The sequence below is a fragment of the Anguilla anguilla genome, chromosome 8 (genome assembly GCF_013347855.1).
Source record: "Anguilla anguilla isolate fAngAng1 chromosome 8, fAngAng1.pri, whole genome shotgun sequence".
NCBI classification, from domain to species: domain Eukaryota; kingdom Metazoa; phylum Chordata; class Actinopteri; order Anguilliformes; family Anguillidae; genus Anguilla; species Anguilla anguilla.
In genome coordinates this window covers 15,484,380-15,748,615 of record NC_049208.1, presented here as the reverse complement: position 1 = coordinate 15,748,615, position 264,236 = coordinate 15,484,380, and the positions used below count along the sequence as shown (strand labels likewise).

General features: G+C 41.1%; 28 protein-coding genes across 31 annotated transcripts; 3 read left to right on the top strand and 25 right to left on the bottom strand.

Moving 5' to 3' along the window:
• Positions 1 to 37,901: 37,901 nt before the first annotated feature.
• mylk4a (myosin light chain kinase family, member 4a) lies at positions 37,902 to 77,580 on the bottom strand. Of its 3 annotated transcripts, XM_035431083.1 has the most exons (15): positions 77,498 to 77,580; positions 69,875 to 70,127; positions 46,174 to 46,264; positions 45,296 to 45,803; positions 44,332 to 44,744; positions 43,653 to 43,758; positions 42,803 to 42,896; positions 42,035 to 42,144; positions 41,701 to 41,842; positions 41,298 to 41,368; positions 40,695 to 40,823; positions 39,934 to 40,086; positions 39,572 to 39,650; positions 39,263 to 39,317; positions 37,902 to 38,900 (listed from the first exon to the last, which is right to left on the bottom strand). In XM_035431083.1, the coding sequence occupies exons 1-14, from the start codon at positions 77,551 to 77,553 to the stop codon at positions 39,267 to 39,269; spliced, it is 2,256 nt and encodes a 751-aa protein (XP_035286974.1). In that variant the 5' UTR covers positions 77,554 to 77,580; the 3' UTR covers positions 37,902 to 38,900; positions 39,263 to 39,266. The 3 variants fall into 3 exon arrangements, with proteins under 3 accessions (XP_035286974.1, XP_035286975.1, XP_035286973.1); XM_035431084.1 differs by lacking the exons at positions 69,875 to 70,127; positions 77,498 to 77,580 and adding an exon at positions 67,078 to 67,295; XM_035431082.1 differs by lacking the exons at positions 69,875 to 70,127; positions 77,498 to 77,580 and adding an exon at positions 51,265 to 52,308.
• wrnip1 (WRN helicase interacting protein 1) lies at positions 70,877 to 85,257 on the top strand. The gene is made up of 7 exons (XM_035431085.1): positions 70,877 to 71,661; positions 75,838 to 76,032; positions 77,568 to 77,812; positions 81,242 to 81,465; positions 82,895 to 83,050; positions 83,696 to 83,775; positions 84,128 to 85,257. The coding sequence occupies exons 1-7, from the start codon at positions 71,020 to 71,022 to the stop codon at positions 84,407 to 84,409; spliced, it is 1,824 nt and encodes a 607-aa protein (XP_035286976.1). The 5' UTR covers positions 70,877 to 71,019; the 3' UTR covers positions 84,410 to 85,257.
• A 400-nt stretch (positions 85,258 to 85,657) lies between these two features.
• On the top strand, positions 85,658 to 98,190 carry dhx30 (DEAH (Asp-Glu-Ala-His) box helicase 30). Its single transcript, XM_035430963.1, has 20 exons — positions 85,658 to 85,868; positions 86,533 to 86,660; positions 87,174 to 87,284; positions 87,561 to 87,715; positions 87,960 to 88,068; positions 88,470 to 88,619; positions 88,867 to 89,019; positions 89,298 to 89,759; positions 90,173 to 90,559; positions 90,951 to 91,029; positions 91,179 to 91,283; positions 91,749 to 91,924; positions 92,348 to 92,554; positions 92,856 to 92,937; positions 93,632 to 93,825; positions 94,130 to 94,283; positions 95,019 to 95,176; positions 96,389 to 96,492; positions 97,075 to 97,214; positions 97,415 to 98,190. Exons 1-20 carry the CDS (start codon positions 85,679 to 85,681, stop codon positions 97,690 to 97,692), a joined length of 3,522 nt encoding a protein of 1,173 aa, XP_035286854.1. The 5' UTR covers positions 85,658 to 85,678; the 3' UTR covers positions 97,693 to 98,190.
• Positions 98,191 to 99,091: 901 nt separating this feature from the next.
• On the bottom strand, positions 99,092 to 110,854 carry LOC118234438 (alanine aminotransferase 2-like). 2 transcript variants are annotated; one of them, XM_035430965.1, is made up of 12 exons: positions 110,748 to 110,854; positions 109,921 to 110,118; positions 104,272 to 104,361; positions 103,699 to 103,807; positions 103,055 to 103,188; positions 102,641 to 102,884; positions 102,303 to 102,382; positions 101,889 to 102,025; positions 101,444 to 101,618; positions 100,767 to 100,922; positions 100,008 to 100,120; positions 99,092 to 99,307 (listed from the first exon to the last, which is right to left on the bottom strand). In XM_035430965.1, exons 2-12 carry the CDS (start codon positions 110,026 to 110,028, stop codon positions 99,217 to 99,219), a joined length of 1,437 nt encoding a protein of 478 aa, XP_035286856.1. In that variant the 5' UTR covers positions 110,029 to 110,118; positions 110,748 to 110,854; the 3' UTR covers positions 99,092 to 99,216. The 2 variants fall into 2 exon arrangements, with proteins under 2 accessions (XP_035286856.1, XP_035286857.1); XM_035430966.1 differs by lacking the exon at positions 100,767 to 100,922.
• Positions 110,855 to 117,903: 7,049 nt separating this feature from the next.
• LOC118234663 (lactose-binding lectin l-2-like) lies at positions 117,904 to 121,800 on the bottom strand. The gene is made up of 6 exons (XM_035431366.1): positions 121,629 to 121,800; positions 121,396 to 121,469; positions 120,838 to 120,953; positions 119,592 to 119,729; positions 118,144 to 118,258; positions 117,904 to 118,061 (listed from the first exon to the last, which is right to left on the bottom strand). The coding sequence occupies exons 2-6, from the start codon at positions 121,454 to 121,456 to the stop codon at positions 117,952 to 117,954; spliced, it is 540 nt and encodes a 179-aa protein (XP_035287257.1). The 5' UTR covers positions 121,457 to 121,469; positions 121,629 to 121,800; the 3' UTR covers positions 117,904 to 117,951.
• A 1,909-nt stretch (positions 121,801 to 123,709) lies between these two features.
• On the bottom strand, positions 123,710 to 126,853 carry LOC118234657 (lactose-binding lectin l-2-like). The gene is made up of 6 exons (XM_035431349.1): positions 126,805 to 126,853; positions 126,572 to 126,645; positions 126,139 to 126,254; positions 124,871 to 125,008; positions 123,946 to 124,060; positions 123,710 to 123,863 (listed from the first exon to the last, which is right to left on the bottom strand). The coding sequence occupies exons 2-6, from the start codon at positions 126,630 to 126,632 to the stop codon at positions 123,790 to 123,792; spliced, it is 504 nt and encodes a 167-aa protein (XP_035287240.1). The 5' UTR covers positions 126,633 to 126,645; positions 126,805 to 126,853; the 3' UTR covers positions 123,710 to 123,789.
• Positions 126,854 to 128,629: 1,776 nt separating this feature from the next.
• Positions 128,630 to 131,804, bottom strand: LOC118234645 (lactose-binding lectin l-2-like). Its single transcript, XM_035431331.1, has 6 exons — positions 131,725 to 131,804; positions 131,492 to 131,565; positions 131,059 to 131,174; positions 129,791 to 129,928; positions 128,866 to 128,980; positions 128,630 to 128,783 (listed from the first exon to the last, which is right to left on the bottom strand). Exons 2-6 carry the CDS (start codon positions 131,550 to 131,552, stop codon positions 128,710 to 128,712), a joined length of 504 nt encoding a protein of 167 aa, XP_035287222.1. The 5' UTR covers positions 131,553 to 131,565; positions 131,725 to 131,804; the 3' UTR covers positions 128,630 to 128,709.
• A 1,745-nt stretch (positions 131,805 to 133,549) lies between these two features.
• On the bottom strand, positions 133,550 to 142,731 carry LOC118234431 (lactose-binding lectin l-2-like). Its single transcript, XM_035430953.1, has 7 exons — positions 142,651 to 142,731; positions 142,418 to 142,491; positions 141,856 to 141,971; positions 140,012 to 140,066; positions 134,352 to 134,434; positions 133,782 to 133,896; positions 133,550 to 133,696 (listed from the first exon to the last, which is right to left on the bottom strand). The coding sequence occupies exons 2-7, from the start codon at positions 142,476 to 142,478 to the stop codon at positions 133,611 to 133,613; spliced, it is 516 nt and encodes a 171-aa protein (XP_035286844.1). The 5' UTR covers positions 142,479 to 142,491; positions 142,651 to 142,731; the 3' UTR covers positions 133,550 to 133,610.
• A 1,779-nt stretch (positions 142,732 to 144,510) lies between these two features.
• On the bottom strand, positions 144,511 to 147,685 carry LOC118234432 (lactose-binding lectin l-2-like). The gene is made up of 6 exons (XM_035430954.1): positions 147,606 to 147,685; positions 147,373 to 147,446; positions 146,940 to 147,055; positions 145,672 to 145,809; positions 144,747 to 144,861; positions 144,511 to 144,664 (listed from the first exon to the last, which is right to left on the bottom strand). Exons 2-6 carry the CDS (start codon positions 147,431 to 147,433, stop codon positions 144,591 to 144,593), a joined length of 504 nt encoding a protein of 167 aa, XP_035286845.1. The 5' UTR covers positions 147,434 to 147,446; positions 147,606 to 147,685; the 3' UTR covers positions 144,511 to 144,590.
• A 1,753-nt stretch (positions 147,686 to 149,438) lies between these two features.
• On the bottom strand, positions 149,439 to 152,900 carry LOC118234524 (lactose-binding lectin l-2-like). Its single transcript, XM_035431114.1, has 6 exons — positions 152,820 to 152,900; positions 152,587 to 152,660; positions 152,025 to 152,140; positions 150,304 to 150,441; positions 149,663 to 149,777; positions 149,439 to 149,577 (listed from the first exon to the last, which is right to left on the bottom strand). Exons 2-6 carry the CDS (start codon positions 152,645 to 152,647, stop codon positions 149,492 to 149,494), a joined length of 516 nt encoding a protein of 171 aa, XP_035287005.1. The 5' UTR covers positions 152,648 to 152,660; positions 152,820 to 152,900; the 3' UTR covers positions 149,439 to 149,491.
• Positions 152,901 to 154,679: 1,779 nt separating this feature from the next.
• Positions 154,680 to 157,853, bottom strand: LOC118234525 (lactose-binding lectin l-2-like). The gene is made up of 6 exons (XM_035431115.1): positions 157,774 to 157,853; positions 157,541 to 157,614; positions 157,108 to 157,223; positions 155,840 to 155,977; positions 154,916 to 155,030; positions 154,680 to 154,833 (listed from the first exon to the last, which is right to left on the bottom strand). Exons 2-6 carry the CDS (start codon positions 157,599 to 157,601, stop codon positions 154,760 to 154,762), a joined length of 504 nt encoding a protein of 167 aa, XP_035287006.1. The 5' UTR covers positions 157,602 to 157,614; positions 157,774 to 157,853; the 3' UTR covers positions 154,680 to 154,759.
• Positions 157,854 to 159,608: 1,755 nt separating this feature from the next.
• LOC118234533 (lactose-binding lectin l-2-like) lies at positions 159,609 to 163,275 on the bottom strand. Its single transcript, XM_035431122.1, has 6 exons — positions 163,195 to 163,275; positions 162,962 to 163,035; positions 162,400 to 162,515; positions 160,472 to 160,609; positions 159,831 to 159,945; positions 159,609 to 159,745 (listed from the first exon to the last, which is right to left on the bottom strand). Exons 2-6 carry the CDS (start codon positions 163,020 to 163,022, stop codon positions 159,660 to 159,662), a joined length of 516 nt encoding a protein of 171 aa, XP_035287013.1. The 5' UTR covers positions 163,023 to 163,035; positions 163,195 to 163,275; the 3' UTR covers positions 159,609 to 159,659.
• Positions 163,276 to 165,053: 1,778 nt separating this feature from the next.
• LOC118234534 (lactose-binding lectin l-2-like) lies at positions 165,054 to 168,227 on the bottom strand. Its single transcript, XM_035431124.1, has 6 exons — positions 168,148 to 168,227; positions 167,915 to 167,988; positions 167,482 to 167,597; positions 166,215 to 166,352; positions 165,290 to 165,404; positions 165,054 to 165,207 (listed from the first exon to the last, which is right to left on the bottom strand). Exons 2-6 carry the CDS (start codon positions 167,973 to 167,975, stop codon positions 165,134 to 165,136), a joined length of 504 nt encoding a protein of 167 aa, XP_035287015.1. The 5' UTR covers positions 167,976 to 167,988; positions 168,148 to 168,227; the 3' UTR covers positions 165,054 to 165,133.
• A 1,781-nt stretch (positions 168,228 to 170,008) lies between these two features.
• On the bottom strand, positions 170,009 to 173,638 carry LOC118234535 (lactose-binding lectin l-2-like). The gene is made up of 6 exons (XM_035431125.1): positions 173,558 to 173,638; positions 173,325 to 173,398; positions 172,763 to 172,878; positions 170,844 to 170,981; positions 170,203 to 170,317; positions 170,009 to 170,117 (listed from the first exon to the last, which is right to left on the bottom strand). Exons 2-6 carry the CDS (start codon positions 173,383 to 173,385, stop codon positions 170,032 to 170,034), a joined length of 516 nt encoding a protein of 171 aa, XP_035287016.1. The 5' UTR covers positions 173,386 to 173,398; positions 173,558 to 173,638; the 3' UTR covers positions 170,009 to 170,031.
• A 1,779-nt stretch (positions 173,639 to 175,417) lies between these two features.
• Positions 175,418 to 178,589, bottom strand: LOC118234536 (lactose-binding lectin l-2-like). The gene is made up of 6 exons (XM_035431126.1): positions 178,510 to 178,589; positions 178,277 to 178,350; positions 177,845 to 177,960; positions 176,579 to 176,716; positions 175,654 to 175,768; positions 175,418 to 175,571 (listed from the first exon to the last, which is right to left on the bottom strand). The coding sequence occupies exons 2-6, from the start codon at positions 178,335 to 178,337 to the stop codon at positions 175,498 to 175,500; spliced, it is 504 nt and encodes a 167-aa protein (XP_035287017.1). The 5' UTR covers positions 178,338 to 178,350; positions 178,510 to 178,589; the 3' UTR covers positions 175,418 to 175,497.
• A 1,756-nt stretch (positions 178,590 to 180,345) lies between these two features.
• Positions 180,346 to 183,805, bottom strand: LOC118234531 (lactose-binding lectin l-2-like). Its single transcript, XM_035431120.1, has 6 exons — positions 183,725 to 183,805; positions 183,492 to 183,565; positions 182,930 to 183,045; positions 181,209 to 181,346; positions 180,568 to 180,682; positions 180,346 to 180,482 (listed from the first exon to the last, which is right to left on the bottom strand). The coding sequence occupies exons 2-6, from the start codon at positions 183,550 to 183,552 to the stop codon at positions 180,397 to 180,399; spliced, it is 516 nt and encodes a 171-aa protein (XP_035287011.1). The 5' UTR covers positions 183,553 to 183,565; positions 183,725 to 183,805; the 3' UTR covers positions 180,346 to 180,396.
• Positions 183,806 to 185,584: 1,779 nt separating this feature from the next.
• LOC118234532 (lactose-binding lectin l-2-like) lies at positions 185,585 to 188,759 on the bottom strand. Its single transcript, XM_035431121.1, has 6 exons — positions 188,680 to 188,759; positions 188,447 to 188,520; positions 188,014 to 188,129; positions 186,746 to 186,883; positions 185,821 to 185,935; positions 185,585 to 185,738 (listed from the first exon to the last, which is right to left on the bottom strand). The coding sequence occupies exons 2-6, from the start codon at positions 188,505 to 188,507 to the stop codon at positions 185,665 to 185,667; spliced, it is 504 nt and encodes a 167-aa protein (XP_035287012.1). The 5' UTR covers positions 188,508 to 188,520; positions 188,680 to 188,759; the 3' UTR covers positions 185,585 to 185,664.
• A 1,755-nt stretch (positions 188,760 to 190,514) lies between these two features.
• Positions 190,515 to 193,974, bottom strand: LOC118234526 (lactose-binding lectin l-2-like). The gene is made up of 6 exons (XM_035431116.1): positions 193,894 to 193,974; positions 193,661 to 193,734; positions 193,099 to 193,214; positions 191,378 to 191,515; positions 190,737 to 190,851; positions 190,515 to 190,651 (listed from the first exon to the last, which is right to left on the bottom strand). The coding sequence occupies exons 2-6, from the start codon at positions 193,719 to 193,721 to the stop codon at positions 190,566 to 190,568; spliced, it is 516 nt and encodes a 171-aa protein (XP_035287007.1). The 5' UTR covers positions 193,722 to 193,734; positions 193,894 to 193,974; the 3' UTR covers positions 190,515 to 190,565.
• Positions 193,975 to 195,753: 1,779 nt separating this feature from the next.
• LOC118234527 (lactose-binding lectin l-2-like) lies at positions 195,754 to 198,928 on the bottom strand. Its single transcript, XM_035431117.1, has 6 exons — positions 198,849 to 198,928; positions 198,616 to 198,689; positions 198,183 to 198,298; positions 196,915 to 197,052; positions 195,990 to 196,104; positions 195,754 to 195,907 (listed from the first exon to the last, which is right to left on the bottom strand). Exons 2-6 carry the CDS (start codon positions 198,674 to 198,676, stop codon positions 195,834 to 195,836), a joined length of 504 nt encoding a protein of 167 aa, XP_035287008.1. The 5' UTR covers positions 198,677 to 198,689; positions 198,849 to 198,928; the 3' UTR covers positions 195,754 to 195,833.
• A 1,755-nt stretch (positions 198,929 to 200,683) lies between these two features.
• On the bottom strand, positions 200,684 to 204,349 carry LOC118234528 (lactose-binding lectin l-2-like). The gene is made up of 6 exons (XM_035431118.1): positions 204,269 to 204,349; positions 204,036 to 204,109; positions 203,474 to 203,589; positions 201,547 to 201,684; positions 200,906 to 201,020; positions 200,684 to 200,820 (listed from the first exon to the last, which is right to left on the bottom strand). Exons 2-6 carry the CDS (start codon positions 204,094 to 204,096, stop codon positions 200,735 to 200,737), a joined length of 516 nt encoding a protein of 171 aa, XP_035287009.1. The 5' UTR covers positions 204,097 to 204,109; positions 204,269 to 204,349; the 3' UTR covers positions 200,684 to 200,734.
• Positions 204,350 to 206,128: 1,779 nt separating this feature from the next.
• LOC118234529 (lactose-binding lectin l-2-like) lies at positions 206,129 to 209,303 on the bottom strand. The gene is made up of 6 exons (XM_035431119.1): positions 209,224 to 209,303; positions 208,991 to 209,064; positions 208,558 to 208,673; positions 207,290 to 207,427; positions 206,365 to 206,479; positions 206,129 to 206,282 (listed from the first exon to the last, which is right to left on the bottom strand). The coding sequence occupies exons 2-6, from the start codon at positions 209,049 to 209,051 to the stop codon at positions 206,209 to 206,211; spliced, it is 504 nt and encodes a 167-aa protein (XP_035287010.1). The 5' UTR covers positions 209,052 to 209,064; positions 209,224 to 209,303; the 3' UTR covers positions 206,129 to 206,208.
• A 1,755-nt stretch (positions 209,304 to 211,058) lies between these two features.
• On the bottom strand, positions 211,059 to 214,518 carry LOC118234448 (lactose-binding lectin l-2-like). Its single transcript, XM_035430982.1, has 6 exons — positions 214,438 to 214,518; positions 214,205 to 214,278; positions 213,643 to 213,758; positions 211,922 to 212,059; positions 211,281 to 211,395; positions 211,059 to 211,195 (listed from the first exon to the last, which is right to left on the bottom strand). Exons 2-6 carry the CDS (start codon positions 214,263 to 214,265, stop codon positions 211,110 to 211,112), a joined length of 516 nt encoding a protein of 171 aa, XP_035286873.1. The 5' UTR covers positions 214,266 to 214,278; positions 214,438 to 214,518; the 3' UTR covers positions 211,059 to 211,109.
• Positions 214,519 to 216,297: 1,779 nt separating this feature from the next.
• LOC118234449 (lactose-binding lectin l-2-like) lies at positions 216,298 to 219,472 on the bottom strand. The gene is made up of 6 exons (XM_035430985.1): positions 219,393 to 219,472; positions 219,160 to 219,233; positions 218,727 to 218,842; positions 217,459 to 217,596; positions 216,534 to 216,648; positions 216,298 to 216,451 (listed from the first exon to the last, which is right to left on the bottom strand). Exons 2-6 carry the CDS (start codon positions 219,218 to 219,220, stop codon positions 216,378 to 216,380), a joined length of 504 nt encoding a protein of 167 aa, XP_035286876.1. The 5' UTR covers positions 219,221 to 219,233; positions 219,393 to 219,472; the 3' UTR covers positions 216,298 to 216,377.
• A 1,755-nt stretch (positions 219,473 to 221,227) lies between these two features.
• Positions 221,228 to 224,668, bottom strand: LOC118234447 (lactose-binding lectin l-2-like). The gene is made up of 6 exons (XM_035430981.1): positions 224,607 to 224,668; positions 224,374 to 224,447; positions 223,812 to 223,927; positions 222,091 to 222,228; positions 221,450 to 221,564; positions 221,228 to 221,364 (listed from the first exon to the last, which is right to left on the bottom strand). Exons 2-6 carry the CDS (start codon positions 224,432 to 224,434, stop codon positions 221,279 to 221,281), a joined length of 516 nt encoding a protein of 171 aa, XP_035286872.1. The 5' UTR covers positions 224,435 to 224,447; positions 224,607 to 224,668; the 3' UTR covers positions 221,228 to 221,278.
• A 1,797-nt stretch (positions 224,669 to 226,465) lies between these two features.
• LOC118232749 (lactose-binding lectin l-2-like) lies at positions 226,466 to 229,941 on the bottom strand. Its single transcript, XM_035427818.1, has 6 exons — positions 229,854 to 229,941; positions 229,621 to 229,694; positions 229,064 to 229,179; positions 227,878 to 228,012; positions 226,688 to 226,802; positions 226,466 to 226,605 (listed from the first exon to the last, which is right to left on the bottom strand). Exons 2-6 carry the CDS (start codon positions 229,679 to 229,681, stop codon positions 226,505 to 226,507), a joined length of 528 nt encoding a protein of 175 aa, XP_035283709.1. The 5' UTR covers positions 229,682 to 229,694; positions 229,854 to 229,941; the 3' UTR covers positions 226,466 to 226,504.
• A 1,808-nt stretch (positions 229,942 to 231,749) lies between these two features.
• LOC118233577 (C-type mannose receptor 2-like) lies at positions 231,750 to 244,103 on the bottom strand. The gene is made up of 12 exons (XM_035429336.1): positions 243,712 to 244,103; positions 241,009 to 241,101; positions 240,776 to 240,849; positions 240,214 to 240,329; positions 239,033 to 239,167; positions 237,843 to 237,957; positions 237,650 to 237,760; positions 235,248 to 235,271; positions 235,015 to 235,088; positions 233,188 to 233,325; positions 231,970 to 232,084; positions 231,750 to 231,887 (listed from the first exon to the last, which is right to left on the bottom strand). The coding sequence occupies exons 3-12, from the start codon at positions 240,834 to 240,836 to the stop codon at positions 231,778 to 231,780; spliced, it is 999 nt and encodes a 332-aa protein (XP_035285227.1). The 5' UTR covers positions 240,837 to 240,849; positions 241,009 to 241,101; positions 243,712 to 244,103; the 3' UTR covers positions 231,750 to 231,777.
• Positions 244,104 to 246,714: 2,611 nt separating this feature from the next.
• On the top strand, positions 246,715 to 250,609 carry LOC118232747 (lactose-binding lectin l-2-like). Its single transcript, XM_035427816.1, has 6 exons — positions 246,715 to 246,816; positions 246,977 to 247,050; positions 247,644 to 247,759; positions 249,586 to 249,720; positions 249,945 to 250,077; positions 250,160 to 250,609. The coding sequence occupies exons 2-6, from the start codon at positions 246,990 to 246,992 to the stop codon at positions 250,276 to 250,278; spliced, it is 564 nt and encodes a 187-aa protein (XP_035283707.1). The 5' UTR covers positions 246,715 to 246,816; positions 246,977 to 246,989; the 3' UTR covers positions 250,279 to 250,609.
• A 5,111-nt stretch (positions 250,610 to 255,720) lies between these two features.
• Positions 255,721 to 259,927, bottom strand: LOC118232753 (lactose-binding lectin l-2-like). The gene is made up of 6 exons (XM_035427823.1): positions 259,827 to 259,927; positions 259,435 to 259,512; positions 258,849 to 258,949; positions 257,070 to 257,204; positions 256,022 to 256,130; positions 255,721 to 255,936 (listed from the first exon to the last, which is right to left on the bottom strand). The coding sequence occupies exons 2-6, from the start codon at positions 259,493 to 259,495 to the stop codon at positions 255,857 to 255,859; spliced, it is 486 nt and encodes a 161-aa protein (XP_035283714.1). The 5' UTR covers positions 259,496 to 259,512; positions 259,827 to 259,927; the 3' UTR covers positions 255,721 to 255,856.
• Positions 259,928 to 264,236: the final 4,309 nt, after the last annotated feature.

The window sequence follows — 264,236 nt, the reverse complement described above, 5'->3', positions numbered from 1 at the left end:
GTTTACGTGGTTTCCACTGAAATATTCTCTCTTTGGCATGAATAAAGTCAACAAAAGTAGTTACTGTGGCATACCATTCTCAATTTATATTCTAAAGCAAAGCATTCAAAGCTTTGCGCGAGTAAAAACAGAGAGAGAGAGAGAGAGAGAGAGAATAAAACAGTGATCATTAAAATCAGTAAAATAGGTTGAGAGGAGGAGAGGAAATAAGACATAAGAGAGAGACAGACAAAGTTGTGCTTTGAACATGATGGGAACATTGTCCAAGCAGTGACGCAGAAATGGACTGCTCACCACGTTGATGCTTAAATGGACGTGCTCCCACGCACTACAACATTTCAACCAGCTGTGAAGAACTAAGATTACCTCTTGGGCTCAGAGAACACACCCTCAGTGCCACACCTGAACTATGAAGCACGCACACAGCATAGGGCATGCCGCCACAGACAGGAAGCTCATATGGCTCTAATGTAAACAGCAATCACGCGCAGAGTCAATTAAAATCCAGAGGCCGTTTTCAAAAGCACTGATCAATTAGCCTATAGATTACCTGACAAATTATCAAGCAGAGATCAAAGCAGGGCCTGGGGTGCCGCACTGGCAGTGTAAAGTCTGCTTGCCTTTTTTAGTGTTTAAAATGAATTGCACGTAGTTTCTAATGGTTAGCAGTGCTTACATGCTGAGAGTTGTGCTTTGTAGGGCAATTTCCCTGGCTCAGCACGCTGTGCAATTTAAGAATTTGGCCACTCTACACAATAAATGAAAAGCTGTGTGTATTGATATGTCAGCTCTGACCTTCATAATGCTATCCAGCCTAACGACATAATGGTACATAATGTAAATGTCAATTCACGTCATTTCACATAATAGGACTGCAAGGGCCTTGACAGAACTGTTTGTGGTTCTGGCATCTTTGCGGGTTTGTTTGAGCATCCCACTGTCACGCTGCTTGAAAAGAGTTGCTTCTCTGGAAGCGCTCGACCACAGATCAGAACCAGACACGCGAAAGGCGTTTTACAATTCCTGAATAACAAACGCTGTCAGAGGGTCGGGGGGGAGGGGGGGGGGGGGGCAACGGTTAGCAACTAGCACAAAACGGTCCCCAACAGCAGCGGCGGTGCTATTTAACCTCTGCCCTGAATCAGCGTATTATAGTTTTACATGTGACAGTGTATCTCTTCTCCCAGGACTTTAAATATGAGTCAAATGTACTGAGTAAAAACAACCTGAGAAGCACTGTGTGATATAGCCTATGTGTTAGCGCCATACAAGCTGCTTCTGGAAGCAGGCTGCATGTTCTCCAGTCCTTTATGTGAGTCCTTTATTACAGTGTGCATGCTATTGCCCATACTCTCTGTGGACCTTTTAGGAAAACAGAGACGAAAAGACATTGCATACTGTAAACCAATAACGTACATAAGGCTTCAGAAGCTGGAAGCGGTGGCAGAGAAGGGCTTTGAGAAACAGGATTAATGAAGCGAGGTTGCTGCTCGATATTCACAGATTGCAGTTCAATGGCAAAGGCATTATGTGGACATTAATTAAGTGGAGAATCATACATAAAGCGCTCAATAAGCAAGAAAAAAAGAGATATCCTCATGTGAAACATCTTCATCCTCTAGCACTTTAATGTTACACTTGTATCTTCATCCAGCACTCACATTGCGCTTTATCTTGATGTTCTAGCTTTATCATATCTTGTCATGCCTCATTCTATCTTGACTTGTCATTACTTAACAGATTTAGCCTATGCTTACTGTGAGAACTCCACTTGGTGTTCATCACTATGGATTACATAATGAATATTGTACCTCATCGGACCTGTATTTTGTAGTCGTCAGGTGACCTTCAGTACACACTTATTGTACGTCGCTAAAGAAATGTAATGAAATGTAATGTGATGAAAGACTTGCTAGCACGTGCTAGTTTGGGCTCTCCTGAATTTCAGTGACTGTACTGCAGTGCTGGGCGGGCCAGGAAATGGGTGGGTATTGCACCTGGGCTTGAAATTTTAAAATGTATTTAATTGCAAACATAAAAAATCTGAGACAGGTGACGTTTATGATATGCCTAGTGTGGCTATGCGTGGATGGCTCGTGTGAGTCTTAAGATTGGCGGACTAGCCTCTCTTTGTGGTGGAAGTCAGGGGTCTCAGATAGCAGCGAAGTACCGTCCAAATTTCCATCCTCACAGTGGGTGTCCTTCCCTGCGAAGGTGGTCCGCTGTGACGGACTTGCCGGAGGGAAGCTGTGCGTTAATTCGGCGAATTATTAAAATCAACACCGACAGCTCGGTCCAATTTGTAGCCCGCTGTGACTTCAATTTGCTTAAAATACGCAGCATGAGTTCATTCGCTTTGTCCATTCTATGTGAAATTTGTCTATTAAATAGTAAGTTGGACCTACAGCACTGTTATTGTTATTGTCACTCGAGGATGTTCACATAGCTTCCCTCTGATATCAGATTCTGTAAGCATATTCGGGAGTTCTGCTTCCAAAGATGCCGTCATAGTCCAAATTAGCATTCGGCATATAAGCGAGTGGTTGATGTGTAAAAGAGAAAAATATGGCTTCAGTTGCCAGTATTTCACACTTGCCTGTCTAGAGAAAGACCCACTGTATGTGCCAGGTATCCCTTATGCTGATCTGGTTCCAATTAATACACCCAATAAACTATGACATGATTCAAAAGAGGGTAAATTGCTTCATGATGGCTTATAATTCATGGCAGTTACACTGCCTTGCTGTTATAATTCATTCATTTGATTTTAATTAGAATTTATTAGGATCTATTATAAAATATTTCAGTATGGAAGGTCAGAGGGAGGAAAAATATAGGGACCATCTTTAAAAAGCACATTGATTTTGAGAGTGGTGAAACAAAGATATTTTAGAACATGTAGAACATGTATCAAGTTGCCCTGGTCTTGCAAGAGCATGCGGGGAGGTTTCCTTGTTGGTGACCATTTAGAAAGCTGGACTCATTTCCTGTTGTTTTCCTACTTTTCCAGCGGTCCATATGCAATTAGATTCAGGTTTGATAGGGAATGCTAAGTTTATGAAAAATGTTGGCCAAAACAAACACTCTCAGAATAGGGGTGCATCAGATTAGCCTGCTCTGGTTCCCTTGCTTTATTGCGCAGACCAAGAAGCAGCATCGCCACAGCGCCGAGGTCATCGCCATGTCGCTGCCGTGTTGCTAGAACGCTCCATGTCAGAGCGGGAGCGCGTTCACGACGCCTCTTGGATGCCACGTGAAATGGCGGTGTCCCCCAGGTCACCGGCGCGTTGCTGAATGCCCAGACAGCGGCCCTTTGCCATCACAGCGTCAGCCTTCGAAGGGGTTGTTGGAAATGGGAAGACTGCAGTATGTCCTTTTTCTTCTTCTGTGCAGGAAGTCTCCAAATATCCCGGGTTCTGTTTTAGCTCCGTGTTTTCACAGCCTCTGGCTGTAGAGCCGAACACCCACGCCGTCTGATAGCGAGCCAGAAAAGCGCTGGGCCCAAAGACTTGACCACTTTGCCCTCTTTTCATGAGTAAAAAGGGAATTTAGGCACGCTGACAAGTATTTCACATAAAAGCCAATTGCGCCAGTGAATAAACTGTTCCTTCTTGTGTGACCGTAACTGCCGCTAATATTTGCTGCCTGTAATCCAGGAAACCACCTTCCTCATCTGTTAGCCAGACGAGCTTTCTCTTTCTTTCTGCCGGTCCAGCCGGGCGGGGGGAGGGTTAGAAAGCACCACAGACACACCAGAGTCAGTGCTTTTATACCTGGTTGTGCCACACATTCTTATGAAAGAGACGTATTTATGTGTAATATTTACCTCCACCGAGATGAGGACTGTAAAGCCAGGCTCCACAATGCCGTGCCACCCCACCCACACGCAGCTGCTGACGGCTCTGTTCTCTCAGCTCCGTGCCTAAGCCACAGACCATCGTTTCATCTCTCTGAATGCTGCCCTCCCGTCAAAAAGGAGCCTCTTTTTCATTTTGTCCGTAAGACTTTAAGACTATAGTCCTATATGTAACCACTTTAACTGAATAACTCACCTCAATAGTGACAAAGGCTTGACACATGAAAAAGAACTCTTTCATTCCTAAGGACAGATGCTAGTGGGGAGGAAGCTTCCTATTGTCTAAAGCTTCTGAATCTTGGCTCAGGCGTATAATCTTAGGCATATGCTGTCAGGCAGGTCTCTGTTTTGCAATGCTTAGCTTTACCTTGGAGTCAACCCTGTACATTGAGATTCAGTGCACTCTGGGCAATGGAGTTTCTATTGGCTGTTGAACTAAGCATGGATACAGGCTAAATGAAGCATCATTTATATAACACTTTAATGTCCAAGTCTGTTATGTATTATTTATTTCGTTTTGATTTGTTCAGCCCAATAATAAACCGAGACAAAGTCAGGCTGAATGCCTTGCTTGAGTGGGCAACTACAGGTTCATACCCAGCATTTTATTCTTTTGCTAATCTGATAAAAGGGAAAAAAGCAAATGGATATAAAATTATAAATAAAATCAAAGTAGCAACAAGTATATAATGTTTCTATTGCTTCTTGTTTGGCAGTGTCTAATAAAGTAGCTAAATAATGATTGTTTTACTATATTATACTATAAACTATATTGAGATTTACAGCAAAAATATATTTAATGTAGATTTCACCCACCATCACATTTTGACCAGAATGCTTTGCAGATTTACACCTACATACTCTATACAGGTTCTACAGTAAGGATTTGCCCACTATATGTGTATAATTTAAATGTGTTTAAACTACATTTCAGCATTTGCACCATCTTTATGTATTAATAAACAATCACCTTCTTCTCAGGACAAATTTCACAGCTTTCTCTGTAAACTCTGTAAACAGACCTTTTTAACGAATAGCCTTTGGGTCCCATTAAGTGCTTGACTTGTCAGCACTGCATGCAGAAAGTGTCTGATGCTGTAAGAACCCAGCAACCCAGCCAGAGTTCTCAGAACTGGGACATCCGCGTATAACTGTGGGATGGTTTTACCCTAAAATACCTGTCTCATACCTGCGGTTGTACCGTTCCAGAGCGTTCATTCCTGGCTTTGGTTCAGACAGATCCGTGCTTTCACAAAGAGAAGAGAAGAGAAGCAGACAGCATCACCAGCCTGTAAAGGAGCGTGTAATTCAGCTTGTCAAAACAGCTTGATTGCAATTCATTTGAATTCTTCTGCTGATCACTGGCTCTTTGTGGGCAGAACGTTGCCGTAGTGAAAACATGATTATTTGCCATGGCAACACCTGTAATCATGCACAAAATGAATCCCACCAACCAGGTGTTAATGATGGAACCGTGTTTAAGAATGGCATTGACCAAACCCGTGTCGAGACGAGGTCCTTTAATGGTAGTTTTTTTTTTTTTGCATTTAAAAAAAAATTATTTAATATCTTACTGACTTACCAAATATAATTCTGTAAATAATTAATACACTAAAAATGAAAAATGCAACAAAAAGGATTTGCTGTCTTAAAAGCAATATTGATTTTAACAAAACTTTATACATGCTTAATAAATAATGAATTACTACATAATACATAGTTAGAAAATGGGTCATTACAAAGGATAGTGTACTCATTAATACATGCTTAAATTAATAAAATTCAGGGTGTCTAGATTTAGAACATCACATGAAGATATAACATCAACTGTTGACATGACAGTCATCCTTATATCCTTATACAGTAACAACAACAGTTTATAATACTTATAAATGAGCTGTGTTTGTTACTCATTACATTTCATGGCTGCTGAATGTGCTGCAGTAGGTTTTAACAGCAGGCTGCAGAAACTCCAGACACACAGATTATTGTGAATGAGGCCTGGCCATTGCCCAGATTCGCATTCACACTGGGATTAAGGAAAAGACAAAACAAGTCAATCCATTGGGGTGCATTTCAGGTCTCTGTCTAATTAAGTTAGCCTGGAAAGGGGTGGGGGTGGGGGGGTATATAACTGACAAATTATGTGTAAGCGAATCCAGATCTGGACTTTGAAACCACACCCTATAGCATGAGAGCTTCTACGCAACAAAATGGCCTGCTGTGTTGGCTTAGCTTGCATGTAATTTTACATGCAGTTCTTCCCTGATTGCTAGAGAAGTTTTAGCTTTCTTTATAGGCTACACAGGGTCACCTTGGGTGATTAGGAAGTCATGCAACACCATATGAATAATACTATAGTATCTGGAACATTAAAGATACCCACATGTCCTCAAAACAAAATGTTAATTATCATGAGAATGTTAGTCCACAATGTGTAATATGGGCACATGTCAAAAATGTAAGCTATGCGATCCATCCTGGATAAAGCGCCCCACTAAAAGTGTGAGATGAATGTCACTGTTTTGCTTTTGGATGCTCTAATCTGGTTCCAGTTACTGGCAACGCTAATGTGTTTCACCCATGACCCAGGTTATTTAAGCTTTCCACTGGCTTCATGTTCCTCTGAGAGGGTCACCGCCTGGGGTCCGGGCCATCTTCCTTCTGCTCGCCGCGAGAAATAAATCATAACCTGGAACCCGGTGTCCCCTCGTTTCTTGTGCAGCTGCTGTGACCTCTTAGCTCCAGACAATGGGCAAACTGTGCTCTCCCGCGCTGGCCTCCTCCTCCTCGCTTTCCTTTCCTCCGAACCCGCCGCGTTTTACCGCCTTTTTCCACTCGCGCGCAGGATACGGAGGAACAGGCGCCCGCCGTCAAGCCGACATCAAAATGAAATATTAGCGAGAAAGTGGAAAATGGCACACGCTCGAAGGAGGAGAGGGACGGAGAGACGGAGCAGGGAGGTTGAGGCATTTCAACTTGAATTGCGAGAGCACATTATGGGGATAAAGACCCGAGACATAAATGCAAAAGGCAGAGACTTCGAGGGGTGATGGAAAATGCAGGGAAACCAAGGAATATGAACAAGAGAGAAAATGGTGAGAGAGTTGCTGTGATTGCTCAGCTCTGAGTGACAGCTCATAGAATCAGGGCTTGGCTCCCATTGGCAGGGGAGAGAAGGGACTTGTGGGATATGTGCAACCAGGGCCCATAGGAAGCAGTGTGTGGGGGAGATAACAGAAGGGGTCCGATCAGTGAGTGTGTGACAGAGCGCTGAGCCCTCCCCTTCCTTCCTGTATTCACTCAACATCCTGTCCGTCTGTTCAGATTTAATGGCCCTCAACATGCCATCAGTGCGACAGGGACTTCCTGTCTTCCACCGCGTGAAAATACACCCTACCGTTATCTCTTTCAAGGGACAGGACAGTCATTTATCTTTTATGGAGTGCGGAAAATTGAAAAAAAGAGAGAAAAAAAGTGCATCATTGCCGTACGTTTTGGCCTGATGTCAGCAGGGGTCAAACTGAAGGGAAAATCATTAGAGGCAAAATGAAACGCGTTTGAAAGTAAAGGTGCGGTCACAGCTGTAGCACGCTGACCTCTGCGGTCCTACTGACAACACAGCCAAGCTGCTGGACGAATCACGGTCAGCAAGCTGCTGTGTGACCACGTTTGGTAGAACCCCAAACCACTTAAAGTCTTCCTCTCCTGGTGTCTCTTCCTCCCACTCTTCTTCCCTCCCTATCTCTCTTAACCTCTCACTTTCTATTTCTTTCTCATTCTCTCTTGGTTTCTTTCTAGATCTCTAAATCTGTCTTTTGCTCTTGCTCTCTCTACCACCCTCCCTCCTTCTGTCTCTCTCACTTTCTCCCTCTGTCCCTCTCTCATCCTCTCTCTCATTCTCCCCTGCTCTCTCTCGTTCTAGCTTTCACGGTGTCGTTTGCTCTCTCTCTCTCGCTCTCTTTCTCAAATGCAAAAATTAAAACATTTACTGTCTTATTGGTTGAGGTACGGCATGGTAAGCACATGAACGTTTTTTAACATTAACCACTTCCACTAGGACCAAAGACAATATTCAAATTCAAATTACATTACATTACAGGCCAATGATAAAAAGGAACAATATTTATTTAGTATTTTATCTTAATACTAACATTACGCAAGGTAATAAGCGAGTATAAATCTGGTGCTACCAGTGTCACATAAGTCATCTCCAGAAGTTTCTCCCAGGGAGGGTTAAAAATTTTGTGCACCCCTGCGCCATTTTGCTTTTAAAAGAAAAAAGCCAGTTCAGCCTGTGCCAACTGGTCTCTGGTCTCTGTGGCCAAACTGCTCAATGAGCCCATAAGATTCAATTTCAATATTTTTACTGTGGTTAGGTATTCTGCCAAAGTGCATTGGCATTTAGGGCCCATGATCAGAATGGTTGGATCTCTCTCTTTTGGTTGCTCACTCGCTCTCTCTATCTCGCTCTTGCTCGCTCGTTCTCTCTCTCTCTCTCTCTCTCTCTCTCTCTCTCTCTCTCTCTCTCTCCCTCACACACACACACACACACACACACATCTTGCTTTCTTATTTTCTGGCCACATCTCAGATGTAGATCCATGCCTGTCTAAATATAAGTCATACTCATTGGTGAGTGGGTGGGGGGAGATGGCAAAGGGGCGATGCTGTGTCTGCCTTTTTCAGAACAGACAGGTGTCGAGCACTCTCCCCTCTCTGACAGGCAGAAATGCAAACACGCCCGATAATCCGGCAAAGAATGAGGGATTAGGGCCCTCGTTTGAAATGCGGCGGTGTTGGGTCTGCCATCAGCTCGGCCCTGTCTTAACAGCACAGAGAGCCGCCACTCATCTCACCGGCTACAGCAACGGGCCTATCCTCCTGAGAGCTGTCACCTGCACTGAGGGGACCAACCGCCCACGCTTGTTTTGACTACAGGAAGGGCAACAGGGAAGGAGAGGGGGGTATAGGAATGCTGGAGAGGTCAGGACATATCGATGGTGCGGAGACGCGCTGGGTATTGACATCGATTAACTTGTCTCTGTTACACTCCTAACATTGAGACTGCCACCTTACATACGCAAAGATGCATTTCTTACATCAGTAGGTTAATTATAAAGCAATTGTATGCTTCTTTTTTGTCCTAAAATTTCCCCTGCTGTTCTACACGTTCCCAAAGCCAGTACTGGCACAACATTCAGTGCTAAAATGACACAGACACTACGAGAAATGTTATTTATAATTTTAAAGGAAAAAATAATACTGTATTATATTTACACTGTGGATGATAAATGCTTGAAGAAAGCAATATATTTAAGAATTAAACATCAAATTCTGAGGAACATGGGTTGAATTTATAATTTATTGGTGTGCCATTACAATAGTCACATGAATGCTACTTTCACTGGAAACATGACTCGTGACTGGGAAACCCCTGGGATTTATTATGTTCCTGCATATTCAAACCCAACAGCAGAATGGTAAACTTCATTACCCAATTCTGACATGAGCTCATCGCCATCCGTGTGACACATTACATCATCACGTTTACCCAAAGCCTGTGTGTGTGTGTACGTGTGTATGTGTATGTGCATGCATGTGTATTTATACACGTGTGTTTACAGTATGTGTGCTTGTGCATGACCACGTGCAAAAGTGTTTGTGAGTCATGAGTGGGTGTGAAAAAACAATAGGATACATAAACGTATAAATTCAAAACCCAAACAAATCCGACAGAATCCTCTTCGCTAACAACGGGAGGCGGTGATAATAGGGGGACAATCAGGCACGTCCGGAGGGGCCCGATCCGAGCGTGCTCTCTCTCCTCCGGGGACCCCGATTACGGACCCATGCTTCCCTCCGAAAACAGTCACGGGGCGCAGAGGAAGCCCCCGTCAGTCTGCACTCACTCACCCCCGAGCCCCCTCTCCGACAGGAACCCCTCCGAGAGACGAAACGCAGGCCGCGGCCAAGCCCGCAGCCACCGGGCCCTGCCCCGCCCCGCCCCGTCCCGGATACCCAGGGCAGCTACTGATTCACATTCCCTTTCCTCTCAGTCTGGAGTAGAGGTGAAGGGCTCTGTGTGCGTGGATAAGAGAACCAGAGCTGTGTTTTATGCTAAGCAGACCCCTTTTTATTGGAGACCTGCAATAAAAAACAACATAATATGAATTCTCAAGAACAGATTTGCCTATTATATACAATATTATATTCAGACAGGAAAACATATATTATGGTTTCCCCACAAACCCAGCTCAATTTCTGTGGATTTATGAAGTTAGGTTAAAAAATGTCTTTTAAATTGGAGCTTGATATTAAGTTCAAGTTTTCTGCATGAAGACCAGAGTCCCCTCCCTGTGAAAGTATGTACCATGTGACTGGCTCTTACTGAACTAATTTAAATGTGACTAGTAATTCTCATACTTTCACTGTTTCACTTTTTTCATGAAAGTCAGGATAGCCAATCATGGATTCCGCATGGGTTCAGACTGGCCGGGACACAAGACATGTAATTAGATCTTAAAGCCAGTGGAACCTAAATTTTAGGCTCTCGACTGGAGAGGTGACGGAGATGCTCTGCAGGGTCGAGCCCTGGCGGAGAGGCTTCGCTCCTCTCGTCCGCCCCTTCCGTTCCTCGGTTTCCGACCGCGTTGGAACACTCCGCTCTGGCACCGCCGCGCTCTTTCCCCACCTTCCGCGTTTCCTGTCCAAGCCTGTGAAGTGACAGGGCCGCGCTCCGTGGGCCAGCGGGAACTCGCACAGACCCGTCAGCCCCTGACGGCGTCCAGAGAGGCCCTCCTCCCGTGCCCGGCCCGATTACTTTGGGACGGGTGAACTTCTACCCTTCTGGTGTCTTTGTTCTTTGATTAGCGGTTCAAAAGCCCCTCGCTTCTTAAATCTTTAAACGAACGTGCTCCCGGTGGAGGAAGGGGTGCGCACACAGCCCAAGGTGAGGGTCAGTCCTCCATGCACTGACTGGGAGATGTCATGGGGAGCAAGGCAGAGATGACCATGTGTCTGTCTTCTGAGGAATAAAGGGTTTTAGTATGCTACATGTTTTAAGAATTCAACCCAAATCTCCATTTGCAAACAACTTTGCGTGAAGTCATTTTGTCTATGTCCTATACCAGTGCTTTGCAACCTATGGTACAGTACAGTATATGGAGAAATGGGAGGGTGACAGGATCTGCAAAGTGATAAGATGGATTTATTTTCCTGTCAATGGAAAAATGACCCTGAGGGTGTCTGTTGCAGTTTCACCTGTGAAGAGCTTTATTAGTCCATAAATTAATTGACTAACACTGCACTTTGCTCTTGCACAGATAGCACAGATTACTGTATATATAATTACAGTATATAATTTAGCTGTTTTGTATTATTGCATTGATTATAGTTCTTTTAGTCAATAAAATAACAAGAAATGTAATATATACTTACATAATATATGACATACTGAACATGTGGGAGTCTCATTACAGGTGATCAGCAGGGGTTTTAATCAGTTTATTGCTGTTCTATTGTCTTCTTCACCATTATGCTATTATTTTAACAAGCAGACATCCTTATTTTAAGATGAGTCTCCAAACTAACAATGGTGCAGAGCAAAAACTTCCTGCTGAGGCTTATGAGTAATAGGACCCAGACCTCAGCACAGGGTATTGGGGAAACCATTTAGAGAGAAAGCGGGAGGTGAACTGAGCAATCCCCTGCCAAAGAAACCCCATCTAATGTCCTGTTAGGAAGACAAATTGAATCTGGAACACATTTAGAAACTCTGAAAAGCCATACTTTTCTCCCTTGGGAAATGTTGGTGAAATGATAAACACCTCTTTTGAATTTTCATGCACCGAATTTGCAGAGTACAATTTCACAGTCATGTTTATGTAAATAGTACATCATTTGCAGTGTTTTCAAACCAGAGTTTCCTGCCACAGTGTGTTTAATATTTCAGCAATCTTCACATCATGTGCCCGTCCCAGAATCATGCAAAAGGAGCAAGTGTTTAATTGGCTGTAGTGTTGTTTTGGTGTGGAAGGATTTCAGACAGACCATGGATTTCCCATCTTACTATGTGATTGTGACTCCTCAGGTTGACCAAACACCTGTGGTCTCACCTGCACTCAGTGTGTAAGTGGTGTTGACCTCTGTCACAATGACTCAGCTAGTGGATTAGAAAATAAAAAAGTAGAAGCTCACAGTGCATCTTTGGCAGGGTCATGTGCTTGCCTTTGACATTTTTGAATATTGCAGTGATGTCACTGGTTAAGAGTATTTTAAGAGTAATTGAGGTTGGGGTGGGGGGGTGGGGGGTGTATGGTGAACATGCTGTAGCCTGACCGTAAATGGGTTCCAGAGAACCTCGACAAGTCACCTCCAATCAGATTATCAAGTCCAGAGCTTCTCCGTTAAACCAAACTTATCTCTGGCCAGTGGCTTTTGGGAAACGGACTCTGTTTCCCTCTGATTACATTGAGGGACAGGAAAAGTTGAGAGAGAAGCAGGGGAATTTCAGTGAGTGAGGACAGAGCTGGCTCGCTTAACTTGAAAATTGATAAAGAAACTTGAGAGGGAAAGCAGTTTGGTTCCAACTGGAGGAAGAAAAAGCATCCAGAGTTTGGTGGGTATCAAATCCCCAAATCCTTTAGGATGCCTGCTCAGGCAAAATGTGGACAAATAATCTTCCTGTTTCCCCAACATCCCTGTGGAAGTTTCAGATTTCCTGACCTCTCATTCATGCACTGTCCAGTTCCTATCAGCATTATAAGGACAGACTGAAATTAGCAACCTGTTGCAGCCTCATGGCCTGTGCTGTGGTCCAGGTTCTGTCTTTCTGTAGACAAATTCTGCTGACTGGAGCGGTAGTGTTGTGTAATGGTTACGTAACTGGGCTTCGCCAAGGTTGTAGGTTTGATTCCCAGTAGGGGCACTGCCTTGAGCAAGGTACTTAACCCGAACTGCTTCAGCGAAATAGAAATATTCAGCTGTCTAAATAGATTGTTTGCAAAAAGAATGTCAGCTGTGTACGTTGCTCTGGACATGCAGCCAAAAAAGTAATGTAACAGGGTTGCCCTCATCCACTTCTCTGGAATGAGTCGTCCCGTTCCAAAACAAGCCCTGATAACAATGTGGGAAACTGGCTCCCTTTCCTCTCATTTGTTTGTTCCAGCCTTGGGATCACGCCTCTGGCGAGTGCCCCTCGGAGATTACAACCCTGATTTTTTTTTTTCGTATTTTCGTTGTTATTTTTCTGCCGTTCGTGTAATGAGCTGGTTATCTTGCGCCACACATGCCTTGGAGCCTGGCAGGGGTTCTGCGAGAACAATCCAACCCCATCAGATGGACAGGAATCACAAACTCTCTTGGGCACTGCCAACACACCAATATGTGAGATTTCCCCCGAGCCACAGCTTTCACAGTTTTGCACAGCCAGCCAGTTTATCTCGGAGATACGCCACACAATGCTTAGCAGTTCTGATCTGTATCTATATTTTTAAGCATGTGACCAACAATGGTTTTTTTCAGTTTAGTGTGTGACTGTTCAAAATACAGACTGCCTTTAAAGACTTCAGTACATTTTTAGAACTGATTAGTATTTCTGCCTGAACATAATGCTTTCTGAAATTAAATCATTTTTTTTTGCTAGTTCCCTATGACCTTTGACCTTTGTTTCCTGTCCTCATCACATTTAGTGGAATGCTTGCGCATGTACCCAAATATGAACCCTGTAGATCAACTTAACTTTAAATTGAATATTTTTCAAAAATACTTTACATAAAAAACAATGAGTAAACCTTACATATGACTTTCAGTGAATGGTCCTTCATAAAATCTACATTACTCCTTCACTTGCACTACATACCATCTTCATTAGAACTACATAGACATTCATAAATGCTCATGTCAATTAAGACAATTTGGTATATGCCATATTGGTATGTTGTGATAATGTCCCTTGCTGCATCAGTGGTGATGTAACACGTTTAATGAATAATTGTGGATATTCTCATATGCATGTTTGAATGATTATGTAGTTCCAAATAAGTGGCTTTGTAGTGTGTATGAAGAGATTTTATAGCATATAACTTTCTGTGCATTGGTCCAGCACAAATCATCATCAAATTCTGAAAGGTGAACATTGCTCTTCATTGTGCTGTTGCAAGAACATTATTTCAGTACTTAGAAGGTGTTGGTTTTCTATCAGTTTGCTTTCTGTTTTGTCACTCTTAAAGAGATTAAGTATTAATAGCTCAGCGTGGATTTATTTACAAACCGGAGAGCAGGAATCTTGACAGGTGCGTCTGTCATCATTTGAACTTCTGCGAATGCCAATTACTCAGCAATTTAGCTGGTAGTCCAACCGCTCTCTATTACACTGTCAAATGACACATCATTTATTATCCATTAAAGTCTTTGAAGTCAACAAATTTGCACTAGTAAGTTATAAATGACTCAGTCCTACAAGACAACTTTTTCCACATTGTGCTTCCTTCCTAGATAAATACATATTTTACCACCAACATAATCTCATAAGGAGTTTCGTAGGATGGTCTGATCTTGTTAGTGTCTGGGTTGTACTATATATTTTTTAAGTTTTCTTACAATGTACATAATAATGGTTTTAGGAAGGTCCAAAGCTTTGCCAGTGCTTTTATAACATTTCCCAGTTTTTTGCTTCCTGACAATTTCACCTCAAGTCTGTTATATATATTCTTTATATTCTTTATTATTTATTATTATTATTATTTTTATTTTTTTAAATTACATTAATTTTATTTAATTATTCTTGATTCAATACCATGACATGTACTGGAATCCCCTTTCTATCTGGAACTGTCTCGCTTCCCCCCTGTCTGAATGAAGCAAAAAAAAAACTGAATGAGGGTGGACTGTCTGCTTTTAACGAAAAAAAAACTATTAAATACAATATAAACTAAGAGTATAATAAAATAGATAAAATGTGAATACACAGTTAACAACTAGTGTCAACTAATATCCATTCTCTTTTTTGCATTTACTTTATATTGCAAATGCAATTGACAACACAACCTGATTGACATTGGCAATGTGCTCTTTGGCACCCCCCAATGGTTTTAGGGTTTAATCATATGCAGGTGTGTATGTTATATTTTCTTCAATGAACTCACCTAGAGAAGCAGGAGGGATTAGTCACTCTGAAGACAAGACTGATCCTCTTTTTCTTCCTTTGTGATGATCATTTTTAGTGTTAAGAACGGAAACAAAGTGTCCTCAGGGTGTTTTATATTTAGAAATTGGAAATTTGAACTGCCTCTGCACAGGTGTGTGGTTTGTGTGTATGTATGTGTGTGCATGCGTGCATGTGTGTGTGTGTATCTGTGTGTCTGTTTGTGTATGCGTGTATGTGTCTGTCTGTCTGTCTGTGTGTGTTTTGGGGAGAATGTAAGGGAGTAAAGGAGAATGCAGGACCTCCCGGTTTGGTTAATCCCCCAGTGAGAACCAGGGATGAACCCTGGTCAAGTCACTTGACTTCTCGTCACCTTGGTCTCCCCCAGCTGTTAAAACAGTGTCCTGGTGGGATGGCCAAACAAGTCAGGAGGCTCCCTACATCTCATTACAGGGAGGGGGGGCATGCCACTCATGGAGAGGGGGAGGGGGGGCACACATGGAGAGACCCCCACCCCATGTTCCCTAACTCCTTCGAAGTCAAATTATTCCTCTTTGTCTCACATTCTTACACACTCACTGGTCACTGAAAATAAACAAGCGCACTGGGAGGAATGTAAAAGCCTCCACCGCCCTGTGCAAACAGTATTCTCACTGTGCTTATGTTTCCTGGTGCATAAATGAAACTGTGTCTCTGTGCCACTGTGTTAGACTGAGTCACCGGTGTCCCATGAAAAGGACTGAGACCAACAGAGCCAAATAAATCCACCTAAACCCAAACCACTGCTCTGTTACTTCCTAAACAGTATAATTACGGAATTTTGTCAGCTTGGTGCAGGTCTGTGCTTTCTTAGGTACAAAACGAGAGGGGAAAGTTTCTGCTTTCAGTTTTACTCCTGCACTTACATTGCCATTATCTCAGTGTCTAAGTCTCTACGTCCAACAGTACAGCTGGACTATTCAGTAGCTATTGCTTTGAAAGATTATCTGAATCAGAATCTATGTGAAAGAAGGTTATTTGTCTAATCATACCTTGTTACATTAAAAATTGTTGCTTGGTAGGTTGACAGTACACTTCAGGGTTTATTACAGGCCTGCCAGGTTCTTTTTTTGAGGTATTGTTGTATTTGTGGAGGTTGTGCCCCGAGTCAGCCCCGCCACGAGAGGCGTGTCCATCCTCCAGGTGGGCTTGTTGCAGGTGGAGACGGAGCAGTGGTGAGGACAGGGTGAGGCAGCGGCTGTCACAGCACTTTGAGATCGCTATGTTCTGGCTTCTTCCCAAACTGCACACATTTGCTGAACAAACTGTCCAAAGATCTGCCCCTGCAGACAGGCCCCGTCACTCAATGTACAGGAGCAACGTGTCCATCAGCCGGAGATCCTGAATGCAGTCATCACTACCCACCTGCATCCGGCATATCTGAGAAACCCGTCTATCAAGCCATAGTGGGGTACGGGCTATAAAGGTCTGGTCTGTAATATTGATGCTATAAAATAGAGTCTAAATAGCAGCCCCTGGGGCTCCATTTTAATCTGGAATGGTCCAGGGGCCAGGACCTGGTTTAAGCTACCTATTCTGGAGGTTTAAACAGTGTGTTATTCATCGAGCTTTATGGATGCAAGTGGGCCTCTCTTTCAGCCAGAGGGCTCGTAGTGCTGTGAGCACGCAGTCATACACTGTCGAGTTTCCTGTCTCTCATGTCTGGCTAGCACAGAGGGGCCTGAGGGTAGGAAACCTGCTCCATGAACTGCTGAAAGAGCGGCATAATGCTTAGGGGACTGGGCTTGTGACTCAAAGGTTGCGGGTTTAATTCCCAGCTGGGGCGCTGGCCGTCGTACCCTTGAGCAACGCACTTAACCTGAATCGCTTCGGTAAAATATCCAGCTCTGTAAATGGATCGTATGTACAAAATGTAATCTGTGTACGTTGCTCTGAATAAGAGCGTCTCTTGAATGCTAACATGTAATGTAATGCCTTGTAGAGGGAAAACAGGGCCATGGTGGTAATTACTGGGCGATGGAACCACTAGTCCCAGAGTGCACTCTTTACAGTTAAGCCTCATTAATCTGTAGCATACGATATGCACTTCAGACAAGGGGAATATGTGGATGTTGGTTTGGTCGCAAAGAACCCAGAAAGTGCAAATGTGAAAAGAGGAAGTAACAAGCATTTTCACATGCTTAACACTGGTATTAACTGTTTGAGGCTGAATGTTTCCATGTTCAAACAGTTTTCAACATGCCCCATTTTCCCTTTTTATCTATTAATTCTTGTATATAATCAAGGCTTGGCCAAAGATTAATCAGGCAGTAATTAAGATGTCATGTGGGGATTTCCCTGCCTTTGAGGCATATATTGTATTGCCACATGTACGGAGGAAGAAAAAGGACATGCAGTAGCACTGCTGGATACAATCTGTACAACTAGAACAAGGGCAAGGCATATTTGAAAAATCAATGCCCAAGTCAAGTTATGAGCAAAGAATGCGCTTCGCTTGGTTTGGCCACCAGGGGTCACTGCTCACAATGCTGAGCCTTTCAGGAGATGGCTAGTACGCCGCCAAGTGGAGACATTGCAGTTCTGCAGCTGTGAACTCGCTCCATCTGCGAATGCAGTCATCGCATCTCTCCGCGCCGAACGTAAAAAAAAAAGTCATGTACCACACTTAAAGGGGAACCCCAGGGGTTACTGTAGATACAAATTAAGTAAAGATGTTGGAAGCAGTCGAAAGCGCCGTCAAAGCTGCTACTTATTTAATCCGCTCCGAACTTCAAATCTCATTACGGCGCGGAATTCATCTTCGGAACGACCACGGAGAGATTCTTTGTTTTATTATTGTTATTTCTGGCAGTGGAGACACCCTCGCTTCTGTGCTGCACTGACCAAAGGTCTACACCCAGATGGTACGAGTCGTGGAACAGCCATTGCATCAAACGCGTCTCTCGGACGTGCACGGACGGGACGGGACGGGGCGGTGGGAGGGGAGGGGAGGGGAGGGGAGCCAGAGGCACTGAACGTTTCGTCCCGTCGCCCGCCCCCGTGCTTATCCCGACTCAACCCTCCCCGCCGCTACGTCTCAATCTCTGAGGATTTACAAGGTGCAGTACATTAAGGCCTGCCTCTTTAACGCAGAACAGAAGCCGCGGCTGCATTTTATAGCTCGTGTGAGCGGTGAAGGCAGAAAGGAGCAGGGAGAAGGAGAAGAAGAGCTTCTCCCAAGCGGTCAGTCTGTGTTCTCGGCAGAACCATTGGACACAGAACCCCCCCACACAGTTATTGTGTAGAAGGAGCACAGTACCAAAATTCATGACAGACAGTTTACAAGTGCAGACATAAAGATTAGTAAGTAAAACTGTTAATTAAGAATATTGATTTGGCTCAGATTATCAAGGAACATCCACACACAGCAAAAATATTATTTTATTTCTTCATTTGAAGAAATAAAGATTATTAAGCAAGCATTTCACTTGTTTAGTGTTCTTTCTGTTCTTGTTAGGACAGTATTTTCATTTTACGATGACTTTTCCCACAACACAATATCTCTCAGTATAATGGTGGTCTAAAATGTACTTTATAAAAAACAAAAACCCTTCAAGAAATACTTGTGGCCTCATTAACATGAGGAAAATGTATCATACGCAAAAAATCAGTTGTGTGGTCTTATAGCTTGTTGGTGTGACAGTGGGTTTTAGGCTTTTAGACATTTATTGAAAAAGAATCAGTTTTCTTTAATCCAATAAAATCGTTCATTCCTGAAGCCCACTCCATGGATACAGTGCTATATTTATCTTTCAGGGGGAGACCTGGATTACTCCAACACATGAGAAGGCAGGACCAGGGAATACCTGTCAAACACATTTACGGCGATGTCCTATCATCCATTATGTGATACAGAGTGCGCACTGCTGGGTGAGGGACAGAGCGCGCGCTCCACTGTGCTGAGATGAAAAGCACTGGAGCGTGTGCAGAACAAAAGAGTTCTCCTTGTGTTTCCTGTGTAATGAAGGAGGGAGCGAGGGGCGGTTTTTTCCCTGTGAACACTCCAGAGATGGCTGAACTGAAGCTCCCGGCTTCAGTTTGCATTCACGTCTCATACCGGCCCTGGCAAGCTCTGCAGCTTCTCAGCAGAGTTCCAAATCATCCAGTGCATACTGAAAACTAACCATCAAACTGCTTAACTGGCCTGAACTGGGTTTTGATTGTTTTCATCAGTTTAAATGAGCATCATCAGACAGCAGCAGTACCCTTGACTGCATGTAATGTGGACACGTTCACTTTGTGCAGCTCTAAAGGAACCATCTTGAACATAAGGAAGAGATTACATGAAATATAAGTAGCTTACCCTCTTTATTTATTTATTTATTTATTTATTAATTATCATTACTATCACTGTAAGAATAGTCAATCGGTTGAATTTGGACCATATCAGTACCAGCTGAAGCCAATAGCTCCATAGAGCAATATACAATTGACGATTGTGTCGCCAGTGTATGGGAGGGTTCAGGTGATTAGAGATCCATGTAAATCACTATATAGCTACCCCTACTGGTCAATTGAGCACCCATAGACTGCATGCTAAAATCACATATGAAAATCTTTCTCTAACTCTACTCTGTGAAATCCTAGCTATAGTCTGCAGTGTGAAAAGAAGCAGCTGGCAGCACTGAGTGTTTAGGAGGAGAACCAAGGACACCTACTCCCTCCTGCATCTGCAGCAGGGTTCCCGCATGAACACAGCTATGACTGCAGATAATTGGCCATTCCTAATTGGGTTGGGAATTTGACATCCCCACGTTGGGTGCCATATTCATTTATTTTTAAAGTTAAACAAATATTGAAAAAATATAATAATAAATGAATAAATTCCAACATGGAGCCATTGTTAATGTACTCCAAATAATTTTAAGACACTCAAAGCTATGTAAAATTAAATTTGTTTTTTTCCTAAAATAATTTTTTACAAAGCTGTTATAGTACAATACACATGCAGTACAATCTTTAGCTGCGTTAAATGGTTCGAATTTATATGTCAGGGTGTTCGCTGTAAATGAGAGGCTGAATAGTGTCTGAGTGTGGAGCAGGAAGCCGGCCTTCTCAGGTACTGAAGGATGACCTGCCCCCAGGTTCACCTAAGCCTGAAAGAGAGCTCTTTCAAAAAGGGGGAGAAAAAGAAAAAAAAAATCATAGCGAGCGAGGGGAAAAAGCGCAGGCTCGGGCACAAGCGGCGTTCAGTGCTCCCTGCGCGGCCTCTACAGAGCTCTCTCTGTGCTCCGCCTGCTCAGACTTGGCGTTTGCTCCCGAAACGAGTCAATAACAGGAACTCCATCATAACTGCCCCGGTATCCGGCGAGTGCATCAGGCTCGGCTGCCCGCTCCAGAAAGCGGCTGGCAGGGGCTTAAAGAGACGGAGGCTTCAGTGGAGCCGACGGAGCCACAAGCGTTTGTACCTCTTTCGCTCGCTTTTTTTTAAAGGTGGTTGGTCGCAAAAAATTCCTGCTGCACCAATCCATCTGTCAAAGTCAGTCAGGCTCAAATGCCGTGTTGGTTCACGGTCACCCACAAGTGGGGATCTTATTTATTGGATTCTTGCTTTCCAGGACACTTGAGTCAACACTAAAAATACCACTGCAGATTAAACTAACTGCTTCCTATTTTTTAAAGCAAATGTTATATTATTTAAATTGAACCGTGAAATTGAGCTCTAAGCAAATAGTTTTTAATCAGACTCCTACATCACTCCTTTATGTTGATTAGAGTATGTCTGCTCATTATAATAACAGCAGATATCATCCTAGATTTGGGTCTGGTGCTCAAGATTGTGGGTTTTATGCATATGGGACACTGAATGGGGCATCCTTCCCAAAAATAAAAGATATAAAGCAGGACTTACTGAAAATAGTCCTTGGTAAGACTTATTGCTTCTAAAATAAAAGTCCCAACAATAATAATAATAATAATAGTCAAACAAAATATGTACATTTTCATTTTTATAACTTATTGTCACAAACTGCTGGACAGAGTCAACTTTCCACCAGGAAACTAGAACAACGATTTCGCCGAAAAACTGCAAAATTATTATTTGACCCCAAGGAAAGGCAGTTGAAATAGATATACAGGAGAAAAAGCATTTTCACATGCCAGTGAATGAATAGAAACCACATATATGCAGCCCAGTAAACATTAAATAAATAATACATCACCCAAGCCTGACACCTTAGGCATCACTCATCGCCGCTGATGACAGACGGGTGGAGGTCAGGCACTGGGGTCAGTGCTCGGCCCGTTACTCTCAATCCTGCAGTAAACGGGTTAAACTGAGGGGTCAGAGGTCATTGAGATCCTTCCCCTCAGCTGTAAGGGGAGTGATTGGGATGTGATAGGATCTCACACACAAGGTGGCGAGAGTTACCCCTCCATCCACAGACGAGGGCAACCCCAGAAACTGAGAACCCAAAAACAATGCTCTGGGGGTCCCCAGGGATATGACCTTTCAGGCTTAGTACCAGTACCAGACCCAGGATGCCTGGACACAGAACACATAAAAATGTGCTCCGCGTCCTCAAGTGCTGCAGCCAGTCACCACGGCAACACGTGACCCGGACGCTGAGCTGGACTTCTGGAGAGATGACGACATCACTAGTCCCTGCTTGCCAAGCCTTCTCCCTCGGCCCAGTCCGCACCTCCGCCATGTTTAGTCTAAAAGTCACCGTCAATCATGTTCTCTCTGATGTAAAAATAGTTCTGATTTCAGATTACAGGCATGGAATGGAATTGACCAAGCATGTGTTCTCTGCTTTCCACCTCTGAAACTGCCCCATATTCTAACTGAAAAGTCTCACAGCAAAAGCAACTTGCTTCTTAACATTCCTTCATAGTTTTGGTTCATTTGTTTTTTGCTTTTTTTCCGGGCATTAAATGGTAAATTTAATGCTCTGCAAAACGTGGCATTTAAAAGTTAATTTTAAATATATATATACCACAAAGATTATTTTTAAATTCACTGATTTAGTTTGGCATGGTGAGGAGTGCTAACGGCCAGCCTCAGCCAGTGGACAAGCTGACACACAGAAATGTCTGTGAGGACTTTCAGTGCATGGTAAACATGAACTTGTGACTTATGATTGACATATTTATGAAACTAAGAGAGATTCCATTGCACAGGAGTTTCCACTTCATTAAATCCCCCTACATGTTCCTTTCCCCCGCAGACTTCTCTAATCACCCTTGGCTTACTCTCTGGGGATATTTGAGGTCTCCTTCTCTGAGGTTGCTTCCTATAGTATCCCTACTTATTAATTGCTTTATTTTTCACATTTTCAACTCCTCAACAGCTGCCTTACTTTTGTCAATATTGTCTGACCCTAAACAACAATTGCTGATAGTCTCCCACGGTTTCATCTTCTAAACAATGGTTATGATATTGAAGGAATATCACTGCTAGAGGACACTTGAATTTTATTAATTTCCACATGAAAGCTGTCGTTCTCATAACCAACATGCAAAAAAAAAAAAAAACAGGGTTGACAATAGCTGACAGCCACATTTAATAATATTTTTTTCCACTAGTGAAGGGTTTGTGGATACAGGCCTGCGATCAAACCCCAGGGAGAAATGAATCTGCCAGGGTGTCAGTTGAAATGTACACTGGAAGAGTGATTGCTTTGTTTTCAACTGCTTTTTTTATGACAGAATCATATTTAGTTGAATAACAACTCCCCTCCCCCCACACACACACAAGCACACATACACATGCACATGCAGATACACCACCCCACACACACACATACTGTGCATACACTGGGCACACACAAGTACACCCCCTGCACACACATTCCCTTCTCCCGACATACATACATACATACATACACACACACACAAGAACACATATGCACATGCAAATACACCCTCCCCCCAAGAGCCACACACAAACATATAGAAAATGTAGCATCTTTAGCTTCAGACCCTACATGGCACGGGCGTGAAGTTTGTGCACGTTTTGTCCGCACCCTCTACATCTTTAGAGAAAGCAGAATCCGGCTTTGTAACTGTGCGGGTCATGTCTCCGTGGATACGTACCAGCGCTAACAAAACAAAGAGGAAATTAAAAAGCCACCGAATACAGAGCACTGTCCACTGCCCACACACGCACACACAGCGCTCACGTATCTGTACATACATGGTATCGGTAACCTCTGAGCATGGGATGGGGGAACAGTTGTACAGTTATCCAGCTGGCATGATCTAAGGCCTCCTGCTCCTCTGTGCGACCCAGGTAGCCGGAGCGGGATGACCCACGGCCAAGAACAATACAGACAGCCGGGGAGTGACCTCCGAGGGCTCTGTGTGTTATGAATTAAATGTCAGATGATACTACTGTGTGACAAACCATTAGGTCCCACATAACACCCAGAATCCCCTCAGGCTCGCCCAGTGAAAATAAACTCCGGAGAGGCGATTGGGTGACTCGCTGTCACGGGCAGATCCAAAGCAGGAGCGGAGACAGCCGCGTTACTCGAGTCTGGATTCCTGAGGAGGGCCACGGTTCGGAGAAAATATTTGCAATTCCTCCTTATGTTCTGATTTTCTGAGAGGGGCATGTCCTATGAATACTTCAGAGCCATCCATCTCTGTATCTTCTTTGTGAAGAGTAGCTAGAAGTGTCATACGAGGACAGGGCTTGTATTACTGACATCGTAGTGAAGGAACTTAAATATACTGCACATTGACTGCATGGTATGATGTCACATCGATGGCACACAATTTGATGGCTTAATGTTTTCCATGAAATCAGTCATCTAAGATTGTTTAATAAAGGCAAAAGTGGGGGAAAAGTAAGACACATAAGTTACAATAATGAAACTGAAACATGTCTATTTTAAAATAAAGCGATCCTTGACACTCATTATTCAGGCAAAAGAACTGAAAAGAGATCCAGGGAAAAATTCAGCTCCACTGTAATTCAAGCTCACAAGTCTCAGAACACTCAATCAAATGCAAGGCTTGTATTAGTTTGATTTAGTAAAGCTAATATGTCCATATTTGCATATGGGAGGGCATTTTGGTTTGTATGCATGAAATATATCATCTCTAATCCTCATTACCTCTCTACCAACATGGAAAAGCTGGGAAGTACTATTACTCTGTTGCTGTACTTGAGGAATGAGTGAATGTAAAATTTGCCAACAAATGATGTCAAGGCACCACCTTCTGGTGGGAGGGCAGAATCACATCCTGTTGTAGTCAGGGTTTCAGGCCAGAGAAACTTCAATGCAGTCACAATTTGTTGTTTTTTCCTATACATATCATACTACATACAATAACTACAGTATATGTTTGTATTATACAGAGCTTTCTACTTATCCCTATCCTGTTTAACCTTCTCCCATTGCATTTACAGCATTAATACATCTTTTTTTGGTTTTGTTTTTCTCTTACTCTAAGAATTTTGTGATTTGTTGTTTTTTTCTATACATCATACCACATACTATAATTACAGTGTATGCTCATTTTATACAAAGCTTTCTACTTCTTCCATTGCATTCACAGCATTAATACAAATCACAAAATGCCTTAGCAGATGAATAACAAAATAGAACAAAAAGTCCACTTGTTAAAAAACATTTTGAACAAGTGGACTTGCTACTCCTAGGTTATAGGTTTGATTCTCAAGTGGGGCACTGCAACTGTACCCTAGAGCAAGCTACTTAACTTGAATTGCTTCAGTAAATATCCAGCTGTATAAATAGATAGAATGTATAAAAAGGAATGCAAGTTGTCTGGACAAGGGTGTTTGCTAAATGCCTAAAATATGAGACTGGTAGTAGTGCAAAAAATGTAATGATGCAGAAAAATAATTTAAAATAAGTTCTCACTTTGGACAGACCTCATCTCTGAGACAATTGTACTGTTATTTATTTATTTATTTATTATTTTTTTGCACTCCAATGTGATTAATTCATCATGATTGTGATAACTAATTGAATATAAGAATAACTTTATTAAGTAGTCATCCTGGGCATACAAAGAATTTCATGATGAAGAAAATTAATTACATTAATTCTGTCCTTCATAAAAAGCAACGGGCAGTTAAAAAAAAAAATACTGTTCATTAATGTTTTCATATCCTTGAATATCCTTGTTGGCCTTATTATTATTGGCCTTATTAGAAATGACTGATATCGGCCTACAGTTTATATGAAGCATAGCTTATATCATTTTATCAAGTGTAACATGGTAATATACAAATATGTACAAGTATAAACAAAAAGTTAAGTATGTACCATGTCCTTTTTCCTGTCTCTCCCTCTCTCTCACTTGACACCAGCTTGACATGAATTTAATAAGCAGTGACCTGCTGAGCTCAGTCTCAGAGGGAGTGCGATACAATCTCTGAAAGGCCCCTCCGAGAGCAAACACGGCCAGCCAATCAGGGCTCATTACACGGTCCGTGTTACAGCCCACACGGGACCTGGAGACCCAGCCCGTGGCCGGAGCCCGGCTGATTTATGCGCTCCAAATTAGTCACGCTTTAAATTCGGCTCTTTCCTGACGAGCCGCGGCTGCTGAGCCTCCCCGTTCGTACGCTGCCACGCCAAAAAAAGAAGAAGAAGAAGAAGAAGAAAAAAAAAGGGCAATTAATAATCCCCGGACGCGCAGTGCGGAAAAGAACAGCCTGGCCCGAATTTCGACCTGAACCGAGCTCGTCTTTCGCATGCGCATGCATTATGCATGCGTGCGATTTGAGAGCTGAGGTAAGCCCACTGTTCCTCAGATCAGACACATGTGGCTCGGCCCTGGGACCGCTGATGAAGAACGGGGGCTTCTGTAGGGGGGGGGGTGGTGGGGGGAGTCACGCAGGTGCGGCTGCGACCGCTGCCCCGGACTCCAGAGCTGACGGCAACCGCGCGCATTACTGCAGGTTTCATGCGCCGCCATGCGCCGTCGCTGCAGCCGTGTGAGGTCTTAAGTACGCTAAGCACCGCTCATAACACTGGCCACGCAGGCACTGCCTCTCCAGCAGCTTTCCTAGCATTAATGCTTATATTTCATTGCTTTATGTGCCACACACACACACACACACGCTGGCACGTCCATGGCTGCGAGAGCCATAGAAAAGAGTGGAGAGGAATGTTGTTGTGGAGCCGAAATCTGCATGTTGAGAGTTGAGTTGAAGAAATCTTATACTTTATGACTTTGGAAACTCCCCAGTCAGCAAGTGGCCTTATCTCTGCTGGTTCTCTGTCCTTCATTTAAAGCGAAATACCTCAGCATTCAGTTCATTATAAAAAAAAAAGCCAAGAGCTTTGGGGTATATAGGAAGTGGGTTTAGTAGTGTGCTTTATATTATACGCCTCAGTAATCCAGGAAAGAGGAAGCATATGTACCAGTGAAATAGGAGAGATTTCAGATTAACTGAATTGTTTCTCCTCCTTATCCTGTGCAAAGAATCTGACACCTTACCCTGTTCATTCTGCTCATTTCTTTCCTGGTGGTGTGTCCGGAGAGCTGTTTTTATAACTTTTTGGGGGATATTTTTAATATGGAAAACATATTTTTCTGAAAAATGTGCCAGAGTAGTTGGCAACAGGCAATCAAGCTGCTTTGAATTATTGGGACACACTTGTTTTTTGAATAAGTTTTCGTTTTTTGGACAGACCCGATCCCTGTGACGATTTTATTTTTTATTTTTTCCACTCCAATGTGATTAATTCATCATGGTTGTGGTCACTGGCTGAATTTAAGAATAACTTTATTAAGGAATCTTTTCCTGGTTGAAATCAAGTCAGGAGGCTTTCCCTGTTCCATAAACATGGCCAGAATATTCTAGTCAAAAAAAAAAAAAAAAAAACCTTGTCATGAGGAAGCAGGGCAGGAAATGAAGTGTCAGGTTACCAATTGCAGGGGTTGCCGTGGACACGAGGTAGCTGGGGTTGGGGGTGACAGTGGGGTTGTAGAATGGGGCAGGACCTAGGTGTGGCCACTTTGGTGCTCTCCACCGAGATTGTGCATTCATTCCATCTGAGACGTAGGAAAATGAGCAAAGCTCAAAGAGCAATCCAGCTCATTCCTCCACAGTCCCGATGGGTGGTACTCTGTTCCTGCCCGTCTGAATGTGGAATAGCTGATCTGTGTGGAAGGTGGACCACGGTGTGCTCGGTCGTGGTTTAGAGCGATGTTTGTGTAAAAAAGCCCTGACACACCACACTTTCACTGTACTGCTCCTGACCATTAAGGTCCCCAATTAGTGGGTTCCTAAAGCTGGATTTGCAGCCCTTTTTTTTAGAAGAGTCATTCCCCACGGGGGGTGGGGGGGGGGGGGGGGTCACCTCTCGCCCAACCACACCGCAGTCCCGTCGCCATTAAGCCCCCCCATCGAGCTCTGAGTGACGTGAGTCCGAAAAACCAAAAATAAACTGGACTGATGGAAAGCGGTTTTTTAAACCGACAAGACTGGCAGCCAGTGCAGACACCAAAACAAAAGCTGGAACGGGAAAAATCCTGAGCTGTGTGTTTGCACAGATCTTCCAGAGGCCCTCCGTCAGCCTCAGGATGCATGTGGCCTATTGTTGCCGAGTTTCACGGCGGCTACTGTGTTTCCTCATTCCCCGACGGACAATGCCGAGCCCACACGCAGCCATTACGGCTCGTAAATCTCTGACCGATAGCGCCCTTCGAAAAGAATTACATCTTAAGAATATTATTGTTTGCGCTTTCTGGGTTTTCTTTGTGAAGTAGCCTGTCCGTAAATCCACCACCATAGTAACATTTCTTTCAGGTTACTTGCCTGACCACCGCATTCCAGGGGTTTTATTTTTTGTGCCCAAATTACGAAAAAAGGAAACACTGTGCAAAGCACATATTAATACTGAAGTGCTTGCACTGTACAAAAACCTCTCTTCCTTCAGTAGTTTACTTTGCTCTCTCTCTCTCTCCGTAACAGTGTGCATACTGAGCAGTTTCTGTGCACTCTGCGTCTGTTTATCTCGCCTGGTTGATCTTTGATGATTATTGTTTTTACATTCCAATTCAAAACTGAGCCTGTTATAATTATGCAAAAGGGGAGCAATGAGTTCATGATTTTTTTTTTTATTAGGTTACGCATTCTGACTAAATAGAGACTGCATATGCATAACAGAAAAAACAAGAACCAAGTCAACAAGTCAGATAGGACGGTCCACACAGGAATCAAATGAAACCAATGTTATCTTTGAATCATTAATTTCATTAACATATTGCAACCACATGTCAAAATATTCTTTGTCCTGGTAAAAAGGAAAACATAAAATGACTGTAAAAACTTTAATTATTTATTACATCATTATACTTATATCATTGCTATATTATTTTATTTAATTTTACTATATCACATAGAAAAAATTGAAACTATATAATGGTACATTTCCTGAGCTTGTTGCTGATGTTTGATTTTTCTCATTTGTGACTGTTGAGAATTTGAGTTTTTAATTAGAAAGTTTAGAAAGAGGATCGGGTCTCTAATAATACAATCATTATGCATTTGAGTAAAGTACTTAATCTGATATCAGCTCAGACAATACCCAGGCATGCAATCCAGAATGCTCTGGATAAGGGCTCGTGCTAAGAAAATAGTTGATCTAACCGCCAAAAAAGTACCATAATGGGTAAGATTGAGAACAGGGATGCAAGTTATCCTCACAAGACATTTCACTGGCAGCGAGGTCTGTGTGAGGGTGAGAGTCTATAGTACAGGACTGGAGCCGCTTCCTTTTATAATCATGTGAAAAGCACATGAATTATCAGAATATTTCACTCAGCCGTTTCCACTCAAAGGCCGGACATGAGTCTATCTGCTGCTAGGCTGTCCATCACTGTGTCTCTGAAGTACATGTGAGGTCCAAACGTGCTACAGCTACCCCTTCTAGCAAAATAAATATACGTATGAATTTACCTAAATGAATAAGGGTACAAAGTGTAAGATAATCTAAAATAAACTGGTGCCCAGTATTGTGCTGAAAAAGAGAAAACTCTTTTTCTTTGTAAACAGTAGTTATTGACAAATTACAATAACTTGTAATTTGTCAATAACTACTGACAAAATAATAAAATAAATTATTATTTTTATTATTATTATTATTATTATTATTATTATTAACAACAATAATAATAATATATTAATATCATCAAGTATCAAAGAAATGAAATCACACTGTTTCTTCACATCCAAGGGAACCAAATCTATGTTGACTATAATGTTTTAGCAGGGATTTTCCTGCATAGAGAATTCTGAGGCAGCAACCTCGATCAAATTTTGTGCTACCTCAGCAAAATTCTGACCGGTGTCGGCATTAAAAAACATTATAAATACAAGAGTTGCACAGGGTGCATTTCGATCATTAGTTACTGCAATGGCAGCATTTCTCTGCTATGGAGCTGTATGATAATCAGCTGTATGCAGAAAATGCATTATCTGACGTCACTTTTTGCAGTGTTCAGACAGGCAAATCTTGGTTTATTTTTTACCCAAGCACATCCAATATTTTCAAAAAAGTTAAATTACATTAAATTTAAATCCTATCAGTTTAATGTTCTCAACCAGTTGTCATGCCAACCCATGAAATTCTGCATCCATGAAACGCAGGACATTTCAAAATCTGTGTTTTACACTAATTCCATGAGTTCTAATAAAAACAATTATTTTTGCCGTAAAACTAGTTATCATTAATAACTATGAACTAAAACTCATTCAAATAATAAATAAATAAATAAAATTATTTATTATTCATTTTATTTTATTGCAACAGAAGCGGGGTTCAGCAGTGGGATCAGTGGGATGAGTTAAGATGAACTAAGATACAAATAATGCTTTTTGCACACAGGCTAATAATATTTCAAAAAAATGCTAGGAGCGACCCAGCTAGCACAAGACATTCTCACAATGTTGCTGCAATGTAGTGGCAATGTTATAACATTGAAAAAATATTCCAGTAACATTGTGAGAACATTTTGTGTTAGCTGGCATTTCTGTTTTAATTTACTCATGTTGAACAAGCTAACTAGGGTGTTTTTAACTTTTCATTAAAAATAAGTGCTTTCTCAGAATCTCATGATGCTACCGATGTTATAGAGTATATAATGAGAAATAAACAATACAAATGTCAGACACCCAGAGAGGACTGGCTCAAAGAAACAGGAGTAGGCTAATTATGTTCTTGTGGTTCAAGTCTGGGTCATTGCTCGTTGAAAAAGATACGTAAAATAAATATGTAAATGTAATTAAATAGTAAATACAATGTTCATTTTGTCCTCATAGGCATGTCTTTTCCAGACTGGAGATGAGGCCTCCAGCTGGTAGTGTGCACTGCACGCTGTTTCATTCTGTGTCTCCACGGTGACCCTGTTTAATGTAGGAACCGTGTCGCCCTTCTCCCGGTCTCACGCCTGCATTTGCCTGAGAACATTTTGTGACTACGGCCGGCTCACTGGTACGCATGTGTGTGTGGTCCGTGTGTGTGTGTGTGTGTGGTGTGTGCACATGCGGGTGTGGTGTATGTGCATGCGTGTGTGTGTGTGTGTGTGCACATGTGTGCGTGATGTGTGTACATGCATGCGTGTGGGGTGGGTGCACATGCGTGCGTGCGTGAGTGGTGTGTGTGTGTGTGTGTGTGTACGTGTGTGATGCATGTACATGCATGCATGTGAGGTTGGTGGACATGCGTGCGTGACTGGTGTGTGGATGTGTGTGTGTGTGTGTGTGTGTGTGCCTTACGTATTTGTGTTGGCTGAGGGGTAGCTGTTCTAGGAGGCAGTCATCGATCATGGATCGTGAAGCGCTAGGCGATTAGACAGGAGCTTTGGCGGGGGGGGGGGGGGGGGGGGGGGGGGGGCAGTGTGTGTGGGGGGGTCAGACCCTGCCCCGCAGTGGGGAGCGCTGAACGGGCCGCTCAGGCTGGGGGGTGAGAGATCTGAAGGCGGCGGCACACAGACCCACCTCACTCCACAGAGAGGCTTTTATAGCGCCCAGCAGGCGCGTCGCTTTGTACCGCCAAACCTCTTCATCTTCAGAGAGTACGACTCAGTGCCACCCCAGCGTGTGTGTGTGTGTGTGTGTGTGTGTGTCTTTTTATGTGTGTGTGCGTGTGTGTGGATGTGTGTTAGTGCACGTGTGTGTCTTTTTATGTGTGTACGTGTGTGTGCATGTATGTGTGTGCATGTGTCTTTGTGAGCATGTCTGTATGTGTGTGTGGGCTACTTTGAACCTGGACTCCGGAGGCATGCAGACTGAGGCATGAGCTTGGTGCCTGGCGGCTGATCCGCGTGTTACTGTGAGGATGGAGCTGCACAGACGGACATCATTGGTCCTCAAAACGCCCCAAAAAATAAAATGAAAGTCAGGGGTGGGAGGTTGACTGTTGAGCTGTTCAGTGGACATGTGTCTGCATCAGAGATTCATGAGTCAACAAACCAATTCTGCTACACGTTTAAAGTACAGCTTATGTGGATTCCCTTTGCTCTTTCTGCCACTCTGTAAAGCATCTTTGTGAAAGTCATCTGTAACTAGTACTATACAATAGATGAAATAGTTTGATTCAGTTACAGGGGCACAAAGTACATAGATTAAGGTTGACTGATCGATTAAAACAGAACCGTTACTGAAGCAAAGCAGACCAATTCCAAATGAAGTTATTTGCATATCATTAATGTAATAACATCATCCCAAAAAAGCTACAATAGTGAAACACATAGCAAGAGTCGCTCATTATACATCAAACGTTAAATAATATTCAATATCTCCATTTGTGTAACTTTAGATGAAAGCTAACAAATGAACATACTGTAGTTTATTTTTTAAATTATGCAGTTTGGCTATATTACAAGTTGTCATCATCATCATGTACAGCTTGTATACTCAATAGTAGGCTAGTGCGCTGATTTGGACACAGCCCTTGTTTTTGAAAACAGATTTCTGTGAAGGCAGTATTACCTTTTTACCACTAGAGGGAGTAGAGGCTGTTATGCTGTGCCTTTTTAATTGCTTACTGGAAACTGACATTGGAGGGGATGCTTTGTAAGCCTGCATAAGGGAGGTAGGCGAGGGAGCTGTCCTTTATGTATCTGTGTGTGTGTGTGTGTGTGTGTGTGTGTGGGCGTGTACGTGTGTGTGCGCGTCGGGGGGATGGCGAAGCTGAGAGAACTGAACTGGCCACCCACAGTCTCGGATCGCTGCTGACAGCTCACTTTCTCAGAGACGAGGTGGCACCTGACCACCCCTATGCCAAAACAAACTGACCCAACCACCACCACCACCACCGCTACCTCGCCCCCCCCCCCCCCCCCCCCCCCCCCGTCCAATAACCCACCCCCGCCCGGCCGCGGAGCCGCCTCGCGGGAAGTCTCCAGCGGCCACCCCCGGGCTCGCGGCCCTCGTGACCCCGCTGCCGCATGCCGCTGTGGAATCCTCCCTCTCCTCTTCTTTCCATGAGTCTCATCGCTTCTCACAACTACAGGGGAAAAAAGACGAGCCAGCACAGGAATTTTTTTGGACTTTAGCACTGGTGGTCCTGCTCTGACAGGAACTCGGGCGCTATTTGTTGTCTTTAGGTCCCGTTAAGTACATCTGGTTTTGATTGTGTACGTAGAGATGGCCTCAGGAGCTGGAGAGAAGGGGAAGGGGTTTGGGGTGGGAAGGGAGGGGGGGGGGGGGCGACTTTTCGAGTCTTAAATTGAATTTCTCACAGTTTAAAACTGGGCCCTGGACCAGGGAGGGAAGGTTGTGGCTGTCACACAAGACTCCATTTAGTTCTGGCCCCAGAAACCTGGCCCCAATCTGTATCACCTGTTTGGCTGAATGACTGCATGTTCTGAGCAATAAAAGCCATTAGCGTGGGCCAACCTGCCCCGCCTGCATCCCAGCACAGAATTGGTTGAACTCGCCTTGACCTCCAATGTAGCTAAATGTCTCTTTGTTCATGAAACTTGTTTCCAGAGGGCAGCCAAACCTCCGATCGCTTTTCGCTTTTCAAAAATGACCCTCTCTGTGCAAAACCTTTCACCGATTGAATCGCCCGTTGTTGGATTTCATTTTTGTGAAGCGAGGTAGATTTTCAGATTGGCAAACTGCTGGCAGCCAGCTCTTGTTTTGCGGTAACAGAACAAGCATGTTCTCTCAGCCGTGTTGCTCCCAGTAAAAATGCATTTATGCTCCAAGTTTCCTGGCATGACCGAGAAAGCTTAACTGCGTTTTTGGGTGAACCCCACTTTTTGCACATTGATGGCTGTAGACCCAGGCAAGGAAGTTGGAACAGCCTTACCGGAAGCGGTGTCACTCTCTCGGTCTCCTCCCTAAGCGTTCTGCAAAATACAAGCAGTGTAGCCTATAAAAAATAAAACTATGATTTCCCATCATTCATTTCATCTAGTAAAACTAGCCATAGATCCTCCCATTTTGCTGCTGCTGTGGTTGTTCTTCTTCTCCTGCTTCACTGTTATTCTCTCACAGCAATTGAATTTATTTGATAATATATTGCCATAAATGTGTTATCAAACAAATTGCTACATAAGTTAACACTTCACATTAAATTGGTAAATATACCCATTATTGCCACTTTATGATATTACAATATATTACACTGCTATGTAATATTCTCAATATTTTGGAAAATTCTTGCTATACATTTAGAGCTTGCAGCACAAATCAAACTAAAATGTAGCGCATACCTCCACCTACCATTCCATTCACATGGTCTTTAATACAGGGGTACTATTTGATTAGCACCCTTCCTGGATAAAAATAATGGAATGAGATTGAATCCTACCCATGACAACTTTATTTAATTTTTTAAGACTTCTTTGAATTCTGATCATGGGGAAATTGACAGAGATCACCATCTGCAAATTATTCCTGCGAGCGTCTAATTGGATGATTGGATAGATTAGATTAACGAGCATGGGGAGGCGGGGGGAGGAGCTGTGATGGCAGACATGACACTCTGCAGTGACCTTTGACCTCCCAGGCTGCCCCTCAGGTGACCTGCCTAGCTCGCTCATGCACACACACACACACACACACACACACACACACACACACACACACACACAAATTTAATGTTCTCTCTCGCTGTCAGCCCTTCCTTCGACCTCAGTGGGAAAAAGACCCTTCAGTCGCTCTTTCCCACATAGCTCAGTGAAAAAAAAAACCCACCGGCTTCAATTTTGGTTTATTTTTTCAGGTGAGTAAACTGCGTGGCGTACGCCGGCCTCTTGGTGGTTTTAATTAGGCTTCTGGAATCTCGCGCTTTCATCTGCCGGAGGACCTGCGTCAGCCCACGACTGGCCGCCGCCGTTTTTTTTTTATTTTTTACACAAATACTTTCAGATGAGGCACGTCGAAAGGCTCGGAGGAGAAAGAGGGTTTAATTGTGCGAGTCGGGTACTCCCCCCCCCCCCCCCCCCCCACCCCCCCGCCCCCGCCCTCTGACCACAGCTCTCTGCTGAACAATGGCGGGTTTATCGCCGATCGGCTATTTTTGCCAGTTTTTCCACTCCCCCGAGTTTGCAGGAGGCAATTCGATATCGTGTCCGTTTCAGAAACCTGTTAAATGTGACTGAAGGATGGTGCCATTGCCGCGTTTATTGTGCTATGGAAACATAAAGACGGAAATTATCGGGAAGTCCGGCTGTAAGGAGAAAGGACTGAGAAAATGTGTCACACTTTGTCTGTTTAAATTGTGAAGTGTTTGAAGCAGCCTTTTAGTATATAATTATTAAATATGAAATATGCTCAATCACTTATATTTAGAAAACAGCTACTGAATATGAAATAAAAATAAAGTTGGTTTTTATCATACCTTTTTGGACATAAAAGAACTCAGTAATAAACAATTGTAGAAAAAAAAATGGATTTCACATAATAAAGCTGGGTGTTATTGATCTTATTATATGTTTTGTAGAGTGCATAGTTTTCTTATGAGCTTTTCTATACCATCAAGGGCAGATATTGTTTATTATTCTGAATTTATCACAAGATTTAGCCATGGAAACAGATTAAGGTAATCCTCTAAGCCATGTCTCGTTTTGACAGACATACACATTATTTGATACTCCCAATCTCAGTGAAAGATATGCTCAAGATTGCCCCAGATAGACCAAATGCCACACTTCCAGACACCTTATATATGTTACAGATGAAGCAGATGTCTTTAGCTGAGAATTTTTTCGTTTTCTGTTTTGCACTGGGCTCTGAATAAACTACTCCAATATGTTTTATTGTTTCATAGAGATAAGTCCTCCAGTGCAATTCAGCTATGGGGATGACTGCAGAGGGGAGTGGGGGGTGGGGGGGGGGTGTACACTGGTCCAGCGGATGACAATTATGGGATGGAGCAGACTAGGATGAGGTCATCTGAGGAATTATCTCTGCACTTATGGGAATAATGAATTCCAATCAAACACAGACACTCACCCGGTACCAGGGCGGTCAAAATCAAACAAACCACAGAAATTAATTTCTTTTAGAGGGCTTCGGAGGTCAAGGGCTGAGAAGGTCTTGACACACCAGGGTCCAGCTCTACCCTCAGGCCTGAGGCATTGGGACAGAGAGCTGAGTTCATTCGGGTTACCAAATCTGCCTCCGCCCCCTCTACTTGGGGTCGTGACCAAAGCTAACTCATCCCTGCCGTGGGCTGGGGTTGAGAGTTCGGTCGGTTGAGAGGTTAAAAGTACTCCTCGGATCTGGAGCAGGGAGTGCAAGGTGGACCCAAGCAGGGTTAGATGAGGGACACCTTATAATTGCCATAGCAACCCGGTGCCTAACCCGAGGGGTATATGAAAGTGCACGAGATCTGTCTTTGACGTTCTCTTTATGCATAACAATGGTAGCATGGTGTAGTGAGCAAGGGACCAGGCCTGGAGGTCAAATGATCCTGGTACACCGCCCAGTTGAGACAGCAGTGAAGGCTTCATCTGGATATCTTGCCTGAATTGGTCAAATAAATAACACGCTGTGTGAAGGCGACATGGAAAAACAGAGCCGTGGATTAGCAAAACATCTAAGCGAGTAACATGATGCATCGGGCATGAGAAACCAGCTCAATGGCTGTGGAACGAGAACACAAGGGATTGTCACCACAGGGCAATGCAACTGGTGACCAAGTAAGCGGCAGAGGGGTTTGAATTATTGGCAGGGCACTTCTGCAGCAGACTTAAGCAGGGTACCTAAGCTGCATTGCCTCATGAAACACAGGCTCTTCCATCTGTCTGCAAACGCAGAATGAAAATAAGAACAAGAGATCAAAACCAGTAAGTATTTCCAGCCTTTCACATTTCTGTATCTTAAGTTTAGTTCTTTTTTAATCTCCTGCGAATTGTTATCTGATGGGAATGGCAGTTTAAAATAGTTCCTCAAACACTGCTTCCCTCTAGTGTATAGAAAGAGAAAAACAGTTCAGATCTCCAAGCTTGAATGCGTAGTTTGATTGTAAAGAGCCTCAATATTCTTCCAGCACACCGTTAGCTTCATTCATACAGCTGAACTACCAATCAAATTGATTAAGGAGGGGTTGGGACAGAAAGAAAACCAGAAATATCTCTGCACTCAAGGGCTAGGGTTGTCCACTCTATCCCAGTTCTACAGCAACTGGCCATGCAGTATGTCCGGAAAAGTATATAAAGTATATCGTTCAGTATTTAAAAACAAGCCTGCAGCATGTAATAAAATAAATAAGTATGAACTTACATTCTCTAAAGCAGTGGTTCTCAATAGGGGGGCCGGGGCCCAAAAAGGGAGCTGCCAGGGGGGCCCTGAGATGATAGAACATTATTGAAGGCTTCAATCACAAAACATCAAGACATGAGTAATTATTCAGCTGAACAAATAATACAAAGCAAGAAATTAATAGTATATAAAATATGACTTTTTTACTTTCTGTAGATGTCAGACTCATTTGTTTGCTATGAATGGGGAAAAGGAAAACAAAGATTTTTGCTTTGTAAATATTTGAGGATTACAAAAATGCCAAATTTGTATGGGGTTAATTGGAATAAGCTTGACTAACTGCATTGGAGTGTGTACAGATGGAGTTGCGATGATGACAGGCAGAGAGGTTATCACATCTCCTGTGGGGGGGGTCCTGGAATATTTCCGTGGATACGGGGGGCCTTGGGGGAAAAAAGGTTGAGAACCACTGCTCGAAAGGACCTGAGTTATTAAAAAAATTATGAGGTATGTCCATTCGTACAATTCTTGTTTACGAGAAAATAGAAATAAATGAAAAGGTAAACATGTTTCTTTCATCTGAGTTTATGTTCAGTCATCTAAATGTTTATTATTATTATTATTATTATTATTATTATTATTATTATTATTAATAATAATAATAATAATAATAAGAATAAGAATAATAATAATAATAAGATGTATATTTTCATACAACAGTAACCTCTGATTTTAAAGTACTGAACCAAAAAGGAAGATGTGTGGTAAGACTGTTTTAATATAAAGTATAAATAAAGGCTTTTTATACACACATGTACAATTTGGGATGAATCGGGCATATAAAAATGATTTAAGAAACAGTTGCCATGCTTTTCCTTATAATCTTCCCAGGTGTTGTCACACGTCTACTGTACTGCTTGTTCATGTGAACACTGACAACACTGAGTATTGTATTAAAACGCAAAAAGGATGAGTCAATGTTCTTAAATGAAACACAGCAACAAAAAACAACTCTTTTATGTCTGACACCAAAAGACTGAATTTGAGATAAATCAGGGTGATACTTGCTGGCACAGAAACAAAAAGATCATAAATAAACAAAATCTATGCAAAAAGAATCAGATTTCAGGCAAAGATGACAGAAGGAAGCAGCCTTACAGTATTGGATGAAGGATTTGACAGTATGTCAGAACGTAGGGAAATAGTATGTAGGGAAATATGCCCTGTCTGCTTGATAACACAGCTACCAAAGTCTCATTAAAACACTGAGATATCTACAAAAGCATTAGCATATGTCTATGATATACTTATGTCTAAGATACACATGCTGAATGCTGATCTATAAATAAAACTGAAATAATGCATGAGACTGAATGGATAATTGTGCATTTTGAGCTGATGGGTCTAGATTTACAATAGGAAAAATGAAAACACTGAAATTCAGAACTGCTAAAAAAAACAAATGATCTAATGGGTGCAAACTTTAGCAACACTTTTCAAGGAATCTAAAAGTCTCTAAAATTCACAACCAATGTTTGAGTTTAAAGGCATGGTTCACAGCCTTAGAAAACTGTAGTCAACACCACATCATGCTAGCTAGTGTTATTAACGTGTATTTATGTACATTGCAGATTCTGTATCATGTTTGCATTATATCCTGCACTCATATGAAGCCATTTTCAGCTGTAATGTATCAATAGTTTGCCCTTCAGAAACAGAATAACTGTGACAGCACTGCAGTATCTGACATTGGGTGTTAATACGGTGAAGCGGGTGGGAGGACTGTTCTATCGAAGCACTGGCATTCAATCACTTAGAACCGGTTGGCGGCAGTGTGGTATAATGGGTTAGGGTGCAACTAGGCTTGCCACTACAAAGCTGCAGGTTCGATTCCCAGTGGATCACTGCCAGCGGAACTTAGCCTGATCTGCTTCAGTAAAGATCCAGCCGTATAAATTAAATGCACGTAAAAAGAACATAAACCGTGTACGTCGCTCTGGATCACAGCATCTGCGAAATGCCTAAAATGTAAACGGTTCTAGGCTTACGGATGCTTAGGCTACTGTGCTAATATACATATAAAAGGGTGAGCGTGATGTCCAGAAAGCACACAGGTACAGCAGTGTTGGTCCGGGTGGCTGTGGCTCCTGTCGCCAAAGTGCTCGGTGTGAGGGTGCCTGTCGACAGAGCCACCAGATTTGAGGCCCTAGCTGGAGAGAAAACAAGACCAGGGAAGGGGAAGGTCAATTCGTCTGCTTGGAATATTCTCTGTGGCTTCCCATGCTACCTGAATTTCCTCACTTTACTTCTCAAGTAAGAAGAAAATAACAGCAATGACAATTAGCAAGAAAAGCCTGTGACGGCTTTCCAGTCTTTCAATTTCACATTTCCAATATTGCACTCTGAATTTCTCCACTATTCTAAAAACACAACAGCAATAATGTAGTACAACTCCTTGTGTGAGACCAGATTATATATAATCCTACAGAAACACGTATAATTCCTTCTTTCTCCTAAAACCTGTCCTGTGTTTTCCCACATTGTGGGCCTTAATTCATATGCGGAGGCTCACCTTCTCAATCAGTGAGAGGGATGCAGGACGATCGGCGAGAGCGACACATGTTCTTCTGCAGAGAGAGAAAACCGAGAGCGTTTTAGACGAGGTCAGTTACACCGCACCTACCACAGGGTCCGCGAACCATCCAGTCAGGCGCTCAGAATACTTTGGAAGGTATTCAAGTGGGTTCAGACATCGAGAATGTTCAAGTGCAGCAAATAAATAATCTTAATTATTTTATGATATAATTCCATGTCAGAAACTGCTTTGAAGATACTGACCCCCATGTTAGGGAGGTGGGGGGGACTGCATGTGGTACTGTACCTTCCTATGTAGGCGATAATGGAGTCCAGGGTCTGACAACCAGTCATGGTCTAGAGCTTCAGATGAATTCAATCTCCAACTGCAGACAGACACACACACACACACACACAGATATACACACACACAATGAATGACGAATGTCTGCCCATTGATTAATGAGCACTGCAATAAGCAGAGGACACCTGTGTATTTATGTGGTGCCATATCAACCTCAAACCGATTAACACTATAATGCATAGGTTTAAATCAATATACAAACCACAATATCCATAGTTTACAAAAAGCAGTAGACAAAAACAACATTGAAAGTCAAGTAAACAAAAAATAAAATAAGAAGCCCCTGTGGAAGGGGCTGAACATACCTCTTATTCAAGACAAGGAGTTTGGAGATGAAATCTTTAGCTTCCTCAGAGATGTCTGTGAACTCTTCCTCCTCAAATCCCCACTGGCAGGCCAGGATGTTGTTCATCGTCTCGTTGTCGTCTTCGCCAAGGAACGGCGAGAGACTGCTGAGCCTGTTGTACGATTAGACCCGCAAGAGGGATGGGTAATGGCAGTCATGTGACGCACAAGCACAATTCTGCAGAGGTTTGAGGTCATAGTGCAGATAAATACAACATGCAGGCTATAACTCTATTACACTTTGTGTGTGTATATGTGTTTGTGTGTGTGTGTGTGCGTGTGTGGGTGTGCGCATGCGTGTGTGTGTTTGAGAATGTGTGTGCGTGCGTGTCTGTGTGGGGGCGACATAGCTCAGGAGGTAAGAGCGGTTGACTGGCAGTCAAAGGGTTGCCAGTTCGATCCCCTGCCCTGGGCGTGTCGAAGTGTCCCTGAGCAAGACACCTAACCCCTAATTGATCCCAATGAGTTGATTGGTGCCTTGCATGGTAGCCTTTCACCATTGGTGTGTGAGTGTGTGTGTGTGTGTGTGAATGGGTGAATGAGAGGCATCAATTGTAAAGCGCTTTGGATAAAAGCGATATATAAATGCAGTCCATTTACCATTTGTGTGTGTGTGTGTGTGTGCGTGCGCCGCACATGCGCATGTGTGTTTGAGAATGTGAGTGTGCGTGTGTGCGTGCGTGTGCATGTGTTTGTTGGTGAGTGTGTGCGTATTACTTACAGCATGTAGGTAATGACTCCAAGGCTCCACATATCTGTACGGAATGAGACAAATTCATAGTTGACCACTTCAGGAGCCAGGAACTCCGGGGTACCAAAACTCACTTTCAGCTTCTCTCTGGGTTTATACCTGTAAGTGGAGCAGGGCCTAATTACACACCACAGGCTCTTTCCCAGACCTGGATCAAATGTGCATTTGAAATACTTTCACTTTGTATGCAGTTAACATTTTTAAACACTACTGCATGTCAATTACAGTTTATAATGAAACAGTTACATTGTAATTGATATGATTACTAATCAAAATGTAAAATCATATGAAAGAATTTTGTTCTGGGAGTATTTAAAATAATAATCTGACACACATGTACTTCTTTAAAATAATTCACTGTACTGTATATGTAGAGTATGTAGCCCACATTTATTTAATACAAATTATTTTGAACAAATTACAGAATTACTTTTAAAGGTTGGGAATACTCTCAAATTATTTTCATGTAGAGCAAAACGGAAATAAATTTAGATCTAGAGTGTATCTCAGATGAAAATATAAAGATGCAGAAAAGATGAGCTGAAGGAAGAATGGGTGGGTTGGGGAACGTACATCCTGGCAAGCCCAAAGTCTATGATCTTGATCTTGCTTGTGACTCTGCTCACACACATAATGTTCTCAGGCTGTAGGAGACAAAGAGACACATGAGGGATGACCCAGGATGACATCATGGTTTCTAACCAGTGCCCCATCCTCCATGGACATAAAGGCATCATGGAGATGACGTGCCAGGCCTAGTCTATGGCAGCAAACGTGCACTCAATTAAAAAAACCAAAAATATTTTTTAATCTGTAAAATTTAGTACATTTATTTTAGTTTCAGAAATGAAAATTGTATTGAGGGAAACCTTCTGGATTGTAACAACAGACCTCCTCCTTATAAACAATTCCCATTTAGTTTAGAGAAAATAATTAAATGGTTGTCAGGATTATAGAGAGCAGGGATCTCGGTTACCTTCAGGTCCAGGTGTACGATGGACATCTTGTGCATGTGTTGGACTCCTTCACAGATCTGCCGAATGAAGTGGACCGAATCCAGCTCGGTAAGCTTGTAGTTTTCATCAATGATCCTGTCAAAGAGCTCACCTCCATCCACACTGCAGTCACAGAGGGGACACACAGACAGACAGACAGACTGACTGACTGACTGACTGAATGACTGGCAGATGACTGGCAGACAGTATGTAAAAACTTTCTAACAGTATTGATTGTTACTATTACATGAATAGACAAATGATATTGAACACAATTATAGCTATGATTGACAGGTGACTGAGAGTGACACGTACTACTCTAAGACGAGTATGATGTCGAATCTGGACTCATAGGCAGCGTAGAGCTGAATCAGGGTGGAATGGTCCAGCTGGTTCATCACCTGGATCTCGTTTTTCACCACCTCCTGTGGGTCGACCACAACCATAGGACCAGTTATTGAAAGGAGCCCAATGCCTATCAGAGACCAATTCATCTGCTTAAGGGCACAGTACCTGCACAACAACACAATAATCTAAGACACACTGTATAAATCGATCACAATGACACAATAATCTAAGACACACCTGTATAAATCGATCACAATGACACAGTAAACTCAGACACACCTGTATAAATCTATGGAAAATGTGGCAGAACATTTACCTGGTTCTGCTGTAGGGTAAAAGCATTCTTTTGATTAATTCATGTTGTCTTTCAGTGATATTGCCTGCTACTCAGTGTCCTAAATTCAATCCACATTTGAACATAACTTTGACTATCAATAAAGCAAGCACCATTATTTTTGTTCACCAGACAGAGTTGGTGAAGAAAAATTGTAACACTAGCTTTTACTTGATAAATCAAAGACAACTGTTGATTGAATCATTCCTAATCATGCCTCAGGTGTACTGATCTTTAAGCAAAAAGCAGATATCAGATGTGGATTGTGTTGTAATTTATAGCAATGCCCTCCTGGTGAAGCCAAATACACATCTTCACAAATGTGGACAATTAATTTTAATCTAATCTAATCTAATCTAATCTGCCTCATTATCAATTAGGACCAGAAGAGGGATCCGTACCTTCTCTTTTGGACTCCGAGCCTTGATGATTTTAGCAGCCAGGGTGAGACCCGATGAATTTTCAACGCATTTGTGAACCTGGCCAAAACGACCTCTGTAGGGGGAGAATATACAATATCCATTTGGTGACTTGATCGGTTGGCTTGGGCTTTGGAGCCCTGTACCAATAAACCATATTCCCGCCACTTAAATATGAAACTATTAGGGAGAAAACAATCTTGAAGGAACACTCCTGTCATAGCTGTAGTGCTCTCTGCTGGTCAAGGCTGGAGTGGACATTACTGTCACTAACTATAAGCACAGAAGGTTTATGTAATGCTCAAACCTTCATGTCAAGGTGTAAGGGTTTGAGAACACAAATGACAGAAGGCCCCAACATTCTGGTTCCCCTCGTTTTAAAGGAGAGAGGTGGCGTCCCTTCAGATTAATGGATTAACACTTAGTGATTAGCTCTCAGCTGGTGCAGGGTACAGTTTCACATTCTCTGAGGTGTTGGGTAAAAATAAGCCTGCTGACCCAGGAGATAGTAATGTAGGGAGAGAAAGCGAGAGAGAGAGAGAGAGAGAGAGAGAGAGAGAGAGGAATAGAGGCATCAGACAGACAGACCAAGAGAGAAAGAGGGATAGTAAGAGAGAGAGAGAGGGAGAGAAAGGGGTCAGGAAGAGAGCAAAAGAGGCAACAGACAGACCTAGAGAGAAAGAGGAATTGTAAGAGAGAGAGAGAGAGAGAGAGAGAGAGAGAGAGAGTAAGACAGCGATAAAGAGAGATATCGGTCATGCTTAGAGATCCCATTGTTTCCTGCTGTCTCATACATCACATTCTCAGCTGTGGTTTAATCAAAGCCTCATACCCTCCCAGCATCTCCTCTTTGTTGATGGTATAGAAGTTGCTGATATGGTTGGGTTTGGCTGACACGATGCGGTGGTTGAAGGGGGCGGTTGGGGGGTGGCTGACATCTGGAGGGACAGAGAGAGAGAGGAAGCGAGGATAAGGGGGAGAGAAAAAGACCAGGGAGGAAATAAAAAGCAGGGAAAGGCCGAGGAGGGCAAATAAAGAGAGAGGGGAGTATAGAGGAGGAGAAATATCTTTGACTGGGAGGAGCAGAGCAGAGAGTGAGGAGTTTTTGTCTCAGCAGGCAGATTGGATGAATTAGCTACCTGTGCATGTTGAGATATACATGAGATGGTCAACATATGCAAGCGCACAAACCATGATACAAGGAAGGAATACACACACACACACACACACACACTCACAGACATAAATCAATCAATCAATCAATCATGCAAATCAGTGTAACAATTATGGTGACTCCCTACTAAGCACATTAACAAAATAATTGCAAATAATAGATGGTATATGAATAATTGGCACTATATATCTTATTCCAGAAAGCATTGTAAATTATATTGAAAAATCACAATATGATATAATATATATCATATTTATACATGGCTAAAACATATTAAAAGCATATTTTTGTTATTTTATTTTACATCTCGAAACGAAAAGTAAGGCAATTCTCTCACCGATGTTAAACTTTGTTTCCTCTCCTTCGCTATGACATTGCATTCCTTCCAGCTCTGCTTTTTTCTGCAACCACAGTTTCTTCCACTCCTCTAAATCCAGCCCCATTTCCTCAGTCTCTCCGGCTTCTTCTGCTTCCTCCTCCTGGGGTTCACCCCCCTCTGTCTCCCCTCCTGCCTTCTTTCCTCCCATCTCTCCTCCTTCCTCTGCCTCCTTTCCTCCCTCTTCCACTCCCTCCTTCTTCGCCTCCTCCAGCCGGCTGCCCTGCTTGTGGTCCTCTGGCTCTGGCACCTGCGCTGCCACCTGAGCTGCCACCTGCTCTGCCACCTGCCCCCCACTGCTTCTGGTCACCTCGCTGCAGTGGTCTGGCTCCGCCTCACATGGGGCAGAAGGTGCAGATTTGCTCTTGTCCTTCCTGGAAATAAAGAACCAAATAATTTTAAATTACTTGTGAACTGAATGGAGCAATTAGCACCTGGCATTTTGAATAGTGCTGCTGATATATCTGAAAATATGCAAGAAAATGCATGTGGTGGCCCTAATTACAGTACAATGTAATGTGTATTGTCATTTATATTCCAGAATTTAAGAATTTCAGGTATTGCTATTTTCATATATTACGTTTTAGACATATATTGTACCATTTCTGTTATAATACAAGCTATATATCTGAAATACATTTATCTGTGCTAGCATACTTGTTTTCCAGTGCATGTAGTGTTACTAGACATAATTTGAAATGTACTTATTTAGATTGTATGTGTGCATTTGCATGTGCACGTGTGTGTGTTTGCACATGTCCATGTGTATGTATGTGTGCATTTGCAAGTGTGTGTGTACATGTTTGTGCATGTGTATAGATGTGTGCATTTGAATGTGTGTGTGCATGTGTGTGTGTGTGTGTGTGTGTGTCTGTGTGTCTGCATGTGTGTGTCCTTGCACATATCCATGTTCATGAAGCGTCACCTCTCCAGCATGGGGTCCACATCTTCGGGCATGGCAGTGGAGCTGGCAGATGCGTCAGCAGGATGAGGGATTTGAGTCTTAGGTGTCTCACACCTGACTGAGGGCCCCACACTATCAGCAGGGGTCACATTTGCCTTTTTAACCTTCTCTTTTGCCTCCTCTTTCACTTTCTCCATTTTTGGTATCTTAACTTCTTCCTCTTTTTTGGCCTTTCCTTCTCCCTCAAACTCGGAGACTACCTCCACATCCTCCTCCTCTACCTTCAACCCCTCCACTTTTGTGTCCTCCTCCTGCTTGGCTGCAGGTGCCTGTGGGATGTCCAGAATGACATTCAGATGATCCAGGCATTCTTGACCCTTTTGGGGAGCCTGAGGGACTGCCACCTCCCCCCTTGTTTCCAGGCCCTGGGACGCCGTAGTCTGGAGACAGTCTGACCTCTCTGCATTCTGCTGGTTGAGCTTCTGAACTTCCTTCTCTAGCAATGGCTGCTTCTTCAAAGAGCTGGTGTCTGAGAAGGTCCAAATAAAATGGAAGAGCCACAACGCTGTCAAAATCATCCATTACATTACATTTTCATCCAAATTGTACAATTTTATGTATTCATTTGGCAAATTTGAGTCAGATATAAACTACAGTATAACACGTTTACCACAGTATGGCACATGCCCAAATAATTCATTAGCATTCAAAAATGTGGGATTTTTGGTCCAAGGAAGGACTTGGTGTTGGGTGACGTAATGTGGTACATTTCAGTGAAATCAAAATGTAGGATATGCAACAACTGAGCAGTGTTTTGAGGAAACATCATCGCCAACATATTATTATATTGCAGCTGGCTGGCTGCCAGTGGAAATCTCACAACGAGAAAAGAATTGTACCTGATGAGTCCGGAGGCTTCTTCTGTGATTTCAGGCTCTTCAGACTCAAACGAGGCTTCTCCTTCCCCTCTATACTTTTCTGGTCTTTCAGCTGCAAATTGAGGACACATGCAAACATGTCAGCACAGCTGCAACCACCAATCAGAGCCAAACTTTGGACTCCATCCTGGAATTACTGCCATAGCTCCTTTAACACTCAACCGCATGTTGTAAAACTGGACATTTTTTCACAAAATGAATTGATAAAACCATGTTTAAACCATGATATTGCTGCAAGAGGAACAGTACTGGCCAGCTGACAAAGCTTTCTGTCACCAGATTATTGCAGAATATTTTGATTTCTTTTCATTGTCTCTCCCTAATTGTTTAATATCACAGTACATAATAGTACAGAATGTGAAGACCTGAAGACATATACAAAGTGCAACATTGACTCTTTGTCATAAATTTAATATTTAAACAATGTATTATAATAACTTTAACTGGAACTGCTGTCCCAGCCTTTCCTCAAATATCCCAAATCATACTCAACTGCTAGTGACCTGTACATACAGTCCTGTTTCATGCTACAGTATGACCAGTGTTATGGTTATTTGGTTATTTCCCAACAGATTGTGAAATTACAATTTAAGTCAAATGCTAGCATGTACAGTGAGCTCAATAATGTTTAGGACAAAGACATTTGTTTTTCCTCATTTGGCTCTGTACTACACATTTTCAGATGTAGTATAAACACTATGAGAGGCAAGGAAGTACTTTTGTACTTTCAGTTTGGTTTTGTAGGTGGGCTCCAGGGCAGCATGTTTACATGCAGGGGGTGTTTCTAGCACCACGTTAGGGGGCTTTAGTAAAAGAAGCTTTCTGTTAAAAACAAGATGGCAGCATTTTGGAGGGATCAGGCCACAAAGACATTGTTGGGGGTGCTATGGTTAGGGTATATCAGGAGGATACAAATGAATAACAAATGGTAGGAAATTGACATAAGTGAACACAAGCAATAGCAAGTTAAGCAAACTCCAGCATGTTTTTTAGACTTTACATTAATGCAGCGGATTCAGTGGAATGGTAAATGTTAAATGGACTGCATTTATGTAGCACTTGCTTATATATATATTTTTATATATCCAAAGCGCTTTACAATTGATGCCTCTCATTCACACACACACTCACATGCCAACGGCAAAAGGCTGCCATGCAAGGCGCCAATCAACTCGTTGGGAGCAATTAGGGGTTAGGTGTCTTGCTTTGGGACACTTCGACACGCCCAGGGCGGAGGATCAGAACCGGCAACCCACCAACTGCCAGTCAACTGCTCTTACCTCCTGAGCTATGTCGTTAAGGGAATAGTTAATTGGCATGAGAAAGATGGTGGTTATGTTTCGAGAGTGGAATTAGTGCATTGAGGTGTGGACAGGTGTGGACGGGTTTGCTCAGCGCATGCCAAGTTGTCGCTGGTGAGGGATGTAGGGATATGCAGTGCTGTGAAATTGTAACTCAACTCTTTCGTCATCGAGTGAAGGAACATAACGCTGACCGCCGGGTGGAAAAAAAAAACTTCTTGTTCCCAAGGGCTGTTTTTCCCAAACATGGGCACCATAAACACTCCTTTTAAGTACCCAAAAGTGTCTAGTGAGCCCCCGGATAAGCCTCCGTCCGTGAGCCGCTGACCATCAGAGCGCATTGGGGCAAGTTCCGCGGCGCTGAAACACGAGGATATTTCGAGCGCATAGACGCGGTCACAGCTGCCACTGTCTGAAGGACAGGCTGAACTAACCGTCCTCAGGTATCTCGCACCTTCTGTCATAACCGCACTCGAACCGCAATGCCACACGATGACGCATGGAATCCCACAAGCCTCTGAAGCCACTTAGCAGAAATGGGTAGTCACCGTGGCAACATATACAAAAATATCTTGCTGGTGAGCCAGAAGACAAACAGAAGAAATATCTTGATGCTGCCTCTGCCGTTAATCACCTGTTAGTGCTATGGTGATGCTATAAAAAAGTAAAATTTTATGCAAATTCTTTGAAAAACATTGATGCATATGGGATGCATATTATTATGGGGGGAAGTATAAAATAAATGGCATGTCTGAAAATACATTTCACATGTATTTTTTAAAAATAAAATTGTATTTCAAATTTTGCGCATGCATATGTAAATATTCACAGATTAATGAGACATGCTTTTGAATGAACGTGTGATAGCATCTCACTGTCCATAATCCAGCATGTCTCATTGCATCTAGCACCATCAGTCAAAGTGAATTCTTCCGAGCCACCAACTGCATGCAGTGTCCACTGTAACTCAGACTCTTGAACTGAGCTCTTAAACAGCTCCTTTGTTTAAATTTGACAGATTTAGTACATTAATGGTTGAGTAAATCAGCCTTACAAATCAAAACCGTATCTGACTTCTTGGTCTGAACATGATAAATTTTGTCGAGACCTGACTTTGAAGCATCAGAAAATCTGACTTATGATATTCAAGGTAACCAGAACCCAACCAGTGACCTTCAGCCTGATTTAAGAAGAGACCCCCTGGGGTTCTATTTGATCCAGCATTAAACAGCACCAAGAGCTGTTCTGAGAGGAAGGAAATGCTTAATACAGCATATTGAGCAAGGGTAGACAACCTGGTGATAAAGTGCCAGTGACGTTTCTGGTTTTTGTTCCAACTGAGCTTGCTCACAAGAGTATGATGGATGATTAAAAGTCTGACCCTCGATATTCTGAGTTGTGAAACACTGAGTGCCTTCAGTACATGGTCACCTGCAATCATTAAACCTGATTTTTTAAAAAGGTTAGGAACAAAAACCAGGACCATTCCCGGCAATCCAGGACCACTGGAGCCTACCACTGATATATAGAACCTTAGAGAAACAAACACATCAAGAATGTATATTGTTTGGAGTTCTGAAATGCTAATGACTTTCATAATTACTTGTAATACTTAAAAGTTATCTGAAAGTGAACCCACCAGGAAAGTGTATAGTTGTCTAAAGACTAAGGACCCACACCAAGAGAAATAATTGCATTCCTATTGCTTCACAGGGCATGACATCACAGTCTGTGGCACACATTCACCAGGTGCTAACTCACTTCTCTGAACTCATATTGACAACAGATTTATGACAGGGAAGTACGTAAAAGAAACACTATTGCAATGTTTAATTTGCCCCGACAATAAACCTTTACAAACACGCAACTGATCCACAAGAGAGAATCTCCCCTAGACTTTATTATGTCATTTCATAGAGGCTGCTGTGGCACTCCATCTAAAGCAGAACTAAAGGACACCAACCCACAGATCCTCTATGACCCTCCTAAATCAACGTGGTCTGACACCGTATCCATGGCCACGGCATAAATTAAAGTTATGAACAGCATTTCGAAATCAAAGTGTAAAATTAATTGCCATTGGCGTGCAAGAGCTGTCTTCCAAGAGCTGGGTGTGATAAATGACACATTAGCATGTTTATCTCAAGGGCCCCCCCCACCACCACCACCACCTTGCAAGGGGAGGGAGGGGGACAGTGAACACCACCGCTGATTGGCGGACGCATCACAAACAGCAGACAGAAACCTGACACCCACCCAAGGCTCACGGATCGTCTCCATATCTCTCCCCCTTCACACATGCATAAGCACAAACAGCAGGGGGCTCCTGTAGTCCCAGAACATTCCTGTACATTCGGCTTCCGTGACTTTCTATGGGATGAGTGCCTCAGTGCAACTCTATACCGGGGGCTGTTCCGTAATCCACAGTGGATCACACATATTTACAGTGCATTACAGAGTGGGGGTCTCTGTTCCCCTAGGTCAGTCACAGCATATCTCCTTAACTGGCTCAAAAAGGCTTTGCAGTCAAACCCCAATCACCAGAGGTTGGGTGTGACAACTCAGCTTTGCTGCTCGTATCTCTTCCATCTGAAGGTGAGACAGTGACCAAATATGACCTCCATGTCTATATTCACTTTGGAATCACACAGACAGGAAATGGATGGACCTTCACACAGGGCAGACACTGGCAAACATAAAAAATTATTTGTTGTCACATGAGATGTTCAGCCATCTATCAATAACCAAATGGACACCCTGCAATTAAGCCAGCAATTGTTGGCTTAATTTCCTTCAGCATCCCTTATGAGAGATGTTAAAGCCTGCACATGTTGTTTTGGAAAGAGCGGCAATGAGAGTGTTATATGTTACAGGTCACAGAATGGCACAGAGAGTTCAACAGAAGTTGAATTGAAAGCCCCCCCCCCCCCATTTTTAGCAGCTTCGTCCCTGCTGATAGTAGGGGCTCAAAAACATCTCAGGTCAGACCTTCTGCTTGGTTTTTCCAGATCACGGCACATGACTATCTTTTAATTTACCCTTTCTCTTTGAACATGATTCGCCATGACCTGTTTAATTTTTTTTTTAATAAACCATTTCCTGTGCATTTCCCTGTGCAAATTGAAACCTCTTTTATTTTATAAAAAAAAACAAAAAAAATACAAGGAGGACTTAGGGGCAATGACAGTATCAATTTTGTTCTCTCATGAAGTTGGAGGTAAATGAATGGGTTGGTTGCATATGATGATGGAAAGGCTATTAAAAAATATTGCGGGTGAATACCTTCTCCTCTGCATGCTTAGACGGTTATGTGAAGTTAAATGAATGGAGCAGCAACAACAGCCTGTTATTTCCCACACACTCAGGAATACCAGGAATGCTTGGAGTGGAAATTCTTTCATAGTTAAAAAGCAGAATAACATCGGCAGGTCAGGAGAGCAAAGGAATATATTCACGCACAATTATAGTTAGCGCCTCTTCAATAAAACCCATTGTCCAATGGAAAATGAGACATGCACATATAGTATGGCAATAAGGTGGTCTGTTTGACACCTAAATGTCCACTTGGGAGCTTTTAACACCAAGAGACATAGAGAGGATGTGTTCTCAACAGAAATGAGACTAACTTAATAGTGTTTTACAAAGAGAAAGTACATTAAATAGGCTCTCTCTCTCTCTCTCTCTCTCTCACACACACACACACACACACACACACACACACACACAGATGAGGAGGTTTCCCAGTCCTCACCTTGTCTAATTTCTTGCTGAGCACAGACTCGCCCTTGTCTGCAGACCCATGCCTTTCAGCAGTCTCTTTGCCCTTATCTTTGGCTTTCTCCTTCGGTGGGGGTGAGGCTGCTTCCTCTCTGGATGAAGAGGAGCCTCTTTTGAAAAGGAGCTCCATGAGCTGAGAGCCCTTCACCGTCTCCCCAATGAAGCTGATCACCTCCTGGATGCTGAGCATCAGCATCTCCATCCCATCCAGCTTCTTAGCCTGCTGTTCTGACCGCTGGTTCACCGCGGTCATGATGGTGGTCATCTCCCGGCACATCTCCTTAACCTGGTTGGTGCCTGCTTGTTCCAGTGGCCTGGGGGGTGGTGGTGGTGGCACCCAGACCTCCTCCTTGTCCACCATCAAGGTCTCCACATCTTGCTCGATGTCTCCGATCTCCTGCGACATGCCATCCAGCCGGTAGAGGACCCTCCCCTGGAGGTGAATGAGCTTGTCCATCTTCTCGCTCAGGGATTCTATCTTCACCTGGATGAGGTTGAATTTGTGGGCATGTTGATCCTCCTCATCCCCCGCCATCTTTCCTGGCTTAGCCCTGCCAAGCGTAGCTTTGTGGTCGTAAACCTTGGCCAGAGAGCTCACCAGTTTGGAGCTCATCACTTTGCCCACGTGTGAGGACTCAGTCAGGATCAGTTCTCCTGAAATGACCTATCACTGCCCGTTGCCAGTATCCACAAAAAAGACTGAATCCCTACTTTGACAATGCCAGCCAGATTTGCCCTTATGTATTCTCCTTCACTATAAGACCCTCAAAGTTAGTGTAGCAATGAGAGAAAAAAATCCTCTACAACCACAAAAAAAAAAAAAGTTTTGAGAGACAGCCAAAAAACAAAAAACAAAAAAAACAATCAATCAATCACAAACACGATAACCATGCAAAATCCAGCCAGTGAAGCCAACAGGCTGACAATGGGGTAATCGGACAAAGTCGAGCTTGCCCCTGTGCCTGTCCTTCTCCATTCAAAGTGGCTGAGCCTCAGTAGACCTGGTGGGGAGTATTAAGAATAGAATGAGCCGCCCACCCTAAATGCAGGACGCTGCTCCACGTCATCACAGGGACTGGCTGGCACTCTGACTTTGGGACCCATGGGGACCTTGGCTTCGGCTGACTGGTTTGACATTTGAGATGCTTCAAATGTTTGGCCACTGCAGCCTTCGTGGTGCCAGGTGTTCCTCTAGACCTAGCATTGCCAGTATGCTCTTTTTTTAAAGGGCACATGAATGTTCTCCGATAAAACATACGCACATTTGTGTATGTACGTTTTCCATCGATCAAGCATTACATAAAACATTACAAACATTAACTGAAAAAGGAAATGATTCCATTTCCTCACATAATTATTCAAATGAGCGCATGTAAAAATATCATCTTAGAAAGTTTTCATTTTTAGTTTACCCATTCTGTTCTTTACTATTAATAACACTCATTATGTTGTTTTCACAAAAAGACTGAACAGGTATAAAAAGGGAATCATTTAACCATGTACCATTATTTTACTAATTTAAGTCACATGTACCTTTATTTATATAAACATATGCAGTAGTACTAAGTACTAAAATAAAATGACCAGAAATGAAAATCTATATTGAAAATTGATTCATAACTGACTGATTTTATGACACTATAAACCCTGCTGGGTATCATTTTATTTATCTTTTTATCTTTTAAGTTTTTGTTATTTTGAGATGAGTTTTCATTGCTTTCATTCATCTATATGTAGTCTGTTTGACCCTGTCTGTTCTTGCCTTGCCTTTGTTTTAATTAGGATCCCTATTGTTTTGCCTAGGATTCTTCTTCTTCTTCTTCTTCTTCTTATTCTTATTCTGCTTCTTCTTCTTCTTATTATTATTATTATTCCAAATCTCACTACATTTTCATGCCTTTCCCATGCTCAAAAACTCACAATATTTGGCAGGGATTGTTATTATGGCTGCCAATTTATTATGCATGACATGAATGTACAGTAACCAGCACTCTGTTGCAAAATTGTAACAATTAAAAAATTAATTGTTTAACATTCCCATTTAACATTCATCCACCAAATTGTCTACCACCTCATTCGGAACAAATTATATCATAGAACTAGTGTCTGCCTTATTGAATTTTCACCATTTTCAAACTTTTTAATACTTCTACAATGTTAGCTCAATTCTCACCAAATTTTAACGTGCAATCTACAGCATGTCCCTGTGGTAAATTGTGACAGAAATTTTGATATCTCAAAAGATGTCCACATGACTATAATTTCAATTACAGATGATACTTCAGGAGATGATAGACAGCTCTATTGTGGACAAAGGTGTGCAGGTTCACAGTGTTATAGTGTAATATAGCCTGTAGGGGGTGTTTTTTGAAAAATATTAAGCTTCCCTCCCTCAGTCCTAACAAGTACACCCCCGCCGTCTAAAGATTCTAAAAGACAATCAAATATGAATATGCAAAAATCGTGGAACAGATATTTCACCACACATCCTTTAAATCCAACAACTGTTCAAATTTTGAAAATATACAAATTGAAAAGGGACCCATGTAGATCATGTGTATTTCATTTTGCAAGCCTACCACCCAAGGTGGCACTACAGCACCACTTCAAACTCACATTATTCAAATCATTATTGCAGATGTGCCCCTACATCCAATAAACACAAAATTTGGTATGCATGATATTTAGATAAGTTTAAGTCACTACGATAACTTTTAGCTGAACAACAAAAACTTTTCGGAGTTCAAATACACAGACTGCATTCCTTCTCTGCCAATCCCCACCCCCATAGTTTCAGGCAGCAGCTGAAAACACACAATAACCCCCCCACCCCCCCACACACACACACACACAACTACAGTGTGCAGTTCCTGAGGCTTAACATACAATATAGCTATATTCTGTTTTCTGCAAGTATAATGGCCATGTAAACAGTTTCATCCATCATTTAAATAACTACATTGGACTTTTTGAAGTAAAAAGACTCGCCCTTCAATGACCCCTGGAATACCTCCAAACAGCAATATTTTCTACACAACATTTCATTAAAAAAACTTCCATGTCAAGACAATGTCTTCTAAAAAAGTGATCTTCTTTACATGACAGTGTTTCTTACAATTAAACTGAAGCTGTTTCCCAGTTAACCTGCTTACAGTTAGCTACTGGGAAATAATTTTATCTCCATGGAAAGCTTGCATCATATGCAATAACTGCATAAATTACTCTAAAAATTGTTGCATAACCAACTTTGTTTGCACCTAGGTAATATATTAGTTATAATCCATAGCCTATATTTCTCATTTTTGGGCAGTGTGCTTTATTTGCATTTCACATTGCATGACCACTTGTGGGTGAGAACAGGACAGGCAGAAAGGCAAGAATGTGCAGCAGCACCTTGTGCTGAATGGTGCTATGTAAATAAAGATATAATTGAGCATTGCCAACACTTCAGTGTTCCAAGGCATCCGTACATGCAGCATAATTTGCTTACATCTTTCCCCCGGAGATCGAAGAGGCATTTTGCACTGCTAATGCCAAAATACCCATCCTTGATACTGGCAACACTGATGCCTAACGTGTGGGTCTTATTCAACAGTTAGGGCTGTAAAGCACAAAAACCCATCCCATTGGTAGCTCACACGAGACCGGCTTGTCCCTGAATTTCCTGGCAGGCCTACACAGTGCTCACTATAGGCAGTGGTGCTGGACTTGGCTTCAACTTGAACTTCAAGATCTTTGGCCCCCGATAATGAAATGGGAGAAGAAGATAGCTTTGATTTATTAGTTGCCTTTCTTCCAACGAGCGTATCTCTTTAACTTCTCTGTACGAGGTCCGTCTTGCACACAACCGAGGTAGTTACGGATCAGTTTTTACTTATGAACTGTAATTGGAACCTTGTTCTTATACCCTATAAACCCATTTAAATATGAAAAAAACATGAGAGCATGTGCCATTTTCATCAACACGAGGGGAGATCGGACACTGCACGCTCACACAGGGATATGCACTGGGAGTCCCCCAGGTGGCCAGTGGACATAAATGTTTGCAGTAAAAAATACTGAAGAAAGAAAAAGGAGATTCTGTGGTTTAAAAAACAAGCAAGCTATAGCGTATGACTGAGGTAAGCCTATTGTACTTGTACATATGTTTAAATGTAGTCTATATGTAATGACATTTAATATTAATTATCATTAATGTTTAATCAAGATGATAAATTATTATCATACTTTTCATGTGAGTAAAGAAAAGTGGAAGCATCTGGAAGAATGTGTATTCCTAGTTACTGTGGAAAATACCTGTATGGACTGCAAAGTGCTGTTTATTTCAAAATGTTTTGAGATTTTTTTTTAAAAAAATTTTAAATAATTGAAATAAATATTTTTGATCTTAAGACAAGGCAGATTAAGTAACTGGTCAACTGATCTATGTCAGCACAAAGTTACCGTGGAGCTCAGCCTATATTTTTGAAATCCGCATTGTGAAGGATATCAAATGAAAAAAACCTGGACAGGAGCATGGAACAAGGACAGAGGGAAGCTGAGGTCAGTAAAAGATACTGTTGACGTCTGAGGGGTTATGACCTGCAAACTGAGACTGAGGCAGCTCGGTCTGGCGGAAAATAACCTCCGTCTGCTCGTGTTTAAAGAAGGTTCTCGTAACAGGGGCTGCACACCACCTTGTGTTGTAATCCCATGCAAGCACGAGGGTCATTTTCATTTTAAAATTTGTGCTCACTTGCAGAAAAACAGGGCCCTATGTGCAAAATGGTGACATGAGCTCCAAGCACATCAACAGCAATGGCTAACTCTTTCCTGAGTTGCCACCATGTCCATGTGCTGCACCTTACCCTCGTTTTGAATGGATATATGCACAATGCAAAGAACAGGTGATGCTGCGTTGGTGGTGGTGGGGGGTGCTGACTATAGACGGCCCCGGAGTACACCTCGAAAACAGTGACAGGGAGCCTATTCCCAAACCATTTGCTGTTTCATGCAGCTTGTGTCGATTTACTAACCATGAAATGGGGCTTTAAACTTGGTATTCCTTTCACCAAAGATGGAAAATCAGGGGCAGTAAATTTCCATAGACCTGGATATTTTTTATACATGTTAAATATGAGGCCCTGTACACTTACTGTCACAGCTTCAAATAAAGGACTCCCAATACCCATTAATGTTTCTGTAAAGCTCAACAATCCAATAATACCTATTAAAATATTCCACTGTGAGCACATACATAATACTACGCTATGGAAGTCGGTTGTCTCACAGCCAATCAAATCAGTTTGTATTGGTTCTGAAGTAATAGGTTAGATTCAAATAACAATATAAATAACAAATAACAATTGTTTAAAAGGTAAGAAACAACGTATTTAAGTTTACTCCTTACTACGCATGGGCTGTGGTCACTTTAAGACAATCCAGCTAGCTATTACGTAAACCTCTGATCACATTTATAACACCATACTCCCGCACTTAGCACTGAAATACCAGTGATGCCAGCATCATTCTTGATCCTGCGCTCACGTCCTGGAACCTGCGCAGCTGGACCCAGTGACGAGCGCCCGGCGCTGTGCGATTGCCACATGCCGTCATCGAAGGACGAGTGCAGATGGTGAGAGGAAGAGAAACTTCTCACCTGTTACAACGCTGAAAGGAATCCTACAGAGCCAGCACGAAGCTTTTCTGCAGTGTCACATGCACTTCTGTCAGGCAAGAACTTTTCAGCCTGCAACATTATTATTATTATTATTATTATTATTATTGTTATTATTATCTTTTGGCCACCATCTGCCAGTGTCTGGTATTAGAAGGAATTAGAAGGGAACAGGCTAAAATGTTTAAAATGTTTAAAATCTTAGCCTAGCTATAAGACAATTTTGTTGAACAGTTATTCCAGGCTTGTATCATTTTGTGCTGCCCCAATGTTTCTAGCTAAAAGCATATCAAGCTGTGAGTTGTATGCTTCCTGGCCTTTATAGGGCAAGTTGTACCTAGTGGTGTCTGAAACATTAATGAGAGAAGTGCTGAAGTTGGAACTTGCCGATATGGATATCGAAGTATAAACTGTACTTTCCGCTGCATGGAAAACTAAAGTCTGTAAATGGATATGTGCAGAAGGCTAGCTGCTGCTCTGTCATCACCCGGCCCTGACCCTAAAAGCAGACCTCCTGCATCTTAGGAAATAGCCCTGACAGGAAGTTAAAAAAAGTAACTCCCTCCACAGTCAAACAATGAGGAAGGAAAGGAGTTAAATCCAGCATACAGAGTGTATCACTGAACAGTGGCAGTCCAAAGCCACATTAAAAACCTTTACTGTACTATTTATTTACAGAGGTATCTTCAGTGTATGCCATTTTAGTATGGGGACACACCACCAAGACGTTTCCATCGACCTCTTTGTAGTTACCTGTTTTAAATCCATTAATCAAATTCACTTATATACCACATTTTACAAATTATTTGTGAAAGAATACCTAGGCCCGAAATCCTCACAAAGCAAGCCGAATGGCAACAGTGGCAAAGAAAAACACCCTGGATGACATGTAGGAAGAAACCTTGGCATGAACCAGACTCAGTAGGGGAAGTCCATCCTCCTCTGGCCAACTCAGGGTGTTGCTTAATAGAACAAAGGTCAAGAAACATGGTCCAGTCAATTATCAATGTATCTGATCAGTTCTGGACAGTTTGCATGTAGCATCTGACCTGATATGTGTTATAATATTACATAAAAGATGTGTGTTTTGGAGACAATTGTATTTATCCTAGAAATATTTTTAAAAAATAGCTAAAATCCCTCTGGTAAAAAAGTAAAATGTCTGCATTTAAAAAAATCATTCATCATTTATGTAAACATTGATTCAAAAACACACACAGACACTAACCCAAGTACGCTGACACTGAGTAAAATATATTTAAATTTAACTTGACAGCATCAGATTTTTGACAAAGTAAACTGACCCTGTGTTGGGAGTGACCAGTGGAGCAGTTTGACCCCAGTGGCATTAGACATTTTGGCAAGGGGTCAGATAAAATGAAAAAGGAATATGGGTCCTTGCTAGTACACTCTGTCCTATCCCAGGGCACTTCAAGGATACAGCGGCCCCCTGTCCCAATCGACCCTCAAATTAATCATATCCCGCCTGTCAGGAGCCAGGAATGCTCACCTGAAAATGGTCCTCTCACTTCAGACAGCTCAACAATCCCCTTTACCTTTCAGCTATCCCCTTTACCTGTTAACAATCCCCTTTACCTATCAGCTATCCCCTTTACCTGTTAGCAAATCCCTTTACCTATCAGCTATCAGCTGTCCTCTTAACTTTTCACTAAACACCATTCTGAGAAATCCTCTTTACTTTTTAGTAATCACCTTTAACTTTCAGCTGTCCTCTTTACCTTTTAGACTACACTTGATTTGCTACCACTGTGGGGCAGTGCAGTTGTATTTTTCATGAGTGATTGTTCTCCAAATATATTTTGAAATCTTCTTCGATATGAATGAAAACACACCAGTTCATCTCTATGACCTTTATGATCACACAACAGAATACATTTCATAAATAAACCAGTGGTTTCCACATTCTGTTGGATACAGTCAGTTTACTGGAATTTGCACTACAAAAAGACTAACACCAGAGGGCACTGTGACATAGGCAGACTGGCATTCCTGCCTAGTTGGTGGACCACTGAAGTGATACTTGGGTGACTGCATTTGTCCTTGTTTGCAAGATAGTGTGTGATTTTTATGTGTTCTTGTCAAGAAACAATCCTGTGTTACTTTAATAATTAAAATAGACAAATGCTTTTGAACCATACTCTAGTTACTGTGATGGTGTGATGACTTCCAACTCCGTTTTTGTTCAAAAGTTTGTTGTTAATTAAAACCTCTCAATGCATATTTTTTATCACTAGAATAATTTTTTTTTAATACTCCAACCCAACCAAGAAGGATGGAAATATAGAGGCTACCTGGCAAACCTGCCGTTTCAGAAGAAAGGAATGAAGAGGAGGGAGGACTTTAAATGGCTTTGGTTTAAATGACCTTACTCCTCAACCTCAAATACGTACTGTGAAAATACTGCATAACTCTGGTAGGTCTAAACAAGAAGCTGTAAATGGTAAATGCAGAGTTCCACTTTGTAAAACATATCTTGGCTAAACAGCTTTTTCTGTGAAAGGAGCAAAGTTCTGGATTTTAAGATTTTAAGACAAACACCAAGTCATGGGTGATACAACAAATATTCAAACACGTCTGAATTTTATTTCACAAAATCATGTCAGAATTCATATTTGCAGCCATGTGTAAATCATGTGTAATCATTTGAATCTGATGTACTGTATAACATGTCAGCAATTTAATACTTTTAAATTTATTTTTTCTTCTTTTCTATCTTTCTCTTATACAAAAAGCCCCTCTAGGGACGGGTATAGGGAGAACTACAAACACTATGGTGCAGCAAATCTGTGTTTTCAGTTTTTCAATGCATATTTGAAATCTGTCCCTATCAAATAGACCCTAAATAAATAAATAAATAAATAAATAAAATTCACAGACTACAAAATTACCCTTCAATCCATCTATAATTTACTGTACCCAAGGGGTTCTTCAGCAAACAGCGACAACCAGATCTGACTTATGATACGTACGATGTAGGCTACTTCAACTGCCATTGAGATTACAAGCCCTTAAATCTCGTTACATAATTGGCAGTCAGGACCAATGGTCAGCTCTGGGCTAACAGCACTTTGCAGTCATCCTCCTCTGTCATCAAAGTAATCTTCCAAACACATTATGTAACATATCAAATGATTTTGACAAGACTGCCCTTTAAATAGTCTGGTTTCATATATGTGTCGCTACAACACTGTCAGTGTTCACATTGCTGATTTTATATATCCATTTCAAGTGTTGTATAAGCGCATGAAATGCATGTATGCATGCATAAATATATACATACATTATTCCAGTGATAACTACTATACAAGACAATGTTACCTATATAAGTGCTGATTACTGTGTGCATGAGTACAGGCAATTAATTCAGTATATACACACACACACATACACGTATATATATATATATATATATATATATATATATATATATGGCTCCATCCACTCCTCCACAGTATCTGTGCATTGTCGAACCTCCCCCTCACTACCCATCTTCCGCCGTGGCCTGAAGACTAAATCCACCCCCCCACCCCACTTTTATGACACTTGTTACATGTTGCCCCATCCCAGCACTTTTTGGTAATTTGTATTTGTCCTAATACTGTAGCTCATTCTTCTGCCTAGTTGGCTTTGCAGAGGTTAGGTCAGAATAGTGTTCACTGTGTGAACTAAACTGTGTTCTTGGCTAGAAATAGCTGTATAAAATAAGTACTGTATCTTACTGAACCTGTGTTTAGTAGTTTTCTATGACCATGTAATGCACTTTTTGTACGTCGATTTGGATAAATGTAATGTAATGGGACCATACCTACACCCTGCACACTTCTCCTTCATGATCTGGTACAAATACAGGTCCAGGATATATGATCTGCTCTGCCCATATTGATGGTGATGACAGACCCTGTGCTTGTATCTTTTTAGCTCACCCCCACCAACAGAAACAGAAGTGTAAGTTCTGTGTGGGACATGTATAAGGGGCATACGAGCAGCACAGGTACAGCTTTAGTTTACAGGTTACGGAGATACTTATTTGAGTGTCCCCACTGCGACTTCTCTACCCTCGTGATTTTACGTTGTCATTCTACTGCGATGCCAGCTGTCATCTCAGGTGTCATCACCTGCTCTTATTTCTTCCGAATCTGGACTATGTCTCTGATCTTGTGATATTTAGGAAAGGATATCAGGAAAAACAGCTTTCTCCCTAGGACTCCACCTCTTTCTCTCTTTTTAGTATTTTAAAATGATGTATGACATTTGAAAGAATCTAGTGAATTGGGAGAGCTGTTTGTGTTAGTGCTATTCAGGTTAACCTACAGGGTCCTAGTTAAACTATGCGGTTGTTCCCTGCACTTGGAACGGTACTTCTCTCTAGGGTTTTCGACACACTTGTTCCTGGTTATGGTTATACACTTTGTTGTACGTAAGAGCGTCTGCCAAATATCTGTTTGTGCGGTAAATGAAAAGGAAATTGAGCATCAAAAGTAAAAAAAAAGAGTTTATCTGTGATGACTGCGCTTAGGATTTATCCCCCCCCCCCCCCCCCCCCCCCCCACACACACACACACTCACACTCTCCCTCCCTCTCCCACTCTCTCTTTACAGGGAGGGGTCACCTCTTCAGCACATTTTGGCACAGCCCACTCAGAACCATTACATAACCTTGGAACCCTGGCAGGAGAACAGGGAAGGGGGTGCCATGTGATTTAGAGTGAGACCAGACACCCCGGAGCGGGCAGCACTCTGCCGCCACTCATCAGAATTCACACACCCCCGTTTTCTTGGAAAATGAGCAGGGCCGTGGACTGCGAAGTTCAGAGATCATTTACCACCGCTGCTCCTTCGTGGGGTGTCAGTTTCTATTAGAGTAGCAGATGGACTATAACATGATATGCACTGGATTCTGTGGAACTCCATTTCAGTACAGGCTAAGTGTACGATAATGGGAACCTAGAGGTGCATTTTGATTGGGTGCAGGAGTAAACTGCAAAGAACAGGTTCAAATGAATTTTGTTGTGCAGTCCAAGTCCACAGAAGAGTGAATTTGACTCCAGTCTTTGGATGACACATGCATTGTACAATGACAATAATTAATTGATAAAGAATTAACTGTTCTTGTTTATGTGGTTTTGTGCATTATTCTTACATTGATTTAAATATTTAATATTTAAATAGAGTTCACCCTGTAAACACTATTAATGGGCCACGTTTCATTTGTATTTGCATATGGCAGAAAAATTTTCCTCCTCACCAAACATTTTGGAACATTTCTCCTTTGACCAGCAGAGGTCATTGAAGATTCACACTGAAACACTTGATGGACTTTTTGGCTGTGGAATTTGCCCTCAGGGTATCTTAGCCCCATGGGTATCCTTACCCTAAGCAATGGTTTTTGCGAAAGACACATCCACCATTTCAGAATAACAACACTCCATTCTTCCGCTACCATGAAGCTACTCTTGAAGCCGATTGGAGGATTGGGGAAGAGTGGTGTGGCGGATGGTAAATGAACAGCATTTATAAAGCGCTTTTATCCAAAGCGCTTTACAATTGAGGCCTCTCATTCACCCATTCATACACACACTCACACACCAACGGTGAAAGGATGCCATGCATGGTAACAATCAGCTCGTTGGGAGCAATTAGGAGTTAGGTGTCTTGCTCAGGGACACTTTGACACGCCCAGGACGGGGGATCAAACCGGCAAACCTCCGACTGCCAGACAACCACTGCACAAAAAAATGTATTGCCAGTCATTTCGGTGTCACCCGCCTCTGATGGTGCGGTCCGCACCCCCCACACCCCCCAAGTGACGCCTCTGTCTTACAGTATTATTCTGTGAAGTGCAGGGTGTATCTAACATAATATCCTTGGGGTAAGGATACCCAGAGGCCAGATTCTATTTAGTATCATTACTTTTATTTTTAAGAACCAATGTTATGGACAAGACGAAGAAGCACAGTCCTAAATTTGACCTGTGGAATTGCTGCCATCTGGCTTGAATTTAATTGCTTTTCCTTCCTAGGGATATTTAAAATGACTTCAATTTACTAGCAAACAAGGGAATTTGGGAGTCTTATTGCCCTCTTAAAATATTGACAAAGTGCCATGCTGACAGACTGTAAAACCAGGCTCTCACTGAGAAGTTCTTTAATCACCCTTGAAGACTAATTGCCCGAGGTCAGTCCTGTGTTCTTCAAAACCCCCGCCTATGTGTAATGTAGATGGGTCTGCATGCATGTACACAGAGTCTATTTATAAAATGGGCCCCTGTTGTTTTTGTGGTGGAGTAGGGATCGGTTGTCTTTCCCCGTCCCTGAGCTGCTATGAGCTTAATGTCAATGGCTTGTATCATAGTGCCACACAGCACCAACTGTTCAAACATGCACATACCCTGTCAGCACACCCAATGACAATTCACTAACAGTGTTTGCGGTTCAGATGCCTGTTAGAAAGCCTAAAGCCTGGCAACCTCAGATCTGTGACACGCGCCTCCTGATTAAACCACACCCACTGAGGCAAAGATGGGGAAAAAAACTGTTTTGCTAATGTATGTTTTTCCTTTATATCTCCCTCCATCATAATAAGGTAGAAAAATGGACAGTTCAATAAAAACTAAATAAAAGTTTTTAATAAAAAAAAGTTTGTAAATTGTTTACACAAACTCACAAGCAATGCAAAAAAGTCAAACAGCTGCATCATCAAATCATAGAAACAGACTGTAGAAACCTCCAGAAGGAGAGGCTAAGCACAATCTCATAGAACAAGAATGACACAATCACTATATAGAATAACACTTCTATATGGGATTGACACACACACTATCACTGTGAAGGACAAACACACTAAAGCCTTCCTTACATCACAAATGCAATCCCAGGGCTTAAGCAGCAGGACCAACTGGACCAACAGCATTCCGCTTGACCAACAGCTTGTTGAGCCTGTTGCAGGGAGTCCCCAGGACCTCAACTGTAAAAACACTTGAGGGCCTTTCGCTTGTACAAAACAATCAGGGGTTGCTTCACAGAAGAGACATTTTCAAGGACCTCTCTATTGTGAGCACACTTTCAGGGGCCACTCTACTCCAGAAAACAACGAGGGGCCCCTTTACAGTAAAAATTATTTTCGAGAGCCCCTCTACTATAAAACCCCTGTCAGGGACAAACTCTATCCTTTACAGAAAAAATATATTCAAGGGCCTCTCGACTGTGAAACACTTCCAGGGGACACTCTACCATTTAGAGTTCATATATATTCAAGGGCCTATCTACTGTAAAATGCTTTCAGGGTGCACTCTATCCTTTACTGTAAAAATATATTATTGGGCCTCTGTACTGTAAAATACTTTTAGGGGCCACTCTACCCTTCACAGTAATAGAGGGGCGTAAAAGTAAAAACCAGGGGCCCCTCTAAAGTAATAAATACATTCTGTAGAAACTGCACAAATTCATTAAGGGGCCTCTCAGCCATAACAGCTCATTCACAATACTTCAAGATAAAGGGAAAGAAAGTGTCATGTGCTGAGCCCCTTGAGTTGATGATGGCTGACATGTACAAACTGTGGTAAAATACTGGCACTTCATCATATAATGCTAACGTTGTATGCTAATGTTTAACACTAACAATATGCTAAGCATAAAATTATTTACATTTCTGCTCTTTACAATTTTGCACCTTCAATGTTTTACTTTTGCCTTTTACCATAAAATTCACAGATATTTTTTTAGTGTACATCAAGTTCTGTTTTAACTAATTCTGTTCTTACTCATTGTGCGGAAGCATGAGTTGAACTCTGCAAAATGGGAGCCATCATTTCCAGAACCTCACGTTGTATAGCTCCACAGAGCCTGTACTTTAAACAAGAAAACATTTTGGGGGCATTCTTGGAGAGATATCCCCAAAGACAACGACAACAGAGGGCAGCCAGGAGGGATTCCTGTGGCTAAGTCAAAAATAAAACAAGGACTCAATTAAAACTACTGCTTCATATCAACGATTAAGTTTCCCCTAAAACCATTGCTGACAATGTCAATATCAATGACATTGACACAATGTCAACAAAAATAGGAAAGGAAAACTTTCCTGCTGGAAGGTTATGAACACTGGTTACCTGTACAAGGACTCAGTGAAAGACAGTCTTGTCCAAATATTTCCGGGAATGATGGTGGGAGCATTTTTCCTTTCTCATGACAACTGATGTTATAATAATAGACATTGCAACTCATTCAGAGTGTGCTGTCCTTGTTCTCCTCAGAGACAAATCACTCATTCATCAAGACTGTCTAACAACCGTCATCCTCCGTTCCACCCGCGCCTGCTTTTTGGACTCCAAAGCAAAGCAGAACGTTTATTACCACACATGGAGAAATTCTTACTTTTTTTATTTTTATTTTTTTAAATACAGGTCTCCATGCTAGTCATAAATTATGTAGCAGGAAGTCGATCGAAGCTAAAAACACACAAACAAACTGCCCGTTTTCGTTTGGTTTCCCTTGGATTAAATTTACTTGTTTATTTTTTCTTTGGGAAAGTAATCTTTAAACATCCTTTTTAATTATTTGAATATTGCCCTTATTATTTCGTGTTGATGCAAAGGGAGAAAACCTTGTCCTCTCACGTGATAAGGGCAGATAAGAACAGAGGGTGACGGAGAGAAACTACTAGTAGATATTGCATCAGCTGAGTTGGCCAAGCAAAAATACCAGTGGAACACCAAAGGACAGTGAAAGGCACAAGTGCTTTCTTTGGTGTTTCTGAATGATAAGAATTTTTTAAATTACAAGGCCATTAACATAACCCCCCACCCCCAAGCCCAGAGTGGACCAATCCGGGTGGCTAATATTTGGAGGGGGGGTGGAGAATGGTGAGAAAAAAATGCTCCTGTCTTCCCTGTCACCTCATAAATATTTAAATATTTCACATCACATCAATAAAACTGGCTGTGGGAATGTAAATAGCTGTCTGATATATCAGAACCAAGTCACACATTGATTAACTCCATCTGGGGGTAATCAACAGAACTAAAATAAAATAAGTTAGAGAGCCTTTCACTAAACAGAACAGTATCAAGCAAACATATGCTGAAACGCACATTAAAGGATGGTGTTATGCAATGTATTGTTAGCATTTGAGGAAAAGATTTGATTTAATCCAGTAAATTCCCTTAAAAAAAGAAAAAACCAAAAACACAAACACAACAAAGTGTGAAGTAGTCCGTCATTCATAATTAATTAGTTTAGTTTATTTCTGAATCAGAGTTGAACCAAGCAATCCAAGATTTCCAACCACCACTTTCCTCATTTAATTTGTATCTTGACATTATGTCATTGCATCAGACATCGTTACATGCCAACGCTGGAAAAAAAACACCATGGTGTGCTGAATAGGTTCTGTGAATGGTGAGCACACTAATATTGCACCCTTCAGTAATGTATTTAACCTGATTTGCTTTAGTAAAAATCTGGCTGTATAAATGGATTGTATGTCAAATAATGTAATCTGCGTAAGTTGCTATGGAAACAAGCATCTGCAAAAAAATCTTTTGAAAAGTTAAAAAATTTGAATAGAAGAAGAGCATCATAGTGACTTTTTCTTCTTTAATTTAAATTGGTTGTACCAGTTAATAGACAAAAATATTAATCCTTACTTCTCTGATTAGTCTTCTATACCCAAAAGTCAACCAATGTTAAAAATTCTGAGCATGACAAAATGCATGTAGATAATTTTCTGGTATACTGTTAACATATATCTACACCAGTGGTTATTGTATTTATTGTAGATGTACCAAAATCAGAATGATGCAAATGTGCCTCTTGATTTGTCTACTTTGATCTGTTTTATTATTTTAAACATATACAGTATATGTACTAGATATTTAAATTTATCTAAGCAGACAATTTAAGAGGCACATTTGTATTATTCTAATTTCTGTATATCTCCATTAAAAGCAGTCACCTTGGGTTGGAGAGTGGCTGAAAGACAGATTGAGACCTTGCTATAACCTGACAGGGCGCACAGCACTACACCGATAAGCAGTCCTAAAGCCACGTTCGTCTCCTCAAGAAAAGGAGGAGGTCAGCGTGAATATGAGCACATCCGAGGCGTGGGAAGTGGTACCTGTGTATCTGCTGGTGCGCTGGGCTGTCCCTTCCTCCTGTAACGGAGCAAACTCCACAGTTTCCCCCAGACGTAAGAAGCTACCAGGCACATGCTGCTCACGATCCAGATGCCTCTTCCCCACAAAATGCTTTCCATGTCTGTGTCCAACGGCCAGGGCCTGTACCTGACTCTCTGTCACTCTGTGGTCCCTCACACTGACAGCGTGGGTCTCTGTGTGCCGCGGCGGGCGGGATGTGTGTGTGATTTGGGGGGGGGGGGGGGGGGAGTGTGGGCAGGGGGTGCGTTTTTGGATGGTTTCCTACACGCTGGTATCTGAACAAGCGAGAGCCTCAGAGGGTCTGCCAGTCACGCGGAGCGTCCCGCGACCTGCCAGTCTGGGGTCCTATAAGTAGTGACGGGCTGTCCCTGTGACGGGAGGGTGACAGGTGCGGGATGGCTGTGAGATGGGGGGCGGGGGCGGGGGGGGGGGGGGGGGGGGGGGTGGCTGGTGTGAGTCTGACACAGCCACTCCTCCAGCCCACCGAACAACTTTAGTGAGAGTGAGAGAGATACCACGGCCCTTTCACTTAGGCAAGCAGTTCTACTACAGGGCCAGAGGGTCGGGCAAGTTTTAATTCACCAAAGAATTAGCAATCAATTCAGTCCTAAGAAACCAGGTTAGGTGAATTACTGGTCTAACCAATTATCTTCATTGATAAATTAATTATGAGATTTAATGCTTAATTACTGTCCTCAAATTTGTGAAATTATCATTTATTCTGGTATAATATAACTGTCTACCTGTCTTTGTTTGAATATTTAACGTTTTTTTTTTTTCTAGGAAAATTAGCAAGTGACAATGATAGCATAGGCACTTAATGCTCTCAGTATTAGCGCGCAAAATATATCATCACCCCAACAACAACAGAAAAAAAAAATAGATGGCCAATCGCAAACCAGTACAGTGCAAAGTGAATGAAAACTGACCAATTGCAAACCAGTACAGTGCAAGCTGAAAGTAAACGTGCCACACCACAAATGAGTCCTAAATATTTCAAATACTCTAGATGCCTGACCTGAAAATATAAACATATGGCCAACATCCTTAAAACCATACAGTGGTGAAAATACAATATATATGATATTTATAACCTTTACTCTGGGAAAAAATATACAAAATGTGGAAAGTTCTCACATAGAGGATAAGATGTGTAGGATGAAAAGTAAGCCAAAAAAAGCACCTTCATTTCCTGGGCACACTTTTACAAATCTAGCCAATTCCCTTGTCTCCTTGAAAGACACACATACAGTTTGGACGTGTCAGGCACTGGCTCTTAGCAATAGCTCTGGGACAGAATGATAGAATCCCTCCCAACCTACCGGCACATGCAGCTGACCACTACTGGTCAAAACCAAGAGCTATTTACAGACCCACTGCAGAGACCTTGACAGAACCAAAATAAACTAATGTCAATAACAATACCACGAATAACCCACATCACAGTGAAACTAAATGAATACTGATTGGTAGTTTGACATCTTGAAGTGCATATTCTTCAGTTTGTAAAAAATGGGCCATTTAAATAAGGTGAAATTTTATTCATGAAATGTTTCACATGTTGAATGTTCAAATCAAAGGAAAGATGCAATTGTAACCCAGTTCAGTTCAATTGTATTTGTATATAAGTCACGCTGGATAAGACCATTTATCAAAATGCCTTAAAAAAGACTAAATGTATGACTGATTCATCAAGTACATGTAGACCGCCTGTACCAGGAGTTTGAAGTTTAGACTTCCAATGCAGTTTCTATGTAGCTTAGCTCAGTAACTGCAGTATGAAAAACAATAAAAAATTAAAAACATTGGCTAGCAGAACATGCTTCAGAGGCCATGCGTACATGTCTGGAATGGAATTTGACACTGCCGCAGCAGGATGGGACAACACAATACAATTTATAAAGAAATGTTTGGTTCTGCAATTTTTCTGTATTCTTTTTATCGTGTAGTGTAGTGACACTCCTCTAATGGTGACCTGCAGTCATTACATCCTGCTCTAAAGGTACTTGTCCACTAGATGCCACTATCCATCCACTAAAACTGGTGGGCAATTCCATTCCTGTAGAGCCAGTGTGTTGCCTCTGTAGATTTTTGTTGTCACCAATTATACTGGCCAAATAATCCAATTAGCTGAATACACTTATGCTGGTTTAACTGGATTAAACCACAATAAGATGTTTCATGTTGGGATGCAGGATCAGACTACAGCTGTCATCCATGAATGTACCAAGCAATGTAGCGAAGGTATCAATTACTAAATGATTGGGCTAATTAAATAATTCAGACCCAAAGCTGGCATGAAATCCAGAAGCAGATGCCCTCCGTTACTCCATGATCACTCCAGGTTGCTCTTTCAATGCACTGAAGCCTCTATATCAGGGGTGTACAACAAGGTCTGATCCGTTTCAGGATTTTGTGCCAACTTCAGCTCTTTATTATTTAATTATCTCATTCACATCTTGATCAGACATTTGTATAAGCGCCAGCCACAGACTGCAAGAGTAACCTAAAGATTTGACTGTGCTGAAGTACAGGAGTGAACTAGCATAGGTCATGGAGTTGTCAGAAAACTAAGGTAAGTGGTTGGAACAAAAATCAGCATGCAGATCAGCCCTCCAGCGCCAGAGCTGTGCAGCCCTGCTCTTTTTATCCAGTCCACAGAGGGTGTATGGAGGGTACCCAAGTGAATCTGTGAACTTTCCCTGCATCAGCATAGCAGTGATCCACAAAAATAAAAATAGCTAGGGTTCTCCATACCTGCACAAAGTATCTCTCCATTTTCATATGCTTCAGCTCCCAGAAGCTCTTCATGGTCTCCACCCTCTCCAGGCAGTGGAAAAACACCAGCTTGGTCAGGGGCTGGCTGTCGGAACGGCTGCGAACAGTCTTCAGTCGTGCAACCTTGGCCGAGGGAGAGACAGGGCCTTGCTCCCGCTCTTCCTGGCTGCTCTCTGCCCTCTTCAGTGGGGTGACCTCTGACCTTCTCTCGCAAACTGGCTTCTTATCTGAACTGAAATAATACAAACACAAAAACAAATAATACTTGAACACAGGCCCGTGATCTACCTGCTCATAACATATTTTTTGATTCTGAAGTAGCTGAAGTGCAGAAATGAAAATCCAAAGCCTATGTCCATGAATTCAGTTTCCATATGGGGTGTTGCCATTGTGCCTACTGAGTACTGCATACTGTAACTAGAATTGTTTCAGGAAATACCAAGCTGTGCAAATGAATATTGTTTAGAATTTAAGCAATGTACGCTGAGCTGGCTGCTTAGTATATTTCATTTAAACATTCGAGAGGTTAGAACATAGTTACAGGTTTCATTAAAACTACCTAGTCTGGCATAGTTAAACATGAAGTCTCACAATTGTTGGTCTAATTTGAGGAATTAATTAAAATGGAAATATTGGAGACATGTCTCCCCAAAACCTACAAGTATGTGTGAGAACCATGTGCGTGAGAAAGCAGATCACAAATTCTTGTCTGTTTATCTTTTTGTTATTCAGGAAATCATTCAGCTCAAGATGTACTCAGTACCTCATTCAGTTAGCCTACTATTTTAAAAAAAAATTAAAAATTAATCTGGCCCTCTCTTTTACTTAGGCCTACTACTTGTGCTCTCACTAGTTCTTATAGTTGGCTCGCTAGATTTTGCAACTAGCCAAACTACGACGCTGCGACACTCGCAGACTACGTGTCCCACAATGCCGTGCAGTTGTCGACTTTTTGGTTTTGACTTTGCAACAATATTTATGTTTTATTATTTAGTACAGACATCGAAACTGTTGTGTATTGTGCGTTAAATTATAATAGCTTTGAATTTTATTCATTTAGTAGTTGTTTTTAGGTTTTTTTGTCGCAGAAATTACACGACATTCCCGACAGCTTCGCGGGAAATATGGCGCAAGAAACAGGCAAAGCTGATGCTGTGCAGTGTCCTGTATGTTTAGGTGATTTCGAAGCGTCCGCAATCAACGCTCACTTGGACAATTGCCTGTTGAACGATGCAAAGTCTCCCACATCAGGTACTGATGGAGACAGCGCTTCCGAAAGCGGACCACCTCACAAAAAATGCCGCATTTCAAGTGTTAGCGCGTCAGAGAACAGCGATGCCCCGGCGGGGACAGCAAACCCAGAAAGCAAAGTGCATCGCGGTGCGCCGTCCTCGGTTTTTACTATGTTTCAGAGGAACAAAGCTCAGAACCAGAGCGAACGTAACAAGTTTTTCTCCAGCAAGCAGACCGTCCCTTCTGCAAACAGCATAGGTGCCAAACGCGCTGCTCTAGAGGAGAAGGAATGTATGTCCCCTCACCGGGTTAAGAATGATGGAACTGCAATGTCGGGCTTGACCCCGACCTGTCTGCCTGCACACTCACTGTTAGATAGTGGCAAGCCTTTAGCGGAACTAATGCGACCCAATACTCTCGAAGAATATTTTGGACAAAATAAAATTGTGGGAGAGAGCACTCTGATACGATCGCTGTTGGACTCTCAGGAAATCCCTTCACTGATTCTGTGGGGACCACCTGGATGCGGAAAGGTAGGCTGTGGTGTGGTTTGGGGTGTGAAAACGTTTGTAGTTAGTAATATACTAACCTACAGTTGTTGGGTTCCAAGAAAGTCTGTAATGGTACACAACTGCTAGCTAGCTAGCAAGAAACTTGCAGCATTTTGGTATTTGGCAAAATAGCATACTGTCTAGCCTAGCCTGCATACTTATGCAAATGTTAAATGTACAAATCAAGTCTCAGTTAGGTTTGAAGAACATTTTCCCGGAAGAATTTGGCCCATCTTTTTCTGAATTAAAAAAAAACTGAGGTTGTAACAGCGTGTCACTGGGCGCCGTTATATGGACGGTGAGAGTTTATCTCTATATAGTTCGATGATTCCAAAAGCTAAAGATACTGTTTCATACATGGGAGATAATGCCGAACGGTTCTCCGTTCATTGCTCGTTTAGCGAGTATTGTCCGGCTCTGACCCTGCGAGCTCCTCAGACGCAGAGCTGGCGTGAATCAGAACACCGCGAGCAGAAATAGAAACAGGCGCTGACACGCGGGAATCAGCGATTTCGCACCTGGTGTAACATGTAACCTACTTTTAAGTTTGCAGATATAAAACCAATTCATTTTTATATTAGGGGTGTGATGAGATTCACATGCTGTATCAAGTTATCCAGTTATATTTTTGATATTATATAAATAACTGCTGTTTTTTAAATGAAGAAAACACCAGTATGGACTACAACTTAGCTAAATGGCCTGTTAAGTTAATACTTCAATATTTTTCAGGATTACCAGAATGTGACACTTAACCAAAGCCATTTTGTTTCAATTTTAAGAAATGAAGGGACAGAGTGAAATACAGCTGTCACAAGTAGCCTACAGCATTAGTTTGTGCTTCTGTAGGCCTACTGTGTGTGCTTGAGTGTTACACCCTGTCGTCTGTCCTGAACGGAGAACATCTGGAATTATGCACTTTGATATTACATTACACTAAGTGGAGCATATTCATGATGGGAGTACCCTATTGGCTAACTTGCATATGCCATAGGAGTCTAAGAAATGGATCTAGTGCATGCTGAGTGGCTCATCCTGTTAAGGCACTGTTCTAGTGCATGGATGAGCCCCACAGCCTGGTATCCAGTCCGATGAGTGGCGCTGGGTATCGCTGGTTTCAATGGAGACAACTATTTTGCCTACACTGTACCAAATCCATAGCTATTGTTGCAGTGGGGAGCAGTGACATGATTAGGCGCTCCAATTTGGGAAGAAAAAGGGTGAGGAAGCATTAAAAAAATAGTAAAACAAGATAAATTGAGGCTAATTGCTTGTTTAATTTGGTTTAGTTTCAGTAGAACATTCTAGAACTTTACATTAAATGACCTTGAAGCAGTTACACCATTTTGTTTTAACTTCATTTTGATTGCTACAGATAGGAGTTTAGTTACTGCAGTTAATGGAAGGAGAGGGCACAGACCAAAAGTCCATGTTCCGTGGTCACGTTAAAGTTCACGGTTCTTAAATTTACTGGCAGGAGAGTAAGGCTGCATAAATGCCAGGGTGATTCACAGTGCAGACCAGCTCATAATATTTTGCGATTGAGTTCAAAGTCTGGCCTGGCTTTTATGAGTGTGTGATTGACAGAACATGGCAGCTCTACTGTAATGGTATTTTCCAAGTCTCCCTCTCTTATCTCTATTTAAATTATTTCTGTATGTCCTTGACAAACACCCTCATCCGCTGTGACTTACTATTCACAATTTTGTGTGTTTTATTATATGATGAAAAGTGTATAATGTATAAGCCTCTTTTTCCATCCAGCCGGTTAGCTAGCTACAGTACAGATTCGACTAATCCCGTTAGCACAAATCCCCATGTGACTCAGAACTGACGAGGTTCTGGCCAATTAATGTTGGGAATATCTGAAATATTTTCCAAGGAGTCTGACTTACCAGACGGACAGTTCAGGGGCCGAAACATTTGCTCTGTGAGAGAAGATTTGGAAAACCTGTCTTCACAAAAAATACAGGGTGGACAAATCAGGGTAGTTTGGATGTAAAGATGACCTATGAATGAGACTGGGATGTCAAACTCCAGTCCTGGATTGCCACTATGTCTGCCGGTATTTTTGGTTTCCGTTCAATCGGAAGCCGGATGTGGCCTTGGGAATGAAGTATGTAGACTCTTTAGGCAATCGATGACATAAATGAATCCCTGAAACGTCCCAAAAAACCAGCAGGCACTGCAGCCCTCCTGGACTGCAATTTGACACCCCTGGTTTAGTGGCAGGAATGAATCCAATTGAGCTTTATGTTGTGAAACTATAAACCCATAAAACACTACCCATAAAGGCTTCACTGATTGCTTTTGGAAAAAATAGCTCTTGGCACAATAGGCTCATCTCTTAAGTCAGAAATAGCACATGAACTTGCAGTGGAACAAATATAAACCCTAATCTCTCTGTTTGGTATTCTGGTGCTCCCAGGACCTTCGTTGTAAGACCCAGGATTACCTGTATATGCTTGGTAATGGCCATTGAACCTTATTTTTAGATTCACTGGCCATTTGTTTCCATTTCATTTTTAAGTATGGTCACATTTAGTGGAATGGTATTGAGGAATATCAGGGTGCCCTACAATATATGAGCTGTCATTTTTTGACGGGGTGCTTTGAGAATTAATTGTCTGCGTGAACCTACATCCACCAACAGCCAGTGTTGTTCGAATCAATGTTGCATGCCAAAATGACCTTGAATTAGCTGTTGATCAAGTGACTCAAACATGTGCCTCATTTAGCAGTTGAACATGCTATACCTACTGTTTTGCTGATATTGTTTTTACAGATATGTGTATAATTTCAAAAAGGTTCTGCAGGAATAGAATTGTAGTAGTGGGACTTAGCCTAAATCTATGAGAGTCCACTTTCAGAACACGTTTTTAAGCTGCTATTAAAGTGTCATCTGATACTGCACACATATTCAACTTCCAAATAGACCACATAGGTGAGCATCTTGGGGTTTTGCCAATATATGTTTGCCAATAAACATTGCCTAGATGCCCTAGATGTTAGCATTGAGCCAGCACAGGGCTGTACACTAACATTTTTTCCAATGAGTGCTTGTGCTCCAAAGTTAAAAAATTTAGGAACTCACTAATACATCCAAATTACTATATATGCTTCTTTATTATTTTTCGAGTTAGCGTACATCAATTTTCAGGAGCAAATGGTCATAAAATGGGAGCAATGTCCAGCCCTGATTCAGTCTCCTTCATACCTCCATGTTGACCTGACTGAGAGATGGATGCATACACCCGCAAACTGTGCGTTGTGATTAAGTCGCTGAGACAGGACCGCGTTCCACGTACAGCGATTGCCGTCAAAAGATGACTCGCTGCCCTTTCTGAAGGCATCAGGTTTCATCATAACTATTTTGCTTGTTTATAGGTTCTTATGAGTATGCTTCTAAGACTGTATTGGCTGGGAACTGTCTTCAGGAGTTAGCCAGTGCTAATTAGTGCTTTCCGAACCAGGCAGGGTAGTTGCTTATAAAAGTGAAAAGTAAGTAGGCATCTCATGCTAAGATTTTCCAGCAGAGGAACTCTTCTTTTTGAAAGATTTTTTTTGGGGTCTCAGCAGTACATGTCTGTACTGCATCAGGCTCTTATCTAATTTGTTCTGGCAAGCCATTGGGTAAATGCAGTGAATCCTGCAGAGAGTATTCTAGATTCCTGAATTCATACTAGACTCAAAAACAAGGAATTTAACTTGAAGTGAATATAAATTCAGTACCTGAAGTCCTTATTTACTATCTGGACTTCTTCCCCTCGCGCCTTCGCCCCACATCCACCCCCCTCACCATTTCCTGCCCTGACTAAACCACGGCAGTGCTAACTCCATCCTGGAGAGGGAAGGTCTTCTGAGTAACTCTAGAGAGGTTTTAGAGAAGCCGCTAATTTCAGAACATTATTCCTGCCATCCTGAAAAGCCATGAGATAGTTGCTTCCTCCCATCAATGTGAGGGCAGGGATGCTGTCAAATCACCACAGTGAACGGGGTGCCTGTGTCTCAGGGGTTTTGGTCCAGTAAACTGCTGATGCAAAACTCAAGGCAGGTAAATGAGCAGTGCACACACACAGTGAAACACTTCATGCTGACATGCAGAAGACTGTGTGTGTAGATGTAGGTTTAATCTCTCCTCTCTGTGCCCACCCCCAGACCACCCTGGCCCACATCATCGCCAGCCTCAGCAAGAAGAGCGGTACCGCTCGCTTCGTCAAGCTCTCCGCCACCAGCACCTCCACTAATGAGGTGCGAGAAGTCATCAAGCAGGCCCAGAATGAACTACGGCTCTGCAAGAGGAAGACCATCCTCTTCATCGACGAGATCCACCGCTTCAACAAGAGCCAGCAGGTGTGCCAATGAGGATTGGTCTTTTTCACAGGAAAAAAAGTTTGTCTTTCTTAAAATGAGCAAATGTGCACTTTCCACTGCTCCAGGTTTTCTATTTCATAGAAAGGATGGTTTCTTTTAAACTGAAAAAGTGCATTCCAGTACTCCGGTCAGAACAGATCTTTGGTATTTGTGCTTTAAGAAGGTAATAATGATTGCAGCATCTCCCCCAACTGACGACTCTGCTGTTATTTTGACCATATGAAACAGTGCTGTGAGGATGTTTGTGTTGTAAGTTATCATGAGATATAAATGTGTTTGATGCATTGCTCGTAGGTGGTAACGGTGTGGTCGTAATTATTACACTGAATCCTGAAGCCACCATGAAATGGGCTCTGAACACATGACCAGTGCATGAAGATTAGTGTTTGATATGGGCCCCTTTGGGAGCGCATGTATCAAGGGCATAAGCTGACAGTCCCACTACAAAGTAAATTTTCCATTAGATTGCCCCTCCAAACCGAGGTGTGCCACGTGACATCACAGCAAACACTCTGTCTGCCCATTTTGGGACAGCAGCTTGGACTTTGGCTGCCAGCAAAGGCTGGGTTTTCCAGGGGAAAAGCAACTAGACACCATGCTGCCTCTGTACCCTTCTTTACCCCTTGGGTTTTATTATTGTTGTTTTTAACACCAATGTCAACTTAACTAATGCTGCTATGCAGACTGGCACCTCTGCCCACCGCTCACTCTCAGGCACTTAGTAGGCTGCTGGGGCTGACACTTCTCACCATTTTAACACAAACGGAATGATCACTGCAAATCCCTCTGCAGAATAAGAACAGCCTCACTGTGTGAGAGTCTGTGTGTGTGTGTATGTGTGTGTGTGTTTGTGTGTGTGTTTGTCTGCGTGTGCTTGTGTGTGTGTGTTTGTGTGTGTTTTTTGTGTGTGCTTGTGTGTGTGTGCTTGTTTGTATGTGTTTGTGTGTGTACATGGCAACAGCTTTGTGTATATCGGAGTGCCCGTTGCCGTAATGCAGAGAACTTAAGCCATCTGTCCGCAGCGCCTTAGTGTTTGTGAAAGTGCCGATCTCAAAATAAACGCAGATTAACCTGCTGAAGCAGTACTCAATCCAAACCCCCCACTCTCTTTAGTCCCGTGGCTCTACAGTACTTTCAGGTGCTCCTCTTGTTTTTGGTGCAGCAAGGGCATCATTTAACATTGAAATTTAAACGCGTGGTTCATTTCCTCAACCGATGGTTGGATTACGGTGATTGCACTGATGTATTAATCACAAATAGGGAACCGGAGTCTAGGCATGTAGTATCATATTATATTGGCATTATTACATCATCATTACATTGCCAGTATGTTATATTGTCAACATTGTCATAGATCGGAGTGCAGTGACCACTGTTTCACAGGTACAAGTTCAGAGAGTAACGTAGAGCTAAATAAGGCATGCGAGGTGGAAGGCGGACTCACCGTTGGTTTTCGGACGCGTTCTGGATGTTAAGGGATTTTTTGACTTTGCCTCCCATGTCCCTCCCCGCAGGACACCTTCCTCCCCCACGTGGAGTGCGGGACGGTGACGCTGATCGGGGCGACCACGGAGAACCCCTCGTTCCAGGTGAACGCGGCGCTGCTGAGCCGCTGCCGGGTGCTGGTGCTGGAGAAGCTGAGCGTGGAGGCGATGGGCGCGATCCTGCGACGGGCCGCCGCCGCGCTCGGGCTGCGGGTGCGGGGAGCGCCGGTCGTCGGGGGCGACGGGGACTCTGCGGAGCGCGCGAGCGGATCTGAGTGAGTGCTCCGGGGAAGACCCCGTTATCAAGGAGGGCGTGGAATTTCAGAGCGCCATGTGTCATCCGGATGAGCCGGCCGCCAGGAATTCCTTGACGCTGATTGGTGGGAGGGGATTTCGGCCCAGCTGTTTCCATGTGCTCTTCTCTGTTAAGGCATTCTTTCTATACTTCTTAAATTGCAATAGCAGCTAGAGGACACATATAGGAATGCAGGCAGCACATTACCAATTCAGGTTTGTGTACTTACCATTGCAATGAATCACGCATGCTAAGCACGTGTAGGCAGTGGCTTCATGTAAATTTATAGCTGTGCACACTGGGTAATAACCTGCAGCCCATTATCCATTCTTGATTATTTTTTTGTAGTGGACGTCTTCTGCAGGACAAACATTGGTGTCCACATTACATCCCAGGTAGAGCAAATATTTCTGTAGGACTTGCTTGTTTCATTTTTTCATATGATAAATGTATAAACTTTAGTATAGTATATTCTGGTTTTTGCCATCTGTTTTTTTTGTCGTGTGTGTGTGTGCGCACTTCTGCAGTAAAGAGAGTCAGTTATTCACTGGCAGCAGTAATGTTCATATCGCCCTTGTGAACAGGGTGCATTTGGATGATTGAGTGTTGGAGAGGGCCATCGTTGTTTTCATGGAGAATGCTGGCTTAAACAGTGTGGGTCGGGGTGCTGAAGTGTGCCAAGGGCTGAGTTTACATGCCAAACTGAAAATGCTAAGTTGCAAGCCTTCGCATTCTGAAGGCTTGCAACTAAGCATCCTTATGGTTGACTATTCCAAGCGGTCAAGTTCTAACTGTGATCCCTGATATCTGCCGTTAAATACTGGTCACAGTGAAATCAAAATTCCCTTTTTCATCAATTTAGTCAATTCTCAATAACCACCTGAGCATGTCTTGAAGTAGGTATTCCAGACATTTTCACTGCAAAGCTTTTTTCCCTCCACTTTCTGGAAAGCAATTTTAATTTTCCGTTCCCCTCCAATCAACGTTCTGGTCAAACATGTTACAATATTTAGTGTTAAAAAACATAGGTTTTTCATAGTTTTTTTTGTTTTAGGAGTGCATCTCTGTTACTCGTTGATACCTTGAAATCATGTTTACCAAGGACTTTTTTCTGCACAATTAGTAAATTGTCAAACCAATGCTGTGATATGTAGAGCAACCGTAGGTGACAAAATACAAAATTGAGGAAAATAGGAAAGTACTGTGCCTTGTTGCTGCAATTCTACTTCAGCATGGCGTCAGAATCTGTCACCATTGATTGAAAAATCGTTCCAACTGATCAATGCTTTTCAAAGTAAGCAATGCTGATTAGCATGCTGGAGTAGCTTTTAAAAAAAGGTTTGAAGGTCATTCTCCACAATATGCTTGAAAATGTGCATCGCAGCTGAAATTTAACTGGATACGATATAAAATGGTCACATCACTTGCCCCTACCCCAATTATGCGGATTCACTAGAATATTGTAGAATTGTCTCCTGAATTCACTCCTTGTGGGGCTAGAGCCCCCTGTCTCTGTATGACAGAGAATAATGGGGGAAAACGTGCCAGATTTTCTAACCTGCGTCAGCCAGTGTGGGGTTCTCGCAGTCCCTTGTTGACCTATGAGATTTTAAGGGCTGTCACTTGTCAGCAGTAAGCTGATCTTAATGGATGGTTTATAAAAGATGATGGGAATTTGGCTGCACGTTAGTTCACCCTTGCCAAGCAGGGTGGTGAGTCTAGTTTCCTAGGCCTCTCATTTGCTGAAGGACATCTCAAATGTCCTCACCAGCCGTCCTTATGCTTGTGTATATAAAGTTATGCGATTCCCTGAGGTTTCTACGTAGATCCACCAGCATAGTCTTGTCTTTGGGGTCATCTTTTATTGCAGAGATTTCAAGTGGTTGTTTTGTTTACGAAAATCCGTTGACCTGTGAAATTGTGAGAAGAATCATTTGATTTAAATGCAACAGTCACGTGTCAAGCCTTGAGTCCAAGAAAAAAAGTTGACCGTCTGCTTCTTTTTGGATATGTTTTTTTTAGCTCTGGCCAGAGTTGCTGTGTAGAAGATGACGTAATACACAATGCTCCCAAGACCTGCATATACAAGCTGGAAAACTGATAGACTTTGTATGTAGTACCACATTAATGTAGCTTCTGATGCTTCCAGAAACTAAAACCTTGTGCTGTTATGCTGGTCTTATGAGTTGCTTGCTGCTGTGTTGTGATTAGCACCTCACTACGTAGGCCATACGCAGAGAAGCATCAACAATACAACATCATTGAGCCTCTGGTCTCAAAATGGATGCTGCTCATCACCCAGGGGGATGGTACTGATGGTGGTTGAGCCAAATCATCCCTACCTCCCCTTCACCTAAAAGCACATCCTCTGGGGAGGAGGGCTTGAGTTGTCCATTCCAGGGTAGTCCATTCCATCCATTATATATACCCGCTTACCGTGAGCAGGGTCGCGGGGGGGTGCATTGGGCGAGAGGCATCTGCAGTGCTCCTCACAAGATTCAAAGTTCAATAACCACTATAACACACTGCCATTATCCCACAAGTGTGTGGGTGCACTTTACCAACCAGGACAATTAGTGGCCGGAAGAGGGGACAGTTTTTGGGGTTGGTGGGGGACATCGGAGAACAGTGATCACTGCAGCTCTTAGACTTGCTGCCTGGGATAGGAATATGTTCTCTCTCTTGTGCACATACATACACACATGCACGCAGACACACACACACACACACACAGGCACACATACACACGCACACGCACATGCCTCAAAGTGCTTTCTGTGTGGTCGCTAAGAATCTCAGCTTCACAAGTAACGTGAGGGAATTTACATGGCTAGTGTTTAATCTCCGTATTGAGTTTCACTTCGAAAACGCTTGCAAGTTGTTTTCTGTCGGGGTGGGTTGTTTACCTCTTAGGTCCTTTGCCATGTGTCACTTTATCGGAGGTTGGGCGTTGACTGTGTTCATATTTGCTATCGTGCCAGTCATACACCATGGATACAACAAAACTCAGTTATAAGCCATGGAGACCGAAATGTTTCTGGTAAATCTGATAGTCCAATACTCTACTCCTATCTCTTTCTACCCATTCAGGTTGTGTTTTTTTTCCCCAAGGTCCACGATAACGTTGTCTTTATCGTTCTCAAGCTTACATGTTTTTAAAAAATTATTTTATCTCTTTCTAATTTAGCCAAATATTCTTCAGAAGATTACTAGAAAACTCTGAGATTCCTTGCATCCATTCAGATTGTGGTTTTCGCTAAAGCATTAAGCTGTATTTTTTCTGGAATGATTTGGTACATAAGGAAATGTCTTTTTTTTTCACTAAGCGGGTTTCAATGCTGCGTTGCACTCACTGATACTAAATTTACCCAGTTTTTTACGAAAGGTGTCTACTGTTGCTGTTTCACAGGCTGAGGGTGTTAATCGAGCAGAAGGCCCTAGACACCATCGCCTACCTGTGCGATGGAGATGCCCGCACTGGGCTAAACGGGCTCCAGTTGGCAGTACAGGCCCGGATCAGTGCTGCCAGGCTGGGACAGACCAAACCCGATGGCACCAGTCAGGACGTCCTGGTACAGGAGGACCATATCAAAGAGGGGCTTCAGAGGTCCCATATCCTTTATGATAAAGCAGGTGAGCTCACTGCATTGGCTGACCCTCTGTGACAGGGCAGGTGAGCTCAGCTGGTGGGTTGATTTTTGTACAACAGGGTAGATGGGCTCGCCTCATTTTATAAGTAATTCAGCCAGCAGCCTGACCGTATTATGATGATCGCCTGCCTGTTGGCAGAAGCTAGGCTGGGTTTCGCTTGGCTAGTACTTTGACAGACCTCTGGAGAAATCTTAGCTGCTGTTGGAAATTGTGTGGGTTGGCAGGAACAATTGGATGACAGGCTCTCTTTTTGGACCAATCAGAAGTCCAGTGCTCCAGCACAATGATGGGGACACTGTGCTGTAGGAGAAAGCATATTTTTGAAGAGCCATCAAACCGTGGGTCTTGCTGTGGCCAATAAAATGCCCCTTGATCACAATCTCTGCAAAGAAAAGGAATGGTAGCCTGGCAAAATTGTCAACATGGCTTTCTCAATATAGCACTGTCCTGTTTATCTTTGATTGCATAACATGGAAATTCCCCTGGCCTTTCAGAAGCCCATGTACGGCAGGCAGTTTTGGGGATGCTAAGCAGCTGTTTGAGCTCACAGGCTCTAAAGCAGTGGAGTAGTTTAAAAACATGCAGCAACGGGTGAAGGCCCAGCCGTGGTGTACAGTCCAAAGGGGCCGGCTGATGACAGTGACACACACAGTAAACCCACAGACTGCCTGGCTCCAGTGCCAGGGCCCTAAGGGGGGAGGGGGCAGCTGTCAGGGTTGTCAAGAGGTGACCCAGGACGAAAGCCTCTTCACCAATCCCCAGGGAAACCCCTATTATTCGAGTTGGGTTCCTGTGTTCAGAGCTCCTGGGAGCGGCTGTCGGAAACTGGAATGCGAGCGCCCCATGCTCTGTTGGCACTTGGGGACTACATGAGGGCGTGGCTGAGCCCTGAGTAATACATGGAGATTAGGAGAGAGAGCGACAAGGCCTTCTGTAATGGAGCTCTCTCACGCAAGGGCCTCCATCAAAGCAATGTTTAATAAAGGAGAGTCTGCAAAAAGAACTGGGGACCTTAGTAAAGGCTACACATTAAGATGTAAAGCTATTATTATTATTATTATTATTATCGTTATCATTATTACAGGCTTTAGTTGTGTCAGTTGGAAGGTTGCCATGTAAATTCAGTGTCATTCTGCTCTACAGCTGGCTCTGAGGCCTGAGGAGCGACGCTCAGACAGAGGCATTCTGACCGCAGGTCACGCTAGCGCACACCACTGTAGCCCCTTACATAACAGCAGGACGAGCTTTACTGTTCCTAGGCCTCCGCCCTGCCCTCTCCTGCTTATTTTTCTGGCCAATTAAACAGGCCTGGGAGGTGACTGATGAATGGTGGATTTTTAGGGGTGATGACTGGCAACCAGAGTTGTTGTAACAAACCAACTCTTCCCCCTCCTTCCCCTCTCGAGTAAAGGTGAGGAGCACTATAACTGCATCTCCGCCCTACACAAATCCATGAGGGGCTCCCATGCTAACGCTGCCCTCTACTGGCTGGGCCGAATGCTGGAGGGGGGAGAGGATCCACTCTACGTGGCCCGGAGGTTGGTCCGGTTTGCAAGCGAGGATGTGGGTGAGTGACATGGGGGGGGGGGGGGGGGGGGGGGGGGGGGGTGGGGGGGGGGGTGTGTGGCACCAGTGGGGGGTTTGAATGAAATTGGTAGGCTGTGTGTCACTAGTGGGAATTTGGGTTTGTGAAATTGGTAGGCTGTGTGTCACTAGTGGGAATTTGGGTTTGTGAAATTGGTGGGAGTGTATAGCGTAAGGAGGATATAGATGAGTAACACTGAGGATGGGTGGGTCAGTGGTGGGACGTTTGCTCGTTTAGGCTATGCAGTGCTGTACTCTGGCCTCGTTGTTGTACCATGTGTGTCACAACCATACTTTTCAGTGCCAATTTTAAAGAACATAGACTTTCTATGGTTTGATTTTGATTGTTGATCAATGTTTGCATAAAAAAACAACATTCTCTAAAACTTGGTCTCAAAACATGAATTACAAAGAGTATTAACGGGCATAGACTGGATAGAGGTCTTGTCAGTTCACTTGGAAGAAAGTGGTGGTTGTCAGTGCAGAAAAGTAGTTCAGTAAATGACTCCTGTATGAGTCTGCGGTACATGTCTGAGATCAGCTTGTGATCTCCCATCGCTTCCTGTTCAGAGATGGATCTTGTAGCGTGTGTTACAGCGTTCCCGCATTTCCTGTGTCTCTTACCCAGGCCTGGCTGATCCCGCCGCTCTTCCCCAGGCCGTGGCCGCGTTCCAGGCCTGCCACTTCATCGGCATGCCGGAGTGTGAGGTGAGTTCAGACAGCGGCCACTCAGAGCACTGGGACGCTGGTCAGTGTCTGAGGACCAGCTCTGACCATCGTAGCTTCTTCCGTCTTTTCCTGCACAAAACCTGGCCAGAATTATATTCTTATATATGCAGTCCATTTACCATTTACCATTTGTCTAGGTGCAGCAGTGTAGCATAATGGATAGGGAACTGGGCTTGATCTCCAAGGTTGTAGATTTGATTCCCAGCTGGGACAGTGTAAGCTGTGTAAGTCACTCTATATAAGAGCATCTGCTAAATTCCAAAATGATAATATACTTTTCTCAGAGCCCTTCCTCTGTCCTTCTCTCTCTCCCCTCTCATTGACTCTGTAGGTGATCCTTGCACAGTGTGTGATCTATCTGGCCCGGGCCCCCAAATCAGTGGAGGTGTACAAGGCGTACACCAACGTGAAGGCCTGCCTAAGAAACCAGCGAGGGCCCCTGCCCCCCGTACCCCTCCACCTCCGCAACGCCCCCACCAAGCTTATGAAGAACCTGGGCTACGCCAAGGGGTACAAATACAACCCCGCCTTCAGCGAGGAGGTGGAGCAGGACTACCTGCCTGAGGAGCTGAGAGAGGTGGACTTCTTCACCTGGACGCCCTCTGATCTTTAGCCCTGTGCACCTTAGTAACCTCTAAGGTGGCCCCATAAACCAGTTGGCCCCATGGTTGCAAATGTGGCCCCTGGCAGCTATGCATTCCCCTGTAAACCAGAGGCCCCTGTTGCAGCCTCTGTATCTGCTGTGAGTGTTTGAATGCATAGCCAGTGTAACTATTTGACGGACGTTGAAGCTTAAACTTTTTTACCCCACTAAATTCCAGTCCTTTATTCCAGTCCTTTAAACCAACTCCAAAATCCAGTCCAAGCCAAATCAACCCAGTCAGCTGAATCCAAACCAATTCAGTCAATTCAAATACCATTCAATTAAACCAATCTTGTCAATAACATCCACTTCTCAGCAGGTGATACAGACAAGATCAGTGTAGTATCGTGTCCTCCCCTTCTCAAGGCCAGCTAACTATAGGATCACTGTGTAGTACAGGACATTGCACTTGATCTTAGCCAAAAGGCTGAGAACCTGATCTTTAAGGGCCAAAGGAGGTGAATTTGTTCATTGAAATCATTTAAATGACAGAAAAGGCAGACTGAAATCAAAAAGCCTGATGCAATCTCCAGAATTTTCAGGGATGCAGGCTTTGCAGATTGTATTACCCTCCACTGTTACGTTATAACCGGAGACAACTTCGATTCCTACTCATTAATTTAAGATGATGTTGAAATCACAAATATGGGGTTTTTTCATTACTCTTTTTCAAATTGAATACATTATGTTCTGTGTGATTGTCAAAAATGGTATTTTCTGGCTGTACTTCATGCTTTATATTAAAGATGGAAATGTGTGTGAAATGTGATTTATCACTGTTGTTTCAGTTGTACAATAAAAAAGAAATTTCATTTAAAGTTTTGACTTGCATTTATATTTAACTATGAAGGATCGTGCCCCTAATCGTCCATCGATTCAAGTTCCTATGTGTATTGAACGGCAATTAACCGTTTTCTCTTAAGTATGTGAATGTTGGCTATATTGTACTCGAAACCATGCATTTCCGAATATCAAAGTTTGTATGTCAGAGGAAATAACAGATATTTTGTATCCATTTTCATCGAAACTCTGTGTAGGTTGGATAATGCAATGTGTCATCGTTAGTCTGCACTGTGGAGAATTACTAAAAATGCGCTTTATTTCCGACTTATTTTTTCCTCGATTAATTAAGCTACCGCGTAGTACCTCCACTCCGATAGGTGGCGATAACCTTATTCATGTACGAAATATCACTACGCGGCGCGCTGTCTCCAAGGAAGCGGAGTTGCACAGCTGAACATGGCGGTGCCCAGTGCCGCACTCGTGCATCTCCGAGTGCTATGCAACCTTGGAGTAAAAACTTGTGGTACATTTTCCAGAACCGGACAGAACAGCATCTGGATCAGTCGCTGTAGACATGACTTTGAGAGAAGATTTGGGACGAGAGCCAGAACGGCGCCGAACCAGAATGCAGCTCAAACGAGACGGGGTGAGTTGTCACTGACTCGTCTCAAATGGAAGCACTAGGTCGTTAGCTTGCGAAGTGTCAGAAACCTCGGCGGTGACAACAGCGTGTTGCTTGAAAGTTAGCTTGTAGCTTTCAAGTTAAATTCGTAATTATAGTATCTAGTGTTAACGTTATGTTAACGTTTTGCCAGTGACAGAGCAGCCTACTTAGAGCTAGATGCTAGTCAGCTAGCTAGCTGTAGTAGGGATGCTATGACTCACTATTTATCTGACCACCTGTCTAACTGTAACGTTAGTCTGATTGCGAGTCAGTTAGGGTGCTGTATTAGCTTGTTTGATAGTTTATTTTTCATGTTAATTATGATGTCGGTAGTTGGCTGGTAATGAACCTAGCGAGCTTAACCAAAGTGTGACGAATTTCTCTCTAGAGGTCACAGGTCGAAGGTTAACTAAATTCTCAATAGCCGCTTTGTCGCCAGTCAGGTGCTGCAATGGATAAATATTGCAGTAAGCATCTATGACTAATACTCAATAGATACATATTAATTAGATACGCTGTAAATGTTGACACTGTAACCAAAAAGGTTTTAGTTGTGTACGAGAGTCAGCGATTGACCACACGCAGGAGTTCCAATTTATTTTGGATGAGTGGCCTTATCCTCCAGTTACTGTGTCTCTGAATCCAGGGCACCAGGATTTCCTGAAGGAGTTTCCAGAACCGAAACAGCTCTTGAACCAAACGCTGTCCCGCTCCCTGGGCATTTCCGACCTGTCCCAGTACATCGAGTACCGCGTCAGTGAGGGAACCGTCAAGGTGAGAGGCAGATGGTATTCATAAGTAAAGAAAATAAAAAAAAAGTTAGATGCAGTATAGGCATTCCATTTTACAAGTACCTCACTGATTTCAACTAGTCATTGCATTTAAGATGCAGCACCACATCGTTGCATTGACCTAATTCATGCAAGCCAGTAACTGACAGGAATTAGTTTGGTGCGTCCATTAGAAAGGAAAGTGGCCAAACTTAAAGGTGTGTGTCAGAATACTCAAAAGGAGAAATCTGAAATTGGAAGCAGCTTCTGCTCACATCCTGTGGATGCGCTTGTGAACACAAGTTTTTTTTTTTTTATAGCACTTGTATATATGTCCACACGTTCATATCAATTTACTCAATCACGCGTGTCTTGCTTTTATAGTATAATTTCCATACATCCAGCTGTCTGAATGCCTTATAAATGCAGCTGCAAAGTTCAGCTGTTGCCCCATTGCACAGGGAATTAAACTGTGACTGAAGCATGAGCGATGACACTGAGTTGTGTGCTTTTGCAGAGGGCTACGTTGACCGTCCAGTGGCCGGAGGTGATCGAGGTGGAGGGCTTTGGCTCCAGGAAGATAGATGCAGAACGCCGAGCTGCAGCCGCTGCCTGTCACAGGTTGAGGGTGAGACAGCCGCTCTCTCTGGCCGTGAGAAGCCATGCTTCAGTAGCCACAGTCTGTTACCACACACAAGCCACGGAACCCTCATTGCACACAAAGCTTAATGGTTTTTAATGGAAAGAAAGCTGTGGGATATTTCTCTGCCATTCACTCCATGTCTCAAATGTCTTTTGTATTCAGTTTTTTTGTTTGTTATCATATTCAAATCTGGTTCATCATTTGTAAGATGAAGGCCCTTACAGTGCTAACTTTGTTTTAAATGCTGCCCCCTGTTGGCAGGAACTGGGAGTGCTGGAGCCAGGGAACCAGTTTTCACGAAGGAGACCAGTCCAAGAACTGAGGGAGGACAAGGAGGAGGACTGGGGAACTGCAGACGTTGCTGATTTCTCACGGGCCTCCCTGGATAGGACACAAGGCTCCCCTGGCCCCCCCAGGTACTGCAGCTGATCGCTGTATCCAAGGGCTGAGGCCACAACCAGACACAGCTGTGGCAACAGCTGTCAGCGTTCTCATTTGTTTAAACCCCAATGCCAAAGTTTTTGTTTTTTTATCCTGATTTATTTTCAGACAGGATACAGTGCTGCACGTATTGCCATCAACACTGTAAGATCTGTGTGGTGAAAGATGGCTTAACCTCTCTCTCTGTCTGTCTGTGTGCGCGCACATGCGTGTGTACAGGTCGTCTCAGGAGGATGGCGATGTGGCCCACGCTCTCTCCTTGTTCCCCAAGGCAAAGGCCATGCTGGCACAGGTCATCCAGGTGGCCACGTCTTCCTCCAGCCTCAGAGTGAGTCTGCGTGCATTCATCCTGCTTGACACTGCCTGCATTCCCCATCCATCACAGTACTGTCTGCTCTGCCAATCTCCGTGCTCACGGTAGTGGAAGTCCTGTATCTGCCATTCACCATCTGACTGTCTGACTGAATGAGAGCCCTCCTCCCCAATGGTAACAGCAGTAACAATGTTACAGCACTAGATGGCAGCAATGCAATTGCGGCTCTTAAGTTATTATGATTTCTTTAGCGTGGGTGTGCTGCAAGTATACTCTGATTTAAATTCAATGAAATCAAGAGCAGGAGACCTCTTTTCACTGCTTCTCTACCAGAAATGGGAAGTTACCTGACGTGAAATACACGAATGGTCACTGGAATGGAATGAAACTCGGTCTGTTTCCCTCCTCCTCCTCAGGAGCTGATGCAGTACGAGACGCGGGGGGGCAAGGTGAAGACGTGTCAGCTGACGCTGCTGTGGCCTGAGGAGATGACCTTTGTGACCTCGGCAGGGCGCAGGCTGGAGGCGGAGAGGAGGGCCGCAGCACTGGCCTGCCTCAAGCTGAAGGTGGGGGAGGAGCCTACGGGTTGATGTCAGCACTGCAGTGACTGCCACTTCCTGCTGTCAGACAGTAGTCTCAGTCCCAGCAAGTTCATCTCTGTCACTGTGATCAACATGCTCTGCTTTTGAGAGTTTGTGTAAGGTGTGTGTGTGTGTGTTTGTGTGTGCGAGTGTTTGCATGCGTGTTTATGTGTGTTTCTCCTGTATGTTCTGTGGCGTTTTGAGTGCTCTTAAATGTCTCCACCTCTTGCAGGAAATGGGTCTGTTGGGCCCGAACAACAAGCCCCTGACCCACGCCATGTACCACAGGGAGCAGGTGCGTGAGATGGGGCAGAGGGAGCGAAGACCCTGCACCCTGGAGCTCCCCGAACATCTGGAGAGCCAGCTGGCAGACTACTTGAGACAGGTTAGTAACACCGTAAATTCACCTTTATACTCACAGAGGGACTACCTGAGACAGGTCAGCAACCCTGTAATACAGCTTTATACATACATGCAGTTAGTGTCGTGCTGCATATTGGAAATTGAGTTTATTGATTAGTTTATTCCTCTGGTGTTCTTTGGTGTGGCACAAGTTCAGTGTACAGTAAAAAAAAAAATGCTCTCACAGCATATGAGCTTTTGTTTTCCTGAGTGGTGTGTGTCCGTGACTCTTCATCATTGACTCTTCATCACTGACCACAGTATCCAGCGGAGGAAGCGATGCAGAGGCTTTGGGAGGAAGAGGAGGACAGAGCAGGGCGGCCAGTAAGCATGGAGGATGAAGATGAGGTTATTGTAGATGCCATAACAGGCAGGCCGTACCAGCCCCTGTCCCCAGAGGAGGCGGGGCTTCTGAGCCACGCCCTCCAGATGAAGTGGCAGGAGGTGGATCCCGGCTTGGGGGTGGAGCTTCCCGTGGACGCGCACCGGGAGCGTGTGGTGTCGGCGGTGGAGGCGGAGCGGGTGACGGTCATCGCCGGGGAGACGGGGTGCGGGAAGACCACGCGCATCCCACGCTTCCTGCTGGAGGGGCGCGTTCGCGCCCGGGACGGGGCGCGGTGCAACATCCTGGTCACCCAGCCGCGCAGGATCAGCGCCGTGTCCGTCGCACACAGGGTGGCTCAGGAGCTCGGACCCGAGCTCCGACACTGCGTGGGCTACCAGGTACAGATTCAGCACCGTCACGGAAGCAGTGCTGTCACAGACAGTACAGACACGCTGCACGCTCACAGACAGTACAGACACACTGCACGCTCACAGACACACTGCTCCATCATAAACACACTGCACGCTCACAGACAGTACAGACACTCTGCACCATCACAGACACACTGCTCCATCGTAAACACACTGCACGCTCACAGACAGTACTGACACTCTGCACCATCACAGACACACCACACCATAACAGACAGTACTGACACGGAGTCATGACTTACAGTACAGCTACATAGAGGCTTCATGTCTCTCTCTCTCTCTCTCTGTGTCTCTGCCCTCTCTCCCACTGTTCTCTTTCTCTCTGGCTCTCTCCTGCCCCCCTCTCTCTGTCCCCCACCCCCCACCCCCCCACCCCCCAGGTGAGGCTGGAGAGCCGTCCCCCGGAGCGCAGCGGGGGGGCGCTGCTCTTCCTGACGGTGGGGGTGCTGCTGCGGAAGCTGCAGGGGAACGCGGCGCTGGAGGGGGTGAGCCACGTGGTGGTGGACGAGGTCCACGAGCGCGACGTCAACACGGACCTGCTGCTGGCCCTGCTCCGCGCGGCGCTGCGGGACAACCCCGGCCTGCGGGTGGTGCTCATGAGCGCCACGGGCGACACGGCCAGGCTGGCCCGCTACTTCGGGGGCTGCCGGGTGCTGCGCGTGCCCGGGTTCATGCACCCCGTCCGCCAGCGCTACCTGGAGGACGTCCTGCAGGAACTGGGACGGCCCCCACCACCTTTAACACGCCCACCCAGTGCTGAGAGAGAGGTGAGATATGCCCCCCTCTCTACCCCCCTTTAACACACCCACTCAGTGCTGAGAGAGAGGTGAGATATGCCCCCCTTTAACACACCCACTCAGTGCTGAGAGAGAGGTGAGATATGCCCCCCTCTCTACCCCCCTTTAACACGCCCACTCAGTGCTGAGAGAGAGGTGAGATATGCCCCACATGCAAATGCAGCCGCATAATGGACGGTAGGGCTGGCTGATATACTGCAATGATAATTATTGAATGCTTTTTTTAAAGCGTAATGACAGTCATTGCCACTACATGACATATTGGCTTTCTTTTGTTTTTTTTCCGATTGTCTGTGAGTATTGTGTGTATTTAGCGAGGCGCAGGTTGTCTGATCTGTGTGTGTTCACGTCTGCCTTTCAGAAGGAAGACGACGATGCCGCTCCAGACCTGGATCTCGTGGCAGATGTGATAGAACATATTCACACATGTGGAGAACCAGGTAAACCTGGCCCCACACACACACCCACACAAACACACACACACACACACACACACACACACACACACACACACACTAACAGAAATGCACACTGACAGACCCATATCCTTTGAGAGGATCCAGCTGACCTTTGACCTCTCTCTCTGCAGGGGCAGTGCTGTGTTTCTTGCCTGGCTGGCAGGACATCCGCCTGGTCCAGCAGAGCCTGGAGGAGAAACCTGCTTTCCAGGGAAACAGCTGTGTAATTCTGCCCTGTCAGTGACCGTGTGTGCATAACCGTGCATGCTTAAATACCATGTCTGTCTGTTTTGATGCATGAGTGTGCATATGCAACTGCCTCAGTGCACCCCAGTTAGTTTTAAAGTAAAGTTCTAACTGCTGGACTTTACTTTAAGACTAGCAGAGTGATTTAGAGGCGTACACTGAACAAATAATGAGGAGGTAATAATGGCCACTTTTCAGGTTATTTTTTTCCAAATTTATGAACCGGAAAATGACTGTCCACGTTCCGCAAGTCAGTGCAAACACGGGTAAATGCTCGTGTAAAGTACGTATGTGTGAATGTCGTAACCCGTGAACATATTGAAGTGGTTGCACATGTACTTTAATAAGAAACTGAAGGCAGTGGCAGAATGTGTTTGTGTGCGTTTGTACCCAAGCTGGCGGCCCAGTGAAATGGGGCGCGTGGCGTGCTGAACCCCCTTTCTCCACCCCGCCAGTGCACTCCAGCATGTCCGTGTCGGACCAGCAGACCGTGTTCCAGCGCCCCCCCGCCGGCCAGCGCAAGATCGTCCTGGCAACCAACATCGCAGAGACCTCGATCACCATCGACGACATAGTTCACGTGGTGGACGTGGGCGCTCAGAAGGAGCAGCGCTACGACCCGCGTACCAAGGTACCGCCAGCTTCCCTGAGTGTGGGGTCCCCACACCCCAGCCGCTCACTGCCCCGTCATGGACCGTTATGGACCCTATGCGTTCTCACTACTCATATTACAAAAAATGGCCAACACTCTCAGCTAGGGGGTGGGACATTTACTAGAGTAAATGAGAACTGACCTGTAGATTCTGAAACATAAGAAATTTATTTAGTTAGCTTCCCCCCCCCCCCCCATCTTTCAAAAAACATTTTCCATAGTAACAGGAGCCTATGTTTTAGATTAAACCCCACCCCCCATGAGACGCTAAAGAAAGCACATTTCAGGTAAACGTGATGCCAGACTTTCACTCAACAGGAACATGAATGGAACATTCCAGAATGGTGGCGAGTTCTGTCAGGGTTGGACTTTAACACCAAAGTTTAATCGCTCTTGTGTCAGGTGTCCTGTCTCGACACCGTCTGGATCTCGCGCTCCAACGTCACCCAGCGCAGAGGCAGGGCGGGGCGATGCCAACCTGGCCACTCCTACCACCTGTTTCCACGGGAACGCCTGGAGGCAATGCCAGAATTCCCTATCCCTGAGATCCTGCGCACCCCTCTGGAGAGCTTAGTGATGCAGGCCAAGATTCACAGTCCACACAGCAAGGTGAGGAATGTTCCAAGAGATGGGAGTAGTGGGGGGGGAGGTTCTTTCATTTCCTATTGGTTGAATTAATCAGCACGTTAATCAGATGTTGCACTTTCTCAATCGTGAATCCAATTCTGTTTGAATTCCAAACACAGTGGCATTGAATATGAATTTACACGGGTTTTGTTGTTCAGGACAAGCAACAGCAAATTAATGCTTAGGTTGTAAATGATCGTGTGTCAGTTAATCAGTGATGAATCTGAATATGAATGTGAAATGAATTCCCTGACCTCCCCTCTGTCCCTCTCTCTGTGGACAGGCTGTGGACTTCCTGTCCCAAGTTATGGACAGTCCAGACAAGGCGACAGTAGAAGAGGCTGTCATGAACCTGCAGGAGATCGGTAAGGTGCACACACACAACCCCCCCCCCCCCCCCCAGACACACACACATGCACACACATACACGCAGCAGACACTGGGGTGAGACGGATGGGGGGGAGGAGTGATGTGGCGGGCTATGACTGGATCGCGGGTGGGGGTTCTGAGGGGTAAGGGTGGGGGGGACAGTGATGTTGGCGGGCTGTGACTGGATCGAGGGTGGGGGTTCTGAGGGGTAAGGGTGGGGGGGGACAGTGATGTTGGCGGGCTGTGACTGGATCGCGGGTGGGGGTTCTGAGGGGTAAGGGTGGGGGGGACAGTGATGTTGGCGGGCTGTGACTGGATCGAGGGTGGGGGTTCTGAGGGGTAAGGGTGGGGGGGACAGTGATGTTGGCGGGCTGTGACTGGATCGCGGGTGGGGGTTCTGAGGGGTAAGGGTGGGGGGGGACAGTGATGTTGGCGGGCTGTGACTGGATCGCGGGTGGGGGTTCTGAGGGGTAAGGGTGGGGGGGGACAGTGATGTTGGCGGGCTGTGACTGGATCGCGGGTGGGGGTTCTGAGGGGTAAGGGTGGGGGGGGACAGTGATGTTGGCGGGCTGTGACTGGATCACGTCACGGGTGGGGGTTCTGAGGGGTAAGGGTGGGGGGGACAGTGATGTTGGCGGGCTGTGACTGGATCGCGGGTGGGGGTGCTCAGCTCTGCCTCTCTGGCTGCAGGGGTGCTGGACCGGGCGGAGTCCCTGTCCCCGCTGGGGGAGCGCGTGGCCTGCCTGTCCTGCGACCCGAGGCTGGGGAAGGTTCTGGTCCTGGCGGCGCTGTTCCGCTGCGCTCTGCCGCTGCTGTCCGTCACGGCCTGCCTGACCCGGGACCCCTTTCTCAACAGCATGCAGAACCGGGCCCTCATCAACCAGGTCAGCGGCCCGTCGGCAGAACACTCCGCACCATTTCTTTGTTCTTCTCTGCTAACTGGTCTGGTTCGCTGTACGTTTAAACCAGCTTGCGTCAGGCGAGATGTGTGGGCGCGGTCCATAGGGCGGCCCAAACCATTTTCGAATCCCCTGGCGCCTGCGGGGTTCGAACCTCACCACGGCACCTTCTCTCTTTGTTACCCTCTGTGCTTGCTCAGGGTCTGAATTTAAAAAAAAAATGAGTTTGATGGATTGTTTCCAGAGAGTGTTAGTCACGGTTGGATTCTGTCTCTCTCCCCCTCCCCAGGCTAAAGCTGCTTTGAGTGGCTCCAGCTGCAGCGATCACCTGGTGTTCAGCCGGGTGGTGCAGGGCTGGAGGAAGGTGCAGCAGGTTCGCTCGAGCAGACAGGAGTACCTGGACGCCTACACCCTGTCCGGCAGCAGCCTGCGCTTCATACATGGTGAGAGAGACCTCTGTCAGCCGACTCATCTCTCAGGATGTGACCGCCTTCCCTGCGCAGGCCTGATCCATGTCTCTTGGTTTGATTCTCTGCCCTGCCCAGGGACTGATCCATCTCTCTTGGTTTGATTTCCCTCCCTGCCCGGGGCTGATCCATGTCTCTTGGTTTGATTTCCCTCCCTCCCCGGGGCTGTTCCGTGTCTCTTGGTTTGATTTCCCTCCCTGCCCAGGGCTGATCCATGTCTCTTGGTTTGATTTCCCTCCCTGCCCGGGGCTGTTCCATGTCTCTTGGTTTGATTTCCCTCCCTGCGCAGGCCTGATCCATGTCTCTTGGTTTGATTCTCCGCCCTGCCCAGGGACTGATCCATCTCTCTTGGTTTGATTTCCCTCCCTGCCCAGGGCTGCTCCCTGTCTCTTGGTTTGATTTCCCTCCCTGTCTGGGGCTGTTCCATGTCTCTTGGTTTGATTTCCCTCCCTGCCCATGGCTGATCCATGTCTCTTGGTTTGATTTCCCTCCCTGCCCGGGGCTGTTCCCTGTCTCTTGGTTTGATTTCCCTCCCTCCCCGGGGCTGATCCATGTCTCTTGGTTTGATTTCCCTCCCTGCCCGGGGCTGATCCATGTCTCTTGGTTTGATTTCCCTCCCTGCTCAGGGCTGATCCATGTCTCTTGGTTTGATTCTCCTCCCTGCCCGGGGACTGATCCATGTCTCTTGGTTTGATTTCCCTCCCTGCTCAGGGCTGATCCAGCAGTTCAGTGATAATCTGCACGAGGCCTCCCTGGTACCCAATGCGTCAGACTGCCTTCGCGTGTCCTCCCTCCCGAACCAGTTCAGCCATGAGGACGAGCTGGTGAAGGCCGTACTGCTGGCCGGACTCTATCCCAACCTCATCCAGGTGCGCTTTACACATGTCTGCCACTCTTAGTGCATACATACACGTTTGTTCAGGGGCTCCTAGCTCACTGACCCATTATCTGTCATTTCGCACTTATGTTGTGAAGTTTTTGAAGACCGTTTTCGGTGCACATCGAACCAGTCCTCTCAGTCCTCCCTGCACAGTACACTACCGCGCTGCTACCCGTTCCTTCAGCTTCTCACACTGCTGGGCGGGACTCTCGGGCCCAGTCCGTCTGTCCGTCAGGCAGAGGGGCTGCTGGGCGGGACTCTCGGGCCCAGTCCGTCTGTCCGTCAGGCAGAGGGGCTGCTGGGCGGGACTCTCGGGCCCAGTCCGTCTGTCCGTCAGGCAGAGGGGCTGCTGGGCGGGACTCTCGGGCCCAGTCCGTCTGTCCGTCAGGCAGAGGGGCTGCTGGGCGGGACTCTCGGGCCCAGTCCGTCTGTCCGTCAGGCAGAGGGGCTGCTGGGCGGGACTCTCGGGCCCAGTCCGTCTGTCCGTCAGGCAGAGGGGCTGCTGGGCGGGACTCTCGGGCCCAGTCCGTCTGTCCGTCAGGCAGAGGGGCTGCTGGGCGGGACTCTCGGGCCCAGTCCGTCTGTCCGTCAGGCAGAGGGGCTGCTGGGCGGGACTCTCGGGCCCAGTCCGTCTGTCCGTCAGGCAGAGGGGCTGCTGGGCGGGACTCTCGGGCCCAGTCCGTCTGTCCGTCAGGCAGAGGGGCTGCTGGGCGGGACTCTCGGGCCCAGTCCGTCTGTCCGTCAGGCAGAGGGGCTGCTGGGCGGGACTCTCGGGCCCAGTCCGTCTGTCCGTCAGGCAGAGGGGCTGCTGGGCGGGACTCTCGGGCCCAGTCCGTCTGTCCGTCAGGCAGAGGGGCTGCTGGGCGGGACTCTCGGGCCCAGTCCGTCTGTCCGTCAGGCAGAGGGGCTGCTGGGCGGGACTCTCGGGCCCAGTCCGTCTGTCCGTCAGGCAGAGGGGCTGCTGGGCGGGACTCTCGGGCCCAGTCCGTCTGTCCGTCAGGCAGAGGGGCTGCTGGGCGGGACTCTCGGGCCCAGTCCGTCTGTCCGTCAGGCAGAGGGGCTGCTGGGCGGGACTCTCGGGCCCAGTCCGTCTGTCCGTCAGGCAGAGGGGCTGCTGGGTGGGACTCTCGGGCCCAGTCCGTCTGTCCGTCACGCAGAGGCAGCTCACCGGCCGGCCTCACCGCCCTCCCGTGTGTTTCAGGTGAAGAAGGGCGTGGTGACCAAAGGGGGCCGGTTTCGGCCGGACAGCCTGGCCTACCGCACCCGCAGCGGGCCCGTCCTCCTGCACCGCTCCACCATCAACAGGTGAGCAGGGCGGGGGCCAGAGAAATGGAGGGAAGACCAGAGGATGGATGGATGGATGGATGGAGGGATGGATGAGCCCAAATATAGATCCACAGCAGAGGGGTGGGGAAATGGGGATGTTCATTTCCTAGGGATGTCCAATTTGAGTATTCACCATTCTGCTTCTCGCTATAACAGCCCTTTCTGTTCCACTAAGCACTGTTTGTGTGATGACAACACCCACTTAACTCATGCACACCTCCAGGCAGGACATGAATCACATTAAGCTGTCATTTTATGCAGGCTTTCTGATTCATTTTTGGGTAACATTTGCTTTTTACATTTAGGCATTAGGAGACACTCTTAGTGCATACATACACGTTCAGACAACAAACAGTGCTGATGCTGAGTAAACAGGGTCACAGCTGAAGTTATATTTATATATACATAAAGTTATAAGGCAGGATAGCGTGTGCACAAGGGAAATGGAGAATGTGGTGTTACGCAATGCTTGTCAGCTTACAAACCCTTTAATGCTGATATAAATAATTGAGTAAGGTCTGTTGCCTGTGTCTGTGATGTCTGTCCGTGTGTCTGTCCCAGGGGGGAGGAGGATCTTCCTAGTCGCTGGCTCACTTTTTTCACGGCTGTCAAGTCCAGCGGAAGAGTGTTCATCAGGGACACCTCCTCGGTCCACCCGCTTTCCCTGCTGCTGCTCACTGACTGTGACATCACGGAAAACGGTATGTTTGACTTCCTGGAGTTGAGTGAGACACTTTTTTTAATGAATGTAGTGTACTATTTTGACTGAAGTATTCTATTCTACTGCATTCTCAGCTTAGTTCAAACAACTTAGGGTATTTTTTGTTGTTGTCTAATTTTAGTTTAAGTCTTGGACGATGGTAATGGCAATGCTGATCACTTTTCCTCCCCCCTCCCGCAGTGTCAGGGGAGCGAGTGGAGGTCTCGTTAGGCGGCCGGTCTCTGGTGCGCTGCGAGCTGTCGGCTCACAGCTGGAATCTGCTGTGGGAGCTTCGCATGTCCCTGCAGGCCATGCTGCAGAGACGGCTGCGGCGCGACCACCGGGCCTCCTACCCCAACACCAACCTCAACACCAACGCTCAGGACCGCCAGCTCATCGCACTGCTGGTGGAGCTGCTCAACGGCACCGAGCAGGGGACCGACGTCCCGCACGATGGCACGGACGCCCCAGAGCTGTAGCAGGCCGTGACGCGAGAAAACTCCTCAGCCACCGGACAGCCTCATTCCTCATAGCAGGATTATGAGTCATGCATGTGCGCCATTACAGGGGATGGCAACACGGGCACAGACTCACTGATCTTTATACTGTGTGGATTGACTGACACAGTTTACTCAGTGGACACAAAGAGCCGTCCAGAGCCAGAAAATCTGCAAATCTGCTCTGGATCTCTGTAGGCCTGGCCCAGAAACTACCTAGAAGATGGTGAGATGATCAAAGGGAGGAAATTGTGACTGGAAAGTTATATTTAGCATGAACAAGTGGATGGGTGGATGAACTGATGGCTGAGCTCCTGTTCTTCAGTGGGGGGAGGGGGTATTTCAGCCATGCAAGCCAGCAGAGACCACCCTGGAGGAGGAGGGTTCCATCCCCATGTGGGACACCGTTTTAACTGGCACTTTAACTGGTAGGCTTGGAGGACCTCTGGTTGCGTTTGAAATAAAAGCCATACCTTTCAATATGCAGATAAAAAGTTGCTGTCCTCGAGAGTGCAGTCCTCTCACAGGAGCGAGCAAGTGATTCTGGGGTTACAGAGCATTCCAGCTGCTCGTAAAATAACGATAAAATAAGAACATGAAATGAGCACTCAGTTTCATATTTTACACAGAGCCCCCTTTGGGGACGTGGAAACGGTTTAACTGTGAATATGACAACTTCATATATGTAACAAACCCTTTCCAGTGTAATTGGTGCAACGTCACGATTCCTCACATTTGGAGCCGTAAAGGGAGGTGAGGGACCGAATGCCCCCTGTAATCCTCCAGTACTGTTAATGAGGTGCAGTCCAGTGCAGCCGGCGCTCTGGAACTCCTGTGCTTTCAGTTAGTATGTATTGTTACGTCAGCATTTGAATGTTCAGTTAAACATTCTAATCACATTATTTTTGGTCTTACACTGTAAACGGTTTGTGTACGTATAGGTGTGTTGCAATGGATTATTTCAGCAATCAGATACGTTTCTATTTATTACAGTCTGTGTGTTGTAAATTAAAAGGGACCTGCATTGCATGTGACAAACAGAAGAAGGCTGTTACTCGGAAATTTTTTTATTGCAGTCAGAAGGCTTTAGGTTCAGATATTTGAAGCTGACCCGGTTCCAGGCGTAGTCGACGAGGTCTCCCGTGTAGGTCACAATCCGCAATCCAGCCTGGGGCAGCAGAAAGGCTAGAACCGGTTCTGGTTTGAAGCTGTTCCCGTGTGAATGTGCTCATGCTGTCCTTTCAAATTAGTGAGGGTATAAAACATGTGCCTCACCCTGGGTAATGGTGTTTATGAAAAAAAACAGCATGTTGTGGACAGTGTATAATGGGGCATGTGTTTTGTAGATAAAATTTAAGATTTTTCATAATTTTTTGTCCCACTGACAAGATGACAACAGTGGCTTGTCAGGTTTTGTTTGTGTCCTTTGTTTAAAACGGGGCGTGTGCGTTTCCAGTCCTACGGGCCGGGGCAGTGCAGATTTAGCCGCGTGACTGGCCGTCCCGATCAGGAGAACTGGCTCAGGAATCTGAGGTGGAAGACCCTCAAGCGCCTCAGCACCTCCTCCAGGTTCTCCGTGGGGGTCAACACACATATCCTGCAGGGGAACAGGGACGTGTGACGCACCCACCCTCCGTTTTTCCCCCACACCCCCTCATAACCCCTGAAACGAAGACCTGAAGTGTTGCAAATTCAGTGTCGCCAGTGCTCTTTTCCAGAATAGTTATCTTTGCATCTTAGTCCCTTATAAGGTTTACGTAAACAAGTGAAGTCCAAGAGGAATGGACTTTGAAAAGTTTGCAAAACGTACATTTGAAGTAATGTCCGAGCCCTGTCTGAATCTCTCCGCCCTCTTAAACACAGCCAGGTGATGGCTGAACGGTTTATAACAGGACACACCCATCACCTCACATTGTACTATAACATCGGCTGATCCTCACAAAGCACTCGCAGTCCATACGGCATAATGTTTTTATCTACAAAGCCCTTTTAAACAAGTTACGTTTTTTTATCTTGCACTGCTCATCACTCACACTAACATCGCTCCACAGATTCTGCACGCTCACACTGAATTAGGAAAGGCTGCCTTTAGTTTTAATGCACCGCGCACACGGAATGTTTCACAAAAATCTTTTAAGTTGGATGCTGGTGCCATTGAACCGTTTCGGATGGGACATCAGGGCCACCGGATACATTCAAATACAGTCCCCTCCACAGGTGTGTAAATGTAGACTTTAAACTGCAGCGCGGGGGCTAGTTTCATGGCACTGGTCCACGGCGAAGGCGAGAAGAGGTACCTGATGTGGTGGGTGCCTTCTCGCTGCCCGTACTCGCACCCTGGCTCGACGCATAGGTCTGCTTCCTCCAGCAGCCTGCTGCAGTATAGCTGACTGGCGTCCATCCCAGCCACCTAAAGAGAGAGCGCTCACATAGTTGCATAGTGTCGAGAATCCCTTGGGGCATCTACCAGGGGTCACCTGTATGCAATTTTGGGTACTTAAGCTGTTGCCTGCGGTGATGGTCAAAATACCTGAATGGCGTCCTCCTTTTGTTTCGTGGCTTCGAGAAGCAGGTTTTCCAGACCCATTCATGACGTGTCATTGACAAGCTTGCAATTTGCAGTTTTACCTGCTAGTTTAATATCTCAGACTCTGACCTGCCCAACAAATTGATTAGCTGCTCTTATGGATTTCATCTCTGTAACCATGTGTTACATCTTTCCTATTGAGCCAGCAGAGGATGGGCTGCCCCTCTTTAGTCGAGTTCCTCCCAAGATTTTTTCTCCCCATCGGGGAGTTTTTATCTTGCCACTGTTACACTGTTTTTCTTTCTACTCTGGAGTTTTTTTGTTTTTCTTTTACCTCGTTTTGAGGGTTTAGGCCAGGTTTTTCCTCTGTATTGCATATTTGTGACCGTGTTACTTAGCCTACTTTGGAACCCTGCTACAATGCCACATTTCAGGAAACGATGTGCTGTTCTCAACCCAAAAAAACACACGGCTCCCCTATCACATATGTTTCATATTAACATAACGTTTGGCCGTTCGTTCAGCTGACCTTGGCCTGCTCCACTGCTCTCGAGGGGAGGTGCAGACGGGGGAAGACGAATATGCCCCCCATCACCGGCTGGCAGGTCACCCCCGGTAGACCTCCCAGGACATCCTGGGCCAGACGAATGTTCCAGGCCAGCGTCTCCCGAATGTACTGGACCTCCTGGCAGCAGAGGCAGAAGGTCAGTCCAAACGAAGGGCTGTGCATGTGGGCACAGGTTTGAGTCCCAGGTGGGACTCCAATACTAAGTATTTCACCGAAAACTGCACTGTGGAAAGCCAGCAGCTGTGAAGAGTTGATACATTTAAAATTGATAAGTATTGTAAGTGCCAAATTCATTACATAACTACTGAGATAAATAGAACACCATTAACATGTTTTTATGGAAATGCTACTGCTACTAGCTACCGGTTTCTTGGTGTCTGTGATTATATTAAGTGGTGTACGAATAAAATTGAATTAAACTGTGGAGTTAATCAGTTAACCATTTTAGTACTATGTAATTGTCATTTGAGGACATCCATCACTGGTGTAATTTGATATATACAGTTACTAAAGGACTCATGCTTCATGAACAAACAAAAAAGACATTAACAGTGCATCTATCATCTGTGTAATTGTTGAGGAAAAAGAGAAGCTAGACTGTTCTCTTTTTTAAAATCTCATGGGCTGTGGGGTCTCACCTTCAAATATGTGGGGTAAGAGGGATCCCCTTCCTGTGGGGGATCAGCCATGATGTCCAGAGCGATCTGGCCAATCAGGGAAGAGCATGCCACAGTGGCGAGGAGTGTGTGTAGCACATTCATGACTGGAGGGTCGATGTTCACAAGCTCCATGTAACCTCCACGCAGTCCACACCTGGGATGGGAAATGTTGGTTAACTGATTGTTTTGCATGGTTACTTCTTAACGCAAATGTTGGGGTGCTGTACAGCTTTCTATGACATGATGTATGTAGATCATGTAGATCTCCCTGTAGCAATCATCCTTATGCTTCAGAGGACTACACTTCAGTTGACTGATAGACAATTTAACAATGTGTATGCCACAGAAAGTAGGTGTGCAGTGTTTTTGTGAAATTACAGAAATACAAGAAGAGGTATGACACCCCACAAGTCCCCGGACTCACTCTCCCATGAATCCCTTCGAAATTGAGTGAAGGGAAGCCATCTGTACTGTGTCCGAGTACTCTGGCCCCATCTCAAACAGCACCTTCTTATAGGAGATAAATTCACAGCCCTCCATGTGCACGCTGTCCTGGTACACCTGCACGCCCAAAAAGAGGACATTTCAGAGTAATGAAACATCATCAACACCATCTTTGGCCCAAAGTGCATTGCCAGATTCTACTGGAATCAAAAATGAGACATCAGAAAGAGCCAGACCCGGATTGTAGAACACACTCTGAAACCTAAAAGTCAAAAATGATTCACATATACAAAATCAGGGAGGGTTGACTGTGGAGAAAAAACGGCATTGCTGGTGAGTATCTATGCTATTTATTCTGTGAAAAAGTGAGAGAAAAAATCAGAACACTGTGCACCTCATCAATTAACAGGAAGAGCCTCTCTTCAGCAGCAAACTGGATCACCCCTTCAATTGACTCTCTGCTCTGAACATGTCCTTTTGGCAACGGAGAAAATATTGTCATTTAGACACATTACAGCCTTGAATTTTGCCTTGGTGTACAGTGGTCACAGCAGTATGTTGGAGATCTCCTGGCAGTCACAAGTTATTCATGGACACAATACAAATGTATGGCTTGTATTAATGGCTTTCACTGAGAACACATTGCAGAGTCCCTTTGTATGTATACGATGACCTCAAAAATAAATTTCAGCAAGAGTCACCTACACCTGGTTCAACTCTTAATTTTGGTACCTGTAGGATTTCCAGGATTTATGACGTACATAGCTCTCGGGGTACAGTGACTTCTTGTGGCCTGGATGACTCTGCGTAGCTCCTCCACTTTCAGAGCCCAGCCTTCCTCCTCAAAGAGCTGACAGGGCACCATGAATGCCCCCTGTGTCGTCAGCATCAATTTGAAAAGGCTGTAAATGGGCAGTGGGGCCAGAACACCTGTTTGGTTCAGCCCCTTTCCATAGGACAGAAGCTTCAAAATAACCTGTGGATTGTGGAGGAGAGAGCAGACCAAGTCTTCACACATTCTTCAGTTCATTTATTAACAGCTGATTTTCTCCTATGGTATTACAACAAATGTATTTCAATTATGAATTTGACATTTGAGAACTCCGCAAACCATTCGGGCAGATACAAACCAGTGTCTGTTCTTACCAGTAGTGCTGACTGAGACCCGTTGCAGATGGCGATGTTGTCAGGGTCTGAAGGTACACCTCCATCCCGTCGTGAGATAAAATCTGACACGCTACGCTGCACATGAGGGATACCACTCATTGCAGAATACGCACCTGGGGACAGATAGACGCACAAACACACACATATATACACACCCAACTTGTTATAAGAGTAGAACACACTGTCTCTCATAAACTCATTTAACTGTACATGTACACAAACAAAAATAGGGTATAAAATATATTCTGACGGGGCGGCATAGCTCAGGAGGTAAGAGCAGTTGTCTGGCAGTCGGAGGGTTGCCGGTTCGATCCCCCACCCTGGGCGTGTCGAAGTGTCCCTGAGACAGGCACCTAACCCCTAATTGCTCCCAACGAGCTGATTGGTAGTCTGTCACTTACACACATTTCTAATTAGCACAGAGACCAATTAAAACTGGCACACACACACACACGCACATACAACTTGGTATAAAGGTAGTACAGTGTCTCTCATACACAAAAACACAAATAGGGTATTTAAGTAGAAAATATAGTCTGTCACATACACACATTGCTAATTAACACAGAGACTAATCAAAACTAACACACACACACACACACACACACACACACACACCTTACCCACACTCCCTCCATAACACTCTCTCAGGAGTCTCTGAGCCCTCATTCGAGCATCCACGGGCAGTGTCTCACTATGCAGAAGCTCAGGGTAAAGGCAAGCAGCAGTCACCTGAGCGACCAGTCACAAAGAGAAGAGAAATTATAACCTGCATTTAACACTCTTCCCGACCCTAAATCCCAACCATTTACACAAGATCTCAGTTATATAAAAATTTGTGAAAATCCTTTGTTTAGGGAAGATCTGTCCAGTCCTGTTCCTGGAGATCTATCATCCTGTAGGTTTTCGGTCCAACCCTAATAAAACACACCTCATTCAACAGCTACACATCCCGTTGAGCTGCTAAATAGTAGAATCAGGTATGCCAAACTAGGGTTGAAACGAAACCCAGCAGATCTCCAGGAACAGGGTTGGGCAGCCCTGGCCAAGAGATTTTCAAACACTGCAAAGGCCCATTCAGTTGCTTCAAACTTTAATAAACAGATTTAGTTTCAAATACAATTGAGTATTTAAACTGAGTTTGACAGAGACTTGCACTTCTGTGTGACGGCACAGTTGAGATTGAATGGTGGTACCTGCCGTACGAAGGAGATCGGTTTCATCCCCAGCCTGTGAGCATCACCCCAGCTGGCATCTATGAGGTGTTTGGATGGTTTCTGTCCCCACTGCAGAATGAAGAGGAACCGAAGGCGATAGGAGACTATCACGTGTCACAACAACTTTGGGGCTTAGAAGCAAAAGGCTGCTTCTTTTGCTTCATTTTTAAATTACTGAGTAAACTCAGCAGCTAATTCTCCAAATGTTTGGCTTCGAGCATATGTTGACTGGCAATCAGAAATGTACAGGTTCACACTGTTTAGATAATCTTACAGGTAACGTTAGCCATCTGCTGTGAATAAATAACCAATTAACATCTAAAAAATTTCACGGTGAGTTTTTCTTGAAATGTGTCATAATGCCCTTGCATTTTTTATAATGACTCCATTGATTTCGGTGCAGCGTTAAGTTCAGGCACAAATGCTCATAAACAATCATATTAGTGTAATATTTACTTCAAAAAGTAAAGTGAACATTGTTGAACTGTCAGTGCAATTTTGAAACAAGTTAATAGCTTTATCTACTATAATTGTATTTCCTTGTTAAACGCCCCGTTAAAGTGAGGGCAAATTAGAATTTTGTTTTAGGCTACAGTATGTTTGTGTGTGGAATGCCCATTGTGATTACATTGCGGGCATAATGTTCTCCCTACCATAGCCATTCGGTAAAAAACCAGCTAGATTTGGTTGAAATGCGAAAGTTTATAACCGGCTGAGACATTGCCAAGCCATATCTGGGTAAAACCTGAGCTAAATTAGGGTTAAACTGAGCTAACCTTGTCCTTTTATGTCAAAACATCGGTCCACCCCTAGACATTTAGGTTCCATCTATATTTGGGCTTGTGCTCACTAGGGAGACAGACTGTGTAGCACGCCCCCTTGACCTGATGCATAATAACAAAACAGTAAACTTTTGACTTCAACCAATATGTTCCGTGACACCCAGCCTTACTGATTGGTTATCTGTAGTAGGCCTATTTCCACCTAGAATTCACCAGGGGTGTGTAACATCACTTTTCACTCCTTACCTACTTTCCTCCACTCGTATCCTACCAGGAAGTATGTGGAGGAAAGGAGGGGAGGGGTGCATTCCAATACTCTAAAAATGTGTCCTCCTTTCCTCCACTACCACCTCCTCTCCTCCATGCCCCAGAAAACGATCTGTGTGTGCTCCTCCCTCCAGTGGCCTAATAGCCTACTGGAGAAGACGGCTTCAAACTCGGCTCCACACCTCCTCCAGCAAAGAATGCATCGATGCGTGCTACCGTGGAAGTCTTTTCACATTGCTAGATGACATCATCTTGCTCATGTCCACAGGGATAGAACGATCATCCCAAGGTATCTGACACAATCCAAACTTTAGAAAGCCGAGATGAAATTGCATTTTTCGAATATAATGCAAGATACTTGGCCAAATTTGCGCGTGGTTCATTTGGTTATCGTGTGTAGTTTCGTACCCAAAACCTAGATTGGACAGATAACAACATGCCTGTTCCTTTTTATGGTGCGGAGTACAGACAATAGTCCCAATAGCTTTAAAGTTTCACACAAAGCATAGTAAGGCAATTTGATACAATTCCATGTTAAACGATATAAACACTCTTTAATGTATTTTTACTTATATTTTTGTTGTGGACTACCTATGGTAAAAATCTATCACAAGACTATACATTATTCTCTGGTTCCTGTCTAATGTATTTTCAATCCAAACAGCTACAGTATATCGGTTGACGTCACTGTCACCACATAGCCAAGTTAAAGTTGAGCTAAATAGGCTATATTTTACGAAGATCATGTCTGAGTTGAACAAATCCAATCAATTGGTCAATCAATATTATACTGACAACAGACTAACAACCCCATTGCACTTTTGCCTGGCGACAAATCACAGCAAGCTAGCATGCTATATTAAAACTATGTGACTAAAGTCACTAAAAGACTGTTTAGTCATTAAAAGACTGTTTACATAAATTTGGATTCCTTGTCACACAATACAGTAGCCTAGCTGAAACACTTCCGGTAAAAAAATAAAAAATTAACTTGCATATAGCCAAAACAGACTTTTGGCAGTATCTTCTGAAATATTTATTGAACTCACCTGCCGTTCGTTGGAAACAAAGAGATGTACATTCTTTCTCCAACTCTTAATTCATCTTGCTATTTCTAATCATTCCTTCCACAACATATCATATGCCTTTTCCACTTCAAAAAAAGACTGCTCCTACACCCTCTTTATTCATTTGGGCCTTTCTTATTTCATGTTCTAGACAAATTGTTGGGTCTGCTGTTCCGTTTTCTTTCATCAATTCACTTTGATAGTGTGACATTAAACCTCTTGTTTCTATGAAACATGTCAGTCTTTTATTTATCATCTTTTCCAATATTTTACATAAATGTGATGTCAAGGCTATGGGTCTGTAATTAGTTGGGTCACTATGATCTTTACCAAGTTTGTGGATAGGTACAATAACAGCTTTCTTCCAAATAGGAGGTAATCTCCCTTCTTCCCGCACTTTATTGAAGAACTCAGTGAAGATTTATTTTGATGTTTCGCTAAGATGATATGGCATAATGTAACAAATTTGATCTTTACCTGATGTTATCCCCAATTTCCTGATAACATACTCAAACTACTGAAGTGAAAAGTGTATTCATAGAATCATTGCCCTCCTCTTTCTCTTTTAACTGTTATTCTCTATGATGGTTGCCTCCTGACCCCTTTTATTCTCTTCACTAATATTATCAGAGCTGTGCACTTTCACAAATGTCTCTGCAAGTATTTCAGCCTTCTCCTCATTAGGCACGGCTATCCTTTCTCCATTATCCAAAACTGGGTATCCATATTCTCTCTCAATTCAATTCATTTTTTTAATCATTCCCCATATCCCAGCATGCGTTGGGCGAGAGGCAGGAAAACCAGCGTACACAGGAACGAGGTTGAGAACCCATTGCCTTAAAGGATCTTGTCTAGAACACGTTCATCTAAATGCTCATCTTCCAATTATTGTTCCTCATTGACAATAACCCCTAACAAAGTGAATGTACGAACATTTGTTCGTATCTGTTTGAGAAATGAGGCCCATTGTTGGCAGTCATGATATGTTTAATTTGTGCCAACTGAACTGATGTAGACTACTGTACATTACTGGGGACAGGCAAGATGATACTTGGCTAAAGGTGCTTATGTTAGATCTCAGGCTAAATGGTTAGAGAAAGGGGAAAAAATACCAATTATTTTTTTGCTCTTGAGAAAAGAAATCGTAAAAAAAATTCTCTTACTGCTCTTAATATTGACGGTGCCTTATGTAAAGACCCAAAAAGAATTTCTACCTTTGTTTACAAATTTTATGAAGATCTGTATAGTTCTAAATTTAATTCTGTTGCTTGTGAGGCATTTCTTGGAAATATTCAAAGCAAAATCCGTACTATTGACGATCAGTTTAAACAACTATGCGAGGCTGACCTTACTATTGAGGAAATTAAAAATGCTTTATTTTCTATGAAAAAAAACAAATCCCCGGGAATTGATGGGTTATCCATTGAGTTTTACATGCAATTTTGGGAACTTATTAAAGAACCTTTATTACAGTGTATCAGTCAAGGAGAGATGGTTCCCACAATGAGACAGGGCATTATATCTCTCATTCCTAAGCCTGACAAGGATTCATTACTAATTGATAATTGGCGTCCCATCACACTTCTATCAACAGATTACAAAGTTTTGGCTTTGGTCTATGCCAACAAATAAAGAAAAGGATTGGACTGTTTAATTGCGGAGACTCAAACTGGCTTTATGAAAAACCGTCGTATTAGTAGTAATATTAGACTTATTTTAGACTTACTAGATTATAAAGAGGAGATAAATTCCAAAGCGGTTATTTTATTTTTAGACTTTTATAAGGCGTTTGATACAACTGAACACAGATTTCTCATTAATTCTTTAAATCGATTTGGTTTTGGGGATAAATTTGTGGGCATTATCAATATGTTATATACAAACATAAATAGCTCTGTCATACTTGGCTTTAACACTTCCAATAGATTTCAGATTAATAGAGGGGTACGTCAGGGATGCCCAATCTCCCCTTTTCATTTTAATCACAGAATTATTATCAATTAATATTATTAACGAAAATACATTAGAAGGGATTTCAATTTTTGGTGGGGAAGTCAAAATTTCTCAGTTGGCAGATGACACCACCCTTTTCTTGACCAACATTATATACCTATTGCTATTAATTTAATTTAAAAAATTTTCAGATGCCTCTGGTCTAAAACTAAACTTAACTAAATGTGAAATTTTATCTTTACATAATTGCAGTGAATCTGTAATGTATGACATCCCAGTTAAGGACTCTGTTAAATATCTTGGGATACATATTACCAAAGATCTTGTGACTAGACAACACTTAAATTTTTTCAGTAGAATAAAAAAAACTAAAAGCATCCTTAATTTTTGGCTTCAAAGAGATCTTTCGATTATTGGGAGAGTCCTCCTGTCCAAGGCTGAAGGCCTATCTCATTTTGTATACCCATCCTTGTCATTATTTGTTCAGGAGTCAGTGAAATAAATAAAACATTTTTAGATTTTCTTTGGAAAAATAAATCACACAAACTTAAGAAAACGGTAATGTCTAACCCCAGAGAGGAAGGGGGACTTGAATTTATAGACTTTAATGACATAGTAAACACCTTTAAAATTAATTGGTTAAGAAGGTGCCTTCTAAATCCCAGTTCTATTTGGTATTTTATCCCAAACCACATTTTTAACAAAATCGGTGGTCTCTTTTCTTTTAAAATGCAATTATTTACCACATAAGCTACCAATCCGCCTATCCAAATTTCACCAGCAAGCTCTCCTTGCTTGGAAACTGGCCTATGTCCACAATTTCTCCCCGCACAAATCTCTCCTATGGAATAATAGCGATATTACTTGTAAAAATAAATCACTATTTTTTCCAAAATGGCACCTTAGAAATATAAATCACACACTTAATCTTTTTGATGATTTTTATGCCAGTTGTAGTGTGCCTTGTTGTAGTGTGTGATTCACAGATATATTCCCTTCTCTAAACCTGCAGCAAAGAAGAGTAAAGCACAAGCCAGCTAGGTAGTCTGTTTCCAGTAAATGGTGGAAATGTTAAATGCTGTGTATGTTATTGCTCACAAAACGTTTTAATGAATTAGGGGGCAATAGAGAGCTGACATGTCACTACTTTTCCTTCCATAACGTTATATGAAATTGGTATCAATAAAAAGGACCTGTTTTTTTTTATTTTACTCAAGACTCCCGTCTTTTATTTGCGCGTGGGTAACATTAATATTAGGAGGAAATCTAGTTTCAGAGATGTTTTGACATAAACGGACTAGGTTAACCCCAATATAGCGTCGCTACGTCCTAGTTGGCTTGGCTAGAAAACGTTCAATTTTAAACCAAATGTACCCGGGTTTTAATTAGCCTAATTTTAACCACAAAATGTTCATAGGATGACGTCCCTAGCTATGTGGCTAATGAAGGCAACGAGTCCTAGACGTGACCCTTTTAAATTTTAGAATGATTTCGGTAAATCTCGTCCGCTATCAGCTACGGTAGGTGCACCTGTCCCGGGTGTCCGTGAGGCATCTCACCTGCTGTGCCTCAGCTTTGATCTGATTTTCCAGAGGAGAAGACCATATCCTTCTCTTCCCCGAGTACATCTTTCTCAGAAAAGGCATTCTTTTCCAGGGGCCAATCATTTTTCAACAATATCCTTCTTTTTCCCCTTCTGTCAAGTCTGTGGTGCACCAATTTCCCGGTGATCCGTTTCACCAGTGGGCACTGATGAGCTGGAAACAAACGTAATTAAAATCTTTATTTTTATACCAACGTTCATCCTACTCTCAGCCCATTTCTATGTAGCATACGTTTTTGATCGACGGTCAACAATTTGCTAAATATTTAATCATTGTATTTAATATGTAAAGTATTTATGATTATATAAAAATAATTATGAAAATGAAATTATCGTACAATCCTTTGGCTACTAGGCAGTGAGATTAACGCGTGGAGCCTATTCTTAAATTCACACATTGTTTGAGTTTGTGGATAATTGCATCCTACTCTAAATTAATTTGTGGAATATTGATGAGGCAAAATTTGGAGATTGTCCAGTTAAATTTTCTTTTACATGTGCTTGCTAGGCTTTGTTGCAAGTTCTGCTCTATGAATACTATTTCGTGCCACAATTAATGCAAAACGCACGAATTAAAATACCACATGTAGGCTAAAACTCGGAGTAAAAACTCGGTAGATGAGTTGGCGAAATAGCACATTAAAAAATCCAACACAAATTAAAACTCAACTCAACTCTTGAACAAAACTACATCGAATAATGAAATTCTAAACATGAATAAACGATTACATCGAAAAGTGAAACATCTACACATAAATTTCATTTTTAATTTAATGAGAATACCATTTGTCTTTCGATGCCTTCCTGTTTTCCGCTTGCTGTGGTCTTAATCAGTTCGACATTTGCCTTCTCACTAAGAGGTCTGATCATCTGATCATTTACTTTTAAAGTCTGTCTTACACCTGCCACTGAATGGCTCCACCCCACTTCCTCCACGGCTGTGGATGGCTGGATGGCAGGCAGGCTGATGGGCTGCTGATTTGTTGAGCGCAGATTCAGGTCCGTGCTCTAAAACCACGGCGTTAGTGGAATGAATGATTTATCAAGGGTGGATATTAATGCGTGCAGATCTACTATTACGTTTGCAAGGGTAAGACCGCATTGAGGATTCACGCGCACTTACGTTTCCAAATCCAGTGCAATCCAAATTTATTTATAAAGCACATTTAAAAACAACAACAGTTGACCAAAGTGCTGTACAATCAAAAATAGCAAAAACCATAAAACAACACATTAAAAACACAAAGACCAGTTTAGAAGACAAAAGGACAATAAAATATTTAAAGCAATAAGATCATAATAAAAAGTAAGGCAGCTCTCATACTGAGTTAAAAGCCAAGGAATAAAGATGTGTTTTAGGTTTTAAGACTGGATTTAAAAACAGGCAGTTTAGGGGCCAGCTTAACGTGCAGAGGCAACTTGTTACAGAGTTTGGGGGCTACCACTGCAAAGATGTGCTCTCCCCTGTGCTTCAACCTTGATCTTGGGACAACCAGAAGCAACTGGTCAACGGAACTGAGTGACCTTGATGGGACGTGTGATTGTAAAAGGTCCGAGAGATAGGTTGGAGCTAGCCCATTTAATGATTTGTAGGCAAACAATAAAATCTTAAAATGAATCCTAAAACGTACAGGGAGCCAGTGAAGGGAGGCCAGTACGTGGGATATGTGCCCTCGCTTGCTTTTTCCTGTTAAAAGACAAGCTGCAGCATTCTGGACCAACTGCAAGCGTGAGAGGGAGGCCTGGCTAACATCAACATACAGTAGTCAAGTCGGGTCGATATGAAAGCATGTATAACTCTTTCAAAATCACTAAATTATAAAAAGCACTTGACCTTAGATAAGAGCCTCAGCTGGAAAAAGCTAGATTTGATCACTGAGTTTCTGTTTTTCCAATTAAAAATCCCTGTCCATTAAGACACCCAGATTTTTTTACAGTGGGTTTTACATATGGTTCCCTGGAACACAGGTCCGAGGGGCATCACAGGCACCACTGGGTCCAAATATCAGGACTTCACTAGTTCAGTTTTACTTTAATTAAAAGTTTAAAAAATGTAATGCCATCCAAGCTTTGATGTCCTTGAGACAGTCCAACAATGGTTTTATAGAGTTTGCATCTTTCTGTTTCAAAGACAGGTAAATTTGAGTGTCACCTGCATAACAGTGGAACAAGATGTAATATTTTCTAAGAATGGACCCTAAGAGGTGCATATAAAGAGAAAAAAGGACTTGCCCAAGAATAGAACCCTGAGGGACTCCACAAGGGAGAGGCGCTGAGGAGTACATAGAGTCACCAAGGCAGACAGAAAAACTTCTGTCAGACTAGTTAGACCCGAACCACTCCAAAGCAGTACCTTTAATGCCAACACAATGCTCCAGGCGAGAGATGAGGATACTACGGTCTACTGTGTTTAATACAGCTTTGAGATCTAAAAGCATAAGAATGGCGGAATCCCCGGAATCAGTAGCTAATAAAAGATTGTTAAAAACTTTTAAAAGTGCAGATTCAGTGCTGTGAAGGGCTTTAAAACCAGACTGGAATGCCTCAATAATGCCATGTATGTCTAAAAAAGATTGCAATTGTATGATCAAGTTCACATCATTGACGTACAGTTGCGGATTTAATTGCTAATGTCACTATTCTAAATTTGAACAATCTTTAACTATTTCTCGATTTTATTCTCACTTTTACTATGCCGCCTAGTGCGCAACATGGAGAATCTAACTAGATTTTCCAGATTACTAACTGAGTTGATTAAAATTAATTCATAAATAATTCATTACACTAACAGTTTAAGCGTTACAGTATTGTGTTTTACTATAGCCTTCATACAGACGATTTACTGAGCGAAGTCTGAATTGGGGAAACTCGTGTTTTTAAAACGTTTTTTTTTTTTTACTGTGCAAACTTGGTTCACATACTAAACAAATTCCAGTACCACTGCAAGTCGGGAGAAAGATTTAATTTATCTCCTGGTGGTAGCACCACCAACCCCCGGATAAAACCTCAGGCAATTTTGCAATTTACCTGCTCATACCACGTTGATGCTTTCGGGAGCACACAGCTCGCAGTTGAGGATTGAACTCTTACTGCAATTTTTTGCTCATGCATGCTGTGGCGGGGCTGACAAATGTTCCACTTTTACAAACCATAGGGTGAAAAAGAAAAAAATGCACATGCTGGTGTACATTAACAAACGGCCGTCTGTCAACGATTTATTTATAATGCCTCTTCACTGTTGGTCATGCATCCACTTTTTTCCAGAGTTCATAAAAAAAAAAAACCTGGTTAATATTTTGTAAAAAGTATTTCAATTAACAGAGGTTGGAGAGAAACTATCCCTCAAGTTGTGGCGTGCAGTTACATATTGTCATTTAATTCTTGTACCTGTCTTCTGGATTTGCTGTTAAAGTTTTCCTTTTTCTTATCAAAATATCACAGTATTCCAAAATGCAACGTTGTCTCCATCTACTGAGGGTTGTGGTATTTGCAATGGCTGTGTCTGCAGTCTCGATGGACGGATTTAAATTTGTTCAGTTATTTACCTTATCAGGTTGAAATACTTGGCACAAATTTCTGAATGCTCTTAAATTTTCTTACACAACTGATACATGGACTGGCTAACAAACTAATTCACTTGATTTAGACGTTGCTCTCATACATGATGTTTGTGTTCTGTTTATAATATAACATCATATGACATAATATAATGAGAACAGGCCATTCAGCCTAACAATGCTTGCCATTTTCCTACCGCTAAAGTTTACCTAGTGCTTGGTTTACCTACGAAAGAGATAGTATCTAATACTGTATGAAGCCTGGTCTTGGTAACACCTTGAGCCTCTACTACATGAATTGGCAGGCTATTCCAGTCAGTGACGATTCTGTGGGGAAGGGGGGATATTTTCTAATTTCGGTGAGAAATTTACCTTTCACTTATTTCCATTTATGCCCCCTTGTTCTAACGCAACTCAACCTGAAGAATCTTGTAGTTCACTTTGTTAATCGCTTTAATTAATAGAAAAGCCTTTATAGAGTTGCCCCTAAGTCTCATTTTAATAAACTTTAAAAAATTAAGCATCTTTTCAAGTTTAGTATAAACCTCATAACATTTATCTTTCATACCAGGAACCAATGTGGTTGTTGTTCTTTGAATCTTTTCCAGAGCATATAGCTTTCTTACTGGTTTGGTCCCTAGAACTTCACACTACTCCTGTGTGGTCTGACAAAGGTATTGTATAATATAAGTATAACTTCTTTACTTTTGGGTATATATCCCAGCATCATGTTGGCCTTTTTACTCCTACAACACAGTGTCTACCTTCATGCTATCAGGCTCCTCGCAGACTTGCACTGTTCTAACTTAAATACTGGCATATCTAATGAGGTGCTGCATGCAGTGCAAGCCAGTAGTGCCAGCTTTGTTTCGAACGGAATGCTGGGATTTGGAGTACGAAAACAAACTGTTGTGACCACAAGTAACCAGAGATGTTGCCAGATCCACAACCAATTGAGGATCGGAAAAAATTAAGTAATCCAACTTATTCAATTTTGGAGAAGTATTGCCTCTTGCCTGCCAATCCAGACAGAGCTGAGACTCAGAAATTCTATCTAGAATTTAGGGCCTAGGCCTAAAATCTGCCAACATTGGAGCTACCCTAGTTGTGAGACCTGATTTGATTCACTATACCTGGATATACCTCCACTGAAATGCACATTAGGCCACAAGCCCACAACATCCTGAACCATTGTTTGTTGAACTTTTTCATGGACATTTTTCTTCTTTGTTGCTTTCAGTCCTTTTAAATCTTAGTCTTATTTTCTCAGAGTTCGCAATCCTTATTTTATTTTGTATCTCTTAAACATCTTATATTAATTTATCACCTTTGACTTTATTAAACAGTATTTAACAATATTTTAACAATGAGAAAAGTGACTGTTGAATGTTTCCCTGGTGCAAGAGTACTGAACATGGCACACCATGCTGAGCATGTCTTCTCTAAGAATTAAAATGTGGAAACAGTGGTAATTCATGCAGGTACAAATGCTGCTAACCTGAGGGAATCAGAAACATTTTCATTCTGTATGTGAAACTCAGCCTTGACAATAAGATTGTCTGTTGTCCTTTCCCTATGTACCAAAGGAGCTGTGAAGCTTTTTGCAGACTCATCTCCATGAACAGCTATGTGTGGCTCAAGACATCGGCTTTATAGGCAATGGGAATAGCTTTAGGGAAAGGCCTGTTTCCTTTACAGATAGCATCCCAACTGAAGAGGCTCACTTATCCTTTCGGAAAGACATTCAAAAAGCCTGTAGAAATAGGTAATTACAGATACCATTGTTTGAATTTTTCTCATTCAACAGAATTAAATATGTCTGAACTCTCTCTCTTACTTTTCAAAATCTCTTGACGTGTTTCGCATTAGTAAACCGTAAACCTGAGGGGTAAGTAGGGGAAGAGAAGTTCACAATGAGTAAATATGTATCTGAAGAAAAACACATTTTCAATGTACAAAAATGGCAAGTTACTCACACCTACAGAGCACTGTCAATAAATTCAATAAATTCAAACTTGCAAAATCCAGGCTTACCATTAAAAGTATTGATTTCAAAATTAGGTCAAGAAACAATGTTGGCCATCTTAATTCGCGCAAATTAAAAAAGCTGTATTCAAAAGCAGTGGTACCCAATGTTTCCTCAATTATTTCAAGTAACATGTTTTGGAATTGCTTTTGAAAGCAGCTTGTTTAATTTGTCTAAGATATTAAGATATTAAGCCAATATTGTTTCTTGTAACTTGGTCAAATTTTGAGATCAATACTTTTGGCAGACCTGTATTTGGCAAGTTTGAATTGATTTGTAGACCGTGCTTTGTATGTGTAAGAATAACTTGCCATTTTTGTACGTTGGAAACATGTTTTTCTTAACATTTTTGCACTGTGTTTGAATAAGTGATAGGTTTATCAATCCATGTGTAGTGTTGACCATTAGTGGGGGGGTTAGTTTAGTTTATTTTACGATTCACTTTAAAAGGACAATTACATGGTTGCAAACACCAATGTACATGCACAATTAAAAGAGCATCAAGGATAACACAAAAAAGTCACAAGACTTATTTCCATTGTGGTCCTTGCTGTAGCTAATACAAGAAAACCCAAAGCTATGCCTGAAGGAAAAGCAGCGCAGAGGAGCGCTGACATTGTGGAGGCCATGATGGATTTTCAAAAGTCAGGAGAGACAGAACGTTAGACATATCACCTACAATGTAATGCACTGTTCAATGAAGAGACACACTTCATAAAACCACCGAGGGATAGTTTTTACAGCTCCATAGCTGGAGCTTTTAAATCATATCTGAATTAGCTATATGTTAGGTGGTCTTGCCTTTGCATAAGACGTTAATTAAACGAGAAGGAATTCTATTGTTTCTGGTGAACAGAATGGCCACTTTGATATCATTGAGGTTGGAGGGGCACGGGTTGGGTCGAATACATTAAGTTATGAATTCTGTAGTCTAACAATGCACACACCACACTGTTAGGAAAATAGAACATTCAGGGCCTAAGTGTCTCTTGCTGAGTTCCATTGGCTTTTTAAATTTACAAAGAAATATAGAGATGAAAAAAAAGAAAATGTCTCTTTTGGCCTGGTAACATACAGGTCCATACTTGAGTGTGTGTGTGTGGGGGGGGGGGGGGGGTTAGGGTTAGGAAAAGTTCAGTTTTCTTGTACTAATAAAACAAATGTCAATGATTTTTTTTTATTTTTTTTTTACAAATTTGCTAATAAAGGTAGGTTTCAATTAAGAAAATATTAAATAATCCAATCTCTCCTGCCAGCAGAGGGCAGCCAATGTCCCCAGATAAATACTGTTTGCCCCAGAAGAACTTAAATCTCTTTTAAAACACAGTCCCCTACATGAACATGCCTCTTCTGATGTGTCCCATCGCACCACTGCCAAAGGCAAAAGCCATGCCCCTGTTTTGCAATGGAAAACAGACTAAATGAGTTGAAATGATACTACAACATCAAAAAAAAAAAATTAACATGCCTGTTATTTGTCAAGTCATGGACTTAGGATCACTTCAATAGCTTCACTGAAAAATGCTGGGAGGACACAGCTAGGAACTGATGCAGAAGCCCAGCCAGCAACTTGTGTAATAAAAGGAGCCTTCCAAAATGAGTCAGACCTCCAGTAGTGGACACTCCACAGCATAACTGAGTGACCATGCAGCGGAAAATTGAACTTTTAAAGGAAAATAATAATTGCTGTGGCAATTATTGACTGTACACAGACTATACCTGGACTGACATACCTGGACTAACTGTCAGTACTTATTTCACTTAAATTCCCCTCTTTCATGCCACTCGTGTTACATGTACCTCCATTCCAGCACTTATTGTAATTAGTATTATCATCCTAACGTTGTAGCTCGTACTTCCCTCTAGTTTGACTTGGCATGGGTTTGGTCGAATAATGTTCACTGCGTGAATTGAACTGTGTTCTCGGCTATGAAAAAAAGTACGAAATTAATATTGTACCTTATTGAACCTGTGTTTTGTAGTTGTTCCAATGACCTTGATATGCACTTTTGCACGTCACTTCGTATAAAAGCATCTGCTAAATAAATGTAATGTAATGCATGCAACTATGCATTGAGTCAAAAAATTCATACAGTACCGTCTTCAGGAGGATTTGCATGATTTGTCTTTCATATGCAGTTGGATGCATTAAATGCAGTTCATATGTGAATAAAAAAAACCTATATATTTTAATATTGTATTTCTTTATAATTATCACATTTAATGAGGAGTAACAACTGTCTCAGTTGGCTGCAGTGGGAGCACAGCCTCTATTCTCTGGTGGTATTGGCCAGTCTGTACATTGTAAAAGGTTTGTGTGTTTTCTGTTTTAGTACAAAAACACCCAGACAGCTAGTATTGAATGCTCAGATAACTTTATTAAAAGTAATGCAAAGCAGCTTCATCACGGAGCTGGTTGAGCTTGGTACTGAAGGCCACATTGGTCATTCAGTCGCTTGGCACAGATGAATGCATAAGTTCTGGTACATGAGATGTCATTCCAGCCTTTCGAGCCTAAGGGTAAAACATGAGAGAGAGGAATCAATGTATTTATATTATATTTCTCCTGCAGTAGGGAGAAGGTGACAATGCCTACCTCCATCGTTTGAGTCCACGCAGTGCTCTGCATTCCCTACGTTGTTGGGCTCTCTGGGATTCCACCTTGAAAAGTCACTTCGAGTTGAACCATCGGTCCAAAGCCATGCATATTTCTGAACGAGGCAGAGGTAAAATGCATCAGCACAAACATTTGCCTCAGAAAAGCATATACATGTTGCAACACACACGGTATGAGAGGGTTCAGTTGGTTAGGGGTTAATATTCATTGCTATCTAGCGACCCCCACTGGTCGATCAGGCACCCATGGATTATAAACTGGGGGGGCATTTGAATGTGCTGCTCGCACATTGGGTGCCAGTGATATTCAGTCCACTAAATAAGCGGCTTGTCTCAGCCACGCTTACATGTGGTGAGAACACACTCACCTGGGATGTGTTAGCTAATCAGTCCAGGTGCTTAAAGCTGTGTTCCTCTCTACAGTATGGGGCCGAGACTGCTAGCAAACGCTAAGAGAGCAAGTCGGAGTGTGGCACAGTGGGTAAGGAACTGGGCTTGTAACCGAAAGGTCGCCGGTTCGATTCCCGGGTAAGGACACTGCCGTTGTACCCTTGAGCAAGGTAATTAACCTGCATTGCTTCAGTATATATATCTAGCTGTATAAATGGATACAATGTAAAATGCTATGTAAAAAGTTGTGTAAGTTGCTCTGGATAAGAGTGTCTGCTAAATGCCTGTAATGTAATGTAAAAGTCTGTTTTTGGAGTTTTTGTTTGTCAGGACACTGAAGGCACAAACAGAAAATGGGACTGAAAAGCAGAGGAGCTGGTCAGCTGAAAAAGCTTGCCAGCTACCAGCAGTCAGCTGAAAAGCTGTCGCTGGATTTTGCTTTCTTATGTCCTTATTTAATTATGTTGATTTAGTTTATTGTTTTTGTGAGGGGAAAGGTGAAGGTGTTTGTTTTCGTGTTGACGTGGGTGCGTTCCCTCTCTCTATGTGTGCGTACTCCTGTCCACAGTGTGGGGCTGAGAGTTTTGGTTGTCTGTGCACAGAAGACGGAGAATAGAAACAGCTGCTGAAAAGCGGCAGAGTTGTCACCTGAAAAGCTGCAGCTCGGTTTTGCTTTCTTTTGTTTTTGTTGTTTTAGTTTGTTGTTTTAATTTATTGTTTTTTTCCAAAACCCATGAGGGAGAAGGATGAAGCTCCTTATTAGATTTTGCATTGTTGTGGGTGTGCTCTCTCTCTCAAAATAGCAAACTCCTATGCGCACCCAGAATTGACAAAAAACTCTCCCAGGGTTGTCACATGGCATGTGACAGTGGCAAAATTATATAATACGATTTTTTCCCAATGTATTCGTGTCTCAATACATCAGATTTAACAACCCATGCAAACACAGCTGAGTTATGACAACAAAAGTCAAGATGTCTTTAGCATATTCAAAACAGTGATGATTCTACAAATTATGCAGATCCCTTCTGAGAGTACCTTGTACAGGTCTGACAGTCCGATCCAGTACGGGTCGTCTTCAGAATGGACAGAACTCGTATGGAGCTGTCGAAGAAACTGATGCTCATCTTCACTGTGCACTGAGGCCAGGTTTCCCCCAAGATCCATACAGTTTAGCTGAGAGAGGGAGAGAGGGAAAGAAGATAAATGTTAAAAAGTAAAATAAATAATTTCACGAAGAAACTTAGATTACTGCAATTTTTACTTTCGGAAATTGTGTAAAACGTGAAACTTATAAAAGTTAAAAGATAACATTGTTATGACTTTGTACTTTTAATAATTTTTATAATTGAAAAAAGAAGCTTATTGAAAGCCAGGAATAGCAAAGTTTCTGTCCTCCCTTAATCAGACATCTGAAGGGATGTAAAGGAACTCTGATCAACCTTGGTGATGACAACATAGAGTCTAACTGTGACCAATCAATTGTAATTAAATTCCACGAAGAAACAAAAGCCTGGGGCCTTTTTGATAAAAATTCCCAAGTTATCCTTGTGCTTGATTTATGAAAATGGCATAGTTTAAAAAAAGTTGCTCATGTTGGGTTATAGTCGTTTATTATCCACCTTACCCACCTGTAACAAGAATCTCACATAATATCAAACTCACTTGAACATGCTTTACCATTACCCATTCTTGCGAATGCAGCCAATAATAGCCATTTTCCTTGAGGCTGCATTTCAACATTTTGTGTGCTCTTCATGCCTGATATTGATTATTGGGTAAATGCCATGCTTAAAGCGCAAACACAGACCACTTTGAGGATTTGTGCACAGCCCTTCAACATGTAGCATCTCTATATAATTAACTTACTTCTAGCAAGTAATTAACTTACTTCTAGTATACATTTTACGTAAAGATGCAATCATATCCACATCAAACTGGGATATTATAAATTACTAGTTGGTCATGGTTTTCTGCATAAGACACTATTTAAGATGCAATTTGATCGTAATACCAAATGGTTTTCATTTGGGTATTCTCTGGAGGCAGAACTATGTACATGCTGGTTTGGAGTCAATGCTGTGCAATAAAGCACAAACCCACAAGGGCCCTTATTTTCAATGCCCACTGTGAAGCTGATGGGTCTTCAGACACTTCTGTATGTATCTAAAATACCTGGCTTTACGCACAAAAAATTGCCTGAACCAACGGGCGAAACACACTCTTTAATAGAAACAATATCTTTAAAAGTACCAGGAAGTGAACTAGTCCTTTAAGACGTTACCTCTGCATCGATCCAATACTTCTTATCAGAAAAGTGCCGGAAGCAGCGGCAATTGTGGTAAAACCAACCATCAGGGCAGGAACCCTGAAACAATTCTATCCCAGCGCCGTGAGATGCTGAGGAAAACATACATACAATAAAACACTCTTGGATTGCTGGTTGGTTTGTTTATCACATCTCTCAGACACAAAACAGACAATATTCTCTCACACAGTGTTACTGTGCCTGCCCAAAACCACGGGTCTATCCTGGAAAAACTGTCAGGACTAAGCAGCTCAAAGGAACTACTAAGATTGGATTTTATTCCTGTTACAATAAATAACCAAGCACTCATTAGATTCCTGGAATGCTAGGTCAATTAGCAACTGAATTAGGCATAGAAAAATAACTTTCTGTCAGAATTATTAAATTCAGTTAAGCAAAGTAGAGAATATTAGGGCACTAGATCAACGTTGTTTTACATTTTGTGTCCAAAGCCTTCAGTATTTTTGTTAAATACTCTCTAATAATATCACATCCTTTCACTCCCGCCTGGATAGAACATGAATCAGGACTCACCCAAAGCCATGCTAGAGAGAACAGCAACACCGAGGAATGTTGACAATGTGAAGGAAGCCATGCTGGCTCTTCAGCTACCGGGAGAGGCAGATACATCCACATCATCCATAATGCAATGCATCGGTCAATAAACAGACACAAGATCAACGATACCTGAATGAAGGGGCTATTTTTAAAGCTCATCTTATGGTTTATATCGTATCAAAATGAGCCACGAATAAGTGTTCCATTACCGTATGACAGCAGAAGATGAGGTGATTATGTGAGGAGTGTTCTTCTTTTGGTCTGGACTCAGCCGATTCTGGCCTTAAATATTTTAAGGCTGCCTGGGAAGATTGGGTGAGATGGGTGGGGGCAAAAACCATCAAAAGGTATAGTAGTATGTCATATTCAAACCAGCTTCACAGCAACATCCACTGTTTGTCCAATAATAACATGCAGTGCCTGAGGGGATCTTCCTGAGTTTCAGGTATTCTGTGCAGATTTCAAAGAAATTGCCTACAGCACATTTGGAATACAAGAATGTCCTGGATTTTATTTGCAAATCAGTCTTAAAAGAATGGAACTTAAAAAAATGTAAAATAATCATTAAAAAAAAAACTTTAAGGAATTCAGAGAATTAACCCAATCTAGTTCATAAATTGATGATTTGGACGGAGTGTGGCACAGTGGGTAAGGAACTGCGCTCGTAACCGAAAGGTCGTAGGTTCGAATCCCGGGTAAGGACACTGCCGTTGTACCCTTGAGCAAGGTACTTAACCTGCGTTGCTTCAGTATATATCCAGCTGTATAAATGGATACAATGTAAAGTGCTATGTAAAAAGTTGTGTAAGTCGCTCTGGATAAGAGCGTCTGCTAAATGCCTATAATGTAATGTAATTTGCCCTTATTTTCTATGGGGATTTTTCAATTCATTAAATAGAATATCAATTAATTTACTGAATTGAGTTTAACTGAAATGGAATTCATTCCTTGTAATGGAAGGGTCTTCATAACCTATTATGATTGATTTATTTGAAGATGTAAAATGACAAATGATGTAAATTTAAATATAAAAAATGATAAACCATTACTGATATCATATGGCTAGTCATAGAACAATGTTGTCACAGCAACTACTGCATTTGTGGACTCAGGAATTCATTCACTTTGCTGTTAGAATCTGCCACACCATTTTCTTATTCCATGTTTTAATTATAGTATTCTGCTAGTTATTGCCAATGTCCCTGGATAAATACAGTTTGCCCCAGAATAAATTAAATCGCTTTTAAAACACGGTCCCCTGCATGAGCATGCCTCTTCTGATGTGTCCCATGACACCAATGCCAAAGGCAAAAGCCATGCCCCTGTTTTGCAATGGAAAACAGATTAAATGAGTCGAAAATGAAACTACAACATCAAAAAAAAATTTTTACATGCCTATTATTTGTCAAGTCATGGACTTAGGATCACTTCAATAGCTTCACTGAAAAATGCTGGGAGGGCACAGCTAGGAACTGATGCAGAAGCCCAGCCAGCAACTTGAGTAATAAAAGGAGCCTTCCAAAATGAGTCAGACCTCCAGTAGTGGACACTCCACAGCATAACTGAGTGACCATGCAGCGGAAAATTGAACTTTTAAAGGAAAATAATAATTGCTGTGGCAATTATTGACTATACACAGACTATACCTGGACTGACATAACTGGACTAACTCCCAGTACTCATTTCACTTAAATTCCCCTCTTTCATGCCACTCATGTTGCATGTACCTCCATTCCAGCACTTATTGTAATTAGTTTTATGATCCTAGTGTTGTAGCTTGTACTTCCACCTCGTTTGACTTGGCATAGGTTCGGTCGAATAATGTTCATTGCGTGAATTGGACTGTGTTCTTGCCTATGAAAAAATGTACGAACTGAGTATTGTACCTTAGCGAACCCGTGTTTTGTAGTTGTTCTAATGACCTTAATATGCACTTTTGTACGTCACTTTGGATAAAAGCGTCTGCTAAATAAATGTAATGTAACGTAATGCGTGCAACTATGCATTGAGTCAAAAAATTCATACAGTACCGTCTTCAGGAGGATTTGCATGATTTGTCTTTCATATGCAGTTGGATGCATTAAATGTGGTTCATTTGTGAATAAAAAAAACCTATATATTTTAATATTGTATTTCTTTATAATTATCACATTTAATGAGGATTAACAGCTGTCTCAGTTGGCTGCAGTGGGAGCACAGCCTCTATTCTCTGGTGGTATTGGCCAGTTTGTACATTGTAAAAGGTTTGTGTGTTTTCTGTTTTAGTACGAAAACACCCAGACAGCAAGTATTGAATGCTCAGAACTTTATTAAAAGTAATGCAAAGCAGCTTCATCACGGAGCTGGTTCAGCTTGGTACTGACGGCCGCATTAGTCATTCAGCCGCTTGGCACAGATGAATGCATAAGTTCTGGTACATGAGTTGTCAACCCAGCCTTTCGGGCCTAAGGGTAAAAAATGAGAGAGAGGAATCAATGTATTTATATTATATTTCTCCTGCAGTAGGGAGAAGGTGACAATGCCTACCTCCATGGTTTGAGTCCACACAGCGCTCTGCATTCCCTAAGTCGTTGGGCTCTCCGGGATTCCACCTTGAAAAGTCACTTCGAATTGAACCATCGGTCCAAAGCCATGAATATTTCTGAACAAGGCAGAGGTAAAATGCATCAGCACAAACATTTGCCTCAGAAAAGCATATACATGTTGCAACACACACGGTATGAGAGGGTTCAGTTGGTTAGGGGTTAATATTCATCGCTATCTAGCGACCCCCACTTTTCGATCAGGCACCCATGGATTATAAACTGGGAGGGCATTTTAATGTGCTGCTCGCACATAGGGTGCCAGTGATGTTCAATCCAGCAAAAGGAGCAGATTTTGCTTTCTTATGTCCTTATTTAATTATGTTGATTTAGTTTATTGTTTTTGTGAGGGGAAGGGTGAAGGTGTTTGTTTTCGTGTGTGCGTACTCCTGTCCACAGTGTGGGGCTGAGAGTTTTGGTTGTCTGTGCATAGAAGACAGAGAAAAGACACAGCTGCTGAAAAGTGGCAGAGTTGGCACCTGAAAAGCTGCAGCTCGGTTTTGCTTTCTTTTGTTTTTGTTGTTTTAGTTTGTTGTTTTAATTTATTGTTTTATCCAAAAACCCATGAGGGGGAAGGATGAAGCTCCTTATTTGATTTTGCATTGTTGTGGGTGTGCTCTCTCTCTCCATACAGCAAACTCCTATGCGCACCCGGAATTGACACAAAACTCCCCCAGGGTTGTCACATGGCGTGTGACAGTGGCAAAATTATATAATCCATTTTTTTCCAAATGTATTAGTGGTTCAATACATCAGATTTAACAACACATGCAAACACAGCTGAGTTATGACGACAGAAGTCAAGATGTCTTTACCATATTCAAAACAGTGAGGATTCTACAAATTATGCAGATCCCTTCTGAGAGTACCTTGTACAGGTCTGACAGTCCGATCCAGTATGGGTCGTCTTCAGAATGGACAGAACTCGTATGGAGCTGTTGAAGAAACTGATGCTCATCTTCACTGTGCACTGAGGCCAGGTGTCCCCCAAGATCCACACAGTTTAGCTGAGAGAGGGAGAGAGGGAAAGAAGATAAATGTTAAAAAGTAAAATAAATAATTTCACAAAGAAATTTAGATTACTGCAATTTTTACTGTCGGAAATTGTGTAAAACGTGAAACTTATAAAAGTTAAGATAACATTGTAATGACTTTGTACTTTTAATTTTTTTTTTAATTGAAAAAAATAAAGCTTATTGAAAGCCAGGAATAGCAACGTTTCTGTCCTCCCTTAATCAGACATCTGTAGGGATGTAACGGAACTCTGATCAACCTTGGTGATGACAACATAGAGTCTAACTGTGACCAATCAATTGTAATTAAATCCCACGAAGAAACAAAAGCCTGGGGCCTTTTTGATAAAAATTCTGTTGGATTTAAAAGTAATCTTAAGATAATTTCCCAAGTTATGCTTGTGCTTGATTTATGAAAATGGCATAGTTTAAAAAAAGTTGCTCATGTTGGTTTATAGTGGTTTATTATCCACCTTACCCACCTGTAACAAGAATCTCACATAATATCAAACTCACTTGAACATGCTTCACCATTACCCATTCTTGCGAATGCAGCCAATAATAGCCATTTTGCTAAAGGCTGCATTTCAACATTTTGTGTGCTCTTCATGTCTGATATTGATTATTGGGTAAATGCCATGCTTAAAGCGCAAACACAGCCCACTTTGAGGATTTGTGCACAGCCCTTCGACGTGTAGCATCTCCATATAATTAGCAAGTAATTAACTTACTTCTAGTATACATTTTACGTAAAGATGCAATCATATCCACATCAAACTGGGATATTATAAATTACTAGTTGGTCATGGTTTTCTGCATAAGGCACTATTTAAGATGCAATTTGATCGTAATACCAAATGGTTTTCATTTGGGTATTCTCTGGAGGCAGAACTATGTACATGCTGGTTTGGAGTCAATGCTGTGCAATAAAGCACAAACCCACAAGGGCCCTTATTTTCAATGCCCACTGTGAAGCTGATGGGTCTTCAGACACTTCTGTATGTATATAAAATACCTGGCTTTACACACAAAAAATTGCCTGGGCCAACGGGCGAAACACACTCTTTAATGGAAACAATATCTTTAAAAGTACCAGGAAGTGAACTAGTCTTTTAAGACGTTACCTCTGCATCGATCCAAAACTTCTTATCAGAAACGTGCCGGAAGCAGCGGCAATTGTGGGAAAACCAACCATCGGGGCAGGAACCCTGAAACAATTCTATCCCAGCTCCGTGAGATGCTGAGGAAAACATACATACAATAAAACACTCTTGGATTGCTGGTTGGTTTGTTTATCACATCTCTCAGACACAAAACACAGAATCTTCTCTCACACAGTGTTACTGTGCCTGCCCAAAACCACGGGTCAATCCTGGAAAAACTGTCAGGTCCAACCAGCTCAAAGGAACTACTCAGTTCAGTTAAGCAAAGTAAAGAATATTAGAGCACTAGATCAATGTTGTTTTACATTTTGTGTCCAAAGCCTTCAGTATTTCTGTTAAATACTCTCTACCAATATCACACTCCCGCCTGGAAAGAACACGAATCAGGACTCACCCAAAGCCATGCTAGAGAGAACAGCAACACCGAGGAATGTTGACAATGTGAAGGAAGCCATGCTGGCTCTTCAGCTACCAGGAGAGACAGATACATCCACATCATCCATAATGCAATGCATCGGACAATAAACAGACACAAGATCAACGATACCTGAATGAAGGGGCTATTTTTAAAGCTCATCTAATGGTTTATATCGTATCAAAATAAGCCAAGAATAAGTGTTCCATTACCGTATGACAGCACAAGGTGAGGTGATTATGTGAGGAGTGTTCTTCCTTTGGTCTTGGCTCAGCTGAGAATATGGGGTGAGATGGGTGGGGGAGAAACGATCACAAGTATAGTTGTATGTCATATTCAAACCAGCTTCACAGCAACATTCACTATTAGTCCAATAATAAGATGCAGTGCCTGAGGGGATCTTCCTGAGTTTCAGGTATTCTGTGCAGATTTCTAAGAAATTGCCTACAGCACATTTGGAATTCAAGAATGTCCTGGATTTTATTTGCAAATCAGTCTTAAATGAATGGAACTTAAAAAAATTTTAAATAATCATTTAAAAAAAACCTTAAGGAATTCAGAGAATTAACTAAATTTAGTTCATAAATTGATGATTTGCCCTTATTTTCTATGGGGATTTTTCAATTCAATAAATGGAATATCAGTTAATTTACTGAATTGAGTTTAACTGAAATGGAATTCATTCCTTGTAATGGTGGGGTCTTCATAACCATAACCTTTAACCTTATGATTGATTTATTTGAAGATGTAAAATGACAAATGATGTAAATTGAACAATAAAAAAATGATACACCATTACTGATATCATACGGCTAGTCATAGAACAATGTTGTCACAGCAACTACTGCATTTGTGGAGTCAGGAATTCATCCACTTTGCTGTTAGAATCTGTCACACCATTTTCTTATTCCATGTTTTACTTATAGTATTCTGCTAGTTATTTCCAATGTCCCTGGATAAATACTGTTTGCCCCAGAATTACCTAAATCTCTTTTAAAACACGGTCCCCTGCATAAGCACGCCTCTTCTGATGTGTCCCATGACACCACTACCAAAGGCAAAAGCCATGCCCCTGTTTTGCAATGGAAAACAGACTAAATGAGCTGAAATGATACTACAACATCAAAAAGAAATTAACATGCCTATTATTTGTCAAGTCATGGACTTAGGATCACTTCAACAGCTTCACTGAACAATGCTGGGAGGACACAGCTAGGAACTGATGCAGAAGCCCAGCCAGCAACTTGAGTAATAAAAGGAGCCTTCCAAAATGAGTCAGACCTCCAGTAGTGGACACTCCACAGCATAACTGAGTGACCATGCAGCGGAAAATTGAACTTTTAAAGGAAAATAATAATTGCTGTGGCAATTATTGACTATACACAGACTATACCTGGACTGACATACCTGGACTAACTGTCAGTACTTATTTCACTTAAATTCCCCTCTTTCATGCCACTCGTGTTACATGTACCTCCATTCCAGCACTTATTGTAATTAGTATTATCATCCTAGTGTTGTAGCTTGTACTTCCACCTCGTTTGACTTGGCATAGGTTCGGTCGAATAATGTTCATTGCGTGAATTGGACTGTGTTCTTGCCTATGAAAAAATGTACGAACTGAGTATTGTACCTTAGCGAACCCGTGTTTTGTAGTTGTTCTAATGACCTTGATATGCACTTTTGTACGTCACTTTGGATAAAAGCATCTGCTAAATAAATGTAATGTAACGTAATGCGTGCAACTATGCATTGAGTCAAAAAATTCATACAGTACCGTCTTCAGGAGGATTTGCATGATTTGTCTTTCATATGCAGTTGGATGCATTAAATGTGGTTCATTTGTGAATAAAAAAAACCTATATATTTTAATATTGTATTTCTTTATAATTATCACATTTAATGAGGATTAACAGCTGTCTCAGTTGGCTGCAGTGGGAGCACAGCCTCTATTCTCTGGTGGTATTGGCCAGTTTGTACATTGTAAAAGGTTTGTGTGTTTTCTGTTTTAGTACGAAAACACCCAGACAGCAAGTATTGAATGCTCAGAACTTTATTAAAAGTAATGCAAAGCAGCTTCATCACGGAGCTGGTTCAGCTTGGTACTGACGGCCACATTAGTCATTCAGCCGCTTGGCACAGATGAATGCATAAGTTCTGGTACATGAGTTGTCAACCCAGCCTTTCGGGCCTAAGGGTAAAAAATGAGAGAGAGGAATCAATGTATTTATATTATATTTCTCCTGCAGTAGGGAGAAGGTGACAATGCCTACCTCCATGGTTTGAGTCCACACAGCGCTCTGCATTCCCTATGTCGTTGGGCTCTCCGGGATTCCACCTTGAAAAGTCACTTCGAATTGAACCATCGGTCCAAAGCCATGAATATTTCTGAACAAGGCAGAGGTAAAATGCATCAGCACAAACATTTGCCTCAGAAAAGCATATACATGTTGCAACACACACGGTATGAGAGGGTTCAGTTGGTTAGGGGTTAATATTCATCGCTATCTAGCGACCCCCACTTTTCGATCAGGCACCCATGGATTATAAACTGGGAGGGCATTTTAATGTGCTGCTCGCACATTGGGTGCCAGTGATGTTCAATCCAGCAAAAGGAGCAGATTTTGCTTTCTTATGTCCTTATTTAATTATGTTGATTTAGTTTATTGTTTTTGTGAGGGGAAGGGTGAAGGTGTTTGTTTTCGTGTGTGCGTACTCCTGTCCACAGTGTGGGGCTGAGAGTTTTGGTTGTCTGTGCATAGAAGACAGAGAAAAGACACAGCTGCTGAAAAGTGGCAGAGTTGGCACCTGAAAAGCTGCAGCTCGGTTTTGCTTTCTTTTGTTTTTGTTGTTTTAGTTTGTTGTTTTAATTTATTGTTTTATCCAAAAACCCATGAGGGGGAAGGATGAAGCTCCTTATTTGATTTTGCATTGTTGTGGGTGTGCTCTCTCTCTCCATACAGCAAACTCCTATGCGCACCCGGAATTGACACAAAACTCCCCCAGGGTTGTCACATGGCGTGTGACAGTGGCAAAATTATATAATCCATTTTTTTCCAAATGTATTAGTGGTTCAATACATCAGATTTAACAACACATGCAAACACAGCTGAGTTATGACGACAGAAGTCAAGATGTCTTTACCATATTCAAAACAGTGAGGATTCTACAAATTATGCAGATCCCTTCTGAGAGTACCTTGTACTGGTCTGACAGTCCGATCCAGTATGGGTCGTCTTCAGAATGGACAGAACTCGTATGGAGCTGTCGAAGAAACTGATGCTCATCTTCACTGTGCACTGAGGCCAGGTGTCCCCCAAGATCCACACAGTTTAGCTGAGAGAGGGAGAGAGGGAAAGAAGATAAATGTTAAAAAGTAAAATAAATAATTTCACAAAGAAATTTAGATTACTGCAATTTTTACTGTCGGAAATTGTGTAAAACGTGAAACTTATAAAAGTTAAGATAACATTGTAATGACTTTGTACTTTTAATTTTTTTTTTAATTGAAAAAAATAAAGCTTATTGAAAGCCAGGAATAGCAACGTTTCTGTCCTCCCTTAATCAGACATCTGTAGGGATGTAACGGAACTCTGATCAACCTTGGTGATGACAACATAGAGTCTAACTGTGACCAATCAATTGTAATTAAATCCCACGAAGAAACAAAAGCCTGGGGCCTTTTTGATAAAAATTCTGTTGGATTTAAAAGTAATCTTAAGATAATTTCCCAAGTTATGCTTGTGCTTGATTTATGAAAATGGCATAGTTTAAAAAAAGTTGCTCATGTTGGTTTATAGTGGTTTATTATCCACCTTACCCACCTGTAACAAGAATCTCACATAATATCAAACTCACTTGAACATGCTTCACCATTACCCATTCTTGCGAATGCAGCCAATAATAGCCATTTTGCTAAAGGCTGCATTTCAACATTTTGTGTGCTCTTCATGTCTGATATTGATTATTGGGTAAATGCCATGCTTAAAGCGCAAACACAGCCCACTTTGAGGATTTGTGCACAGCCCTTCGACGTGTAGCATCTCCATATAATTAGCAAGTAATTAACTTACTTCTAGTATACATTTTACGTAAAGATGCAATCATATCCACATCAAACTGGGATATTATAAATTACTAGTTGGTCATGGTTTTCTGCATAAGGCACTATTTAAGATGCAATTTGATCGTAATACCAAATGGTTTTCATTTGGGTATTCTCTGGAGGCAGAACTATGTACATGCTGGTTTGGAGTCAATGCTGTGCAATAAAGCACAAACCCACAAGGGCCCTTATTTTCAATGCCCACTGTGAAGCTGATGGGTCTTCAGACACTTCTGTATGTATATAAAATACCTGGCTTTACACACAAAAAATTGCCTGGGCCAACGGGCGAAACACACTCTTTAATGGAAACAATATCTTTAAAAGTACCAGGAAGTGAACTAGTCTTTTAAGACGTTACCTCTGCATCGATCCAAAACTTCTTATCAGAAACGTGCCGGAAGCAGCGGCAATTGTGGGAAAACCAACCATCGGGGCAGGAACCCTGAAACAATTCTATCCCAGCTCCGTGAGATGCTGAGGAAAACATACATACAATAAAACACTCTTGGATTGCTGGTTGGTTTGTTTATCACATCTCTCAGACACAAAACACAGAATCTTCTCTCACACAGTGTTACTGTGCCTGCCCAAAACCACGGGTCAATCCTGGAAAAACTGTCAGGTCCAACCAGCTCAAAGGAACTACTCAGTTCAGTTAAGCAAAGTAAAGAATATTAGAGCACTAGATCAATGTTGTTTTACATTTTGTGTCCAAAGCCTTCAGTATTTCTGTTAAATACTCTCTACCAATATCACACTCCCGCCTGGAAAGAACACGAATCAGGACTCACCCAAAGCCATGCTAGAGAGAACAGCAACACCGAGGAATGTTGACAATGTGAAGGAAGCCATGCTGGCTCTTCAGCTACCGGGAGAGGCAGATACATCCACATCATCCATAATGCAATGCATCGGTCAATAAACAGACACAAGATCAACGATACCTGAATGAAGGGGCTATTTTTAAAGCTCATCTAATGGTTTATATCGTATCAAAATAAGCCAAGAATAAGTGTTCCATTACCGTATGACAGCAAAAGGTGAGGTGATTATGTGAGGAGTGTTCTTCCTTTGGTCTTGGCTCAGCTGAATGTGGCCTTAAATATTCTAAGGCTGTCTGGGAATATGGGGTGAGATGGGTGGGGGAGAAACGATCACAAGTATAGTTGTATGTCATATTCAAACCAGCTTCACAGCAACATTCACTATTAGTCCAATAATAACATGCAGTGCCTGAGGGAATCTTCCTGAGTTTCAGGTATTCTGTGCAGATTTCTAAGAAATTGCCTACAGCACATTTGGAATACAAGAACGTCCTGGATTTTATTCGCAAATCAGTCTTAAAAGAATGGAACTTAAAAACATTATTTAAAAAACTTAAAGGAATTCGGAGAATGAATTAAATTTAGTTCATAAATTGATGATTTGCCTTTATATTCTATGGAGATTTTTCAATTCATTAAATAGAATATCAGCTAATTTACTGAATTGAGTTTAACTAAAATGGAATTCATTCCTTGTAATGGTGGGGTCTCCATAACCTATTCTGACTGATTTATTTGAAGATGTAAAATGACAAATGATGTAAATTGAACAATAAAAAAATGATACACCATTACTGATATAATAAGGCTAGTCATAGAACAATGTTGTCACAGCAACTACTGCATTTGTGGACTCATGAATTCATTCACTTTGCTGTTAGAATCTGTCACACCATTTTCTTATTTCATGTTTTAATTATAGTATTCTGCTAGTCATTGCCAATGTCCCTGGATAAATACTGTTTGCCCCAGAATTACCTAAATCTCTTTTAAAACACGGTCCCCTGCATAAGCACGCCTCTTCTGATGTGTCCCATGACACCACTACCAAAGGCAAAAGCCATGCCCCTGTTTTGCAATGGAAAACAGACTAAATGAGCTGAAATGATACTACAACATCAAAAAGAAATTAACATGCCTGTTATTTGTCAAGTCATGGACTTAGGATCACTTCAATAGCTTCACTGAAAAATGCTGGGAGGGCACAGCTAGGAACTGATGCAGAAGCCCAGCCAGCAACTTGTGTAATAAAAGGAGCCTTCCAAAATGAGTCAGACCTCCAGTAGTGGACACTCCACAGCATAACTGAGTGACCATGCAGCGGAAAATTGAACTTTTAAAGGAAAATAATAATTGCTGTGGCAATTATTGACTATACACAGACTATACCTGGACTGACATACCTGGACTAACTGCCAGTACTTATTTCACTTAAATTCCCCTCTTTCATGCCACTCGTGTTACATACACCTCCATTCCAGCACTTATTGTAATTAGTATTATCATCATAATGTTGTAGCTTGTACTTCCACCTAGTTTGACTTGGCATAGGTTTTGTTGAATTATGTTCACTGCGTGAACTAGACTGTTTTCTTGGCTATGAATAACTTTACGAAATTAGTATTGTACCTTATCAAACCTTTGTTTTGTAGTTGTTCCAATGACCTTGATATGCACTTTTGTACGTCGCTTTGGATAAAAGCGTCTGCTAAATAAATTGTAATGCATGCAAATATGCATCATGTCGCAAAATTCATACAGTACCGTCTTCAAGAGGATTTGCATGATTTGTCTTTCATATGCAGTTGGATGCATTAAATGCAGTTCATTTGTGAATAAAAAAAAATATTTTAATATTGTATTTCTTTATAATTATCACATTTAATGAGGAGTAACAGCTGTCTCAGTTGGCTGCAGTGGGAGCACAGCCTCTTTTCTCTGGTGGTATTGGCCAGTCTGTACATTGTAAAAGGTTTGTGTGTTTTCTGTTTTAGTACAAAAAAAACCCAGACAGCAAGTATTGAATGCTCAGAACTTTATTAAAAGAAATGCAATGCAACTTCATCATGGAGCTGGTTCAGCTAGGTTAGAGGCCAGGTTTGTCACTCAATCGCTTGGCACAGATGAACTGAAACATTGCGGTACATGCAACGTCATTCCAGCCTTTCAGGTCTAAGGGTAAAAAATGAGAGAGAGGAATCAATGTATTCATATTATATTGCTCCTGCAGTAGGGATAACGTGGTGAGAATGCCTACCTCCATAGTTTGAGTGCACACAGTGCTCTATATTCCATCCGTTGTTGGGCTCTCCAGGAACCCACCTTGAAAAGTCACTTGGATTTGTACCATCGGTCCAAATCCATGCTTGTTTCTGAACAAGGTAGAGGTAAAATGCATCAGCACAAATTGCATTTAACTCAGAAAAGCATATACTGTACATGTCGCATCGCCCGAGGTATGAGAGGGTTCAGTTGGTTAGGGGTTAATATTCATCGCAATCTAGCGACCCCCACTGGTCGATCAGGCACCCATGGATTATAAACTGGGGGGGAATTTGAATGTGCTGCTCGCACATTGGGTGCCAGTGATTCTCCAAAACCCATGAGGGGGAAGGATGAAGCTCTTGCCACAAAACTCTCCCAGGGTTGTCACATGGTGTGTGTTATTAAAAAAAAAATTTCTCAATGTATTAGTGGTTTTATGTATCATATTTAACAACACATGCAAACACAGGTGAGTAATTAAAGATGACAGAAGTCAAGATGTCTTTATCATATTCTCAACAGTGAGGGTTCTACAAATTATGCAGAATCCTTCTGATAGTACCTTGTACAGGTCTGACATTCCGATCCAGTATGGGCCGTTTTCAACACGGTCATAACCGAAATGGAGCTGTTGAAGAAACTGATGTGTCATGGTCCTGTGTTCCTGTCTGTGTTTCCCTTGTTGGGCCGCCAGATGGCGGCACTTCTGTTTTGTGTCCTGCTCCCCTCCTGTTAATTGTATGATTGTTTCAATTGTCTCGTTATCCCATCATGGTTCCCACCTGTGTCTTGTTATCCCCTCCTTCTGGTTTGATTGTTTTTGAGTTCACCTGTGTCTTGTTACCCCTTGTCTATTTAAGTTCTCTGTTCCCTTGACTCGGGTGCTGGTTCCTTGCGTGTGTTCTGCCTTGTGTTTGTTACCTGACATACATGTACCTGCCTGCTTGTGTTTGTTTCCCGACTGTATGTACCTGCTTGTTCCCTTGTGCTCTGCCTTCCCGTGTTCTGCCCCGCCTGTGTTTTTGAGTTCTTGTTGTTTTCTGTTTCGTTAGATTATTTTTTGAGTTTGTGTTTCACCTGCCTGTATTTTGTTCCTGACTTGTGTTTTTGTCCTTCCCTTGTGCTCTGCCTTCCCGTGTTCTGCCCTGTCTGTGTTTTTGAGTTCCTGTTTTCTGTTTCATTAGATTATTTTTTGAGTTTGTGTTTTAGCCCATTGTGGCCTTGTCTGTTCCTTGTTTGTTCACCTTGTGTTAGTAAAGTCTTTGTTAATTTTCCCTTTTGAGTTTGTGTTTTTTTTCCCTCTGCGTTTGGGTCCCCCCTACCCGGACCGTCACAGAAGGAACCAGCCAGTGTGGGACCCAGCAGAGGTGTTTTTTTTTTTTTTTTTTTTTTTTTTTTTTTTTTTTTTTTTTTTTTTTTGTTTATCATGCCACCGGGGTGGTGGAGTGACCCGGAGGACTCGCCACCCAGCGACTGGGAGTCCCTCGCCCTTGAGCTTCCCAGTGCCCGGGGTGGGCGGTCACGGAGGCGCCGTGGTCGGGCTGCCTCCCGGTCGGCCAGACCTCCAGCTGCCCAGCCAGCGGTTCCCGGCCCTGCGTCATTCGAAGGGACTCGACTGGCGATCTTTCCAGGGCCCGGCCCGCGGGGGTCCCGCCGGTCCCGTCCAGCTGCCCAGCCTGGTTCCCTACGGCTGTGGTCTGTGCTCCTGTCCCCTGCCCAGCCCAGTCGGCAGGGCCCTCGGCCTGCTCCACCCCAAGTCCAGGAAGGGCCTTCACGGCCTGCTCTGCTCCAAGTCCCGGAGGGGCCTTCACGGCCTGCTCTGCCTCAAGTCCCGGAGCGGCCTTCACGGCCTGCTCTGCCTCAAGTCCCGGAGCGGCCCTCACGGCCTGCTCTGCCTCAAGTCCCGGAGCGGCCCTCACGGCCTGCTCTGCCTCAAGTCCCGGAGCGGCCCTCACGGCCTGCTCTGCCTCAAGCCCCGGAGCGGCCTTCACGGCCTGCTCTGCCTCAAGCCCCGGAGCGGCCTTCACGGCCTGCTCTGCCTCAAGCCCCGGAGCGGCCTTCACGGCCTGCTCTGCCTCAAGTCCCGGAGCGGCCTTCACGGCCTGCTCTGCCTCAAGTCCCGGAGCGGCCTTCACGGCCTGCTCTGCCTCAAGTCCCGGAGCGGCCTTCACGGCCTGCTCTGCCTCAAGTCCCGGAGCGGCCTTCACGGCCTGCTCTGCCTCAAGTCCCGGAGCGGCCCCCAGATCCGCCTCGAGCCCCGGAGAGGCTCCCAGATCCGCCTCGAGCCCCGGAGAGGCTCCCAGATCCGCCTCGAGCCCCGGAGAGGCTCCCAGATCCGCCTCGAGCCCCGGAGAGGCTCCCAGATCCGCCTCGAGCCCCGGAGAGGCACCCAGAGCCGCCTCGAGCTCCGGAGAGGCCCCCAGAGCCGCCTCGAGCTCCGGAGAGGCCCCCAGATCCGCCTCGAGCCCCGGAGAGGCTCCCAGATCCGCCTCGAGCCCCGGAGAGGCTCCCAGATCCGCCTCGAGCCCCGGAGAGGCTCCCAGATCCGCCTCGAGCCCCGGAGAGGCTCCCAGATCCGCCTCGAGCCCCGGAGAGGCTCCCAGATCCGCCTCGAGCCCCGGAGAGGCACCCAGAGCCGCCTCGAGCTCCGGAGAGGCCCCCAGAGTCGCCTCGAGCTCCGGAGAGGCCCCCAGAGCCGCCTCGAGCTCCGGAGAGGCCCCCAGAGCCGCCTCGAGCCCCGGAGAGGCCCCCAGAGCCGCCTCGAGCCCCGGAGAGGCCCCCAGAGCCGCCTCGAGCCCCGGAGAGGCCCCCAGAGCCGCCTCGAGCCCCGGAGAGGCCCCCAGAGCCGCCTCCAGCCCCGGAGAGGCCCCCAGAGCCGCCTCCAGCCCCGGAGGTCCCGCCTGCTCTGACCCTTCCGCGGAGGCCGCCTGCTACACCCAAGTTTCGGGCTTTACTTGTGCCTCGAGCCCCGGGGGGGCCTCCGGAGCCGCCTCAAGCCCCAGGGGGGCCTCCGCAGCTGCCTCGAGTCCCGGGGGGGCCTCCGGAGCCGTCCAGAGCTCCGGAGAGGCTTCCGGAGCCGTCCAGAGCTCCGGAGAGGCTTCCAGAGCCGTCCAGAGCCCCGGAGAGGACAACGGTCCCTTCTGTTGTCCCGCAGGGGCCGCCGCAGACTGCTCTGGCCGCCCCGCAGGCTAAGCCACCTGCCTTGCCCCCTAGCGTTCGTGCTCCCCCTGGCGTTCATGCTCCCCCTGGCGTTCATGCTCCCCCTGGCGTTCGTGCTCCCCCTGGCGTTTGTGCTCCCCCTGGCGTTTGTGCTCCCCCTGGCGTTTGTGCTCCCCCTGGCGTTCGTTCTCCCCCTAGCGTTCGTGCTCCCCCTAGTGTTCTCGCGCCCCCCAGTGTCCGTTCTTCCCCTAGTGTTCTTGCTCTCCCTAGTGTCCACACCTTGCCCCCTGGCGTTCGTGCTCCCCCTGGCGTTCGTGCTCCCCCTAGTGTTCTCGCGCCCCCCAGTGTCCGTTCTTTCCCTAGTGTTCTCGCTCCCCCTAGTGTCCACACCTTGCCCCCTGGCGTTCGTGCTCCCCCTGGCGTTCGTGCTCCCCCTGGCGTTCGTGCTCCCCCTGGCGTTCGTGCTTCCCCTAGTGTTCTCACGCCCCCCAGTGTCCGTTTTCCCTCTAGTGTTCCCCCGTCCTCCAGGGTTCGTCCTTCCCCTGGTGTCGTCGCTCCCCCGAGTGGTCGTCACTCCCCCGGTGTCCGTGCTCCCCCCAGTGGTCGTCCCTCCCCCGGTCTCGTCGCTCCCCCCAGTGGTCGTCCCTCCCCCGATCTCGTCGCTCCCCCTGGTGTCCATTCTCTCTTTGGTGTCTGTCCTCCCAACCGTGTGTCCGTGTGTTCCCCGGCCCCCCTGTCTAATTGTCTGCCCGCCTGTTTGTCTGTTAGTCTACCCGTATGTGTGTCAGCCAGTTTGTTGGCCTGTTTGTCTGCCCCCCAGGCCGTCAGCCCATCGGCCAACGTGTTTGCCCGCCTGTCTGCCTGTCTGTCTGTGTGCCAGTCCGCGTGTGTTTTGTCTTGTTTGCCTGTGTGTCAGTCCCTATGTCAGTTGTTGGGTTCCCCCCTCGCCTTCCCTGTCTGCCTGTCCCTTTGTGTGTCCATCGGTGTCGCCGTGTGCCTCCCCGCCTGCTTGTCCCTGTGTCTGTCTTTTTAGGTCTCCCTATTGTGCCAGTATCTGGCAGTCTGTTTCCCCCTCAGTCTTGTCCAACCCAGTCCAGTGTTGTCGTGCCCCGTCTCGTTGCTGTCCTGTGTCCACCTCGCCCCAGTCCAGTCCTGTATGTCTGCCTTGCCCCTGTCCAAGTCCCCCCTGGTTTCCTGAGTTCCCCCTGGTTTCCTGAGTCCCCCTGTCGCCCGAGTACGGGCCCTGATTTTCCCCCGAGTCGCCCGATGTGCGGGCCCTGAGTTTCCCCCGAGTCGCCCGATGTGCGGGCCCTGAGTTTCCCCCGAGTCGCCCGATGTGCGGGCCCTGAGTTTCCCCCGAGTCGCCCGATGTGCGGGCCCTGAGTTTCCCCCGAGTCGCCCGATGTGCGGGCCCTGAGTTTCCCCCGAGTCGCCCGATGTGCGGGCCCTGAGTTTCCCCCGTGTCGCCCGAGTGCGGGCCAGCCCTGAATTTCCCCGTGTCGCCCGATGTGCGGGCCCTGAGTCTCCCCCGTGTCGCCCGATGTGCGGGCCCTGAGTCTCCCCCGTGTCGCCCGATGTGCGGGCCCTGAGTCTCCCCCATGTCGCCCGATGTGCGGGCCCTGAGTCTCCCCCGTGTCGCCCGATGTGCGGACCCTGAGTTTCCCCCGTGTCGCCCGATGTGCGGACCCTGAATTTCCCCGTGTCGCCCGGGTTCTGCCCAGCCCTGAGTCTCCCCGTGTTGCCCGGGTTCTGCCCAGTCCCGAGTCCTGCTCCCCCGTCTGAGTCCAGTCCCGAGTCCTGCGTCCCGTTCTAGTCCTGAGTCCCGTCCTGTTCCTGTCCAGTCCTGTTTCTGCCCTGAGTCCTGTGTCCAGTCCTGTTCCTGTCCAGTCCTGTTCCTGTCGAGTCCTGTTTCCAGCCCCGAGTCCCTCTCCAGCCCCGAGTCCCTCTCCAGCCCCGAGTCCCTCTCCAGCCCCGAGTCCCTCTCCAGCCCCGAGATCCCTTCCTGTCCACTCCAGCCCCGAGTCTTGTCTTGTTCCGTTCCTGTCCAGTCCAGCCCCGAGTCTTGTCTTGTTCCGTTCCTGTCCAGTCCAGCCCCGAGTCTTGTCTTGTTCCGTTCCTGTCCAGTCCAGCCCCGAGTCTTGTCTTGTTCCGTTCCTGTCCTGTTCCTGCCCCAGTTCTGTGTCCAGTCCCTGTTCCTGTCTGAGTCCTGTTCCCTCGTCAGAGTCCGGTCCAGAGTCTTGTTCCTGTGTTCTGTCCCTGTTCTTGTCTTGTCCAGTCCTGAATCCGGTCTCCAGCCCCACCCTCTGTTGACTCCCTCCCCGGGTCGGCCTCCTGGGACGTCAGGAGCCGTCCCTTGGGGGGGGGGTACTGTCATGGTCCTGTGTTCCTGTCTGTGTTTCCCTTGTTGGGCCGCCAGATGGCGGCACTTCTGTTTTGTGTCCTGCTCCCCTCCTGTTAATTGTATGATTGTTTCAATTGTCTCGTTATCCCATCATGGTTCCCACCTGTGTCTTGTTATCCCCTCCTTCTGGTTTGATTGTTTTTTGAGTTCACCTGTGTCTTGTTACCCCTTGTCTATTTAAGTTCTCTGTTCCCTTGACTCGGGTGCTGGTTCCTTGCGTGTGTTCTGCCTTGTGTTTGTTACCTGACATACATGTACCTGCCTGCTTGTGTTTGTTTCCCGACTGTATGTACCTGCTTGTTCCCTTGTGCTCTGCCTTCCCGTGTTCTGCCCCGCCTGTGTTTTTGAGTTCTTGTTGTTTTCTGTTTCGTTAGATTATTTTTTGAGTTTGTGTTTCACCTGCCTGTATTTTGTTCCTGACTTGTGTTTTTGTCCTTCCCTTGTGCTCTGCCTTCCCGTGTTCTGCCCTGTCTGTGTTTTTGAGTTCCTGTTTTCTGTTTCATTAGATTATTTTTTGAGTTTGTGTTTTAGCCCATTGTGGCCTTGTCTGTTCCTTGTTTGTTCACCTTGTGTTAGTAAAGTCTTTGTTAATTTTCCCTTTTGAGTTTGTGTTTTTTTTCCCTCTGCGTTTGGGTCCCCCCTACCCGGACCGTCACACTGATGCTCATCTTCACTGTGCACTGAAGCCAGGTTTGCCCCAAGATTCAAACAGTTTAGCTGAGGGAGGGAGAGAGGGAAAGAAAATAAATGGTAAATGGCAAAATAAATAATTTTACGAAGAAATACAGATTACTCCAATTTTTACTGTTGGAAATTGTGTAAAATGTGAAACTTATAAAAGATAAAAGATAACATTGTTATGACTTTGTACTTTGAATTATTTTTTAATTGAAAAAATAAAATGCTTATTGAAAGCCAAGAATAGGGCGACATAGCTCAGGAGGTAAGACCGATTGTCTGGCAGTCGGAGGGTTGCCGGTTCAAACCCCGCCCTGGGCATGTTGAAGTGTCCTTGAGCAAGACACCTAACCCCTAACTGCTCTGGCGAATGAGAGGCATCAATTGTAAAGCGCTTTGGATAAAAGCGCTATATAAATGCAGTCCATTTACCATTTTACCATTTAAGAATAGCTTTGTTTCCATCCTCCTTTAATCAGAGACCTGAAGGGATGTAAAGGAACTCTGACCAAACCTGGTGATGACAACATAGAGTCTAACTGTGACCAATCAATTGTACTTAAATCTCACGCTGAAACAAAAACCTGGGGGCTTTTTTTATTTTAAAAAATCTGCAGGATTTAAACGTAGTCTTAAAATCGTTACCCAAGTTATCCTTACCCAGCTGGCACGTGACCGATCTTCAACGTTGAAATGTGTTTGAAATAATTGCGGTTGTTTCAACGTTGAAAAATCGTTGAAACAACGTTTAATGCTAAATAGTTGTAAAAAGGTTAACAAAATACTTATAAATCAATGTTGAAATTAACAAGATCTGCAGCCTACATTGAATCAACATAATGTCTTCAACAATGTTCTGCCTTTTAAATTATTATTATGATCATTATTATCATTTTATTATGTTTTGATCATAAGACCACTTCAAAAATCAATATGTTAAAAATAGAAAACAACAACATTTTTAGATATTGAAACATTGAAACAATGTCGTAATATCAATGTTGATTCGCCTTATAAAAATCGAAACAAAATTCAACAGTGATTCAACCTTGATCCACGACGTCCACGACGTTGATTCACCAGTGAATAAACGTTGAAATGCTGGCTGGGTATGCTTGATTTATAAAAATAACATAGTATAAAAAAAGAAAAGTTGCTCATGTTGGTTTATAGTGGTTTATTACACACCTTACTCACCTGTGACAAAAATCTCACGTAGCCTAATATCAAACTCACTTGAACATGCTTCACCATTACCCATTCTTGCGAATGCAGCCAATAATAACCATTTTCCTCGAGGCTGCATTTCAACATTTTGTGTGCTCTTCATGTATGATATTGATTATTGGGTAAATGCCATGCTTAAAGCGCAAACACAGCCCACTTTGAGGATTTGTGCACAGCCCTGCGACGTGTAGCATCTCCATATAATTAGAAAGTAATTAACTTACTTCTAGTATACATTTTATGTAGAGATGCAATCATATCCACAGCAAAATGGGATATTATAAATTATTATTTAGTCATGGTTTTCTGCATAAGCCACTATTTAAGATTCAGTTTGCTCGTAATACCAAATGGTTCTCATGTGGATAACCTCTGGAGGTGCAACTACATGCTGGTTTGGAGTCAATGCTGTGCTATAAAGCATAAACCCACAAATTTCAATGCCCACTGTGAAGCTGATCAGTCTTCAGACACTTCTGTACGTATCTAAAATACCTGGCTTTACACAAAAATAGTCTGGGCCAATGGGCGAAACACACTCTTCAATGGAAATAATATCTTTAAAAGTACCAGGAAGTTAACTTTTCCTTTAAGACGTTACCTCAGCATCAATCCAATTCTTCTTATTATTTACGTGCCGGAAGCAGCGGAAATTGTAGTGAATCCAACCATCAGGGCAGGGACCCTGAAGCAATTGTGTCCCAGCGCCGTGAGATACTGAGGAGCACATACATACAATAAAACACTCTTGGATTGCTGGTTGGTTTGTTTATCACATCTCTCAGACATAAAACACACAATCTTCTCTCACACAGTGTTACTGTGCCTGCCCAAAACCACGGGTCTATCCTGGAAAAACTGTCAGGTCCAACCAGCTCAAAGGAACTACTAAGAATGGATTGTATTCCTGTTACAATATATAACCAAGCACTCAAGACGTTAGATTCCTGGAAGGCTAGGTCAATTAGCAACTGAATTACACATTGAAAAAGAGCTTTCTGTCCAATTATTGAATTCAGTTAAGCAAAGTAGAGAATATTAGAGCACTAGATCAATGTTGTTTTACATTTTGTGTCCAAAGCCTTCAGTATTTTTGTTAAATACTCTCTAACAATATCACATTCTTACACTCCCGCCTGAAAAGAACACGAATCAGGACTCACCCAAAGCCATGCTTGAGAGAACAGCAACACCAAGGAATGTTGACAATGTGAAGGAAGCCATGCTGGCTCTTCAGCTACCAGGAGAGACAGATACATCCACATCATCCATAATGCAATGCATCGGTCAATAAACAGGCACAAGATCAATGGTACCTGAATGAAGGGGCTATTTTTAAAGCTCATCTTATGGTTTATATCGTATCAAAATAAGCCAAGAATAAGTGTTCCATTACCGTATGACAGCACAAGGTGAGGTGATTATGTGAGGAGTGTTCTTCCTTTGGTCTTGGCTCAGCTGAATGTGGCCTTAAATATTCTAAGGCTGTCTGGGAATATGGGGTGAGATGGGTGGGGGAGAAATGATCACAAGTATAGTTGTATGTCATATTCAGACCAGCTTCACAGCAACATTCACTATTAGTCCAATAATAAGATGCAGTGCCTGAGGGGATCTTCCTGAGTTTCAGGTATTCTGTGCAGATTTCTAAGAAATTGCCTACAGCACATTTGGAATACAAGAATGTCCTGGATTTTATTTGCAAATCAGTCTTAAATGAATGGAACTTAAAAAAATTTTAAATAATCATTTAAAAAAAACTTTAAGGAATTCAGAGAATTAACTAAATTTAGTTCATAAATTGATGATTTGCCCTTATTTTCTATGGGGATTTTTCAATTCAATAAATGGAATATCAGTTAATTTACTGAATTGAGTTTAACTGAAATGGAATTCATTCCTTGTAATGGTGGGGTCTTCATAACCATAACCTTTAACCTTATGATTGATTTATTTGAAGATGTAAAATGACAAATGATGTAAATTGAAATATAAAAAATGATACACCATTACTGATATCATACGGCTAGTCATAGAACAATGTTGTCACAGCAACTACTGCATTTGTGGAGTCAGGAATTCATCCACTTTGCTGTTAGAATCTGTCACACCATTTTCTTATTCCATGTTTTAATTATAGTATTCTGCTAGTTATTTCCAATGTCCCTGGATAAATACTGTTTGCCCCAGAATAAATTAAATCTCTTTTAAAACACGGTCCCCTGCATGAGCACGCCTCTTCTGATGTGTCCCAAGACACCACTGCCAAAGGCAAAAGCCATGCCCCTGTTTTGCAATGGAAAACAGACTAAATGAGTTGAAATGATACTACAACATCAACAACAAAAAAAATTAACATGCCTATTATTTGTCAAGTCATGGACTTAGGATCACTTCAACAGCTTCACTGAACAATGCTGGGAGGGCAAAGCTAGGAACTGATGCAGAAGCCCAGCCAGCAACTTGTGTAATAAAAGGAGCCTTCCAAAATGAGTCAGACCTCCAGTAGAGGACACTCCACAGCATAACTGAGTGACCATGCAGCTGAAAATGGAACTTTTAAAGGAAAATAATAATTGCTGTGGCAATTATTGACTATACACAGACTATACCTGGACTGACATAACTGGACTAACTCCCAGTACTCATTTCACTTAAATTCCCCTCTTTCATGCCACTCATGTTACATGTACCTCCATTCCAGCACTTATTGTAATTAGTTTTATGATCCTAGTGTTGTAGCTTGTACTTCCACCTCGTTTGACTTGGCATAGGTTCGGTCGAATAATGTTCATTGCGTGAATTGGACTGTGTTCTTGCCTATGAAAAAATGTACGAACTGAGTATTGTACCTTAGCGAACCCGTGTTTTGTAGTTGTTCTAATGACCTTGATATGCACTTTTGTACGTCACTTTGGATAAAAGCGTCTGCTAAATAAATGTAATGTAACGTAATGCGTGCAACTATGCATTGAGTCAAAAAATTCATACAGTACCGTCTTCAGGAGGATTTGCATGATTTGTCTTTCATATGCAGTTGGATGCATTAAATGTGGTTCATTTGTGAATAAAAAAAACCTATATATTTTAATATTGTATTTCTTTATAATTATCACATTTAATGAGGATTAACAGCTGTCTCAGTTGGCTGCAGTGGGAGCACAGCCTCTATTCTCTGGTGGTATTGGCCAGTTTGTACATTGTAAAAGGTTTGTGTGTTTTCTGTTTTAGTACGAAAACACCCAGACAGCAAGTATTGAATGCTCAGAACTTTATTAAAAGTAATGCAAAGCAGCTTCATCACGGAGCTGGTTCAGCTTGGTACTGACGGCCACATTAGTCATTCAGCCGCTTGGCACAGATGAATGCATAAGTTCTGGTACATGAGTTGTCAACCCAGCCTTTCGGGCCTAAGGGTAAAAAATGAGAGAGAGGAATCAATGTATTTATATTATATTTCTCCTGCAGTAGGGAGAAGGTGACAATGCCTACCTCCATGGTTTGACTCCACACAGCGCTCTGCATTCCCTAAGTCGTTGGGCTCTCCGGGATTCCACCTTGAAAAGTCACTTCGAATTGAACCATCGGTCCAAAGCCATGAATATTTCTGAACAAGGCAGAGGTAAAATGCATCAGCACAAACATTTGCCTCAGAAAAGCATATACATGTTGCAACACACACGGTATGAGAGGGTTCAGTTGGTTAGGGGTTAATATTCATCGCTATCTAGCGACCCCCACTTTTCGATCAGGCACCCATGGATTATAAACTGGGAGGGCATTTTAATGTGCTGCTCGCACATTGGGTGCCAGTGATGTTCAATCCAGCAAAAGGAGCAGATTTTGCTTTCTTATGTCCTTATTTAATTATGTTGATTTAGTTTATTGTTTTTGTGAGGGGAAGGGTGAAGGTGTTTGTTTTCGTGTGTGCGTACTCCTGTCCACAGTGTGGGGCTGAGAGTTTTGGTTGTCTGTGCATAGAAGACAGAGAAAAGACACAGCTGCTGAAAAGTGGCAGAGTTGGCACCTGAAAAGCTGCAGCTCGGTTTTGCTTTCTTTTGTTTTTGTTGTTTTAGTTTGTTGTTTTAATTTATTGTTTTATCCAAAAACCCATGAGGGGGAAGGATGAAGCTCCTTATTTGATTTTGCATTGTTGTGGGTGTGCTCTCTCTCTCCATACAGCAAACTCCTATGCGCACCCGGAATTGACACAAAACTCCCCCAGGGTTGTCACATGGCGTGTGACAGTGGCAAAATTATATAATCCATTTTTTTCCAAATGTATTAGTGGTTCAATACATCAGATTTAACAACACATGCAAACACAGCTGAGTTATGATGACAGAAGTCAAGATGTCTTTACCATATTCAAAACAGTGAGGATTCTACAAATTATGCAGATCCCTTCTGAGAGTACCTTGTACAGGTCTGACAGTCCGATCCAGTATGGGTCGTCTTCAGAATGGACAGAACTCGTATGGAGCTGTTGAAGAAACTGATGCTCATCTTCACTGTGCACTGAGGCCAGGTGTCCCCCAAGATCCACACAGTTTAGCTGAGAGAGGGAGAGAGGGAAAGAAGATAAATGTTAAAAAGTAAAATAAATAATTTCACAAAGAAATTTAGATTACTGCAATTTTTACTGTCGGAAATTGTGTAAAACGTGAAACTTATAAAAGTTAAGATAACATTGTAATGACTTTGTACTTTTAATTTTTTTTTTAATTGAAAAAAATAAAGCTTATTGAAAGCCAGGAATAGCAACGTTTCTGTCCTCCCTTAATCAGACATCTGTAGGGATGTAACGGAACTCTGATCAACCTTGGTGATGACAACATAGAGTCTAACTGTGACCAATCAATTGTAATTAAATCCCACGAAGAAACAAAAGCCTGGGGCCTTTTTGATAAAAATTCTGTTGGATTTAAAAGTAATCTTAAGATAATTTCCCAAGTTATGCTTGTGCTTGATTTATGAAAATGGCATAGTTTAAAAAAAGTTGCTCATGTTGGTTTATAGTGGTTTATTATCCACCTTACCCACCTGTAACAAGAATCTCACATAATATCAAACTCACTTGAACATGCTTCACCATTACCCATTCTTGCGAATGCAGCCAATAATAGCCATTTTGCTAAAGGCTGCATTTCAACATTTTGTGTGCTCTTCATGTCTGATATTGATTATTGGGTAAATGCCATGCTTAAAGCGCAAACACAGCCCACTTTGAGGATTTGTGCACAGCCCTTCAACGTGTAGCATCTCCATATAATTAGCAAGTAATTAACTTACTTCTAGTATACATTTTACGTAAAGATGCAATCATATCCACATCAAACTGGGATATTATAAATTACTAGTTGGTCATGGTTTTCTGCATAAGGCACTATTTAAGATGCAATTTGATCGTAATACCAAATGGTTTTCATTTGGGTATTCTCTGGAGGCAGAACTATGTACATGCTGGTTTGGAGTCAATGCTGTGCAATAAAGCACAAACCCACAAGGGCCCTTATTTTCAATGCCCACTGTGAAGCTGATGGGTCTTCAGACACTTCTGTATGTATATAAAATACCTGGCTTTACGCACAAAAAATTGCCTGGGCCAACGGGCGAAACACACTCTTTAATGGAAACAATATCTTTAAAAGTACCAGGAAGTGAACTAGTCTTTTAAGACGTTACCTCTGCATCGATCCAAAACTTCTTATCAGAAACGTGCCGGAAGCAGCGGCAATTGTGGGAAAACCAACCATCGGGGCAGGAACCCTGAAACAATTCTATCCCAGCTCCGTGAGATGCTGAGGAAAACATACATACAATAAAACACTCTTGGATTGCTGGTTGGTTTGTTTATCACATCTCTCAGACACAAAACACAGAATCTTCTCTCACACAGTGTTACTGTGCCTGCCCAAAACCACGGGTCAATCCTGGAAAAACTGTCAGGTCCAACCAGCTCAAAGGAACTACTCAGTTCAGTTAAGCAAAGTAAAGAATATTAGAGCACTAGATCAATGTTGTTTTACATTTTGTGTCCAAAGCCTTCAGTATTTCTGTTAAATACTCTCTACCAATATCACACTCCCGCCTGGAAAGAACACGAATCAGGACTCACCCAAAGCCATGCTAGAGAGAACAGCAACACCGAGGAATGTTGACAATGTGAAGGAAGCCATGCTGGCTCTTCAGCTACCGGGAGAGGCAGATACATCCACATCATCCATAATGCAATGCATCGGTCAATAAACAGACACAAGATCAACGATACCTGAATGAAGGGGCTATTTTTAAAGCTCATCTAATGGTTTATATCGTATCAAAATAAGCCAAGAATAAGTGTTCCATTACCGTATGACAGCAAAAGGTGAGGTGATTATGTGAGGAGTGTTCTTCCTTTGGTCTTGGCTCAGCTGAATGTGGCCTTAAATATTTTAAGGCTGTCTGGGAATATGGGGTGAGATGGGTGGGGGAGAAACGATCACAAGTATAGTTGTATGTCATATTCAAACCAGCTTCACAGCAACATTCACTATTAGTCCAATAATAACATGCAGTGCCTGAGGGAATCTTCCTGAGTTTCAGGTATTCTGTGCAGATTTCTAAGAAATTGCCTACAGCACATTTGGAATACAAGAACGTCCTGGATTTTATTCGCAAATCAGTCTTAAAAGAATGGAACTTAAAAACATTATTTAAAAAACTTAAAGGAATTCGGAGAATGAATTAAATTTAGTTCATAAATTGATGATTTGCCTTTATATTCTATGGAGATTTTTCAATTCATTAAATAGAATATCAGCTAATTTACTGAATTGAGTTTAACTAAAATGGAATTCATTCCTTGTAATGGTGGGGTCTCCATAACCTATTCTGACTGATTTATTTGAAGATGTAAAATGACAAATGATGTAAATTGAACAATAAAAAAATGATACACCATTACTGATATAATAAGGCTAGTCATAGAACAATGTTGTCACAGCAACTACTGCATTTGTGGACTCATGAATTCATTCACTTTGCTGTTAGAATCTGTCACACCATTTTCTTATTTCATGTTTTAATTATAGTATTCTGCTAGTCATTGCCAATGTCCCTGGATAAATACTGTTTGCCCCAGAATTACCTAAATCTCTTTTAAAACACGGTCCCCTGCATAAGCACGCCTCTTCTGATGTGTCCCATGACACCACTACCAAAGGCAAAAGCCATGCCCCTGTTTTGCAATGGAAAACAGACTAAATGAGCTGAAATGATACTACAACATCAAAAAGAAATTAACATGCCTGTTATTTGTCAAGTCATGGACTTAGGATCACTTCAATAGCTTCACTGAAAAATGCTGGGAGGGCACAGCTAGGAACTGATGCAGAAGCCCAGCCAGCAACTTGTGTAATAAAAGGAGCCTTCCAAAATGAGTCAGACCTCCAGTAGAGGACACTCCACAGCATAACTGAGTGACCATGCAGCTGAAAATTGAACTTTTAAAGGAAAATAATAATTGCTGTGGCAATTATTGACTATACACAGACTATACCTGGACTGACATACCTGGACTAACTCTCAGTACTCATTTCACTTAAATTCCCCTCTTTCATGCCACTCGTGTTACATACACCTCCATTCCAGCACTTATTGTAATTAGTATTATCATCATAATGTTGTAGCTTGTACTTCCACCTAGTTTGACTTGGCATAGGTTTTGTTGAATTATGTTCACTGCGTGAACTAGACTGTTTTCTTGGCTATGAATAACTTTACGAAATTAGTATTGTACCTTATCAAACCTTTGTTTTGTAGTTGTTCCAATGACCTTGATATGCACTTTTGTACGTCGCTTTGGATAAAAGCGTCTGCTAAATAAATTGTAATGCATGCAAATATGCATCATGTCGCAAAATTCATACAGTACCGTCTTCAAGAGGATTTGCATGATTTGTCTTTCATATGCAGTTGGATCCATTAAATGCAGTTCATTTGTGAATAAAAAAAAATATTTTAATATTGTATTTCTTTATAATTATCACATTTAATGAGGAGTAACAGCTGTCTCAGTTGGCTGCAGTGGGAGCACAGCCTCTTTTCTCTGGTGGTATTGGCCAGTCTGTACATTGTAAAAGGTTTGTGTGTTTTCTGTTTTAGTACAAAAAAAACCCAGACAGCAAGTATTGAATGCTCAGAACTTTATTAAAAGAAATGCAATGCAACTTCATCATGGAGCTGGTTCAGCTAGGTTAGAGGCCAGGTTTGTCACTCAATCGCTTGGCACAGATGAACTGAAACATTGCGGTACATGCAACGTCATTCCAGCCTTTCAGGTCTAAGGGTAAAAAATGAGAGAGAGGAATCAATGTATTCATATTATATTGCTCCTGCAGTAGGGATAACGTGGTGAGAATGCCTACCTCCATAGTTTGAGTGCACACAGTGCTCTATATTCCATCCGTTGTTGGGCTCTCCAGGAACCCACCTTGAAAAGTCACTTGGATTTGTACCATCGGTCCAAATCCATGCTTGTTTCTGAACAAGGTAGAGGTAAAATGCATCAGCACAAATTGCATTTAACTCAGAAAAGCATATACTGTACATGTCGCATCGCCCGAGGTATGAGAGGGTTCAGTTGGTTAGGGGTTAATATTCATCGCAATCTAGCGACCCCCACTGGTCGATCAGGCACCCATGGATTATAAACTGGGGGGGAATTTGAATGTGCTGCTCGCACATTGGGTGCCAGTGATTCTCCAAAACCCATGAGGGGGAAGGATGAAGCTCTTTATTTGATTTTGCATTGGTGTGGGTGTGCTCTCTCTCTCCATACAGCAAACTCTGATGTGTACTCGAAATTGCCACAAAACTCTCCCAGGGTTGTCACATGGTGTGTGTTATTAAAAAAAAAATTTCTCAATGTATTAGTGGTTTTATGTATCATATTTAACAACACATGCAAACACAGGTGAGTAATTAAAGATGACAGAAGTCAAGATGTCTTTATCATATTCTCAACAGTGAGGGTTCTACAAATTATGCAGAATCCTTCTGATAGTACCTTGTACAGGTCTGACATTCCGATCCAGTATGGGCCGTTTTCAACACGGTCATAACCGAAATGGAGCTGTTGAAGAAACTGATGCTCATCTTCACTGTGCACTGAAGCCAGGTTTGCCCCAAGATTCAAACAGTTTAGCTGAGGGAGGGAGAGAGGGAAAGAAAATAAATGGTAAATGGCAAAATAAATAATTTTACGAAGAAATACAGATTACTCCAATTTTTACTGTTGGAAATTGTGTAAAATGTGAAACTTATAAAAGATAAAAGATAACATTGTTATGACTTTGTACTTTGAATTATTTTTTAATTGAAAAAATAAAATGCTTATTGAAAGCCAAGAATAGCTTTGTTTCCATCCTCCTTTAATCAGAGACCTGAAGGGATGTAAAGGAACTCTGACCAAACCTGGTGATGACAACATAGAGTCTAACTGTGACCAATCAATTGTACTTAAATCTCACGCTGAAACAAAAACCTGGGGGTTTTTTTTATTTTAAAAAATCTGCAGGATTTAAACGTAGTCTTAAAATCGTTACCCAAGTTATCCTTACCCAGCTGGCACGTGACCGATCTTCAACGTTGAAATGTGTTTGAAATAATTGCGGTTGTTTCAACGTTGAAAAATCGTTGAAACAACGTTTAATGCTAAATAGTTGTAAAAAGGTTAACAAAATACTTATAAATCAATGTTGAAATTAACAAGATCTGCAGCCTACATTGAATCAACATAATGTCTTCAACAATGTTCTGCCTTTTAAATTATTATTATGATCATTATTATCATTTTATTATGTTTTGATCATAAGACCACTTCAAAAATCAATATGTTAAAAATAGAAAACAACAACATTTTTAGATATTGAAACATTGAAACAATGTCGTAATATCAATGTTGATTCGCCTTATAAAAATCGAAACAAAATTCAACAGTGATTCAACCTTGATCCACGACGTCCACGACGTTGATTCACCAGTGAATAAACGTTGAAATGCTGGCTGGGTATGCTTGATTTATAAAAATAACATAGTATAAAAAAAGAAAAGTTGCTCATGTTGGTTTATAGTGGTTTATTACACACCTTACTCACCTGTGACAAAAATCTCACGTAGCCTAATATCAAACTCACTTGAACATGCTTCACCATTACCCATTCTTGCGAATGCAGCCAATAATAGCCATTTTCCTCGAGGCTGCATTTCAACATTTTGTGTGCTCTTCATGTATGATATTGATTATTGGGTAAATGCCATGCTTAAAGCGCAAACACAGCCCACTTTGAGGATTTGTGCACAGCCCTTCGACGTGTAGCATCTCCATATAATTAGAAAGTAATTAACTTACGTCTAGTATACATTTTATGTAGAGATGCAATCCTATCCACAGCAAAATGGGATATTATAAATTATTATTTAGTCATGGTTTTCTGCATAAGCCACTATTTAAGATTCAGTTTGCTCGTAATACCAAATGGTTCTCATGTGGATAACCTCTGGAGGTGCAACTACATGCTGGTTTGGAGTCAATGCTGTGCTATAAAGCACAAACCCACAAATTTCAATGCCCACTGTGAAGCTGATCAGTCTTCAGACACTTCTGTACGTATCTAAAATACCTGGCTTTACACAAAAATAGTCTGGGCCAATGGGCGAAACACACTCTTCAATGGAAACAATATCTTTAAAAGTACCAGGAAGTTAACTTTTCCTTTAAGACGTTACCTCAGCATCAATCCAATTCTTCTTATTATTTACGTGCCGGAAGCAGCGGAAATTGTAGTGAATCCAACCATCAGGGCAGGGACCCTGAAGCAATTGTGTCCCAGCGCCGTGAGATACTGAGGAGCACATACATACAATAAAACACTCTTGGATTGCTGGTTGGTTTGTTTATCACATCTCTCAGACATAAAACACACAATCTTCTCTCACACAGTGTTACTGTGCCTGCCCAAAACCACGGGTCTATCCTGGAAAAACTGTCAGGTCCAACCAGCTCAAAGGAACTACTAAGAATGGATTGTATTCCTGTTACAATATATAACCAAGCACTCAAGACGTTAGATTCCTGGAAGGCTAGGTCAATTAGCAACTGAATTACACATTGAAAAAGAGCTTTCTGTCCAATTATTGAATTCAGTTAAGCAAAGTAGAGAATATTAGAGCACTAGATCAATGTTGTTTTACATTTTGTGTCCAAAGCCTTCAGTATTTTTGTTAAATACTCTCTAACAATATCACATTCTTACACTCCCGCCTGAAAAGAACACGAATCAGGACTCACCCAAAGCCATGCTTGAGAGAACAGCAACACCAAGGAATGTTGACAATGTGAAGGAAGCCATGCTGGCTCTTCAGCTACCAGGAGAGACAGATACATCCACATCATCCATAATGCAATGCATCGGTCAATAAACAGGCACAAGATCAATGGTACCTGAATGAAGGGGCTATTTTTAAAGCTCATCTTATGGTTTATATCGTATCAAAATAAGCCAAGAATAAGTGTTCCATTACCGTATGACAGCACAAGGTGAGGTGATTATGTGAGGAGTGTTCTTCCTTTGGTCTTGGCTCAGCTGAATGTGGCCTTAAATATTCTAAGGCTGTCTGGGAATATGGGGTGAGATGGGTGGGGGAGAAATGATCACAAGTATAGTTGTATGTCATATTCAGACCAGCTTCACAGCAACATTCACTATTAGTCCAATAATAAGATGCAGTGCCTGAGGGGATCTTCCTGAGTTTCAGGTATTCTGTGCAGATTTCTAAGAAATTGCCTACAGCACATTTGGAATACAAGAATGTCCTGGATTTTATTTGCAAATCAGTCTTAAATGAATGGAACTTAAAAAAATTTTAAATAATCATTTAAAAAAAACTTTAAGGAATTCAGAGAATTAACTAAATTTAGTTCATAAATTGATGATTTGCCCTTATTTTCTATGGGGATTTTTCAATTCAATAAATGGAATATCAGTTAATTTACTGAATTGAGTTTAACTGAAATGGAATTCATTCCTTGTAATGGTGGGGTCTTCATAACCATAACCTTTAACCTTATGATTGATTTATTTGAAGATGTAAAATGACAAATGATGTAAATTGAAATATAAAAAATGATACACCATTACTGATATCATACGGCTAGTCATAGAACAATGTTGTCACAGCAACTACTGCATTTGTGGAGTCAGGAATTCATCCACTTTGCTGTTAGAATCTGTCACACCATTTTCTTATTCCATGTTTTAATTATAGTATTCTGCTAGTTATTTCCAATGTCCCTGGATAAATACTGTTTGCCCCAGAATAAATTAAATCTCTTTTAAAACACGGTCCCCTGCATGAGCACGCCTCTTCTGATGTGTCCCAAGACACCACTGCCAAAGGCAAAAGCCATGCCCCTGTTTTGCAATGGAAAACAGACTAAATGAGTTGAAATGATACTACAACATCAACAACAAAAAAAATTAACATGCCTATTATTTGTCAAGTCATGGACTTAGGATCACTTCAACAGCTTCACTGAACAATGCTGGGAGGGCAAAGCTAGGAACTGATGCAGAAGCCCAGCCAGCAACTTGTGTAATAAAAGGAGCCTTCCAAAATGAGTCAGACCTCCAGTAGAGGACACTCCACAGCATAACTGAGTGACCATGCAGCTGAAAATGGAACTTTTAAAGGAAAATAATAATTGCTGTGGCAATTATTGACTATACACAGACTATACCTGGACTGACATAACTGGACTAACTCCCAGTACTCATTTCACTTAAATTCCCCTCTTTCATGCCACTCATGTTACATGTACCTCCATTCCAGCACTTATTGTAATTAGTTTTATGATCCTAGTGTTGTAGCTTGTACTTCCACCTCGTTTGACTTGGCATAGGTTCGGTCGAATAATGTTCATTGCGTGAATTGGACTGTGTTCTTGCCTATGAAAAAATGTACGAACTGAGTATTGTACCTTAGCGAACCCGTGTTTTGTAGTTGTTCTAATGACCTTGATATGCACTTTTGTACGTCACTTTGGATAAAAGCGTCTGCTAAATAAATGTAATGTAACGTAATGCGTGCAACTATGCATTGAGTCAAAAAATTCATACAGTACCGTCTTCAGGAGGATTTGCATGATTTGTCTTTCATATGCAGTTGGATGCATTAAATGTGGTTCATTTGTGAATAAAAAAAACCTATATATTTTAATATTGTATTTCTTTATAATTATCACATTTAATGAGGATTAACAGCTGTCTCAGTTGGCTGCAGTGGGAGCACAGCCTCTATTCTCTGGTGGTATTGGCCAGTTTGTACATTGTAAAAGGTTTGTGTGTTTTCTGTTTTAGTACGAAAACACCCAGACAGCAAGTATTGAATGCTCAGAACTTTATTAAAAGTAATGCAAAGCAGCTTCATCACGGAGCTGGTTCAGCTTGGTACTGACGGCCACATTAGTCATTCAGCCGCTTGGCACAGATGAATGCATAAGTTCTGGTACATGAGTTGTCAACCCAGCCTTTCGGGCCTAAGGGTAAAAAATGAGAGAGAGGAATCAATGTATTTATATTATATTTCTCCTGCAGTAGGGAGAAGGTGACAATGCCTACCTCCATGGTTTGACTCCACACAGCGCTCTGCATTCCCTAAGTCGTTGGGCTCTCCGGGATTCCACCTTGAAAAGTCACTTCGAATTGAACCATCGGTCCAAAGCCATGAATATTTCTGAACAAGGCAGAGGTAAAATGCATCAGCACAAACATTTGCCTCAGAAAAGCATATACATGTTGCAACACACACGGTATGAGAGGGTTCAGTTGGTTAGGGGTTAATATTCATCGCTATCTAGCGACCCCCACTTTTCGATCAGGCACCCATGGATTATAAACTGGGAGGGCATTTTAATGTGCTGCTCGCACATTGGGTGCCAGTGATGTTCAATCCAGCAAAAGGAGCAGATTTTGCTTTCTTATGTCCTTATTTAATTATGTTGATTTAGTTTATTGTTTTTGTGAGGGGAAGGGTGAAGGTGTTTGTTTTCGTGTGTGCGTACTCCTGTCCACAGTGTGGGGCTGAGAGTTTTGGTTGTCTGTGCATAGAAGACAGAGAAAAGACACAGCTGCTGAAAAGTGGCAGAGTTGGCACCTGAAAAGCTGCAGCTCGGTTTGCTTTCTTTTGTTTTTGTTGTTTTAGTTTGTTGTTTTAATTTATTGTTTTATCCAAAAACCCATGAGGGGGAAGGATGAAGCTCCTTATTTGATTTTGCATTGTTGTGGGTGTGCTCTCTCTCTCCATACAGCAAACTCCTATGCGCACCCGGAATTGACACAAAACTCCCCCAGGGTTGTCACATGGCGTGTGACAGTGGCAAAATTATATAATCCATTTTTTTCCAAATGTATTAGTGGTTCAATACATCAGATTTAACAACACATGCAAACACAGCTGAGTTATGATGACAGAAGTCAAGATGTCTTTACCATATTCAAAACAGTGAGGATTCTACAAATTATGCAGATCCCTTCTGAGAGTACCTTGTACAGGTCTGACAGTCCGATCCAGTATGGGTCGTCTTCAGAATGGACAGAACTCGTATGGAGCTGTTGAAGAAACTGATGCTCATCTTCACTGTGCACTGAGGCCAGGTGTCCCCCAAGATCCACACAGTTTAGCTGAGAGAGGGAGAGAGGGAAAGAAGATAAATGTTAAAAAGTAAACTAAATAATTTCACAAAGAAATTTAGATTACTGCAATTTTTACTGTCGGAAATTGTGTAAAACGTGAAACTTATAAAAGTTAAGATAACATTGTAATGACTTTGTACTTTTAATTTTTTTTTTAATTGAAAAAAATAAAGCTTATTGAAAGCCAGGAATAGCAACGTTTCTGTCCTCCCTTAATCAGACATCTGTAGGGATGTAACGGAACTCTGATCAACCTTGGTGATGACAACATAGAGTCTAACTGTGACCAATCAATTGTAATTAAATCCCACGAAGAAACAAAAGCCTGGGGCCTTTTTGATAAAAATTCTGTTGGATTTAAAAGTAATCTTAAGATAATTTCCCAAGTTATGCTTGTGCTTGATTTATGAAAATGGCATAGTTTAAAAAAAGTTGCTCATGTTGGTTTATAGTGGTTTATTATCCACCTTACCCACCTGTAACAAGAATCTCACATAATATCAAACTCACTTGAACATGCTTCACCATTACCCATTCTTGCGAATGCAGCCAATAATAGCCATTTTGCTAAAGGCTGCATTTCAACATTTTGTGTGCTCTTCATGTCTGATATTGATTATTGGGTAAATGCCATGCTTAAAGCGCAAACACAGCCCACTTTGAGGATTTGTGCACAGCCCTTCAACGTGTAGCATCTCCATATAATTAGCAAGTAATTAACTTACTTCTAGTATACATTTTACGTAAAGATGCAATCATATCCACATCAAACTGGGATATTATAAATTACTAGTTGGTCATGGTTTTCTGCATAAGGCACTATTTAAGATGCAATTTGATCGTAATACCAAATGGTTTTCATTTGGGTATTCTCTGGAGGCAGAACTATGTACATGCTGGTTTGGAGTCAATGCTGTGCAATAAAGCACAAACCCACAAGGGCCCTTATTTTCAATGCCCACTGTGAAGCTGATGGGTCTTCAGACACTTCTGTATGTATATAAAATACCTGGCTTTACGCACAAAAAATTGCCTGGGCCAACGGGCGAAACACACTCTTTAATGGAAACAATATCTTTAAAAGTACCAGGAAGTGAACTAGTCTTTTAAGACGTTACCTCTGCATCGATCCAAAACTTCTTATCAGAAACGTGCCGGAAGCAGCGGCAATTGTGGGAAAACCAACCATCGGGGCAGGAACCCTGAAACAATTCTATCCCAGCTCCGTGAGATGCTGAGGAAAACATACATACAATAAAACACTCTTGGATTGCTGGTTGGTTTGTTTATCACATCTCTCAGACACAAAACACAGAATCTTCTCTCACACAGTGTTACTGTGCCTGCCCAAAACCACGGGTCAATCCTGGAAAAACTGTCAGGTCCAACCAGCTCAAAGGAACTACTCAGTTCAGTTAAGCAAAGTAAAGAATATTAGAGCACTAGATCAATGTTGTTTTACATTTTGTGTCCAAAGCCTTCAGTATTTCTGTTAAATACTCTCTACCAATATCACACTCCCGCCTGGAAAGAACACGAATCAGGACTCACCCAAAGCCATGCTAGAGAGAACAGCAACACCGAGGAATGTTGACAATGTGAAGGAAGCCATGCTGGCTCTTCAGCTACCGGGAGAGGCAGATACATCCACATCATCCATAATGCAATGCATCGGTCAATAAACAGACACAAGATCAACGATACCTGAATGAAGGGGCTATTTTTAAAGCTCATCTAATGGTTTATATCGTATCAAAATAAGCCAAGAATAAGTGTTCCATTACCGTATGACAGCAAAAGGTGAGGTGATTATGTGAGGAGTGTTCTTCCTTTGGTCTTGGCTCAGCTGAATGTGGCCTTAAATATTCTAAGGCTGTCTGGGAATATGGGGTGAGATGGGTGGGGGAGAAACGATCACAAGTATAGTTGTATGTCATATTCAAACCAGCTTCACAGCAACATTCACTATTAGTCCAATAATAACATGCAGTGCCTGAGGGAATCTTCCTGAGTTTCAGGTATTCTGTGCAGATTTCTAAGAAATTGCCTACAGCACATTTGGAATACAAGAACGTCCTGGATTTTATTCGCAAATCAGTCTTAAAAGAATGGAACTTAAAAACATTATTTAAAAAACTTAAAGGAATTCGGAGAATGAATTAAATTTAGTTCATAAATTGATGATTTGCCTTTATATTCTATGGAGATTTTTCAATTCATTAAATAGAATATCAGCTAATTTACTGAATTGAGTTTAACTAAAATGGAATTCATTCCTTGTAATGGTGGGGTCTCCATAACCTATTCTGACTGATTTATTTGAAGATGTAAAATGACAAATGATGTAAATTGAACAATAAAAAAATGATACACCATTACTGATATAATAAGGCTAGTCATAGAACAATGTTGTCACAGCAACTACTGCATTTGTGGACTCATGAATTCATTCACTTTGCTGTTAGAATCTGTCACACCATTTTCTTATTTCATGTTTTAATTATAGTATTCTGCTAGTCATTGCCAATGTCCCTGGATAAATACTGTTTGCCCCAGAATTACCTAAATCTCTTTTAAAACACGGTCCCCTGCATAAGCACGCCTCTTCTGATGTGTCCCATGACACCACTACCAAAGGCAAAAGCCATGCCCCTGTTTTGCAATGGAAAACAGACTAAATGAGCTGAAATGATACTACAACATCAAAAAGAAATTAACATGCCTGTTATTTGTCAAGTCATGGACTTAGGATCACTTCAATAGCTTCACTGAAAAATGCTGGGAGGGCACAGCTAGGAACTGATGCAGAAGCCCAGCCAGCAACTTGTGTAATAAAAGGAGCCTTCCAAAATGAGTCAGACCTCCAGTAGTGGACACTCCACAGCATAACTGAGTGACCATGCAGCGGAAAATTGAACTTTTAAAGGAAAATAATAATTGCTGTGGCAATTATTGACTATACACAGACTATACCTGGACTGACATACCTGGACTAACTGCCAGTACTTATTTCACTTAAATTCCCCTCTTTCATGCCACTCGTGTTACATACACCTCCATTCCAGCACTTATTGTAATTAGTATTATCATCATAATGTTGTAGCTTGTACTTCCACCTAGTTTGACTTGGCATAGGTTTTGTTGAATTATGTTCACTGCGTGAACTAGACTGTTTTCTTGGCTATGAATAACTTTACGAAATTAGTATTGTACCTTATCAAACCTTTGTTTTGTAGTTGTTCCAATGACCTTGATATGCACTTTTGTACGTCGCTTTGGATAAAAGCGTCTGCTAAATAAATTGTAATGCATGCAAATATGCATCATGTCGCAAAATTCATACAGTACCGTCTTCAAGAGGATTTGCATGATTTGTCTTTCATATGCAGTTGGATCCATTAAATGCAGTTCATTTGTGAATAAAAAAAAATATTTTAATATTGTATTTCTTTATAATTATCACATTTAATGAGGAGTAACAGCTGTCTCAGTTGGCTGCAGTGGGAGCACAGCCTCTTTTCTCTGGTGGTATTGGCCAGTCTGTACATTGTAAAAGGTTTGTGTGTTTTCTGTTTTAGTACAAAAAAAACCCAGACAGCAAGTATTGAATGCTCAGAACTTTATTAAAAGAAATGCAATGCAACTTCATCATGGAGCTGGTTCAGCTAGGTTAGAGGCCAGGTTTGTCACTCAATCGCTTGGCACAGATGAACTGAAACATTGCGGTACATGCAACGTCATTCCAGCCTTTCAGGTCTAAGGGTAAAAAATGAGAGAGAGGAATCAATGTATTCATATTATATTGCTCCTGCAGTAGGGATAACGTGGTGAGAATGCCTACCTCCATAGTTTGAGTGCACACAGTGCTCTATATTCCATCCGTTGTTGGGCTCTCCAGGAACCCACCTTGAAAAGTCACTTGGATTTGTACCATCGGTCCAAATCCATGCTTGTTTCTGAACAAGGTAGAGGTAAAATGCATCAGCACAAATTGCATTTAACTCAGAAAAGCATATACTGTACATGTCGCATCGCCCGAGGTATGAGAGGGTTCAGTTGGTTAGGGGTTAATATTCATCGCAATCTAGCGACCCCCACTGGTCGATCAGGCACCCATGGATTATAAACTGGGGGGGAATTTGAATGTGCTGCTCGCACATTGGGTGCCAGTGATTCTCCAAAACCCATGAGGGGGAAGGATGAAGCTCTTTATTTGATTTTGCATTGGTGTGGGTGTGCTCTCTCTCTCCATACAGCAAACTCTGATGTGTACTCGAAATTGCCACAAAACTCTCCCAGGGTTGTCACATGGTGTGTGTTATTAAAAAAAAAATTTCTCAATGTATTAGTGGTTTTATGTATCATATTTAACAACACATGCAAACACAGGTGAGTAATTAAAGATGACAGAAGTCAAGATGTCTTTATCATATTCTCAACAGTGAGGGTTCTACAAATTATGCAGAATCCTTCTGATAGTACCTTGTACAGGTCTGACATTCCGATCCAGTATGGGCCGTTTTCAACACGGTCATAACCGAAATGGAGCTGTTGAAGAAACTGATGCTCATCTTCACTGTGCACTGAAGCCAGGTTTGCCCCAAGATTCAAACAGTTTAGCTGAGGGAGGGAGAGAGGGAAAGAAAATAAATGGTAAATGGCAAAATAAATAATTTTTACGAAGAAATACAGATTACTCCAATTTTTACTGTTGGAAATTGTGTAAAATGTGAAACTTATAAAAGATAAAAGATAACATTGTTATGACTTTGTACTTTGAATTATTTTTTAATTGAAAAAATAAAATGCTTATTGAAAGCCAAGAATAGGGCGACATAGCTCAGGAGGTAAGACCGATTGTCTGGCAGTCGGAGGGTTGCCGGTTCAAACCCCGCCCTGGGCATGTTGAAGTGTCCTTGAGCAAGACACCTAACCCCTAACTGCTCTGGCGAATGAGAGGCATCAATTGTAAAGCGCTTTGGATAAAAGCGCTATATAAATGCAGTCCATTTACCATTTTACCATTTAAGAATAGCTTTGTTTCCATCCTCCTTTAATCAGAGACCTGAAGGGATGTAAAGGAACTCTGACCAAACCTGGTGATGACAACATAGAGTCTAACTGTGACCAATCAATTGTACTTAAATCTCACGCTGAAACAAAAACCTGGGGGCTTTTTTTATTTTAAAAAATCTGCAGGATTTAAACGTAGTCTTAAAATCGTTACCCAAGTTATCCTTACCCAGCTGGCACGTGACCGATCTTCAACGTTGAAATGTGTTTGAAATAATTGCGGTTGTTTCAACGTTGAAAAATCGTTGAAACAACGTTTAATGCTAAATAGTTGTAAAAAGGTTAACAAAATACTTATAAATCAATGTTGAAATTAACAAGATCTGCAGCCTACATTGAATCAACATAATGTCTTCAACAATGTTCTGCCTTTTAAATTATTATTATGATCATTATTATCATTTTATTATGTTTTGATCATAAGACCACTTCAAAAATCAATATGTTAAAAATAGAAAACAACAACATTTTTAGATATTGAAACATTGAAACAATGTCGTAATATCAATGTTGATTCGCCTTATAAAAATCGAAACAAAATTCAACAGTGATTCAACCTTGATCCACGACGTCCACGACGTTGATTCACCAGTGAATAAACGTTGAAATGCTGGCTGGGTATGCTTGATTTATAAAAATAACATAGTATAAAAAAAGAAAAGTTGCTCATGTTGGTTTATAGTGGTTTATTACACACCTTACTCACCTGTGACAAAAATCTCACGTAGCCTAATATCAAACTCACTTGAACATGCTTCACCATTACCCATTCTTGCGAATGCAGCCAATAATAACCATTTTCCTCGAGGCTGCATTTCAACATTTTGTGTGCTCTTCATGTATGATATTGATTATTGGGTAAATGCCATGCTTAAAGCGCAAACACAGCCCACTTTGAGGATTTGTGCACAGCCCTGCGACGTGTAGCATCTCCATATAATTAGAAAGTAATTAACTTACTTCTAGTATACATTTTATGTAGAGATGCAATCATATCCACAGCAAAATGGGATATTATAAATTATTATTTAGTCATGGTTTTCTGCATAAGCCACTATTTAAGATTCAGTTTGCTCGTAATACCAAATGGTTCTCATGTGGATAACCTCTGGAGGTGCAACTACATGCTGGTTTGGAGTCAATGCTGTGCTATAAAGCATAAACCCACAAATTTCAATGCCCACTGTGAAGCTGATCAGTCTTCAGACACTTCTGTACGTATCTAAAATACCTGGCTTTACACAAAAATAGTCTGGGCCAATGGGCGAAACACACTCTTCAATGGAAATAATATCTTTAAAAGTACCAGGAAGTTAACTTTTCCTTTAAGACGTTACCTCAGCATCAATCCAATTCTTCTTATTATTTACGTGCCGGAAGCAGCGGAAATTGTAGTGAATCCAACCATCAGGGCAGGGACCCTGAAGCAATTGTGTCCCAGCGCCGTGAGATACTGAGGAGCACATACATACAATAAAACACTCTTGGATTGCTGGTTGGTTTGTTTATCACATCTCTCAGACATAAAACACACAATCTTCTCTCACACAGTGTTACTGTGCCTGCCCAAAACCACGGGTCTATCCTGGAAAAACTGTCAGGTCCAACCAGCTCAAAGGAACTACTAAGAATGGATTGTATTCCTGTTACAATATATAACCAAGCACTCAAGACGTTAGATTCCTGGAAGGCTAGGTCAATTAGCAACTGAATTACACATTGAAAAAGAGCTTTCTGTCCAATTATTGAATTCAGTTAAGCAAAGTAGAGAATATTAGAGCACTAGATCAATGTTGTTTTACATTTTGTGTCCAAAGCCTTCAGTATTTTTGTTAAATACTCTCTAACAATATCACATTCTTACACTCCCGCCTGAAAAGAACACGAATCAGGACTCACCCAAAGCCATGCTTGAGAGAACAGCAACACCAAGGAATGTTGACAATGTGAAGGAAGCCATGCTGGCTCTTCAGCTACCAGGAGAGACAGATACATCCACATCATCCATAATGCAATGCATCGGTCAATAAACAGGCACAAGATCAATGGTACCTGAATGAAGGGGCTATTTTTAAAGCTCATCTTATGGTTTATATCGTATCAAAATAAGCCAAGAATAAGTGTTCCATTACCGTATGACAGCACAAGGTGAGGTGATTATGTGAGGAGTGTTCTTCCTTTGGTCTTGGCTCAGCTGAATGTGGCCTTAAATATTCTAAGGCTGTCTGGGAATATGGGGTGAGATGGGTGGGGAGAAATGATCACAAGTATAGTTGTATGTCATATTCAGACCAGCTTCACAGCAACATTCACTATTAGTCCAATAATAAGATGCAGTGCCTGAGGGGATCTTCCTGAGTTTCAGGTATTCTGTGCAGATTTCTAAGAAATTGCCTACAGCACATTTGGAATACAAGAATGTCCTGGATTTTATTTGCAAATCAGTCTTAAATGAATGGAACTTAAAAAAATTTTAAATAATCATTAAAAAAAAACTTTAAGGAATTCAGAGAATTAACTAAATTTAGTTCATAAATTGATGATTTGCCCTTATTTTCTATGGGGATTTTTCAATTCAATAAATGGAATATCAGTTAATTTACTGAATTGAGTTTAACTGAAATGGAATTCATTCCTTGTAATGGTGGGGTCTTCATAACCATAACCTTTAACCTTATGATTGATTTATTTGAAGATGTAAAATGACAAATGATGTAAATTGAAATATAAAAAATGATACACCATTACTGATATCATACGGCTAGTCATAGAACAATGTTGTCACAGCAACTACTGCATTTGTGGAGTCAGGAATTCATCCACTTTGCTGTTAGAATCTGTCACACCATTTTCTTATTCCATGTTTTAATTATAGTATTCTGCTAGTTATTTCCAATGTCCCTGGATAAATACTGTTTGCCCAGAATAAATTAAATCTCTTTTAAAACACGGTCCCCTGCATGAGCACGCCTCTTCTGATGTGTCCCAAGACACCACTGCCAAAGGCAAAAGCCATGCCCCTGTTTTGCAATGGAAAACAGACTAAATGAGTTGAAATGATACTACAACATCAACAACAAAAAAAATTAACATGCCTATTATTTGTCAAGTCATGGACTTAGGATCACTTCAACAGCTTCACTGAACAATGCTGGGAGGGCAAAGCTAGGAACTGATGCAGAAGCCCAGCCAGCAACTTGTGTAATAAAAGGAGCCTTCCAAAATGAGTCAGACCTCCAGTAGAGGACACTCCACAGCATAACTGAGTGACCATGCAGCTGAAAATGGAACTTTTAAAGGAAAATAATAATTGCTGTGGCAATTATTGACTATACACAGACTATACCTGGACTGACATAACTGGACTAACTCCCAGTACTCATTTCACTTAAATTCCCCTCTTTCATGCCACTCATGTTACATGTACCTCCATTCCAGCACTTATTGTAATTAGTTTTATGATCCTAGTGTTGTAGCTTGTACTTCCACCTCGTTTGACTTGGCATAGGTTCGGTCGAATAATGTTCATTGCGTGAATTGGACTGTGTTCTTGCCTATGAAAAAATGTACGAACTGAGTATTGTACCTTAGCGAACCCGTGTTTTGTAGTTGTTCTAATGACCTTGATATGCACTTTTGTACGTCACTTTGGATAAAAGCGTCTGCTAAATAAATGTAATGTAACGTAATGCGTGCAACTATGCATTGAGTCAAAAAATTCATACAGTACCGTCTTCAGGAGGATTTGCATGATTTGTCTTTCATATGCAGTTGGATGCATTAAATGTGGTTCATTTGTGAATAAAAAAAACCTATATATTTTAATATTGTATTTCTTTATAATTATCACATTTAATGAGGATTAACAGCTGTCTCAGTTGGCTGCAGTGGGAGCACAGCCTCTATTCTCTGGTGGTATTGGCCAGTTTGTACATTGTAAAAGGTTTGTGTGTTTTTCTGTTTTAGTACGAAAACACCCAGACAGCAAGTATTGAATGCTCAGAACTTTATTAAAAGTAATGCAAAGCAGCTTCATCACGGAGCTGGTTCAGCTTGGTACTGACGGCCACATTAGTCATTCAGCCGCTTGGCACAGATGAATGCATAAGTTCTGGTACATGAGTTGTCAACCCAGCCTTTCGGGCCTAAGGGTAAAAAATGAGAGAGAGGAATCAATGTATTTATATTATATTTCTCCTGCAGTAGGGAGAAGGTGACAATGCCTACCTCCATGGTTTGACTCCACACAGCGCTCTGCATTCCCTAAGTCGTTGGGCTCTCCGGGATTCCACCTTGAAAAGTCACTTCGAATTGAACCATCGGTCCAAAGCCATGAATATTTCTGAACAAGGCAGAGGTAAAATGCATCAGCACAAACATTTGCCTCAGAAAAGCATATACATGTTGCAACACACACGGTATGAGAGGGTTCAGTTGGTTAGGGGTTAATATTCATCGCTATCTAGCGACCCCCACTTTTCGATCAGGCACCCATGGATTATAAACTGGGAGGGCATTTTAATGTGCTGCTCGCACATTGGGTGCCAGTGATGTTCAATCCAGCAAAAGGAGCAGATTTTGCTTTCTTATGTCCTTATTTAATTATGTTGATTTAGTTTATTGTTTTTGTGAGGGGAAGGGTGAAGGTGTTTGTTTTCGTGTGTGCGTACTCCTGTCCACAGTGTGGGGCTGAGAGTTTTGGTTGTCTGTGCATAGAAGACAGAGAAAAGACACAGCTGCTGAAAAGTGGCAGAGTTGGCACCTGAAAAGCTGCAGCTCGGTTTTGCTTTCTTTTGTTTTTGTTGTTTTAGTTTGTTGTTTTAATTTATTGTTTTATCCAAAAACCCATGAGGGGGAAGGATGAAGCTCCTTATTTGATTTTGCATTGTTGTGGGTGTGCTCTCTCTCTCCATACAGCAAACTCCTATGCGCACCCGGAATTGACACAAAACTCCCCCAGGGTTGTCACATGGCGTGTGACAGTGGCAAAATTATATAATCCATTTTTTTCCAAATGTATTAGTGGTTCAATACATCAGATTTAACAACACATGCAAACACAGCTGAGTTATGATGACAGAAGTCAAGATGTCTTTACCATATTCAAAACAGTGAGGATTCTACAAATTATGCAGATCCCTTCTGAGAGTACCTTGTACAGGTCTGACAGTCCGATCCAGTATGGGTCGTCTTCAGAATGGACAGAACTCGTATGGAGCTGTTGAAGAAACTGATGCTCATCTTCACTGTGCACTGAGGCCAGGTGTCCCCCAAGATCCACACAGTTTAGCTGAGAGAGGGAGAGAGGGAAAGAAGATAAATGTTAAAAAGTAAAATAAATAATTTCACAAAGAAATTTAGATTACTGCAATTTTTACTGTCGGAAATTGTGTAAAACGTGAAACTTATAAAAGTTAAGATAACATTGTAATGACTTTGTACTTTTAATTTTTTTTTAATTGAAAAAAATAAAGCTTATTGAAAGCCAGGAATAGCAACGTTTCTGTCCTCCCTTAATCAGACATCTGTAGGGATGTAACGGAACTCTGATCAACCTTGGTGATGACAACATAGAGTCTAACTGTGACCAATCAATTGTAATTAAATCCCACGAAGAAACAAAAGCCTGGGGCCTTTTTGATAAAAATTCTGTTGGATTTAAAAGTAATCTTAAGATAATTTCCCAAGTTATGCTTGTGCTTGATTTATGAAAATGGCATAGTTTAAAAAAAGTTGCTCATGTTGGTTTATAGTGGTTTATTATCCACCTTACCCACCTGTAACAAGAATCTCACATAATATCAAACTCACTTGAACATGCTTCACCATTACCCATTCTTGCGAATGCAGCCAATAATAGCCATTTTGCTAAAGGCTGCATTTCAACATTTTGTGTGCTCTTCATGTCTGATATTGATTATTGGGTAAATGCCATGCTTAAAGCGCAAACACAGCCCACTTTGAGGATTTGTGCACAGCCCTTCAACGTGTAGCATCTCCATATAATTAGCAAGTAATTAACTTACTTCTAGTATACATTTTACGTAAAGATGCAATCATATCCACATCAAACTGGGATATTATAAATTACTAGTTGGTCATGGTTTTCTGCATAAGGCACTATTTAAGATGCAATTTGATCGTAATACCAAATGGTTTTCATTTGGGTATTCTCTGGAGGCAGAACTATGTACATGCTGGTTTGGAGTCAATGCTGTGCAATAAAGCACAAACCCACAAGGGCCCTTATTTTCAATGCCCACTGTGAAGCTGATGGGTCTTCAGACACTTCTGTATGTATATAAAATACCTGGCTTTACGCACAAAAAATTGCCTGGGCCAACGGGCGAAACACACTCTTTAATGGAAACAATATCTTTAAAAGTACCAGGAAGTGAACTAGTCTTTTAAGACGTTACCTCTGCATCGATCCAAAACTTCTTATCAGAAACGTGCCGGAAGCAGCGGCAATTGTGGGAAAACCAACCATCGGGGCAGGAACCCTGAAACAATTCTATCCCAGCTCCGTGAGATGCTGAGGAAAACATACATACAATAAAACACTCTTGGATTGCTGGTTGGTTTGTTTATCACATCTCTCAGACACAAAACACAGAATCTTCTCTCACACAGTGTTACTGTGCCTGCCCAAAACCACGGGTCAATCCTGGAAAAACTGTCAGGTCCAACCAGCTCAAAGGAACTACTCAGTTCAGTTAAGCAAAGTAAAGAATATTAGAGCACTAGATCAATGTTGTTTTACATTTTGTGTCCAAAGCCTTCAGTATTTCTGTTAAATACTCTCTACCAATATCACACTCCCGCCTGGAAAGAACACGAATCAGGACTCACCCAAAGCCATGCTAGAGAGAACAGCAACACCGAGGAATGTTGACAATGTGAAGGAAGCCATGCTGGCTCTTCAGCTACCGGGAGAGGCAGATACATCCACATCATCCATAATGCAATGCATCGGTCAATAAACAGACACAAGATCAACGATACCTGAATGAAGGGGCTATTTTTAAAGCTCATCTAATGGTTTATATCGTATCAAAATAAGCCAAGAATAAGTGTTCCATTACCGTATGACAGCAAAAGGTGAGGTGATTATGTGAGGAGTGTTCTTCCTTTGGTCTTGGCTCAGCTGAATGTGGCCTTAAATATTCTAAGGCTGTCTGGGAATATGGGGTGAGATGGGTGGGGGAGAAACGATCACAAGTATAGTTGTATGTCATATTCAAACCAGCTTCACAGCAACATTCACTATTAGTCCAATAATAACATGCAGTGCCTGAGGGAATCTTCCTGAGTTTCAGGTATTCTGTGCAGATTTCTAAGAAATTGCCTACAGCACATTTGGAATACAAGAACGTCCTGGATTTTATTCGCAAATCAGTCTTAAAAGAATGGAACTTAAAAACATTATTTAAAAAACTTAAAGGAATTCGGAGAATGAATTAAATTTAGTTCATAAATTGATGATTTGCCTTTATATTCTATGGAGATTTTTCAATTCATTAAATAGAATATCAGCTAATTTACTGAATTGAGTTTAACTAAAATGGAATTCATTCCTTGTAATGGTGGGGTCTCCATAACCTATTCTGACTGATTTATTTGAAGATGTAAAATGACAAATGATGTAAATTGAACAATAAAAAAATGATACACCATTACTGATATAATAAGGCTAGTCATAGAACAATGTTGTCACAGCAACTACTGCATTTGTGGACTCATGAATTCATTCACTTTGCTGTTAGAATCTGTCACACCATTTTCTTATTTCATGTTTTAATTATAGTATTCTGCTAGTCATTGCCAATGTCCCTGGATAAATACTGTTTGCCCCAGAATTACCTAAATCTCTTTTAAAACACGGTCCCCTGCATAAGCACGCCTCTTCTGATGTGTCCCATGACACCACTACCAAAGGCAAAAGCCATGCCCCTGTTTTGCAATGGAAAACAGACTAAATGAGCTGAAATGATACTACAACATCAAAAAGAAATTAACATGCCTGTTATTTGTCAAGTCATGGACTTAGGATCACTTCAATAGCTTCACTGAAAAATGCTGGGAGGGCACAGCTAGGAACTGATGCAGAAGCCCAGCCAGCAACTTGTGTAATAAAAGGAGCCTTCCAAAATGAGTCAGACCTCCAGTAGTGGACACTCCACAGCATAACTGAGTGACCATGCAGCGGAAAATTGAACTTTTAAAGGAAAATAATAATTGCTGTGGCAATTATTGACTATACACAGACTATACCTGGACTGACATACCTGGACTAACTGCCAGTACTTATTTCACTTAAATTCCCCTCTTTCATGCCACTCGTGTTACATACACCTCCATTCCAGCACTTATTGTAATTAGTATTATCATCATAATGTTGTAGCTTGTACTTCCACCTAGTTTGACTTGGCATAGGTTTTGTTGAATTATGTTCACTGCGTGAACTAGACTGTTTTCTTGGCTATGAATAACTTTACGAAATTAGTATTGTACCTTATCAAACCTTTGTTTTGTAGTTGTTCCAATGACCTTGATATGCACTTTTGTACGTCGCTTGGATAAAAGCGTCTGCTAAATAAATTGTAATGCATGCAAATATGCATCATGTCGCAAAATTCATACAGTACCGTCTTCAAGAGGATTTGCATGATTTGTCTTTCATATGCAGTTGGATCCATTAAATGCAGTTCATTTGTGAATAAAAAAAAAATATTTAATATTGTATTTCTTTATAATTATCACATTTAATGAGGAGTAACAGCTGTCTCAGTTGGCTGCAGTGGGAGCACAGCCTCTTTTCTCTGGTGGTATTGGCCAGTCTGTACATTGTAAAAGGTTTGTGTGTTTTCTGTTTAGTACAAAAAAAACCCAGACAGCAAGTATTGAATGCTCAGAACTTTATTAAAAGAAATGCAATGCAACTTCATCATGGAGCTGGTTCAGCTAGGTTAGAGGCCAGGTTTGTCACTCAATCGCTTGGCACAGATGAACTGAAACATTGCGGTACATGCAACGTCATTCCAGCCTTTCAGGTCTAAGGGTAAAAAATGAGAGAGAGGAATCAATGTATTCATATTATATTGCTCCTGCAGTAGGGATAACGTGGTGAGAATGCCTACCTCCATAGTTTGAGTGCACACAGTGCTCTATATTCCATCCGTTGTTGGGCTCTCCAGGAACCCACCTTGAAAAGTCACTTGGATTTGTACCATCGGTCCAAATCCATGCTTGTTTCTGAACAAGGTAGAGGTAAAATGCATCAGCACAAATTGCATTTAACTCAGAAAAGCATATACTGTACATGTCGCATCGCCCGAGGTATGAGAGGGTTCAGTTGGTTAGGGGTTAATATTCATCGCAATCTAGCGACCCCACTGGTCGATCAGGCACCCATGGATTATAAACTGGGGGGGAATTTGAATGTGCTGCTCGCACATTGGGTGCCAGTGATTCTCCAAAACCCATGAGGGGGAAGGATGAAGCTCTTTATTTGATTTTGCATTGGTGTGGGTGTGCTCTCTCTCTCCATACAGCAAACTCTGATGTGTACTCGAAATTGCCACAAAAACTCTCCCAGGGTTGTCACATGGTGTGTGTTATTAAAAAAAAAATTTCTCAATGTATTAGTGGTTTTATGTATCATATTTAACAACACATGCAAACACAGGTGAGTAATTAAAGATGACAGAAGTCAAGATGTCTTTATCATATTCTCAACAGTGAGGGTTCTACAAATTATGCAGAATCCTTCTGATAGTACCTTGTACAGGTCTGACATTCCGATCCAGTATGGGCCGTTTTCAACACGGTCATAACCGAAATGGAGCTGTTGAAGAAACTGATGCTCATCTTCACTGTGCACTGAAGCCAGGTTTGCCCCAAGATTCAAACAGTTTAGCTGAGGGAGGGAGAGAGGGAAAGAAAATAAATGGTAAATGGCAAATAAATAATTTACGAAGAAATACAGATTACTCCAATTTTACTGTTGGAAATTGTGTAAAATGTGAAACTTATAAAAGATAAAAGATAACATTGTTATGACTTTGTACTTTGAATTATTTTTTAATTGAAAAAATAAAATGCTTATTGAAAGCCAAGAATAGGGCGACATAGCTCAGGAGGTAAGACCGATTGTCTGGCAGTCGGAGGGTTGCCGGTTCAAACCCCGCCCTGGGCATGTTGAAGTGTCCTTGAGCAGACACCTAACCCCTAACTGCTCTGGCGAATGAGAGGCATCAATTGTAAAGCGCTTTGGATAAAAGCGCTATATAAATGCAGTCCATTTACCATTTTACCATTTAAGAATAGCTTTGTTTCCATCCTCCTTTAATCAGAGACCTGAAGGGATGTAAAGGAACTCTGACCAAACCTGGTGATGACAACATAGAGTCTAACTGTGACCAATCAATTGTACTTAAATCTCACGCTGAAACAAAAACCTGGGGGCTTTTTTATTTTAAAAAATCTGCAGGATTTAAACGTAGTCTTAAAATCGTTACCCAAGTTATCCTTACCCAGCTGGCACGTGACCGATCTTCAACGTTGAAATGTGTTTGAAATAATTGCGGTTGTTTCAACGTTGAAAAATCGTTGAAACAACGTTTAATGCTAAATAGTTGTAAAAAGGTTAACAAAATACTTATAAATCAATGTTGAAATTAACAAGATCTGCAGCCTACATTGAATCAACATAATGTCTTCAACAATGTTCTGCCTTTAAATTATTATTATGATCATTATTATCATTTTATTATGTTTTGATCATAAGACCACTTCAAAAATCAATATGTTAAAAATAGAAAACAACAACATTTTTAGATATTGAAACATTGAAACAATGTCGTAATATCAATGTTGATTCGCCTTATAAAAATCGAAACAAAATTCAACAGTGATTCAACCTTGATCCACGACGTCCACGACGTTGATTCACCAGTGAATAAACGTTGAAATGCTGGCTGGGTATGCTTGATTTATAAAAATAACATAGTATAAAAAAAGAAAAGTTGCTCATGTTGGTTTATAGTGGTTTATTACACACCTTACTCACCTGTGACAAAAATCTCACGTAGCCTAATATCAAACTCACTTGAACATGCTTCACCATTACCCATTCTTGCGAATGCAGCCAATAATAACCATTTCCTCGAGGCTGCATTTCAACATTTTGTGTGCTCTTCATGTATGATATTGATTATTGGGTAAATGCCATGCTTAAAGCGCAAACACAGCCCACTTTGAGGATTTGTGCACAGCCCTGCGACGTGTAGCATCTCCATATAATTAGAAAGTAATTAACTTACTTCTAGTATACATTTTATGTAGAGATGCAATCATATCCACAGCAAAATGGGATATTATAAATTATTATTTAGTCATGGTTTTCTGCATAAGCCACTATTTAAGATTCAGTTTGCTCGTAATACCAAATGGTTCTCATGTGGATAACCTCTGGAGGTGCAACTACATGCTGGTTTGGAGTCAATGCTGTGCTATAAAGCATAAACCCACAAATTTCAATGCCCACTGTGAAGCTGATCAGTCTTCAGACACTTCTGTACGTATCTAAAATACCTGGCTTTACACAAAAATAGTCTGGGCCAATGGGCGAAACACACTCTTCAATGGAAATATATCTTTAAAAGTACCAGGAAGTTAACTTTTCCTTTAAGACGTTACCTCAGCATCAATCCAATTCTTCTTATTATTTACGTGCCGGAAGCAGCGGAAATTGTAGTGAATCCAACCATCAGGGCAGGGACCCTGAAGCAATTGTGTCCCAGCGCCGTGAGATACTGAGGAGCACATACATACAATAAAACACTCTTGGATTGCTGGTTGGTTTGTTTATCACATCTCTCAGACATAAAACACACAATCTTCTCTCACACAGTGTTACTGTGCCTGCCCAAAACCACGGGTCTATCCTGGAAAAACTGTCAGGTCCAACCAGCTCAAAGGAACTACTAAGAATGGATTGTATTCCTGTTACAATATATAACCAAGCACTCAAGACGTTAGATTCCTGGAAGGCTAGGTCAATTAGCAACTGAATTACACATTGAAAAAGAGCTTTCTGTCCAATTATTGAATTCAGTTAAGCAAAGTAGAGAATATTAGAGCACTAGATCAATGTTGTTTTACATTTTGTGTCCAAAGCCTTCAGTATTTTTGTTAAATACTCTCTAACAATATCACATTCTTACACTCCCGCCTGAAAAGAACACGAATCAGGACTCACCCAAAGCCATGCTTGAGAGAACAGCAACACCAAGGAATGTTGACAATGTGAAGGAAGCCATGCTGGCTCTTCAGCTACCAGGAGAGACAGATACATCCACATCATCCATAATGCAATGCATCGGTCAATAAACAGGCACAAGATCAATGGTACCTGAATGAAGGGGCTATTTTTAAAGCTCATCTTATGGTTTATATCGTATCAAAATAAGCCAAGAATAAGTGTTCCATTACCGTATGACAGCACAAGGTGAGGTGATTATGTGAGGAGTGTTCTTCCTTTGGTCTTGGCTCAGCTGAATGTGGCCTTAAATATTCTAAGGCTGTCTGGGAATATGGGGTGAGATGGGTGGGGGAGAAATGATCACAAGTATAGTTGTATGTCATATTCAGACCAGCTTCACAGCAACATTCACTATTAGTCCAATAATAAGATGCAGTGCCTGAGGGGATCTTCCTGAGTTTCAGGTATTCTGTGCAGATTTCTAAGAAATTGCCTACAGCACATTTGGAATACAAGAATGTCCTGGATTTTATTTGCAAATCAGTCTTAAATGAATGGAACTTAAAAAAATTTTAAATAATCATTTAAAAAAAACTTTAAGGAATTCAGAGAATTAACTAAATTTAGTTCATAAATTGATGATTTGCCCTTATTTTCTATGGGGATTTTTCAATTCAATAAATGGAATATCAGTTAATTTACTGAATTGAGTTTAACTGAAATGGAATTCATTCCTTGTAATGGTGGGGTCTTCATAACCATAACCTTTAACCTTATGATTGATTTATTTGAAGATGTAAAATGACAAATGATGTAAATTGAAATATAAAAAATGATACACCATTACTGATATCATACGGCTAGTCATAGAACAATGTTGTCACAGCAACTACTGCATTTGTGGAGTCAGGAATTCATCCACTTTGCTGTTAGAATCTGTCACACCATTTTCTTATTCCATGTTTTAATTATAGTATTCTGCTAGTTATTTCCAATGTCCCTGGATAAATACTGTTTGCCCCAGAATAAATTAAATCTCTTTTAAAACACGGTCCCCTGCATGAGCACGCCTCTTCTGATGTGTCCCAAGACACCACTGCCAAAGGCAAAAGCCATGCCCCTGTTTTGCAATGGAAAACAGACTAAATGAGTTGAAATGATACTACAACATCAACAACAAAAAAAATTAACATGCCTATTATTTGTCAAGTCATGGACTTAGGATCACTTCAACAGCTTCACTGAACAATGCTGGGAGGGCAAAGCTAGGAACTGATGCAGAAGCCCAGCCAGCAACTTGTGTAATAAAAGGAGCCTTCCAAAATGAGTCAGACCTCCAGTAGAGGACACTCCACAGCATAACTGAGTGACCATGCAGCTGAAAATGGAACTTTTAAAGGAAAATAATAATTGCTGTGGCAATTATTGACTATACACAGACTATACCTGGACTGACATAACTGGACTAACTCCCAGTACTCATTTCACTTAAATTCCCCTCTTTCATGCCACTCATGTTACATGTACCTCCATTCCAGCACTTATTGTAATTAGTTTTATGATCCTAGTGTTGTAGCTTGTACTTCCACCTCGTTTGACTTGGCATAGGTTCGGTCGAATAATGTTCATTGCGTGAATTGGACTGTGTTCTTGCCTATGAAAAAATGTACGAACTGAGTATTGTACCTTAGCGAACCCGTGTTTTGTAGTTGTTCTAATGACCTTGATATGCACTTTTGTACGTCACTTTGGATAAAAGCGTCTGCTAAATAAATGTAATGTAACGTAATGCGTGCAACTATGCATTGAGTCAAAAAATTCATACAGTACCGTCTTCAGGAGGATTTGCATGATTTGTCTTTCATATGCAGTTGGATGCATTAAATGTGGTTCATTTGTGAATAAAAAAAACCTATATATTTTAATATTGTATTTCTTTATAATTATCACATTTAATGAGGATTAACAGCTGTCTCAGTTGGCTGCAGTGGGAGCACAGCCTCTATTCTCTGGTGGTATTGGCCAGTTTGTACATTGTAAAAGGTTTGTGTGTTTTCTGTTTTAGTACGAAAACACCCAGACAGCAAGTATTGAATGCTCAGAACTTTATTAAAAGTAATGCAAAGCAGCTTCATCACGGAGCTGGTTCAGCTTGGTACTGACGGCCACATTAGTCATTCAGCCGCTTGGCACAGATGAATGCATAAGTTCTGGTACATGAGTTGTCAACCCAGCCTTTCGGGCCTAAGGGTAAAAAATGAGAGAGAGGAATCAATGTATTTATATTATATTTCTCCTGCAGTAGGGAGAAGGTGACAATGCCTACCTCCATGGTTTGACTCCACACAGCGCTCTGCATTCCCTAAGTCGTTGGGCTCTCCGGGATTCCACCTTGAAAAGTCACTTCGAATTGAACCATCGGTCCAAAGCCATGAATATTTCTGAACAAGGCAGAGGTAAAATGCATCAGCACAAACATTTGCCTCAGAAAAGCATATACATGTTGCAACACACACGGTATGAGAGGGTTCAGTTGGTTAGGGGTTAATATTCATCGCTATCTAGCGACCCCCACTTTTCGATCAGGCACCCATGGATTATAAACTGGGAGGGCATTTTAATGTGCTGCTCGCACATTGGGTGCCAGTGATGTTCAATCCAGCAAAAGGAGCAGATTTTGCTTTCTTATGTCCTTATTTAATTATGTTGATTTAGTTTATTGTTTTTGTGAGGGGAAGGGTGAAGGTGTTTGTTTTCGTGTGTGCGTACTCCTGTCCACAGTGTGGGGCTGAGAGTTTTGGTTGTCTGTGCATAGAAGACAGAGAAAAGACACAGCTGCTGAAAAGTGGCAGAGTTGGCACCTGAAAAGCTGCAGCTCGGTTTTGCTTTCTTTTGTTTTTGTTGTTTTAGTTTGTTGTTTTAATTTATTGTTTTATCCAAAAACCCATGAGGGGGAAGGATGAAGCTCCTTATTTGATTTTGCATTGTTGTGGGTGTGCTCTCTCTCTCCATACAGCAAACTCCTATGCGCACCCGGAATTGACACAAAACTCCCCCAGGGTTGTCACATGGCGTGTGACAGTGGCAAAATTATATAATCCATTTTTTTCCAAATGTATTAGTGGTTCAATACATCAGATTTAACAACACATGCAAACACAGCTGAGTTATGATGACAGAAGTCAAGATGTCTTTACCATATTCAAAACAGTGAGGATTCTACAAATTATGCAGATCCCTTCTGAGAGTACCTTGTACAGGTCTGACAGTCCGATCCAGTATGGGTCGTCTTCAGAATGGACAGAACTCGTATGGAGCTGTTGAAGAAACTGATGCTCATCTTCACTGTGCACTGAGGCCAGGTGTCCCCCAAGATCCACACAGTTTAGCTGAGAGAGGGAGAGAGGGAAAGAAGATAAATGTTAAAAAGTAAATAAATAATTTCACAAAGAAATTTAGATTACTGCAATTTTTACTGTCGGAAATTGTGTAAAACGTGAAACTTATAAAAGTTAAGATAACATTGTAATGACTTTGTACTTTTAATTTTTTTTTTAATTGAAAAAAATAAAGCTTATTGAAAGCCAGGAATAGCAACGTTTCTGTCCTCCCTTAATCAGACATCTGTAGGGATGTAACGGAACTCTGATCAACCTTGGTGATGACAACATAGAGTCTAACTGTGACCAATCAATTGTAATTAAATCCCACGAAGAAACAAAAGCCTGGGGCCTTTTTGATAAAAATTCTGTTGGATTTAAAAGTAATCTTAAGATAATTTCCCAAGTTATGCTTGTGCTTGATTTATGAAAATGGCATAGTTTAAAAAAAGTTGCTCATGTTGGTTTATAGTGGTTTATTATCCACCTTACCCACCTGTAACAAGAATCTCACATAATATCAAACTCACTTGAACATGCTTCACCATTACCCATTCTTGCGAATGCAGCCAATAATAGCCATTTTGCTAAAGGCTGCATTTCAACATTTTGTGTGCTCTTCATGTCTGATATTGATTATTGGGTAAATGCCATGCTTAAAGCGCAAACACAGCCCACTTTGAGGATTTGTGCACAGCCCTTCAACGTGTAGCATCTCCATATAATTAGCAAGTAATTAACTTACTTCTAGTATACATTTTACGTAAAGATGCAATCATATCCACATCAAACTGGGATATTATAAATTACTAGTTGGTCATGGTTTTCTGCATAAGGCACTATTTAAGATGCAATTTGATCGTAATACCAAATGGTTTTCATTTGGGTATTCTCTGGAGGCAGAACTATGTACATGCTGGTTTGGAGTCAATGCTGTGCAATAAAGCACAAACCCACAAGGGCCCTTATTTTCAATGCCCACTGTGAAGCTGATGGGTCTTCAGACACTTCTGTATGTATATAAAATACCTGGCTTTACGCACAAAAATTGCCTGGGCCAACGGGCGAAACACACTCTTTAATGGAAACAATATCTTTAAAAGTACCAGGAAGTGAACTAGTCTTTTAAGACGTTACCTCTGCATCGATCCAAAACTTCTTATCAGAAACGTGCCGGAAGCAGCGGCAATTGTGGGAAAACCAACCATCGGGGCAGGAACCCTGAAACAATTCTATCCCAGCTCCGTGAGATGCTGAGGAAAACATACATACAATAAAACACTCTTGGATTGCTGGTTGGTTTGTTTATCACATCTCTCAGACACAAAACACAGAATCTTCTCTCACACAGTGTTACTGTGCCTGCCCAAAACCACGGGTCAATCCTGGAAAAACTGTCAGGTCCAACCAGCTCAAAGGAACTACTCAGTTCAGTTAAGCAAAGTAAAGAATATTAGAGCACTAGATCAATGTTGTTTTACATTTGTGTCCAAAGCCTTCAGTATTTCTGTTAAATACTCTCTACCAATATCACACTCCCGCCTGGAAAGAACACGAATCAGGACTCACCCAAAGCCATGCTAGAGAGAACAGCAACACCGAGGAATGTTGACAATGTGAAGGAAGCCATGCTGGCTCTTCAGCTACCGGGAGAGGCAGATACATCCACATCATCCATAATGCAATGCATCGGTCAATAAACAGACACAAGATCAACGATACCTGAATGAAGGGGCTATTTTTAAAGCTCATCTAATGGTTTATATCGTATCAAAATAAGCCAAGAATAAGTGTTCCATTACCGTATGACAGCAAAAGGTGAGGTGATTATGTGAGGAGTGTTCTTCCTTTGGTCTTGGCTCAGCTGAATGTGGCCTTAAATATTTTAAGGCTGTCTGGGAATATGGGGTGAGATGGGTGGGGGAGAAACGATCACAAGTATAGTTGTATGTCATATTCAAACCAGCTTCACAGCAACATTCACTATTAGTCCAATAATAACATGCAGTGCCTGAGGGAATCTTCCTGAGTTTCAGGTATTCTGTGCAGATTTCTAAGAAATTGCCTACAGCACATTTGGAATACAAGAACGTCCTGGATTTTATTCGCAAATCAGTCTTAAAAGAATGGAACTTAAAAACATTATTTAAAAAAACTTAAAGGAATTCGGAGAATGAATTAAATTTAGTTCATAAATTGATGATTTGCCTTTATATTCTATGGAGATTTTTCAATTCATTAAATAGAATATCAGCTAATTTACTGAATTGAGTTTAACTAAAATGGAATTCATTCCTTGTAATGGTGGGGTCTCCATAACCTATTCTGACTGATTTATTTGAAGATGTAAAATGACAAATGATGTAAATTGAACAATAAAAAAATGATACACCATTACTGATATAATAAGGCTAGTCATAGAACAATGTTGTCACAGCAACTACTGCATTTGTGGACTCATGAATTCATTCACTTTGCTGTTAGAATCTGTCACACCATTTTCTTATTTCATGTTTTAATTATAGTATTCTGCTAGTCATTGCCAATGTCCCTGGATAAATACTGTTTGCCCCAGAATTACCTAAATCTCTTTTAAAACACGGTCCCCTGCATAAGCACGCCTCTTCTGATGTGTCCCATGACACCACTACCAAAGGCAAAAGCCATGCCCCTGTTTTGCAATGGAAAACAGACTAAATGAGCTGAAATGATACTACAACATCAAAAAGAAATTAACATGCCTGTTATTTGTCAAGTCATGGACTTAGGATCACTTCAATAGCTTCACTGAAAAATGCTGGGAGGGCACAGCTAGGAACTGATGCAGAAGCCCAGCCAGCAACTTGTGTAATAAAAGGAGCCTTCCAAAATGAGTCAGACCTCCAGTAGAGGACACTCCACAGCATAACTGAGTGACCATGCAGCTGAAAATTGAACTTTTAAAGGAAAATAATAATTGCTGTGGCAATTATTGACTATACACAGACTATACCTGGACTGACATACCTGGACTAACTCTCAGTACTCATTTCACTTAAATTCCCCTCTTTCATGCCACTCGTGTTACATACACCTCCATTCCAGCACTTATTGTAATTAGTATTATCATCATAATGTTGTAGCTTGTACTTCCACCTAGTTTGACTTGGCATAGGTTTTGTTGAATTATGTTCACTGCGTGAACTAGACTGTTTTCTTGGCTATGAATAACTTTACGAAATTAGTATTGTACCTTATCAAACCTTTGTTTTGTAGTTGTTCCAATGACCTTGATATGCACTTTTGTACGTCGCTTTGGATAAAAGCGTCTGCTAAATAAATTGTAATGCATGCAAATATGCATCATGTCGCAAAATTCATACAGTACCGTCTTCAAGAGGATTTGCATGATTTGTCTTTCATATGCAGTTGGATCCATTAAATGCAGTTCATTTGTGAATAAAAAAAAATATTTTAATATTGTATTTCTTTATAATTATCACATTTAATGAGGAGTAACAGCTGTCTCAGTTGGCTGCAGTGGGAGCACAGCCTCTTTTCTCTGGTGGTATTGGCCAGTCTGTACATTGTAAAAGGTTTGTGTGTTTTCTGTTTTAGTACAAAAAAAACCCAGACAGCAAGTATTGAATGCTCAGAACTTTATTAAAAGAAATGCAATGCAACTTCATCATGGAGCTGGTTCAGCTAGGTTAGAGGCCAGGTTTGTCACTCAATCGCTTGGCACAGATGAACTGAAACATTGCGGTACATGCAACGTCATTCCAGCCTTTCAGGTCTAAGGGTAAAAAATGAGAGAGAGGAATCAATGTATTCATATTATATTGCTCCTGCAGTAGGGATAACGTGGTGAGAATGCCTACCTCCATAGTTTGAGTGCACACAGTGCTCTATATTCCATCCGTTGTTGGGCTCTCCAGGAACCCACCTTGAAAAGTCACTTGGATTTGTACCATCGGTCCAAATCCATGCTTGTTTCTGAACAAGGTAGAGGTAAAATGCATCAGCACAAATTGCATTTAACTCAGAAAAGCATATACTGTACATGTCGCATCGCCCGAGGTATGAGAGGGTTCAGTTGGTTAGGGGTTAATATTCATCGCAATCTAGCGACCCCCACTGGTCGATCAGGCACCCATGGATTATAAACTGGGGGGGAATTTGAATGTGCTGCTCGCACATTGGGTGCCAGTGATTCTCCAAAACCCATGAGGGGGAAGGATGAAGCTCTTTATTTGATTTTGCATTGGTGTGGGTGTGCTCTCTCTCTCCATACAGCAAACTCTGATGTGTACTCGAAATTGCCACAAAACTCTCCCAGGGTTGTCACATGGTGTGTGTTATTAAAAAAAAAATTTCTCAATGTATTAGTGGTTTTATGTATCATATTTAACAACACATGCAAACACAGGTGAGTAATTAAAGATGACAGAAGTCAAGATGTCTTTATCATATTCTCAACAGTGAGGGTTCTACAAATTATGCAGAATCCTTCTGATAGTACCTTGTACAGGTCTGACATTCCGATCCAGTATGGGCCGTTTTCAACACGGTCATAACCGAAATGGAGCTGTTGAAGAAACTGATGCTCATCTTCACTGTGCACTGAAGCCAGGTTTGCCCCAAGATTCAAACAGTTTAGCTGAGGGAGGGAGAGAGGGAAAGAAAATAAATGGTAAATGGCAAAATAAATAATTTTACGAAGAAATACAGATTACTCCAATTTTTACTGTTGGAAATTGTGTAAAATGTGAAACTTATAAAAGATAAAAGATAACATTGTTATGACTTTGTACTTTGAATTATTTTTTAATTGAAAAAATAAAATGCTTATTGAAAGCCAAGAATAGCTTTGTTTCCATCCTCCTTTAATCAGAGACCTGAAGGGATGTAAAGGAACTCTGACCAAACCTGGTGATGACAACATAGAGTCTAACTGTGACCAATCAATTGTACTTAAATCTCACGCTGAAACAAAAACCTGGGGGCTTTTTTTATTTTAAAAAATCTGCAGGATTTAAACGTAGTCTTAAAATCGTTACCCAAGTTATCCTTACCCAGCTGGCACGTGACCGATCTTCAACGTTGAAATGTGTTTGAAATAATTGCGGTTGTTTCAACGTTGAAAAATCGTTGAAACAACGTTTAATGCTAAATAGTTGTAAAAAGGTTAACAAAATACTTATAAATCAATGTTGAAATTAACAAGATCTGCAGCCTACATTGAATCAACATAATGTCTTCAACAATGTTCTGCCTTTTAAATTATTATTATGATCATTATTATCATTTTATTATGTTTTGATCATAAGACCACTTCAAAAATCAATATGTTAAAAATAGAAAACAACAACATTTTTAGATATTGAAACATTGAAACAATGTCGTAATATCAATGTTGATTCGCCTTATAAAAATCGAAACAAAATTCAACAGTGATTCAACCTTGATCCACGACGTCCACGACGTTGATTCACCAGTGAATAAACGTTGAAATGCTGGCTGGGTATGCTTGATTTATAAAAATAACATAGTATAAAAAAAGAAAAGTTGCTCATGTTGGTTTATAGTGGTTTATTACACACCTTACTCACCTGTGACAAAAATCTCACGTAGCCTAATATCAAACTCACTTGAACATGCTTCACCATTACCCATTCTTGCGAATGCAGCCAATAATAGCCATTTTCCTCGAGGCTGCATTTCAACATTTTGTGTGCTCTTCATGTCTGATATTGATTATTGGGTAAATGCCATGCTTAAAGCGCAAACACAGCCCACTTTGAGGATTTGTGCACAGCCCTTCGACGTGTAGCATCTCCATATAATTAGAAAGTAATTAACTTACGTCTAGTATACATTTTATGTAGAGATGCAATCCTATCCACAGCAAAATGGGATATTATAAATTATTATTTAGTCATGGTTTTCTGCATAAGCCACTATTTAAGATTCAGTTTGCTCGTAATACCAAATGGTTCTCATGTGGATAACCTCTGGAGGTGCAACTACATGCTGGTTTGGAGTCAATGCTGTGCTATAAAGCACAAACCCACAAATTTCAATGCCCACTGTGAAGCTGATCAGTCTTCAGACACTTCTGTACGTATCTAAAATACCTGGCTTTACACAAAAATAGTCTGGGCCAATGGGCGAAACACACTCTTCAATGGAAACAATATCTTTAAAAGTACCAGGAAGTTAACTTTTCCTTTAAGACGTTACCTCAGCATCAATCCAATTCTTCTTATTATTTACGTGCCGGAAGCAGCGGAAATTGTAGTGAATCCAACCATCAGGGCAGGGACCCTGAAGCAATTGTGTCCCAGCGCCGTGAGATACTGAGGAGCACATACATACAATAAAACACTCTTGGATTGCTGGTTGGTTTGTTTATCACATCTCTCAGACATAAAACACACAATCTTCTCTCACACAGTGTTACTGTGCCTGCCCAAAACCACGGGTCTATCCTGGAAAAACTGTCAGGTCCAACCAGCTCAAAGGAACTACTAAGAATGGATTGTATTCCTGTTACAATATATAACCAAGCACTCAAGACGTTAGATTCCTGGAAGGCTAGGTCAATTAGCAACTGAATTACACATTGAAAAAGAGCTTTCTGTCCAATTATTGAATTCAGTTAAGCAAAGTAGAGAATATTAGAGCACTAGATCAATGTTGTTTTACATTTTGTGTCCAAAGCCTTCAGTATTTTTGTTAAATACTCTCTAACAATATCACATTCTTACACTCCCGCCTGAAAAGAACACGAATCAGGACTCACCCAAAGCCATGCTTGAGAGAACAGCAACACCAAGGAATGTTGACAATGTGAAGGAAGCCATGCTGGCTCTTCAGCTACCAGGAGAGACAGATACATCCACATCATCCATAATGCAATGCATCGGTCAATAAACAGGCACAAGATCAATGGTACCTGAATGAAGGGGCTATTTTTAAAGCTCATCTTATGGTTTATATCGTATCAAAATAAGCCAAGAATAAGTGTTCCATTACCGTATGACAGCACAAGGTGAGGTGATTATGTGAGGAGTGTTCTTCCTTTGGTCTTGGCTCAGCTGAATGTGGCCTTAAATATTCTAAGGCTGTCTGGGAATATGGGGTGAGATGGGTGGGGGAGAAATGATCACAAGTATAGTTGTATGTCATATTCAGACCAGCTTCACAGCAACATTCACTATTAGTCCAATAATAAGATGCAGTGCCTGAGGGGATCTTCCTGAGTTTCAGGTATTCTGTGCAGATTTCTAAGAAATTGCCTACAGCACATTTGGAATACAAGAATGTCCTGGATTTTATTTGCAAATCAGTCTTAAATGAATGGAACTTAAAAAAATTTTAAATAATCATTTAAAAAAAACTTTAAGGAATTCAGAGAATTAACTAAATTTAGTTCATAAATTGATGATTTGCCCTTATTTTCTATGGGGATTTTTCAATTCAATAAATGGAATATCAGTTAATTTACTGAATTGAGTTTAACTGAAATGGAATTCATTCCTTGTAATGGTGGGGTCTTCATAACCATAACCTTTAACCTTATGATTGATTTATTTGAAGATGTAAAATGACAAATGATGTAAATTGAAATATAAAAAATGATACACCATTACTGATATCATACGGCTAGTCATAGAACAATGTTGTCACAGCAACTACTGCATTTGTGGAGTCAGGAATTCATCCACTTTGCTGTTAGAATCTGTCACACCATTTTCTTATTCCATGTTTTAATTATAGTATTCTGCTAGTTATTTCCAATGTCCCTGGATAAATACTGTTTGCCCCAGAATAAATTAAATCTCTTTTAAAACACGGTCCCCTGCATGAGCACGCCTCTTCTGATGTGTCCCAAGACACCACTGCCAAAGGCAAAAGCCATGCCCCTGTTTTGCAATGGAAAACAGACTAAATGAGTTGAAATGATACTACAACATCAACAACAAAAAAAATTAACATGCCTATTATTTGTCAAGTCATGGACTTAGGATCACTTCAACAGCTTCACTGAACAATGCTGGGAGGGCAAAGCTAGGAACTGATGCAGAAGCCCAGCCAGCAACTTGTGTAATAAAAGGAGCCTTCCAAAATGAGTCAGACCTCCAGTAGAGGACACTCCACAGCATAACTGAGTGACCATGCAGCTGAAAATGGAACTTTTAAAGGAAAATAATAATTGCTGTGGCAATTATTGACTATACACAGACTATACCTGGACTGACATAACTGGACTAACTCCCAGTACTCATTTCACTTAAATTCCCCTCTTTCATGCCACTCATGTTACATGTACCTCCATTCCAGCACTTATTGTAATTAGTTTTATGATCCTAGTGTTGTAGCTTGTACTTCCACCTCGTTTGACTTGGCATAGGTTCGGTCGAATAATGTTCATTGCGTGAATTGGACTGTGTTCTTGCCTATGAAAAAATGTACGAACTGAGTATTGTACCTTAGCGAACCCGTGTTTTGTAGTTGTTCTAATGACCTTGATATGCACTTTTGTACGTCACTTTGGATAAAAGCGTCTGCTAAATAAATGTAATGTAACGTAATGCGTGCAACTATGCATTGAGTCAAAAAATTCATACAGTACCGTCTTCAGGAGGATTTGCATGATTTGTCTTTCATATGCAGTTGGATGCATTAAATGTGGTTCATTTGTGAATAAAAAAAACCTATATATTTTAATATTGTATTTCTTTATAATTATCACATTTAATGAGGATTAACAGCTGTCTCAGTTGGCTGCAGTGGGAGCACAGCCTCTATTCTCTGGTGGTATTGGCCAGTTTGTACATTGTAAAAGGTTTGTGTGTTTTCTGTTTTAGTACGAAAACACCCAGACAGCAAGTATTGAATGCTCAGAACTTTATTAAAAGTAATGCAAAGCAGCTTCATCACGGAGCTGGTTCAGCTTGGTACTGACGGCCACATTAGTCATTCAGCCGCTTGGCACAGATGAATGCATAAGTTCTGGTACATGAGTTGTCAACCCAGCCTTTCGGGCCTAAGGGTAAAAAATGAGAGAGAGGAATCAATGTATTTATATTATATTTCTCCTGCAGTAGGGAGAAGGTGACAATGCCTACCTCCATGGTTTGACTCCACACAGCGCTCTGCATTCCCTAAGTCGTTGGGCTCTCCGGGATTCCACCTTGAAAAGTCACTTCGAATTGAACCATCGGTCCAAAGCCATGAATATTTCTGAACAAGGCAGAGGTAAAATGCATCAGCACAAACATTTGCCTCAGAAAAGCATATACATGTTGCAACACACACGGTATGAGAGGGTTCAGTTGGTTAGGGGTTAATATTCATCGCTATCTAGCGACCCCCACTTTTCGATCAGGCACCCATGGATTATAAACTGGGAGGGCATTTTAATGTGCTGCTCGCACATTGGGTGCCAGTGATGTTCAATCCAGCAAAAGGAGCAGATTTTGCTTTCTTATGTCCTTATTTAATTATGTTGATTTAGTTTATTGTTTTTGTGAGGGGAAGGGTGAAGGTGTTTGTTTTCGTGTGTGCGTACTCCTGTCCACAGTGTGGGGCTGAGAGTTTTGGTTGTCTGTGCATAGAAGACAGAGAAAAGACACAGCTGCTGAAAAGTGGCAGAGTTGGCACCTGAAAAGCTGCAGCTCGGTTTTGCTTTCTTTTGTTTTTGTTGTTTTAGTTTGTTGTTTTAATTTATTGTTTTATCCAAAAACCCATGAGGGGGAAGGATGAAGCTCCTTATTTGATTTTGCATTGTTGTGGGTGTGCTCTCTCTCTCCATACAGCAAACTCCTATGCGCACCCGGAATTGACACAAAACTCCCCCAGGGTTGTCACATGGCGTGTGACAGTGGCAAAATTATATAATCCATTTTTTTCCAAATGTATTAGTGGTTCAATACATCAGATTTAACAACACATGCAAACACAGCTGAGTTATGATGACAGAAGTCAAGATGTCTTTACCATATTCAAAACAGTGAGGATTCTACAAATTATGCAGATCCCTTCTGAGAGTACCTTGTACAGGTCTGACAGTCCGATCCAGTATGGGTCGTCTTCAGAATGGACAGAACTCGTATGGAGCTGTTGAAGAAACTGATGCTCATCTTCACTGTGCACTGAGGCCAGGTGTCCCCCAAGATCCACACAGTTTAGCTGAGAGAGGGAGAGAGGGAAAGAAGATAAATGTTAAAAAGTAAAATAAATAATTTCACAAAGAAATTTAGATTACTGCAATTTTTACTGTCGGAAATTGTGTAAAACGTGAAACTTATAAAAGTTAAGATAACATTGTAATGACTTTGTACTTTTAATTTTTTTTTTAATTGAAAAAAATAAAGCTTATTGAAAGCCAGGAATAGCAACGTTTCTGTCCTCCCTTAATCAGACATCTGTAGGGATGTAACGGAACTCTGATCAACCTTGGTGATGACAACATAGAGTCTAACTGTGACCAATCAATTGTAATTAAATCCCACGAAGAAACAAAAGCCTGGGGCCTTTTTGATAAAAATTCTGTTGGATTTAAAAGTAATCTTAAGATAATTTCCCAAGTTATGCTTGTGCTTGATTTATGAAAATGGCATAGTTTAAAAAAAGTTGCTCATGTTGGTTTATAGTGGTTTATTATCCACCTTACCCACCTGTAACAAGAATCTCACATAATATCAAACTCACTTGAACATGCTTCACCATTACCCATTCTTGCGAATGCAGCCAATAATAGCCATTTTGCTAAAGGCTGCATTTCAACATTTTGTGTGCTCTTCATGTCTGATATTGATTATTGGGTAAATGCCATGCTTAAAGCGCAAACACAGCCCACTTTGAGGATTTGTGCACAGCCCTTCAACGTGTAGCATCTCCATATAATTAGCAAGTAATTAACTTACTTCTAGTATACATTTTACGTAAAGATGCAATCATATCCACATCAAACTGGGATATTATAAATTACTAGTTGGTCATGGTTTTCTGCATAAGGCACTATTTAAGATGCAATTTGATCGTAATACCAAATGGTTTTCATTTGGGTATTCTCTGGAGGCAGAACTATGTACATGCTGGTTTGGAGTCAATGCTGTGCAATAAAGCACAAACCCACAAGGGCCCTTATTTTCAATGCCCACTGTGAAGCTGATGGGTCTTCAGACACTTCTGTATGTATATAAAATACCTGGCTTTACGCACAAAAAATTGCCTGGGCCAACGGGCGAAACACACTCTTTAATGGAAACAATATCTTTAAAAGTACCAGGAAGTGAACTAGTCTTTTAAGACGTTACCTCTGCATCGATCCAAAACTTCTTATCAGAAACGTGCCGGAAGCAGCGGCAATTGTGGGAAAACCAACCATCGGGGCAGGAACCCTGAAACAATTCTATCCCAGCTCCGTGAGATGCTGAGGAAAACATACATACAATAAAACACTCTTGGATTGCTGGTTGGTTTGTTTATCACATCTCTCAGACACAAAACACAGAATCTTCTCTCACACAGTGTTACTGTGCCTGCCCAAAACCACGGGTCAATCCTGGAAAAACTGTCAGGTCCAACCAGCTCAAAGGAACTACTCAGTTCAGTTAAGCAAAGTAAAGAATATTAGAGCACTAGATCAATGTTGTTTTACATTTTGTGTCCAAAGCCTTCAGTATTTCTGTTAAATACTCTCTACCAATATCACACTCCCGCCTGGAAAGAACACGAATCAGGACTCACCCAAAGCCATGCTAGAGAGAACAGCAACACCGAGGAATGTTGACAATGTGAAGGAAGCCATGCTGGCTCTTCAGCTACCGGGAGAGGCAGATACATCCACATCATCCATAATGCAATGCATCGGTCAATAAACAGACACAAGATCAACGATACCTGAATGAAGGGGCTATTTTTAAAGCTCATCTAATGGTTTATATCGTATCAAAATAAGCCAAGAATAAGTGTTCCATTACCGTATGACAGCAAAAGGTGAGGTGATTATGTGAGGAGTGTTCTTCCTTTGGTCTTGGCTCAGCTGAATGTGGCCTTAAATATTTTAAGGCTGTCTGGGAATATGGGGTGAGATGGGTGGGGGAGAAACGATCACAAGTATAGTTGTATGTCATATTCAAACCAGCTTCACAGCAACATTCACTATTAGTCCAATAATAACATGCAGTGCCTGAGGGAATCTTCCTGAGTTTCAGGTATTCTGTGCAGATTTCTAAGAAATTGCCTACAGCACATTTGGAATACAAGAACGTCCTGGATTTTATTCGCAAATCAGTCTTAAAAGAATGGAACTTAAAAACATTATTTAAAAAACTTAAAGGAATTCGGAGAATGAATTAAATTTAGTTCATAAATTGATGATTTGCCTTTATATTCTATGGAGATTTTTCAATTCATTAAATAGAATATCAGCTAATTTACTGAATTGAGTTTAACTAAAATGGAATTCATTCCTTGTAATGGTGGGGTCTCCATAACCTATTCTGACTGATTTATTTGAAGATGTAAAATGACAAATGATGTAAATTGAACAATAAAAAAATGATACACCATTACTGATATAATAAGGCTAGTCATAGAACAATGTTGTCACAGCAACTACTGCATTTGTGGACTCATGAATTCATTCACTTTGCTGTTAGAATCTGTCACACCATTTTCTTATTTCATGTTTTAATTATAGTATTCTGCTAGTCATTGCCAATGTCCCTGGATAAATACTGTTTGCCCCAGAATTACCTAAATCTCTTTTAAAACACGGTCCCCTGCATAAGCACGCCTCTTCTGATGTGTCCCATGACACCACTACCAAAGGCAAAAGCCATGCCCCTGTTTTGCAATGGAAAACAGACTAAATGAGCTGAAATGATACTACAACATCAAAAAGAAATTAACATGCCTGTTATTTGTCAAGTCATGGACTTAGGATCACTTCAATAGCTTCACTGAAAAATGCTGGGAGGGCACAGCTAGGAACTGATGCAGAAGCCCAGCCAGCAACTTGTGTAATAAAAGGAGCCTTCCAAAATGAGTCAGACCTCCAGTAGAGGACACTCCACAGCATAACTGAGTGACCATGCAGCTGAAAATTGAACTTTTAAAGGAAAATAATAATTGCTGTGGCAATTATTGACTATACACAGACTATACCTGGACTGACATACCTGGACTAACTCTCAGTACTCATTTCACTTAAATTCCCCTCTTTCATGCCACTCGTGTTACATACACCTCCATTCCAGCACTTATTGTAATTAGTATTATCATCATAATGTTGTAGCTTGTACTTCCACCTAGTTTGACTTGGCATAGGTTTTGTTGAATTATGTTCACTGCGTGAACTAGACTGTTTTCTTGGCTATGAATAACTTTACGAAATTAGTATTGTACCTTATCAAACCTTTGTTTTGTAGTTGTTCCAATGACCTTGATATGCACTTTTGTACGTCGCTTTGGATAAAAGCGTCTGCTAAATAAATTGTAATGCATGCAAATATGCATCATGTCGCAAAATTCATACAGTACCGTCTTCAAGAGGATTTGCATGATTTGTCTTTCATATGCAGTTGGATCCATTAAATGCAGTTCATTTGTGAATAAAAAAAAATATTTTAATATTGTATTTCTTTATAATTATCACATTTAATGAGGAGTAACAGCTGTCTCAGTTGGCTGCAGTGGGAGCACAGCCTCTTTTCTCTGGTGGTATTGGCCAGTCTGTACATTGTAAAAGGTTTGTGTGTTTTCTGTTTTAGTACAAAAAAAACCCAGACAGCAAGTATTGAATGCTCAGAACTTTATTAAAAGAAATGCAATGCAACTTCATCATGGAGCTGGTTCAGCTAGGTTAGAGGCCAGGTTTGTCACTCAATCGCTTGGCACAGATGAACTGAAACATTGCGGTACATGCAACGTCATTCCAGCCTTTCAGGTCTAAGGGTAAAAAATGAGAGAGAGGAATCAATGTATTCATATTATATTGCTCCTGCAGTAGGGATAACGTGGTGAGAATGCCTACCTCCATAGTTTGAGTGCACACAGTGCTCTATATTCCATCCGTTGTTGGGCTCTCCAGGAACCCACCTTGAAAAGTCACTTGGATTTGTACCATCGGTCCAAATCCATGCTTGTTTCTGAACAAGGTAGAGGTAAAATGCATCAGCACAAATTGCATTTAACTCAGAAAAGCATATACTGTACATGTCGCATCGCCCGAGGTATGAGAGGGTTCAGTTGGTTAGGGGTTAATATTCATCGCAATCTAGCGACCCCCACTGGTCGATCAGGCACCCATGGATTATAAACTGGGGGGGAATTTGAATGTGCTGCTCGCACATTGGGTGCCAGTGATTCTCCAAAACCCATGAGGGGGAAGGATGAAGCTCTTTATTTGATTTTGCATTGGTGTGGGTGTGCTCTCTCTCTCCATACAGCAAACTCTGATGTGTACTCGAAATTGCCACAAAACTCTCCCAGGGTTGTCACATGGTGTGTGTTATTAAAAAAAAAATTTCTCAATGTATTAGTGGTTTTATGTATCATATTTAACAACACATGCAAACACAGGTGAGTAATTAAAGATGACAGAAGTCAAGATGTCTTTATCATATTCTCAACAGTGAGGGTTCTACAAATTATGCAGAATCCTTCTGATAGTACCTTGTACAGGTCTGACATTCCGATCCAGTATGGGCCGTTTTCAACACGGTCATAACCGAAATGGAGCTGTTGAAGAAACTGATGCTCATCTTCACTGTGCACTGAAGCCAGGTTTGCCCCAAGATTCAAACAGTTTAGCTGAGGGAGGGAGAGAGGGAAAGAAAATAAATGGTAAATGGCAAAATAAATAATTTTACGAAGAAATACAGATTACTCCAATTTTTACTGTTGGAAATTGTGTAAAATGTGAAACTTATAAAAGATAAAAGATAACATTGTTATGACTTTGTACTTTGAATTATTTTTTAATTGAAAAAATAAAATGCTTATTGAAAGCCAAGAATAGCTTTGTTTCCATCCTCCTTTAATCAGAGACCTGAAGGGATGTAAAGGAACTCTGACCAAACCTGGTGATGACAACATAGAGTCTAACTGTGACCAATCAATTGTACTTAAATCTCACGCTGAAACAAAAACCTGGGGGCTTTTTTTATTTTAAAAAATCTGCAGGATTTAAACGTAGTCTTAAAATCGTTACCCAAGTTATCCTTACCCAGCTGGCACGTGACCGATCTTCAACGTTGAAATGTGTTTGAAATAATTGCGGTTGTTTCAACGTTGAAAAATCGTTGAAACAACGTTTAATGCTAAATAGTTGTAAAAAGGTTAACAAAATACTTATAAATCAATGTTGAAATTAACAAGATCTGCAGCCTACATTGAATCAACATAATGTCTTCAACAATGTTCTGCCTTTTAAATTATTATTATGATCATTATTATCATTTTATTATGTTTTGATCATAAGACCACTTCAAAAATCAATATGTTAAAAATAGAAAACAACAACATTTTTAGATATTGAAACATTGAAACAATGTCGTAATATCAATGTTGATTCGCCTTATAAAAATCGAAACAAAATTCAACAGTGATTCAACCTTGATCCACGACGTCCACGACGTTGATTCACCAGTGAATAAACGTTGAAATGCTGGCTGGGTATGCTTGATTTATAAAAATAACATAGTATAAAAAAAGAAAAGTTGCTCATGTTGGTTTATAGTGGTTTATTACACACCTTACTCACCTGTGACAAAAATCTCACGTAGCCTAATATCAAACTCACTTGAACATGCTTCACCATTACCCATTCTTGCGAATGCAGCCAATAATAGCCATTTTCCTCGAGGCTGCATTTCAACATTTTGTGTGCTCTTCATGTCTGATATTGATTATTGGGTAAATGCCATGCTTAAAGCGCAAACACAGCCCACTTTGAGGATTTGTGCACAGCCCTTCGACGTGTAGCATCTCCATATAATTAGAAAGTAATTAACTTACGTCTAGTATACATTTTATGTAGAGATGCAATCCTATCCACAGCAAAATGGGATATTATAAATTATTATTTAGTCATGGTTTTCTGCATAAGCCACTATTTAAGATTCAGTTTGCTCGTAATACCAAATGGTTCTCATGTGGATAACCTCTGGAGGTGCAACTACATGCTGGTTTGGAGTCAATGCTGTGCTATAAAGCACAAACCCACAAATTTCAATGCCCACTGTGAAGCTGATCAGTCTTCAGACACTTCTGTACGTATCTAAAATACCTGGCTTTACACAAAAATAGTCTGGGCCAATGGGCGAAACACACTCTTCAATGGAAACAATATCTTTAAAAGTACCAGGAAGTTAACTTTTCCTTTAAGACGTTACCTCAGCATCAATCCAATTCTTCTTATTATTTACGTGCCGGAAGCAGCGGAAATTGTAGTGAATCCAACCATCAGGGCAGGGACCCTGAAGCAATTGTGTCCCAGCGCCGTGAGATACTGAGGAGCACATACATACAATAAAACACTCTTGGATTGCTGGTTGGTTTGTTTATCACATCTCTCAGACATAAAACACACAATCTTCTCTCACACAGTGTTACTGTGCCTGCCCAAAACCACGGGTCTATCCTGGAAAAACTGTCAGGTCCAACCAGCTCAAAGGAACTACTAAGAATGGATTGTATTCCTGTTACAATATATAACCAAGCACTCAAGACGTTAGATTCCTGGAAGGCTAGGTCAATTAGCAACTGAATTACACATTGAAAAAGAGCTTTCTGTCCAATTATTGAATTCAGTTAAGCAAAGTAGAGAATATTAGAGCACTAGATCAATGTTGTTTTACATTTTGTGTCCAAAGCCTTCAGTATTTTTGTTAAATACTCTCTAACAATATCACATTCTTACACTCCCGCCTGAAAAGAACACGAATCAGGACTCACCCAAAGCCATGCTTGAGAGAACAGCAACACCAAGGAATGTTGACAATGTGAAGGAAGCCATGCTGGCTCTTCAGCTACCAGGAGAGACAGATACATCCACATCATCCATAATGCAATGCATCGGTCAATAAACAGGCACAAGATCAATGGTACCTGAATGAAGGGGCTATTTTTAAAGCTCATCTTATGGTTTATATCGTATCAAAATAAGCCAAGAATAAGTGTTCCATTACCGTATGACAGCACAAGGTGAGGTGATTATGTGAGGAGTGTTCTTCCTTTGGTCTTGGCTCAGCTGAATGTGGCCTTAAATATTCTAAGGCTGTCTGGGAATATGGGGTGAGATGGGTGGGGGAGAAATGATCACAAGTATAGTTGTATGTCATATTCAGACCAGCTTCACAGCAACATTCACTATTAGTCCAATAATAAGATGCAGTGCCTGAGGGGATCTTCCTGAGTTTCAGGTATTCTGTGCAGATTTCTAAGAAATTGCCTACAGCACATTTGGAATACAAGAATGTCCTGGATTTTATTTGCAAATCAGTCTTAAATGAATGGAACTTAAAAAAATTTTAAATAATCATTTAAAAAAAACTTTAAGGAATTCAGAGAATTAACTAAATTTAGTTCATAAATTGATGATTTGCCCTTATTTTCTATGGGGATTTTTCAATTCAATAAATGGAATATCAGTTAATTTACTGAATTGAGTTTAACTGAAATGGAATTCATTCCTTGTAATGGTGGGGTCTTCATAACCATAACCTTTAACCTTATGATTGATTTATTTGAAGATGTAAAATGACAAATGATGTAAATTGAAATATAAAAAATGATACACCATTACTGATATCATACGGCTAGTCATAGAACAATGTTGTCACAGCAACTACTGCATTTGTGGAGTCAGGAATTCATCCACTTTGCTGTTAGAATCTGTCACACCATTTTCTTATTCCATGTTTTAATTATAGTATTCTGCTAGTTATTTCCAATGTCCCTGGATAAATACTGTTTGCCCCAGAATAAATTAAATCTCTTTTAAAACACGGTCCCCTGCATGAGCACGCCTCTTCTGATGTGTCCCAAGACACCACTGCCAAAGGCAAAAGCCATGCCCCTGTTTTGCAATGGAAAACAGACTAAATGAGTTGAAATGATACTACAACATCAACAACAAAAAAAATTAACATGCCTATTATTTGTCAAGTCATGGACTTAGGATCACTTCAACAGCTTCACTGAACAATGCTGGGAGGGCAAAGCTAGGAACTGATGCAGAAGCCCAGCCAGCAACTTGTGTAATAAAAGGAGCCTTCCAAAATGAGTCAGACCTCCAGTAGAGGACACTCCACAGCATAACTGAGTGACCATGCAGCTGAAAATGGAACTTTTAAAGGAAAATAATAATTGCTGTGGCAATTATTGACTATACACAGACTATACCTGGACTGACATAACTGGACTAACTCCCAGTACTCATTTCACTTAAATTCCCCTCTTTCATGCCACTCATGTTACATGTACCTCCATTCCAGCACTTATTGTAATTAGTTTTATGATCCTAGTGTTGTAGCTTGTACTTCCACCTCGTTTGACTTGGCATAGGTTCGGTCGAATAATGTTCATTGCGTGAATTGGACTGTGTTCTTGCCTATGAAAAAATGTACGAACTGAGTATTGTACCTTAGCGAACCCGTGTTTTGTAGTTGTTCTAATGACCTTGATATGCACTTTTGTACGTCACTTTGGATAAAAGCGTCTGCTAAATAAATGTAATGTAACGTAATGCGTGCAACTATGCATTGAGTCAAAAAATTCATACAGTACCGTCTTCAGGAGGATTTGCATGATTTGTCTTTCATATGCAGTTGGATGCATTAAATGTGGTTCATTTGTGAATAAAAAAAACCTATATATTTTAATATTGTATTTCTTTATAATTATCACATTTAATGAGGATTAACAGCTGTCTCAGTTGGCTGCAGTGGGAGCACAGCCTCTATTCTCTGGTGGTATTGGCCAGTTTGTACATTGTAAAAGGTTTGTGTGTTTTCTGTTTTAGTACGAAAACACCCAGACAGCAAGTATTGAATGCTCAGAACTTTATTAAAAGTAATGCAAAGCAGCTTCATCACGGAGCTGGTTCAGCTTGGTACTGACGGCCACATTAGTCATTCAGCCGCTTGGCACAGATGAATGCATAAGTTCTGGTACATGAGTTGTCAACCCAGCCTTTCGGGCCTAAGGGTAAAAAATGAGAGAGAGGAATCAATGTATTTATATTATATTTCTCCTGCAGTAGGGAGAAGGTGACAATGCCTACCTCCATGGTTTGACTCCACACAGCGCTCTGCATTCCCTAAGTCGTTGGGCTCTCCGGGATTCCACCTTGAAAAGTCACTTCGAATTGAACCATCGGTCCAAAGCCATGAATATTTCTGAACAAGGCAGAGGTAAAATGCATCAGCACAAACATTTGCCTCAGAAAAGCATATACATGTTGCAACACACACGGTATGAGAGGGTTCAGTTGGTTAGGGGTTAATATTCATCGCTATCTAGCGACCCCCACTTTTCGATCAGGCACCCATGGATTATAAACTGGGAGGGCATTTTAATGTGCTGCTCGCACATTGGGTGCCAGTGATGTTCAATCCAGCAAAAGGAGCAGATTTTGCTTTCTTATGTCCTTATTTAATTATGTTGATTTAGTTTATTGTTTTTGTGAGGGGAAGGGTGAAGGTGTTTGTTTTCGTGTGTGCGTACTCCTGTCCACAGTGTGGGGCTGAGAGTTTTGGTTGTCTGTGCATAGAAGACAGAGAAAAGACACAGCTGCTGAAAAGTGGCAGAGTTGGCACCTGAAAAGCTGCAGCTCGGTTTTGCTTTCTTTTGTTTTTGTTGTTTTAGTTTGTTGTTTTAATTTATTGTTTTATCCAAAAACCCATGAGGGGGAAGGATGAAGCTCCTTATTTGATTTTGCATTGTTGTGGGTGTGCTCTCTCTCTCCATACAGCAAACTCCTATGCGCACCCGGAATTGACACAAAACTCCCCCAGGGTTGTCACATGGCGTGTGACAGTGGCAAAATTATATAATCCATTTTTTTCCAAATGTATTAGTGGTTCAATACATCAGATTTAACAACACATGCAAACACAGCTGAGTTATGATGACAGAAGTCAAGATGTCTTTACCATATTCAAAACAGTGAGGATTCTACAAATTATGCAGATCCCTTCTGAGAGTACCTTGTACAGGTCTGACAGTCCGATCCAGTATGGGTCGTCTTCAGAATGGACAGAACTCGTATGGAGCTGTTGAAGAAACTGATGCTCATCTTCACTGTGCACTGAGGCCAGGTGTCCCCCAAGATCCACACAGTTTAGCTGAGAGAGGGAGAGAGGGAAAGAAGATAAATGTTAAAAAGTAAAATAAATAATTTCACAAAGAAATTTAGATTACTGCAATTTTTACTGTCGGAAATTGTGTAAAACGTGAAACTTATAAAAGTTAAGATAACATTGTAATGACTTTGTACTTTTAATTTTTTTTTTAATTGAAAAAAATAAAGCTTATTGAAAGCCAGGAATAGCAACGTTTCTGTCCTCCCTTAATCAGACATCTGTAGGGATGTAACGGAACTCTGATCAACCTTGGTGATGACAACATAGAGTCTAACTGTGACCAATCAATTGTAATTAAATCCCACGAAGAAACAAAAGCCTGGGGCCTTTTTGATAAAAATTCTGTTGGATTTAAAAGTAATCTTAAGATAATTTCCCAAGTTATGCTTGTGCTTGATTTATGAAAATGGCATAGTTTAAAAAAAGTTGCTCATGTTGGTTTATAGTGGTTTATTATCCACCTTACCCACCTGTAACAAGAATCTCACATAATATCAAACTCACTTGAACATGCTTCACCATTACCCATTCTTGCGAATGCAGCCAATAATAGCCATTTTGCTAAAGGCTGCATTTCAACATTTTGTGTGCTCTTCATGTCTGATATTGATTATTGGGTAAATGCCATGCTTAAAGCGCAAACACAGCCCACTTTGAGGATTTGTGCACAGCCCTTCAACGTGTAGCATCTCCATATAATTAGCAAGTAATTAACTTACTTCTAGTATACATTTTACGTAAAGATGCAATCATATCCACATCAAACTGGGATATTATAAATTACTAGTTGGTCATGGTTTTCTGCATAAGGCACTATTTAAGATGCAATTTGATCGTAATACCAAATGGTTTTCATTTGGGTATTCTCTGGAGGCAGAACTATGTACATGCTGGTTTGGAGTCAATGCTGTGCAATAAAGCACAAACCCACAAGGGCCCTTATTTTCAATGCCCACTGTGAAGCTGATGGGTCTTCAGACACTTCTGTATGTATATAAAATACCTGGCTTTACGCACAAAAAATTGCCTGGGCCAACGGGCGAAACACACTCTTTAATGGAAACAATATCTTTAAAAGTACCAGGAAGTGAACTAGTCTTTTAAGACGTTACCTCTGCATCGATCCAAAACTTCTTATCAGAAACGTGCCGGAAGCAGCGGCAATTGTGGGAAAACCAACCATCGGGGCAGGAACCCTGAAACAATTCTATCCCAGCTCCGTGAGATGCTGAGGAAAACATACATACAATAAAACACTCTTGGATTGCTGGTTGGTTTGTTTATCACATCTCTCAGACACAAAACACAGAATCTTCTCTCACACAGTGTTACTGTGCCTGCCCAAAACCACGGGTCAATCCTGGAAAAACTGTCAGGTCCAACCAGCTCAAAGGAACTACTCAGTTCAGTTAAGCAAAGTAAAGAATATTAGAGCACTAGATCAATGTTGTTTTACATTTTGTGTCCAAAGCCTTCAGTATTTCTGTTAAATACTCTCTACCAATATCACACTCCCGCCTGGAAAGAACACGAATCAGGACTCACCCAAAGCCATGCTAGAGAGAACAGCAACACCGAGGAATGTTGACAATGTGAAGGAAGCCATGCTGGCTCTTCAGCTACCGGGAGAGGCAGATACATCCACATCATCCATAATGCAATGCATCGGTCAATAAACAGACACAAGATCAACGATACCTGAATGAAGGGGCTATTTTTAAAGCTCATCTAATGGTTTATATCGTATCAAAATAAGCCAAGAATAAGTGTTCCATTACCGTATGACAGCAAAAGGTGAGGTGATTATGTGAGGAGTGTTCTTCCTTTGGTCTTGGCTCAGCTGAATGTGGCCTTAAATATTCTAAGGCTGTCTGGGAATATGGGGTGAGATGGGTGGGGGAGAAACGATCACAAGTATAGTTGTATGTCATATTCAAACCAGCTTCACAGCAACATTCACTATTAGTCCAATAATAACATGCAGTGCCTGAGGGAATCTTCCTGAGTTTCAGGTATTCTGTGCAGATTTCTAAGAAATTGCCTACAGCACATTTGGAATACAAGAACGTCCTGGATTTTATTCGCAAATCAGTCTTAAAAGAATGGAACTTAAAAACATTATTTAAAAAACTTAAAGGAATTCGGAGAATGAATTAAATTTAGTTCATAAATTGATGATTTGCCTTTATATTCTATGGAGATTTTTCAATTCATTAAATAGAATATCAGCTAATTTACTGAATTGAGTTTAACTAAAATGGAATTCATTCCTTGTAATGGTGGGGTCTCCATAACCTATTCTGACTGATTTATTTGAAGATGTAAAATGACAAATGATGTAAATTGAACAATAAAAAAATGATACACCATTACTGATATAATAAGGCTAGTCATAGAACAATGTTGTCACAGCAACTACTGCATTTGTGGACTCATGAATTCATTCACTTTGCTGTTAGAATCTGTCACACCATTTTCTTATTTCATGTTTTAATTATAGTATTCTGCTAGTCATTGCCAATGTCCCTGGATAAATACTGTTTGCCCCAGAATTACCTAAATCTCTTTTAAAACACGGTCCCCTGCATAAGCACGCCTCTTCTGATGTGTCCCATGACACCACTACCAAAGGCAAAAGCCATGCCCCTGTTTTGCAATGGAAAACAGACTAAATGAGCTGAAATGATACTACAACATCAAAAAGAAATTAACATGCCTGTTATTTGTCAAGTCATGGACTTAGGATCACTTCAATAGCTTCACTGAAAAATGCTGGGAGGGCACAGCTAGGAACTGATGCAGAAGCCCAGCCAGCAACTTGTGTAATAAAAGGAGCCTTCCAAAATGAGTCAGACCTCCAGTAGTGGACACTCCACAGCATAACTGAGTGACCATGCAGCGGAAAATTGAACTTTTAAAGGAAAATAATAATTGCTGTGGCAATTATTGACTATACACAGACTATACCTGGACTGACATACCTGGACTAACTGCCAGTACTTATTTCACTTAAATTCCCCTCTTTCATGCCACTCGTGTTACATACACCTCCATTCCAGCACTTATTGTAATTAGTATTATCATCATAATGTTGTAGCTTGTACTTCCACCTAGTTTGACTTGGCATAGGTTTTGTTGAATTATGTTCACTGCGTGAACTAGACTGTTTTCTTGGCTATGAATAACTTTACGAAATTAGTATTGTACCTTATCAAACCTTTGTTTTGTAGTTGTTCCAATGACCTTGATATGCACTTTTGTACGTCGCTTTGGATAAAAGCGTCTGCTAAATAAATTGTAATGCATGCAAATATGCATCATGTCGCAAAATTCATACAGTACCGTCTTCAAGAGGATTTGCATGATTTGTCTTTCATATGCAGTTGGATCCATTAAATGCAGTTCATTTGTGAATAAAAAAAAATATTTTAATATTGTATTTCTTTATAATTATCACATTTAATGAGGAGTAACAGCTGTCTCAGTTGGCTGCAGTGGGAGCACAGCCTCTTTTCTCTGGTGGTATTGGCCAGTCTGTACATTGTAAAAGGTTTGTGTGTTTTCTGTTTTAGTACAAAAAAAACCCAGACAGCAAGTATTGAATGCTCAGAACTTTATTAAAAGAAATGCAATGCAACTTCATCATGGAGCTGGTTCAGCTAGGTTAGAGGCCAGGTTTGTCACTCAATCGCTTGGCACAGATGAACTGAAACATTGCGGTACATGCAACGTCATTCCAGCCTTTCAGGTCTAAGGGTAAAAAATGAGAGAGAGGAATCAATGTATTCATATTATATTGCTCCTGCAGTAGGGATAACGTGGTGAGAATGCCTACCTCCATAGTTTGAGTGCACACAGTGCTCTATATTCCATCCGTTGTTGGGCTCTCCAGGAACCCACCTTGAAAAGTCACTTGGATTTGTACCATCGGTCCAAATCCATGCTTGTTTCTGAACAAGGTAGAGGTAAAATGCATCAGCACAAATTGCATTTAACTCAGAAAAGCATATACTGTACATGTCGCATCGCCCGAGGTATGAGAGGGTTCAGTTGGTTAGGGGTTAATATTCATCGCAATCTAGCGACCCCCACTGGTCGATCAGGCACCCATGGATTATAAACTGGGGGGGAATTTGAATGTGCTGCTCGCACATTGGGTGCCAGTGATTCTCCAAAACCCATGAGGGGGAAGGATGAAGCTCTTTATTTGATTTTGCATTGGTGTGGGTGTGCTCTCTCTCTCCATACAGCAAACTCTGATGTGTACTCGAAATTGCCACAAAACTCTCCCAGGGTTGTCACATGGTGTGTGTTATTAAAAAAAAAATTTCTCAATGTATTAGTGGTTTTATGTATCATATTTAACAACACATGCAAACACAGGTGAGTAATTAAAGATGACAGAAGTCAAGATGTCTTTATCATATTCTCAACAGTGAGGGTTCTACAAATTATGCAGAATCCTTCTGATAGTACCTTGTACAGGTCTGACATTCCGATCCAGTATGGGCCGTTTTCAACACGGTCATAACCGAAATGGAGCTGTTGAAGAAACTGATGCTCATCTTCACTGTGCACTGAAGCCAGGTTTGCCCCAAGATTCAAACAGTTTAGCTGAGGGAGGGAGAGAGGGAAAGAAAATAAATGGTAAATGGCAAAATAAATAATTTTACGAAGAAATACAGATTACTCCAATTTTTACTGTTGGAAATTGTGTAAAATGTGAAACTTATAAAAGATAAAAGATAACATTGTTATGACTTTGTACTTTGAATTATTTTTTAATTGAAAAAATAAAATGCTTATTGAAAGCCAAGAATAGGGCGACATAGCTCAGGAGGTAAGACCGATTGTCTGGCAGTCGGAGGGTTGCCGGTTCAAACCCCGCCCTGGGCATGTTGAAGTGTCCTTGAGCAAGACACCTAACCCCTAACTGCTCTGGCGAATGAGAGGCATCAATTGTAAAGCGCTTTGGATAAAAGCGCTATATAAATGCAGTCCATTTACCATTTTACCATTTAAGAATAGCTTTGTTTCCATCCTCCTTTAATCAGAGACCTGAAGGGATGTAAAGGAACTCTGACCAAACCTGGTGATGACAACATAGAGTCTAACTGTGACCAATCAATTGTACTTAAATCTCACGCTGAAACAAAAACCTGGGGGCTTTTTTTATTTTAAAAAATCTGCAGGATTTAAACGTAGTCTTAAAATCGTTACCCAAGTTATCCTTACCCAGCTGGCACGTGACCGATCTTCAACGTTGAAATGTGTTTGAAATAATTGCGGTTGTTTCAACGTTGAAAAATCGTTGAAACAACGTTTAATGCTAAATAGTTGTAAAAAGGTTAACAAAATACTTATAAATCAATGTTGAAATTAACAAGATCTGCAGCCTACATTGAATCAACATAATGTCTTCAACAATGTTCTGCCTTTTAAATTATTATTATGATCATTATTATCATTTTATTATGTTTTGATCATAAGACCACTTCAAAAATCAATATGTTAAAAATAGAAAACAACAACATTTTTAGATATTGAAACATTGAAACAATGTCGTAATATCAATGTTGATTCGCCTTATAAAAATCGAAACAAAATTCAACAGTGATTCAACCTTGATCCACGACGTCCACGACGTTGATTCACCAGTGAATAAACGTTGAAATGCTGGCTGGGTATGCTTGATTTATAAAAATAACATAGTATAAAAAAAGAAAAGTTGCTCATGTTGGTTTATAGTGGTTTATTACACACCTTACTCACCTGTGACAAAAATCTCACGTAGCCTAATATCAAACTCACTTGAACATGCTTCACCATTACCCATTCTTGCGAATGCAGCCAATAATAACCATTTTCCTCGAGGCTGCATTTCAACATTTTGTGTGCTCTTCATGTATGATATTGATTATTGGGTAAATGCCATGCTTAAAGCGCAAACACAGCCCACTTTGAGGATTTGTGCACAGCCCTGCGACGTGTAGCATCTCCATATAATTAGAAAGTAATTAACTTACTTCTAGTATACATTTTATGTAGAGATGCAATCATATCCACAGCAAAATGGGATATTATAAATTATTATTTAGTCATGGTTTTCTGCATAAGCCACTATTTAAGATTCAGTTTGCTCGTAATACCAAATGGTTCTCATGTGGATAACCTCTGGAGGTGCAACTACATGCTGGTTTGGAGTCAATGCTGTGCTATAAAGCATAAACCCACAAATTTCAATGCCCACTGTGAAGCTGATCAGTCTTCAGACACTTCTGTACGTATCTAAAATACCTGGCTTTACACAAAAATAGTCTGGGCCAATGGGCGAAACACACTCTTCAATGGAAATAATATCTTTAAAAGTACCAGGAAGTTAACTTTTCCTTTAAGACGTTACCTCAGCATCAATCCAATTCTTCTTATTATTTACGTGCCGGAAGCAGCGGAAATTGTAGTGAATCCAACCATCAGGGCAGGGACCCTGAAGCAATTGTGTCCCAGCGCCGTGAGATACTGAGGAGCACATACATACAATAAAACACTCTTGGATTGCTGGTTGGTTTGTTTATCACATCTCTCAGACATAAAACACACAATCTTCTCTCACACAGTGTTACTGTGCCTGCCCAAAACCACGGGTCTATCCTGGAAAAACTGTCAGGTCCAACCAGCTCAAAGGAACTACTAAGAATGGATTGTATTCCTGTTACAATATATAACCAAGCACTCAAGACGTTAGATTCCTGGAAGGCTAGGTCAATTAGCAACTGAATTACACATTGAAAAAGAGCTTTCTGTCCAATTATTGAATTCAGTTAAGCAAAGTAGAGAATATTAGAGCACTAGATCAATGTTGTTTTACATTTTGTGTCCAAAGCCTTCAGTATTTTTGTTAAATACTCTCTAACAATATCACATTCTTACACTCCCGCCTGAAAAGAACACGAATCAGGACTCACCCAAAGCCATGCTTGAGAGAACAGCAACACCAAGGAATGTTGACAATGTGAAGGAAGCCATGCTGGCTCTTCAGCTACCAGGAGAGACAGATACATCCACATCATCCATAATGCAATGCATCGGTCAATAAACAGGCACAAGATCAATGGTACCTGAATGAAGGGGCTATTTTTAAAGCTCATCTTATGGTTTATATCGTATCAAAATAAGCCAAGAATAAGTGTTCCATTACCGTATGACAGCACAAGGTGAGGTGATTATGTGAGGAGTGTTCTTCCTTTGGTCTTGGCTCAGCTGAATGTGGCCTTAAATATTCTAAGGCTGTCTGGGAATATGGGGTGAGATGGGTGGGGGAGAAATGATCACAAGTATAGTTGTATGTCATATTCAGACCAGCTTCACAGCAACATTCACTATTAGTCCAATAATAAGATGCAGTGCCTGAGGGGATCTTCCTGAGTTTCAGGTATTCTGTGCAGATTTCTAAGAAATTGCCTACAGCACATTTGGAATACAAGAATGTCCTGGATTTTATTTGCAAATCAGTCTTAAATGAATGGAACTTAAAAAAATTTTAAATAATCATTTAAAAAAAACTTTAAGGAATTCAGAGAATTAACTAAATTTAGTTCATAAATTGATGATTTGCCCTTATTTTCTATGGGGATTTTTCAATTCAATAAATGGAATATCAGTTAATTTACTGAATTGAGTTTAACTGAAATGGAATTCATTCCTTGTAATGGTGGGGTCTTCATAACCATAACCTTTAACCTTATGATTGATTTATTTGAAGATGTAAAATGACAAATGATGTAAATTGAAATATAAAAAATGATACACCATTACTGATATCATACGGCTAGTCATAGAACAATGTTGTCACAGCAACTACTGCATTTGTGGAGTCAGGAATTCATCCACTTTGCTGTTAGAATCTGTCACACCATTTTCTTATTCCATGTTTTAATTATAGTATTCTGCTAGTTATTTCCAATGTCCCTGGATAAATACTGTTTGCCCCAGAATAAATTAAATCTCTTTTAAAACACGGTCCCCTGCATGAGCACGCCTCTTCTGATGTGTCCCAAGACACCACTGCCAAAGGCAAAAGCCATGCCCCTGTTTTGCAATGGAAAACAGACTAAATGAGTTGAAATGATACTACAACATCAACAACAAAAAAAATTAACATGCCTATTATTTGTCAAGTCATGGACTTAGGATCACTTCAACAGCTTCACTGAACAATGCTGGGAGGGCAAAGCTAGGAACTGATGCAGAAGCCCAGCCAGCAACTTGTGTAATAAAAGGAGCCTTCCAAAATGAGTCAGACCTCCAGTAGAGGACACTCCACAGCATAACTGAGTGACCATGCAGCTGAAAATGGAACTTTTAAAGGAAAATAATAATTGCTGTGGCAATTATTGACTATACACAGACTATACCTGGACTGACATAACTGGACTAACTCCCAGTACTCATTTCACTTAAATTCCCCTCTTTCATGCCACTCATGTTACATGTACCTCCATTCCAGCACTTATTGTAATTAGTTTTATGATCCTAGTGTTGTAGCTTGTACTTCCACCTCGTTTGACTTGGCATAGGTTCGGTCGAATAATGTTCATTGCGTGAATTGGACTGTGTTCTTGCCTATGAAAAAATGTACGAACTGAGTATTGTACCTTAGCGAACCCGTGTTTTGTAGTTGTTCTAATGACCTTGATATGCACTTTTGTACGTCACTTTGGATAAAAGCGTCTGCTAAATAAATGTAATGTAACGTAATGCGTGCAACTATGCATTGAGTCAAAAAATTCATACAGTACCGTCTTCAGGAGGATTTGCATGATTTGTCTTTCATATGCAGTTGGATGCATTAAATGTGGTTCATTTGTGAATAAAAAAAACCTATATATTTTAATATTGTATTTCTTTATAATTATCACATTTAATGAGGATTAACAGCTGTCTCAGTTGGCTGCAGTGGGAGCACAGCCTCTATTCTCTGGTGGTATTGGCCAGTTTGTACATTGTAAAAGGTTTGTGTGTTTTCTGTTTTAGTACGAAAACACCCAGACAGCAAGTATTGAATGCTCAGAACTTTATTAAAAGTAATGCAAAGCAGCTTCATCACGGAGCTGGTTCAGCTTGGTACTGACGGCCACATTAGTCATTCAGCCGCTTGGCACAGATGAATGCATAAGTTCTGGTACATGAGTTGTCAACCCAGCCTTTCGGGCCTAAGGGTAAAAAATGAGAGAGAGGAATCAATGTATTTATATTATATTTCTCCTGCAGTAGGGAGAAGGTGACAATGCCTACCTCCATGGTTTGACTCCACACAGCGCTCTGCATTCCCTAAGTCGTTGGGCTCTCCGGGATTCCACCTTGAAAAGTCACTTCGAATTGAACCATCGGTCCAAAGCCATGAATATTTCTGAACAAGGCAGAGGTAAAATGCATCAGCACAAACATTTGCCTCAGAAAAGCATATACATGTTGCAACACACACGGTATGAGAGGGTTCAGTTGGTTAGGGGTTAATATTCATCGCTATCTAGCGACCCCCACTTTTCGATCAGGCACCCATGGATTATAAACTGGGAGGGCATTTTAATGTGCTGCTCGCACATTGGGTGCCAGTGATGTTCAATCCAGCAAAAGGAGCAGATTTTGCTTTCTTATGTCCTTATTTAATTATGTTGATTTAGTTTATTGTTTTTGTGAGGGGAAGGGTGAAGGTGTTTGTTTTCGTGTGTGCGTACTCCTGTCCACAGTGTGGGGCTGAGAGTTTTGGTTGTCTGTGCATAGAAGACAGAGAAAAGACACAGCTGCTGAAAAGTGGCAGAGTTGGCACCTGAAAAGCTGCAGCTCGGTTTTGCTTTCTTTTGTTTTTGTTGTTTTAGTTTGTTGTTTTAATTTATTGTTTTATCCAAAAACCCATGAGGGGGAAGGATGAAGCTCCTTATTTGATTTTGCATTGTTGTGGGTGTGCTCTCTCTCTCCATACAGCAAACTCCTATGCGCACCCGGAATTGACACAAAACTCCCCCAGGGTTGTCACATGGCGTGTGACAGTGGCAAAATTATATAATCCATTTTTTTCCAAATGTATTAGTGGTTCAATACATCAGATTTAACAACACATGCAAACACAGCTGAGTTATGATGACAGAAGTCAAGATGTCTTTACCATATTCAAAACAGTGAGGATTCTACAAATTATGCAGATCCCTTCTGAGAGTACCTTGTACAGGTCTGACAGTCCGATCCAGTATGGGTCGTCTTCAGAATGGACAGAACTCGTATGGAGCTGTTGAAGAAACTGATGCTCATCTTCACTGTGCACTGAGGCCAGGTGTCCCCCAAGATCCACACAGTTTAGCTGAGAGAGGGAGAGAGGGAAAGAAGATAAATGTTAAAAAGTAAAATAAATAATTTCACAAAGAAATTTAGATTACTGCAATTTTTACTGTCGGAAATTGTGTAAAACGTGAAACTTATAAAAGTTAAGATAACATTGTAATGACTTTGTACTTTTAATTTTTTTTTTAATTGAAAAAAATAAAGCTTATTGAAAGCCAGGAATAGCAACGTTTCTGTCCTCCCTTAATCAGACATCTGTAGGGATGTAACGGAACTCTGATCAACCTTGGTGATGACAACATAGAGTCTAACTGTGACCAATCAATTGTAATTAAATCCCACGAAGAAACAAAAGCCTGGGGCCTTTTTGATAAAAATTCTGTTGGATTTAAAAGTAATCTTAAGATAATTTCCCAAGTTATGCTTGTGCTTGATTTATGAAAATGGCATAGTTTAAAAAAAGTTGCTCATGTTGGTTTATAGTGGTTTATTATCCACCTTACCCACCTGTAACAAGAATCTCACATAATATCAAACTCACTTGAACATGCTTCACCATTACCCATTCTTGCGAATGCAGCCAATAATAGCCATTTTGCTAAAGGCTGCATTTCAACATTTTGTGTGCTCTTCATGTCTGATATTGATTATTGGGTAAATGCCATGCTTAAAGCGCAAACACAGCCCACTTTGAGGATTTGTGCACAGCCCTTCAACGTGTAGCATCTCCATATAATTAGCAAGTAATTAACTTACTTCTAGTATACATTTTACGTAAAGATGCAATCATATCCACATCAAACTGGGATATTATAAATTACTAGTTGGTCATGGTTTTCTGCATAAGGCACTATTTAAGATGCAATTTGATCGTAATACCAAATGGTTTTCATTTGGGTATTCTCTGGAGGCAGAACTATGTACATGCTGGTTTGGAGTCAATGCTGTGCAATAAAGCACAAACCCACAAGGGCCCTTATTTTCAATGCCCACTGTGAAGCTGATGGGTCTTCAGACACTTCTGTATGTATATAAAATACCTGGCTTTACGCACAAAAAATTGCCTGGGCCAACGGGCGAAACACACTCTTTAATGGAAACAATATCTTTAAAAGTACCAGGAAGTGAACTAGTCTTTTAAGACGTTACCTCTGCATCGATCCAAAACTTCTTATCAGAAACGTGCCGGAAGCAGCGGCAATTGTGGGAAAACCAACCATCGGGGCAGGAACCCTGAAACAATTCTATCCCAGCTCCGTGAGATGCTGAGGAAAACATACATACAATAAAACACTCTTGGATTGCTGGTTGGTTTGTTTATCACATCTCTCAGACACAAAACACAGAATCTTCTCTCACACAGTGTTACTGTGCCTGCCCAAAACCACGGGTCAATCCTGGAAAAACTGTCAGGTCCAACCAGCTCAAAGGAACTACTCAGTTCAGTTAAGCAAAGTAAAGAATATTAGAGCACTAGATCAATGTTGTTTTACATTTTGTGTCCAAAGCCTTCAGTATTTCTGTTAAATACTCTCTACCAATATCACACTCCCGCCTGGAAAGAACACGAATCAGGACTCACCCAAAGCCATGCTAGAGAGAACAGCAACACCGAGGAATGTTGACAATGTGAAGGAAGCCATGCTGGCTCTTCAGCTACCGGGAGAGGCAGATACATCCACATCATCCATAATGCAATGCATCGGTCAATAAACAGACACAAGATCAACGATACCTGAATGAAGGGGCTATTTTTAAAGCTCATCTAATGGTTTATATCGTATCAAAATAAGCCAAGAATAAGTGTTCCATTACCGTATGACAGCAAAAGGTGAGGTGATTATGTGAGGAGTGTTCTTCCTTTGGTCTTGGCTCAGCTGAATGTGGCCTTAAATATTTTAAGGCTGTCTGGGAATATGGGGTGAGATGGGTGGGGGAGAAACGATCACAAGTATAGTTGTATGTCATATTCAAACCAGCTTCACAGCAACATTCACTATTAGTCCAATAATAACATGCAGTGCCTGAGGGAATCTTCCTGAGTTTCAGGTATTCTGTGCAGATTTCTAAGAAATTGCCTACAGCACATTTGGAATACAAGAACGTCCTGGATTTTATTCGCAAATCAGTCTTAAAAGAATGGAACTTAAAAACATTATTTAAAAAACTTAAAGGAATTCGGAGAATGAATTAAATTTAGTTCATAAATTGATGATTTGCCTTTATATTCTATGGAGATTTTTCAATTCATTAAATAGAATATCAGCTAATTTACTGAATTGAGTTTAACTAAAATGGAATTCATTCCTTGTAATGGTGGGGTCTCCATAACCTATTCTGACTGATTTATTTGAAGATGTAAAATGACAAATGATGTAAATTGAACAATAAAAAAATGATACACCATTACTGATATAATAAGGCTAGTCATAGAACAATGTTGTCACAGCAACTACTGCATTTGTGGACTCATGAATTCATTCACTTTGCTGTTAGAATCTGTCACACCATTTTCTTATTTCATGTTTTAATTATAGTATTCTGCTAGTCATTGCCAATGTCCCTGGATAAATACTGTTTGCCCCAGAATTACCTAAATCTCTTTTAAAACACGGTCCCCTGCATAAGCACGCCTCTTCTGATGTGTCCCATGACACCACTACCAAAGGCAAAAGCCATGCCCCTGTTTTGCAATGGAAAACAGACTAAATGAGCTGAAATGATACTACAACATCAAAAAGAAATTAACATGCCTGTTATTTGTCAAGTCATGGACTTAGGATCACTTCAATAGCTTCACTGAAAAATGCTGGGAGGGCACAGCTAGGAACTGATGCAGAAGCCCAGCCAGCAACTTGTGTAATAAAAGGAGCCTTCCAAAATGAGTCAGACCTCCAGTAGAGGACACTCCACAGCATAACTGAGTGACCATGCAGCTGAAAATTGAACTTTTAAAGGAAAATAATAATTGCTGTGGCAATTATTGACTATACACAGACTATACCTGGACTGACATACCTGGACTAACTCTCAGTACTCATTTCACTTAAATTCCCCTCTTTCATGCCACTCGTGTTACATACACCTCCATTCCAGCACTTATTGTAATTAGTATTATCATCATAATGTTGTAGCTTGTACTTCCACCTAGTTTGACTTGGCATAGGTTTTGTTGAATTATGTTCACTGCGTGAACTAGACTGTTTTCTTGGCTATGAATAACTTTACGAAATTAGTATTGTACCTTATCAAACCTTTGTTTTGTAGTTGTTCCAATGACCTTGATATGCACTTTTGTACGTCGCTTTGGATAAAAGCGTCTGCTAAATAAATTGTAATGCATGCAAATATGCATCATGTCGCAAAATTCATACAGTACCGTCTTCAAGAGGATTTGCATGATTTGTCTTTCATATGCAGTTGGATCCATTAAATGCAGTTCATTTGTGAATAAAAAAAAATATTTTAATATTGTATTTCTTTATAATTATCACATTTAATGAGGAGTAACAGCTGTCTCAGTTGGCTGCAGTGGGAGCACAGCCTCTTTTCTCTGGTGGTATTGGCCAGTCTGTACATTGTAAAAGGTTTGTGTGTTTTCTGTTTTAGTACAAAAAAAACCCAGACAGCAAGTATTGAATGCTCAGAACTTTATTAAAAGAAATGCAATGCAACTTCATCATGGAGCTGGTTCAGCTAGGTTAGAGGCCAGGTTTGTCACTCAATCGCTTGGCACAGATGAACTGAAACATTGCGGTACATGCAACGTCATTCCAGCCTTTCAGGTCTAAGGGTAAAAAATGAGAGAGAGGAATCAATGTATTCATATTATATTGCTCCTGCAGTAGGGATAACGTGGTGAGAATGCCTACCTCCATAGTTTGAGTGCACACAGTGCTCTATATTCCATCCGTTGTTGGGCTCTCCAGGAACCCACCTTGAAAAGTCACTTGGATTTGTACCATCGGTCCAAATCCATGCTTGTTTCTGAACAAGGTAGAGGTAAAATGCATCAGCACAAATTGCATTTAACTCAGAAAAGCATATACTGTACATGTCGCATCGCCCGAGGTATGAGAGGGTTCAGTTGGTTAGGGGTTAATATTCATCGCAATCTAGCGACCCCCACTGGTCGATCAGGCACCCATGGATTATAAACTGGGGGGGAATTTGAATGTGCTGCTCGCACATTGGGTGCCAGTGATTCTCCAAAACCCATGAGGGGGAAGGATGAAGCTCTTTATTTGATTTTGCATTGGTGTGGGTGTGCTCTCTCTCTCCATACAGCAAACTCTGATGTGTACTCGAAATTGCCACAAAACTCTCCCAGGGTTGTCACATGGTGTGTGTTATTAAAAAAAAAATTTCTCAATGTATTAGTGGTTTTATGTATCATATTTAACAACACATGCAAACACAGGTGAGTAATTAAAGATGACAGAAGTCAAGATGTCTTTATCATATTCTCAACAGTGAGGGTTCTACAAATTATGCAGAATCCTTCTGATAGTACCTTGTACAGGTCTGACATTCCGATCCAGTATGGGCCGTTTTCAACACGGTCATAACCGAAATGGAGCTGTTGAAGAAACTGATGCTCATCTTCACTGTGCACTGAAGCCAGGTTTGCCCCAAGATTCAAACAGTTTAGCTGAGGGAGGGAGAGAGGGAAAGAAAATAAATGGTAAATGGCAAAATAAATAATTTTACGAAGAAATACAGATTACTCCAATTTTTACTGTTGGAAATTGTGTAAAATGTGAAACTTATAAAAGATAAAAGATAACATTGTTATGACTTTGTACTTTGAATTATTTTTTAATTGAAAAAATAAAATGCTTATTGAAAGCCAAGAATAGCTTTGTTTCCATCCTCCTTTAATCAGAGACCTGAAGGGATGTAAAGGAACTCTGACCAAACCTGGTGATGACAACATAGAGTCTAACTGTGACCAATCAATTGTACTTAAATCTCACGCTGAAACAAAAACCTGGGGGCTTTTTTTATTTTAAAAAATCTGCAGGATTTAAACGTAGTCTTAAAATCGTTACCCAAGTTATCCTTACCCAGCTGGCACGTGACCGATCTTCAACGTTGAAATGTGTTTGAAATAATTGCGGTTGTTTCAACGTTGAAAAATCGTTGAAACAACGTTTAATGCTAAATAGTTGTAAAAAGGTTAACAAAATACTTATAAATCAATGTTGAAATTAACAAGATCTGCAGCCTACATTGAATCAACATAATGTCTTCAACAATGTTCTGCCTTTTAAATTATTATTATGATCATTATTATCATTTTATTATGTTTTGATCATAAGACCACTTCAAAAATCAATATGTTAAAAATAGAAAACAACAACATTTTTAGATATTGAAACATTGAAACAATGTCGTAATATCAATGTTGATTCGCCTTATAAAAATCGAAACAAAATTCAACAGTGATTCAACCTTGATCCACGACGTCCACGACGTTGATTCACCAGTGAATAAACGTTGAAATGCTGGCTGGGTATGCTTGATTTATAAAAATAACATAGTATAAAAAAAGAAAAGTTGCTCATGTTGGTTTATAGTGGTTTATTACACACCTTACTCACCTGTGACAAAAATCTCACGTAGCCTAATATCAAACTCACTTGAACATGCTTCACCATTACCCATTCTTGCGAATGCAGCCAATAATAGCCATTTTCCTCGAGGCTGCATTTCAACATTTTGTGTGCTCTTCATGTATGATATTGATTATTGGGTAAATGCCATGCTTAAAGCGCAAACACAGCCCACTTTGAGGATTTGTGCACAGCCCTTCGACGTGTAGCATCTCCATATAATTAGAAAGTAATTAACTTACGTCTAGTATACATTTTATGTAGAGATGCAATCCTATCCACAGCAAAATGGGATATTATAAATTATTATTTAGTCATGGTTTTCTGCATAAGCCACTATTTAAGATTCAGTTTGCTCGTAATACCAAATGGTTCTCATGTGGATAACCTCTGGAGGTGCAACTACATGCTGGTTTGGAGTCAATGCTGTGCTATAAAGCACAAACCCACAAATTTCAATGCCCACTGTGAAGCTGATCAGTCTTCAGACACTTCTGTACGTATCTAAAATACCTGGCTTTACACAAAAATAGTCTGGGCCAATGGGCGAAACACACTCTTCAATGGAAACAATATCTTTAAAAGTACCAGGAAGTTAACTTTTCCTTTAAGACGTTACCTCAGCATCAATCCAATTCTTCTTATTATTTACGTGCCGGAAGCAGCGGAAATTGTAGTGAATCCAACCATCAGGGCAGGGACCCTGAAGCAATTGTGTCCCAGCGCCGTGAGATACTGAGGAGCACATACATACAATAAAACACTCTTGGATTGCTGGTTGGTTTGTTTATCACATCTCTCAGACATAAAACACACAATCTTCTCTCACACAGTGTTACTGTGCCTGCCCAAAACCACGGGTCTATCCTGGAAAAACTGTCAGGTCCAACCAGCTCAAAGGAACTACTAAGAATGGATTGTATTCCTGTTACAATATATAACCAAGCACTCAAGACGTTAGATTCCTGGAAGGCTAGGTCAATTAGCAACTGAATTACACATTGAAAAAGAGCTTTCTGTCCAATTATTGAATTCAGTTAAGCAAAGTAGAGAATATTAGAGCACTAGATCAATGTTGTTTTACATTTTGTGTCCAAAGCCTTCAGTATTTTTGTTAAATACTCTCTAACAATATCACATTCTTACACTCCCGCCTGAAAAGAACACGAATCAGGACTCACCCAAAGCCATGCTTGAGAGAACAGCAACACCAAGGAATGTTGACAATGTGAAGGAAGCCATGCTGGCTCTTCAGCTACCAGGAGAGACAGATACATCCACATCATCCATAATGCAATGCATCGGTCAATAAACAGGCACAAGATCAATGGTACCTGAATGAAGGGGCTATTTTTAAAGCTCATCTTATGGTTTATATCGTATCAAAATAAGCCAAGAATAAGTGTTCCATTACCGTATGACAGCACAAGGTGAGGTGATTATGTGAGGAGTGTTCTTCCTTTGGTCTTGGCTCAGCTGAATGTGGCCTTAAATATTCTAAGGCTGTCTGGGAATATGGGGTGAGATGGGTGGGGGAGAAATGATCACAAGTATAGTTGTATGTCATATTCAAACCAGCTTCACAGCAACATTCACTATTAGTCCAATAATAAGATGCAGTGCCTGAGGGGATCTTCCTGAGTTTCAGGTATTCTGTGCAGATTTCTAAGAAATTGCCTACAGCACATTTGGAATTCAAGAATGTCCTGGATTTTATTTGCAAATCAGTCTTAAATGAATGGAACTTAAAAAAATTTTAAATAATCATTTAAAAAAAACCTTAAGGAATTCAGAGAATTAACTAAATTTAGTTCATAAATTGATGATTTGCCCTTATTTTCTATGGGGATTTTTCAATTCAATAAATGGAATATCAGTTAATTTACTGAATTGAGTTTAACTGAAATGGAATTCATTCCTTGTAATGGTGGGGTCTTCATAACCATAACCTTTAACCTTATGATTGATTTATTTGAAGATGTAAAATGACAAATGATGTAAATTGAAATATAAAAAATGATACACCATTACTGATATCATACGGCTAGTCATAGAACAATGTTGTCACAGCAACTACTGCATTTGTGGAGTCAGGAATTCATCCACTTTGCTGTTAGAATCTGTCACACCATTTTCTTATTCCATGTTTTAATTATAGTATTCTGCTAGTTATTTCCAATGTCCCTGGATAAATACTGTTTGCCCCAGAATAAATTAAATCTCTTTTAAAACACGGTCCCCTGCATGAGCACGCCTCTTCTGATGTGTCCCAAGACACCACTGCCAAAGGCAAAAGCCATGCCCCTGTTTTGCAATGGAAAACAGACTAAATGAGTTGAAATGATACTACAACATCAACAACAAAAAAAATTAACATGCCTATTATTTGTCAAGTCATGGACTTAGGATCACTTCAACAGCTTCACTGAACAATGCTGGGAGGGCAAAGCTAGGAACTGATGCAGAAGCCCAGCCAGCAACTTGTGTAATAAAAGGAGCCTTCCAAAATGAGTCAGACCTCCAGTAGAGGACACTCCACAGCATAACTGAGTGACCATGCAGCTGAAAATGGAACTTTTAAAGGAAAATAATAATTGCTGTGGCAATTATTGACTATACACAGACTATACCTGGACTGACATAACTGGACTAACTCCCAGTACTCATTTCACTTAAATTCCCCTCTTTCATGCCACTCATGTTACATGTACCTCCATTCCAGCACTTATTGTAATTAGTTTTATGATCCTAGTGTTGTAGCTTGTACTTCCACCTCGTTTGACTTGGCATAGGTTCGGTCGAATAATGTTCATTGCGTGAATTGGACTGTGTTCTTGCCTATGAAAAAATGTACGAACTGAGTATTGTACCTTAGCGAACCCGTGTTTTGTAGTTGTTCTAATGACCTTGATATGCACTTTTGTACGTCACTTTGGATAAAAGCGTCTGCTAAATAAATGTAATGTAACGTAATGCGTGCAACTATGCATTGAGTCAAAAAATTCATACAGTACCGTCTTCAGGAGGATTTGCATGATTTGTCTTTCATATGCAGTTGGATGCATTAAATGTGGTTCATTTGTGAATAAAAAAAACCTATATATTTTAATATTGTATTTCTTTATAATTATCACATTTAATGAGGATTAACAGCTGTCTCAGTTGGCTGCAGTGGGAGCACAGCCTCTATTCTCTGGTGGTATTGGCCAGTTTGTACATTGTAAAAGGTTTGTGTGTTTTCTGTTTTAGTACGAAAACACCCAGACAGCAAGTATTGAATGCTCAGAACTTTATTAAAAGTAATGCAAAGCAGCTTCATCACGGAGCTGGTTCAGCTTGGTACTGACGGCCACATTAGTCATTCAGCCGCTTGGCACAGATGAATGCATAAGTTCTGGTACATGAGTTGTCAACCCAGCCTTTCGGGCCTAAGGGTAAAAAATGAGAGAGAGGAATCAATGTATTTATATTATATTTCTCCTGCAGTAGGGAGAAGGTGACAATGCCTACCTCCATGGTTTGACTCCACACAGCGCTCTGCATTCCCTAAGTCGTTGGGCTCTCCGGGATTCCACCTTGAAAAGTCACTTCGAATTGAACCATCGGTCCAAAGCCATGAATATTTCTGAACAAGGCAGAGGTAAAATGCATCAGCACAAACATTTGCCTCAGAAAAGCATATACATGTTGCAACACACACGGTATGAGAGGGTTCAGTTGGTTAGGGGTTAATATTCATCGCTATCTAGCGACCCCCACTTTTCGATCAGGCACCCATGGATTATAAACTGGGAGGGCATTTTAATGTGCTGCTCGCACATTGGGTGCCAGTGATGTTCAATCCAGCAAAAGGAGCAGATTTTGCTTTCTTATGTCCTTATTTAATTATGTTGATTTAGTTTATTGTTTTTGTGAGGGGAAGGGTGAAGGTGTTTGTTTTCGTGTGTGCGTACTCCTGTCCACAGTGTGGGGCTGAGAGTTTTGGTTGTCTGTGCATAGAAGACAGAGAAAAGACACAGCTGCTGAAAAGTGGCAGAGTTGGCACCTGAAAAGCTGCAGCTCGGTTTTGCTTTCTTTTGTTTTTGTTGTTTTAGTTTGTTGTTTTAATTTATTGTTTTATCCAAAAACCCATGAGGGGGAAGGATGAAGCTCCTTATTTGATTTTGCATTGTTGTGGGTGTGCTCTCTCTCTCCATACAGCAAACTCCTATGCGCACCCGGAATTGACACAAAACTCCCCCAGGGTTGTCACATGGCGTGTGACAGTGGCAAAATTATATAATCCATTTTTTTCCAAATGTATTAGTGGTTCAATACATCAGATTTAACAACACATGCAAACACAGCTGAGTTATGATGACAGAAGTCAAGATGTCTTTACCATATTCAAAACAGTGAGGATTCTACAAATTATGCAGATCCCTTCTGAGAGTACCTTGTACAGGTCTGACAGTCCGATCCAGTATGGGTCGTCTTCAGAATGGACAGAACTCGTATGGAGCTGTTGAAGAAACTGATGCTCATCTTCACTGTGCACTGAGGCCAGGTGTCCCCCAAGATCCACACAGTTTAGCTGAGAGAGGGAGAGAGGGAAAGAAGATAAATGTTAAAAAGTAAAATAAATAATTTCACAAAGAAATTTAGATTACTGCAATTTTTACTGTCGGAAATTGTGTAAAACGTGAAACTTATAAAAGTTAAGATAACATTGTAATGACTTTGTACTTTTAATTTTTTTTTTAATTGAAAAAAATAAAGCTTATTGAAAGCCAGGAATAGCAACGTTTCTGTCCTCCCTTAATCAGACATCTGTAGGGATGTAACGGAACTCTGATCAACCTTGGTGATGACAACATAGAGTCTAACTGTGACCAATCAATTGTAATTAAATCCCACGAAGAAACAAAAGCCTGGGGCCTTTTTGATAAAAATTCTGTTGGATTTAAAAGTAATCTTAAGATAATTTCCCAAGTTATGCTTGTGCTTGATTTATGAAAATGGCATAGTTTAAAAAAAGTTGCTCATGTTGGTTTATAGTGGTTTATTATCCACCTTACCCACCTGTAACAAGAATCTCACATAATATCAAACTCACTTGAACATGCTTCACCATTACCCATTCTTGCGAATGCAGCCAATAATAGCCATTTTGCTAAAGGCTGCATTTCAACATTTTGTGTGCTCTTCATGTCTGATATTGATTATTGGGTAAATGCCATGCTTAAAGCGCAAACACAGCCCACTTTGAGGATTTGTGCACAGCCCTTCAACGTGTAGCATCTCCATATAATTAGCAAGTAATTAACTTACTTCTAGTATACATTTTACGTAAAGATGCAATCATATCCACATCAAACTGGGATATTATAAATTACTAGTTGGTCATGGTTTTCTGCATAAGGCACTATTTAAGATGCAATTTGATCGTAATACCAAATGGTTTTCATTTGGGTATTCTCTGGAGGCAGAACTATGTACATGCTGGTTTGGAGTCAATGCTGTGCAATAAAGCACAAACCCACAAGGGCCCTTATTTTCAATGCCCACTGTGAAGCTGATGGGTCTTCAGACACTTCTGTATGTATATAAAATACCTGGCTTTACGCACAAAAAATTGCCTGGGCCAACGGGCGAAACACACTCTTTAATGGAAACAATATCTTTAAAAGTACCAGGAAGTGAACTAGTCTTTTAAGACGTTACCTCTGCATCGATCCAAAACTTCTTATCAGAAACGTGCCGGAAGCAGCGGCAATTGTGGGAAAACCAACCATCGGGGCAGGAACCCTGAAACAATTCTATCCCAGCTCCGTGAGATGCTGAGGAAAACATACATACAATAAAACACTCTTGGATTGCTGGTTGGTTTGTTTATCACATCTCTCAGACACAAAACACAGAATCTTCTCTCACACAGTGTTACTGTGCCTGCCCAAAACCACGGGTCAATCCTGGAAAAACTGTCAGGTCCAACCAGCTCAAAGGAACTACTCAGTTCAGTTAAGCAAAGTAAAGAATATTAGAGCACTAGATCAATGTTGTTTTACATTTTGTGTCCAAAGCCTTCAGTATTTCTGTTAAATACTCTCTACCAATATCACACTCCCGCCTGGAAAGAACACGAATCAGGACTCACCCAAAGCCATGCTAGAGAGAACAGCAACACCGAGGAATGTTGACAATGTGAAGGAAGCCATGCTGGCTCTTCAGCTACCGGGAGAGGCAGATACATCCACATCATCCATAATGCAATGCATCGGTCAATAAACAGACACAAGATCAACGATACCTGAATGAAGGGGCTATTTTTAAAGCTCATCTAATGGTTTATATCGTATCAAAATAAGCCAAGAATAAGTGTTCCATTACCGTATGACAGCAAAAGGTGAGGTGATTATGTGAGGAGTGTTCTTCCTTTGGTCTTGGCTCAGCTGAATGTGGCCTTAAATATTTTAAGGCTGTCTGGGAATATGGGGTGAGATGGGTGGGGGAGAAACGATCACAAGTATAGTTGTATGTCATATTCAAACCAGCTTCACAGCAACATTCACTATTAGTCCAATAATAACATGCAGTGCCTGAGGGAATCTTCCTGAGTTTCAGGTATTCTGTGCAGATTTCTAAGAAATTGCCTACAGCACATTTGGAATACAAGAACGTCCTGGATTTTATTCGCAAATCAGTCTTAAAAGAATGGAACTTAAAAACATTATTTAAAAAACTTAAAGGAATTCGGAGAATGAATTAAATTTAGTTCATAAATTGATGATTTGCCTTTATATTCTATGGAGATTTTTCAATTCATTAAATAGAATATCAGCTAATTTACTGAATTGAGTTTAACTAAAATGGAATTCATTCCTTGTAATGGTGGGGTCTCCATAACCTATTCTGACTGATTTATTTGAAGATGTAAAATGACAAATGATGTAAATTGAACAATAAAAAAATGATACACCATTACTGATATAATAAGGCTAGTCATAGAACAATGTTGTCACAGCAACTACTGCATTTGTGGACTCATGAATTCATTCACTTTGCTGTTAGAATCTGTCACACCATTTTCTTATTTCATGTTTTAATTATAGTATTCTGCTAGTCATTGCCAATGTCCCTGGATAAATACTGTTTGCCCCAGAATTACCTAAATCTCTTTTAAAACACGGTCCCCTGCATAAGCACGCCTCTTCTGATGTGTCCCATGACACCACTACCAAAGGCAAAAGCCATGCCCCTGTTTTGCAATGGAAAACAGACTAAATGAGCTGAAATGATACTACAACATCAAAAAGAAATTAACATGCCTGTTATTTGTCAAGTCATGGACTTAGGATCACTTCAATAGCTTCACTGAAAAATGCTGGGAGGGCACAGCTAGGAACTGATGCAGAAGCCCAGCCAGCAACTTGTGTAATAAAAGGAGCCTTCCAAAATGAGTCAGACCTCCAGTAGAGGACACTCCACAGCATAACTGAGTGACCATGCAGCTGAAAATTGAACTTTTAAAGGAAAATAATAATTGCTGTGGCAATTATTGACTATACACAGACTATACCTGGACTGACATACCTGGACTAACTCTCAGTACTCATTTCACTTAAATTCCCCTCTTTCATGCCACTCGTGTTACATACACCTCCATTCCAGCACTTATTGTAATTAGTATTATCATCATAATGTTGTAGCTTGTACTTCCACCTAGTTTGACTTGGCATAGGTTTTGTTGAATTATGTTCACTGCGTGAACTAGACTGTTTTCTTGGCTATGAATAACTTTACGAAATTAGTATTGTACCTTATCAAACCTTTGTTTTGTAGTTGTTCCAATGACCTTGATATGCACTTTTGTACGTCGCTTTGGATAAAAGCGTCTGCTAAATAAATTGTAATGCATGCAAATATGCATCATGTCGCAAAATTCATACAGTACCGTCTTCAAGAGGATTTGCATGATTTGTCTTTCATATGCAGTTGGATCCATTAAATGCAGTTCATTTGTGAATAAAAAAAAATATTTTAATATTGTATTTCTTTATAATTATCACATTTAATGAGGAGTAACAGCTGTCTCAGTTGGCTGCAGTGGGAGCACAGCCTCTTTTCTCTGGTGGTATTGGCCAGTCTGTACATTGTAAAAGGTTTGTGTGTTTTCTGTTTTAGTACAAAAAAAACCCAGACAGCAAGTATTGAATGCTCAGAACTTTATTAAAAGAAATGCAATGCAACTTCATCATGGAGCTGGTTCAGCTAGGTTAGAGGCCAGGTTTGTCACTCAATCGCTTGGCACAGATGAACTGAAACATTGCGGTACATGCAACGTCATTCCAGCCTTTCAGGTCTAAGGGTAAAAAATGAGAGAGAGGAATCAATGTATTCATATTATATTGCTCCTGCAGTAGGGATAACGTGGTGAGAATGCCTACCTCCATAGTTTGAGTGCACACAGTGCTCTATATTCCATCCGTTGTTGGGCTCTCCAGGAACCCACCTTGAAAAGTCACTTGGATTTGTACCATCGGTCCAAATCCATGCTTGTTTCTGAACAAGGTAGAGGTAAAATGCATCAGCACAAATTGCATTTAACTCAGAAAAGCATATACTGTACATGTCGCATCGCCCGAGGTATGAGAGGGTTCAGTTGGTTAGGGGTTAATATTCATCGCAATCTAGCGACCCCCACTGGTCGATCAGGCACCCATGGATTATAAACTGGGGGGGAATTTGAATGTGCTGCTCGCACATTGGGTGCCAGTGATTCTCCAAAACCCATGAGGGGGAAGGATGAAGCTCTTTATTTGATTTTGCATTGGTGTGGGTGTGCTCTCTCTCTCCATACAGCAAACTCTGATGTGTACTCGAAATTGCCACAAAACTCTCCCAGGGTTGTCACATGGTGTGTGTTATTAAAAAAAAAATTTCTCAATGTATTAGTGGTTTTATGTATCATATTTAACAACACATGCAAACACAGGTGAGTAATTAAAGATGACAGAAGTCAAGATGTCTTTATCATATTCTCAACAGTGAGGGTTCTACAAATTATGCAGAATCCTTCTGATAGTACCTTGTACAGGTCTGACATTCCGATCCAGTATGGGCCGTTTTCAACACGGTCATAACCGAAATGGAGCTGTTGAAGAAACTGATGCTCATCTTCACTGTGCACTGAAGCCAGGTTTGCCCCAAGATTCAAACAGTTTAGCTGAGGGAGGGAGAGAGGGAAAGAAAATAAATGGTAAATGGCAAAATAAATAATTTTACGAAGAAATACAGATTACTCCAATTTTTACTGTTGGAAATTGTGTAAAATGTGAAACTTATAAAAGATAAAAGATAACATTGTTATGACTTTGTACTTTGAATTATTTTTTAATTGAAAAAATAAAATGCTTATTGAAAGCCAAGAATAGCTTTGTTTCCATCCTCCTTTAATCAGAGACCTGAAGGGATGTAAAGGAACTCTGACCAAACCTGGTGATGACAACATAGAGTCTAACTGTGACCAATCAATTGTACTTAAATCTCACGCTGAAACAAAAACCTGGGGGCTTTTTTTATTTTAAAAAATCTGCAGGATTTAAACGTAGTCTTAAAATCGTTACCCAAGTTATCCTTACCCAGCTGGCACGTGACCGATCTTCAACGTTGAAATGTGTTTGAAATAATTGCGGTTGTTTCAACGTTGAAAAATCGTTGAAACAACGTTTAATGCTAAATAGTTGTAAAAAGGTTAACAAAATACTTATAAATCAATGTTGAAATTAACAAGATCTGCAGCCTACATTGAATCAACATAATGTCTTCAACAATGTTCTGCCTTTTAAATTATTATTATGATCATTATTATCATTTTATTATGTTTTGATCATAAGACCACTTCAAAAATCAATATGTTAAAAATAGAAAACAACAACATTTTTAGATATTGAAACATTGAAACAATGTCGTAATATCAATGTTGATTCGCCTTATAAAAATCGAAACAAAATTCAACAGTGATTCAACCTTGATCCACGACGTCCACGACGTTGATTCACCAGTGAATAAACGTTGAAATGCTGGCTGGGTATGCTTGATTTATAAAAATAACATAGTATAAAAAAAGAAAAGTTGCTCATGTTGGTTTATAGTGGTTTATTACACACCTTACTCACCTGTGACAAAAATCTCACGTAGCCTAATATCAAACTCACTTGAACATGCTTCACCATTACCCATTCTTGCGAATGCAGCCAATAATAGCCATTTTCCTCGAGGCTGCATTTCAACATTTTGTGTGCTCTTCATGTCTGATATTGATTATTGGGTAAATGCCATGCTTAAAGCGCAAACACAGCCCACTTTGAGGATTTGTGCACAGCCCTTCGACGTGTAGCATCTCCATATAATTAGAAAGTAATTAACTTACGTCTAGTATACATTTTATGTAGAGATGCAATCCTATCCACAGCAAAATGGGATATTATAAATTATTATTTAGTCATGGTTTTCTGCATAAGCCACTATTTAAGATTCAGTTTGCTCGTAATACCAAATGGTTCTCATGTGGATAACCTCTAGAGGTGCAACTACATGCTGGTTTGGAGTCAATGCTGTGCTATAAAGCACAAACCCACAAATTTCAATGCCCACTGTGAAGCTGATCAGTCTTCAGACACTTCTGTACGTATCTAAAATACCTGGCTTTACACAAAAATAGTCTGGGCCAATGGGCGAAACACACTCTTCAATGGAAACAATATCTTTAAAAGTACCAGGAAGTTAACTTTTCCTTTAAGACGTTACCTCAGCATCAATCCAATTCTTCTTATTATTTACGTGCCGGAAGCAGCGGAAATTGTAGTGAATCCAACCATCAGGGCAGGGACCCTGAAGCAATTGTGTCCCAGCGCCGTGAGATACTGAGGAGCACATACATACAATAAAACACTCTTGGATTGCTGGTTGGTTTGTTTATCACATCTCTCAGACATAAAACACACAATCTTCTCTCACACAGTGTTACTGTGCCTGCCCAAAACCACGGGTCTATCCTGGAAAAACTGTCAGGTCCAACCAGCTCAAAGGAACTACTAAGAATGGATTGTATTCCTGTTACAATATATAACCAAGCACTCAAGACGTTAGATTCCTGGAAGGCTAGGTCAATTAGCAACTGAATTACACATTGAAAAAGAGCTTTCTGTCCAATTATTGAATTCAGTTAAGCAAAGTAGAGAATATTAGAGCACTAGATCAATGTTGTTTTACATTTTGTGTCCAAAGCCTTCAGTATTTTTGTTAAATACTCTCTAACAATATCACATTCTTACACTCCCGCCTGAAAAGAACACGAATCAGGACTCACCCAAAGCCATGCTTGAGAGAACAGCAACACCAAGGAATGTTGACAATGTGAAGGAAGCCATGCTGGCTCTTCAGCTACCAGGAGAGACAGATACATCCACATCATCCATAATGCAATGCATCGGTCAATAAACAGGCACAAGATCAATGGTACCTGAATGAAGGGGCTATTTTTAAAGCTCATCTTATGGTTTATATCGTATCAAAATAAGCCAAGAATAAGTGTTCCATTACCGTATGACAGCACAAGGTGAGGTGATTATGTGAGGAGTGTTCTTCCTTTGGTCTGGACTCAGCCGATTCTGGCCTTAAATATTCTAAGGCTGTCTGGGAATATGGGGTGAGATGGGTGGGGGAGAAATGATCGTTGTATGTCCTATTCAAACCAGCTTCACAGCAACATTCAGTATTAGTCCAATAATAACATGCAGTGCCTGAGGGGATCTTCCTGAGTTTCAGGTATTCTGTGCAGATTTCTAAGAAATTGCCTACAGCACATTTGGAATACAAGAATGTCCTGGATTTTATTTGCAAATCAGTCTTAAATGAATGGAACTTAAAAAAATTTTAAATAATCATTTAAAAAAAACTTTAAGGAATTCAGAGAATTAACTAAATTTAGTTCATAAATTGATGATTTGCCCTTATTTTCTATGGGGATTTTTCAATTCAATAAATGGAATATCAGTTAATTTACTGAATTGAGTTTAACTGAAATGGAATTCATTCCTTGTAATGGTGGGGTCTTCATAACCATAACCTTTAACCTTATGATTGATTTATTTGAAGATGTAAAATGACAAATGATGTAAATTGAAATATAAAAAATGATACAACATTACTGATATCATACGGCTAGTCATAGAACAATGTTGTCACAGCAACTACTGCATTTGTGGAGTCAGGAATTCATCCACTTTGCTGTTAGAATCTGTCACACCATTTTCTTATTCCATGTTTTAATTATAGTATTCTGCTAGTTATTTCCAATGTCCCTGGATAAATACTGTTTGCCCCAGAATAAATTAAATCTCTTTTAAAACACGGTCCCCTGCATGAGCACGCCTCTTCTGATGTGTCCCAAGACACCACTTCCAAAGGCAAAAGCCATGCCCCTGTTTTGCAATGGAAAACAGACTAAATGAGTTGAAATGATACTACAACATCAACAACAAAAAAAATTAACATGCCTATTATTTGTCAAGTCATGGACTTAGGATCACTTCAACAGCTTCACTGAACAATGCTGGGAGGGCACAGCTAGGAACTGATGCAGAAGCCCAGCCAGCAACTTGTGTAATAAAAGGAGCCTTCCAAAATGAGTCAGACCTCCAGTAGTGGACACTCCACAGCATAACTGAGTGACCATGCAGCGGAAAATTGAACTTTTTAAGGAAAATAATAATTGCTGTGGCAATTATTGACTATACACAGACTATACCTGGACTGACATAACTGGACTAACTCCCAGTACTCATTTCACTTAAATTCCCCTCTTTCATGCCACTCATGTTGCATGTACCTCCATTCCAGCACTTATTGTAATTAGTTTTATGATCCTAGTGTTGTAGCTTGTACTTCCACCTAGTTTGACTTGGCATAGGTTCGGTCGAATAATGTTCATTGCGTGAATTGGACTGTGTTCTTGCCTATGAAAAAATGTACGAACTGAGTATTGTACCTTAGCGAACCCGTGTTTTGTAGTTGTTCTAATGACCTTGATATGCACTTTTGTACGTCACTTTGGATAAAAGCGTCTGCTAAATAAATGTAATGTAACGTAATGCGTGCAACTATGCATTGAGTCAAAAAATTCATACAGTACCGTCTTCAAGAGGATTTGCATGATTTGTCTTTCATATGCAGTTGGATACATTAAATGCGGTTCATTTGTGAATTAAAAAAAATCTATATATTTTAATATTGTATTTCTTTATAATTATCACATTTAATGAGGAGTAACAACTGTCTCAGTTGGCTGCAGTGGGAGCACAGCCTCTATTCTCTGGTGGTATTGGCCAGTCTGTACATTGTAAAAGGTTTGTGTGTTTTCTGTTTTAGTACAAAAAAAAACCCAGACAGCAAGTATTGAATGCTCAGAACTTTATTAAAAGAAATGCAAAGCAGCTTCATCACGGAGTTGGTTCAGCTTGGTACTGAAGGTCATTCAGTCGCTTGGCACAGATGGATGCAAACGTTCTGGTACATAAAATGTCATTCCAGCCTTTCAAGCCTAAGGGTAAAAAATGAGAGAGAGGAATCAATGTATTTATATTATATTTCTCCTGCAGTAGGGAGAAGGTGACAATGCCTACCTCCATAGTTGGCGTTCACACAGTGCTCTGTATTGTCTGTGTGGTTGGGCTCTCTGGGATTCCACTTTGAAAAGTCACGTGGATTTGTACCATCGGTCCAAAACCATCCATTGTCCTGAACGAGGCAGAGGTAAAATGCATCAGCACAAACATTTGCCTCAGAAAAGCGTATACATGTTGCAACACACAAGGTATGAGAGGGTTCAGTTGGTTAGGGGTTAATAACCATCGCTATCTAGCGACCCCCCACTGGTCGATCAGGCACCCATGGATTATAAACTGGGGGGGCATTTGAATGTGCTGCTCGCACATTGGGTGCCAGTGATATTCAGTCCACTAAATAAGCGGCTTGTCTCAGCCACGCCTACAGGTGGTGAGAACACACTCACCTGGGATGTGTTAGCTAATCAGCCCAGGTGCTTAAAGCTGTGTTCCTCTCTACAGTATGGGGCCAAGACTGGTAGCAAACGCTGAGAGAGCAAGTCTGTTTTTGGAGTTTTTGTTTTGTCAGGACACTGAAGGCACAAATAGAAAATGCCACTGAAAAGCGGAGGAGCTGGTCAGCTGAAAAAGCTTGCCAGCTACCAGCAGTCAGCTGAAAAGCTGTCGCTGGATTTTGCTTTCTTATGTCCTTATTTTATTATGTTGATTTAGTTTATTGTTTTTGTGAGGGGAAGGGTGAAGGTGTTTGTTTTCGTGTTGACGTGGGTGCGTTCCCTCTCTCTATGTGTGCGTACTCCTGTCCACAGTGTGGGGCTGAGAGTTTTGGTTGTCTGTGCACAGAAGACGGAGAAAAGAAACAGCTGCTGAAAAGCGGCAGAGTTGTCACCTGAAAAGCTGCAGCTCGGTTTTGCTTTCTTTTGTTTTTGTTGTTTTAGTTTGTTGTTTTAATTTATTGTTTTTTTCCAAAACCCATGAGGGAGAAGGATGAAGCTCCTTATTTGATTTTGCATTGGTGTGGGTGTGCTCTCTCATCCTCCATTCAGCAAACTCGGATGTGTACTCGAAATTGCCACAAAACTCTCCCAGGGTTGTCACATGGCGTGTTTTTTTGTTCTTCAATGAATTAGTGGTTTTATGCATCAGATTTAACAACGCATGCAAACACAGGTGAGTAATTAAAGACAACAGAATCCAAGATGCATTTACCATATTCTAAACAAAATTATACAGAATCCTTCTGATAGTACCTTGTACAGGTCTGACATTCCGATCCAGTATTCGTTTTCAACACGGTCAAAAGCCAAATGGAGCTGTTGAAGAAACTGATGCTCATCTTCACTGTGCACTGAGGCCAGGTTTCCCCCAAGATTAATACAGTTTACCTGAGGGAGGGAGAGTGGGAAAGAAGATGAATTATTTATTTTGCCATTTAACATTTTACGAAGAAATTCAGATTACTGCTATTTTTACTGTTGGAAATTGTATAAAATGAGAAACTTATAAAAGATAAAAGATATCATTGTTATGACTTTGTACTTTTAAATATTTTCTAATTGAAAATAAAAGCTTATTGAAAGCCAGGAATAGCAAAGTTTCTGCCCCCCCTTAATCAGACATCTGAAGGGATGTAAAGGAACTCTGATCAACCTTGGTGATGACAACACAGAGGCTAACTGTGACCAATCAATTGTAATTAAATCCCACGAAGAAACAAAAACTTGGGGCCTTTTTGCTAAAAATTCTGTTGGATTTAAACAATCTTGAGATAATTTCCCAAGTTATCCTTGTGCTTGATTTATGAAAATAGCATAGTTTAAAAAAAAAAAAAGAAAAGTTGCTCATATTGTTTAATAGTGGTTTATTACCCACCAATCTCACCTGTGAGAAAAATCACACATAATATCAAACTCACTTGAACATGCTTTACCATTACCCATTCTTGCGAATGCAGCCAATAATAGCTATTTTCCTCAAGGCTGCATTTCAACATTTCTTGTGCTCTTCATGCATCTCCATATAACTAGCAAGTAATTAACTTACGTCTCGTATAAATTTTACGTAGAGATGCAATCATATCCACATCAAACTAGGATATTATAAATAACCACTTGGTCATGGTTTTCTGCATAAGGCACTATTTAAGATGCAATTTGATCGTAATACCAAATGGTTTTCATTTGGGTATTCTCTGGAGGCGCAACTATGTACATGCTGGTTTGGAGTCAATGCTGTGCAATAAAGCACAAACCCACAAGGGCCCTTATTTTCAATGCCCACTGTGAAGCTGATGGGTCTTCAGACACTTCTGTACGTATATAAAATACTTGGATTTACACACAAAAAATAGTATGGGCCAACGGGCGAAACACAATCTTTAATGGAAACAATATCTTTAAAAGTACCAGGAAGTGAACTAGTCCTTTAAGACGTTACCTCTGCATCGATCCAAGTCTTCTTATCAGAAAAGTGCCGGAAGCAGCGGCTATTGTGGTAAAACCAACCATCAGGGCAGGAACCCTGTAACAATTCTATCCCAACGCCGTGAGATTCTGAGGAGAACATACATACAATACAACACTCTTGGATTGCTGGTTGGTTTGTTTATCACTTCTCTCAGACACAAAACACACAATCATCTCTCACACAGTGTTACTGTGCCCACCCAAAAACACGGGTCTATCCTGGAAAAACTGTCAGGACTAACCAGCTCATAGGAACTACTAAGATTGGATTTTATTCCTGTTACAATAAATAACCAGGCACTCGTTAGAATCCTGGAAGGCTAGGTCAATTAGCAACTGAATTATGCATAGAAAAATAACTTTCTGTCCAATTATTGAATTCAGTTAAGCAAAGTAGAGAATATTAGAGCACTAGATCAATGTTGTTTTACATTTTGTGTCCAAAGCCTTCAGTATTTTTGTTAAATACTCTCTAACAATATCACATTCTTACACTCCCGCCTGGAAAGAACATGAATCAGGACTCACCCAAAACCATGCTAGAGAGAACAGCAACACCGAGGAATGTTGACAATGTGAAGGAAGCCATGCTAGCTCTTCAGCTACCAGGAGAGACAGATACATCCACATCATCCATAATGCAATGCATCAGTCAATAAACAGACACAAGATCAACGATACCTGAATGAAGGGGCTATTTTTAAAGCTCATCTTATGGTTTATATCGTATCAAAATGAGCCAAGAATAAGTGTTCCATTACCGTATGACAGCACAAGGTGAGGTGATTATGTGAGGAGTGTTCTTCCTTTGGTCTGGACTCAGCCGATTCTGGCCTTAAATATTTTAAGGCTGCCTGGGAAGATTGGATGAGATGGGTGGGGGCAAAAATCATCAAAAGGTATAGTTGTATGCCATATTCAAACCAGCTTCACAGCAACATCCACTGTTAGTCCAATAATAACATGCAGTGCCTGAGGGGATCTTCCTGAGTTTCAGGTATTCTGTGCAGATTTCTAAGAAATTGCCTACAGCACATTTGGAATACAAGAATGTCCTGGATTTTATTCGGAGATCAGTCTTAAAAGAATGGAACTTAAAAAAATTAAAAATAATCATAAAAAAAACTTTAAGGAATTCAGAGAATTAACTAAATTTAGTTCATAAATTGATGACTTGCCCTTATTTTCTATGGGGATTTTTCAATTCATTAAATAGAATATCAGTTAATTTTCCTACATTGAGTTTAACTGAAATGGAATTCATTCCTTGTAATGGTGGGGTCTTCATAACCTATTATTATTGATTTATTTGAAGATGTAAAATGACAAATGATGTAAATTGAACAATAAAAAATGATACACCATTACTGATATCATACGGCTAGTCATAGAACAATGTTGTCACAGCAACTACTGCATTTGTGGAGTGCAAATTTGTAAAAAATAAATGACATTTGTTTTATTAGTACAGGAAAACTGAACTTTTCTTAAAGATTATCACATTTTATTTTATTTTATTTTATTTGAAAAGGACACCAAATAAAGTATATATATATATATATATATATATATTGAGGGGGCGCCGTTTTACCTCATGCCCATCTTGCATTATAATAGGTCATGAAATCTGTTCAACTGACCTCAGGAGGGCAAGCCCCAATATTTTTACTGTTTGCCCCAGAATAACCTAACTCTCTATTAAAACACAGTCCCCTACATGAGCACACCTCTTTTGATGTGTCCCATCACACCACTGCCAAAGGCAAAAGCCATGCCCCTGTTTTGCAATGGAAAACAGACTAAATGAGCTGAAATGATACTACAACATCAAAAAAAAAAATTAACATGCCTATTATTTGTCAAGTCATGGACTTAGGATCACTTCAATAGCTTCACTGAAAAATGCTGGGAGGGCAAAGCTAGGAACTGATGCAGAAGCCCAGCCAGCAACTTGTGTAATAAAAGGAGCCTTCCAAAATGAGTCAGACCTCCAGTAGAGGACACTCCACAGCATAACTGAGTGACCATGCAGCGGAAAATTGAACTTTTTAAGGAAAATAATAATTGCTGTGGCAATTATTGACGATACACAGACTATACCTGGACTGACATACCTGGACTAACTGCCAGTACTTATTTCACTTAAATTCCCCTCTTTCATGCCACTCGTGTTAGCCTACATGTACCTCCATTCCAGCACTTATTGTAATTAGTTGTATCATCCTAATGTTGTAGCTCGTACTTCCCTCTAGTTTGACTTGGCATAGGTTCGGTTGAATAATGTTTACTGCATGAACTGGACTGTGTTCTTGGCTGTGAATAAATGTACAAAATGAGTATTGTACCTTAACAAACCTGTGTTTTGTAGTTGTTCCAATGACCTTGATATGCACTTTTGTACGTCACTTTGGATAAAAGCGTCTGCTAAATAAATGTAATGTAATGTAACGTAATGCATGCAACTATGCATTGAGCCAAAAAAATTCATGCAGTACCTTCTCCAGGAGAATTTGCATGATTCTCTTTCATATGCAGTTGGATGCATTAAATGCGGTTCATTTGTGAATTTAAAAAAAAACTTTAAAAAAAAAAAAGTTTGTGTGTTTTCTGTTTTAGTACAAAAACACCCAGACAGCAAGTATTGAATGGTCAGAACTTTATTAAAAGTAATGCAAAGCAGCTTCATCACTGAGCTGGTTGAGCTTGGTACTGACGGCCACATTGGTCATTCAGTCGCTTGGCACAGATGGACGCAAACGTTCTGGTACATGAGATGTCATTCCAGCCTTTCGAGCCTAAGGGTAAAAAATGAGAGAGAGGAATCAATGTATTTATATTATATTGCTCCTGCAGTAGGGAGAAGGTGACAATGCCTACCTCCATTGTTTAAGTCCACACAGCGCTCTGCATTTCCTTCGTTGTTGGGCTCTCTGGGATTCCACCTTGAAAAGTTACTTCGAGTTGAACCATCGGTCCAAAGCCATGCATATTTCTGAACGAGGCAGAGGTAAAATGTATCTGCACAAACATTTATCTCAGAAAAGCATATAAATGTTGCAACACACAAGGTATGAGAGGGTTCAGTTGGTTAGGGGTTAATATTCATTGCTATCTAGCGACCCCCCACTGGTCGATCAGGCACCCATGGATTATAAACTGGGGGGGCATTTGAATGTGCTGCTCACACATTGGGTGCCAGTGATATTCAGTCCACTAAATAAGCGGCTTGTCTCAGCCACGCCTACAGGTGGTGAGAACACACTCACCTGAGATGTGTTAGCTAATCAGCCCAGGTGCTTAAAGCTGTGTTCCTCTCTACAGTATGGGGCCAAGACTGGTAGCAAACGCTGAGAGAGCAAGTCTGTTTTTGGAGTTTTTGTTTGTCAGGACACTGAAGGCACAAATAGAAAATGCCACTGAAAAGCGGAGGAGCTGGTCAGCTGAAAAAGCTTGCCAGCTACCAGCAGTCAGCTGAAAAGCTGTCGCTGGATTTTGCTTTCTTATGTCCTTATTTTATTATGTTGATTTAGTTTATTGTTTTTGTGAGGGGAAGGGTGAAGGTGTTTGTTTTCGTGTTGACGTGGGTGCGTTCCCTCTCTCTATGTGTGCGTACTCCTGTCCACAGTGTGGGGCTGAGAGTTTTGGTTGTCTGTGCACAGAAGACGGAGAAAAGAAACAGCTGCTGAAAAGCGGCAGAGTTGGCACCTGAAAAGCTGCAGCTCGGTTTTGCTTTCTTTTGTTTTTGTTGTTTTAGTTTGTTGTTTTAATTTATTGTTTTTTCCAAAAACCCATGAGGGAGAAGGATGAAGCTCCTTATTTGATTTTGCATTGTTGTGGGTGTGCTCTCTCTCTCCATACAGCAAACTCCTATGCGCACCCGGAATTGACACAAAACTCCCCCAGGGTTGTCACATGGCGTGTGACAGTGGCAAAATTATATAATACGATTTTTTTCCAATGTATTAGTGGTTCAATACATCAGATTTAACAACACATGCAAACACAGCTGAGTTATGACAACAAAAGTCAAGATGTCTTTACCATATTCTAAACAGTGAGGATTCTACAAATTATGCAGATCCCTTCTGAGAGTACCTTGTACAGGTCTGACAGTCTGATCCAGTACGGGTCGTCTTCAGAATGGACAGAACTCGTATGGAGCTGTCGAAGAAACTGATGCTCATCTTCACTGTGCACTGAGGCCAGGTGTCCCCCAAGATCCACACAGTTTAGCTGAGAGAGGGAGAGAGGGAAAGAAGATAAATGTTAAAAAGTAAAATAAATAATTTCACGAAGAAATTTAGATTACTGCAATTTTTACTTTCGGAAATTGTGTAAAACGTGAAACTTATAAAAGTTAAGATAACATTGTTATGACTTTGTACTTTTAATTTTTTTTTTAATTGAAAAAAAAAAACCTTATTGAAAGCCAGGAATAGCAACATTTCTGTCCTCCCTTAATCAGACATCTGTAGGGATGTAACGGAACTCTGATCAACCTTGGTGATGACAACATAGAGTCTAACTGTGACCAATCAATTGTAATTAAATCCCACGAAGAAACAAAAGCCCGGGGCCTTTTTGATAAAAATTCTGTTGGATTTAAAAGTAATCTTAAGATAATTTCCCAAGTTATTCTTGTGCTTGATTTATGAAAATGGCATAGTTTAAAAAAAGTTGCTCATGTTGGTTTGTAGTGGTTTATTATCCACCTTACCCACCTGTAACAAGAATCTCACATAATATCAAACTCACTTGAACATGCTTTACCATTACCCGTTCTTGCGAATTCAGCCAATAATAGCCATTTTGCTCAAGGCTGCATTTCAGGATTTTGTGTGCTCTTCATGCCTGATATTGATTATTGGGTAAATGCCATGCTTAAAGCGCAAACACAGCCCACTTTGAGGATTTGTACACAGCCCTTCAACATGTAGCATCTCCATATAATTAGAAAGTAATTAACTTACGTCTAGTATACATTTTACATAAAGATGCAATCATATCCACATCAAACTGGCATATTATAAATTACTACTTAGTCATGGTTTTCTGCATAAGGCACTATTTAAGATGCAATTTGATCGTAATACCAAATGGTTTTCATTTGGGTATTCTCTGGAGGCACAACTATGTACATGCTGGTTTGGAGTCAATGCTGTGCAATAAAGCACAAACCCACAAGGGCCCTTATTTTCAATGCCCACTGTGAAGCTGATGGGTCTTCAGACACTTCTGTATGTATCTAAAATACCTGGCTTTACGCACAAAAAATTGCCTGAACCAACGGGCGAAACACAATCTTTAATGGAAACAATATCTTTAAAAGTACCAGGAAGTGAACTAGTCCTTTAAGACGTTACCTCTGCATCGATCCAAAACTTCTTATCAGAAACGTGCCGGAAGCAGCGGCAATTGTGATAAAAACCAACCATCAGGGCAGGAACCCTGAAACAATTCTATCCCAGTGCCGTGAGATGCTGAGGAGAACATACAATAAAACTCTCTTGGATTGCTGGTTGGTTTGTTTATCACATCTCTCAGACATAAAACACACAATCTTCTCTCACACAGTGTTACTGTGCCTGCCCAAAACCACGGGTCTATCCTGGAAAAACTGTCAGGTCCAACCAGCTCAAAGGAACTACTAAGATTGGATTGTATTCCTGTTACAATAAATAACCAAGCACTCAAGACGTTAGATTCCTGGAAGGCTAGGTCAATTAGCAACTGAATTACACATTGAAAAAGAGCTTTCTGTCCAATTATTGAATTCAGTTAAGCAAAGTAGAGAATATTAGAGCACTAGATCAATGTTGTTTTACATTTTGTGTCCAAAGCCTTCAGTATTTTTGTTAAATACTCTCTATCAATATCACATTCTTACACTCCCGCCTGGAAAGAACACGAATCAGGACTCACCCAAAGCCATGCTAGAGAGAACAGCAACACCGAGGAGTGTTGACAATGTGAAGGAAGCCATGCTGGCTCTTCAGCTACCAGGAGAGACAGATACATCCACATCATCCATAATGCAATGCATCGGTCAATAAACAGACACAAGATCAACGGTTCCTGAATGAAGGGGCTATTTTTAAAGCTCATATTATGGTTTATATTGTATCAAAATGAGCCAAGAATAAGTGTTCCATTACCGTATGACAGCACAAGGTGAGGTGATTATGTGAGGAGTGTTCTTTGTTTGGTCTGGACTCAGCCGATTCTGGCCTTAAATATTTTAAGGCTGACTGGGAAGATTGGGTGAGATGGGTGGGGGAATAACCATCATGAGTATAGTAGTATGTCATATTCAAACCAGCTTCACAGCAACATCCACTGTTAGTCCAATAATAACGTGCAGGGCCGGAGTGTCAGGGTGCGTGGGGGGTTAGGACCCAAACGCAGAGTGAGGGGAAAAAACTCAAAACTCCAAACGGTAATAGAAACAAAGACTTTACTTAAAACAGGACAAAAGGGAACAAAAGGCCTCGCAGGGCAACTCTTCAAAAAAACACAAAGTAAATCTACAAAAACTCTGCAAACAAAGAAAATCCAAAAAATCCAAGAATGCACGGAAGAACAAAAACACACAGGGCAGAACCATGACCGGAAGCACACACAAAAACACAACCAAGGATCCAGCACCTGAGTCCGGGAGTGGGGGAACTTAAATAGACAAGACACTGACGAGACACAGCAGGGCACAATGCACAATCAGGCCACAGAGAGGGAAGGGAAAACGAGACAACCAAAAAACAATAATTGAACAATTGAAAACAATAATACAATCAAACAGGGGGAGCAGGACACAAAACTGAAGTACCGCCATCTGGCGGCCCAACAAGGAAAGACAGACCAGAACACAGAACCATGACACGGAGGGTATCTTCCTGAGTTTCAGGTATTGAGTTTAAGATAGATTTCCAAGAAATTGCCTACAGCACATTTGGAATACAAGAATGTCCTGGATTTTATTTGCAAATCAGTCTTAAAAGAATGGAACATAAAAACATTATTTAAAAAACTTAAAGGAATTTGGAGAATGAATTAAATTTAGTTCATAAATTGATGACATGCCTTTATATTCTATGGAGATTTTTCAATTCCTTAAATAGAATATCAGTTAATTTACTGAATTGAGTATAACTAAAATGGAATTCATTCCTTGTAATGGTGGGGTCTCCATAACCTATTCTGATTGATTTATTTGAAGATGTAAAATGACAAATGATGTAAATTGAACAATTAATAAATGATACACCATTACTGATATAATAAGGCTAGTCATAGAACAATGTTGTCACAGCAACTACTGCATTTGTGGACTCAGGAATTAATTCACTTTGCTGTTAGAATCTGTCACACCATTTTCTTATTCCATGTTTTAATTATAGTATTCTGCTAGTTATTGCCAATGTCCCTGGATAAATACTGTTTGCCCCAGAATAAATTAAATCTCTTTTAAAACACGGTCCCCTACATGAGCACACCTCTTCTGATGTGTCCCATCACACCACTGCCAAAGGCAAAAGCCATGCCCCTGTTTTGCAATGGAAAACAGACTAAATGAGCTGAAATGATACTACAACATCAACACCAATAAAAAAGTAACATGCCTATTATTTGTCAAGTCATGGACTTAGGATCACTTCAACAGCTTCACTGAACAATGCTGGGAGGGCACAGCTAGGAACTGATGCAGAAGCCCAGCCAGCAACTTGTGTAATAAAAGGAGCCTTCCAAAATGAGTCAGACCTCCAGTAGAGGACACTCCACAGCATAACTGAGTGACCATGCAGCTGAAAATGGAACCTTTAAAGGAAAATAATAATTGCTGTGGCAATTATTGACTATACACAGACTATACCTGGACTGACATAACTGGACTAACTCCCAGTACTCATTTCACTTAAATTCCCCTCTTTCATGCCACTCATGTTACATATACCTCCATTCCAGCACTTATTGTAATTAGTTTTATCATCCTAACGTTGGAGCTTGTACTTCCACCTAGTTTGACTTGGCATGGGTTTGGTCGAATAATGTTCACTGCGTGAATTGAACTGTGTTCTCGGCTACGAAAAAATGTACGAAATGAATATTGTACCTTATCGAACCTGTGTTTTGTAGTTGTTCCAATGACCTTGATATGCACTTTTGTACGTCACTTCGTATAAAAGCGTCTGCTAAATAAATGTAATGTAATGTAATGCATGCAACTATGCATTGAGTCAAAAAATTCATACAGTACCGTCTTCAGGAGGATTTGCATGATTTGTCTTTTATATGCAGTTGGGTGCATTAAATGCAGTTCATTTGTGAATTAAAAAAAACCTATATATTTTAATATTGTATTCCTTTATAATTATCACATTTAATGAGGAGTAACAACTGTCTCAGTTGGCTGCAGTGGGAGCACAGCCTCTATTCTCTGGTGGTATTGGCCAGTCTGTACATTGTAAAAGGTTTGTGTGTTTTCTGTTTTAGTACAAAAAAAAACCCAGACAGCAAGTATTGAATGCTCAGAACTTTATTAAAAAAACTGCAAAGCAGCTTTATCCCGCATATGGTCCAGCTTGGTACTGAAGGCCACATTGGTCATTCAGTCGCTTGGCACAGATGGATGCAAACGTTCTGGTACATGAGTTGTCATTCCAGCCTTTCGAGCCTAAGGGTAAAAAATGAGAGAGAGGAATCAATGTATTTATATTATATTTCTCCTGCAGTAGGGAGAAGGTGACAATGCCTACCTCCATAGTTGGCGTTCACACAGTGCTCTACATTGTCTGTGTGGTTGGGCTCTCTGGGACTCCACTTTGAAAAGTCACGTGGATTTGTACCATCGGTCCAAAACCATCCATTGTCCTGAACGAGGCAGAGGTAAAATGCATCAGCACAAACATTTGCCTCAGAAAAGCGTATACATGTTGCAACACACAAGGTATGAGAGGGTTCAGTTGGTTAGGGGTTAATATTCATCGCTATCTAGCGACCCCCCACTGGTCGATCAGGCACCCATGGATTATAAACTGGGGGGGAATTTGAATGTGCTGCTCGCACATTGGGTGCCAGTGATATTCAGTCCACTAAATAAGCGGCTTGTCTCAGCCACGCCTACAGGTGGTGAGAACACACTCACCTGGGATGTGTTAGCTAATCAGCCCAGGTGCTTAAAGCTGTGTTCCTCTCTACAGTATGGGGCCAAGACTGGTAGCAAACGCTGAGAGAGCAAGTTTGTTTTTGGAGTTTTTGTTTGTCAGGACACTGAAGGCACAAATAGAAAATGCCACTGAAAAGCGGAGGAGCTGGTCAGCTGAAAAAGCTTGCCAGCTACCAGCAGTCAGCTGAAAAGCTGTCGCTGGATTTTGCTTTCTTATGTCCTTATTTTATTATGTTGATTTAGTTTATTGTTTTTGTGAGGGGAAGGGTGAAGGTGTTTGTTTTCGTGTTGACGTGGGTGCGTTCCCTCTCTCTATGTGTGCGTACTCCTGTCCACAGTGTGGGGCTGAGAGTTTTGGTTGTCTGTGCACAGAAGACGGAGAAAAGAAACAGCTGCTGAAAAGCGGCAGAGTTGGCACCTGAAAAGCTGCAGCTCGGTTTTGCTTTCTTTTGTTTTTGTTGTTTTAGTTTGTTGTTTTAATTTATTGTTTTTTTCCAAAACCCATGAGGGAGAAGGATGAAGCTCCTTATTTGATTTTGCATTGGTGTGGGTGTGCTCTCTCATCCCCCATTCAGCAAACTCGGATGTGTACTCGAAATTGCCACAAAACTCTCCCAGGGTTGTCACATGGCGTGTTCTTTTTGTTCTTCAATGAATTCGTGGTTTTATGCATCAGATTTAACAACGCATGCAAACACAGGTGAGTAATTAAAGACAACAGAATCCAAGATGCATTTACGATATTCTAAACAAAATTATGCAGAATCCTTCTGATAGTACCTTGTACAGGTCTGACATTCCGATCCAGTATTCGTTTTCAACACGGTCAAAAGCCAAATGGAGCTGTTGAAGAAACTGATGCTCATCTTCACTGTGCACTGAGGCCAGGTTTCCCCCAAGATTAATACAGTTTACCTGAGGGAGGGAGAGTGGGAAAGAAGATTAATTATTTATTTTGCCATTTAACATTTTGCGAAGAAATTCAGATTACTGCTATTTTTACTGTTGGAAATTGTATAAAATGAGAAACTTATAAAAGATAAAAGATATCATTGTTATGACTTTGTACTTTTAAATATTTTCTAATTGAAAATAAAAGCTTATTGAAAGCCAGGAATAGCAAAGTTTCTGCCCCCCCTTAATCAGACATCTGAAGGGATGTAAAGGAACTCTGATCAACCTTGGTGATGACAACACAGAGGCTAACTGTAACCAATCAATTGTAATTAAATCCCACGAAGAAACAAAAACCTGGGGCCTTTTTGCTAAAAATTCTGTTGGATTTAAACAATCTTGAGATCATTTCCCAAGTTATCCTTGTGCTTGATTTATGAAAATAGCATAGTTTAAAAAAAAGAAAAGTTGCTCATATTGTTTAATAGTGGTTTATTACCCACCAATCTCACCTGTGAGAAAAATCACACATAATATCAAACTCACTTGAACATGCTTTACCATTACCCATTCTTGCGAATGCAGCCAATAATAGCTATTTTCCTCAAGGCTGCATTTCAACATTTCTTGTGCTCTTCATGCATCTCCATATAACTAGCAAGTAATTAACTTACGTCTCGTATAAATTTTACGTAAAGATGCAATCATATCCACATCAAACTAGGATATTATAAATAACCACTTGGTCATGGTTTTCTGCATAAGGCACTATTTAAGATGCAATTTGATCGTAATACCAAATGGTTTTCATTTGGGTATTCTCTGGAGGCGCAACTATGTACATGCTGGTTTGGAGTCAATGCTGTGCAATAAAGCACAAACCCACAAGGGCCCTTATTTTCAATGCCCACTGTGAAGGTGATGGGTCTTCAGACACTTCTGTACGTATATAAAATACCTGGATTTACACACAAAAAATAGTCTGGGCCAACGGGCGAAACACACTCTTCAATGGAAACAATATCTTTAAAAGTACCAGGAAGTGAACTAGTCCTTTAAGATGTTACCTCTGCATCGATCCAAGTCTTCTTATCAGAAAAGTGCCGGAAGCAGCGGCTATTGTGGTAAAACCAACCATCAGGGCAGGAACCCTGTAACAATTCTATCCCAACGCCGTGAGATTCTGAGGAGAACATACATACAATACAACACTCTTGGATTGCTGGTTGGTTTGTTTATCACTTCTCTCAGACACAAAACACACAATCATCTCTCACACAGTGTTACTGTGCCTGCCCAAAAACACGGGTCTATCTTGGAAAAACTGTCAGGACTAACCAGCTCATAGGAACTACTAAGATTGGATTTTATTCCTGTTACAATAAATAACCAGGCACTCATTAGATTCCTGGAAGGCTAGGTCAATTAGCAACTGAATTATGCATAGAAAAATAACTTTCTGTCCAATTATTGAATTCAGTTAAGCAAAGTAGAGAATATTAGAGCACTAGATCAATGTTGTTTTAGGCTATATTTTGTGTCCAAAGCCTTCTGTATTTCTGTTAAATACTCTCTAACAATATCACATTCTTACACTCCCGCCTGGAAAGAACATGAATCAGGACTCACCCAAAGCCATGCTTGAGAGAACAGCAACACCGAGGAATGTTGACAATGTGAAGGAAGCCATGCTGGCTCTTCAGCTACCAGGAGAGACAGATACATCCACATCATCCATAATGCAATGCATCAGTCAATAAACAGACACAAGATCAATGATACCTGAATGAAGGGGCTATTTTTAAAGCTAATCTTATGGTTTATACCGTATCAAAATAAGCCAAGAATAAGTGTTCCATTACCGTATGACAGCACAAGGTGAGGTGATTTTGTGAGGAGTGTTCTTCCTTTGGTCTGGACTCAGCCGATTCTGGCCTTAAATATTTTAAGGCTGCCTGGGAAGATTGGGTGAGATGGGTGGGGGCAAAAATCATCAAAAGGTATAGTTGTATGCCATATTCAAACCAGCTTCACAGCAACATCCACTGTTAGTCCAATAATAACATGCAGTGCCTGAGGGGATCTTCCTGAGTTTCAGGTATTCTGTGCAGATTTCTAAGAAATTGCCTACAGCACATTTGGAATACAAGAATGTCCTGGATTTTATTCGGAGATCAGTCTTAAAAGAATGGAACTTAAAAAAATTAAAAATAATCATAAAAAAAACTTTAAGGAATTCAGAGAATTAACTAAATTGAGTTCATAAATTGATGACTTGCCCTTATTTTCTATGGGGATTTTTCAATTCATTAAATAGAATATCAGCTAATTTTCCTATATTGAGTTTAACTGAAATGAAATTCATTCCTTGTAATGGTGGGGTCTTCATAACCTATTATGATTGATTTATTTGAAGATGTAAAATGACAAATGATGTAAATTGAAATATAAAAAATGATACACCATTACTGATATCATATGGCTAGTCATAGAACAATGTTGTCACAGCAACTACTGCATTTGTGGAGTGCAAATTTGTAAAAAAATAAATGACATTTGTTTTATTAGTACAGGAAAACTGAACTTTTCTTAAAGATTATCACATTTTATTTTATTTTATTTTATTTGAAAAGGACACCAAAGAAAAGTATATATATATATATATATATATATTGAGGGGGCGCCGTTTTACCTCATGCCCATCTTGCATTATAATAGGTCATGAAATCTGTTCAACTGACCTCAGGAGGGCAAGCCCCAATATTTTTACTGTTTGCCCCAGAATAACCTAACTCTCTATTAAAACACAGTCCCCTGCATGAGCACGCCTATTCTGATGTGTCCCATGACACCACTGCCAAAGGCAAAAGCCATGCCCTTGTTTTGCAATGAAAACAGACTAAATGAGTTGAAATGATACTACAGCATCAACACCAAAAAAAGAAATTAACATGCCTGTTATTTGTCAAGTCATGGACTTAGGATCACTTCAATAGCTTCAATGAACAATGCTGGGAGGGCAAAGCTAGGAACTGATGCAGAAGCCCAGCCAGCAACTTGTGTAATAAAAGGAGCCTTCCAAAATGAGTCAGACCTCCAGTAGTGGACACTCCACAGCATAACTGAGTGACCATGCAGCGGAAAATTGAACTTTTAAGGGAAAATAATAATTGCTGTAGCAATTATTGACTATACACAGACTATACCTGGACTGACATACCTGGACTAACTGCCAGCACTTATTTCACTTAAATTCCCCTCTTTCATGCCACTCGTGTTACATGTACCTCCATTCCAGCACTTATTGTAATTAGTATTATCATCCTAATGTTGTAGCTCGTACTTCCCTCTAGTTTGACTTGGCATAGGTTCGGTTGAATAATGTTTACTGCATGAACTGGACTGTGTTCTTGGCTGTGAATAAATGTACAAAATGAGTATTGTACCTTATCAAACCTGTGTTTTGTAGTTGTTCCAATGACCTTGATAAGCACTTGTGTACGTCACTTTGAATAATGTAATGTAATGTAATGCATGCAACTATGCATTGTGTCGCTAAATTCATACAGTACCTTCTTCAGGAGGATTTACATGATTTGTCTTTCATATGCAGTTGGATGCATTAAATGCGGTCCATTTGTGAATAAAAAAGCCAATATATTTTTATAACTAGCATGTAATTAACTTACGTCTAGTGTAAATTTCACGTAGAGATGCAATCATATCCACATCAAACTAGGATATTATAAATAACTACTTAGTCATGGTTTTCTGCATAAGCCCCTATTTAAGATGCAATCTGATCGTAATACCAAATGGTTTTCATTTGGATAAGCTCTGGAGGCACAACCACTGCATTTGTGGAGTCAGCAATTCATTCACTTTGCTGTTAGAATCTGTCGCACCATTTTCTTATTCCATGTTTTAATTATTGCATTCTGCTAGTCACTGAAATTGATTAAAACACATTTGTTAGTTTATTTTCGGTGATAGAAAGTCACATACGGTGGTTTAGGGTTTCATTGACGCAGTTGCCTCTACGGCGGAAGATCTGCCGGCCAGTGGGAAATACTTGCATGGTTCTGACAGGGGGCAGCAGAGTGTAATTTTCCCCATGAGGGCAGCTTCCATCATTCCGCATTGATAAATTGTAGGTGACGTCACGCCGCGTTGCATTTCGAGGTGACTCGCCATTTTTAAAGGAACTTTGCTCTGTGATTTGGAGATACCATTCGTATTTGGGGAGAAATAGCTAATATTGGGCTGGTATCAACTGGCATACTTTAAGATAGAGGTCAACGTAGCCGCCATTCAAATATTTGTAAGGATCCGGTAACTCTCTTGTCATATAATAGCAGTTTGCCCTGTAAAACCCGGGTTAAACCCTAATAGGGAGGTCCAACCCGATTTGGCGATTTTTCAGAAAACATATTTCGACAGCTTATTTTTCATCTATAATGGCATAAATACTACATTAGCCTACAATCAACAATCAACAACAACATATAACTCGTTAACTTGCCAGAAAACAACGGCTGTTTGCTTTAATACGATTTAAAACTTACCTCCCTCCTTCCAGGAGCTAATCACTGTAGTTGGAGCGATACGCATCATCGCACACTCGTACCAGTTTGAGAACTCGGAATCGAAAAGGCACATCTCCTTGTTAAATGGTCTGTTAAAATGAGCCCAGATGCCGATTTTGCTTAATGTTTGTGTGTGGAACACCCATTGTGATTAGGCTACACAGCGGACTAAACATTTGTTTAAAAACGGCAATACAGGTCCTTTTCAGAACCAGAAGGTTCACAGAAGCACCCAGACAGTAAAGCATAGCCTACCATACATTACCAAGGGTACTTTGAGAGAGAAATCAGTTGGAAGATTTCATCAGTGCTCGCAGTAGTGGCGTGCTAACGCTTCTACAGCAGCTGCGGAGATAGGATATTTGACTTTAAACGAACACAGCGATTGACTTTTTTTTTCCCACCTAAGAGAGGTGATTGGTCAAAAACTTTAATCCAGCAACGCCGAAGAGGACACTGATAAGGAATGCACTTGTAGCCTACAAATCATTGCACATTAATTTAAATTACAATTTAGGAGATTCGAGTTGAAAGATATTTGTGTGGACAGTAAAACACGTGCACTTGTCTCTTATTTATAGATCATGACACGCATTTGTCAATAATGTTGACACTGATCTCTCCATTATCTAGTGTTAAAGTAGGCGATTTGCTATCCGATTGTAGGGGAGACTGGGGTCGGTTGTGCCCTACAGTCTTTTACGTGATTGCTAAGAGACCGCGTGCTCAAGAATGACAGCGTTTTCAAATTGACAATACTGTCTATTAACTTTCGGTGATGATTTAACTGAATCGCTAACATGTTAGGCACATTTTGACTTCAAAAAGATAAGCAATTTATTGCCGTTTTAAAATCATTACACACGTTGAATACAAAATCTAGCAACTAATTTTAATTCAAAATATCGTGGTGTCAAGTTTCACTTTGCTGTTGTTCGCTTGTTGTTGGCGTCTCTTGTCTGCACATTTTTTACAGTCTCTGGTCTGCACACATTGCCGGTCTCTCTCAAAGATGCCTCGAAAAAAAACAATTTTCTACAAATCAATATATTAAAAAATAATAATAATTGTTCATTTCAATACTTCAGTAATTTTAATAATAGTTTATTTCCTCTATTCGATAAACGAGAAACTAGATGCTGACAGGAGAGACATGACTGCGAGAAATCTATCTTGAATAAATTAAAAATTAAAAACAATTTTACTGTGTAGCCTACTTATTGCAGACATAGGTGAGAGTCGGTATAAATGTAACCGTTTTATCATTTACTCAGTTGTCAATATCCGTTTCAATTACGTTTATGACTTAATCGAGTCGGGTTAGTTATGCTGGATTTAGGCTACTGTAAAATAATGTACATCGAAACTTCCAAGTATCTTAGCTACTGTTGTAAGGTGTCAATTGTACTGACCTGTGACTGAAGATATGTTTATTGTTCGACAGCATTGCAAAAGCAGGCATTTATCTAATTGATAACGGACCATTTCCTTTTGAACAAGATTAGGCCATCTTGCATGAAATATAGGCTATGAAAAGTTAAATTAATTTGACCATATTTATGCATTGAAAACAAACACAAAACCAAACAGCAAAAGCAAATAGCATACTATACAGACAAATGTGGTGTGTTCTTATTATAATAATGAATGAATGTGACCAGGTGGCTGTTTGATTTTCATAAATCATTTGGTAGCAGACTGAATTGCGCGTTTACAATCCTACAATGGCAGCTGTAGCAGCAACGTGCAAAAAGTTATTTACCGTGTTGCATGTATGATGCGTTACATTTATAGCGACTGTCCCCTACATCCTAAGTGAAACTAACATGGATGACATCAGCCTACAGACTCAAAACTGATTTTAAGTTTCACAGTCTGACCACAAAGTTCTGTGAATAACTGTTTATGAACGTAAATTTCACTCAAATAAAGTCAAAAAATGTTATGGGTAGCAAGAATAGGCTGTTCCTATTTACAGCGCGTTATTAAAATGTATTTTCCGTAAGAGAAGAGCAGTGGTAATTTGACCGCAAGCCGCTGTTTGTTCGTGAGTCCCGCGGTCAAAGTCAGATATGGATTTAAGTGCTCACATTTGCCATCTGGTAGTGGTTCTTTGAAAATCAAGTAGCCTAGTTCCTGTGGAAAAACAACTTTCACAATTTAAATGTTGTGGCACGTGGCTAATGTGTACAACATTTCTCATCATTATGGAATTTCTGCATGTTGAAAATAATTATTCGCTCTCCTACATTAGTGTACAATTTGATGTACTATTGGACTGGTATTTTCGAAGACCTGCTGTCCCTGTTCACATCTGTTCAAATCCATTCTTAGTCTTCAGATTCACTGAGAAAGACTATTTAACTGGTCTCCAATTTTTTTGATAATGGGTTATGATATCACTTTTGATTGTATTTTCCCTCTTTAAATCTGATGACAGCGATCTATTTCTAAGTTGCCTTATAGAAACGTTGACTACCACTACACGTTTTTGAAAGTTTAGTACAAATTAGTTTAAACCTGTAATTGTGTGTGAATGGGTGAAGACACCTACATCTCATATTGGCAGGCAATCTTAAAGAGTTAGACAGAGCCTGCCATTACATGGTTGGGGTGAATAACATTTCAGTCGACTCAATACAGGGAATTAATTGAAATTCCAGTTAATTAAATGAACAATTACCACATAATATAAGCACCATATTTCATTTTATGAACTGAATTTATTTAATTCCCTGAATTCCTTAGAAACAGTTTTTAGAGATCACTTTGTTAAGATGAATTTGTAATTTAAATCCAGTACAATCTTGAATTCCATCTTTTGACACTTGAATGCAAATCAGCTCAGACTGCCTGTAACTCTCCTGACACCCTCAGGTCCTAAATTTTCTTATTTTATGAACAGCGGATCTGGCTGTGTGGCTGGTTTGAATAAGATGCATATCTGTAGTCACTGATGGTTTTTCCCCATTCATACCTAACCCCATCACCCCAGTCAGGCCCCCCACTCAAAATATATAAAGGGTCAGGATCGGCTCAGTCAGGACAAGAAGAATACGCATAATCTCAACGTGCTGTCATAAGGTAACAAAAAATTTATTCTTGGCTTATTTTGAAACAACATAAAACATCAGATGAGCTGTAAAAACAACCCATCTTATCATTGTTCTATTGACCTTGTGTCTCTTTATTGACCCTTGCATTGCATTATGGATGATGTGGATGTATCTATCTCTTCTGGTAGCTAAAGAGTCATCATGGGCTCCTTCACACTGCCTGCATTCCTCTTTCTTGGTGTTGTGTCCAGCATAACTTTAGGTGAGTTCTGACTTACATTCTCTCCAGGTGGGAGTGTTAGAGTCTAATATTGTCGCAATATATTTCACAAAAAACAAAAGTTCTTGGTCATAAAATATAAAACAACAAAGGGCTAGTACTCTAATACTCGTCTCTTTGACTGACTAAAATCAGTATTTGGCAGGAAATTGATTTTCTAGGTGTAAACCAGTTTCTAATTGACAGAGAGTGGTGAAACCTGACTTTCCACGAAACAAATGTTTTGAGTGCTTTCTGATTTACTGTTACAGGAATAATGTCAGTTCTTAGTCAGTGGTTCTGATGAACTTTTTGGACAGGACAGTTTGCTGACAAAGTTGACATTATTATATTACATTACTTATTATTTATTTAGCAGACCCTTTTATCCAAATAACGTACAAAAGTGCATAACATGGTCATTGACAACTACATTCATTGGACATTATAGCAGTTTTGCCAGGGCACACTGTGAAATAAACATGAGAAGACTCTTCAACAAGGCATTGATCCTTATCGTGGGTTTTAAGTCTGAGAGATGTGCCCAGCAAACAAGCCAGCAGACCAATTATGTTATATTGTGTGTGTGCTCTCAGTATGTCAAGGCTTTCAGAAAGGAATTTGTCAGGGTTCCTGCCCTGAAGGTTGGATTCAGCACGGAGGCCACTGCTACCAGCACGTTGCTGATAAGAAGACATGGCTTGATGCTGAGGTAACATCTTAAAGGAACAGTTCACTTTCTGCAGCGTTTAAAGATGCTGTTTCAGCTGTAGTGTGTGCTATATGTTGACCCAGACTGTTTTTTCTGTGCAAAGCATGGTATTTTTCATATGGACAAAAGTGTTTGAAGAGCTATCAGCTCATGGTGTGTCATTCGTAAGCGATTTGTTCTTCTTGAATAAATCTTTTTAGTGAACAAAAGGAACCTACTGACCTACATGTGGGGATTAGTTCCTTTGGTTAGCTCTGAGTAAGTTGCGAAATTGCAATTCGCTGAAGCTGCAGCTACTCCTAGATAACAGTTTTCACCGTTGGGCTCTGTAGTAGCCATTAACCAGTGACAGCATTGATCCGCGTGAGTGGGGTGTGCTCTCTGAGCCCCTCCTGTCGGTGCGAGTGAAAGCAAGCGTTGGTGGAACACATCCAGGTCTGGGAAGGAACTGGGTGAGCAATGAGTTCTGCACTCGCTGCAGTGCTGCCATTCTCTCCCCTCTACCCTCTCCCTAAAGTCTTCATATTGCAATGACGATCAATGTTTCAGTAAAATTAGCCTACAGCATCATTTCTACTCTTTGATTGCATGATTTAATGTAGCCTAAAAAACGTGAACAAGAGTATGTTTTAAGTATGCATTTTACAATGGATTCTGTACCATTAAAGCTACACATGCATTAGACATTGCCCTACGCTGATAAATATTGTGTTATTTTATTAAAATAGCTTCGACATTATATTGTTATAATGAACCCTTTGTTGATTGCAAATTATTTTGTAACTTGTGCAACCAGTTTGCGAGTATATCCTACATTAGTCAATTACGTGAAAACATGTCCAGAAACAAACGGCTGACAAATGAATAGAAAACCCTGAATAAATGAGCGGAGAAACAAATGCAGATGCTTCCATACAGGTGTGCTGCATGATACAATTAAGCACTTAACATCCTATCATGCTCTGTGGCATGTATAAAAATGCTGAGCAGGCCCAGTTGACCTTGATTTTGGATCAAGATGGCAAGAGGATAAGATCTAAGTTATTGACAAGTGGGTGAGTGCGGTAAACCAAGAGAACTGTATAGGCCTGAATGTTTTACCCCTACAGTGAGGGTGTCCGCTGCCTCTGTTATGCTGTGGGGATCCACTTGTCCCCTTAGTGGTAAGCGTCACTGCAAATCAATACAAAGTTATTGAGTGATCACCTTTATCCTATGGTGAAACATTTCTATCCTGATGGGAGTAGTCTCTTCCAGGATGAAAATGCCCCCATCCACAAGGCACAAGGGGTCACTTATTGGTTTGATAAATATAAAAATGATGTGAATCATTTGCTGTGGCCTTCACAGTCACCAGATCTCAACCCAATTGAACACCTATGGGGGATTTTGGGCTGACGTGTTAGACAGTGCTCTGCAGCACCATCATAAAAACACCAAATAAGGGAGTATCTTTCGGAAGAATGGTGTTCTGTCCCTCCAGAGTTCCAGAGACTTATAATTTATACGAAGGCGCAGTGAAGCTGTTCTGGCAGTGAGTCAGGGCTGGGGGTGGCTCACATGGTGAACAGACAAGAAAACTCCTTTTATTCTTCTAAAAACACCAAAACAATATAAATCTTTAAGAACAAAAGAATAGCTAATATGACAATGAAAACTTCAAATAAAAAGGGAACAAAAAGTGGCAGACAGACACCCACATCACTGTGCATCTCCCCAGCTATATATATATATATGGCTGTCAAACCTGCATTAATCTCAAGCTCTTCATAAAATCATTTATTTTACCATTTACCAGGCATTTTTTCCCTCTCTCCCTCCCTCAGCTAAACTGTTTGAATCTTGGGGGAAACCTGGCCTCAGAGCACAGTGAGGACGACCATCAGTTTCTTAAAGAGCTCCATAAGGGTCTTGACAGTTCAGACAGCCCATTCTGGATAGGACTGTCAGCTGTGCACGAGGTACTCTGGAAGGGGATTTGAATAATTTGTATAATTCTTCCTGTTTAGAACATGGTAAAGGCATATTGTTTTCTGTTGTAAATTGTCTTTAATAGTCTTTAGTCTGTGTTTGTGTGTGTTGCTAAATGTGATGTAGCAATCCACTGATACTTTACACGTGAGTGCATTTCTGAGACAAATACAAATTGTGTTAATGCATTGTGATTTGCCTCTGCCTTGTTCAGGGGAGATCATGGCTGTGGTCTGATGGTACAAGTGCAAGCGTTGAAGGGGACTTTTCAATGTGGAATTCCGGAGAGCCCAACGACGCCGGGGGCAAAGAGGACTGTGTGCACGATAATTATGGAGGTTATGGAGGTAGGCATTCTCTTCTTCTCCCCATCACCACAGGAGACTGGTGGAAATGTACTGATTAATCTCACTCATTTTTTACCCATAGGCAAAAACCACTGGAACGACGTTGTATGTGACGCAGAGTACGCATCCATCTGTGCCTTGCGACATCCAGTATGCGTCCAGCAGGAGATACCACCTAGCGACCAACCATACGTGGAATAGAGATTTGAAATTTTTATGCCAATGGCCTAAGCTACTATGTGTGCGTACCTTCATGTAGCTTCTGTTTTGAAAATTACAGAAGTCTTGCATTTTCTTATTTCTGTCCACGTTGGCCCTCTTGTGGTGGGACATTGACACTCCAATGGTTATTAGTGTTGTTGTTCTTTATTTTCATTTTATCATGGTTTTGGGGGGCATTTTTTCATCTCCCCTAGAGCAGCTATATGATCATATCTGGATCTATTTGAATTATTGATGTGTACCAAGGCGAAGCAACCAACTGATGAGATGGCTTTGTTCCCTCTTTTAATAAAGTTCCCCAAGCATTGAATACTGTATGTTTTTTTTTTTTTTTGGTATTGAAACATAAAATGCAGAAACCTTTTAAGTTCAGACTGACCAACACCGCCAGACAATAAAAGGGTGTGCTCCCATTGCAACTAACAGCTGATTGACACAGCTACATCTGTTCTTTAAATGTGATAATTATAAAGAAATGAGGTAAGATTTCACTTACAAATTTCTGAAATTCAAAACATACTCAAACTTGCCAAATGTGCCTGACTCAGAAAAACATGTAAATTCACCGGAGAAAAAGTACTCTATGAATTTTGTGACATAATGCTTAATGACATGCCAGTCATTATTATTGTCCTTTAAAAGTATCATTTAGGGCAGCTTGGTAGTGCAGTGGAAAGACCTCACAGAAAGAAGGTCCTGAGTTTGAATCTTGAATTTCTGTGTGGAGTTTGCATTGGTTTTTTGCATGGGTTTCCTCTGGGTACTCCGGTTTCCTACCACAGTCCCAAGACATGCAGGTAGATTAACTGGAGACTCTAAATAGGTATGGGACGTGTATCGACCACTTTAACCGCTAGTGTATTTACTTTGTATTTATCAGAGAGAACTGGACATCGTTACAGAAATGTATGTCCTGTAAAATAATAAACTGTCTAAATGTAAAAAACCAACTTCATACATATAGTTATATTATTACAGCCTTATTTACTATATCAACTTTAAGACAAGCAACACACTCGGAATTATCTCATCGTGACCCATTAAATCCAATGGCGCAGACGTCGCTTCATAATTTCAAACTGCTTTCCGAACGGCTATTTTGCGTCCTGCGACTTGGGTTACAACAGTGAATATGTACGGATTCCTAAACGTGCTGCTAGCGGCCACCTTTCCTCATATTGGGGAAGTTACGCCTTGGTGGGGGCATGCCCCATACCTATACAGCACTGAGAGTTTGGCACTTTTCAGGGTTCCCCACAGAAATAACCACAACAGCCACTGACACTCAGCCCTTAAAAACATTAAATTCTGTACATTCTCACCCCATTTCAACAGACAGAATCATAAACAACTTCACATGTCCACACAATAAAGCCCCAAACTAAGGGGATTTTGCGTTTTCTTCTTCTTCTTCTTCTTCTTCTTCTTCTTCTTATTTTTCCTGCCGCCTATCCCACTAACAACATGTCTCCCCATTGGACATTCTACCAACACCAGCCAAATCTTCACCTACACAACCCAATCAAAAACTCGCATACACACGCAAAATACCCATAACTTTTTACTCTGAAACATTTCCAGTTTTAACAGCTAGTCTGCTGTGGCCTAGTGGGCAAGGTTACAGTCTTGGGAACACTGAGTCCTAGGTTCAAGCCCAGCTAGGAACATGTTTATTCAACCTGCTTCTACCCTCACTAATAATAGTCTGCTACTTCTCAATTATTGCTTTTGCACCATATCTACCCGCCGTTCACTGAACGTATACACTGCATTATGACGTACCGTCTGCACGTTCAGTTATTAACCGGCTACAATATTGCAAAGCCATATGGATTCAAAGGGAGCTCTTCTGTGCTTACTGGTCTGTGTTCTTCTTCAAAACCACGGACAGGTTTGCTAATGATATTTCACGCATTGCATAGCTATGTCATGGTGCTGCACTAGCAAAGTCACAGACTGCTAAACGTCCGGTTTAAGGATTGAATCCCGCCTCGCCCTCAGGCAGATAATTTCCTCATTTACACTAATGTTTCCTTACGCTTATATTTGCTTTACGAAAACTCACTCACGGCCACCTATATGCATTTCATGACGGCAAATGTATTCCTTTTATTAAAAAGTTACACCAGTTCACCACTGTGCCATTTATACTAACTATATTTCTTCACTTGGCTACCGTACAAAACCTTCTTATCGGGAAACTCCACGTTTCTACATTCATGTTACCTCACCCTGTTCTCTATCTAGCCACATACAAACAATTACTACGTATGTATGTTCTGCAACTCCCCATTAAAACATTACATTCAAAATCATGACTCACTCATAATATAACTAGTACTGAACATGAGAAAAAGCACATCGGTACAATAGAGTTCACCTTACTTAACCCTCCACTTTTGAACAATCACTGTTTTATACAGACTGTTAAATATATCGTTCCACAAGGAAACTAAGCTCGCTCATGGTCACTTCATTTACTTCGCACTATAGTCTGTCATCATGTCAACCTTCACCTACATGCCCATTCTGCTAAAAACATATTGTTTCAACTGCGTAATTTCATCATTTCTCCTAATTCCTCTCAGACTGTTGTTATTTTCTCATATGCAAAGCCTGCTGGGACATATGCGTCAGCTCCTGTTCTCCACTATCAAGTTTTCCGGTTCTAGCTTAGCAAAACAGCGAAGAGGATTCCTACCTGCAGATAAGCCTATCAAAATGCCTTGTAAACCTTACAAACACTAAAGGTGCATCTCCACGAAATAACAGACAACGGAGCAGGACAGAAGGCTACACAAGTTGCGACCTAGGGAGTTCTAATTCTACGGGCTTGCTGATTCTTTGGTCAATCAAGGCTCATTGGATGGCCGTCAAATCCGTGAGTATATACACTGGCCATATTTCACCTGCGTTTCTGATGCGTTTACGCTTACGCCACCGCACCCTTTGTCACAGCCACTGTTTTACATAAATAGCAAACCGAAACTGCTAAACGGTACACGCTCATCAGTCTGTACAAATTCACACAACAATAGCCATAATCCACAACCGTTTCTTACAGGGTCACTTCGCATTTCTAACTCTCATAATAAAACGCTTTGCAAAAATAAATGATATCTCATAAAAAACATGTTTTCAACGTACAAAAATGCCAAGTTACTCACACATACAAGACATACACCGTCTATAACTCATTCATTCAGACTGCTAAAATCCACACCTGCCATTAAAAGTATTGATATCTAAATGACGCCAAGTTAGGGTACTACAAACAATATAGGCTATCTTGCCTCACCGAAATTAAATAAGATGTATTCCAAAGCAATGCTACCTAATATTTCCTCAATTCTTGCAAGTCACTTGGCCCTGTGTTTTGTAATCTTACCATTTTACAATGTCATGCCAACTTTGTGTCAGATCAAAGTGTCAAATATTTCGCATTGTCTCATGGAACACATTGAAATTCATGTAGAAAACTGCTGGTGAGTAACTACAGGCAGCATATTTCTCCACAAAATATATGTTTATACTTGCTTCTGAACTGAATTTTAGTAAATGTACAAGTTATTGTATATCTTCTACGTACAATAAATACTGCATGTCAAATACATACATAGAGAACTTCTTTATCCTCATGGGGACATTTCCCTGGCAGCATGTTACATTCACATTTACGAACAGACATTTATACCAAGAAACATACAATCATTTACGCAACAGAAAGGCTGGACAGCGAAATACATACACACCAATACAAATTGGACATATAGACGCATATTCAATCAATCTTGACTGTGAGAAAGCCATCCACATATGTTTGGCCTGTCCATGTAGTGCATGCTTATACACACAGGGCCAAGTGACTTGCAAGAATTGAGAAAATATTGGGTAGCATTGCTTTGGAATACATCTTATTTAATTTCGGTGAGGCAAGATAGCCTATATTGTTTGTAGTACCGTAACTTGGCATCATTTAGATATCGATACTTTTAATGGCAGGTCTGGATTTTGGCAGTCTGAATGAATGAGTTATAGATGGTGTATGTCTTGTACGTGTGAGTAACTTGGCATTTTTGTACGTTGAAAACATTTTTTTTTATGAGATTAACCAATACATTGTCGCGTTTCAGGGTTGACAGGCTTTGCTCCCACATATCGATTTGTTATTTTGCTATCGCTGGCGCAAACACCGGTTCCGGTTCAGTGGTGTAACAAAGTGGAAGTCGCGCCCATAATTCATGCAAGGTATCATGGGAGCTAGGAATAAGGTGGATAGGACATATTAGAAAGAAAAAGAAAAAAAAATCCAAAAAATCTACACTTCAAAGGATTAATTAAACAAATGGCTGACTCGGTATTTGCATCAATTCCTAGCTGTACCCTCCAGCATGTTTCAATGAAGCTGTTGAAGTCATCCTAAATCAATGACTTGACAAATAACAGGTATGTCAGGTTATTTTTGCCATCATTTCAGCATTTAGTCTCAGGACTTTCCATTGCAAAACAGGGATGTGGCTCCTGCCTTTGGCACAGGTGTCATGGGACACATCAGAAGACGCGTGGCCAAGCCAAGATGTTCTTTGATGGGACTGTGTTTTAAAACACATTTTGATTATTCTGGGAGAAGCCATATTTATCTTGGACATTGGCATCCTTCTGCTGACGGGAGAGATGGGCTTATTTTTTTTTTTTAATTGTTTGCCATAAATCTCATAAACTTTGATGGTACTTAACATCCTTTCTCATTTTTTTGGAGGTTCCAGATTCTTGAGACTGACATGTTTTTGATTTGAGCTGACAGTAAACAATATATATATATATATATATATATATATATATATATATATAAAATCAGGAGCCTTTTCCAATAAATAATTTTAATTTCTGTTTATTCAATTTTAATTTTTAATTTCTTTTATGTCAATCTGTTGATTGACATAAAAGAGTTGGCATTCATTTAAAATCAGTACAGCTGCTATCTTTCCATTAAATACCGTATGTTTGCTTTAGGGCCATCAACAGTGGGGCAAGGTTTTTTGTAATACTGTGTTATTTCTACTTATGTAGATATTTAAAACCACATTTTTAAATGAACTGTCATAACTTGGTTCTGATAATAAATGTTATGTCCAACTTGGTGTTATCAGTACCTTGAGGATGTATATTCAGTGACATTCTGATGAATTGTATGTGTGAAACCTATACAGTGCATGTAGCCAACATGTATGCTGTTATCCCTAATGCTCCTGGACACAGATTGTTATTGAATGAGATGACTAGCATGCTATTTTAATAAGATGTATACATGCGGAGGAACTTATGAGGTATTGTGACCGTGGTCCCTGTTTGAGAGTCTGGACAAAACAGGAGGTGATACTGACCACAAATGACCAGAGAAACATGACCTCAAGACCTCGATAAGATGCTTAGGAAGGCTTTATTTGAGAGACAGAGGTAACAGAGATAATTCAAATGGACAGTGAGAAATCAAAGCTTAAAACCCATATCCTTCTGACAGGTCAGAGAGCTGCTTGTCTTCATTGATGCCAGCACTTCACGCTCTCCCTGCTGAACGCTGAACACAGATGAATCTGTACTGATATGTGCAGGGGATATCATTCCACATTTTCTGTACTGTAGATACAAGATAAAAATGAAAGGTCAGTAAGATCCAGTTGAATCCAGCAGGCAGTATTAAGGAGAATTTGCTTAATCTTACCAGACCAGTTTGAGTGCACACAGTCCTCATCACTTAAATTGTTGGGCTCCCCACTATTCCAGCGCTGATAATCCACTTTAGAGCCATCTGACCACATCCATGTACCCTCCTGAACCGAAAGGAAGAAAGTTAGGAAAAACTTTTTCCACATTGTGTTGCGTTACAGCCTTATTCTAAAATTGATTAAATTCATTGTTATTCTCATCAATTTACACATAATACCCCATAATGACAAAGCGAAAACAGGTGTTTTGAATTTTTGCTAATTTATTAAAAATTTTAAAAAACTGAAACCTGTTTTAACTTTGCCATTGTGTGGTATTGAGTGTAGACTGATAAAAATTAAGTTAATTTATTTTATAATAAGGAACTGTAGGTAATTTTCCTTATTTCAAGGGACTGCTTTTGGCAACACCGCATTTGCATAATTCACTTTTTCAGCATTGGCAATTCTTATTGCCTCTTAAAATGCAGTTTACTTTATCAGTGATGCAGAAAGTCTTTTTTTAAGTTGCTGTAATTGTCTCATTTATATTTGTGTTTGAATATGTATTTTCTTCTGTTAAATGATAACAAGTAAAATGTATTCAGTAATTACAGAATGACACTTAGATTTTTGACTAATTTTGAAAGTGGGCACTTATGTACTTCATATCATATCATATATCAATTTTAATATCATTCATAATGATGTTCTCAAAAGAGGTATGTTGAAGTAATCATATTATTTATAACATTAAATGTTTTCACATTCTTAATTGCACAATAATTCAATAATTTTACTCATGAAAATGTGTCTTCAATATTATTTCATGAATCATCATATGTTGATTAATAGCTTTTTATATTTTGTTAAATAAGTGGTCTGATAGTCTGTTAACACAGTGTCATCAACCTTTTTTTCCATTTTAAATTGATCCATTCAATCCAATTCATCCATTCAATGGAGAATTGACTCCATCAATTCCTAACTGATTCCTTTGAGTCCCTCCAGGAAATTCTCAAGTCTGGCTGGCATGTGCACACCTGCCATCTTTTTCCATAATACCTTTTGGCAGTCTGTCAGCCCGATCCAGAATGGATTTTCCTGTGGATCGGCGGCTTTGCAGAGGTCCTTGAGAAACTGAAATTCCTCAGCACTGTGCACTGAGGCCAGGTTTCCTCCTTGACTCACACAGAATGACTGCAATGGAACACAGGACATGAGATGTCAGTTTATTATAATTTATATTGATTATTTTGCTCGACACTGAAATGAGTCTGTGCATTAGACAGTTAGTGCAGTAGACAAATTAACTGTGTTCTTCTGAATTTAAAAAGACACGGATAGAAATTCATTAAAACCACCCGTTTTTTTGAAAATGTGCCGATACATAATTTTATTAATTGAATAATTGTTATTATTTAAATAATTCTTAATTTTTATTTGTACTCAGGGACACATTGAGGGATCAGTGTCCTCCTCTTGAAGAGTGCTGAGTTTACAGACAACTATAAAAACATACTAGGAAAACAAAATTGCAATAAGACATTCATCAAAAGATGAGAATGGTAATGCCACTGTCAGGGTTTGCAGGGAAATGGACCCAAAAGCAGAGTGGGGGGGAAAAAACCCAAGAACTCCAAATGGAAAATACAAGACATTAATTACAAAAAACCTGGAAACAAAGGGGCCACGAGGGGCAAAACCAAGATTACTCAAAAACTTCCGCAAATAAAATAAAAAACAGCCAAACTTCACAAAATCCAAGAACACACAGAACAGAAGTCGGGCGGGGCAGAACACACACAGGCAGAAACTCACAAGCAGCAACACAGGCAGAAACACAAGGAACCAGCACCTGAGTCAGGCAAAGAGAGGACTTAAATAGGCAGGGCAACTAATAAGACACAGGTGAACTCAAAGAACAATCATCCAAAGAGGGAGGGGATAACAAGACATGGACAGAAACAATAATTGAATAATTTAAAACCATAATACAATTAACCACAGGGGAACGAGCGGAACACAAAACAGAAGTGCCGCCATCTGGCGGCTCAAAAAGGAAAAACAGAGACAAAGGCAGAATCCTGACAGCCACATGAATTAACACATTTACAATTGAATGTAATTGGGTTTTCTTTAAATCAGATTCCTGAAAAGATTTTTAAGTTTTAAAAAAGGTAGATAAGATTTCACTCAGTTTAATTAGGACGGAGTGTAGCACAGTGGGTAAGGAACTGGGCTTGTAACCGAAAGGTCGCAGGTTTGATTCCCGGATAAGGACACTGCCGTTGTACCCTTGAGCAAGGTACTTAACCTGCATTGCTTCAGTATATATCCAGCTGTATAAATGGATACAATGTAAAATGCTATGTAAAAAGTTGTCTAAGTCGCTTTGGATAAGAGCGTCTGCTAAATGCCTGTAATGTAATGTAATGTAATGTAATTACCCCTCAACATCTCTCTCAACCCTCCACCTCCCACATTGCAAAATGACTGGACAAAATTCCAATAATTTGTTTAATGGTAATTAAAGCCAGAGGAGGCTATTGTGAGGAAAGTTATGTCTAGGATATATTCTAAGATAAACCTAATTTTTTGGCTTCTTGTAGGTAGAAAGTAAAAAACTATGCTTATACTTTTGTCATTTTATTAAAACATCAAAAGGAGCTCCTGACTTGTTTTTTTTATCTTTATATTCAACACCATAATTTCTTATAAGAAATTCCTACATATGTTAATATATTCACTGAATTCTTATTCTTATTCTTATTCTTGGTCTTGCTGTTGCTGCTGCTGTTAAAATTTAATTTTAAAGGACATATTAGTGCTGTTTTGTGTTACCTCAGCTTGGACCCAGTCCCACTGCTGTGGAAAATGCTTGAAGCAGCGGTCATTGAAGCCTTTCCAGCCATCAGGGCAGCTGTCCTGACACTGTTCGGATGCTGATGGAAAAATACAGAGAAAAATGCATAAAGCAATAAAATTACGGCATATCATTTTTCACTCAGAGACAATGCATTTCCTCATTTAGTTGGTTCTCAGCTCAGAGTTTTTGGGAACCACTGGGCTAACATATTCCTCTGTCACAGACCCCAGGATAAGTTCATTACAGTGGTGCAACATTGTTACACATTTGAGTAAAATAGTTGTTCCAAGTGTTCTTCAATCAGCAGATTGCTCCTAATTTCCCATTTAAATGCTAGTTTAGTTGTATGGTCACAGTGTTACAATGCCCAGTAGCTTTTTGAATGACCTTTGTCCCCTGTCCGGGGACGAACTTAAATATACATAAAAAAGAATAGTTAAATAGTTACATTTTCACCCCCCACACAGTGAACTGTCATTATGAGACACCTATAGAGCTTCCTGCAAATAATACATCATAACCTGTGTATAGCTAGCCATCTGAGATGAAAAAAACACCCACCCAAAATTAGGCCAGAAAGAACAACCATGAAAACAAGCTTTGCCATGGGGAAGGAGACCATGATGGATCTTCGAGAGTCTGGAGAGACAGAGGATTAAAAGATCACAATATCAGCCATAATGCAAGGAAAATGGTTCAGTGTAACAACCCCAAAAACACCTCGGACACACAGCTGTCGTCTTTCCAGTACATACAACAGCTTACCCAAAAAAGCCATACATAAAAGGCATATGACTAATTTCTGTGAAACAATATAATGCTTCTAAATATCCCCCCGCCCCTCCACATTTAACATAGAGCAGTACACACAGGGACAGTATTATTGCATTACATTTTGATGTTAAATTCAGGTTAAATACCTTATTCCCAAACAAAAGAAAATCAGATACAACCTGAAAGTAAAATAGACGGGTGGGTCTAGCTGTGTGTGATCTGTGGTTCTGTTCTGCTGTGATGAACGTGTCTTACATTGCTTCACTCTACCTTTATAAAGGGATTACACGGTGATATTGTAAACAATAGTGTTTCATGGGAAATTACTGCATCTTAGTCAGGCTAATCAAAGCATACAAAGAGGAGCTGCTTTGAGAAGCACATTGTCATGGCTGAATGGAAAGCAAATAGCGAATCCAACTCTCAGCACTCAATGTAAACAGAAAGGTTCGTGTGAGCTTAATGTAAGTTTACATCTGCCCCAGATACACTTTATCCCATCCTGGTGTCATCATTCTGTGTCTCTGCAGAGAGAAAAAAAATGCTGCTTTTGTGTTTTGCATTTAATATTTATAGAGTATTTCAAACCAAAAATAACATGAAGATGGTGACTATTTAAGGAAGAAATCACATTTAAAATGTTAAACTTCTTTATTTTTATTTTCATTTAACTGATTCATAATCAAGCACATTTTCCTATAATTGTAGTCAGCCATGTCAGCCTTTCTTGTCATGATTCCCCTAGATATCTACCAGAAGCAGCCTGCTTTCCTTCCCTTGGGGTTTCTGTTCCCTTGTCTTGTTAATTGGTTAAAATTTAACTTCAAATTACTGGTTGTTGTTCTGTTTGCATGTGTCTGCTTGTTAGATTCATTGTCTGAATCTGTTTCCCTGTGTATTTACGTTCCTTGTTTCCCCAGTGTCTTTGTTTGTTAACTGTTTGAGAAGTTGTCAGAAAACAAAGCGCAGTGTATTGAGATTCTCAAAAGAAGCCATCAGCATCATTGCTTTTAAGTACAAATTTCACTTCCTAAAGAATGCAGGTCTAGTCTGTGGCATATGAACACATTACTTTCAATAATTAGATGTAGAAGGCAATAATTATTTTGGTAAGATGGTGATATTGCACACTAAAGTTGTTTGCCAACTATCATAAAACTCAATAAGTACTACTGTGCTTGCTTTTTCAGTTGCTTTTGCTCAGTTTGCACGTCACTTGTGTTCTCTAGTTTTCCAGTTTGCTGTTTCATGTTCTCCAGTTTAGTTACCTTCTGTGTACACTCCTGTTCATTTTGTCTTGTGTTCTTGTGTTTATGCTTTATTTGTAGTGGTGGGGAAATGAGGCTTAGCTGAAGCAGTGAAGCTTTAAAGCGAATTGTGCAGAAAATGGGTTTATTTCTTGAGTGTTCACTAGGGACACCAGTCGGTCAAATCATTTTAAAGCAGGCATGTGATGACAGAGCTGCAATGTAATAGGCCAGTCATCATCTGTAGATTAAACTTCTTGGGGATTTTGCTCTGTCTAGCTTGGCAGCAGTTTAGGGTTTAAAGCAAGTTCAAACCTGTGTTGTCCACAACAGGTCATGTGGTCTCGTGAACCTGGTTGCTGTGTCCTCAGAACCTGTGATTTAATGCGCATCTGTGTTCTAGACACAGTTGCTGTGTCCTGCTGACATCTATTAAGAGTGACCTCTACTCGCAGTTAACTGAGGTTTAAGTTAAACCTGCTACTCACATGGTTTAACTGAGGTTATAGGGAGATATCTACTGATCAGGGCTGCATTTCCCACAGCCTCCTTAGCGCTACGTGCATCGTAAAGTCTACCTTAAGGTCTTCCTTTAGATGTTGAGATGTTTTCCAGAGCCTCCTTAGCTACGGTATACCTTTTGAAAGGTATACCTTTAGAAGGGTGGTCTGGGGTACTCGTAGCTGTCCCTTAGCGATGCGCTCCGCTCATCCTGTCACAATTTTAGCCTTATTAGGCCAACATTTGTGCTTTTCAAATCAACAGTTGTACTACAGTGTGCATCGAAGAGCCTACAACTGCATGCACAAATGACATAGATAGTTTAATATTAACTTCATGAAAATGAATTATCCAAACGTTTCTGTGCATAGCACATCATGAGAATGTTGTCGTTTCACCTGCCTATTCCCGTCATGATGGTAATAAAGTATAGGGCCTATCCATAATACTAATCCAATTTGTGAAAAAATATGTTATTTTTATGTAGTGGAGCTAACTGAGGATATGGCCTCTGACTGCATAACCTGCATAAATTAGTTTGTTTGTTGTGAGTCAATGATCACACTGACTTGGAACAAACCGCCGGTCTATTAAGAATATAAAACCAGTGTGAGCAAAGCCGACACTGAGTGAGTCTACTTGCATGATCGAACTAGACGGAACTAGAGCACGTTGATTGGCCTAGCAATAAGCACACATACAGGTACGGTGGCTCATAATGAACAAACAGGACAATCATTTAGCCAAGTGATCTACATCCCTTTCCTTATAGCTCACACCTCCTATATAAAACAAAATAGCACTGGGTGAATATCAACATTACAGGACATTTCTTTCTTGTTTTATGATTTTCAGTAAACAACCCAATAATGATATTCTTGTTTAAACTTAAGACTATCCAACAGCAAATCAAGGTGGATGAACATATCACTTTAACAGGTAGGCCTATTCATAAGGCATACCCAGTATAGAATTAATCATGATCAATTTCCACAGACGCACTTTTGCCTTTCATCTACGATAATTTTTGCACTGCAGAGAAAAGTCCGCAGGAATCAGCTGATATGCTGCTACAGTTGCCTATATATTGTGTGACAAAAACAAATTAACATCAGAACTTTGTTTCAATAAGAACAAAATAATTCACCCATATATCCTTTTTCCTGGGCTTCCAAGAAGTCCCAGTCTATGGCTTATATGTCCCAATTGATGCTCTTTATTTTGTCTTTTGTAACCTATGTATTTATTGAAACTACCACAAGGTCTCGTCTTGACTCTTAAAGAGATTAGCAGATGATCTTTAGTAGGCATAGCTTCCTCTTCTGCAATATTAGATTGAAGTGCAATGATTATGACAACACTTGTTATATTAAAACATCATTCGTAAGCTTTTACAAGTGAGACATTCAATTTGCGTGGCATCGATTGATACACTTTTCAGCACGACAGTGAAGGACAGCTCCAACTTACAACATACTTTTGAAACTGTCCTTTAGGCGACTGCTAAGGTATAGTTTGGGAAACACTTGCAGAGAAGCGAGCTCCTTTTGAAAGGTATACCTTAGAAACCTTCGTAGAACGTTAATGTTCATCAAAACTGGGAAATGCAGCCCAGATAATTTTAATGCATCAAAATATAGCCTGTGATCTATCTTTCACATTTTTTTCATATAATAATTTGATCATAAGAAAAATACAAAAATACGCTGGACTTATCCTTTAAATTCTATTAGCCCATTTATTGTGGGGGCAAATCTCACAGTTCTTTGAGGATAAAATAATTAGTATTTAAAGTAGGCGATCAGAAATAAATTTAAATTTTAATATTTGTTAAAATCAAAAATGATCTTCCTTACTGTAAATGATGAGATATGCAGGCTATTCTAAGTGGTTACATGTTTTTACTGCTTGTGTATATATACGATGTATATATTCTTTGACTATATTGACAATAATAACTATTGCATCATACCCATTGTTATGAACAAAAACTACTGTTCAAACTGTGTTTGATACATTGGGATTTGTGTCCATTTTGTAGGCTGTCACCAGCCTCAGTTGCTTGTAGCCTAATCATTCAGTTTATGACAAAAAATATAATTAGCCGTTTTATGCATAATTATTTATAGAGGTTTTTATTTTTGCTTTATCTTATAGTTATATAGTGATACATTATTTATTTTGTAATTTATTATTGTTAAATATAATTATTTATTGTTTGAATTAGTTGCAGTCTCATCAAAATAAAATAACTATTTTATTTAACCAGTTTGGTTCTCTGAGCACCTGGTACTCTGCCAATATTTTTATTGATTATAAAGCAATGGTATGTCCTAATGATATGATGATATCAATCCATAAAATCTATTCTCAAAATGTAAGATGATATACCAGAGCTGATACTTTTTGTTTTGGAGATATAATCAAAAGAGCACATTTATTTAACAAAGCGGAAATGATTTTCTTTCCTCCTATATTAGGGCCTACCAACTAATCATATCCTATCATATCCAGGCCTTGACGTATGATAGGGACAAGTCTTGTGAATAAAATAAGTGGTTACATGAGGGCTTAACTACTGACTAAACCTCTTTAATCTGTAAAAAAAACTGAGGGTAGTGAAAAAATGTCAATCACCTTCGGGCTCAAAGAGTAAAACCTAATAAGGAAAAGGGTACATGTAGCCACCATATTCAAATTTGGTCATAAAAGCACATCTTTCCCCTGATTGGCATCAAGATGACGCAGTGTAGATTGTTTTCAGTCTCGAGATTGGATGAAATCTAATTCCCATATGCAGCTTAAAGTTCCCTAATTACACATAGAACAACGGGTACCATG

Bases quoted from the DNA above. Each gene is read 5' to 3' on its own strand.
- mylk4a (XM_035431082.1), bottom strand. From the start codon at position 51,903: ATGAGCTCCAAACTGGTGAGCTCTCTGGCCAAGGTTTACGACCACAAA. The intron at 44,745-45,295 runs GTGACGCTTCAT...CTTTATTTCCAG, and splicing joins GTGGACCCCATGCTGGAGAG to GAAGGACAAGAGCAAATCTG. The intron at 42,897-43,652 runs GTATGAGGCTTT...CTCCCCCTACAG, and splicing joins AAAGAGGAGATGCTGGGAGG to AGGTCGTTTTGGCCAGGTTC.
- wrnip1 (XM_035431085.1), top strand. From the start codon at position 71,020: ATGGCGCAAGAAACAGGCAAAGCTGATGCTGTGCAGTGTCCTGTATGT. The intron at 71,662-75,837 runs GTAGGCTGTGGT...GCCCACCCCCAG, and splicing joins GACCACCTGGATGCGGAAAG to ACCACCCTGGCCCACATCAT. The intron at 83,776-84,127 runs GTGAGTTCAGAC...TTGACTCTGTAG, and splicing joins TCGGCATGCCGGAGTGTGAG to GTGATCCTTGCACAGTGTGT.
- dhx30 (XM_035430963.1), top strand. From the start codon at position 85,679: ATGGCGGTGCCCAGTGCCGCACTCGTGCATCTCCGAGTGCTATGCAAC. The intron at 86,661-87,173 runs GTGAGAGGCAGA...GTGCTTTTGCAG, and splicing joins TCAGTGAGGGAACCGTCAAG to AGGGCTACGTTGACCGTCCA. The intron at 88,069-88,469 runs GTGAGTCTGCGT...CCTCCTCCTCAG, and splicing joins CGTCTTCCTCCAGCCTCAGA to GAGCTGATGCAGTACGAGAC.
- LOC118234438 (XM_035430965.1), bottom strand. From the start codon at position 110,028: ATGATTGGCCCCTGGAAAAGAATGCCTTTTCTGAGAAAGATGTACTCG. The intron at 103,808-104,271 runs GTACCACCATTC...CTGGTCGCTCAG, and splicing joins CGATCTCCTTCGTACGGCAG to GTGACTGCTGCTTGCCTTTA. The intron at 103,189-103,698 runs GTAAGGTGTGTG...ATCTGTCCCCAG, and splicing joins GTGTTATGGAGGGAGTGTGG to GTGCGTATTCTGCAATGAGT.
- LOC118234663 (XM_035431366.1), bottom strand. From the start codon at position 121,456: ATGGCTTCCTTCACATTGTCAACATTCCTCGGTGTTGCTGTTCTCTCT. The intron at 120,954-121,395 runs GTGAGTCCTGAT...TGTTTTCCTCAG, and splicing joins TCTCTCTAGCATGGCTTTGG to CATCTCACGGCGCTGGGATA. The intron at 119,730-120,837 runs GTAACGTCTTAA...TCCCTCTCTCAG, and splicing joins AGTATTGGATCGATGCAGAG to CTAAACTGTATGGATCTTGG.
- LOC118234657 (XM_035431349.1), bottom strand. From the start codon at position 126,632: ATGGCTTCCTTCACATTGTCAACATTCCTCGGTGTTGCTGTTCTCTCT. The intron at 126,255-126,571 runs GTGAGTCCTGAT...TGTTTTCCTCAG, and splicing joins TCTCTCTAGCATGGCTTTGG to CATCTCACGGAGCTGGGATA. The intron at 123,864-123,945 runs GTAGGCATTGTC...TTTTACCCTTAG, and splicing joins TGTGGACTCAAACCATGGAG to GCCCGAAAGGCTGGGTTGAC.
- LOC118234645 (XM_035431331.1), bottom strand. From the start codon at position 131,552: ATGGCTTCCTTCACATTGTCAACATTCCTCGGTGTTGCTGTTCTCTCT. The intron at 128,981-129,790 runs GTACTCTCAGAA...TGCCTTGTTCAG, and splicing joins GACTGTCAGACCAGTACAAG to AAATATTCATGGCTTTGGAC. The intron at 128,784-128,865 runs GTAGGCATTGTC...TTTTACCCTTAG, and splicing joins TGTGGACTCAAACCATGGAG to GCCCGAAAGGCTGGGTTGAC.
- LOC118234431 (XM_035430953.1), bottom strand. From the start codon at position 142,478: ATGGCTTCCTTCACATTGTCAACATTCCTTGGTGTTGCTGTTCTCTCA. The intron at 141,972-142,417 runs GTGAGTCCTGAT...TGTGCTCCTCAG, and splicing joins TCTCTCAAGCATGGCTTTGG to TATCTCACGGCGCTGGGACA. The intron at 134,435-140,011 runs ATCAGTGTGACG...GGACCATGACAC, and splicing joins AGTGCACAGTGAAGATGAGC to ATCAGTTTCTTCAACAGCTC.
- LOC118234432 (XM_035430954.1), bottom strand. From the start codon at position 147,433: ATGGCTTCCTTCACATTGTCAACATTCCTCGGTGTTGCTGTTCTCTCT. The intron at 147,056-147,372 runs GTGAGTCCTGAT...TGTTTTCCTCAG, and splicing joins TCTCTCTAGCATGGCTTTGG to CATCTCACGGAGCTGGGATA. The intron at 145,810-146,939 runs GTAACGTCTTAA...TCCCTCTCTCAG, and splicing joins AGTTTTGGATCGATGCAGAG to CTAAACTGTGTGGATCTTGG.
- LOC118234524 (XM_035431114.1), bottom strand. From the start codon at position 152,647: ATGGCTTCCTTCACATTGTCAACATTCCTTGGTGTTGCTGTTCTCTCA. The intron at 150,442-152,024 runs GTAACGTCTTAA...TCCCTCCCTCAG, and splicing joins AGAATTGGATTGATGCTGAG to CTAAACTGTTTGAATCTTGG. The intron at 149,578-149,662 runs GTAGGCATTCTC...TTTTACCCTTAG, and splicing joins TGTGCACTCAAACTATGGAG to ACCTGAAAGGCTGGAATGAC.
- LOC118234525 (XM_035431115.1), bottom strand. From the start codon at position 157,601: ATGGCTTCCTTCACATTGTCAACATTCCTCGGTGTTGCTGTTCTCTCT. The intron at 155,031-155,839 runs GTACTCTCAGAA...TGCCTTGTTCAG, and splicing joins GACTGTCAGACCTGTACAAG to AAATATTCATGGCTTTGGAC. The intron at 154,834-154,915 runs GTAGGCATTGTC...TTTTACCCTTAG, and splicing joins TGTGGAGTCAAACCATGGAG to GCCCGAAAGGCTGGGTTGAC.
- LOC118234533 (XM_035431122.1), bottom strand. From the start codon at position 163,022: ATGGCTTCCTTCACATTGTCAACATTCCTTGGTGTTGCTGTTCTCTCA. The intron at 159,946-160,471 runs GTACTATCAGAA...TACCTTGTTCAG, and splicing joins GAATGTCAGACCTGTACAAG to AAACAAGCATGGATTTGGAC. The intron at 159,746-159,830 runs GTAGGCATTCTC...TTTTACCCTTAG, and splicing joins TGTGCACTCAAACTATGGAG to ACCTGAAAGGCTGGAATGAC.
- LOC118234534 (XM_035431124.1), bottom strand. From the start codon at position 167,975: ATGGCTTCCTTCACATTGTCAACATTCCTCGGTGTTGCTGTTCTCTCT. The intron at 167,598-167,914 runs GTGAGTCCTGAT...TGTTTTCCTCAG, and splicing joins TCTCTCTAGCATGGCTTTGG to CATCTCACGGAGCTGGGATA. The intron at 165,208-165,289 runs GTAGGCATTGTC...TTTTACCCTTAG, and splicing joins TGTGGAGTCAAACCATGGAG to GCCCGAAAGGCTGGGTTGAC.
- LOC118234535 (XM_035431125.1), bottom strand. From the start codon at position 173,385: ATGGCTTCCTTCACATTGTCAACATTCCTTGGTGTTGCTGTTCTCTCA. The intron at 170,982-172,762 runs GTAACGTCTTAA...TCCCTCCCTCAG, and splicing joins AGAATTGGATTGATGCTGAG to CTAAACTGTTTGAATCTTGG. The intron at 170,118-170,202 runs GTAGGCATTCTC...TTTTACCCTTAG, and splicing joins TGTGCACTCAAACTATGGAG to ACCTGAAAGGCTGGAATGAC.
- LOC118234536 (XM_035431126.1), bottom strand. From the start codon at position 178,337: ATGGCTTCCTTCACATTGTCAACATTCCTCGGTGTTGCTGTTCTCTCT. The intron at 175,769-176,578 runs GTACTCTCAGAA...TGCCTTGTTCAG, and splicing joins GACTGTCAGACCTGTACAAG to AAATATTCATGGCTTTGGAC. The intron at 175,572-175,653 runs GTAGGCATTGTC...TTTTACCCTTAG, and splicing joins TGTGGAGTCAAACCATGGAG to GCCCGAAAGGCTGGGTTGAC.
- LOC118234531 (XM_035431120.1), bottom strand. From the start codon at position 183,552: ATGGCTTCCTTCACATTGTCAACATTCCTTGGTGTTGCTGTTCTCTCA. The intron at 181,347-182,929 runs GTAACGTCTTAA...TCCCTCCCTCAG, and splicing joins AGAATTGGATTGATGCTGAG to CTAAACTGTTTGAATCTTGG. The intron at 180,683-181,208 runs GTACTATCAGAA...TACCTTGTTCAG, and splicing joins GAATGTCAGACCTGTACAAG to AAACAAGCATGGATTTGGAC.
- LOC118234532 (XM_035431121.1), bottom strand. From the start codon at position 188,507: ATGGCTTCCTTCACATTGTCAACATTCCTCGGTGTTGCTGTTCTCTCT. The intron at 188,130-188,446 runs GTGAGTCCTGAT...TGTTTTCCTCAG, and splicing joins TCTCTCTAGCATGGCTTTGG to CATCTCACGGAGCTGGGATA. The intron at 185,936-186,745 runs GTACTCTCAGAA...TGCCTTGTTCAG, and splicing joins GACTGTCAGACCTGTACAAG to AAATATTCATGGCTTTGGAC.
- LOC118234526 (XM_035431116.1), bottom strand. From the start codon at position 193,721: ATGGCTTCCTTCACATTGTCAACATTCCTTGGTGTTGCTGTTCTCTCA. The intron at 190,852-191,377 runs GTACTATCAGAA...TACCTTGTTCAG, and splicing joins GAATGTCAGACCTGTACAAG to AAACAAGCATGGATTTGGAC. The intron at 190,652-190,736 runs GTAGGCATTCTC...TTTTACCCTTAG, and splicing joins TGTGCACTCAAACTATGGAG to ACCTGAAAGGCTGGAATGAC.
- LOC118234527 (XM_035431117.1), bottom strand. From the start codon at position 198,676: ATGGCTTCCTTCACATTGTCAACATTCCTCGGTGTTGCTGTTCTCTCT. The intron at 198,299-198,615 runs GTGAGTCCTGAT...TGTTTTCCTCAG, and splicing joins TCTCTCTAGCATGGCTTTGG to CATCTCACGGAGCTGGGATA. The intron at 197,053-198,182 runs GTAACGTCTTAA...TCCCTCTCTCAG, and splicing joins AGTTTTGGATCGATGCAGAG to CTAAACTGTGTGGATCTTGG.
- LOC118234528 (XM_035431118.1), bottom strand. From the start codon at position 204,096: ATGGCTTCCTTCACATTGTCAACATTCCTTGGTGTTGCTGTTCTCTCA. The intron at 201,685-203,473 runs GTAACGTCTTAA...TCCCTCCCTCAG, and splicing joins AGAATTGGATTGATGCTGAG to CTAAACTGTTTGAATCTTGG. The intron at 200,821-200,905 runs GTAGGCATTCTC...TTTTACCCTTAG, and splicing joins TGTGCACTCAAACTATGGAG to ACCTGAAAGGCTGGAATGAC.
- LOC118234529 (XM_035431119.1), bottom strand. From the start codon at position 209,051: ATGGCTTCCTTCACATTGTCAACATTCCTCGGTGTTGCTGTTCTCTCT. The intron at 206,480-207,289 runs GTACTCTCAGAA...TGCCTTGTTCAG, and splicing joins GACTGTCAGACCTGTACAAG to AAATATTCATGGCTTTGGAC. The intron at 206,283-206,364 runs GTAGGCATTGTC...TTTTACCCTTAG, and splicing joins TGTGGAGTCAAACCATGGAG to GCCCGAAAGGCTGGGTTGAC.
- LOC118234448 (XM_035430982.1), bottom strand. From the start codon at position 214,265: ATGGCTTCCTTCACATTGTCAACATTCCTTGGTGTTGCTGTTCTCTCA. The intron at 213,759-214,204 runs GTGAGTCCTGAT...TGTGCTCCTCAG, and splicing joins TCTCTCAAGCATGGCTTTGG to TATCTCACGGCGCTGGGACA. The intron at 211,196-211,280 runs GTAGGCATTCTC...TTTTACCCTTAG, and splicing joins TGTGCACTCAAACTATGGAG to ACCTGAAAGGCTGGAATGAC.
- LOC118234449 (XM_035430985.1), bottom strand. From the start codon at position 219,220: ATGGCTTCCTTCACATTGTCAACATTCCTCGGTGTTGCTGTTCTCTCT. The intron at 218,843-219,159 runs GTGAGTCCTGAT...TGTTTTCCTCAG, and splicing joins TCTCTCTAGCATGGCTTTGG to CATCTCACGGAGCTGGGATA. The intron at 216,649-217,458 runs GTACTCTCAGAA...TGCCTTGTTCAG, and splicing joins GACTGTCAGACCTGTACAAG to AAATATTCATGGCTTTGGAC.
- LOC118234447 (XM_035430981.1), bottom strand. From the start codon at position 224,434: ATGGCTTCCTTCACATTGTCAACATTCCTTGGTGTTGCTGTTCTCTCA. The intron at 223,928-224,373 runs GTGAGTCCTGAT...TGTGCTCCTCAG, and splicing joins TCTCTCAAGCATGGCTTTGG to TATCTCACGGCGCTGGGACA. The intron at 221,565-222,090 runs GTACTATCAGAA...TACCTTGTTCAG, and splicing joins GAATGTCAGACCTGTACAAG to AAACAAGCATGGATTTGGAC.
- LOC118232749 (XM_035427818.1), bottom strand. From the start codon at position 229,681: ATGGCTTCCTTCACATTGTCAACATTCCTCGGTGTTGCTGTTCTCTCT. The intron at 226,803-227,877 runs GTACTATCAGAA...TGCCTCGTTCAG, and splicing joins GAATGTCAGACCTGTACAAG to GACAATGGATGGTTTTGGAC. The intron at 226,606-226,687 runs GTAGGCATTGTC...TTTTACCCTTAG, and splicing joins TGTGAACGCCAACTATGGAG to GCTTGAAAGGCTGGAATGAC.
- LOC118233577 (XM_035429336.1), bottom strand. From the start codon at position 240,836: ATGGCTTCCTTCACATTGTCAACATTCCTCGGTGTTGCTGTTCTCTCA. The intron at 240,330-240,775 runs GTGAGTCCTGAT...TGTTCTCCTCAG, and splicing joins TCTCTCAAGCATGGCTTTGG to AATCTCACGGCGTTGGGATA. The intron at 232,085-233,187 runs GTACTCTCAGAA...TGCCTCGTTCAG, and splicing joins GACTGTCAGACCTGTACAAG to AAATATGCATGGCTTTGGAC.
- LOC118232747 (XM_035427816.1), top strand. From the start codon at position 246,990: ATGGGCTCCTTCACACTGCCTGCATTCCTCTTTCTTGGTGTTGTGTCC. The intron at 247,051-247,643 runs GTGAGTTCTGAC...GTGTGCTCTCAG, and splicing joins TGTGTCCAGCATAACTTTAG to TATGTCAAGGCTTTCAGAAA. The intron at 250,078-250,159 runs GTAGGCATTCTC...TTTTACCCATAG, and splicing joins TAATTATGGAGGTTATGGAG to GCAAAAACCACTGGAACGAC.
- LOC118232753 (XM_035427823.1), bottom strand. From the start codon at position 259,495: ATGGTCTCCTTCCCCATGGCAAAGCTTGTTTTCATGGTTGTTCTTTCT. The intron at 258,950-259,434 runs GTGGGTGTTTTT...TTTTTCCATCAG, and splicing joins TCTTTCTGGCCTAATTTTGG to CATCCGAACAGTGTCAGGAC. The intron at 256,131-257,069 runs GTATTATGGAAA...CTTTCGGTTCAG, and splicing joins GGCTGACAGACTGCCAAAAG to GAGGGTACATGGATGTGGTC.